At 48.6% G+C, this 237,746-nt stretch overlaps 6 protein-coding genes across 14 annotated transcripts; all 6 read left to right on the forward strand.

Moving 5' to 3' along the window:
* Positions 1-2,105: 2,105 nt before the first annotated feature.
* Positions 2,106-148,128, forward strand: EIF4G3 (eukaryotic translation initiation factor 4 gamma 3). 3 transcript variants are annotated; one of them, XM_059487645.1, is made up of 35 exons: positions 2,106-2,623; positions 41,972-42,047; positions 50,497-50,640; positions 70,458-70,553; positions 75,700-75,732; positions 83,386-83,565; positions 85,591-85,705; positions 89,121-89,221; positions 91,828-91,950; positions 97,346-97,445; positions 102,008-102,823; positions 109,978-110,066; positions 111,620-111,869; positions 114,789-114,946; positions 116,039-116,164; positions 117,226-117,336; positions 120,979-121,149; positions 122,104-122,301; positions 123,112-123,258; positions 124,314-124,550; positions 126,572-126,676; positions 128,236-128,368; positions 129,440-129,534; positions 131,065-131,158; positions 131,740-131,857; positions 133,216-133,439; positions 134,521-134,636; positions 136,527-136,699; positions 138,711-138,836; positions 139,873-139,954; positions 141,756-141,854; positions 142,626-142,772; positions 143,842-143,923; positions 145,199-145,345; positions 146,223-148,128. In XM_059487645.1, the coding sequence occupies exons 1-35, from the start codon at positions 2,457-2,459 to the stop codon at positions 146,402-146,404; spliced, it is 5,361 nt and encodes a 1,786-aa protein (XP_059343628.1). In that variant the 5' UTR covers positions 2,106-2,456; the 3' UTR covers positions 146,405-148,128. The 3 variants fall into 3 exon arrangements, with proteins under 3 accessions (XP_059343628.1, XP_059343629.1, XP_059343630.1); XM_059487646.1 differs by having other exon boundaries at positions 97,349-97,445; XM_059487647.1 differs by having other exon boundaries at positions 50,512-50,640; positions 97,349-97,445.
* Positions 148,129-148,361: 233 nt separating this feature from the next.
* Positions 148,362-177,959, forward strand: HP1BP3 (heterochromatin protein 1 binding protein 3). 4 transcript variants are annotated; one of them, XM_059487648.1, is made up of 13 exons: positions 156,864-156,931; positions 164,961-165,158; positions 165,566-165,668; positions 166,879-167,029; positions 167,368-167,527; positions 168,488-168,631; positions 169,454-169,534; positions 171,236-171,390; positions 172,051-172,141; positions 172,799-172,958; positions 174,941-175,052; positions 175,961-176,098; positions 176,818-177,959. In XM_059487648.1, exons 2-13 carry the CDS (start codon positions 165,063-165,065, stop codon positions 177,101-177,103), a joined length of 1,677 nt encoding a protein of 558 aa, XP_059343631.1. In that variant the 5' UTR covers positions 156,864-156,931; positions 164,961-165,062; the 3' UTR covers positions 177,104-177,959. The 4 variants fall into 4 exon arrangements, with proteins under 4 accessions (XP_059343634.1, XP_059343631.1, XP_059343633.1 ...); XM_059487649.1 differs by lacking the exon at positions 156,864-156,931 and adding an exon at positions 157,181-157,936; XM_059487650.1 differs by lacking the exon at positions 164,961-165,158 and having other exon boundaries at positions 156,894-156,931.
* Positions 177,960-179,854: 1,895 nt separating this feature from the next.
* Positions 179,855-186,677, forward strand: SH2D5 (SH2 domain containing 5). Its single transcript, XM_059487620.1, has 10 exons — positions 179,855-180,033; positions 181,199-181,376; positions 181,525-181,605; positions 181,717-181,791; positions 182,256-182,399; positions 182,492-182,692; positions 184,535-184,733; positions 184,818-184,920; positions 185,478-185,637; positions 186,451-186,677. Exons 2-10 carry the CDS (start codon positions 181,293-181,295, stop codon positions 186,655-186,657), a joined length of 1,254 nt encoding a protein of 417 aa, XP_059343603.1. The 5' UTR covers positions 179,855-180,033; positions 181,199-181,292; the 3' UTR covers positions 186,658-186,677.
* Positions 186,678-188,571: 1,894 nt separating this feature from the next.
* Positions 188,572-203,667, forward strand: KIF17 (kinesin family member 17). Its single transcript, XM_059487259.1, is given in 17 exon segments — positions 188,572-188,721; positions 188,723-188,789; positions 188,792-188,808; positions 190,234-190,433; positions 191,115-191,174; positions 191,176-191,219; positions 194,414-194,616; positions 195,183-195,204; positions 195,207-195,425; positions 196,439-196,468; positions 196,471-196,535; positions 197,129-197,180; positions 197,183-197,277; positions 200,046-200,177; positions 200,772-200,816; positions 203,264-203,369; positions 203,561-203,667. Coding segments are annotated over 17 exon segments (1,614 nt in total).
* A 178-nt stretch (positions 203,668-203,845) lies between these two features.
* On the forward strand, positions 203,846-210,622 carry DDOST (dolichyl-diphosphooligosaccharide--protein glycosyltransferase non-catalytic subunit). The gene is made up of 11 exons (XM_059487422.1): positions 203,846-204,006; positions 205,092-205,202; positions 205,436-205,522; positions 206,379-206,482; positions 207,219-207,313; positions 207,628-207,721; positions 208,479-208,627; positions 209,208-209,355; positions 209,478-209,598; positions 209,942-210,048; positions 210,129-210,622. Exons 1-11 carry the CDS (start codon positions 203,868-203,870, stop codon positions 210,276-210,278), a joined length of 1,305 nt encoding a protein of 434 aa, XP_059343405.1. The 5' UTR covers positions 203,846-203,867; the 3' UTR covers positions 210,279-210,622.
* Positions 210,623-211,921: 1,299 nt separating this feature from the next.
* On the forward strand, positions 211,922-233,943 carry DDI2 (DNA damage inducible 1 homolog 2). 4 transcript variants are annotated; one of them, XM_059487320.1, is made up of 10 exons: positions 211,922-212,059; positions 216,357-216,486; positions 217,418-217,648; positions 219,441-219,567; positions 221,335-221,462; positions 221,985-222,113; positions 222,834-222,937; positions 223,392-223,581; positions 227,607-227,669; positions 227,754-227,991. In XM_059487320.1, the coding sequence occupies exons 1-9, from the start codon at positions 211,922-211,924 to the stop codon at positions 227,621-227,623; spliced, it is 1,194 nt and encodes a 397-aa protein (XP_059343303.1). In that variant the 3' UTR covers positions 227,624-227,669; positions 227,754-227,991. The 4 variants fall into 4 exon arrangements, with proteins under 4 accessions (XP_059343303.1, XP_059343300.1, XP_059343301.1 ...); XM_059487317.1 differs by lacking the exon at positions 227,607-227,669 and having other exon boundaries at positions 227,754-233,943; XM_059487318.1 differs by lacking the exons at positions 227,607-227,669; positions 227,754-227,991 and adding an exon at positions 225,692-225,905.
* Positions 233,944-237,746: the final 3,803 nt, after the last annotated feature.

A 237,746-nucleotide genomic window follows, 5' to 3' on the forward strand; every position in this document is an offset into this window, starting at 1 on the left:
CAGTTTTCCAGGTGGGGAATTATTTAATGTGGCAGGCTGAAGGCTGCTGAGGAAAACTGACTCAGAAAAAAACAGTCACAGCCCCCCTCTAAATATTTGTTCCTGGGTTCAGATAGAAATATTCTGAAGTCAGGATTTCTTTACAGGCTGGCAGGTCTTGGTTGGGCTCTTTCCCCTCAAAAAGAAATCTGAGTGTTTGCTATTTCCCCCCGTTTCCCACAGGCAGTGTGAGGTATGTATGAGCTCACTGCTCCCAGGTATTTCCCTTACCCCACGCTGAACAAAGAGCACAGAAAGGGACACAGAGCAGCACATCACCTTCCCCTGCTGCACTAATGCCTGCTGGCACTGCAGGAGGTGGCTGTGCCCTCCGGGTAGCTTGTGAGTAAATGATAAAGTATTCTAGTTGCAGGGCTGCTTTTAATGGAGACCTGTGTGGCAGCTCCCAGCTTTCCTCCTGAGAACACACCTCAGAGGAGGGAGAGCTTTTGGACTCACTGCAATCCTTGGGTGTCCTAAACCTGTCCTGCACAACCCCATTGTGATTTATATTTAATATTCAAAATTATTTCTCTGCATATAAACAGGACCATTGCACAGACAAGGATGGATGAGGCTTCTCAGGTTTTCTTTAGTGCACAAGACCTCTTCTCTCAGCTTGTGGTTGTACCAGCTACTCTCCAGGTGCCTGAATACACCACCATGAGAGCTGTTCACTTCAGTAAAAGAAGCTTTTCACGTTTCAGGCTTTATTTATGATTGAAATAAAGCATTATCTTCCTCCTAAACTTGCAGCTGCTCAGAATTTGCAGCAGATGGGACACAAATAAGCTCTGGGAAGGTTTCCTAGAGCAGCACCCCAGGCTGCAGCAACCTGTGGGCACAGGGAAGGCGCTGGGAGCATCTCCCTGGGACGTGCAGCATGGCAGGAACGCTGGAAGGTGCCAACGGGTTGGAATGAGCCCTCGGCAAGGCAGGACAAGTCAGGACAATCTGGCAGCTGCTGGAATCTGTTCTGAGGTGCGTTTTATCTCCCTGAGATGGTACAAACCACCTCAGGTGCTGCCAAGCTCAGGTGGTGGCCGTGAGGAGGGTTCTGCAGGTTAGGTGTGAAATGGTGAGCGTGGTGGTGGGACTACCCTGGGAGGGTGATGGCTTGGTGTGACCATGGGGTTAGGTGGACGCGTCTGCCCACAAGGGCAGGTCTGGAGGGACCCCATTGCCACAGGTGGGCTGTGTCCCTCACAGTCACCCTGTCACCCTCAGGACTGTCTGCCCTCATGAGGGGCTGCAGTGGTGGCCCCTGTCAGCTGCCCCGGGAGCTGGGAATTGGGCCTGCGAGCTGTAGGGCTGGTAACGGAGCTGGGGGCGAGGTTTTTTAGGTAAGTCCCTTCCTCAGGCCCGCGGTAGGGTGGATACTGTGGGACTCCTCACAGCCAAGGGGGTCCTAGACTTCCATGTTGCATTCAGGGCTGCCGGCCCTCACAATGCCTCGGAGGGGCTGCGGTGCTGCCCCTTCCAGCCCCTTCAGACGCCAGGAATTGGGGCTGGGGGTGAGTTTTGGGGCAGGGGAAGCCCTCAGTGGGGTAGCTGCTGAGGGACCCCAGAGGGCCACTGACAGCCTCGGGCCAATCCCTCACTCTCAAGCACTGCCGAAGTCTCTCCGAGCAGAGCCGAGTGTGCTCGAAGCTGTGCCCGAGCCGATCCCGAGGGATTCCGAAAATCGCCGAGAAGCTCCGAAGAGCTACGAGCGGGGCGGGATTCCCTCTTCCGAGTCCCTCCGAAGCCTCCCGACCTGTCTCACGCCCTCGCCTTCCGGAAATAACCGAAGTTTACCGAGCGCGGGGGTCACGGGAGGTGCTGGGCCGAGAGGGGAGGGAGAGGGTACAGGGCAAGGCGCTTGCGCGCGCGAAAGCCTTTCCGGAAGAACCCGAGGTTTGCCGAGCGGCGCTAGCAGACGAGCGATTCCGGAAAGAGCCGAAGATTGCCGATCACAGGTGGGCCGAGCGACTCCGGAAAGAGCCGAAGGTCGCCGATCGGCTCCGGGCCGAGCGGCTCCGGAGCGGCCCGAAGGCGCCCGAGCGCCCGCCCGGCCGGACAGCTGGAGGCGGCCGCAGCGCCATGTTTGATGCTCCGCTACTCCAGTGAGGAAAATCCGCCGGCATCGCCCCCGAGCCGCCGCCGCGAACGGCTCCGCTGCCCCCGGCGAGGGCGACCGCGACCCCCCGCCGCCGCCGGCTCATGAGCAGCGCGGCCTGAGCCGCCCCCCCTTCCCTCCCTCCCTCCCCTCCCTCCCTCCCTCCCCGCCGGCCCCTCTCCCGAGCCCTCCGGGAGGCGCGTTGTCACGGAGACCGGCGCCGGTGCCGGCCCGCCGCGCTGCCCCGGCTCTCCCCCGGCCCGCTCCGCGGCTCCCCCCGGCCCCGCTCCCCGCCGCGGGGTGGTGGCTGCGCTTGGCCATGAGTTTACCGCAGAAGGCGGCTTTGAAACCCGGCGCGGCGGCGGCGGCGGGGACCGGCCCCGGGAGCGGGGCGGCGGCGGGGCCGCCTCCCCCCCCGGCTCCCCCTCACCCGGCGCCGGCGCCTCACCCCAACATCAGGGCCTTGCCGCCACAGCCGCCCCAACAGTATCCTTTGCCCCGGGGGCTCGGGGGTGACTCCCCCTCCCCACAGCGAGCGGAGCCGGGGGGGTGAGGGCTGCGGGGAGCCCCAGGCCTGGGGGCGGAGGGGGGTGAGGGGTCGCGGGGCCCCCCAGACCGAGGGAGGGTTGGAGGTCGCGGGGCCCCCCGGAGCCGGGGGGGGTGTGCGAGGTGGGGGTTGTTGAGGGGTCCCGGCTCTTTTTTGTGTGGCTGTTTGTGTGTGGGGCCCCCTGCGAAGGGGGGCTGCACCTGCTGGGATGGCGCCGGGGAAGGGGGGCCGTGCGCCTCCCCTGTGGGCTGGTTTGGAGGGTCAGCCCTTTCCAGGGGGTCCCTTTTCCCCCTCCCCCAAAGCAGCGGTGACCCCAAGGGTAAACTTTTAATTATAAATCGTTCTTCAGTTTTGCTTCTGGTCCTGCCCAGGTAAGTGCTTTGGTTTTGTTGTTTTTTCCAGGCGAATTTAAACCCAGGTTTTTTTTTATTATTATTATTATTATTTACATCTGTGGACGATTTTCATGTGATTTATTTTATTTTATTTCATTTTTCCTACTCGGCCGGTGGGATTAAATCTCAGGTGGAACGTTTCGCTGAGCAGCTTTCCCTGGCAGGCCACGCGTGATGGGGAGGAAGAGGAGGAGGCTCCCACTCCCCAAAATCCCCCCAGCAAAAGCGGCCGCTGCTACAAAGAGAGGCCGGCGGGGGCTGCGAGTGTTTTTTTAAAGGTCTTGGGTTCTGTGCTGCGAGTAGGCCCCGAGTCAGGAGGGAAATACTGCAGGGATCAGCAGGAAAGTGCCTGCCGGCCTGAGGTTTTGTTTGCAGCGTCCGACAGCATCCCGTGGCAAACTGGCTGTTCTCTCCCTGGAGTTTTTGGGGGGAGTGTGACGTGAAAAACACACTTTGTGAAATATCCCCGTGCTGTGTTAGCCGGGAATGGTGCAGGGACGGCCGGGAGTGTGTTTTGCTATTAATGTTTGGCGGTGTGTTGGATTTTAAGGTGGAAGCGCCAGGGTGGTTTTCTGTGCTCTCAGAACTGTGTTCCCTGTGTATGAGCATTTTCCTGCTCTCACTTTCATTTTGGAGGTGGGAAAAGCCAGCTCTTTTATAACCAGTTTAGGTCCATTGTTTTCTTGAACTTCCGGCAAGAATCACCCCTGCCATGACAACAAATTCGTTGCTTAAATCATGAGACTGTTGACGTTAGGGATTTGTTTGGGTCAAGTGAAAACCCCTGGACGTTCTCTTTGCTGGCCGATTTTTGCCTGATTCGTGGCATTCCTTAATTCCAACCGGTGCTTTAGGAATATAAAAAGTAGAAAGGTGCTGTCAGTAGAGTCAGCGGGGTCGTGGTGAGTAAAACTGTTGCTCGGGGAGAATTTGCTTCGGTTTTGAGGGATGTGCCAAGAGTTGGAGTGGGAATGCCGTGCACGGGCTGTGCCCAGCAAGGTGCTGGTTTGGCTGGGAAGGGGCTCTTTTCTCGGGAAGGTGGCGCTTGGGTGCCCTGACAGGTGAAGTTTGCAGTTTGCCTGGGCTGTCCGAAGCATTTTATTCTCCGTGTGTTGCTGGGGGGACCCTGCTGGGTCCAACGGGGGCTGTGCTGCTGTGGCTGTTCCTTTTGGTGAATGTTGCATGGAGCACATGAGGGATGAAGTTTGGGGTTACTCCTAAAAACAAAAGGGCTTGGAAAGGCTGGATAAGCTCCTAGAGGAGTGGGGCTGCTGTGTGTCCTGTCCTGGGGACCCAACTGACCAGCAGGGACAGAGAGAGGGAGAAGTGTTAGGTGGAAATCACAAGTTGGTGTTATAAAAGTGGGGAGGTTCAAATGACACAGTTTCATTTTTATTTCTAGACATGCCTGTTTTGAAAACATTGTGTTTGACCGATATCTCTCTCCTTAACTCCCGAACTACTGATCTGTGCTTGCAATAGATCCAAACACTTTATTTTTGCTGCTTATTCTGGTGCCCTGGCTGGTTTTATCCTCCACCAAAACCTGTGTTTGATTATAAACAAAAGCTGTTACCTCTCAGTGCTGCTCTGACTGAGGCTGGGAGAGGAGGGTTCATCCCTGATTTACTGGAGTGCAGGGGGTCATCTGAGTTCAGCCTTATTTTTAGCCCTCTTTGGTTTCTTTTTTTTTCTCTGTGTTTTGATACAACTGTTGAGCCACTGTTACCTCACAGCAGATAAAAGAGTTGCAGGTTTCTCTCTGACTTGGGCTTTTTAAACCAAAGCAGTTTCTTACTGGTGAACTTTGTAACTTTGGAAATACCTGTGGTTTCAGACTTAATGTATCATGAAATTAAACGATATCTGTGTAATTGGAAAAAAATCAAAATTGTGTGAGGGAGAAGTGTTTAGCCTGTGCATATAACAAGGCACGAGGGAGGGAAAATTAAAATACAGGGGGAAAAAAGATTTTTTTTTTAGAAAATAATATTTTTTGAGAGAAAGAGAAGCTGGAAAGTGATGGACATGAAGAGCAGAAATGTCTGGATGTGAGATTCATTCTGTTTCCGGCTAAATAGGAAGTTATTGGAGCTGCTGTAAGACAAGACAGACTTGTGAGGAATTTCCTTAACACAGTGGCTTTAAGAAGTTAAATTTCCTGTGTAAAAGTAAGTTGGGATAATTCTGTGGCTCTGGTGGTGGTGAGTACTCAGCCAACCTGATTTCAGGCAGAAACTGTGCTCAGAAGTTGTCAGTATGGATAAACCCTTCAACTGGAGTCTGACCCTTATTTGGGTGGAAAGGACAAGCGAGGGTGAAGTGACACACAGAAGGGATTTTATAAAAAGTAAATCCCAGTCTGCCCTCCTTGGCTTTGACTGCCAGACTGCCTCTGCAGGAGAAGTTCCAGTGAAGTTGCAGTGAGACTTCTTCCATAAAAAGGTGCAGGAACAAAGGTGCTGCAAGGGCTCTGTGGGTCTTTGTGGTTTTACCTCAGTGGCACTTCTGACACATGTCACACTCCACCCTGTTCTTTACTCTCCCACTTAGGAATGGAGTATTTTGGTGTGTCTTACATTAAGCTGTTCTTTTAAAAGTCCCTGTGCTGTGAATAAATTTTGTGGATCAATATAATCAGGTCACCAGTTTCTTCCCAGCCTAGACCTGGGTAAACATTGGCTTGTAAGGGACAGCCAGGTTGATGGATGGCACTTGGGGTGACATCTCCAGCTGCTGGTTAATGTGACACTGGTTAATGGTTCAGTCAGGGCCAAATCAGGGCTGTCTGCAGCTCAGGGCTGCTGTCAGGAGGGTTTTGTTTTCTTTTCCCAACTTCCTCACGTTTTAAGGGAGTTCCTGGTTGTTGATGCAGGCACCAGTAAACTTGACTTCAATCTGGCTGCTTCCATATGGGATTGGGCATCTCTGAAAAATTGGGTGTTCCTCAGGCCATTGCAGGTTGTGGCAGGCTCAGGGTGGGTGTCAACAGACTGTTAATAATTATTTTTTTCTCTTCTTTCTCCTTGTTAATTCCTTTTCCGAGAAGCAGAGAGGAAGGATTGGTGTTTGGGGGACTGACCTCTGTGAGTTCCATCATTGCTGTGCAAGGAAATGTGTGTTTTACTAACATTGCCTCAGTCATTTAGTTTCAGTTTTTCCTGCATTGTTCAGCTAACTGTGCTGTAGTTCCTTTCAGAAGTGCTGTGCTGGTTCCTGCTGTGTTGGGTGGCATCTTCTGGATGCAAGGAGCTTCCCCAAGGCCCAGGAGGAGAGCAGAAAATACAGTATGGCACTGAGGAATGGCTGAGGCTGTGTGGGAAGTCAGGGTGAGTTCCTGGCAGTGCTTGCCCAGTCTTGGGATGCCAGGCCTGCCTTGGAGATCTGGTTAAATCAAGATTTTTGTGGAGGACTGGGTGCATGGGGTTCTCTGTTGTCTCTCCATGAACCAAGAGCTGAGCTGGAGGAGAAAGTGCCCAATAATTTTGCCCAGCAGAGAATCTGCAGCGTGCACTGAAGGGTTGGGGTCTCTGAGAGTTGCTGTGGTACCCTCTGGAAGTTTGGAGCCAATGCCATCCTCCCTCCTTTACTTCCGTTTTGAGTGGTGTTTTCCCAGACAACCTGAGGGAGCAGCTCTGTGCTCTCTGGAGTTTGTCTGTGGATGAGTTTGGATTGAGGATAAGGGATTTAGGCACAAAAGTCAGCTTGAAGAGCCTGGTGGTGGCTCTGGTGTGGAGCACTCCCTGTACAGCTTTGACACCAGCCAGAGCACAGCTGGAAACCTCTGCCAGATGCCAGTGGCAGCCACGTATAGTAGGAGTCCTAGTAAAATATATGTATTGTGTGAGTGTCCTATGAGTTTCAGTAAAATATATGTATTGTATGAGTGTCCTATGAGTTTCAGTAAAATATATGTATTGTATGAGTGGCCTATGAGTCCTAGTAAAATATATGTATTGTATGAGTGTCCTATGAGTCCTAGTAAAATATATGTATTGTATGAGTGTCCTATGAGTCCTAGTAAAATATATGTGTTGTATGAGTGTCCTATGAGTTTCAGTAAAATATATGTATTGTATGAGTGGCCTGTGAGTTTCAGTAAAATATATGTATGGTATAAGTGGCCTTGCCCCAATCCTAGTTGTTCTAGATGGGCTGCAGCTGTGATGTTGTTAATTGGGTGGCAGCTGTGGCTAATGAAGATAACTGGGATAAAAGGGGGTGGGCTGGCTGGTCAGGGAGAGGCTTGGAGGAGTCCTGAGGAAGAAGCAGGAGCAACACTGTTGTGAAGAGCTGCCTGTGAGAAAACCACTCAGAAGGTATGGGACTCTAGAAATATGATAACAACAATATGAATACAACAGCCATGTGTGAGGAAAGTGTCAGGAGCATTGTGGTTCCCAAAGGGAAGGAGAGGTGAGAGGAGGAAGGAGGGACCAGGCTGAGATCAGGGGTATCCCTTGCTCTCTGTTTCTGAGTTGAGGAGGGAATGTTCTGAGATCTCAGCTGGATGAAGGGAAGGGGGCAGAGGTGTTGCCTGGGAAGTGTTTCTGTTTGGAAGTGTTGAAGCTGTGGAGATCAAACATCTTGGGAGGGTTGGAGAAGAGACTTTGCCTGTTCCTCTGCAGGGGAGGAACGAGCACGGACTGGGGAGTGAGTTGCCAAAAAATAAAGTGCCTTAAGCCCTCTCTGCCATCTCCCCTGTTGATGTTCCCCAGCCTTGGCACATCTCAGTGTTCTTTCAAGCAGCAATAGCTTTAATTTATTTAATGACAAAAGTTAATCATGTTAGAGCGCAGATATGTCACTTGACCAGCTTTGTAAGATTTTTGTGGTGAAATCTCTTTGAGAAAACCATTCTAAAAATGTGATTTCAAGTGGCTTATTTTCTTCTCATATCCAAGGACATGATTTTGTATATTCTCTGGCAGAAGTCTGGGTGAGGGTTACTTTATCCATTTAAATATATGTGTATTTAATGAGCAGCTCTGATTTGGGAGCAGAGTTTGTGTAAGAAGTTGTTGAGAGAGTAACAGGAGACTCAGAATAAATAACTTTCCTTTTAGATGTTGGGATGTAGAAGGATTTTAAGCTGGTTTTTATTTTATCTGTGATGGATTTTGTCCATCATTTTCAGGCTGAAAGGCTTTTCTGTTAGCAGACATTGGGATGTGTTGAGCTGGTGCATTTGCTTTACTTTTGTTTAGCAGTAGGAGTTAGCAGTGAAGATTTCCCTTTAGAAGGCAGGGGTAACCTATATTTTCTTTTTCTCCTAATCCAGCAATTTCAGGGCTAGTCAACTGTCAACTTTAGTTGTGTGTAAATCCACTAATATGATTAGAGTTGCTGGAATTTTTACTCTGGGGAATTACAGATGGGGTATCACTGGTTTACAGGCATTGCTTTGGTAGGAAACTTTATCTGTGACTTGAATGTGGTTGCTGGCAATTGCAAAAGCTTTTCTGGAATGAATGGGGAAGAGAAAACTGGTGTTTGTTCCAAGGCATGAACTTGTAGGGGGAGGAGTTGTGTGCCCTGTGCTCTGGAGGAACCAGGGGAAATGAATTTTTCTTGTTTTTTAAGGGAATGCAGTTGATGACACTCTCACAGTGCTGTGTTTTACACTTGCTGCAGTTTCAAGCACTTCTCTGTACAACTTTTCCTTCCCAAACCCTGGACTCCCAAACAGGAGCTGATGATGTGGAACAGCTGGAAGAAGAAAATCGAATGTGTTCTTAAAAAAGAAAAGGATCAAAGGGAGGAGAGCAAAATCAGCTTTTAGGCTAGTGAAATTTTCTGGTGCATGTTATTGCTCTGGTTTATTCTTTACCTTTGGAAGGTGTCCCAGGGCACACTCCCTCTTTTTGGAATAGGTGATGGCACGCTGTTGCTGATGGGACTTGAGTCAAATTGCTGCTGGGCATGGAACTAGGTTAATGGGACAGCGTGATTATTTTTTTTTCTTTCCTGAAAGGAAAATTACATGCTCTGTATTTCTGTTGTACCTGAGGAGTTGCTTTTACCTTTGTTTGCTGTGTAGTTAAGGTGGAGAGAAAAGTATCCCCACACTGAGATTGTATCAGGTTTAAATCCATTCTGCCACCAAAAATAAGATTTTGGTTGTTGGTTGTAACAACGTGATGTTTCCTTTATCTACATGAGAGTTGAAATATTTGTAGAGCTTTAGATAGGCTTGAAAAAAAATCCAAGTGGCTTCCAGAATGTCTTGGAAATAAAGCTTATCCCATCCTCAGCCGATCCTGGGAGCCCTCTCTGAGTCTCTTGGAGTGTTGAATGGGTTGGGACTTGTTGAGGTGCACGAGCAGCTGCTCCTTTCCAAGTGCTTGAGCTCAGCAGGAATGAGGCTCCCATGCTCTGGAGTGAGAGTGTCTGCACAGGAATAGCTGGAAAAGTTGGGAGCACAAAGCTTGTAGCAGGGGAGGGGACTGAATGTGGTGGGAACAGAAATTTCCCTGGAGTTTGCTCTTGTTACTGTGAAAACACTAAGCAAGGAGGAATTAATGCAGTTAAAGGTCTTAAATAACACAGATTTTCCTAAGTTTGGGAAGCTTTTGGAAGGTGGAAACTGATAAATGTTGCAGGGCTGCTCTGTTTGGGGTTGTCAGATGATGATTATGTGGTTTGGTTTACATGTGAGGGTGACTGTGAGTTACTGAGTTGGAGCAGTCAGAGGAGTCTGATTGCAGTGTCTGTGTCACTGGTGATGGGTGAAAATCCATTTCAGCTGGTGCTATGGCTTTGCTAATGGTGGTCTGAAAACTGATTTCCCTCTTTTATGTGTTATTATAAGTCATAGAAGTTACTGTGCCTTGAAACTGGCTTTTCCTGGGCTTAGTTTGTTCTCTTGCCAAAAGGCAAAAATGAGAGAAGTCTTTGGTCTTTCAAACCAAGCAGGAGGATCTTTCTATGTGCATCAAAGGGAAAGAGTTTTTTAGTGATGCTCCTTTCAGCTTTGTTTTTTTAGTCACCTCTGTTCTTGGGAAGGCTCCTAAGGATCCTGAGGAAAGGACCTTGTGAAAAACACCCAGTGCATTTCTCCTGAGGGGTGAGACCCAGCCCTTCTGTCCTGGAGCTGCCACGAGATCTTCCACACAACTGTCAGGTCTGATGTGAAATTCAGACTGAAATCTGGCGTGAAGACTTTTTGGGAGTCTTGAATTCCTGTTTGGGGTGATGTACAGGCTCCATAGTGGACACTGAGTTTTGCAATGTGCAGCTGAATCACTGGGCTGACTCAATGTTTTATGTTGGAAAGGGAACTCAGCAGGGTTCTTGGAGTTGAGGGTGAGCAACCTATGCCAGTTGTTTGGGGGGAATTCAAGAACTGAAACCAAAGAAGCATTTAAAGCCTGCTTCTTGTGACTTTTAATGTGAAATTCATGGTGCACCTTGAACTCTGGAGTGTGCTGGGAAGGGGATTTCAGCAGCTTTAGCATGGCTCATTTGGAAGATGCTTTTGGATGTAGTATTTCTTGAGCTGGTGAGACATCTTGAGTTCTACTTGCTCTGTATAATATGAAACCAGCTTCAATTTGCTTTCTCAGTAGTGCTCATACAGTTATAAATACCTGTCACTGGACAGTCTTTTTCCAAATAATCAGTCTTTCTGGGCTCTGTGTTTTGTATTTTAGAGTTGTGAATGCAAATAATTCAGCTGTCAACCTGTCCAGCTTGAGCTTTATGTTTTTCTTCAGTGTTGTGTTTTAAAATTGATTTCAAAGTGCCTTTATGTCTGTCTCTTCAAAAAGAAAAAAAGACTTAATTTGTGCTGATATGCAAATATCACAAAGCCTAAGTTTCAATGAGTTTAAGCTGTTTGCCTTAATTCCATTGATTACCTTTCCAAAACACTTTGTCAATTTTGAAAAAGTTCATCTGCTCAGATAAACTCCTCTATATTTTGATATTTGGTTGTGAGATTGTGCACCATAAAAATTAATTCCCATTTTGCCCCAGATACCCCATCTCATGGAAGTGCCAGCAGTACCTGGCATTGCCAGCAGTCACCAAAGCAATTGGCCCTTGGCACAGCCCCTCCCTGCCTTGCTGCAGCCAAAGCACACTTGATCCACTCACACTGATGTTAGGAGCATTAAATAAATGAATGAATTGTACTGTCACCAAATTCCCATCCTGGCAGCTGAAGAAATGAGAGTTTTATAGCCAGGACCCCTGTCCAGAATGTCATCCAGGATGTCAGGGGTGGGGAACAGTCAGCAAAAAGCTTTCTGGTGAAATGTGTGAGCCTTACAGAGAGTTATGGTGTGGAGTGCTGTAAAAGCTTGAATTACCAGACATCTGATGCTCCAGGATGAGTATTAATCAACCTAGGAAGGGTGTGGAGAAAGGAGCTGGAGCACAGCAATAAAAAATAAAACAAGGGAGCAGGACAGACACAGAGAGTGGGGAGAGCTGGGTCTCTGTTGTCAGGTCAGCTCTGTCTTGTTGTTTGAAAGGAGTTTTTGGGGGAAGAATGCAGCCAGGCTTGGAAGTGTTGAAAGCAGGGATGGCTCTTGGTCTCCATCAGGGAGTTTGAGGTCTCACTGGTTGAGCTAAAACTCCTAAAGGTCACTGATGCTTTGGAAGCTCTTGGAAAAGTCTGCTGAGCTTCCACCACTGGGAGGAGAGTTGCAAATATTCCTTCAAAGGAGGAGAATTCACTCTTCAGGCTTGGATTGCTTTTTCTTGTGGTCTAGCTCCATCCTTGCTTTTATGATGTTGTGCTTAGGAATGGGAGACAAAATATCTCTATCATCCACACTGGCTGTGAGTGGGTCTGAAATGTCTCTGGGTTGTGGGGAAAAAGGAGGGAGATGAAATGTGTTCCAACCAGTTTGGGGAGCCAAATTGCACTGCAGCCCCTGATAATGTCAAAGGTGCTAGGGATATCCAAAATGTTTGATTTGATCCATTCCTGTTCTGCAGTGTTCCAAAACATCAGCATTTAAGGGAAAAATACTTCTGTTATTCTTCCCATCCACAGTGTTGGTCTTAACTATGGTTAATTTGAAAAAAAGGCTGCTAAAATGGCACTGGGATTGTTTGGGGCCAGTTCTGGGGGCTTCCCTGTCCGTGCTGAAGGTGGTGATAGCACTTGTGGCCATGGTGGTGATGAAATCCAAATGTTTGTAGGTGGAAAGCTCAGTCTTAAAGCCCTGCTGTGGCTGTAGAGGTACTGCAGTCTGAAATCAGCACAGCTGGGGTTTGTATCCTCAGAAAAGGAGCTGTGGTGGTGCAGATGGGCCCCAGCAGCCAGGCAGGGACAGGTCCTGCAGTTTCCTTTCCTTTCCCATGTGGGACAGTGCACAGGTGCATCTTCACTGACTGCTGCCTCTGTGTTGGTTCTGTGTGGGGCATCACATCAGCAGCTGCAGACTTCCCTCTGTGTTCTGCCCCTGTTTGTGGCCTGAATCTATAGAATCCCAGAATGGTTTGGGTTGGGAGGGACCCTAAAGCTCATCCTGTTCCACAGGGACAGCTTTCACTGGACCAGGTTGCTCCAAGCCCCATCTGACCTGGGTGAGCCAATGGAAGTAAACCAGGATTTCTTTGAATGGGAAATGCTCAGAAACTAATTTACTGCTCATCTCCAGACCCAGGTGGGGTGAATATGTCACTGCTGTTTCTCTTTCTTGGCTTGCCCTGCACAGGTGTGTGTGAAGTGTGCACCTCAGATTCCTTAGGAGGGGAAGTTGGAGGTGCAGAGGGTTGAACTGAGGAGACTCAGGGCTCTCATCCTACCAACAACCCTCTGTGAATTTGGTTTTTGTGCAGCTGTGTGGGCTGCCCTGCCCTCCCTGGATGCCAGCTTTCCCTGGATTTCATTTTGTATGACACAGAATTTTAGTTCAGGGGAAGTCATAAGCTCTGCATGTGGCAAGAAGGGACTTAGGATTTCATTTCATGTTGATAAACTGCTGAAATAAAGATTATGGGCCAAAACCCACGAGGAATTACAGCACTGGGAATGGAAATAAGCATTAACATTCTGGAGAATCATTCTTCCAGGATTCCTTGCTCAGCTGATGGGATGACCATCATTCTGGGTGCCAACACTGCTGTCACCACAACAGAGTGACCAGCAGAGCATTGCATTTCCCCATGAGGTCACAGTGTGAAGTGTTGGAGACACCACAGGAAGCACAGCTGAGTGAATGAGACAGTAAAATACCAGGCTGTTTGATATTCCTGCTTATCATCCACATGGAGAGCCTGGCTCAGAAATAGATGGATGCTGCTGCAGGGTCCCCAGCCCTCAGGACACAAGCAGGGGCTGTCCCTGTGGAGCAGAGCAGGGTAAAGCCTGCAAAGCTGGAGTGATTTATTTGTGGTTTTGGGGCACAGAGTTTGAGGTGAGTGGGCAGGGCCGGTTCTGTGGTAATGGCATGCACAGGAAACAAAAAGTCAGGTGGTTTTTAGTGCTTCACAGCAATTCAGACTCCTGGTGAAAGTTGCCATGAATGAGCTCTGCAGTGCTCATGTCTGGGTGGGAACTTTCTTTTCTGTGGTGTAACAAGGTGCCCCAGCTGCAGGAACTGCTGGCACTGAGGGGAAGCCAGAGCTGGGAGGTTTTACTTTGTGAGTTCAGCATGAGGGAAGGTAGGATGTCATACCCATAGAGGTTTATTCCAGGCTGTAACCTGAATAAAAGCTTGTGAATCTTTCTCTGCAATGGGATCCTGTTCCTCCTGCTCTGCCTTCCCCTGCTTGTGCCTTTTCAGTTATGTCACCTGTCTGCTTTGGCTCTTGTGGTTTTAATGCTCTTACCTGGTTATGTGTGCACAGGGCAAACTTGGTATAGAAATAACTCTGTGTGTGTTAAGTAACTGCTCTGAAGGAAGCAGCCCCAAACAATCTCAATTTTCTCTTCCTGGTGGGGCTGTTGGGACTGGGGTGTTTCCCAGTTTATGTCCCCTGCTGTAGTGGCAGTGGCTCTGTGCTTCCCAGCCCAGACCAGTGTGTGGTTATCAGCTTACCTCCCTCTCCCTGAGCTGCTATCAGGCCAGAAACTGCTGTTTCAGCTGCTGGTCAGGGGACAGCTGCACTGAATTTGGGCACCTTTGTTTTCATTGGATTTGTGTGAGATAGTGCCTGGTTTGGCTGTTTAATGTGAATTTCTTTAAGCTCAATGATTGAAATTCAGGAGCATTTAAAAATAACTGTTGTATCTGCAGTTGCATTTCAGAGTGGGAAAGGAGGAAGATGGGTGTGGCTTCAGCTGTGTTGTCTGCTCTGTGGCATTTTATTTAAAAACCTCTTTTTTCCTGCCAGACTAGATGTGCACAAGCATCTGATGCAGCCAAAAGTGCAGAGAACAGCTGAGGAACCATTCTTGTTCCTTTTGGAATAGACCAAAAGCCAAAGTTACTCCAGAAAGGAGTGGGCTGGTGTGTGTATCTGGCCAGACAGGAGATCAGAGCCTTCTCCTCCCTGGCTGTCTCCTCCCAGTCACTCCTTGTCATCTCCATCAAGGCAGCTTGCTTACAGCCTTGCTTTGGATATTTTTACAGCATCTACCAGGAGGTTTGCTCAGTCTTGTTTAGCTGCTGCTCAGTGTGAGACTACTACTGTTGCTTTTTTTTTCCTGCTTGAAAATTCAATAAAGGAAATTATCATCACAAGTTGTGGCTCTGACATTGCCTCATGTCAGATCTGCCTCTGTCTCCCCTGGCCCTTCCTTGGCTCTGCCTGGGAGTTTGGTGTGTGTGATGTGTTTTTTTGAATGCATGTCTCCTGTTAGAGATTCCTACTTTCCCCTCATTTCTTGAACAGTGTGGTTTCTTCACTCTGAAAACTCCTTCTCATTCTCTAGGAGTGATGGTTCTGACCAACATCTGGGATGAGGATCTTCCATTTTCCCCAGGGATGGCTGAAATTAATTTGGTTGGTGCCTTTGCCTAGAAAAGTGACCCAGGAATTTTTCCTAGCACATCTCTTTTTCTCCCAACCCTTCTGCAGTGCCCAGAGCAGCTGTGGCTGCCCCTGGATCCCTGGCAGTGCCCAAGGCCAGGCTGGATGGGGCTGGGAGCAGTCTGGGATAATGGAAGGTGTCCCTGCCATGGCAGGGGGTGGAATGAGCTTTAGGGCTGCTTCCCACCCAGACCATTCTGGGATTCCCTGATTCATTTCCACATTTAACTGTTTCCAGCAAGGATCATTTTACTGTCACAGCTCAGGGAGGACTCTTGAGCTGCCAGGCCAGGGGTGGGTGTGGTTGTCTTTGTGGGGAGTGTTATCAGCTGGGGCAGAAATGCCTTCCTGAGCAGCTGGAGGGCTTTTGGCAGCCCCTTTGCATTCCATGGTCTGCAGAAGGAGGTTTGCAGTGTGCAGAGGTGCCTCCATGTGTGCTCAGGGCGCTGGCAGCTGGCACACCATTCCCCTGCTGGACTGTTCCATACAGAAATATGGTTTTTATCACTTTCCAAATGCTTGGAAGCCAAAAAAAGTCTCCTCTTTCTAGGAGAGCTCCATCAAGGAAAGCAGTGTGAAGATACCTCTCTGTTAGGTAGTGGATTTATTTTCCCTTCTGTTGTAGTTAATCACAAAAATAAATGCAGTTAAAAGGATCCAAAGGACTTATTTTTTACTGCACCATGCCTTGTTCAGAATGCTTTTTTTCCTCTGAGTTTGGATCCTTTTTAAATGCTGAAGGGCATTTTTGAGACTTTGTTTTAACTTCGTTTTACATCGTGTTTATATGAAACAGACAAAAAACCCCCAGTGCTTTGCCAAATACTTTTGGAAAGAACAAGCTTTGTGGATAATTATTTTCATGTTCTACCTGCTCCTTGGTGTGTTCAGATGGTGGAAGAATCTTCTCTCCCCTGAAAAAGGCTTTGAGAGATTAACCCTAAAGTAGGCACTCGAGGCAAGTTGATTAAGAAATATACTGAACGTTAGATTTAATCAAGATTGAGTAATGGAGTTAGAATTGACTGTCACTCCTGGAATGCAGTTATTTTTAGGTGGGGATGGGGATGTGCTGCTCCCCAGGTTTTCCATACCATGGCTCTGAAGGCAGACTGATCCAAAGGATGTTGGACAGAGAGGATCTGCTCCAGTTTGGTACTGGCAGCTTCATCCTGTTAACACATCCCATAATAAATGTGTTGTGACAAAGTTTGGCAAATGAGAGCAGGGGGATTCCACTGCAGCACTGAGTGTTGTCACCCAAAATACATCTCAGATACATCAGTAGAAACATTGAGCTGCTATTGATGGAGGGACTTCATCTCCTTTTGTATTTGCCTTCCTCCCAAGGGCAGTGGAGCACAGCTCCAGTCTCTGCTCTGTGAGCAGGGACAGCACCCAGGGAAGGGCTGGGGCTGGCCCAGGGGGGTTTGGGTTGGAGATCAGCAAAGGCTCTTCCCCAGAGGGTGCTGGCATGCCCAGGGAATGGGCACAGCCCTGCCAGAGCTCCAGGACAGGCTGGGATTGTTGGGGTGTCTGTGCAGAGCCAGGGGTTGGCCCTTGTGGGTCCTTTCCAGCTCAGGGTGTTCCATGATTGTCAGTAACACTTGGTGAGGCACTGAACCTCACATTTTGATCACTTAGTTCAGGCTCTGCCCTTGTTGCCACTGGTGTCATAGTGTGAGGTCCTGAACCTTTTCCCCATGTTGGTTTTTTTGGTGGTGCCACAAGGATCTTGTCCAGCTCGAGGCCTTGGCCCTCTGTGGTGCCTCCTTTGTCACCTTGCAGGGTGCTGTAACTGAGCTTTGGGTGTTTTATTTTCCCTTGCTTAAAGGTGAGAACAAAGCTGTTTCTTTGCTGTAACTTTTTATCTTCATCTCAGGAAAGCAGGAAGTTTATCTGGATTAAATGAGACAGTGATAGGCTGGGAGAGGTGGAAACATAACTCTGGGGAGTTGGGACTGGATGATCCCAACCTTGGCAGGGGATTGGGACTGGATAGTTTAAGGTCCCTCCTAACCCAAACCAGTCTGTGGTTCTGTGAAGCTGCTGAAGCTGTTTGCTGTTTGTTGCTGTTCCAGAGAAGCCAGGTTGCAGAAGGATTGAGTGGAAGAAAGTGGGGTCACTTGCATGGGAAGTGAATGAATCAGGATTATTTTAAAGGAGCTTCCTCACTTTCTTGACACATCCTGACTCCAGAGAGAATGAGAGCAGCTGTCTTGCTAAATTTGTCTTAGATACAAGGGAATTGTGACACAATAGTGTTTCCAGGGACTGAAAAGTAAAGATCAGCTGCAGGTGTTGCATGATATTGTCATTTTGCTTGTGTCTCGTAATAATATCGATTTCCCTTTGCAACCTTCAGTGGCAGTGGGCAGAAAAGGCCAAAGCTTGCATGGTTCATCACATGGTGCCCTCAAGCAAGCAGCTGTTCATCTGTCAGCTGGAATTGTGACTTTTTTTCTGCATTATTCCCAGGCTGGCCTTGCCTTTGCAATGCCCAGGATGTCCCTTTGTAGGTTTGGGTTTGTGGGTCAGTGTAATCACAGTGAAGTTCCCCGTGAGGGAAAGTCCTCTCAAGAGGCCTCAGGTGTGCTGCCTGTTGTGAGCTTTAGGAGCAGTAGGATCGGAGGGTAGGCTTGGATTTCCATGGGAAAAGCACAATTTCTGGAGTCACTTTGCATGGTGCCAGGGGACAGGACAATATTTTAACATCATCCCAATCTCAGAGTTTACTCAGACACCTGAGAAATGGGGCGAGATGAGTGAACAGAGATTGTGGTATCTCTATACCCAAAACACACATCACCCTCTTTGCAGTTCACCACCAGTGAAAGCAAGGAACATAAAACCAGGAAATCTCTTCAGATGATGCTTTGAAGAAGCTCATTTGGTTCACACATTTTGCTTGTGTCCCTTTAAGCCTGTTTGTGCCTGGAGTGTTGGCTGCAATGTTTGTACTGAAAGCAGGAAAGCCCAACAGTTGGGATTTAAATCCACCTGCTCAGTGCCATCTACACTTGGAGCTCTTCTAGTGGCCCTAATAACCTTAATGAGGTTTTTGTGTGGCTTTTCTTAAGTCCTAATTTTGTTCCATGTGAATTTTCAGGTATAAGCAGCATCTTGGAGTTCTCCTGTACAATGTAGTGTATTTGAGAACTGTTTTTTTTTTCCTTTGGTTGTTATATTAACTTTTATCATAGATTGATTTTAAATGCTGGTGTTTCATAATTGCATCTCAAAACTTGTGTTATCTGGACTGTACAGAGCAGAATTAAGTAGAACAAATGCATCTTGCTTTATCTGGACACAGGGTGTACTTTGCTACACGTTATTAATGTTCTCTTATCTATGGTGCAAACACTGAATCTTTGGAGTACGGAGTTGTTATTTAATGTTATTTAATGCTGTGTGGTGCATGTAGTGATTGGAAATATAAATAAGTACAACTGACTCTCTGGGTTTGTTCTCAATGACCAGCACAGCAGCTCTACCTAAGGAAGGTGAAAAGGAATTTCCTATTTGTATCCCACCACTGTTCATCATGCCAGAGCTGTCAGTGGAAGCCCAAGTCATTGCCAATCAGCACTAGGTGTTTTAGTTTGTTCTCTATTTCCACATTTCTTTAGGCTTTGGTTCCAGGCTTGTGTATTGTAGCAGCTGCTGCCTTCATGGGAGTTTTGAGTGCACAAAGAATTACCTGATTTCATGCCAGATCATCATGGAATATCCTGAGTTTGAAGGGCCTCACAAGGATCATCAAGTCCAACTCCTGACCCTGCACAAGACAAGCACAGGAATCACTTTTTTTCTACCCCAAGGATAACTTTCTATTTTTTCTCTGCTTCTTTATTCTTTCTCACCTTTGAGGGTATTCGGAGAATTGTACTTGAGAGTATTGGATTTGACCAAAAAAAAGGGAAAAATAAAAGATGTGCTGCCAGAGCAGCTGTAAATTCTCACTTCAGCAGCAGCCATGGGTCCATGGCTGTTCACTGTGCAAGGGACTTGGTTTGTCAGTTCCTCTTCCCCTCTTTACAAGATGCCTATCCTATATTGCCATTCCTCACCTGTAAGGAAACAAAGGAGGCAAAAAATATTCCTGCAGTGGAGGAGGAGAGAGTGCAGGAGTGTGTGTGTGTGTGTGAAATGCCTCTTTGTGCTGCCAGGGGTGTTTGGATATGACTCCAGGCTTGGTCCCTCTGAGTGGATTTCCCAGAACAGTAACTTTTTTTGCACATCTGGCTGTTTTTAATGAGTTATTCCTTCTTTTTCCAATGAAGCAACAGATGAGCACCTTTAAAAGATCTTTATCTCAATGGTGAAGAGCAGGAGGCTTCTCTATATTGAAAAATCCTGAAAGGAAACGGCATCCTGAGCGAGCTGTAGCCCGTGTGAATGGGCTGTCAATCAGTTTAATTAAAACTCTGCTTATGGTGGGGTTTTCCTCCTTTTTAGTTCAGCTACAACACAGGGAGAAGAAAGTTTTAATCTTTACAAGCTATTCTTGCAGAAGTTGTTCCTGTGATTGCAATTAAGAAACCCTTGTGTTTTAGGCAAAAATAAATTAGCTTGTTTCTTTGTATAAAGAAATATCCTGCCCCTTGGCCATCTCCAAAAATAGATGTGGAGTCCCTGAAAGTGAAGTGTTTAAAGGCAGCATATGGATTAACTCATAGGGTGGTGCAAAAGGGCAGGATTTAGCCAGCTTTGCCTTTTGTGTGGTTATCCCAAGACAGGCTGCTGAGGGGAAATGGAGCCAGTTTGTGTGTGCTGTGTGTGGAACATGCAGGAGCTCCCTGGTTAGGGCAGGATGAGCCTGGTCTGGAGAGATGGATAAATATTAAAGCAGTGGAAATAGACACTTTGTTGGTTTTGCTCACTTAAATGTTTCTTTTGAACATGGGTGAGACTCCTTGCAGAAATCTCTTCCTAGAGTCTGTTTGTGTCAAAACCTTGGCTCTGCTGAAGCACAGAGGGTTCAAACTTTGCTTTTTTCTCAGAGGCTCCCATGTGCAGCAAGAGCCCAGTTTGGGAGAGAAGAGGAGCAGCCCAGCATGAATTCATGGCTTTGGGTTTTTACAGTAGAGTATTTGTGTTCCTTGGGACATGTGGGCCACAAAAAGGTTCGTGATGGCCACATCTTCCCCCACATGGAAGATCTTGCCTTATGGACCTTCCTGGTGCTGGTGGCTGTGTGGCCAAGGTGAGGAGTGTGTGTATCCCTCTTTCAACATCTGTGAGGAGAAACATGCCCAGCAAGCATCAGACCCTTGGAGCTGGTGCTCACCTTTATCACTCTGCATTTCAGACTGGTGGTCACATGTGTCCATGTTTAAATGGGACACCAGTACCAACTGGGTCCCTCCTCCTTTGACCATTTCTAGATATTTTGGTTTGCTGCTGAACTCTGCTGAGTTTTATGGTAGCATTAAGAAAATGAGGAAGGGGGTGTTAATTCTGTTTGGTGGAGTCAATACTGGATGTGTTTTCTCTTGAACTGTGAAAGGCCAGGTTCTTTTAGCCCAGTGGGGAATGATGCTGAAATGAGGAGCAGGTCTCTAAATGTAAAGGACTCAGAGAAGGAGCACAAACATTTCCTCAGTCCCAGGAGTGGAACAATAGCTCATTGTTGGGAGGAAGGGATTGCAGAAAAGCCAGCAGACTCAGAAACAGGGAGTTATTTTCTATAGCTTACTATTTATATTGCACTTGGAGGCTTTTTGGGGACTAGCTGTCCAGTTGCTGGAATGTGTGTCCCTTGGTGGAGGAAGGTTGGGTGTGAGCAGAGCATGCCCTCAGTGGGCACTTGGTGTGCCCAGTGCCAGGGTTGTGGGTGCTTGGAGCTCCATGCAAGTCCCTGCTCTGCCTCACAGCCTGGCAGCTGAGGAGACATCCCCTAAAGAGACAGAACTCTTCTTCCTCCCACCCTCACTTTCTTTCTGCTGTCTATGGGCTGCTGAATGGCTTTGCATTGACCAGAGAGACAAAGGAGCCTTTCAGGCCGGGCTTTGGGCACAGCCAGCGCTCTCTGGGCTTTTGTTAATGCCTCAGTCCCCCCTTTCTCTCCAGGCTGCCTGACGCTCATTGTTAATGCAGCTCCGGAGCAGCACTGATAGTTCTGAATTCATTTTGTTTGCTCAGTTTGCAGGAAAAGTTGCAGAAAGCTGCAGAGAGAACATGTTGCCTCTTAGATTCTCCGCAGAGTATTTTCTTTCATGCCTTTCGCAGGGAAAAGTGGATTGTGTAAACAGATCCTGACAAATCCGTGCCCGAGCGTGGCGGGGCAGCGCCTGTTCCAGCCCTGGGAGCACTAACTGGCTTTCCCCCACCCTGCTGGATTAGGCTCCATGTTGTCCTGGTTAATTTTGTTACTGCATTAGGCAGCTGAAGACCTAAGCCCTTACTGAAACAGCTGCTCTGCTAAGCGGCAGTGCTGAGTTGGGAAGTGCTGTGCAACAGTTGGGAACTCGCTCAGCATCACCCCAGACTGACTCTGATTTTAGTGGCTTTAAGGCTTGAAGATCCAGAGTCTTAAATAAATTAAACCAACTTTAGATAGATGCAGCTACATGGGCATGGAAGGTGGGAGAATCTCCTAGGTCAGCATTTCCTACCAGTGCATGGAGAAGACCAAAAGCAAAGCTACTTTTCCAATTCCATGTTAATAAACCTGAAAGGTGCTGGTAGGTAATCTCTATGACACATCACTATGGAATTGGTTCCTGGAAATGAACTGTTAGGAAGCAGCTGATGGAGAGGACTGATGTGTAGCAAGCATGCAAAAATCCAAATGCTGCTGGGGGTAAGAATGAAGGGAAAATGGTTGTTTCTTATCCTTAAGGTGGGCAGGTTTTGGAGGAGTTGTGCCCCAAAATCAAATGCACTGTTGGGTGAAACAAACTGGGAGAACAGGACAGGGATGAGTTTGTGCAAGTGAGGTAGTGTCAGCAGTTGAGAGGTGACCACAAAGGCTGTTGCAGGATTCAAAGCACCTCAGTGAAGCTGGTTTTTCTAGAAGTAGTTGGGGTTTTGGTGTTCTGAACCAATTTTTAATAGCATGTAAAGCTGTGTCATCTTTGGTTACCATTGCCCTTACTGGAACATGAATTGTGGAGCAGGGAGAAGTGAGGCTGTATCTCTGCACCTTTTAAAGGACACCAGAACCCTCCATAGTGAATATGTGATAAATGGGGTGAAAACCAATGTTCAGACACATGGAGGGGCCTGAGTCAGTCACGTAGGAAATCCTTATCAAGAGAGCATGATTGATTTTTTTTTTTTTTTTTTTTTTTCTTCACCAAATGGAGAATGGCTTAAACTTTTCAATAGATGGATGCTGAGCACACTGGAAAAAGTAACCCCAGACATGACTGCTCATCCCTCCCCCTCTGCCAGCTCGTGCCTCACCAATAGAAAGTACCCATCCTTGAGTGCACTTATTTTTAACAACTTGAAGGCTTGAAGATCCATAGTTTTAAATAAATTAAACCAACTTAGATACAGCAATGTGGGGATGGAAGGTGGGAGAGCCCCCCTAGGTTGGTGTTTCTTTGCCACCTGTCTGGAGGGATGTGGGTCTGTCTGACTGCAGTGTCTCCATCCTGGAGTGAATTCCCTGGATCCCTGGCAGTGCCCAAGGCCAGGTGGGACAGGGCTTGGAGCAGCCTGGGACAGTGGGAGCTGTTCCTGCCCATGGCAGGGGTGGAACAGGATGAGTTTTAAAAGCCCTTCCAACCCACACTGTTTTGGGATTCTGTGACCAAAAAAGGCACTAATATTTCATTAATTACTCAGAAGGGATTATTTATGCAGAAACAACTTCACAACCGGTCGACCACACAGTGCAAACGTTCCTCATGCCTTGGTGAGCATTGTCTTAATTCTGTTATTCTTGTCAGGGAGCCTGGTTCTGGTTTTTTGGGTTTTTTAGCTTTTGAAGTCATGCCTGGGGTAAAATCCCTGTGTGGCAGTGGAGCCCAATAGGGGGAGTGTGAACTTTAGCTGAAGCCTTGTCTGAATTCTTTCCAGTTGCCTGTATGAAGGATGGGCCTCACCCCATGTCCAGAAGGCTAATAAATGTAGGGGCTTGTAAATCAAAAAGGAAATGAATCTGAAGCCCTTGGGGCCTTTGCTTTGCTTTAAAAGTGTGAGATGTGTCCATGAGCCAACACTCAAATTGTCCTTTCTTAATAGTTTATTTAAAATTTATGCCCAAACTTACCCAACGAAGTAAAAATAAATTGTGTCCTTGGCATCTTCAGTGAATAAAACACTTCTTGGCTCAGTGGAAGAGGGTTTAGACCTCGGGACTGGACCAATGAGCTGGGCTTTGGCACACACATAGCCCTGACTGAAGCAAGGAATGCTCTTCTAATCCCTCCTACCCCCAAAGCTGCCCAAGCCACAGTGTGGTTCAGCATCACCTGTGGCACAAATCCACCCAATGCCCTTGTTCTGCCTGCTGAAATGCAGGTTTTCAGATCTTGGGTTTCTTTCTTGGGAGGAAATCTGCTACCCTCCTCTGCAAGTCTTTCAGGAAGGTTTCTTCTAATAAAAACCTTGGGTTTAGCAGCCCTGGTGTTGGCTTTGACCTTGAGTGACCTTTTCACTGCTCATCTTTTCCTGTCTTTGATGCTGGAGTGCTGCATGTTTGTGGTGATTTCCACAAGCATGTGCTGTGCTCAGGCAGACGTGGCTGCACTTCCAGACTTAAAACACCAGAGCTCAGCCTCAGTGTGATTAGGTTGGAGTAAAGAGAGATTTTTGTAATGCAGAACCATCAGGCTGGAACTCTTAAATCAGATAATTAATTACAGTGGGAGTGTTAGAGTGTAGAGGTAGGAGGCAGCTCTGGGATGGGATTGATGCAGCTGAGTTAGGAGGGTCTTGACCACACTTGTGTGGTGCTTGATCCTCTGAGCTGTGAGTTTGTCCCTCTGTCAGCCATGGGAAGGCACAGTCCCTATTTTAGTCCCTTAAGCCTTTGCTGTCCAGAAACACAAAATCCCATTGCATGCCTGTTACAGTGGCTCAGCTGCCCTGGCACAAGAACCCGGTGTGTCCAATGTGTCTGATTGACTGGGGGGCAGTGAAAACACCACGGGAGCTGGGGCAGTGGTCCCTTTCTGATCTTGGAGGAAGCTTTGCTGTTTCCCTGACGTGGAATGTAGGAGATGAGTCAGTCTGTGACAAGAGGAGCTGCTCCTTTGTTTTACTGTGGGGTTAGTACTGAGCATGGCCACATTCACACACTGCTGGGCTTTGAAGGAATTCGATGGACTCCTTTTTGTTTGGGTCCTTCCATTCTCTTCCTTAACTTCCCTTCCCTTCAGTGAGTTTTCAGCTCCAGCTCTTCTACTAGGCAATAAGCACTAACCTGCTTTTTCACACCTTCTTACTAATTGTCACAGTACTTTCCACGCACATGGTTCTGTTTCAGGTATTTGTCCTCTTGAGGTCTGTTTACATTGTTGGTTTTTTTTCCTTTGAAAGTTTGCACATCACTGGAAATAGGAACGTGGAGATTTAATCTGTGGGGGTACAGATGATTTGTCATGACCTCATACCAAAATCAGTGCAGGGAGTGGGGTAGGGAACCACGATTCAGGAATATCTGGCAGCTAAGTAGCTACTGGATTCCAAAAGCTTTTGGGGGGTTTAGAACCCCACATTTTTTTTTTCTTCCCAAATGCCATAAATATCCATTTCTTATGCTCTGCCATTACCCCCATCTCTCCAGAGAAAGAGCGAGTCAGCTGTCCCTGCTCAATGGAGGCACTGAGAGCCCGAGTCCCGGAAGCTGGGTCAGGAGTGCCTCATTCAGCTGCTGGGAGGCCCCAGGCCATGAGGGGAAGGCAAGCAGGATCCCACTGGGCTCTTCTGCCCCTGGGGATGAGCAAAGAGTCGTTAGTGCTGCTGGTTATTCACCCTGCAAAGTGCCAGGCTCAGAGCTGAGGTTTTTAATTCAGGCAACAAAGCATTGCCACGTCCCATGGGATTGCTCCCAAATCCCTGAACACACCTCATCCTTGGAGGCTGAGCAGTGTTAGGAGGAGATCCCTAAAGGATTTTTATTTTTCAGGACTCTTTTCTCTGCCATAAGAGGGAATTTATTCTTTAGTAAATAGCAGAAGGTGACTCCCTGCTGTCTGTGGGATCATGCATGGGTTGCTTTGGGATTTGCCACGGTACATATCAGCCAGTGTTTATAGGTGTTGGCTTTTCCTTGGGTGCCATGGCAGCAGCTCAGCTCACCTGTGTCAGGGGTGGTCCTTCAGTGTCACCTCACCTGACCTGTGGCAGGGATGTCCTTCAGTGTCACCTGACCTGTGGCAGGGATGTCCTTCAGTGTCACCTGACCTGACCTGTGGCAGAGATGTCCTTCAGTCTCACCTGACCTGTGGCAGGGATGTCCTTCAGTGTCACCTCACCTCACCTGTGGCAGGGATGTCCTTCAGTGTCACCTCACCTCACCTGTGGCAGGGATGTCCTTCAAGCAGTGCTATGAGGGCTTTCCCCCCTGCCCTACAAACCATGGTGTGCTTCCCACTGCCACAGGGCTCTGTCACTGCAAGGTACAGATCAGGATTACATTTACCCACTGGGCTGAGCAGCTCCTGCTTGGAGAGCAGCCTTCTCTGTCCTTTATCTGTGCACAGATCCTCACTTGCCCTCCCTAAAGCTTTTTGATTTCTTGTTTTTACACAAGGCCTCGTGTCAGGTCACCGTGGTGGTTCAGGAGTGTGTCTGGGCACGTTGGGTGTGAATCAACCCAAATGGAAGTGTCCACTTCAACAGCCTTTTTAGGTATCCAAGGCTGGGCACTTCAGGCTACAGCAAGTGTGATTAAATGAATTGGAATTCGAGATGTGGAGCTCCTGCTGGGGATTTCCAGTTGGGTTTCCCCTTGAAGAGCGCCGTTGGTTGTATCGGAATAGGGGAAGGATTAATAAACCATGGGATGAAAGGGAAAAAAGTGTTATGTAAAAGTGAGATGGCTGATGAAATACTGACCTTGCAAAATGCTTTCTCTTGGCTCTGTGCTCTGAAATATGGAGGAACACATTACAGGACATGGATGCAAACACTTGGTTCCATTTAAAATATGGAGAGGCAGCATACGTAATATTCCACTTAACAGGAGAAGCAACTTCTCAAGCAAACTCTGATCCATGACCCTAAGAAACCTCACACAAATTCACAGGTAGTGTGTGTGGTTTATAAAAATTCAGACATTTACTTAAATAAATCTTGAAATCACACGTGTATTTACTATAAATGATTCTGTCGTTGTCTGTATTGCAATTAATCCATTTAGTGAAGGTGTGTGAGAAGCTGTGAACAGCTCAGCACACTTTAATTAATGGGGATGGTCTCTGAAGAGCTCTGTGGGTTAGCTGGGCTTGGATGCTTTGGAATTTTACAGCATCTGTTTTCTCTTTTTCCTGAAAGGAAAACTCAGTTATCTCTGCAGTTTTGCAAACTCCTTGTCTATGGGTCCTTAAAAATTCCTTTTTAAAGTAAACAAACTCAGCCAAAGAGACACCAAAGTGCTTTAGATTAAATGTGAATTTGCCTGGCTTTGAGGGAGTTAGTTTTTGGGGACTTTTCTGCATTCTGATAATTTGTTGCTAAAAATGTGATGATTTTGGGGGATTGGAGCATTCAGGGGTGCAGGTCTGACTGTGCCCATACTCAGCACCAATTGCAGGAAATGTCAGCTGATGTTACATAACAGGTACAGAATTGCACATCAATCCCAGGATATGGTTAGTGAGGCTTCTGCTGGCAGAACTGGGGCAAAACTGCTGCAGGTATTCGTGATTAGCCCCTATTTTATTCTTTTAAAGGAATATTGGATTTTAATCACAGATGGAAAATTCATAAATCCATCCCTTTTATTGGTTATAATGCAAATATACAGGTAGGACTTTGTCCAAACTTGGATTCAAACCTTATAAATGCTCTACAATATTTAAGGAATATACTTCAGCAATGTCTAGGGAGGTGGAAAGTTACTTTACTGGTACAGCAGCATAACTGCTGTTCCTGTACAATATTTAAGGAATATACTTCAGCAGTGGCTAGGGAGTGGAAAGTTGCTTTGCTGGTAGCAACTGCACTGGAAATGGGGGGGCACTGGGCTGCTGTGTGATCCAGAGAAGCTTTTCCTGCCCTGGAACATCAGGGCTGTGTTTGTGCTGCCCAGGTGAGCGCTGACCTCGGATACTCCTGGCTTACGTTAAAGCCGCTCGCTTGCGTAAGCGCTTCTTCCACCTCACTTCTTGTGCCATCAAATGACACTGCTTGCCCAGGAAAATCTCAGTGACCTTGGCATTTGCTGGGAAAATAGAGGAGCATGAGGAGTGAGATGACTCAGGAGAAAAGGGAAGGGCAGGATACTTTTGGTCTTGAAGCATTATGGAGGATTAGAGAATGAGAGCTCTTTATGCTGATAGGGATGTGATAACTGTTGGAAAAGCCACATGTGGTGCTTGGGGCATCCAGGAAGATTGTTTTCAGTTAAATCTGCTTAAAAATCTACATCACTCTGTAGTTTTTGCTGTGCAGCATGGGGATTCTTTAATTGTTCCTGAATTTAAGAGGCTTTAATATCTCCAATAGAATAGGTATAAACCTTCCACCTCCAGCATGGAGATTTCCAGTGATGCTGGAAATACCTGTGTGCCTGACCCCTCTAGTGATGGATATGGTTACTGAGGACAAACAGCCCAGAATGCTTCCTGGAGATCTTTATCTCTGTTTCCGTGGCTCTGTGAGGGAGTTCTGGTGTAATTAGCCCTGTCCTGGCAGCTTTCCTGATGGCTGCCCCTGTGTTAGTGCTGCTCCTTGGGATCATGGGCCTTAGAGCTGGCTCCCACCTCGAGGGACCCCCTCAGCATGGGCCCAGTGTCCCAGGTAACACCAGCACTTCATCAGTTTAGAGCAGAGTGCAGCCACTTGCACGAGCTGCTGCTAAATTGCTCTTTCTCAAGCTGTGCCAGAAAATTTCCTGCACTGAAGTAGCACAAGCTGGAAACTCCTTCCTTAATAAGCAGCTTGTCCTCCAATACCAGCATTGCTTCCTCTGAGGACCTTCATGTGAAAATAACACAAAAAAGAGGAAGCTGGCTGAGTAGCAGCCACATATATCTGCTATTATGGGATATTTTAAAAACTCTGATCCCCTTGGCCACTTTTATTATATAGGTAGATTATATATGGATTTATGTTGGACTTGAGCTTGGGAGCAGCCACAGGTTTGGTGGTGTGGACGTTCAGCAGCTTCTGGGCATAATTCTCATATGGAGGAAGGCTAAATGACAATTATCTCCTGGCTTCCTTGTACAGGGATGAGGGAGGGCTTCAGCCTTCTGTCTCAAGTTCCATTAGGCTAAAACCTTAATGAATTTTTGTCAAAGAACTTGATAGTTAAGCAGAAGTGGTCACCTCCTCCCTCCCCTCCCTTCTGCTTTGAAGTCTCCAGATGGCTGGAGGGAACTGCCTACGTAGGGACAAGTGCCCTGTAGCTCCTTGTGCCAGCTGGGAATGTCCCACATCTTGAATTACAATACCTTCAAGCATAGATTTCAATGGTAGATTCCTTGATTTAACTTTTTTTCTACTCTTGACTGGTTTTTGCTTGTAGTGTCCATTGAAAAGATTCCCTGGATGTGAATTAGTGCTCAGTGCTCCATTTAGTGTCACTTGCTATAAATACTGTTCCCACAGAGCACTGAGAGGTGGGAGCTGGGATAAATCATGAGCTCCAGGCTGGACCCTGTCTGTGATCTCTCTTCCCTCCCTGTTCCAGTGCTGATCTCCTTCCCCACAGTGCTGAATCCCTAAACCAGAAAAAGGAACCTTTTAAAGCCCCTCATCTGGCAGATGATGTGGAATTGCAGCCTGACCCCTGCATAAACTTGTCTTCCCTGGGAATTCTCCCTTCCAAACCCCCTCCTGTGTTTCAGTCATCACTTGGGTCATCCTGCACTGCTGTTTGGTCAGGGGCTGTGCAGGGACAGATCCCAAATACCCATGGCAGCTTGGCTTGTGACCATAGCATTCAGCTGATGGTTTTAAACAATACTGGGGCATTTGCAGGAGTGGAGCTGCAGGGTTTGGACCCATTCCACAGACAGGGATGGGGCTGTGCACTGCTGGACACAGCTCCAGATGTAAGGGTGCCCTTCCCAAAGTGTGTTTCCAGAGGAGGCAAGAGATGACACGTTCAAGGTGGTATGTGAAACATCTGAGAGCTTTAGTGTGCTAATGAACTAATGGCACTGAAATGAACTGCTTGTTAAAGAATTAAAGATTTCAAATCAGGTGGTAGCATAGAGACCAGTCTCAGTGTTGAAGAGAAGCAGTGGGAAATGTGTACTCAGATAAAGTGCTGCTTTCCCCATGTCCTTATTTGTTCTTTGGTAAATGCACAAGTTTTGTGTCCTGTCCTGAGGCCTGAATTGCCTTGAGGCTCAAGTGGTCTTTGTGGTGTCTGTGCTGGTTCTTGCTCATTTGCTCTGCACCACTTCCCTTCACCTAGACAGACCCCATTCCTCAGGAATAAGCCACATCCTGCAAGATTCACCTCCCTGCCACCTCACATGAAGGACTAAAATAATCCTGCAGAATCACAGGGCTCCTTGTGACTCCAGCTGCTGTGAACATGCCCATTGCTGTACTTCCTTTTCTCATAGACTCAGAATCTGCTTTGGCCCCTCAGGGCAGTGTCCTGGCTCCAGCAGGACTGTAGTGGAGGTGAGGAGACACAGGAGAAGGGAAGAGCTGGTGTGTAGGAAGGGCCTGGTGTGCAGCCGTAGCCAGTCCCTCCATTGGAATGCAAAGAAGGCAAAGCCCCAGAGCAGGACAGGGAGCTCTGCCCAGCTGAGAAAGGCCCCAGCCTCTGGTTCACAGGGTGGGTGTGGGATCTTCTGGGGGTGCTTTCATGGATGTGGTTTCATGTTGGAATCAGAGATGTCCCCTGAGTGCAGTGGGAAGGGTGGATCTGCCTTTGCTGACTGGGCTGGCTGCACCCTGGTCTCAGGGTGATGATCATGTGAGCGTTTGGTGATTTAAATCAGCTCACAGAATCCATGGAGAACTTCACCCAGCCAAGGAAAAAAATAGTTTTCTCTTGAATCACCAGGCTGAGCTGGTTCACCAAGGAATCTTGTGATCTTTACTCCTTTGTGAGGAACTTTCCCTGCTGAGGGAGCTGGCAGAAGCTGTGGGTGCCAGTGTTTGGCAGTGAGGTAGGTTTAGGATCCCATGGAAGCTGACCTGTGGCAGGGGAAGCACTCCACCCTCAGGGAGCCATGCCTTGGTCTTCTTCCCTTTCCCCAGGGACACTGGGGCTACCCCATGACCTGGAGTCATTCCCCCTTGCCCCTCTAATTAACAGTGCTCCAGAAGGTTTCTAAACCCTCCGTGGAGGTGCAGGGTGCAAGGGGAAGCTTTTAGACCCACAGCTGGCAGCACCTTGGAAGTCTCTGTTTCTTTCCCTACCTGGCCACCCAGGCATGGATGGATGGAGGACTTGGGCTTTTTGCAGCTTTTTCTGGTTCTGATCCAGGATTGTCCCTTGTGTTTTGAAAGCATGAGATGTGCAGTGTAAGAACCATATAAAATAGTAACAGACACTGACTTCAGTCACTTGCACGATAAATTATTATTATTGTTGTTGTTGTTGTTAGAATTAATATTATTTATTACATTCATTTTACTTGAGTAGACAGATGAGAATTTTTTGTGTTGGAAGGGCAGCAGGGTGAGGTGGTGTTGTAGATAGGCAGTCTGTTGGCTGACACAAAAAGGGTTTTTATTTTTGTCAGGGCCACAAAATAAGTATTTCAGTGGCAGGGGAGCTTCAGAGCTTTGTCTCATTTCAAAGGGGTGCAATAGTTGCATAAAAATCTTCTAATTAAAAGAAGCAGCTGAGCTATTTAGGCTTGTGAACTGCTACTAAAATACTAATTATTTTGGGATGTGAGAAGGTCTGGAAAAGCTTCATCAGGAATCATGAAGCTTTCTCCTGTTTAAATCAAGTTCATGGGTTATATAGAAGCCCAGAATAGTTTGGGCTGGGAGGGACCTTAAATCTCATGCAGTGCCACCCCCTGCCACAGGCAGGGACACCTTGCACTGTCCCAGGTTGCTCCAAGCCCTGTCTGGAGCAGCTGAGCCAGGAACTGCTGCCCCTTCCAGCATTTCCTATAGGAGCCCTCCTGCCTTTGTGGGAATGTGCAGATGTTTGGGTCATCTTAGAGCACAGAAAGTGATTTAGCAGCTGCTGCCAACCATGAGAATAATTTTAGAAGAAGTGTCACTGTCTCTGGTCAGCTGAAAGCCTGATACTTACTCAGTTTGGATGATTTTAACATTTGTATCTGTATTTGCAGCCTTCAGATTGTTCATTGCTAGTGTGGTCAGGGGCACCAAGGATGGCTTGGTGGCTCTTCTGTAATTGGGAAGGGCAAAACTAAAAGCTGTTTGTTATTACCTTTATCTTGCTGAGGTCTTTTTATCCCTTGTGCTTCCAGATGAGTGAGCTGCTGCTAGAAGAGATGCACATGGGTGTGGGGAACAGCATCTTCAAAAACCCCCTTGTGGCTTGAGTCAGAGCATTGCTTGGGTACATACATGGTTATGGTACAGCACAGCCCTGCTCAGCTCCTTCCTGAGGGTGTGTGCTGCTCCTCCTTCCCCAGTCTCATCAAACCTCTGATTAAATCCTTTCCCTGCTTTATATGCCTGTGAATCACCTGTAAAGGTGCATTTACACATAGTAGGATCCTTACAAACACACTCTGACTGTGTTTTGATCACTTGGTACTTGTTTTAAGAAGTAAAGAAATGATATCTTAGTGTAGACCTTAAAATGAGAAACAAAAATCCAGGTTTGTCTTTAAAATATGGATGTAAAAAGCAGCAGCACCAAAATCCTTCATTCCCATGCCTTGGCTCTCTCCTTGGGCAGAAAGCAAAGAAAAGCTTCATCACTGCTGAGAGCAGCACAGCTCCAGCAGAGATCCACAGTCATTCCATGAAATTCTAGGGGGTATTTAGCCCTGTATCACATGGCATGAGCCCAGCTTCCTGGCATTGCCCTGCCTGGGACTTTGGGGCTGTTTTTGTGGCCAGGCTGTTCTGAGCTGGCTGGGTGTGTGTGCTGCTGGTGGAACACAGCTCTGCTGCCAATTTACTGGGTGCATTTTGGGAGTTCAGGCCTTATCTGGAATTTCTCCATGGGATGTTGGCCCATCATAGTCCTCTGTAACTTAGAGACAATTCTCCAGATTCAGCTGGAGTCTCCAGAGCTCACCTTGTTGAGTCTTTTTCCTTCACCTTAATATTTTGGGCTCTTTATAAGGTGCCTGTCCTGGGGTTGTGGCTAGAGATCTGTGAGGAATCGCTCAGAGTAGCAGGGTCTGTTGGAAGACAAATAGGGCTGCTCCAGGCTCCTGAGCATTGCCTGTTTTCTGCAGCCTAATGGGAGTTTCAATTAACATGGACAAGTACAATCATAAATAACCCTCCTAAAATTAATGCAATTTTAAGGCTTCATTGGCACATTCCCTGTGATGCTGTTGCCTCTCCTTGGCAATGCCATGATTTCCAGCTGAAGGGAGCTGATGAGATGTATTGACTTTTTCATTTCTTAGAAGAGTCCATGTATTTTGAGAATAAAATGTGAATTGAATGTGAATTGAAAGAAAGAGGACAAGTCAGCTGGTGAGAAGTTGTCTATAGCTGAGCAAGAGATGCTCTCCTGGCACATCATTCACTTTGTTACCTGAGCTGGCACAGGCACAACTCACGGAGCCTCCATGGCTTTATTTTGGTAATTACTAATATTTCACAGCTGGGTTGAAATATTAATTTAACTTTATTCAGGCTGTGTTGTGAACACTTCTGGGAGCCTTGAAAATACACCTCAAAGTTCAGAGTTACAGAAATATTCCATGCATCACCTCCAGACCTGTCCCTTACCCACCAACCCTGCTTCAAGGAGAATCCCAGCAGGATTAGCAGGGTTTAGACACAATTTCTTCCACCCCAAACAACCTCTCCAGATCTCAGCTGAAAATTGCCACTTTGCCTCCATGCTGAGGTTGCAGTGGAGGGAGACTGAGATGAACTAACAAAATCAGGTTGCCCTTAGAAACACATTTGTATCGGGCAGGAGAATTGATTGGGGTTTGTGCCTGGCTCGAGGACGGGTCCTGCCAGCCCCCGGGGTGAGGCCAGGTCTGGGGTGATTTAGTGCCAGTGAGCTGTCTCTCTGCTGGTAATTTAGAGATGCAAAACTGAGCCTGGAAGTAATGAGCTCTGGCTAATTAGGTGCTTGTCTGCAGGTGGAACTATTGCAGCTGGTGCTCCCAGTATTGCTGGTTTGTGTTTGAAAGCATCATGGAGTCAGTGGGATGCTGGGAATACAGATAATTTGCAACAAAGGGATTTTTTTTTTTTTCCTGTTACCTTCCCCCTAGCCCCCAGCTTTCCTTTGGCATTCCCATTTGGTTTGACTGTGAGATTATCACACATGGACCAAAGATGGAAGGGAAGGGATGAGGGGAAAGGGGCTTCTTATACAGGACAAAGGGGAATGGCTTCCCACTGCCAGAGGGCAGGGATAGATGGATACTGGGCAGAAACTCTTCCTTGTGAGGGTGGGCAGGGTGCCCAGAACAGCTGTGGCTGCTTCATCCCTGGAGTGTCCAAGGCCAGGCTGGACAGTGGAAGTGACCTGGGGTAGTGGGAGGTGTCCATGCCCGTGGCAGGGGTGGCACTGGATGGGCTGTGAGGACCCTCAGAACCCAAACCACTCTGGCATCCTGGGCTGTTCTGTGGAGTGTGCATTTAAAGGGATGTGAGTTGGAGGATTTGGAGACGTGCTGGGGTGCAAACAGGACGTGCACTGTGGCTGTGGCTGCTCTGACAGAAGGGCTGGGGATGTGCCAGGTGGGCTCTGCCGGACCTGGACGTGCCAACACCCGCATCCACAGATTGCCAAAATGTGGTGGGACTCCCAGAGGGAGAGGAGCAGGACTCTGAGCAGCAGCAGGGTGCTGAGGGCAGGAGAGGGACAGCACGCTGTTCAGTCAGCTTTGGAAGGTCACATTTTCCTTTCAAGCTGCAGTTTTCAGCCCTGGAAAGCTTTTTCCAGCAGGCTTTGAGGTTCATGGGGATTTGTGTGCCCATTCTCTTTGGAAAGCCCTCCTGTTCCCATTCAGCTCTGTGCGTTGTGGGGCAGACAGCAGGGAAAGGCAGTGCTTGGGATTATTTGGAAGCTGATGCTGAGATTAATGATACATAATTAGGTAAAAAGCTCAAGATGTGTTTTGAGGCAAGTTTTGTTACGAGGAGAGTGTTCATTTAGAGCATGGAATTAGCTGGGATAAGCAGGGAAAGCCTCACTGTAACATTTGGATCCAGCCAGAGCTTGGGGAGGATGATTTAATGAGGAGCACTTAATGCAGAGGGATGGACAGGATGATAACTTCCAGTTATCATCTCAGAGTTCAGTTGGGGAGCAAGAAACAGGTCCTGCAGTCAGGGATTTTGAATGGGGCAATAAAGGAATGGTGAAACATCAACAATATTTATGTAAGTACATTTCTGATACAAAAGGAGAAGATAAATACCTTATTTAAGGTTTTGTTCCAAGTATAAAATAGCCCATAAACAGGAATTTAAAGAGAGTTCAGTGATGCAGTTTAATACACAAAACACATGAAGGATTGAAGAGGTTGTTTGTGCAAACACTTCATTGATCCACTTAAAATTTATATGTCTGATAAATGGCAGCTGGGCTGTGAACATTGACTCCACATGTGGCACTAAGGAGCTTTATACTGGGCCATAAAATGTTGAAACAAGCTTAATAATGGCTTTTGCCATCAGATCCCTCTGGAGAGAAGTCGTTCTGGAAAGTGGCAGACCCTGAAGGTTTGCATCTCTTGACAGGAGTGATGTACTGCTCTATTAAAAATCTTGGTACTTTTAAACCATGAACCCCATTTTTGCCACTTTGCAAACACTTTTTATTGCATTCCTTTGTTTTTAAAACATTTGACTTGCCAGAAATAGTCCTTAGATCAGGATTAATTATTGGTGTAAAGCTGCCATGGGCTTTTAAGCAATTCCTCACCTGCAGCTCTTAACTGTGACCATATTCCTGAGTGCTCGTGCCAGCAAAAGTTGTATTTGTTTTTCCCTGGTATAGTAACAAGAAACACCAAACATTGAAACACCAGTGCCCCACTGGAGCTTGACCTGTGGTACAGTCAGGGCTCAGAATTGTGCTTTGTTTTGACATCCCATCGCATTGTGCAAGAGCAGTTGCATCCAGCTGAGAAAACGGAAATAAAAGCACTTTTCATACAGAGGCCACCTCATTCCTTCAGACTCAGCCTGATCCCCTTGTCGGGAATCCACTAGCAAAAAAACCCCTGAGCAGACAAAAAACCCCACCCAAACACATCCTAAAGTAAAACATCCTAAAGTAAAACATGATCTCTGCAAGGAAGGGAGATGGGATATGTCATTGGATGGAAGCAGGGAATGGTTAGGGAGGGTCAGCATTTTATTAGGCGGGGTCTTCAAATGTTTTCCTTGAGTTATGTTGGTCTTGATTTTTGTAATATGAATTATCTTTCATCTGTTATGAGCAAGAGCAGCTCAGCTGTGAAGGGTCAGGGTGCTGGAGTCCTGTAAGAGCTGAAAATGTGGAGGTGACAGGAAACAGGGGAAAAATCAGTGTGGGACTCTACAATAAGGGGCTGGATTCTGCAGATGCACAGGAGGATTGAATTATGGTCACCCAGGCAACATCAATCCTGCCTTTCCCTAAATTTGGAGTTACTTGCTTTGTAACCTGAATTTTATTTTTCCTTGGAAGAAGTCAGTTTGTCACATTTCAGCATGGAGAGATGATGACGCTGTTTTGATGTTATAGATTTTAATTTTTCCCAGGTAATGTGTCACTTGGTGGAGTTTGCTTTGGGATTTTGTTGTTGTTTTGTCTTCTAAAGGCTGTAGTTTGCTTTGCCAGCATTCCTTCCTCAGGCTTCTGAAACGTGATCTGTCAAAAGAAGGATTGATTTTGAAGGGAAAATTGATTGCTGAAGTAGTTGCTAAGTAAAGGAGTTTGTGGTGCTACATTTGGGAGTAGCAAGATGAAAGCTGAGGGAAAACAAGCTGCAAAATTTCCTGCTGAGGAGTTTGTGCTGAGATTTATTTCTTCTGATAGGGAGCACTGATGCTTTCTGAGCTCCTCATTCATTGCCGTGCAGCTTTCCAAACCACTCTGTGCTGTGGGGGAGTTCATCTTTCTCCTTTACCCTTTCCTTTACAAGCTTGGCTTGATTATTATCCCCCATCAGCTTGCTGAGAGGAGCAGGATGCTTCTCCCATCCCTGTTCCTCGTGGATCAGGATGCTGCTCCCATCCCTGTTCCTCGTGGATCAGGATGCTGCTCCCATCGCTGCTCCTCACGGCACAGCCCGGAGCTCGGGGAGCAGCGATGGCAGCGCCGGTACCGAACCCGCGGAGCTCCCCCGGCGCTGCCGCTTTAAGAGCTCGGGCGGGGATGGGCAGGGAGAGCTCCGGAGCCAGCCCGGCGTGGCACGGAGGGGATGAGGCTGTGAGTGAGGGGATGATGAGGCTGTGAGTGAGGGGATGATGAGGCTGTGAGTGAGGGGATGATGAGGCTGTGAGTGAGGGGATGATGAGGCTGTGAGTGAGGGGATGATGAGACTGTGAGGGGATGCAGCCATGGGCTTCGCTGATGGATGCAGGGAGAGGACGCGGCGCTGAGCCGGCTCACTGGCAGAGCTCTCTGGGATCTCATTGCTAGAGCTCTCTGGGATTTCACTGCCAGAGCTCTCTGGATCTCACTAACAGAGCTACAGAGCTCCCTGGATCTCACTGCCAGAGCTCCCTGATCTCACTGCCAGAGCTCTCTGGGATTTCGCTGCCACACCTCACTGACAGGACTCTCTGGGATCTCACTGTCAGAGCTCTCCAGGATCTCCCTGACAGGGCTCACCAAGATCTCACTGTCAGAGCTCTCTGGGATCTCATTGATAGAGCTTTTTGGGATCTCCCTGCTGGAGCTCTCCGGGATCTCCCTGCTGGAGCTCTTCAGGATCTCACTGACAGAGCTCTCTGGAATCTCACTGACAGGACTCTCTGGGATTTCACTGCTGGAGCTCTCTGGGATCTCCTTGCCAGAGCTCCCTGGATCTCCCTGCTGGAGCTCCCTGCCAGGTAGGACTGAGCGCGCCATACAAAGTCTTGGCCCTGCAAGTGGAGGATGGTGGAGCTGGGAAGGATGGGGTGATGCCAGGGAAGTTCCAGCTGCTGTGACTGGCAGGGCTTTTCCCTTTGAACCTTTTCGGAGCCTTGATTACCCAGCTGGCTCAATGAAGTGTTGCTGGTGTTGGGATGTTCACCTCCTGCATTTTAATTGTATGGGGAATAGAGAAGAGGCTGCAGAGGAGAAACACAGTCCTGGAAAGCTCCCTGCTGTCACATCCATGCATGCTTGGATTTTATAGATTCCTTGCTCCAAAAAGCTGAAAAGCTCAGATTCTTTGTGGTTTCTTGCCCTTCTGTAATCTTGCTTGACAGTTTTTCCTTGGGATTTTTAATGCACACTTTCAGTACAACTGGGGATACGTGTGGGGATTACATAACCCTGGGGATATCAGTGGGAGACTGGCTGCATTTCTGGGCAGGGATGAAAATCAGGAGTTCTGGAATGGTTTGTGTAAGGTGTTTGCATAGGTGCCTGTGAGTACTGTGGGTGTTTCTATTCCTGGGAAGAGGTGCTTCCTCAGCTGTGAGCTGGAAGGGGAGGAGAGGTCAGTGGAGCTTGGGGTAAAATGGTTGCTAGCTGCTGAAATGAGCTTAGGTGAAAAGCACCACTGGAGGGAAAATGAATCCATTTTGGGAGCAAATGGAATAATGTTCTCACTGCCTTCCTGCAATCTCGGTGGAGCAGAGCAAGCTGTACAAATTCCTGCTGGTTTTGGTGTGTAACAGCACAGAAATCTCGCAGAATCACAGTTCTGGAGTGTGATTGGAACAAGCAAAGAAATGTGATAGAAGGAGGAGATTTCTGCAAGGAATTCCTGCTGACTGTCATTTCACTCAGCATTTGGCAGTCACTGATTGCTGCAGCAGCTCCAGGCTGGATTTTTTTTTCCTTAATCACTTTACAGAGCAGTCACATATTCCCCTCTCCTCAGAGTGTGGCCGTGGCTGTCTAATTAACAGAGATCCTCCTCTTTTTAGGGAGATTTTTGGTTTCCAGAAAAATTCTGTGTGGTTTCCAGCCAGCATTCCTTCTCCCACTGGGTCTCTAATAGCTCCTGAAATTCCCCAGCTTGTAATCACTGCTGCAGCCAGATGGGGACTAGGTGGAACACCCATTGCATCTGTGCCTGCATTTATGAATCTGCCAGAAGTATCTCACTTAGGTGAGATTTTAGATCTATATTTCATGAGTTAATGAGCCCTGCACAGCGATGAGGAGGATCCAGCGCTGGTACTGGCAGGGTTTCCATCCCTCTCCAGATCCTGGAGTGATGCTGATGGAGCAGGGAGAGCTCTGAGGACTCATTCAGCCTGACACCAGCAGAGCAGAGGCTGCAGCTCCACTTTACCAGCTGATGGTGCTTTAAGAGGTTCTTGGATTGAGCAGGCTCTCCTTGCTCCTGCTTTTCTGCTTCATTGCTCTCCTCGTCTCTTCTCCCTGTGGAAGGAGCTGTGAAAACTGTGTGAGGTTTGGATTTTCTTTGCTTTTCCTCCACTCCCTCTCCCTTCCCATCCTCCTGGGTGATTTTGGAGCAGAGTTGCCCAAATCAGTGATGTGGGTGGCAGGATATAGGGGAGGAAGGGCACAGGATGCTCCTGAATTGGATCTCAGCACAGCAGGGTAGTAACACAAAAGAGCTGCCTGAATTACTCAGGGCTGTTCCTGGTGCTCCTGGCTGTGCTGAATCCAGCACTGCAGCAAGGCTGGGCTCTCCCTCCTGCACTCACCTGCCTGTGCTGGGGCAGCCTGAGGGCAGCAATCCCAAGGCTTGTGCTGCATTTTGGGATGTGCAGCCCCAGCAGCACCAAAATCTGTGTGTGTGACCAGATGAGTGAGTGCCCTGGGGGTGCTGTGGGTGTGGATGGAATGATGCTGCTGGATGAGGCTCTGCTTCCCACCTGCCTGCCCTGACCTGTTCACCTCCCTTGCTGGAGTATCCACGCTGTCACTTAACCCTTTCCTGGAAGAGCCTCATCAGCACAAGTTGTGATGAGCTTTGGTGTCACCCTGGCTCACTTCTCCCCCAGCAACAGCAGCTGTGATCCCAGAACAGGCTCCTTTGGCAGCTGGAGGGAGAGGGAAGGGGGTGATTTCCACTGGGGAGCAGGAACAAGCTCCAAGAGCCTTTCCACTTGCCCAGCTCCTGTCAGGGAAGCTGGAATCTCTCACTGGTCCAGCTCCTCTCAGGGAAGCAGGAGCCTTTCCACTTGCTCAGCTTCTTGCAGAGACTCAGTCTGTGGATGCCACAAGTAAGATGCTGGAAATAATCACTTTCTCCAAGCATTATTTCATTAAGGCTTACTGGAATTGGAGGCATTTTGTTCCTACCAGTCTTGTGTCCTTTTGCAAAAAGGGCTTAAAAGGTTTCTTCTGGCTTTGATGAGAATCTTTTCTTCCTAGGAGTGATCTTAAACATTGACTCTAAACTCTGCAAATCCATCCAAACTGCTCCTTCCTTCAGGCAGCTCTTCCTGGGTGCAAAAAGAGTAGTTGCTCTGCTCAAAGGAGATTATTTCCTCCTGACTTATATAAGTTCTAAAATAAGAAAATAAATCCCAACCTTGTCAGGGATGAAACCGTTTTTCCAAACTCGGGAATGATCCCTTTTGAAGCAGAGATTGCTTCAGTGACTTGTCAGGAGTGCCTGGAGAAGGGAAATCTCAGCTGTGACACAAGGGAGGCAGCTCCATCCTGGGCCTTGGGCTGTCATCCCTGTCATAGGGATGTTCTGGGGAAGAGGGACAGCAGGAAATTTGAGTTTTCATTCCATCTTCCAGTGTGGTTTAATCCTTCTGTCCCAGATTTTGGCTTTTTTGTTGTTGGTTTCCAAAGATTGGGGGTGAGTGCAAGATCCTTGGCATGAAGGCTGGGAGTGATTCTGTTGAAATTTGTGACAAATCTTACTGTTGTTTGGCTGAGTCAGGGTTTTAAATCCCATTTGGTTGTTAAAAACCTCTCTGTTTATCAAATGACACCACTTGGGCCTGAGCTGGTAAGTGCAGATGAGCTTTAGACCCTGCTAATGAATTCTTGCCATCATTAAAAAAGGCAAAAAGAGCTGTAGGGTGAATGAGCAGCCTGGGCACCAGAGGGACCAGATTCTGTTGCTGGTTCTGCTGCCCTGGAGGTGGCCCTGGCTGTCCCCTGTCCCCTGCCACAGTGACAGCCCAGGGCCTCCCTGCTGAGGAGTTGTGAGGGTCAGGGCTGGGCTCTTCCCAGCATAATCCCATCAAGCAGCTTTTTATTGTCTTTGGTGCTCAAACATTGAATCTGTAACAAAACTGAGAAGTTTTAGAGTGACTTCTGAGCCTGTTTGGTGAGGAGGAGCTTTTTAGTGACGAGTTCAGAGCCAGAGCAGAGCAAGGCTGTAAATTTAACTCTGTCTGTGTGTGTGTGGTGCTGTAAATTTGCTTTAGCCCTGCTGGAGGAGGAGCTGAACCAGCTGGGATGTGCTGTGGGCAGGGGCAGAGCAGGTTGTGTCTGAACAGTCTTTACTTCAGCCTTAACATTTGGTCCATTTTTAGGGGAATAGTTGGATTGTGGAGCTTGGGGTGGCTGTTAAGTTGTGTCAGCACCAGCAGGGTCTGTCCTGTCACTGTGGTCCCTGCAAAGCTTTGGGCAGCAGCTTTAATGTGGGGATCAAACTTGGAGTGCAAAGAGTCTCTAGAAATCTTGACCTAAACTCAAACTTAGCAATGTGCTTTTCCACGTTAGAATAAAACTAAGAAGTGTTTTAATGACTCTATTTTCTTTTTAAGTATATTAACATGTGAAGTCTGTGTCCTTCCATGTGTACAAGAACCTCAGTCAATCCAGCTGTTCTCATTTCCCATGAGATTTTGGTGTGTAAAATACAAACAGCGAAAAGGTGAAATAGATTTTGGCATTTAGGAAAACTTTTCAGCAAGTGCCTTTTCTGTGACAGCACGCATCGGGTATTGTCTGGATCAGTGTGAGGCCACAAGGTGTTACCCAAGTCAGGCTTTTTTATTCTTTTGGATCCCTGCATCCCTGTTTTATTCCACAAATAAACCAGATTCTGTTCTGTGGGTTTTTTGTGCAGAGTTTTTTTCCCTTTTTTCCCCCTGCCTTTACAATTAAGAAAACTCTTGCAATTTGCCTTTGAGTCACCCTGCAGCAGCTCCTGGAAACCTCCCATCCCTCTGCCTGCCCTTCTGGTGGGTGTATGAGGAAAGGAGTCACTGGGTGAGGAGAGGCAAACAAGGGAACAATTGCAGCAGGATTGCTGTGTGCTTGGCAGAACAGGAGCTGCCATTGTCCACAGTGCCCTGCTGATCTGTGGGGTTTGCTCTGAATGCTCAGCGCTTGTGGCTCCGGGGCTTTTTCCCTTTCAAACAGAAGCAGAGCTTGGGGGGGACGCTGTGGACAGGCCCCAAGGTTTTGTGGATTATTGGAGTTTGCCCCAAGGTTTTGTGGATTATTGGAGTTTGCCCCAAGGTTTTGTGGATTATTGGAGTTTACGTTGCTTCCCTCGTTGCCAGGGTGGGACAGCTGCCTCTGGAGCCTGGCACATCCCGAGGGGCTGGAGCTGCCAGGCTGTGCCCCCAGGGTGGGGTGTCCCTGGAGGGGTCCCCTGCCTGCCACACTGCTTTCCTTGACTGGCTGTGTTGCAGAATCCCCCGAGGTCCTGTCCAGCAGCCCCTGGAGGATCGGATCTTCACTCCGACCGTCTCGGCTGTGTACAGCACTGTGAGTACCCACGGGGCTGGGCAGGGTGGGCTCGGGGCTGGGCACAACCCCAGGGCAGCCAGAAATCAGCCAGCAGAGAAAATGCAGCCTCCTCTGCCCCTGAAATAAATGGAGCTCAAATTTGGTGGCATGCGAGTAGGAAAAGAAGGGGGGACTCTGTGGCTCTCCACGGTGCAGCCGGGGGGAAGTTGGGCTCTGCTCCAGGGAACAAGGACAGGACAAGGGGACACAGCCTCAAGTTGTGCCATGGGAACCTCTCACACTGGATGTTGGGAAAATCTCTTTGCTGAAAGCATGCTCAGACATTGGCACAGGCTGCCCAGGGCAGTGGTGGGGTCACATCCCTTAAAGTGCTCAAAAGATGGGTGGATGTGGCACCTGTGGGCATTGGGATATTGGGGGAACCTTGGGCTTGATCTTGGAGGTCTTTTTCTGACCTTAATAATTCTATCATTTTATGAAGAACCTTTTTAGTTGCATAGGAGCAAGAAGGAAGAAATCTTTGAAAGACTTGTGGGTCCATTGCTGTTTGTGTCTAATTTTATTCAGTATATTGGAGAGTGGGTTTTCTCACTCTCCCAGTAGGAGAGTGTCACTGGAATGACAGTTTTGGCCATATTTTCACTTGGGTGACTCCATCTCTTTCCCTTCCTATGATCTCACAGACTGATTTTTTTGTACACTAGTGGCTTCACATTTCTAACACCTTCTTATGAGAAAAATAATCAGGAAAGATTTGTTTTCACGTGAAAAATTCCATTGCACAGAGGAAGAAATATTTTGATAGTAAATAGAATATTTGGGATAGGTGCCTTTGGCTTGCTGTCCTAGATGATTGCTAATGTATAATATTGATTATTGTAGAAATTTAGCTTAGAAACAGTGATGTTTGTTTGTGAATATGATGGTCTTTTCCTTTTACCTATTTCTTTTTTTTCAATGGCAATAGCTGGAAGCCCAGGGTTATAAATAAGCTTTGCTTAATCAGCACAGCCCTGGGAAAGTCATATTTTGCTTTTCTGATTGGGATAGTGCAAATATTTTTAATGCCAAAAAACCCTGCTTTTAAGCTGCTCTTTTAATTATTTGGAAAACAGGAAGAAAAGCTGTAGATGGGATAAATTCACCACATTTTATACAGAAACATAAGCTGCTTATAGAAAAACATAAGCTGCTGTGCAAGGTTTTCTCCTTCTCTGTTTGCAGGAGTGACTGGGGATGGGGTTCTTGGCTTGGGCACCTGGGGCTGGAGCTGTGGGTGCCCCCGGGTCCCTGGCAGTGCCCAAGGCCAGGCTGGGCAGGGTTTGGAGCATCCTGGCACAGTGGAAGGTGTCCCTGCCATGGCAGGGGTGGAACAGGATGAGGAGGATTCCCGTCCCTCCCAACCCAAACCATTCCATGATGGTTCAGTGATAATGATGATATTTAGCTCTTCCCTTTTTTTGGGTTGTAGAGGAGTTTTGTGCTGCCTCCTCTGCTGGGGCTGTCAGGGGTGCTGAGCTGGGCTCTGGGCAGGATTAAGGGTAAAAGTGCTGCCATTGGTCTGGAAATGCAGCAGCTCAGGTGGCTGTAGGGGCACAGGGACTCAGGGGTGTTCATTTATGAACATTTGGGGGCTCTGGTGGCCATGGATTCCCATCCAGGGAAGGTGGAATGGGTGGGACACAGCTCACAAGGGTTGAAGATTCTGAGGTTTGAGGCATTGACAGCAGTGAATCCACAAACCCCAGCTGCAGCCTTTGGGCAGCCTCTGCTCCAATACCTGATACAGAAATGTTTGTGTGCAGAAAAGCAAAACCAGAGGAACAAATTCTGAAGAAATCCTTCCCTGTGAGGGTGGGCAGGCCCTGGCACAGGGTGCCCAAAGCAGCTGTGGCTGCCCCTGTACCCCTGGCAGTGCCCAAGGCCAGGCTGGGCAGGGTTTGGAGCAGCCTGGACAGTTTAAGGTGTCCCTGCCATGGAACAAGATGAACTTTTAAAGTCCCTTCCAACCCAAACCATTCTGTGAACATAGAAGTGTTTGTACATTTAATAAATAATTCAGTTTGTATTATCTTTTATATACCCCATACAACACTTAAAAAACACTTTAAAAATATCTGAAGTCCTTTAAAGAAGGTTATTTTTTTCATTTCTTTCCTCCCAAGATATAATGCAGATGCCTGTGGGGAAAATATGACTGTAAAAATTTAAATTAATGTAAAATAGAAAAGTAACTGTGAAGAATGACCTAAAATAGCTTTTCAGTGTGGAAAAATATCACTCCTTGCTATGTTACAGGAATAGAAGACAGGGCTGGAAATATCTCAGTTCCAGGATCTGAGAATGCAAAAGTTTGAGAGAAAATTTCATGTTTTGGGGAAAGGAGAGAAATTTCTCGGCTGGGTTCTTTTCAGGCTTCCATTTGAAGCCCCGGGCAGATTTCAGATTCAGAGGGAGTCCAGGGAAAAATGAATTGGGGTGGAAAAAACACATGATGGGAGTGCCTTGACAAATTCATTCATGAAAGGTCTCAGTGGTTTGTTACACAAGGAGCAGCACCATGTGTTTGAGGCCTGGCTCTGCATTAAACAGACTTTTTGAAGAGCACTGTGAGATCACAGAATCTTGAAGGTTGGAAAAAGCCTCCCAGATCTTCAAGTGCATCCTCAGTACCCAGGGGCTGCTTTTCCCATCAGTGTTTTATTTGCTGGCACATCCTCCGTGGGATTCCACGTGGATTATGGATCATCATTCCCAGAGATGTTTTTCCAGAGCATGGCTGGTGTGGGAAGAGTTTTGGGGTCCAGAAGCACCACGTGGTGACTCTGAGCTGCCCCCATGTTGTTCCCCTATGTCGTGCGTGGGGTGGGAGCAGAAATCACTTGAGATATGGGCAACCCACAGATGTGCCCCCAATTTTTCGTTAGATAAAGAGAAAAAATAGTTCAATTATCCTTTCTGTGCCTTTCCATATGCATTATCAGGACCTTGGTTGCACATTCCAGAGCTCTTTTTTCCCCACAGCTACAAAAATGGGAATGGAAAATCATGTGGCTTCCACTGTGAGCCCCAATAATAAAACTAAATCATGTGGCTTCCACTGTGAGCCCCAATAATAAATCTAAATCTGAGGAACAAATTTTCCTGTAGGACAGAGGTAGGAGGTGAGGAAGAGGCCCAGTGGGATGAAGTTTGTCTGAGAACTTGGAGATGCTCAAACTTTACAACAAGGCTTTGGTAGAACCTCTTTATCAAGGAAATCATGCTGGTATTAAAACCAAACCTACCTAAATTCATCATAAGTCATTTTTATTTATTTATTGTGACATGTTATACTGAATGGGTTGTTGGTTTGGGTTTTTTAATTAATAAATCCAGCAGTAAAATTATATGAAAGCAAACCACAGTTGGAAATAATTATTTCCATGAACTAACCTTGTAATAATAATTTTCCCTCATCAATAATGGAGAATGCTCTATTGCAGAGCTATTTTTGGACATAAAGGTTTGGGGTTGTCCTGTAAACTGCTTCTTGCCTGCTGTTTCCAAATCCTCTACACTGCAAGAAATTAGGGTGGCTACTTGTGTGACCTCTGAAAAATCCAAAACCTGCAGAGTTTAGAAGGGGCATAAGAGTGAAATTCTGATTTTGTTGTAAATTATTTCAAAGAAATATATCCAAGGGAGTTTTTAAAAAAGATGTAGACCTCTAACAGGAAGGGAACTGCGCAAAACGTGAGTGTAAATCCCACCAGGCACCCCTGTCCTGTGCCCAGGGGAATGGGGCTGAATCTGGAAAATGAGATTAAGGAGCAGAAGCAGAAATGCTCTTCAGATTCAGCACAAGGAACTGGATAAGAGGAATAATGGTGCTCATGGACATCCTGTCTTTGCACAAATAACTGGTTTTGGCAGGTCATGGTGGAGGTTTGTAACTGCTTTGGTAGCATGTTGTGATTGGAAGTGCTGAAGCTTGGACCAAAACTACTCTGGGATAAATTCTCATGAGCTGAGGAGCAGCACTGAGGCTGCCTCCAGTGGAAGGTGCTCCTGCCCATGGAATAATGGGATGAGTTAAAGGTCCCTTCCAACCCAAACCATTCTGTGCTTCTGTGAATGACTTGTGGATGAGAACTGATTGGGAGTGAGTGTTAACAACACAAGGTGTGTTTGTGTGGGGAGAAGTCACCTGGCAGGTGCAGCCTGGAGCAGGGTCCAGCGCTCATTGAAGGCCCTGGTTAGTGTCTGTCCTCATGTGCCTTTGGAGCAGGGTCCTGTCCTGTCAGGGTGCCCAGTTCACTCCAGCTGGGGACAGAGAAGGCAGTGGGGTGCTGGAGAGCCCCTGTTGGGGAAGATGAAACAGGAAAGCCTTATAAATATGATTGCCTGGAAAAGATTTTGAGAATATAGAAAGTATAAGTGGGATTGAAATGAAAGCAAGCTTTGAGATCCCTCAGTTACTGAACAACTGGAAAACAATGGCATGGCCAGCTGAAGGTGATCCCCTTTTGATGGAACAACACCCTCTGCCTGCAGACAGGCCCAAGGGTCAGAGCAGACCCTACAGCTTGGCAGAAGGGGCCCAAAGAGGAGTTTTTAGGGTTTAAAATGTAACACAGTGTGGTAATGCAATGATTCTTATGGGCTGTATGTAAATGCTATAGGATTTGTATGTTGTACTAGATTGGTTTGTGAGAATGAGAATATTCAACACAGAAGATTTGTGGTATTGGAACGGGAACTCTCGTATGCTTTTGCTCTCTTACCCTCTCATCCTCTCTCCCCCTCTCTTCTCTCAGCCTGCTCCAGCTGTGTCTGGCAGCTCCCAGCAGGTCCCTGCACTTGGCCCTTTGCAATAAACCCCAAATTCCAGACCTGGCTGCAGAGATCTCTCATCTCCATCTGTCCCAACTGTCCTACCCCCCCGACCCTCCTTGTCCCAGATTTTCAAGGACTAAGGGTTGACTCCCATTGGCTCTTGGGGTGTTTGGTTGTTTCTGTCCTGGGGTGCCCCTTGGTCCCCCTGAGTGTTTCACAGCCAGCAGAGGTTCCACGGTTCGTGTCCTTTGAAGGGACCTTCCTGCAGTGAAGAGAATCCTGTAGAAAAGGGATTAGGGGGGATTAGCTGCTGCAGCCTCCCTGTGCTCAAAGGAGGGATCTGGGTCAGGAGGCCGAGGCTGTGGGATGTGCAGGAGGGAAGCTCAGTGCCTCATCCTGCTCCAGCCTGGAATCGTGGAATGGTTTGGGTTGGAAAGGTCCTTAAAGCCACCCAGTGCCACCCATGGCAGGGACACCTTCCATTATCCCAGGTGCTCCAAGCCCTGTCCAGCCTGGCCTTGGACACTTCACAGATGGGGCAGCCACAGGGAAACCAGGGTGAAGAGTAATCCCAAACTTGTATGAAGTGCTAAACCCAAAAGGTGTAAAAGAGCTCAGAAAGAAAAGAAGAATTCCAGACTGAGTTTTTATTTTGTATTTCATTACCTTTTTCCTTTAAAATACAGGATTAAGGCTTCTGGAAAACTAAAATTAGCTCTTGCTACTCATGGAAAATAGAAGGTGATGCCCTAACAAATTAATATGTAATTTTGAACATCCATTTTTAGGAGAACAACTTAACCTATAGATTTAAGGAGGATATTTGCTTCCATAGTAATCTCAGACCATTAAGAAACAGCAAACCACACCCTGGGTTCTATGGGGGCAGATACCCCAGGAGTGATGAGCTTAGACAGTCTCTACCTTTTACCTTTGTTAAAAATTACTGAAGAAAACACACAAATTCAGCAAGTTTGTCTTCCTTTACTACCTGTTTACATTAAAATCAGTGTCTTAAAATTCAGTTTATTTTAAATATTTTGTTGTAGGAAGAGGAAGGTGTGGAAATACCAACATTGCTGTAGCTGCTGAGAAAGGCTCTCTGTGCTTTTCCTTCTGGAACAAACATCAGTCCTCGGTTTGGGTGCACTGAGCTAGACTTGGCTAAACTTAGGAGGTCCTGGAAAATCAGTGGTAGGCTCCTATGGGATACTCTCCAAGTGAGCTGTTGCCAAACTATCAAGCTGGTACAATTTTATAATTGTTCTGCTGCCTTCATTAGGCTTTCAAGCCAGTTTTAGTAGGTCCAGACCTGTGTCTGTCATGTGTCTGCTGCACTGCACCAGGGTATCTCATGGACTCATTCAAGCAGCTGCAGTTTTCCTCTCAGTTCAGCTTCCAGATTTCAGCTTCCAGATTTCATATTTCCACATTTCAGCTTCCAGATTTCAGATCCAATCACGAGAGCATTTCTTGATGTCTTTCAGTAACCTCCACCTTAGGTTATTTTCCCCAAGGCAGTGCTGGAGTCACCCCCCCGGAAGTGTTCAGGGGATGGTGTGGGGATTTGGCACTTGGGAATGTTGTTTAGGAGTGGACCTGGCAGTGCTGGGTTTATGGTTGAACTAGTTTGGATTAGGTAATGGAGGGCTTTCCAACCTTGGTGCTTCTGGGATTCTATTCCACAACTCTATTTGCATGTTGTAATTTCTGAGGAGGAGGAGGAGAACTGCTGGGTGCTCACGGTGACCTGGGGTATTGGTAGTGCCCCTGTCCCCATTGGCAAAGCCCTGTGTGGGCTTGGCTGCTGTTGGGTCAGAGAATTTTGGATGGCTCAGTGTTTGCACTGCTGAGAGCAGGGAGGTGAAAACGGGCAGTGGTTCAAGTCCCACAGCTGTCACAAAATAACCTCTATAACCAAAATAACCAAAGTTTCCCCCAAGAAGTGCCATTGGAGGAGAATGGTGAAGAGCAGGGGCACAGCCTGCCTCTGGGGCTGTGGATAGGAATGATTTCCTTTTATTTCTTTGTGTTTTGGGTTGTCTGTGCTTCCTTCCCCTCCTGGCTGCATTATTTGGTTTCCATCACAGCCCAGAGTCCCTCCCCAGCACCGAGGGCTGCATGACTGACACGCCAGCTCTCTCAGGGTTGACACAGGAGTCATGGGACAGACTTTCATTTTCTCGGGGATGGGCTGTGGAAAGTTTTCTGGAGCTCTGTGTGAGGCTGGCTCTGATCCAGCCGGGGCTGCGTGCGCACACCTGCCAAGAGAGATCAGCCCGAAAAAGAGATGATTCATCCCTGGCAAAGGGAAGGATCCAGTTGGGGACACAGGATGAGGTTCTGTGCCTGACCCACCCTTTCCTCTGATGAGCACTCAGGGGCTGTAAATCTTCCCTCAGTGAAGGCTCCTGGCCCATTCCCAAGCCCTGGAGCTGTTGCATGTTGTGATTTCCTGGGATTTCGGGGCTGGCACAGCTGCTGTGGTGCTTTAGGAGCTGGAACGACACTCTGGGTGCAATAAAGTGACTTGGAAAAAGCATTAAAGTGGTGAACTCTGTGACTTCTGCTCTCTTGGAGCTAATACTCATTAAAGAGCCAGGAATTTCCTTCTGCCTTCTTTACTCTGCTGGGGACATTCATGCACACATTGGGCTGCGCAGTGCCAGTGACCTGTGTGGGCTTTAGCTGCCTTCAGCTCACACTGGGCAATGTTAGATGGGATATTGGGATAAATCCTCCCCTGTGAGAGTGCCCAGAGCAGCTGTGGCTGCCCCTGGATCCCTGGCAGTGCCCAAGGCCAGGCTGGGCAGGGCTGGGAGCAGCCTGGGACAGTGGGAGGTGGCACTGCCCATGCCAGGGGTGGCACTGGATGGATTTAAGGTCCCTTCCAACCCAAACCATTCCATTATTAAGTGGTGCTTTTCAGCAAACAAATAAATGAGAAAAGGCCAGTGAGAAGCAAATGCTGAATTTCAGTAGTGTGGGTTTTAACCCAATCTGTCAGAATTTAATTGTGTTGAACAGCTGGAGGTGTCACCCAATAGTTGTGTAGCTCTTTTTTTCCTTTGATTCCCCTTTTTTTTTCACCATAGCCACTCTCTAAATTATATTTAAAACAGTTCCATAGTGGAGATAGTAAAGTGGAGCAAATATTTATGTGCCGTGAAAACATTTTTCTAATATTTTGCCTAATGTGTTTTGTTGAGCTTTTTAATAGAAGTTGAGAAAGGAGATGAACATATGCAAGATTTGCTTTGCTGTTTGATTCTTTGCTTGTGGCAAGCCCTGCAGATACCATGGCCTCTTTGCAGTAATTTATTTTTCCTTTTTGGAGGGGAATATGAAAATTTCTCCCTTACTTTGTTGCTGGTAACGTGTATCAAACCAAGACAATCTCCTTGCAAAATCCCAATATTTTTTTATATGGCTTCTCATGGAGGGAATAAAGGCAGAGGGATCTCACACATTTCCATCAGTGCAGCTGGTGCTCTGCTTTTTTGGTCCTTCCACATTTTCCTGAATCACATAAACAGTTAAATAACTTGTGCAGTGCTTCACTTAGACAAGTCAATATTATTTTGTCTCTCTAGATATGTACAACGGGAGTCTCTGCAGACTGATTACTAATGTAATGTTTTACTAACAGTTTATCTCCACACAGGTAACACAAGTAGCAAGACAACCGGGTCCTCCTGCCCCATCCCCTTACACTGCACATGAAATAAATAAGGGACACCCAAATCTTGCTGCAACGCCACCGGGACATGCATCGTCCCCTGGGCTCTCACAGGTAAGACCTGGCGTTGGAGCAGAGCACTGCCAGCCTCCCCTCCCCTCCTGTGCCATCCTCAGCTTCTCTGCTCAGCAAAAAACTCATTTATGATGTCTGGGACCAGTGGAGAAACAAAGTGAATAAAGGGTGTGGCTTGAACCTTGCAGTGACCTATCAGCAGCACTTAGATTAGCACACTAATACCATCAATTGTTATCTATAAATTAAATTTAAATTGGTGAATTTATTCCAATTTATTTCTATTTATACCAATATCAATTTTTGAATTAAATTGATATTGGCATTTATACATTAAATACAAAATTACATGCATTACTTGTATTTTCATTTATATTCTGAATTTTTTTTTGTACCGGCATTAGTTCCTCCTAGAATCTGTAACAGAAACTAAAAGCAACTTGAAAAATTAGAGAAAATAACCATGGATGAGGAGGAATGTGTTTTGCTGTTGGATCAGGCAGTGACCAGTGTAGAAGGTGTGGCTTGAACCTTGCAGTGACCTATCAGCAGCACTTAGATTAGCACACCAATACCATCAATTGCTATCTATAACTTAAATATATATTGGTAAATTTATACCAATTTATTTATATTTACACCAATTTATAAATTAAATTTATATTGGTGTTTATAAATTAAGTACAAAATTACAGGCATTACTTGTGTTTTCATTTATATTCTATATATTTTTTTTGTGTAGGCATTAGTTCCTCCTAGAGTCTGTAATAGAAACTAAAAACAACTTGAAAAATTAGATAAAATAATTGTGGATGAGGAGGAATGTGTTTTGCTGTTGGATCAGGCAGTTTGGGGCCAGTGACCAGTGTAGAAGGTGTGGCTTGAACCTTGCAGTGACCTATCAGCAGTGCTTAGATTGGCACACCAATACCATCAATTGGTATTTATAAATTAAATTTATATTGGTAAATTTAGACCAATTTATTTCTATTTCTACCAATTTATAAATTAAATTTATATTGGGATTTAAATTGGTATTTATAAATGAAATACAAAATTACAGGCATTACTTGTATTTTCATTTATATTCTGAATTTTTTTTTGTACCGGCATTAGTTCCTCCTAGAATCTGTAACAGAAACTAAAAGCAACTTGAAAAATTAGAGAAAATAACCATGGATGAGGAGGAATGTGTTTTGCTGTTGGATCAGGCAGTGACCAGTGTAGAAGGTGTGGCTTGAGCCTTGCAGTGACCTATCAGCAACACTTAGATTAGCACACTAATACCATCAATTGCTATCTATAAATTAAATTTAAATTGGTGAATTTATTCCAATTTATTTCTATTTACACCAATTTATAAATTAAATTTATATTGGTGTTTATAAATTAAGTACAAAATTACAGGCATTACTTGTGTTTTCATTTATATTCTATATATTTTTTTTGTGTAGGCATTAGTTCCTCCTAGAGTCTGTAATAGAAACTAAAAACAACTTGAAAAATTAGATAAAATAATTGTGGATGAGGAGGAATGTGTTTTGCTGTTGGATCAGGCAGTTTGGGGCCAGTGACCAGTGTAGAAGGTGTGGCTTGAACCTTGCAGTGACCTATCAGCAGTGCTTAGATTGGCACACCAATACCATCAATTGGTATTTATAAATTAAATTTATATTGGTAAATTTAGACCAATTTATTTCTATTTCTACCAATTTATAAATTAAATTTATATTGGGATTTAAATTGGTATTTATAAATGAAATACAAATTTACAGGCATTACTTGTATTTTTATTTATATTCTGAGTATTTTTTGTGTAGGCATTAGTTCCTCCTAGAGTTTGTAACAGAAACTAAAAGCAACTTGAAAAATTAGAGAAAATAACCATGGATGAGGAGGAATGTGTTTTGCTGTTGGATCAGGCAGTTTGGGGCATGGCCTGACTTCCAGGATAAACACCCCAAAAGTGCCCTGTCTCCTGACTTCTGGATTTTCCAAGGGGATATCAAGATGTTGCAGTTTTGTACAAGATGGTGCAGTTCTGTAATTCTAAGAAATGGGGCAGGAAAACAAGTTGCACAAATGATTTCTTATAAAAGAGATGAGACAAAGGGCTGCTTACAGAAAAGTCCAGAACAGGAGATAAATGGGAGTTCTAATAAGAATGGAGAAATAGAGTTTAGTGAGATATGTGGAATAAATTGATCTCTTTGTAGCCTCTATTAGATAAATATTCTGCAGTGCTGACTTGAGAGTGGAGAAGCTTATCTGAAAAAGGAGGGGGCAAAAGAGGCAGGTAATGGGCTGAGAAAAAAGGGAGATAAAAGGTACTGGGATGGGGAAAGTGGGATGTGTAAGGAATGAGGTGTGAGCTAGGGGAAAGCCTGGTGTTCCCTCTGCTCTTGATGGATTTATATCACAATAACTTGTGTGGATCAAGCAGGAAGGCCTGAGCAGGTCAGCTGTTAAGGAGAGTGGGTTTGTTCTGAGGAAGAGGAGCAGGATGAGAGGCTGAGGGTGGGTTGGGAATGGGGAGAGCCTCAGGTGGATCTGAACCCCCAAAACATTGAACTGCAGCTGCCCTCCCAGAGCAGGAGATGCCTGGAAACATCAGGAAAGGAACATTTCACTGAGTGATGCACACTCCAGATAAAGCATGATGGGGCACAAACTCAGGTTGTGTTTGGGGTGTGCAGCTGCTCATCCTCCATGGCTGGCACATCAGAGGCTGCATTGGTGCTGTTGGGGCTGTTCTTGCACTCCAGCTGCAGGGAGTAAAGGCTCTGGGCTGAGGGAACAGGGAGGGCACAGCAGGATTGCAGAGCAAACCCTCAGGTGCTGCCTGGCTTTTGTCATGGATCAAGACATTCCTTCCTGGTAAACCTCATCATCACAGGAAGCTACTCATGTGGCAGAGGAGAGGGGAAGAAGAGAACATTCTGGGCAGCCTCTTTAAATCTACTGTAATCAAGGGATTTCTCTTCTCTTAATATTTTGCATGGAGTCAGTGCATCCACAGAGAGTGGGTTCTGTGCCAGATGTCCAGGCAGGTGGATAATGTGAAGAGCCAAATGCAGGTGTCTGCACTTGGGACACCACTGAAAGGGAATCAAAGCTTTATAGAATAATCTGTTCCCAGGGACAGTTTTCTGTACCTCTGAACTATTAGAGATTTGGGTAAATTTATATTCTGAATGTTTTTCTGTGTATCTCACTTGGACCCCTGTCAGGAGTTGAGTTTCTGTGTTTTGTTATGGTAAGACATTCCCAAGTTAAAGGGAGATTTGGGTGGAAGTTTAACCTGTTCATTGCATGTGTGATTTGTCTCCCGGGCTTCAAGGAACACCCTGGTGCTTGTGTTAAGGACCAGGTGAATGGAAGTTTCCTATTTCCACACCTCTTGTAGTTTGTGAATTTCCATCATGTTTTCATTCATTACTTTCTTTTAGAAAGCGATGAGAGAGTAATTTTTGAGTAATTTTGTCTGATTCTTGGGCACCTTCAATCCTGCTGTTTCCCTTCAGATAAAGGGACCCAGGCTGACATGGGATTCAGATGAATGTGTTATTATTAATTCCTTTAACAGCAATAAAGCACAAATAACTGTATTTTACCCACCCATGCTGTGTTGATGATTGAACACTGAACACAGGTTGTCTTTGCCTTTGTCCAGTCATGCCTAACATAGCAACGGGGTGTTTGTGCATAAAAGATAAGGACAAGAGCACTTTGTTTGAATTAGAGTCTGATTAAGGGTCATTGATTTCTCCATCTGACTCCTGAGTTAATAAATACTCACCAAAATGAGTCTTTGCAAGGTAGGGACTGCTCTTGAGGCAGTAGTGAGTGACAATACTGGTGAGTGTTTGAGGCTTTGGATGTCACCTGGTGCTAAATGGAGTTTGGGCAGAGATGGAATTTGTGTCACTGTGGTGGGGCAGCTCTGAGTGCTCAGCAGAGTCTGTCCTTGCTGTTCCCAGCTGGGATCTCAGCATCTCCTCACACTCTAGAGCTTCTTGAGAGGATCTCACAGAACCATGGAGTGTCCTGAGCTGGAAGGGGCTCACAGGGACCAAACCCAACCCCTGGCCCTGCACAGACACCCCAACAATCCCAGCCTGTCCAAACCCTCTGGAGCTCTGGCAGGGCTGTGCCCATTCCCTGGGCAGCCTGGGCAGTGCCAGCACCCTCTGGGGAAGAGCCTTTGCTGATCTCCAACCCAAACCCCCCTGGGCCAGCCCCAGCCCTTCCCTGGGTGCTGTCCCTGCTCACAGGCAGAGATCAGAGCTGCCCCCAGTGAGGGCTCCCCTGTGGCTCCTCCAGACACTGCAGCCTTAGCAGAAGCCATGCTCTGAAGGAGAAGGTGATTTAACAAATGCTTTGGTTCCACCAGTGACCCCTGACTGTCCTGGCTGCTCCAGAGCTGCCTGTCCCTACACATCAGGTGCAGTAATATCTTGAATTCTAGTAAGTTATAAAAGGAATTGCTGTCACTTGCTGGAGTTCCAGAAAGAAGTTGATGTGTGATGAGATGACAGCATTGTGCCCAGTGGTCTGAAAGGGAGGGTTTGGGAACAGGGATCAGGGAATGTATGGGGTTGAGAAGTCAGATACAAGTGAAGGTTGGAGCTTTGTTTGCTTTCCTTTAGCTTTATCTAAACAGACAGAAGCAGCTGGGTCTGTGGTGCTGTGGTTGTGTGGCCCTTTCTCTTCCTCCTGCACCATTTCCATCTGAGGCAGCCACAACAAGAGCAGGGCTCCTGCTCCACCTCCTCTGAGGCTTTCCCAAGGGACACCTCCAGCACTTTGCTGCCCTTCAGGATTAGTTTGTGCAGCACAGTGAGGAGGCCTTGGCAGCCACGTGCAGCAGTCCCACACCCCCATCTTTGCAGCATCTCTGCTTCCCAAATTCCAGGGCCTTGAAGTCATAGTGCTGAGCTCTGGCACAGGGGAGTGTGCAGCACATGCTGCTGCAGTGATGTTATGGCCAGATGTGGCCCCAAGCACATAAAATTTCATATTCCTGGTGGGTTTTGCGTGTTTTTCCCTCATTCTGACAGGGAGAGGAGGGGCACAGCCCCTCTGCCTCTGCTCCTGGCTGGAGGCTGCAGAAGGGGCTGGGTTGACTCAACTGGGGAGGAAAGGAGAAGCCATTGGGAAAGGAGCAGAGAGAGCAGCTCCTCCTTGGATGTGGCTCCCAGAGCTCAGGTAGGGCCTGAATTGACAGTCAGGCCCCATCCCATGATGGATGGAGAATCCAGAGCAGGCTGAGCATTCCCAGAGCCCCTCACAGAGCAGCTGAAATGCTGTGAATCTGCCCCATTCCAGTGCCTGGCACTGATGGATGGGGCAGCCGTGGCAGGATGGGATAATGGGATAGCAGAGCAATGCCAGGGCAGCTGGGCTGGGAGCAGCAGGAAGGAGCTTCCATCTGTCCATGGGGTGAACAGAGGAGGAGAGGGCTCCTGCAGAGGCAATGTGCAGAGCTCAGGGCACCAGGAGAAGGCAGTTTCACCCCTCTATGACCTGGGGGTGTTTTGCAGGATCCCAAGGAACAAGTGCAGTGGGTTCTGGCATGTGAGGGTGAATGGTTTGGAAAAGACTCTTGGCTTTCTCTGCCTCAGCTCCAGGGGGATGCTGAGGGATTCTCCTAGTCCAGGGCCACAGTTTGGAAGCATCAAGTGACCACACTTGGAACAAATTGCCAGGAATTTCCTTTCTAGTCAGGGACAGCTCCAGCTCTCATTAGGAACACGCTGTGCACTGAGCAGATTGGTGCTGCCTGCCCACGGCTGCCTCTTGGGATGGGCTGGAATGCTGGAGCTCCAGGGAGCAGAGGATCCCACAGCACTGCTGGGGACCTTCCTGTGGAGCTGCTGTGGTTGTGGACATCCCTCACCTGCTCCAGAAAAGGTGGAGATACACCCAAATGAACAAAAGTGCAGGAGGGCTGAATTCTCTGCATCTTAGTGCGTGGAGACCTTGACTTTTAGGTGGCTGATTGAAATCCAGAACAGATTGTACCAGCTGAAACTTGTTACCATCTGGTTCTGTGCCTGAAGTGAAGAGAGTTTTGTGGTCTCATTCTGCTCCTCAAAAATGTCACCATCGTTGAATTAGTGTTTGTAATAGCAGGGAGACATTCCTTAGTACCTTCAGGTCTGGGAATGTGTGCCAGGAAGCAAGTCTGCCTGCCATCTGTGGCATGTTTATTAGGCAATCCCCAAGCCCCTCTTTTATGATCTTGGATCCTTTCTACAGGAGCTGGAATAATCCTGTTAGAACCATGATGTTTATTCACTGCTTGCATCTTCTGCAGCCCAATTTGAGATGCTTTTAATTAAGGAATGTTTATTATGGGACTGTAATAGGATGGGAGGAGGGATGTAATTTAATTGTAACCTCACCCATTGGTACCCTGGGGTCAGTCAGGTGCCCTGGGACGTGGGGATTGTTACTCCTTGTTCCCTTCTTGTGTTGGAGGCAGCTGCCTGTGGAGTCTGGTTGTTACACATTGAACTCAATGAGCAGGGACAGGACCCCAGGGAAGGGCTGGAGCTGTGTCAGGCTGGAGATCAGCAAAGGCTCTTCCCCAGAGGGTGCTGGCACTGCCCAGGCTGCCCAGGGAATGGTCCCAGCCCTGCCAGAGCTCCAGGACAGGCTGGGATTGTTGGGGTGTCTGTGCAGGGCCAGGGGTTGGGTCTGATCCCTGTGGGTCTCTTCCATGATCCCTCATTATTTGGGTCCACATGTGCTTTGCTAGAAGGAAACAGTCAGCATAAAACCAGGCAATAAACTTCCTCTGCCCCTGGGGCACAAGGGGCTCCCAGTTTTATTGGCTCATTCAGATAAACTCCCTGTCCATCATTTTCTGTGCTCAGGAGCATCACTGTGGATCCCTTGATCCGAGTGGATCTCTAAGGTTTGCAGGGAACTCTTCCCCCAGAGAATTCCCCTGTGTAGGAACCTCCTTGATCTGTGTAAGGAGCTGTTATCACAATTGTTATCCCAATTCCCTGCTGGTTAAACCCACCCAGAATCCCAGAATTCTTATGGTGGTCAGTCAGGGAGTTTATTTGTGATGTAGACACAATGAAAGGTTAAACTCTCCTTGTATAAATGAAGAAGTTGGTGCTGGACCAGCTGAGGGAAAATGTTTCCTGTTTGTGCTGCTCCCCCAAGCAGCAGATTGCAGTTTCTTGGATCTGCTGTCCATTCCAGGTAATGAGAATAAGGCAAATTTAAACAACTCCTGATAGTGTGAACAGTAAACCTACCTAAAAAAACAGATTAATATCTAGCAATGGATTTTTTTCTGACCAGTGAAGAGTTTGACTAGTCAGAAAAAATTTTTTCTTTTTCTTCTCACTTCTTCCCTTGTGCTTCCTTCTGTACATCTGGGTCAGGCTCCATCCCAGCACATTTCCAATGCATTTTGCAAATTCCAGGCTTGCAGAAATATGTGACTGCAGGTGGAGATTTGAAACTGTGAGTTATTTAATAGCTGATAAATCCAGAAGTGTAATCTCCTTTTGGCCTTTGTGTTCAAGACCTGCTGGAAGTGCAGCTGAACCCTCTGGTTTGTAATAGGATTAGGAGGTTTTTGATTGGGTTAATAATGCTGGGAATATTTCCTCTGAGAATGTATTTCATTATTTTTGGTTCATTACTGTGCTTTTTAACTCATTAAGTCTGGCTGGAAACATCAAACATGGCTTGTGTCTCAGTGCCTTTGGTCTTCAGGGGGCTTTTGTGTGGGGATGCTGGGCTTCATGGGTGTCTTCTAATTTGGGACAGCATCTGGGGGTGAGAGCTGCAGGAAGGGAGAGTTGGGAAGGCATAATGCAGCTTCACATGCAGATTAACACTATTTATTTTAATTATTTAACCTTGGAAGTAGTTGGCTTTCATGAGATGCAACGTAGGGGGGATGTATGAATTAGTTGTAGTATTTGTGCACTTATGAAGGACAGGAAGGGCTTTAATTTATTTTTTTTCTAGCTAGGAAAGAAAGGAAGAGCCATCACAATTTTATCATGTACATGTGCAAAGAAAAGATGACAGCACAAATACTGAGTCTAGCTGGGACTAGGTTGTTGTGACCTCATTGTAAATCTTCCGTGCCTCCTGGGTGAGTTCTATTGGGTATCTCCTCACAGCACTGACTCCTTCTCCTCCACAGCACAGCCAACAAACTCCAGCTCTCCACCCCGGCTAACCCTCTCTTTTGGTGCACTCCTCTCCTTATTGGACACAGCTGTGGTGTATTAAGGGCAGGGCTGTTCCTGATCTTTAGTGATTGGTACAGCTGCAGCTCCTCAGGTGTGAGACCTTCTGCACTCTTCTCTTACATTCCATCCCTCTACACAAGGTCTGGCTTTAGACCCACCCCTCATCTGCCTCATAGAATGCTGTTATAGGATCCCAGGATGGTTTGAGTTGGGAAGGATTTGAATCTCATCCCATCCCACCTCTGCCATGGCAGGGGCACCTTCCACCATCCCAGGGTGTTCCCAGCCCTGTCCAGCCTGGCCGTGGGCACCTCCAGGGATCCAGAGCTGCTCTGGGCACCCTGTGCCAGGGCTGCCCACCCTCCCAGGGAAGGATTCCATTCCAACCCCCCATCCATCCCTTCCTCTGGCAGTGGAAGCCTTTCCCTTGCCCTGGCACTGTGAGGAATTCCTGCTCTCAGAGGTGTTTAATCCCTCTCCAGGCGCTCTGCTTTGCCCAGTAGGGAGGGAAATGTTTTTCTGCTGCTGTTTGAGCTTTTCCTCTCTGGAGCAGCCGTGCCCTGGCTCTGAGTGCTCCTGGCCCTTCCAGCCTGGCCAGGCAGGGCTTTGGAAGGGAAATCTCTCTGCGGGTGTCTTGGCCCCACGGCCCCTCCTGGCTGCTGCGCGAGCGGAAGCGCCTTTGTTTGGCCTGTCAGATTATTGGGAATCAAAAGCTCTTCTGAACTTGCCAGTAACTTGATTTGGGGTGGAATAAAACAGCATTTTTAATAGGAAATTGAGCTTCTCTGTAGCTGTTTCAAAATTTTCCAGATCCCTTTTTTCAGGACTCCTCCACATGTATTTTCTATTCTCACAGTCACGTGCCCTGAGCTTTTTTTTTTGGTGCTTTTCAGACTTAGCCACTTGTTGAGCCACATTTTTATTCATAATATAAGAAGACAAAACAATACGAGGCAATTTGCCATTTTCTTGCATTTAATAACTTCAATTCTGGAATTCCTTGTGTAACAGTACCTTCTGTTCCATGCAATTTAATGGATGTTTTCTTGCATGCTCCAGAAAATACAGAGTTTTTAAACAAACACCATGTGTTCAGTGAAGCACCAGAGTCAGCACAAAAGTCAGGGCTTTACACAGCCTGTGTTTTGTGAGCATAGAGGGCATAAAATACCCCCGCAGCCAGAGAAACCAGGGAGATGGAGCCCTGTTAGCTGTGGTGTCAGACTGGGAAACAGAGGAATAATCTCTGGAGCCATTGAAGAAGCAGCAGGGAGGCCACATTGCAGAGGTGAGGCTTTGAATCCATGAACAGCCTGGTTCTCCTGCCAGCTGAACTCTCTGTGCTGCTTTCCATTGAACCAACAGAGGTGTTGGAGCCTTAATTCCACTGTGCGGCCTGGAAGGGCTGTGCCCATGTTCTCCACAGATCCCTCCTTGTGGTGCCATTAGAAACACAGAATTTATTAACTTGTTTTAACTTGGTGCAAATTGAGACCCTTTATATGGAGGGTGTTTCTGGGCTTTAGTGGAATTGAGGAAAACTTTGATATTTTATGTGATTGCTGCCCTCACAGAGCTGAAGGTTGGGAGACCTGGGATCACCAGGTGCCTGCTCTGAGCTGGATCAGCTGGAGAGAGAACTCTGAGATATCAGAGGACACATTTTTGGAGTTGCTTGTTGGCTTTTGGAAGAAAATAAGAGGAAAGCTGCAAAGCTACTGATGTGGAATAGGGTCTTGGCTGGTTGGGGTTGTGTTCCTGGGAACAAGTGTTGTCCTTAAAGTCTGTTTTAAAAATGGAGGCAGTTTTATAGACCAGGTGAGAGGCACTCTGTGAGCTCAAGGGTGTTTCTGCAGACAGTCCCAGCTCTGCTTTCAGCAGTGGGGATGTTGGAATTCCTGCCCTCAGCACACACATGCACTCCATAGTTTTGAGTACCTTTATTACAGAAAATGCTAATTTACTTAATTTACATAATGGTCATTAGCAGATCACCCCAGGCTGTGAGCCAGGGCAGAGTCTGGAAGTTCAGCCTCAGGAAGGAGCCCCAGGAAGCCATGGCAGAGTTTCCAGATGTTCTGGAATGTTTTCCTGTGACATTATCCTGGCCTCACACCTTCAGTAGCAGCAGATTCCATGCTGATGGATTTAAAAATGGCTTTGGGAGGGAGCAGCCACCAGCAGGACCCCTGTCCACCCCCATGGCTCAGAATCACTGCTTTGGGCTTGCACTGCAGGTCCTCAGTGTGGGCTCACAGGCTGGAGCAGTGCCTGGGAAGGGGAGGAGGATCCTGTCCTCCTTCAGGCTGGGGGTTCTGTTTGTCCTTGCACTGCTGAGGGACACAAACAGCCAGTGGAGCTGAGGAGAAAATCACTGAAACCCAGAATGGTTTGGGCTGGAGGGACCTTAAAGCTCATCCAGTCCCACACCTCCCACTGTCCCAGGTGCTCCAACCCCAGTGTCCAGCCTGGCCTTGGGCACTGCCAGGGATCCAGGGGCAGCCACAGCTGTGCCAGGGCCTGCCCACCCTCACAGGAACAATTCCTAATTCCCAATATCCCATCTGACCCTGCCCTCTGGCAGTGGGAGCCATTCCCTGTGTCCTGTCCCTCCATCCTTGTCCCCAGTCCATCTCCAGCTCTCCTGGAGCCCCTTCAGGCCCTGGAAGGGCTCTGAGCTCTCCCTGGAGCTTCTCCAGGTGAGCATTCCCAGCTCTCCCAGCCTGGCTCCAGCCATGGGGTGTCTCCATGGGCTCCTCAGGACTTTCTCCAACAGGTCAAGAATGTGCATTTTGTGTCCCTGTGGTCCCTTGTCCAGGGAACAGCAGACTGTGTTCCTTCACCATCTTGCCTTGGAGACAATCCCATTATCCACATTGAAGAAGGAGAAGTGCCTGTAGCTCTGTGGGTGTGCCTGGGGCTCAGTTTCCCTGTGCCTTCCTCCTTTGCCCACTCAGATGTGTGGGGTGAAAAGATGGAAAGCCATAAAAAAGATTTACAAATTTGGCTGTGCAGGTAATGACACTGGTGATGTACCCTGAGAGAAACTCCTGCAGAGGAAAAAGGGGAGACAGAGCAGTAATTCCTCCTGGCTCAGGATATTTGTATCCTTTTAAAGGCTGAGCTTAATCACAGAATCCCAGACTGGGTTTGGTTGGGAGGGACCTTAAAGTTCATCTTGTTCCACGCCTTGCCATGGGCATGGACACCCTCCACTAAAATGTTATTAATTACCAATAAGAGGAATTCCCTGATGGCTGGGCTTATGGAAAAAGAGGCAATAAAACTGGACTTTTCAGGAGAAGGGCAGTGAGGGTCCCAGCTACTTCTCTGCACTTTCTGCTTGTCTGCAATTTGTTAAAGTCCTAAAATCAGGCAAAACACCTGGAGCTGTCCTGGCATTCCGAGGAAATAGCTTTAGAAAAAGCCTACATATTTAAATAAACTCACTGAACACTCACAGTTCCTGTTCATTATGTGCCTCCACCCAAACCCAAACCTCAAAACTCCCCAGTAAATCCAATGTGCAGAGATTTGGAGCAAGTCCCACCCTGGTGCCATCCCAGCCCCTCATCAGGAGCAGTGTTTGAGTGTTTGCACTGGAGTTGTGTTCATTCTGGTTTTTATGTGGAACTCTTCATCTGCACAATTTGTTTGGTGTCGGAGAAGAGCTCTAGTCCTTATGTCAGTGATTTTAAAGGGGTTTTGAATATTCCAGGTATTATAAGCAGGAAAAAAGTGTTTCTCAGGTGCTGCTGCACCCTGCAGGGGAGCAGCCCTGGCTTGGAGAGGCAGCAGAGTAGAACTGCTGCATATTTTTGTTTTGCAGCATTATCCTGGTGAGGATGAGCTGATTTCAGTAATTCTGGATAATTTGCAAATGAGCTGCTTAAAAAATGTGGTATCCCTGGTGTGATGGGTACCTAAAACTGCATATTTGAACACATGGCTGTGAGTGGGGACTTGTGTTTGAGCAGAGGCATCTGAGAGTGTGTGTGATGATCATTGAAATATCATTGTAATAATGAAAGGCAAACTGGGAGCATTTAGAGGGGAATTGTCCTTGTTTAGTGGTTTAATCATTTGTTGTGGTATTTTTAAAGCTGGAATAGTTCACAGGAATAGTGGGAGAATATGCTTTATGCATTATTTGAGGGGATGCTGTAGGAAAAAAAGGCTGAAATGAATAAATTTAATAATTCAGATTTCTCCACCATCATCTGTAATATTTGCAGATCTGTATGTTACAGATACTCTTTTTCCTGCCAGGAGCTTCCAAGCCTGTTCTGCTGAGTGCAGAGCACACCAGGGAGGAAAGAAAGTGAGGTTATGGTGATAATGGTGAGAGTCAGGTGTGTGCAGAAGAGGTGCAGGAGTGAGCAGTGCCCTGTTTGTGGTCAGATGCTGGAGCTACCTGAGATCCTGGCATCTCCAGAGCTCAGTGACATAGTACAGAGTGAGTTATTTTGTCCCTAAATATTGATTTTAGGTCAAAAGCTGCTCTGCCCTGTGCTCAGTGATCTCTGCTGCAGCCCCTGGGAGTGTGGCAGGGGGACAAGGAGAGCAGGAGCTTCCCTGGATGCTGCTGGAGCTCCCAAGGCAGCCCCTGGATGGGAGGAGGAGGAGATTTGGGCTCTGCTGGGCTGCTCTGGCTCAGGCTGGTCTCTCTGCCCTCACTAACACAGCTTTTCACATCAGATAAAAAGGGAAACCTCTCTGTAACCTTCAGTTTTCAGAGGTTCTGTGCATTTTGGCAGGAAGGGGAGCAGCTGCCAGAGGGGAGGCCAGGAAAGCTCTTCCCCTGGCACTGAGCTTGTGCTGATGCACCTTTCTCAGAACCCAAAGCTTGGGGGAAATGAAGGTGCTGGGTGTGAGTGAGGAGGAGCAGCCTGAGGAGCTGCTGTTCCAGCCTGCAGTGCCTGCAGGGAGTTCATTAGGGAGAAATGAAGAGCCAGGGTTTAAATTATAATCCTCTTACTTTCCCAGAGCTGAATGCCCAGAGATTTCCCTCGTTGGAGGGTTGCAGTTGTTTGGGTTGCAGTGATTGAGTTGTCACAGTGATTGGATTTGGGGCTGTGGGAGGGCAGAGCCTGCCCATCTCCACAAAGAAATGATGATTCACAATTAAAAGCCACATCCTTGCTGTCACCATCAGTCCACACTTGGGACTGAAGTGAGGTTTCTGCTGCTGGGGGGGATTTCTTCACCTGTGTCTGAGGCCAAATTCCTGCTGTCCAGGCCAGGCACCCAGGGGAAAACTCTGCCTCAAGGGCTGGGCATCAACACGGCTGCTCTGCTCCCTTTGTGGTTTTCCTCAATGAAAGTTTTTCAGCAGCTGGAAGGAAAACCAAGTCTGGTTGTTAAAAAAGGGGATAAGAGGAGATTCTCCCTCCTGAGCAATGACCTCTCCCTCCTGTATTGGCTCCAGGGGCAGCTGCCTTTGGTCTTAGGGGCTGTGTGAATAAGAATTTATAAATCTAGGGACAGAGCCCTTCTAAGGTACAGTATGAAGAACACTGACTGTGCTTCTGAGTGCCCAGCTGGGGGGTTTAAATCAATATTTAGCATTTAAACAGATCAGGGAGTGGCTTGGGAACAGACCAGTGCAGGTTTTATGCAGGAGAGATGGGGGTGGGCTGGGGGTGTTGTGTTGTTTGGGGAAAGAGATGGATCTCTTAACAGTTTTATTCTCTTTCCAGACAGGGAATGTTTTTGGTACTTTATGTCTTGACATTAAATAATAAGAAGATATTTTGAAAATGTGTGTGGTAGCACTTGGATGAGTTTTTAGCTAGGTGCTTTCCATCAGCAGTGCAGTGATACATGAGATGTAAGAGATGTAAAACCACCTGGGCAAGGGCCCTGCAGCTTCTCTTTGGTCTGTGGCCATGCAGAAAAGCCTTTGGGGCTGCCCATGGCCCTGGCAAACCCTGGGTTCTTCTGAGCTCTTGTGATTGCTCTGTGCCATTCCTCACAAGAGATGTAAGCTCAGTGCTGGTGTCCAGGGGAGCTGGAGCCGTGGCCATGGGGCTGGGAAGTGGCTGGGAATGCAGAGGTTTGGAACTTGGAAGTGACTAGGAATTCAGGGGTTTGAAACTGGGAATTTGAAGGTTTGAGACTGGGAATTTGAAGGTTTGGAACTGGGAATTCAGAGTCCATTCACAGTCCCAGTTCCGTTTTGGAACTGGGAGATGACTGGAAATTCAGGGGTTTGGATCTGGGAGATGCTGGGAATCCAGAGGTTTGGGACTGGGAATTGAGAGGTTTGGAGCTGGGAATTTGAGGATTTGGGACTGAGAATGCAGATGTTTGGAGCTGGGAATTCAGAGGTTTAGGATTGGGAATTTGAAGGCGTGGAACTGGGAATTGAGAGGTTTGAAGCTGGGAATTTGAATGTTTGGAACTGGGAATTGAGAAGTTTTGGACCAGGAATTGAGAGGTTTGAAGCTGGGAATTTGAAGGTTTGGGACTGGGAATTGAGAGTTTTGGAACTGTGAATTTGAGGATTTGGGACTGAGAATGCAGATGTTTGGAGCTGGGAATTCAGAGGTTTAGGATTGGGAATTTGAAGGTTTGAAACTGGGAATTTGAAGGCGTGGAACTGGGAATTCAGAGGTTTGAAGCTGGGAATTTGAATGTTTGGAACTGGGAATTGAGAAGTTTTGGACCAGGAATGGAGAGGTTTGGGACTGGGAATTGAGAGGTTTGGGACTGGGAATTGAGAGGTTTGGGACTGGGAATTGAGAGGTTTGAAGGTTTTGGACCAGGAATGGAGAGGTTTCCTGCCAAGGTCACGGCGCTGGCAGGGCCGCGCAGCTCCTGAGTCACGGTCATGTGCTGGAGCTGCGGGTCCAGTTCTCCTCCTCTCCTCGTGTGTAACTTCAGTAAATTTAGACCCAGCAGCCTTCCCTGAGCCGGGAGGATTCGGGAATCTGCCCCAGGGATTAACCCCTTCCCAGCCAAGTCAGACACAGCTCAGCAAGTGACGCTTTCCTGCCTGGGGCTGGAAGGGTTTTGTTCCCAAAAGATTTTTCCAGAGGCAGAGCTGGGTGACTCAGCTCTTTTGAGCCTGATGTGTGTACTTTGCCTGTTTATTCCCAGGACAGGCAGTCCCAAGGGAGTCATGTTACACTGCAGGCTCAGTGTTTATTAACCAGCTCGGGCCTGAGCTAAGAATAACTTTTTTTCAGTTGTTTTGTTGATAGTGATTATTTTTCCTCGCTTAGCACAGGCAGCAGCTTGAGGTGGAAACACTCCAGAGAAAGGATTTTCCCAGCAAGTTGTGGGAATACATAAACACTCAGCTATTATCACCTTCCTCCCCTGAACAGCCACAGCTGAAACATAAAATCAGGAAGGTGAGAGCTTTAAGGGAAGCAAATTGCTCAGTCTGGAAGTGGAGCAGCCCAGCAGTGCCCTGTCCTCTCCCAGCAGCTATTTGAACTTCAGGGATTCAATCCAGCCTTTAGATGCTTCAGAACCAACATTTGTCTGCAGAGCAGTACTTGCTTCCCTGCTTTCCCCTCCGTGGGGGTTTATTTAGGGGTTTTTTGGAGCATTTCCTCACTGATCTCTTCATTCCCTCAGTCCAGCCCTGGTGCACTGTGTGGCTGCACATGACCACGTCACTCTCTGTACCCATTTAGCTGCTTGGCACAGAAAAAAGTCCTTTGGCAGAGGAAGAGATGCAATGCTTTAATCAGCTGATGTGTATGAAAAGCAGCAGAGTGCTGTGATTTATTCTCTTGGATCTTTGATAGTTTATTTAGGCTCCCACAGCCGATGTGAAGTTAATACCTGCAGAAATTTATAAACCACTTTTCCCTCCCTTTTCTTCCCCCTTTTATGGTTTTAACACAAATACCAGTTAAGGCAGCATCCCTCTGGTTGGAGATGTGGAGCAGAGACATTTGTTGTTGTGCAATAGTTGTAAAACATATTTATTTAGCTGATGTTTGTGGTCTTCAGTGGGGTTTGTGTTGCACTTGTTCCTCACTTGTGACCTCCCACTCATGGGGATCACCTGTCCAAAACTGCCTTGGTTGATGACACCTTCATAGCAGAAACCCTTCTCTGGCCTCTAGTTAAGCCTTTGTATGTTATTTTCTTTATTTATACCTTCATGCTCTGCTCATTCTGATAGGGTTTAAATGCTAAAGCAAGTTTAACCCTGGATTGTGTCACCAGTGAAATGCCTTTGGCACTGTGTTTCCACATACCTGTTTTATAGTTTTGCTGCTAAAACTCAGAGGATTTTTAGGCTTAGTGACAGCTGTTCTCCCTTTCTCTCACATCTCCTTTGGCTTGGGTGATTGAAAGAAAGTGGGGGCTGCTTTGGAGGTGGGTACAGACTTTGGGGCAGGATCAGATACCTGACTCACCTTTGGGAGTGATAGCAGAGCTCTGCTCTGTCACATGCGGTTTAAGCCTGAAGAAAATGTTTTCATGAGCCTAAAGATGGGGAAGAATAGGAGATTTTTCCTTCTCTTGTTGCTGAGGTGCTGTGGGAGCAGCAGTTTGGGATGAGATCTCATCTCCTGTGGAGCTGGAGGCACAAGGAGCCAGTGATAACTGGTGCATTTATTGCTATAATTTATTTTTAATATTTCCCAGCACTGTCACCTGTAATAAAAGCAAGTGACCCCTGTGGCAGGGAGAAATGACACATCTGACCCCACTGATAATCAGAAGGCTAATTAATTACTTTATTACACTATATTACACTACATTTAACTGATCTTGTTTAAGCATTTAATTTAACTTTAGTGTACAGAATTTCCTGACTGTTAGCTGATAGTTCTGACACATACATGGATTTAATTGGTTAGGGAATTAAAACACACTAGAATTTAATTAAGTAAATTCTTTTAGGTAAATAATTTTCTTCAATGTATTTTATTTGTTTAAAACACATGGGCAGTAAATGAGATAAGAATTGGAGTTTTTTCTCTGAGGTCGAGAAAATCTTTGGGAAGTTGTGCCTTGCTTTTCTCTATGAAGAGAAATGCAGAGAAATCCCCAGCCCTGTGTGCTCACTGCTGGCTGGTGGGAGAGATACAAGGGAGAATGGCTTTAAACTAAAAGAGAGTAGGTCTAGGTTGGATATTAGGAGGAAATGCCCTGGCACAGGGTGCCCAGAGCAGCTGTGGCTGCCCCTGGATCCCTGGCAGTGCCCAAGGCCAGGCTGGGCAGGGCTTGGAGCACCCTGGCACAGTGGAAGGTGTCCCTGCCATGGCAGGGGTGGCACTGGATAGGTTAAAATCCCTCCCATCCCAAACCCTTCCATGATTCCATGATAGGAACAGCAACATCTGGACCTGTGGAAGAAGCTTTAACCTCACATTGGGCAGAGATCCCAATGCAGAAAGTCAGCAGCAGGATGCTACAAAGGCAGGAGAACTTCTCCAGGTTGTGGATGAAAAGAATTTCCCCACTTCTCTTTAGCTTTGAGTTATTCATTTTGAAATGACACTGACACCACCAGCTCCAGCAGAATCACTCATCAAATAAAAGGGGAAAGGACTTGATGCTGCATCTGACATCTCAAAAAACAAAAATTGAAGGCTTCTTTCCATTTAGTGGTTTACATTAATTAGGTTTTGGCAGTGGTGAAAAGGGAGGGAAGGGCTGGCTGGAGTGGATTGGATCAGGGGGCTCCTGGAGAGGAGGGACAGGACAAAGCATTTGAGAGGAGGGAGCTGAACAAAGCATTTCACTGCTCTTGAACCAGAGGCTGTGCTGCTGCATTGGTGTGAACTCCTCCAGAACAGCAGTGTCCAGCTAAACACCCTGCCCAGTGTGTTTGGTGTCCTGGATCACAGTAAAGACCTGGTGATGTACTTGGAGGCTCACATTTTATCATCATTTTAACCCAAAAAGCTGTGAAAATGAGGCAAAGCTAACAGAGGGTCCTGCCTGGTTAAGTTGTGTGGTAGGAGCAGTGTCCTCATGTGTCTGTGGAGTTGTGTCTAAGTTCTGCTTTTTAAACAGCAGTTCCACTGTGGTCCCAGAGTAGGAATAGAAGGTGTTGCAGCAGTTCAGTTTTGGGATGGGGCTATTTTTGGGCTGTGTTTGTTCCCCTCATCCCCTCTACCATGTTTTTGGAAGGGGTGTTTGTGTTATTTGTTGTATTTTTCCTTTTCTTTTTTTTTTTTTTCTCCTTGAGACCAGGGAATTCCTGGTTGGATTGTTTCTGAGCTATATTTTCATTTACCTTGTGTTGCACTTTAATCAGCAGGTGATTAGTCCAGGGATGGAAAAGCAGAAAAAAACCAGACAATGCAAACTGTGCCCCTGTGCTGGCACTTCTGGGGCATCTCCAGTCCTGGGGCAGCTCTGGGAGCCTCAGGACAGGAAGGACCTGGAGGAGCTGAGCATGTCCAGGGGTGGGAATGGAGTTTGGAAGGGGCTGGAGCACCAGGAGGGGCTGAAGGAGCTGGGAAGGGGCTCAGCCTGGAGCAAAGGAGGCTCAGGAGGGTCCCTGTGGCTCTGCACAGCTCCTGACAGGAGGGGACAGCCCAGGGGTCGGGCTGTGCTCCAGGGAACAGGGACAGGAGGAGAGAGAACGGCCTCAGAGTTACATTATTGGGATATTGGGAAAATTCCTGCATGGAAGGGGTTATCCAGTCCACAGACTGCCCAGGGCAGTGGTGGAGTCCCCATCCCTGGGGGGATTTAGAAGATGTGTAGCTGTGGCCCTTGGGGACATTGTTTAGTGGTGGCACTGCTGGGGAACAGCTGGACTTGAAGATCTCAGAGAGCTTTTCCAACATTACCAATTCCACCATCCTATGGCTCTTGAGAGCAAAGGCTGTTGCAGGCTGGTGGCTGGTTTTTGTGCCATTACAATAATAAATGATTTTTTAAACTTGTAATGTAAATTATAATGGTTTTGTTCAAAGAGAATAAAGAAAAAGGCACTCTGAAAAGTTATTTCTAAATGTCTCATTAAAATGCGTCATCAGCAGAGCTCCAGAGCTTCAGTTTATTGTTACTTTGGGCAAATAACACTTGGGGAGAGCATCTGGTGGGATAAATTGTTACAGCCCATGGAAATGGGTGGAAGTAGGAAAAATGTGCAGAGCTGTAGCCATGGCCTGCCTCCCATCTGGGATGGTTTTGGGCTGTTCCATTGCACTGGAAATGCTTTAATGCAGCAGCAGCTTCTGTTAAACACACTCAGGGTTGTTTCTTGCTGTTTGCCTGATTTTGGAGGATTTATTGGCATTGTCTACAGATCTGGCTGTCCTTGGAAGCTGGTTTGGGAGAGGCTTTTGGAAACAGCTGGCCAGGCCTTTGGACACACAAGGTTTTGGTGACTCCTGGGTTGTTTCCCACTGCAGCACTTGGGGAGCTCAGGTGATAAATAGCAGCAAACTCTGAATAAAATAGGAGTAAACTCTGACTAATAATTACTAATGGAGCTGTTACTTACAAGTAGAGCTACTAGTGGATCTACAAGCTGCTCCCATGAGAGGCAGTGTTGATGAATTGCTCCTCGACAGAGATGGTTTCTCTCTCACAATCTTTTCATCTTTATCTCCATGTCAGTCCCTCCAGTTCTGTTCCTGGTTTTTGGGATGAATCATTGGATCCACTCACTTGGCTTTTCTTGTTCCCTGGCAGGCTCCTTATCCCTCAGGACAGAATGCAGCTCCCACCACGCTGGTGTACCCTCAAGCCCCTCAAACAATGAACACTCAGCCTCAGACCCGCTCGCCGGTAAGGAGCCCACGCTGCCCCATCCTGCTCTCTCCTCCTTGCTCTGTGTTTCTCTGTCTGTGTGTGTCTGTAGCACGGGGCTGGTTCTCTGCAAAGCCCATTTTACTCACCTGGAAGCACATCCTGAATGGCAAACCTTGGTTGAGTTTTTCAGGCACTGTCCTGGTAGGATAATTTTCCTTCTGAAGTTCCTAAAGAAGTGATGGAGGGATCCTCATCTACCTTCAAATAACACCATTTATTTTTAGCCTAGATGCTTTCAGGTTCACTTCATTATAGAGTTCAGGTTCATTGCCAGAATCTTTCTCTTTTCTTCTTTTTTTTTCTTTTTATTTTTTCTTTAAGGATGTGTTTTGTGCAGGGATAGACCAGAGATCAAACACAAGCAGTTCTCTGCAGCAGCGTTTGCTCTCCAGTGGCCTCTGGGCTTTGCTCCCAAATCAGTGCCACTGATCAGTTCTAACCCTGGAGGTGCTCATCTGTAACCTAGAGCTTCTGTGCACTCAGATCTTTTTGTGCTGAGCCCCTTTTTCATCCAACTTCAGGTCTGATTATGCTTCACAGTCTGTTTTTTGGGGGTGGGTGTTTATTGTGATACTGCTCTGCTGTTGTAGGACTTCAGTTCCCCACACCTGGGGATTCTCTGCTTGTAGCACAGCTCCACATGATGTTAGAGGACCCTCCTAGGGCATCAGAGGCTTTGCCCAGCTTCTGGAGGCATGGTGGCTTCCCATCAGCACATCTCAGGGCTCTGTCAGCTGAGGAGCAGCAATCCTGCCCCTCCTGCCCCTCTGTGTCAGGACACCTTCAGGCTGCCCATAACCCCTGGTGCCTTCCCAGCACTCTTCTCTCTTTAGAGTGAGACAAATGCTCCTGGAGCAAACTGAAGCCTCTGAGACAGAGGAATTTGTCCAAAAAAGAGATATAAATACAGATAAACCCAGGGCAAGGATCCCCAAACCTGCAACATCACTGGGCACTTGCCCAGCTCTGGAGGTTTCCTCTCCAGGACATACCAGGGTTTGTTCTGAGGCCCCTCAACCTCTGCTGATGAAGGAGCCAGGTAATGCTGACTTTGAAGTTCTTTGATGTGCCCAGCTGGAAATTTGTCCTCAGTGCCCCATTCTGATCAGTAATGCAGGACACTGCTGCTAAAGCTCTTTCCTCAGTAAGTATAATCATCTTTCTCTTTAATTGTTGCAAAGCACAGCTAAGCTGGTGTGGTTAGAACTGGAGCAAAAACTTGACTGAAGAGCTGCATCTCTAAACCAGTTTTTTTGACAGCCCAGCAGAACAGTGCCAATACATTGCACAGAAAACTGGAAGAGGAGGAAGGTTTTGGAACAGAGTCCGGTTTACAGGTCCCTGGCTGGAAGAGGCTGGATAAAATACTGCATTGTAAGCAATATAACAAACTGTACTCCTTCTTGCAGGCAATTGTGCCCACGGCACTGTTTTTATTTCTTCTTCCTTTCTTTATTATATATATTTTTTTTACCACATCCCTTTTTTTGTTGGCTACAGAAATGCACTAGTTTTGCTTCTTTGCTGAAAGCACGAGCTGCCGTGGCAGCCTCTGCCAGGTGAGGTGGTGCCACAAGGGCCCAAAGCTGAATTACAGAGGGGTCTGACCTGGGGTAGGACAGACACAGGGCCCCCTGGGCTGTGTCACTCAGCAGAGAGAGAATCTGCAGGAAATTTGGCCAGTAAATGTCAAATTTTTAGTGTTTTGGCCCCATAACTGAGGAGGTCCCGAGGAAGAATTTATCTGCACCTTGTTTGTGTTGCTCTGAGCTCTCCTGTGTGCAGGTTTTGCCTTGTGCTCTGCTAGTGCCCATCTCACCCCATGACTAAAAACTGCTCCCACCCATCACATCTCATTCCACCTCCCACCCCAAAGCAAATGCAAGACTAGCCCAGGTCTGAGCTACTCCTGCGTTTGGATCTTCGCTTGATTTATTTCTTTGTAATTTAATTATTATTTTGTTCAGTTTCTTTTTTAACCCATTTGGTGGTGAGGGGAGGGTGAGCAGGGGATGAGGAGGGTGGCTGTGCCATCCCTGGGTTCCTGCTGTGCTCTGGCACAGCTGAGTGGGCAGGCAGGGCTGATCCAGAGCCAGAGCTTCCTGCATCCAGGAGCCTTTGGGAGTGCAGAGCTCAGGATTTTGGGGTTCAGAGCTCAGGCTTTTGGGGGTGCAGAGCTCAGGATTTTTGAGTGCAAAGCTCAGGATTTTGGGCTGCAGAGCTCAGGCTTTTCTGTCCCCCCAGCACAGCTGCCTTTGCAATCCATGTTTGCTCCCACAGCCAGAATTGCAAAGCTCCAGCTGGGCAAGGAAAACAAAATCCGGGTCCTTCAGCACTGCTGAAAATTCCCCAGTAGCTCTTGGCCATACCAGCCCCCATCTCAACACAAACTGTCCAATTTTAAGACTTCTGCCAAAAAATGATAGCTCCAGGAGGGGTGAGGTGTGCCAGCCCAACATCTGCAGGGAGAGAACATTCTGAGTCCATGGAGCAGGACTGTAGGGAGGGGGCCATGGGGCAGGGAGGTTGGACCCAGGATTTATAAGGTTTTCCTATCTACTGTCTTCATCAAACAGAGAAAAAACAACCCAAAGTGTCTCTTTTAAGCCAGCAGTGACTACTACAGTTTGTTCTGTTGCTTACAGCTATTAACAGGAATAATTCCTATCAAACAGAATTATTTTTAAAAAAATTTCAAATCAAGAGCCAGTGGTGACCAGTGCAAAATAGATGAGGGCATTTTTCACTAACTTGGAGCTTTTATTTTATTTCTTGTAACACACACTACTTTCCACCATGGAATAAACTTTGGCTTCTTCAGATACAAACTTCCAGCTCTTGTTTTAGGTGCAGTGAGAACAAATCTTTTCTGTGCAACAGGGATCAGAGAGGTGCCTTGGCCCTAAAGTGGAGCAGTTCAAGGTTTCTGCATCCCAGCATTCTCTTTTTGGCTGTTTTCTTTCATTGGTGTCTAACACAGAACATGCAGCCCTGTGGAAAGGCTCAGCCCTCCCAGGGTACCTTTAGTCCCTTCTCCCAAACACAAGATACTTGAGCTGGTTTAGGGAAGGTTCTTTGGGAAAATAAGGACTTGAAGTGCTTTTATCTCTGGAGACTCATCCAGTACCTGTTTCTCCTCATCCACAGAGCCACTGGGAGAATGCCAAGAGGCTCTGAGTTCTTCTGATTCATTAAAATAGCAATTACAGCTTTTTAGTTCCACAAGGTGACCATGCTTTGCTTTTTTTACTCTTCATTGTAAGGCTTAGGGTGAGAAAACTATTTGGTGGACCAGTGCAGGTCATTCTTAATAAACTCTTGTCCCAGGATCAGTCTGTGTGTCCATATTTACTAATTTCTGAAGGTTTTTATGACTTTCATCCCAGTGTCACCAAGTGCCACCATGAGGTGAAGGTAGAAGGAATATATAAACACCAGGATTAGCAGAGTACTTCTTGGAAATCTTGAAATCTAGGCAATTTAAGAGTTTATAAAGGAAAAGATCAAATGGACCAGTCAATATTTATGCTTTGCTTCATGTTTGATGGCATTAGAGGAGCTGTAAGGGCTGCAAGTGAACCCAGGCCCACTTTTCCATATAGAAAATACACTTATTAAGAAAGTCACTAATTAGTACCCAGTTTTGATCACTGTTTTGAGGCAGAAAGTAATGAGCCCCAGAGTGAGCAGAAGTGGCTGTGCTGAGCCATCCCAGCACATGGTGGCTAAAATCCCCTGTGGATACAGCTGTGGTCACTGCAGATAATTATTGGAGCTCTTTTCAGTAGAATTATCTGCTCTAACACTGAGAATTATGGGTTTCAACACCTAACTCAGCTCTGGAAGTGGGTACCTTGTCATCTTTATTTATATTTTCCATTTCTTGCATTCATTTTTATTTCTACTTTAACAATCAGTTCCTTCTTGGGAAATGCTTTTAATGTCAGCTGAGCATGTTAAGTTGGGGTTATTTTCCTCTGAGTGTGGCCCAAGTGAGTGGGAGATTATTCAGTGGCCTGAGCTCAGGGCTGGGACCCAGGACCTGCTGTTCTCCAGCCAGGCTGCCCTGCCTGGCATGGGCTGGGCCTTGGCTCTCAGAGAGGTGACACATGCCACTCCTTACAGGGACTTTGCTGTGACCCCAGTGGAGGAGTTAGCTGGAAATGCAGTGGCAGGGGTGGCCGTGCCAGGAGTGGCTGCTCTTTGCCTCTCAGGGATGTCCCTGTGCTGGGGTGTCCCTCTGCAGGGATGTCCCTGTGCAGGATGTCCCTCTCCAGAGATGTCCCCTTGCTGGGATGTCCCCGTGCAGAGATGTCCCTTTGCAGATTTGTCCCTTTGCAGAGGTGTCCCCGTGCAGAGATGTCCCTGTGCAGGGATATCCCCATGCAGGGATGTCCCTCTCCAGGGATGTCCCTTTGCAGATTTGTCCCCTGGCAGATTTGTCCCCGTGCAGATTTGTCCCTGTGCTGGGATGTCCCTGTGTAGGGATGTCCCTTATGCAGAGATGTCCCTTATGCAGAGATGTCCCTTATGCAGAGGTGTCCCCTATGCAGAGATGTCCCTGTGTAGGGATGTCCCTGTCCCTGTGTAGGGATGTCCCTATGCAGAGATGTCCCTGTGCAGATTTGTCCCTGTGCAGGGATGTCCCTGTCCCTGTGAAGGGATGTCCCTGTGCAGATTTGTCCCTGTGCAGGGATGTCCCTGTCCCTCCCTGGCTCCTCCCAGCCATGGGGCTCCATCCTCTGCTCCAGCCCAGCTGCTCTGACCATTGCCCTCCACCTCAACCAGCTCAGAATCTCCTCTGCTGCTGGTTCTCAGTTGGTTTTTGGTTTGGTGTGTTCCTCCCAGGCAGGATAAGGATTGCCAGCATCCCTGAGTGCCTTTAGGATCCAGGGCAGCCTTGGCTGTTTGTCCAGCTGCCAGCACAGTGCCCCCAGCAATGTCCATCGTGACACCTCAGCCCCTGTGTGTCGCTGTCCTGCAGCAAAGCTTTTGACTGTGTCGTTGTTCTTTTATTTTCTGTGGGTTTATTTTTGCATAGAGTGTGACATTTTGGTTCGTTGTGGTGTTTCTGACTCTTTGTGCCTTTCCTTTTGTGTTTGTTTCTCCCGCCTTCCCTCAGTTTGCAGCGGGGCCTCGACCTGCCCATCACCAGGTACAGTACCTGCCCCTTGTTATCACCCTGCACTAATTGCCTGGGGGGTGGGGGTGGAGGTGTCTCACTCACTAACTCAGAGGAGGAAGCAGCCCTGCAGTAGCTCCTGGCACGTGCCTAACCCTGCTAACAGCCACCTGCACCCTGAGTGACACTGACCTCCCCTGCGTCACCGCTGCCACCAACCACCCGCACCCCAGGGCAGGAGAACCTCTGGGAGCCATTGCCAGGGGTGTGTGAGCTTCCCTTGCCTTCTCACATCACTAAAACCACGTTCTGAGTGTTCCCCACACGAGTCAGTGGTTTCAGTTTCTTGAAGATGTCACCTTGGAGCAAAGCAAACAACTTCCCTGCCTTTGTTGTGTGATACACCTGGTTATCTGTCACCATTGCATTGCTCAGTGTCCTTCTCACTTAGCCCACAAAAGCCAGACCTGTAGGAAACTTTTAGTGTTCCTGTTGCACCACTTGGACTTTGTGAGGAGCCACCTCATTATTCAGAAGGAGATTTAGGAATGGCTGTGGCTTATGGAACTCAGGAGTGGCAGAGCTGGAAATTCTCCAGTGCCAGGACAGATGCACAGGTCTGTCTGTCCTAGTCAGGGTGTCTGGAATTGTCTTTTCTTCAGCTCCTACACTCCTCTTTGCCAAAACCCATCCTTGGGAACTGATTTTGATGCTTTTTGTAGGTTTTGAGGGAGGAGAGGTGGTACTGCTGGTGGGAAAGAGGAGGAGAGGCAGGACAAGGCAGGGAAGCTCTCCCAGAGCTCTTTGGGAGAAAAATCCCATTAATCCTGTGGTGTCAAGGGGCTTGAGGCATGGAAGGTTTATTCCAGGGAATTATTTTGTTCTCACTTCAGTTGTGTTCCTGAGCAGTTGAACACTGGGATGAGCAGTGTGGGGTAAGTGTTGGGTGGGCACAGCCCCAAAATCCCCATGATCCTTGTTCCTCTCAGCTCAGGGGAGCTGGAACCTTCCACAGCAGGGCAGCAGAAGGAGTGTAAGGAGTAGAATGGGCCATTGCAGCTGTGGGCTCACAGGCAAAGGTGGCATGGGACCTGTGGGACAGTGATTTCTGTGACAGAGGAATGTTTGCAGGGCCAGCCTGGGCATCAATGGGGGCATCAGGATCTTGTTTAGATGCTTTTGTTGTTGACTTAACTTCAGGGTCAGTGTTTGCACTGCACAATGCAGAGTGCATTCCTGCTCTGCAGCTCCTTGGTTCCTTCGTGGGTCATTCCTAAGGGATGGATTCACTGGGAGCCATTTCATGTTCTCCTAAAATTTGCTGAGCTTTCTTTAAGCAGGTTTTGGCCCATGAGTGTTGAGGCAGCACAGCCTTGGAGGAAAGATTCCCATGACTGGAGCTTTACTGGTGGGACTTGGCCACCATTCTGACAGGAATGGGATCCAAAACTTTCCTTTGGACCCAGTTATGGCTCTGCCCTTGCTGTGCTTGTAAATTCCAAGTGTTTCCCTGATTTTATCACAGTTAGATTTTTGTCTCTGTTACATTTGAATCTGCTTATAATGATCTGTGAGAAGCTGTCACCATTAGAAAATATTTCAGGCTTTATTCCCAGTTGCATCTGTCATGTGCTGCACCAGGACAGGCACAGAGACACCTGGGCTGTGGATGAGCTGTTTGTTTCCTTTAACCCAAAACACCCATGGTGTGGACTGGGGGTGCAGACAGGGATTTTGGCCCCTGCCATGTACAGGAGAGTCACAGCTGTGGGAGAATTTCATCCTAAACCCAGCACTCACAGGGTGCTCGAGACCAACAGAAATAACTATCCTCACAGGACAGTTTTTAAACTTGGTTAAACTGTGTAACACAAGCTGAGAGCTTTGAGACTGAGATTCCTAAGCTAGAAAATGCTAAATAAGTAAATTGGCCTCAGCAGGGCTAATATTTACTGCTGCAACTCCACCTTCCCTTTGAAGGCAGCAGCAGCACTGTGGGGTTTGCAATTCCCTGTGTCCATCCCAGCTTTTATTAACATGTGCCTTGTATTGATTCTGGGTCTCCTTCAGGCAAATAATGGATTGTTCTTCAGTGTTACTGCCTGTAATTATTAGATCTTTAAGGTCCTCAAATGAGGATGATTTAAGCACCTGAAGTTGAATGCCAGCTTTATGAGCAGGGTTTTTTCCTTGGATGGAAATGCCTGCCCTGGAGTTGGACAGTGACAGTGGGAGTTGCAGCCAGTTAATGCTGACGGAAATGTGACCCCACTGTGAGAGAGAAAATAGCAGAGATTTGGGGTGTTACCAATAGTGGCTGAAGGGAAATGAAATCATTGCAGCAGTTCTGACTGGAAGTTAAGTGTGCATCAGTAATCCCTGATTCTGAGATCACACACTGAGAATCTGCAGGAAAACCTCACTTCACAGGAGGCAGAAAACAGCCCATCAAAGTGTTTTGGGCAGTATTTTGGAATACACTGTCAGCTTGTGCTTTTCCCCCAAATGCTGTGGCACATGGAGCTATTCCCTGCTGGAATTGCTGCTCCATTTCCCACTTCCTGCACAGGTTTTCTGTTTTTTCTTTCTGAGTGAGCCTGTGGAGTCACTTTGTTGCTTCTGATCCTCACAAAGCACAGTGGAGAACAGCAGTTTTCTTCTAACCTGAGCTCCAAAATGCAAATTTTTGTTGCATTTGAATCTGCCTAAAATCCCTTCACTTATGAAGTGACTTGGGGAGTGTGGGGTTTATTTTAGAAACGGGTGCTCAGAAGAGGCTGGTGTGATTAGAAACAGAAATCAGAAATACAAATTGAAATGTGGTTGTTTCCTTTTGACTTGAACTGTGTTTGAGATGGGTTTGCTGCTCGTGGCTCAGCTCTCACTTGAGGTTGCTGGTGGAGTTTATTCCAGTTTTAGTTTGCTTGAGTTCCTCAGGGTGTAACTGGTACAGGAGAATGGGCTTGGCTGGATGCTGCTGTGGAAAAGCTTTGGGACTTGGAGAGGTTGGGAGTTCACTCCCTGAACTGACTCAGGTGAGCATTTTGTAGCTTTTTTGGGGTATTTTAAGTCAGAAGCTGATAGGGAAACTGCTGCAATCACTTCACTGTCTGCATCCCTGAGTGTGTGAAGGAGCTGCCACTTCTAAATACCAAAAGGGGCTTTTCCCCTTCATTTTATGATTTAGTAAATAATAAAACAGAGGGAGTCAGAGGGGATGGAAACAAAGCTTTGCCTTGAGCCAGCCAAAAGAGCTGGGGAGGCAGGACCTGGGGGTTTGTGCTGCAGCTCCAACTCCTGGAGGAGGCACAGCACAAGAGGAAGTGGCCTCAAGCTGCACCAAGGGAGCTTTTGGGATATTGGGAAAATCTCTTCATGGAGAGGGTGCTCAGGCACTGGAAGAGGTGGAGTCAGCATCACTGCAAGTGTTCAAACAATGTGTGCATGTGGCACCTGGGGACATGGGTTAGGGATGGACTCAGTGATCTTAGAGGGTTTTTCCAACCTAAATAATTCCACAGTTCTCTGATCTTCACATCTCAGGGCTGCAGCTTCTCAGTTCCTGCTGCATTGCCCATGCAGGCACCTCCTCCTCCCTGCCCCAGCCAGGCTCAGGTTATCCCACCAAAGGCTGGGGCCTGGTGGCACCAGAAAGACTAAAAATCAATAACAGGGGCATGAGAAGCTTGAGTGAAGTGCAGAGCTTGGGTGACAACTTGAACTTTCCTTTTGCTTCCATTCTCCAAACCTCCCTCCAGTTTCCATGGACCCATCACAGCATCCAGAAATAGGAAAAAATAGATCAATGCTCATGTTTGCCAGGCTGAGCTTAGCATAGGTTTGTTCTCAGGCTCTTAGCCCAAATTTCTATTTTGGTGCAGATTTGGGGTCCAAGGGAGCACTCCTGGCACTGGGAGCCATGGCCTGGAAATACAGAGCTCGTGGCAAAGCCATGAAAAGCAGAGCTGGGAGATCAGAGGGGGCTGGGGCTCCCCTGGATTGTGATGGTGTCACAGGGGTCTGAGGATGAGGGAGGAGATGAGGATCTGACTCCATGTTTTAGAAGGCTTGATTTATTATTTTATGATAATAATTATGATTTTATATTATATTAAAACTATACTAAAAGCATAGAAGAAAGGATTTCTTCAGAAGCTTAGCTAAGAATAGAAAAAGAAGGAATGATAACAAAGGTTTGTGGCTCAGACAGAGAGTCTGAGCCAGCTGACTGTGATTGGCCATTAATTAGAAACAACCACATGAGACCAATCCCAGATGCACCTGTTGCATTCCACAGCAGCAGATAATCAATGTTTACATTTTGTTCCTGAGGCCTCTCAGCTGCTCAGGAGGAAAAATCCTAAGGAAAGGATTTTTCATAAAAGATGTCTGTGACACTGGATCTCTGCTTTTCCTTGGTGGCACGTTGATCATTGATTTTATAACTCTGGGCATGGAGTGATTGGGGAAGAAAATGAAGATGATGGTAAATGAAAGGATTTGGCAGGGTTGGGGTGTGTGAGCAGTGACTAAAGGGAAGATGGCAAGGAAGGGCAGAGGGGTGGCAGAAGGTTTGCAGTGGAAGAGCCCAGGGCTCTGTCCCTTGGGAGCCTCAGGGAGGCTCTGGCAGGAGCAGCTGCCCTTGCCCAAGGGGCTCCCAGTGCTGGGAGTGTCCCCTGGGTGCTCCCTGCAGGTTCTGTGGTGCAGCAGCAGCCTGAGGAGCACATTCCATGGGTGCAGTCTCCCCATCTCTGCCACTGGGGGTTTCCCTGCACTGCCCTGTGGATGGAGGTGCTGTTGATAGAGAGAGGTCTCACTTCTGCCTCCAGCCCTTCTCACTCTGCATAAACACACACCTGTGTGGGGCTTATTCAATTTTTCCAACCCTCCCTCAGTGAGACATATCTGCAACATGCTTGCAGCTTAAAAATGACCATTAGTCAGTGAATTACAGTGGAAAAAAAAAAGACTTTTACACTTTTTGGTGTCTTTGGTTATGGAAAAATCACAAACTCTGGTAATTCTCACCATAAATTCAGCACCTGTACTTGGTTCATGGCACACTCCTGCATCTCCCCCACATCTCACACACAGGTTTTACCACAGCAGGACCATGGTGGGCTCTTGTTCTTCTCATTTGCTTTCTCCACCCTCACTTCCAAACTTTTCTCCCCAAACAGTTCTCTCCTCCTGGTTCAGGTCACCCTTCCAGCATGCTGGGGACAGCTCTTCATCCAGGCTGACAGGGCTGGACATAAATCATTGTGTCACCTTAACAACATCTGCTTATCTGAAAGGGTCACCCAGGGCTTCCCTGGAGAGATTGTTGGCTGTGGGGAGCAGCTCAGGTGCCATGAAAGCTTCAGCAGCACCAGAATGGCCATTTTAAGCTCATTGTCATGTTGAGGACAGAGACATCACAACTTCCTTCCCAAACCTGGGGTGGATATCCCAGCTCATCCCTTCATTCCCCTCTCTTCTTTTCTCACTCCTCCTGGCACAGTTACTGCCTGTAGCACATCACTGCACAGCAGCCAGCAGGATTCAGTGGGATGTGTGCTGGCCTAATTATTATAATTACTTTTTACTGAACAGTTAAATATGTGGCATTTCTTCCCCTCCCAGTCTTGGTGCAGAAAAGGAAAGAAATCCATGATTGGAGCTGGGGTTTCTGCTTTATCTGCTCTCTCTGTACCACTGAAAGAGACCAGAAGGAGAAATATTTGATGTTTTAGGAACAGAGTAAACGCAAAGTCCTTCTGTAGTGTCACATTTCATGCAGTAAATCATGGTTTGATTGGGTTTTATGGTTGTTTTGTTTTGGTTTTTTTTTAACTTTTATACTTGGATGTGAAACTTTCCTAGGAGAGTTCTGGCAGCAGAGTCCATGGTGCCACTCAGGGTCTTTTCCTGGCTGTTTCTGAAGGGATGAGTGAGAGCAGGGCAGAATCTGCCTGCAGCTGTGTGCATTTAGGGTGCATGTGTATCCTATTCCTTCCTGTTGATCTGTAAGCTGTTCCATTGGCTTTCTTTCTGTTTCCTGCTGCTTTCTTGCTTCGTTATTGAAGGGAGGATTCAGACCTATACAGGTAACTCCAACTCCTGGTTCTGCATGGCATCAGTGTCTCTCACCTGGTCACTCCTCTGTCAGTGAATGCCTCAGTGTGCAGTGCTCCCCTCACCTCCTGAGCTGTGAGCTCAGAGCCAGGGCCTGCCCTGTGCCCATCCCAGGGGCAGAGCCAGCCCTGTGCCCATCCCTGGGGCAGAGCCAGCCCAGTGCCCCTCCTGGGGCAGAGCCAGCCCAGTGCCCATCCCAGGGGCAGAGCCAGCCCTGTGCCCCTCCTGGGGCAGAGCCAGCCCAGTGCCCATCCCAGGGGCAGAGCCAGCCCAGTGCCCATCCCTGGGGCAGAGCCAGCCCAGTGCCCATCCCAGGGGCAGAGCCAGCCCTGTGCCCATCCCTGGGGCAGAGCCAGCCTAGTGCCCATCCCTGGGGCAGAGCCAGCCCTGTGCCCATCCTGGGGCAGAGCCAGCCCAGTGCCCATCCCAGGGGCAGAGCCAGCCCAGTGCCCATCCCTGGGGCAGAGCCAGCCCCATGCCCCTCCTGGGGGGCAGAGCCAGCCCTGTGCCCATCCTGGGTGCAGATCCAGAGCCAGCCCAGTGCCCCTCCTGGGGGGCAGAGCCAGGGCCTGCAGCCCAGTGCCCATCCCGGGGACAGAGCCAGCCCAGTGCCCATCCCAGTGCCCATCCTGGGGCTGCTGAGATCCAGAGCCAGCCCTGTGCCCAGCCCAGGGTACAGAGCCAGAACCAGCCCCATGCCCATCCTGGGGGGCAGAGCCAGGGCTGCAGCCCTGTGCCCATCCTGGGATGCAGAGCCAGCCCAGTGCCCATCCCAGGGGAAGAGCCAGCCCTGTGCCCATCCCAGAGGCAGAGCCAGCCCTGTGCCCATCCCAGGATGCAGAGCCAGCCTCGTGCCCATCCAGGGAGGGCAGAGCCAGCCCTGTGCCCATCCCAGGGGCAGAGCCAGATCTGTGCCCATCCCAGAGAGCAGAATCAGCCCAGTGCCCATCCCAGGGCTGCTCCCAGCACAGGAGGGTGGGCATGGGTCTCTGCCAGGGCTTGCTTGGCTGCCTGGGCCTGGCCCATTTGCCAGGGCAGCACCTTATGCCAGTGTGGTGCCAGGCTTTGGGACCACCCTGGTTGCCACCCTTTGGAAAACAGGGCAAAACAGGTGACCTGGATGTGAAGGACAGGCACGAGGTTCCTCTGTGAAATTCAGGATTTTTAGCTCTTCTGGAGATAAATTGGAACAGTTGCCTTGATGTTTTATTTCCCTGGGGCATTTATAAAGGTGGGTTTTTTAGCAGCCAGCCCACCTTATAAAAAGGAAATTAGACAATTCCATTTTTCTAAAGTTGGCTCTGAAGGTTCAGCTGTAAAATTCAGGGCATACAAACTAATAATTCTTAGTTTGTAAAGTTCCTTGTCTGTTTGTACCTTGTAAAATGGAAAGCCAGAGATGGCCCTGCTGTTCACAGAGAAACAAGGACTGTCCTGCAGTTTTCTGCAAGTGTGGCAACCCCTGGAAACTAACACCATAACTCTAATATTGTCAGCATATTTCCAATTATATCCCAGGAAGTCTGACCAGTTCTTTGTTTTCTCTCCTCTCTCCCTTCCCTCTCCTAGTTTTTTCAGAGGCCTCAGATCCAGCCTCCAAGAGCCACCATCCAGAACAGCAACCCCTCCATCCGTCCCGGAGCGCAGACCCCGACTGCCGTGTACCAAACCAACCAGCACATCATGATGGTGAACCACCTGCCAATGCCCTACCCCATGCCTCAGGGCCCCCAGTACTGTATCCCACAGGTAAACCCAGCACCAGGCACCTGAGGAGCTGCAGAGCAGTGTTTGATCCGTGGGGTTGTCTCAGGAGGATGTGGGATGTGTCTGTGAGCCAGCATCCCTGGAAGTGTTGAAGAAATGTGTGCATGTGGCATCTGGGGTCAAGGTTTAGGGGTGGGCTTGGCAGTGCTGGGGGAATAGTTGGACTGGTGGTTGTAGGGGCTTTTCCAGCCTAAGTGATTCCAGGATTCTGTGGTTCAGCCTCTGTCCTTTCTCTGTATCAAGTATTTGTTCTGTGCATGGAGGCAGTAGGAACCACTCACCTCTTTCAGGCCTCCCTCAGACACAGTAGGAAACCAATATCTTGGACTTTTAAATATTGGACTAAATATTTAGTGCTTGAACAATACCTAACTTGACTTAATCAAGACCTGAGGAGCTGCAGAGCAGTGTTTGATCCGTGGGGTTGTCTCAGGAGGATGTGGGATGTGTCTGTGAAATCAGGCTGGTAGTTGAATATCATGTGCCAGGGCAGGTCTAGATTAGGTATTGGGAAAAGTTCCTTCATGGAGAGGATGATGGGGCATTTTAGAGGCTGCCCAGGTGGAGCCAGCATCCCTGGAAGGGTTGAAGAAATGTGTGGATGTGGCATCTGGGGACGAGGTTTAGAGGTGGGCTGGGGGAACAGTTGGACTTGGTGGTTGTAGGGGCTTTTCCAGCCTAAACAATTCCAGGATTCTGTGGTTCAGCCTCTGTCCTTTCTCTGTATGAAGTGTTTGTTCTTCTGTATGGAGGCAGTAGGAACCACTCACCTCTTTCAGGCCTCCCTCAGACACAGTAGGAAACCAATGTCTTGGACATTTAAATATTGGACTGAATAGTTAGTGCTTTAAAAACACCTAATTTGACTTAATCTAGACCTGAGGAGCTGCAGAGCAGTGTTTGATCCATGGGATTGTCTCAGGAGCCACCAGGAGGGTGTGGGATGTGTCTGTGAAATCAGGCTGGTAGTTGCATGTCATGTGCCAGGGCAGCTCTAGGTGAGGTATTGAGACAGCTTCTTTCATGATGGGGCATTGCAGAGGCTGCCCAGGTGGAGCCAGCACCCCTGGAAGGGTTGAAGAAATGTGTGGATGTGGCATCTGGGGACGAGGTTTAGGGGTGGGCTGGGGGAACAGTTGGACTTGGTGGTTGTAGGGGCTTTTCCAGCCTAAGTGATTCCAGGATGCTGTGGTTCAGCCTCTGTCCTTTCTCTGTGTGAGGTATTTGTTCTTCTCTGCATGGAGGCAGTAGGAACCACTCACCTCTTTCAGGCCTCCCTCAAACACAGTAGGAAACCAGTGTCTTGGACATTGGACTAAATGTAGTCCAATACTGGACTAAATATTTAATATTTAGTGCTTTAATAATACCTAATTTGACTTAATAGATCTAGTACCTAATTTGACTTAATGAATCCATAGGCACTCCAGAACCTTGAGCCACATAACAGGGTGTTGCAATCAGGGCAGGGGCTCTGTTCTACCTCAGCTCCTGTGTCCTCCCTGCCTTGGCTTTACCTTACTTTTGGCACTAACATTTGGAGATGTTTAGGTGGATATTAGGGAAAATTCCTTCATGGAAAGGGTGGTCAGGCACTGGCAGAGGATGTTTGGGGCAGTGCTGGAGTCCCCATCCCTGGGGACATGGGGACATGGTCAATGCTGACCTTGGTGCTGCTGGTTATGGTTGGACTCAGTGATCTTAAAGGTCTTTTCCAACTTTAACAATCCATAATTCTGTGCTGCCCAAAGCTGTCATTAACCAGATGCCTGTTGGTCAGGGGGGCTCAGTTACTTGTGCAGCTTGCCCCAGTCCTTGTGCAGTGACTGATGGCTGTGTCTGTCCCCCTAATCCTTGTGCAGTGACTGATGGCTGTGTCTGTCCCCCTAATCCTTGTGCAGTGACCGATGGCTGTGTCTGTCCCCCCAGTCCTTGTGCAGTGACTGATGGCTGTTTCTGTCCCCCTAATCCTTGTGCAGTGACTGATGGCTGTTTCTGTCCCCCCAGTATCGTCACAGTGGCCCTCCCTACGTCGGGCCACCACAGCAATATCCTGTGCAGCCACCAGGACCAGGACCCTTCTACCCAGGCCCAGGTCCTGGAGAATTCCCCAATGCCTACGGTGAGTTCTGCTTGGAGACTGCTTACAGCCTGTTCTTGCTGTGTTTTTCTGTTGTCAAGCTGAAGATTTAGAATAACAAGCTGGATTAGCATTTGTTTGAGCTTCAAATAGCTGCTAAATTTGGTGGTGTCACAGCTCTGATTATTCACTCCTGAAAAATCCCAGAGTGTTGTTTGTGTGAGTGTGTCAGGGAAGCTGCAGCTGCCCAGGATCACCTGTGGCCAGCACTGGGGCTGGTTCTTAGTCCCTGCTCAATCATTATTATTTGTTCAGGTGCTGTGGGTACATTTGCAGTCCTGGTTTTCACTGTGCCATGCCTGGCATTGCCAGTTAACTGCAGTTAACAGTTCTTAGCCCGGTGCTTCTTGTTGGGTGTGTGCTGGGGGATAAGAACAAGCCATGTGGGTTTTTCCCTAGATTGATGCTGCCAAGATAATTTAGTCCAGTCTGTAACTCCTGCAGAGACCAAAACGTGGCCTTTTCATGCATTTGGTCACTCACTGCTCCCTGCCCACTCACATTTTGCAGCCTGGTGGGGGCAGAGATATTCTCAGGCTCCCATGGGAATTCTCTGTTGGAATTTTGGAGCCTTGGAGTGACTGATTCCCTTCAGGCTGCCCAGTAACAGCCCTGCTCCCTTGGCAGAATTGCAGTTTGCTCTTCACACACAGAGATCCCTTTGGAGGGAGAGAAAAACCCAGTAGCATCATTCAGAAAGGTCTCTTATATTTCCTCTTTTCCTTCTCTTATTTATCTGATCTCTGTGGAACTCATGGGAATTATTGAAAGGTTGTCATGAAGCCCTTGAACCTGGTAATGCAATTTCAGAATAGGAGAGAGGGTAATTACAGGGCAGCTACTTCCTGGTGGTTGATCCTAGAGAAAAGAGAAGAAATATTGTCATGCTTCTTCAAATCTGATCCACTAGATGAGGAAATTGCCCAGTATTCCTCATTTTTTGTCCTGTTACAGGTCTGCTTTCTTACTTCCTGCTTGCTTGGTGCCATTTATCTGTCTTCACTCCTGTAATTAGGACAAGGTTCATTTCCAGCTCCTTTCCTCTCCTGGAAGCACCTGGGTTTTTGCAGAAAATCTTGGAATCTTTCAGTCCCAGCTTTAGGTTGCTGCAGTTTGGAGCATCAGTGGGTGAAGCCAGAGCTCTCTGTCCTGCAGAGTTTTCCAGGCAGGGAAGGTTTCACCAGGGATTTCCCTGCACTTTCCCACCTTTCCCTGCTGTCACTCCCTTGCTGTGTTTGGGACTGGGAATGCTCAGGTGCTGCCAGGTTTGGGGAGCAGCTAAATCTGCATTCCAGGCATGGATAATGCTGCTGGCAGTGCCCTGTGCCTCAAGCACAGGACTTGTAGCCAGTGTGGCTGCTGGACATCAAAATCATTGCATCTGGCAAGACCTAAAGAAGGTGGTCAGGGAAAATAGAGTGGAAGGCAAAACTTGTGAAAATGGACAGTGCAATTTTATAACTCAGTTTTGCATTCTCTGATGTCAGGGAGTTTTTGTACAAAACAGGGAAAGACCTTGAAGTGATCAGTGGGTAGGAGAGAGAATAAAAGTTGGGTGCTGAAGAAGTGGAAGGGATCAAAGGCAGAGAGCAGAGCAGAGAGTGTGGCCCTGGCAAATGCATTTGGCTTGTCATAGAAGCTGTTTCTTCCCTGAAGATACTTTTTTCAGGATTTAGGTTTTAAAAATGCATTTCATAAAGGGAGAGTCATTCCCTGAGTTCTGCTGGAGCTGCCTCTCCAGCAGGGATCACATTGCAGGTGATGTGGTTGGATCTGGTTTCTAGGAGGTGCCAGTGAGGGGAATTCACACCTTGCAGGATCCCAGGCTCCTCCTGTTCCCTCACCTTGGCCAGGCTCTGCTTGGACACCTGCTCATCAGCAGGGTTCACAGAATCACCAAATCCCAGGATGGTTTGGCTTGGAAGGACCTTAAATACCATCCAGTGCCACCCCCTGCCATGGCAGGGACAGTTTCCACAGCTTCCACTATCCCAGGCTGCTCCCAGCCCTGCCCAGCTTGGCCTTGGACATATCCACGGATCCAGGGGCTGCCACAGCTGCTGGGCAGTAATTGCTGATTCTCAGCCTGCAGAGATGCAGATAGAGACTTTGAGGCCAGATCTGAAGTGGCTCTGCTGACCCTAGCATTCAAAATGAGAATTTCCCCATTTCTTGAGTGACTCAGCCCAGCCAGGAGTGTCACTTTGAGCTCTTTGATGCCAACTCTTGCACAAGAAGAGTTCCCTCTCTGAGGATGCAGACAGGGAGTCTGCTCTGAGCTGGGCTTTCCAGCTCTCAGCAGCAGGAATGCATCCTTGGAGCTGCAAATCAGGCTGTGCTGGGCTGGTTTCATTTGCTTTCTTGGATTTCACCCTTTGCCTGAAATCCAGCGACCTCCTGGTTGGGTTACAGGCACAATCCAGATTTTCATGCCCAGTTAGAGGTTAGTTCAGCTGAAGAATAGATGAGATTGTGCCAGAGGCAAGTGCAAGCCCTCAGTTCATCCAGCATCCATGCCTGGAAGGGAGAACACCCAGCAGCACCTTACACATTCCCCTGACACCTGATCCATGGGCAGGAGGCAGCTCTGCTCTGCCACCCTCATCTCTGGTGTGGTCTTAAAGCACTTGGTTATTCACTGAGCCACTCTCATTCCACTGAGAAAACCATAATGAGCCATCACTGGCTGCTAGGAATGTGACCAGTGGTGTAATTCTGCACTCATCACCGTGGTCGTGCTTTTTGTGTGTTGCAGCATGAGAGGAACATTGCTCTTAATTAAATTTTCTGGTTGTGCTTCCAAATAGGTTGCAGTTGACCTCACAAGTTGTTTGTATTGGTTAGACAGAATTTCTCTACAAAGGCAGAAAACCCCCGATAAACCAGCAGCAAATCCAGCAGAAAACCTTCCTGTTTGTCAGGCAGAGGAGCCCAGGGATGCTCTTGCAGTGCCTCTGTGGTGTCCACAGCCTGTCAGACATAGCTCAGAATAACAAAGCTACTCTCCACACCCAGCTAAAGCATTTACTGGTCCCAGTATAGGCAATAGAAAAGACACCATTGGCACCATAGAGGGAAAGATGAAATAATAATGAAAACTAAGCTACAAACAGCAAAGATCAACCCTTGTACCTTTTGCATCATGGTCTGGCAAGAAAAACCAAGCAAAATGAATTTAAGTTTGCCATCCCAAAACCCAATGATGTACATGGCCAATTTGGGGTCATGGAAATCAAATAAGAAATGGTGCCTGAACCTCTTGTCTTGATGCAGCATCAGCTTCTGTTCAGTGGCTGTGGAGCTGCGATGCTGGAAGTTGTGCCCAGCTGCACCTCTGGCGTTGGTTGTGTGTCCTGAGCTGACCTTGTCCCTCTGGTTTGTGTCCTTGGTGCCCCAGGAACACCCTTCTACCCCAGCCAGCCCGTGTACCAGTCTGCACCCATCATTGTGCCTACGCAGCAGCAGCAGCCGCCGCCTGCCAAGAGAGAGAAGAAAACGGTGAGTGAGGGACCCTGTCCTGGGGGGAGCTGCAAGGACATGAAAAATGTTCTTTATCTTCACTGGAGGCCCTGGCACAGGGTGCCCAGAGCAGCAGGGGCTGCCCCTGGATCCCTGGCAGTGCCCAAGGCCAGGCTGGATGGGGCTTGGAGCAGCCTGGCACAGTGGGAGGTGTCCTGCCCATGCTCTAAGATGAACTTTAAGGTCTCTCCCACCCCAAACCAATTTGTCATTCCCAAAGAGATGAAGTGTAATTAAACATTGCACAGTGCTGGTTTCCATTTTTCCATGGGCACTGTCCACTCTGATTTGTGGCATCTCAGCCATTTGAAAAGAAAAATAATTTTGCTGGTTTTCAATAAACAGGAACAAAAGCAGCATGGTCTGCCCAAGCCTGGAATCCTGTGCTGCTGCTTAGAGGGGTTCACTCATTCCCACCTGTCTCCCACCAAAAAACCAGGTGGGAATGAGTGAACTCAGCAGTTTGGGAGAATATTAAGAATTAGTTCAAAGTGACAAATCAGAAATTATTGAATATTAGGCCTTGAAAAAGTGGAAAACCAGGAGGTTGTGGATGTATTTGCAGGCTTGAAAGAGCCTGACCATATTATCAAAGTGGATATGGGTTTGGAGAGCACATTCCCTCTCTTTCTAGTTCAAGGGGGGAATTTGAGAGAGGCAGATGAATGGAATTTAAACCCATCTACAGGTGGGGAACAGTGGAAGTGTGTGGGGTGAATGTGAGGTTGAACCAGGAAAATATGATGTGGGCTTGAACTTGTGAATGAATCGTTTGTAAAGGACTGAAAAGGAAATTACAGCAGTGTTTGTGTGAGAGTGTTTTGGAAACATTAAAAGAACAGTTTCCTGGGGGTAGAAAAGAATAAAAGGACTTAGACATGTCTCAAAATGCAGAATATTTTCATCTCTGGAGTTTTGAGGGTGATCTGGGGTGACACTTGATTTGGGAGACCGGAAGAACTGAACAATGTGTGAGCTGTGCCTGCAGGAAAGGCCTTTTTGGTGGCTGCTCTCAGCAGCTTTTTTGTCACCTCTTCAGTCCCCAGGAGTCTCTTTTCAGCATCCCAAACACGACATGCCCAGATCCCCGATGCCATTGAAATGCAGAGCTGATCAGACACGCTCAGCTGGGATTAAGGCAGTTCCATGCCAGCCAAGCTGAGTTCTTTGAGGCAGAAAAGGCATTTTAAATGCCCAAGATGCTTCTCTCTGAATGTGCTGTTTCAGTTTGGTAATTGGTGTTGCAACTGGAGAAATGAGAAAAATTAAATGCATTAATGTGCACATGCCCACATCCACCATGAGTTGAGTATTTGAGTACTACAAATTTCCCTTGCAGGCAGGGAAATCTTGTTTTTAATGCCATTGACTGTGTCAAGCAGAGGAGAGGGCCAACTCTCAGGTTGTTACTGTAGTTAATGAAATATTTTAGCAAAAAAATATATTTTTGCTAAAATATTTCATTTATCCTTGTTTTATCAAAAATAAGACAAACCCAGACTGAGCACCCTGAGTACAGTGTGTGTGTGTGTGTGCTCACAAACAGAGTGAAGCCACCATCCCACCAAACTGAGTTTGACAAATCACAAAGCCTTTCTGCAGTTCCAGTTTTATATCCCAGAATCCCAGAAGGGCTTGGAAGGTCCTGCAGGACCATTCCCACCCCTGCCATGGCACAATTTATTACAGGGTGGTTTCCAGCAGAACCCCTGCCCTGGATGGTGTCTCTTGGTTTGCTTGGAGTTGTTTGCTTGGATTTCTGCATGGAATTAATCTCAAGTTCAGCCAAGAGCTTTGGAGAAGGTGGGCAGATACACAGAGCTCTGTCTTTAGGGTTTTCAGATTCTACTGGAGATGAAAAGCATTTCACATTATCCCAGACATGCTGGCTCTTCCCCCTGCTCAGGGACATGGATTGGCTCAAGTGTCAGTTGAGGATTCACTATGTGTTCTGGAGTGGTTTATTTTGGAAAATATTTTTTTCTTCCCATTTTGGTGCTGTGAAGAGACTCAAAAATCCCAGTTTTTTCCTAAATGCTGCAGAGTTCTAAGGATTTGAGTTTGTTCTTTCAGTTTCCCTTTCCTCCACTCAGTATTTTTATTTGATTCTCTCTGTTTTGGTGGAACTGGGAACTGATTTGCTTTCCCCCTTTCCCAGAAGCTGGGCTGGCAAGGTCAGGGAGTTTCCTGCAGGGTAAAAAACAGCCTTTTCTCCATTCCTGCCCTTTCCACTGCTGGGCAAGCTTAGCTTGTACCTGAACTGTCTCCCACTTGTTCTCAGCTGCAGGAAACTCACGTTCCCCCTGTATTTTACATTACAGGGTGCACATATTTAGACTGAACTTGGTGTGGTTGATGATTCAATTAGATTTTGATTAAATTAGGTGTTGATGAAGGGATGACATGCCCTGCATTCCAAGCCATGGAAACAAGGCACATCCCAGTGCTGCTGCTGAGCACCAGCTCATCTCAGAGCAGCTCCTGCTGGCTGTGGTGGGAGATTTTGGTGTACACCAGGACAGCAGTAACAGAACACTTGTGGGAATTATTCCTTTGTTCTAATTGCAATTCTTTCAATCCTGCAGATCCGAATCCGGGATCCAAACCAGGGGGGCAAAGACATAACAGAAGAAATCATGTCTGGAGGGGGCAGCAGGAACCCCACGCCCCCCATCGTCAGACCCACCTCCACCCCAACTCCACCTCAGGTAAGGAAGGGCTCTGCTCCTCCCTGGGCCCTCTCCCTCACACCTGCAGCCTCACCTCTGACCATCCCAGAGACCTGCATGCTCCCAAATGATCAATATCCTTCAGCCATGATGTTTTCCCAAGTTTGATCATTGGAGCCCCAGTGCTGCTGTACTTTCCCCTCCCTGGTTTTCTATCAACAGTAGATTTTCAGTGTTAAAGGAGGAGCCAAAATATCTGTGGGAAAGGAGGTGTCTCTGTGAAGTCTTGTGCACCTGAGCAAAGTCCATGTCACACAGTGATTGATCACAGACCTTCAGTTGCTTCACTTTTCTTTCTGCCTCTGTGCAGCTGTTTTAGAGTCACCAGAAGATCTGGAGCTCAGGAGTTTTCTCACAGAACTGTAATAAGTTATCACACAAATGTTCTCTGGGTGTTCAGACTTAACAATGCATTTTGCTAATGAGAGAAAAATGATAAATAATTTTTTATAATTATAAGGACAAAAAATTAATTTATTATTAATAATAAATATAATTATAAAAATCTTATCATTATAAATATAAAAAATACTCCTAATCATTTTCTGTAGGTCTTAAATCCCTTCTTGTCATGCACCTTTGAGTCTGACCCCTTTAAGTCCCTGGTTAGAGATCAGAAAGGTTCTCCAGCTGAAGGCTGGGCTGTGGAGCAGAGCTGGTGCTGGGATGTGATTTCTTCTTCTTCCACCTTCTTCCCTGTTTGATGTCACCAGCTTTTGGCAGGTTTTAAGGTGAAACAGCTTTTCCTGAGCTCAAACCTTCCTTTCCTCTCTGTGTGGGAGTAGATTTTCTGCTGAAAGTCCTGTGCAGGAGCTCAGGAGCACTGAGAGCACTGCTTGTGCTGGAGTGAGATCTGGGGATTGCAGGGAGATGTAACTGAGGTGAAGTGAGAGAGATCCCTGGAGATCCCTCCCTGGGACCAGCAGGGTTTCATCTTTCCCAGCTGAGCCCAATCCTTGTGTCCCTGAAGGCACCACCTTGTGCTTTGTCACTGGTTTTCTCCTCTGGTCCCCATCCAGGACAAGCAGCAGCAAGGCACCAGGTAAACTTCTTTCCATCAGAGATGCCAAACCTGGGAACCTTGGTGAGATCATCTCCCCATTTCTTCTTCCTACCCATCCTTCCCCATTGGAAGTGGGAAGAGCTGGAACCAGCCAGGATTTCCTGTGGTATTCCTGCACAGTGCAGTGAATCCAGGCACTTACCTGATCATTCCTACATTCTGAAATCTATTTTAAGGCACTACAATTGAGTCAAACAGAAGGAAATAAATGTATTTCAAGAGGAGGTTACTAGGCCTGAATTGTGATCAGCTGCAATTTAGATGCAGAGCACAGCAGTGATGTCCAATCATCTCCTCCAAGGTATGCAAATATTCCATTGTTTAATATCCAGCCTTCTTTTTGATGAGGTGCTTAGAACCACTTTTGGTAATCACAGAAGAGCTCTGAAATTGGGCTCACCAGAATAAGTTCATTAGTGTAACATAACTGAAAATTTAAGCCCACTTAAGCCAGGAAATTCAACATTATTGTCCCAACAGCTTCTCTAAATCAAGTCTTGGGAGCATATTTAATATCTTGGGTGAAATTAAATAGTGCCTTAATAACTGCACAGAATTGCACTGGTGGGGGTGGGACTGTTCTGAACAGGCTCCAGTCAGTAAATTCTCAATATTCAGCCATAACTTCTGAGATGCTCCTGACTTGGGGCAGCTCTTGGACGATGCAGGGGGAGCAGAGCTGCTGTTGTTTGTTCTACCCCCTGGAAAAAACCCTGCTCACCCCAAACAGTGCTGACCCCCTGAACCAAACCCTGCTCACCCCAAACCCTGCTGAACCCAAACCCTGCTGAACCCAAACCCTGCTCACTCCCCTGGACCAAACCCTGCTCACCCCAAACCCCACTGAACCCAAACCCTGCAGACCCCCTAAACCAAACCCTGCTCACCCCAAACCTTGCTCACGCCAAACCCTGCTTGCTCAGCTCCCTGGACAAAACCCTGCTCACCCCAAACCCTGCTCATCCCAAGCCCTGCTCACTCCCTGAATCAAACCCTGCTCACCCCAAACCCTGCTCACCCCTGAACCCAAACCTTGCTCACTCCAAACCTTGCTCACCCCAAATCCTGCTCACTCCCCTGAACCAAACCCTGGTCACCCCAAACCCTGCTCACCCCCTAAACCAAACCCTGCACACCCCAAACCCTGCTCACCCCCTAAATCAAACCCTGCTCACCCCAAACCCTGCTGACCCCTGGATCAAACCCTGCTCACCCCAAACCCTACTCACCCCAAACCCTGCTGACCCTCTGGACCAAAGCCTGCTCACCCCAAACCCTGCTCATCCCAAACCCTGCTCACCCCCTGGATCAAACCCTGCTCACCCCAAACCCAGCTCACCCCAAACTCTGCTGACCCCCTAAACCAAACCCTGCTCACCCCAAACCCCGCTGACCTCCCTGGACCAAACCCTGCTCACCTCAAATCCTCCTCACCCCAAACCCCGCTGAACCTAAACCCTGCACATCCCCTGGATCAAACCCTGCTCATCCCAAATCCTGCTCATCCCCTGGACCAAACCCAGCTCACCCCAAACCTTGCTCACCCCAAACCCTGCTTGCTCAGCCCCCTGGATCAAACCCTGCTCACCCCAAACCCTGCTGACCCCTGAACCCAAACCTTGCTCACCCCAAATCCTACTCTCTCCTCTGGACCAAACCCTGCTCACCAGGGTGCTCATGGAGATTTCACTGCTTGAGCATTAAAAATGTGAATGTGCAGCCTCAGGGCTTGACAAGGCAGCATCAAAGTGACTCCCACTTTGAGAGATTTTTAGAATTATAGCAAATTCTAATAAAACCTCTTTCTCTGAATCTGCTATCTCATTATTTAAATGGCAGAAACACAGAGGAAGAAACATCCTCAGGAAGTGCTGGAGACCACTCCCTGTCCCAAATTCTGCATTTGAAAAAGAAACCGTTTTATAATAGTAATAGTTTCCAAATTTTTTTCTTTAGATTGGAATTACTCTATTAACAGACTCAAATAAACCAAAACTTAGCTAACACAAGCCCAAAGCACCCTCTTCTCTCAGTAGATTAAGTGCTAAACATCAAAAAATTGTTGGAACTGTGGTTAACATCAGAAAGTCACTGGAATTGTGCAGAAGATGAGCATTGCCAGGATGAGCTGCGTGGTTTGAGCCATTCCTGTACCTTTTACTCAGCAGCACTGACCAAAAATTGCTTTAGGTGGAGTTTCCCAGTGCCTCTGCAGTGTGTTTTAATTGCTTTTGAGCAAGTGAAGAGCTTTAAAGCTCCTGCAAGAGAAGCTGGAGGTACATGGAGATATGATTTATCCATTTCTAGCCAGACACTGTTTTCACTCTGGTTTTTGCTGGGAAGAGAAAGACAACCCAGGGCCAGAATCTGGTTATGGTATTGCCTCAGCATTGGCTTCCACAGGAGATCACTTTTTAAAGAGTCACTGCTCTTATTTCCCTGGCCAAACTCTTCCAAGCCTCAGTGAGTTTGACAGTGAGTTTGCTCACTGTCCAGGGGTAAAATAACCCAGAGCAACCCTTGGAGCATCATAAATCAGGGGAGCAATTTTCAGTGGGATTTTTTGCATAAAAACTCTCTAAATGCTCCATTTTGCAGCTGCAAGGCTCAGTGCATAAGGACCATTTATTCATTTGTAATATCATTCCTACAAAAGAAATGTTTTCCACATTTCTTAAGGAAATACATTTCCTGACCCAAGAAATTTCTGGCCTCACAGGTTTCTTCTTCACTGCTCTGCTTAGGTTGGTTCTTATCACAGTTTCCTTTCTCCACACTGATCTCATCCATAAATTTTCTTATAAAAGGAAAGTTCTGATCACTGAGAGTGAGGGGAAAATGTTCTTGAAACCTTCTCTTTTGTAAAGCTGGGTTTTCTTTGACTTCTTCCCTTTGGCTGCAGGCTGGGCTGCAGTTGTTCATTCATTCATTCTCCAGTCAATCTGTCAGGCTCATTTCTGAAAGAGGAGCAATCCCAAAGAAAACTTCAACCCTTCACCCCCACTTAAATCTTCATTCTTATTTTTCCAGATGTGCTTTTTCCTGGTCTTCCTGAAATGGTGAAAAATATTGTCTTGGAGAGAATTCCCTCTTTATCCTGCACTGTTCAGATGCAATAGGCAAAAAGCTGGAGATGGGAGGAAAAAACAGAGTTCCAGGAAGAGAAGCAGGTTGCCAGAGCATTTCCTTTTATAAGGAAATAAGTTTTGCATGGATTTCTCAGAGCCTGTCTGCAATCAGGGGTGATTGAAAAGTCCTTTTCCTGTAGCTGCTCAGAGGAGTTCATGGATGTGGAGCTGGGTGAGAGCAGACAGCTGCAGGAAGCTGCCTGCCTTTCCACTTGGGATTAGGAAATTAAAATTTAGCCCCATTTTCTTCTGTGCCTGGTCCCCAGTGTGTATTGAAGGGGAATTTGTGACCTGTCTGTGGTCACTCCAGCAGCTGCCTCACCTTTCAGTCTGGGGCACTAACTTGGTCTTCTTAAATTCTGAGACTAAATACAAAGGATTTTAGCAAACTTTCTGGAGCACAAGTGAGTATTTGGTGGGAGACCACTGAAATATGTGTGTCTGCCACAGGCTGGAGCTCCTTCAGTTCTTTGCAGGCCTTTTGGATTTGTTCTTCCATACAGAAATCCCAGTCCATGTTCTTGGGGAATCTGCTCCTCCTGCTCTCCCTCAGATTTCTGCCCAGCTGGTTTTATTCTTCCCTTGCCCTGCAGATCTGCAGGTGCCACCCCCAGGCTGCTCATAGGGGGTGCTGGGGATGTTTTTCATCCAAGCACTGCCAGGCTGGGATGATTTTCCCCCTGGGATCAGGAGTGCTGTGTGTGCAGACACATCTGTGCACTGTTCATCCCACCCTGCACACATCAGCTCTGGTAAGTACACAGAGGAGCAAATCAATAGATCTGAATCTCTCAGGAGGTTGAAATGTGGATCAGTGGAGAAAGGAGTCAAGTCTCAGAGGTGAACTGAAGTCACAGAGGGATGCAGGAGCCCTGGTGTGTGTCCTACATGGGGGAGCTCCTGAGAGGTGTTGGGAGGGCAAAGCACATTGACATCAGTGCTGTGCTGTCCCTTCCTTGCTGTTCTTAACAGGGAGCATCTCCTTCCCCTTTTCCTGCTGCCTTTCCCTCCCTTTCCCATGAACTTTTTGGATTTATTATTGACCTGTGTACCTTTTCTCTGTCTTTTCTCTTTATTCTCCCCACCTTTGCTTTCTCCTCTCCATCCCCCCTGCCTCACCTGCCCCTTGCCTTTGCTGCCTGTTTTGTGTTCCCAGGCTCACGGTGCTGTCCCTGTCCCCCAGCAGGTGCCCAGCCAGGTCCCCGAGCCCGTTCCCACGGCATTGGCAGCCCTGGAGAGCTCCCACCCCTCCAGCAGCACTGCACCCCCTGCCTCCAAACAAGGTCAGTTCATGGAGATTTCCTCCCTCAATATTTTCAGTCATTTATTTTTTCCCCTCTTTTCTTGTTTTAGTTGGAATATTTTTGGCAGGGGGACCAGCAGGCAGCAGAAATAGGAGGGGAGGAACTTCTCTTCCTCCAGTGGAACATTTTAAGTGTGTTGCTAAGGCAATTAATTGGAATTTGCTAATGTGGAACTGGTTAAAAATAATTGTCTTCAATCTTCTGTGTCCTAAATGTTGTTTCAGAGCACACAGAAGGAAGAAACTCCTCTCACCCAAGTGCCATCCTCCAGAAGCCAGCGTGTTGTCAGGGTAACACTGTAGCCAGAGAGGCTTTGGATCATTTGGATAATTAGCCCCAGCAGTGGCACAGATCCAGAGGATCATATGGCTTCCCCAGAGCTGCCTGTGTGTCCAGTCCTGTAGGAATGGGCAACATTAACTAAGAAAAATCCCATTAGTGTGCCAAGTGCCTTATAAAGCCCACAGCAGATTTTGCTGACTTTGGTAAAAATGGCACAGATGGAAAGAGTTTCTGAAAATTCCGTTTCCTTGGACAAGGCTCTGAGGCACAGGATGGGATCCTTGGGGTCCCTGCACAGGGCCAAGAGTTGGACTCAGTGATCCTGATGGGTCCCTGCCAGCTCAGGATATCCCATAATATACATTGGAAGGGAGATTTTTTTAAAGCTGTTCAAGGAAATTGTCCCAGGAGGCAACAGAGCAGGGCCAGGCTGTTCCCACACTGGAATTTTTACTGCAGAGTACCCAGAGTATCATGGAATGCTGGGATTTTTATTTCAGGGCATCCAGAGTATCAAGGAGTCCTGGGATTTTTATTTCAGAGTATCATGGAGTGCTGGAATTTTTATTTTAAAGTATCATAGAGTGCTGGGATTTTTATTTCAGAGTATTATGGAGTGCTGGGATTTATATTTCAGAGTACCCAGAGTATCATGGATTTTTATTTCAGGGTATCCAGAGTATCCTGGAGCGCTGGGATTTTTATTTCAGGGTATCCAGAGTATCATGGAGTGCTGGGATTTTTATTTCAGGGTATCCAGAGTATCATAGAGTGCTGGGATTTTTATTTCAGAGTATCCTGGAGCGCTGGGATTTTTATTTCAGAGTATCCAGAGTATCGTGGGGCGCTGGGATTTTTATTTCAGAGTATCATGGAGTCAGAACATCTCCAGCCACAAGGGTCCTGTCAGGATCACCAAGTCCAACCCCCTGCTTCTTACACGGTCACCTACCACTAAATCATATGACCAGGAGCTCCTTGAACTCTGATCTCTGAAAATGCAGCACTTTCCATCACAGTATTTCGTCTCTGTGTATGAAAATGTGGATTGCCACAAACGGGTCTTATCCCTCTTCTCTCTCTCTTTAACTTAATCCCTTTGTAGGCAGCTGTGAGTAAACTGGAAGTAAGTGTTTGCTTAGTTACACAGCTCTGACAGTGCTAGTTTAAACAAAGCAGGGCTTGGCTGGGGTTTAACACTGATGAGCTTCCCTGTGTTTATCTCTGTTCCATCCCAGAAAGAGTCAAACATTTGTTCCAGTCCAAAAATTGCTAAAGAGCACATTTATGTAAGCACTGCAGGGAAAGCCCTGGAATAACACCCAGCCATGGCTGGGGGGGCAGAGCAGTGCAGGGGTTGGTGTCAGTAATTTAACAGAGCCTGTTAATGATATTTAAACTGAACTAATGACTTTTGGGGGGCACATCTGTTCAGAAATACATGCCATGGTATCGAAATGATTTTTCACTTTGATATTGGGGGATTTTTGTTTCCAAACCAAGAGCAGTGACAGAGTGCTGTGTGGCTGAAGTGCTCATTCAAACCAGTGCTGTTGTTTCTCCAAAGAAAACAGAGTACCTGTCCTGTCCATCCTCATATTGGATCTCCTCATGCCCTTCCTCTCCCGTGCCCTCCTGTGCTGGCAGCTGTTGAAGTTTGGAATCAGCTTTCATTGTGATTCTGTCACAGCCAGGGCTGCTTGTGCAGCTGCTTCTGACAGTGAGCAGCATCTGGCAGCATCTGGCTGGTGCTGGGCTCAGGGTTGGGATCAGGGTCAGCATCAGAGCTGTGTGCTCTGCTGGCAGACCAGGACCTGCCGTCCCTGCTGGCTTGGTCTGCAACTCATTCCCAAGGCTGGATTTGGGATTGCCTTGTTTAAATCTGTGGTTGGGGTTTTTTTAAAGACAAACCTTTGGCATTTCATAGAATCCCAGAATGATTTGGGTTGGAGGGACCTTAAAGGTCCTTCCATTCTGACCCCACTGCCATGGCAGGGACACTTCCAGTGACCAATTACAGGAATTGCTACTGTAATACCTTGAAGAATCACAATATTTAGGTGCAGGTTGTGTTCCTGAAGATGCCCCTGGTGTGTCCATACCAGCCAGGCTGGCAGAGGGGAGGATTCTGCTGCAGAATCCAGGTCAGGCCAGGCTGGTGCAGGAGCTGCAGTGGGATATAGAACTGCATGGAATCAGAGCTGCCCACATTTTTTCCACTTTTTCCACTCAGAGGGATGTTTGGAGTAGTATTATCCTCTTTTAAAACCTCTTTCCAAATCTTGCAATGTATCAGACATGGAGAATGTTCAGCATAGTTGGTGGAAAACAGATGAATGTCAGAGCCTGGAGTTTGGAAAGCTCCAAAGCCCTGTGCTGACACTGAGTCAGTCCTGGTGCCACCTCGTGAGTGTTTGCATCGGGACAAAAGATGGAAAAATGGCAGAGAGCCCAGCAGTTATTGTCAGATAAACACCACAGAGCAGGAACAAATTCCTGTATCCAGTGAACTCCTCCTTGTGCACTGCCCTGGGCAGTCTGTGCCACTGGGACCACCCAGCAGCCCAGCAATGGCTCTTCCATGAAGCAGGCAGTGGGGTCTGTCCCACTGGGTATGTGAAAGAATCTTTAAGGAAAAATAATTTTGCAAAAATTGTATTTATCAGGAAAATTTAAAAAATATATCTTGATATTTCCCCTGGAATAGCCAGCACTGCCTATAAATACTTTCTAAATATAACATGAGGAATGATCTCTGTGTTTAGGAAGAGGGATTTGATCCAGTTGGATGAATTGTGTTGATTTTTGTTTTCCCTCCCCAGCTGTGAGTTGTCCATGTGACTCTCTGTAACAGTTGGCAGGGATGAGTCCCCTTCTGCCAGAACTTGGAGATTTCTTCTCTGGGATGGGGGTTCAAGTTCAGATTTGCTTCTCATTAGCCAAATCTGCTCCTCATTCTCTGAAATCCCTCCTCAAATCACTTTTCCCTGGGATTTTGCACACACAACCTGTATCCATGTAACATTGGCCAGACAAGGTGTGGTTTGAAGGGAGGGAGTTAAACCTCTGGTTTCAAATGCAGCTGTGGATTTGTGCTGGTTTTATCTCTCAGAATTATTTCCTTAACATTTCAAATGTGTTTGGTTGGGTTTGTTGGGGTTTTTTTTGAGCATTCTCCTTTGACTTGGGGAGAGAATATCCAGGCAGTTGTTTATAGCGAGCTGTAAATGTCAGGAATGCTCCAGGAATTCCTGCAGAGGATGTTCCAGAAATCAGAGGTGACATGTTTTCTTTTTCCAAACCACTTCCTGCATCCTTTTCCTTCCATGGAGCCTCCAGAATCAAAATCAGCTGTTGGGATACTCTTTCCCATCTCTTTCCTCACTTGTCATCCTCCTCCAAAGCCACGTCCCTGGGTGCCTCGTTAGCTTGATAAACTACTGCTTTGGCCACGGGCCTCTGGAGTGCTGCTGGGGCTGCTGAGGGCTGCAAGCTGAGCTCCAGTTATTCCTAAAGGTAGGATTTGGAGCTCCAGGCAGTTTCAAATGGGTTCTCCTTCAAAAACCCCTTTGGTTCTCCTTCAAAAACCCTTTCCCTTCAGCTGAGCTGTTGAATAAGTCCCAAATGGAAATCCAGCAGAGCCAAACCTGTTCCATTCTACCCAAATTTTGATGATTTGCAGTTGGTTGTGGCCTTTGACTCCTAATCTGAAGAGCAGGTTTGTGCCTCTGGCTTCTCCAGAATTATTTTTGCTGGTGTAACCATGTCCTGAAGGAGTCCAGTGTTCCTTGAAGATCCTAAACAATAATGGCCCATACTTCTGGAGCAAAGGAGTGGGAGGCAGCAGAGCTGCAGCAGAGCTTTGGGAGCTGTGTCATGGTCATGGTCTGATGCTAATCATGGGACAAGTGCAGGGACTTCTTTCTGCACAAGATTTGGGGGGTTGTGTTGATACATTTCTTCCAAATATCTAATCTAAACCTCTCCTCTTTCAGTTTAACCCATTCCCTGTTGTCCTGCAAGGTTTTGTCCATGTAAAAAGTTGCCCTCCTTCCTTTATAAGCCCCCTTTAGGTGCTGGAAGGGTGCAATGAGTCCAGATCCTTCTCTTCTCAGGATGGCAGAGGTTGTATTTTCAAATTTAGATTCCCAGTGAGGTGCAGGGGCAGAATGCAGGAACAGGAACCAAGGGAGCCAAGGCACCAGGCAGGACATGGGGTTGCCTTGCTGTTGATAATGGTTTTTTTTCTCCTTTCCCAGAAGAGAAGCCAAAACCAGATCCAGTATTAAAACCACCTTCTCCAGTCCTCAGAGCGGAACCCGCTGGGGAGAAGAAAGATCAAGCTGGGCAGACGGCTGAGATCCCTCCCTCAGTGGAAGCCCCAGCAGAGGTTCCTCGGGCTCCATCACCGGCCCCGGCCGCTCCGGTCCCCGCTGTCCCCGCGCCCAGCAGAGCCGAGCCGGAGGACAAATGTGACAAATGTGAACTGGCCTTCCCCAGAGAGGAGGCGCTGCCTTCCCCCAGTGCCACAGCCTGCCCGGAGCCTGCGGCCGCTCCTCCTGAGGAGGGTGCTGAGGCGTGCCCGGAGCCCAGCAGTGCAGTAGCATCCCCCGGGGACACCCCGGTGGCACCGCCGGCCGTGCCCGCTGTCACCGGCGACACGGGCGGCGCCGAGCCCGCGGCAGAGGCGGCCCAGGAGGAGGCTGCGGCGGTGACTGTGGAGGTGGAGCCCAGCGAGGCCGCCCCAGCGGAGGTGGAGAGCGCTCCATCGCCTCCCGGTGCCGCTGCCGCTGCTCCCTCTCCTCCGCCCACCCCGCCGCCCACCCCGCCGCCCCCGTCCCCTCCGCTGCCCCCCAGCGCTGCTGTCACCACTACAACTCCTTCTCCACCTCCTCTCCCGTCTCCCAGTGCCCTCCCTGTTGTCCAGGGGGATTTAGAAGGAGAGGAGAGCACAAGAACTACTCTTAGTGAAGAGGTAAAAGAAACTGAAAAGAAGGAAGAGACAGAAGCAGATGGGCAACTGGAGGAGAGCCGGGAGGCTCTGGGTGTGAACTCAAGCAAGAGTCCTGTCCCAGGTAAGCCTCGGCCTCTGGGGGTTCATGTTGGGAACTGCAGGATGAAGAAAAGAGGCTTTTTCTTCTTCCAATAGATATTTCTGTTTTCATTTGCAAAAGAAAAGGCCTGGTGGTGCTGTGTGGCTGCTGTGACTGTGAAATGCTGATCTTCCTTGGCAGGGAGAGAAATCCCTCCTTGTTGTTGATAATTGGTCACTGACTTGCATTGGTGTCCCAGGCTGGGCTGGGCTCGTGCTGTCATGGCAGCCCAGGGCTGGTGGAGGGGAGTGCAGACCACACTGCCCTTCATGGAATCCCAGCATGGTTTGGATTGGAGGGGCCTTAAATCCCATCCAGTGCCATCCCTTGCCAGGGCAGGAGCACCTTTCACTGTCCCAGGGTGCTCCAAGCCCCAGTGTCCAACCTGGCCTTGGACACTTCCAGGGAAGTGTCTGCACTTCCCACAGCTGCTCTTGCCCCCAGGGTGAGTGGTCGGTCCAAGGGCCAGTGGCTCTGGATTTGGGACCATGAAACTCTTGGGATGAAGCCCCAGAGCTGCTGGAGTGGGGTCTTTTCCAGCTGAAAAAATGTGTCATGGTGCTCCCAGATGTGGGAAAATGAAATGGACCATTCACACTCACCCACACAACTGACAAAGTCACACGAGGGTCACCCACCTCTACCTGCCCACCCTTCACTAGTGATGCTTCTGGTTTTCTTTTGCAAAAGTCACATGTAAGCAAAATGTACAATTTACAGTTTTAAATTTAAATGTACAATTTACAATTTTAAATTTAAATTCTGCAGTTAACAGTTTAAAGTTCACTAAAATCACAATTTCTGCAACTGCCTTTTAAAATGCAGCCTGTTTCTCCAGTGTTGTTGCCTGCCTTTGGTTTCAGCCCTGCCACATCTCTGCTTTGGCACTGTGGTTTTAACACTCTGTGTTTCCTATGGAAAATGGCTTTTTTTGCAGGACTTCCTGGAGATCACATTGTGGAAAAGAAGTGAAATGATCAATTCCTTGTATTTGCTGCTGGAGGGGTGCAATGGGGGCTGTTCTTCACACCAAGCAGTGTTAAAACATCTCATGTGTCACATTTTCTACATCCTGTTCTGCAGTTATTTCAATTCCTTGGAACTTGGTGAAGCTTGGACAAAGAGGACAAACAGTCAGTTGTCATTTGGATCATGTTGGTTTCATTTTTTTTAAAGTAACATGTCATTTAGCTTTTTTTTGGTTTTTGCTTTGATAGATAGATAGCAATCTTAGGCTCTGCTCTTAAATGCATTGAAAGGCTGAGGTTGGCCCTGTTCCATGTTTGTGTGATGCTCAATATGCTGATTTTAAAATCCAGTATCTACAGATAGATGAGAAGAAAGATCCCTTTACTACAGCAACCATGAGGATTTTTTCTTGTTAATCTTCTTCTATTTTTATTTCACTTGGGTCATTTCACTGCTGTGGCACTTGTTGTTCTTTCAGTCTGAGCTACTTCATAACCCAAATTAATTTCCTTAAAAAGGAGAGGAGAAATGGGACTCTGTAAATAAGGTTTTGCACAGGCAGGTTCCAGGTTGTAGTGTTATTGCTGGCTTTGTAATGGCCTGTAGTTTAAATTTAAAAAAAAAATTAACTTACAGTGTTTGGGCTTTTAATTATGCAGAAGATTAATTTTAATGCTGTAATGTCATTATGCTCCAGAGCACACATTAGCCAAGCCATTGGCTTTGGCAACATGGAAACAAGGAGTTCTCAAGTCATGTAAAAGATGACTTGAAACTCAGATTTCTATTAAAAGCTCAGGCCTTCAAAGAAAGCACAAAGCTCTCCAAGTGGTTCTTTGTGCTCTACCCCTGATTTAATGATCCTGAACTATTGCATTTCTCTGCCAACCTTCTTTTGAGCAATAATTTTCCAGTTCTTTCTTGGAGAGAGGAAGAGAGATTGAAATAACATCATCTGAGGCTGCCTGCGAATTCAGGAACAAGGAGCAGCATGTCTGCCATATACATTGGAAAATCCAGCTGCTGACCCTCAGGAGCAAGGAGAAAGGGTTATATTGTTGTGTTTTTCTTGGACTAAAGGCTGAGAGATTTTTTTTATGATCTCTGGAGTTAGGATTAAACCTGGGATAAGGGAAACTGCTTGAGCACATGGTGGTAGGTGTGAGCTCTGTGACTTTGTGCAATATTTCTTTGGGGTTTTCAGCAGAATGGTGTTTTTATTGCAGAGCTTGGCCACAAATCATGCCCCTGCTTTCCCTTTAAAGGGAGCTGAGCTAGGACAGTGCTGGGACCTCTCAGGATAATCTCATTGCTGCAGCAGCTCCTCCTGCCTGTCCTTTTCATAGCTATGACCTGGCCTGCCTGATTTTGGGAATGAGACCTTCATCCCCTCCTCCCTGAGCTGCTGGGGCAGCATTGCCAAGGCTGGATCCTGTATTTTGGGAGGTGGCAGCTTTTTGGGGATGAGCAAAGGGATTTGCCTCTTCCTGCAGATTTGTACAGGACACAGCTTCTGTCCAACAGTCAAGGAAACCAGACTTGGATTTTTTGCTCTGTCAAGCTCTTTGGCAAGAAAGAAAATACATTCACACCCTTAAGCATCTTTATGCTGCAGCAGTTTTTTTTTTTACAGCTCCACAAAAGGACTTGGTCAGTGTTTGCAGGGAGAGGCTGGAGCTGAGTTAATCCTGGGGGGATCCAGGGGAGCCTCCATTCCTTATTTTCCACTGGCATCAGGTCTCCACCACATTTCCAAGGTCAGGGGATTCTGCTGGAGCACTGGGAGTGCTGTCCAGGGCAGTCTGAAATTAAAGGTTTGCTCCTCTTTCCAGTCCTAAAGTAAATCTGTGCTGTCACTCCTGTTATCTCCCTTGGCTTTGGAAGCTGTGATAAGAGCTGAGAGTGTTGGTTGGGTTTCTGGTGTCCTTTTTCAAAGGAATGAAATGAGCTGAAAACAAGGTCTGGGAGTGTGAATAGTGGCAAAAATGAACCTGCAATTGGGCAGGACTTAAACTATTGGAGAGGACATGAAGTTGCTCAACTTGGGGACAGGAAAATGGAAAAGAAGAGCAGAAGTGTCTGGAGTTGTCCCTTTCCAAGAGCCAAACTGGACACGTTACTTTGTATTTCCCTACAGCCTCCCAGATGACACTCCATCTTCAGATGAATAACACCAATATCCATTGTTGGATCTGGGATGTGGGAATGTTGGTACCCAAGCTCACATCAATGCAAATTCTCCTTTGAGCTCCTGCAGCAGAAACGTGAACTTAACAGAAAAAAAAAAAGAAATCTGGTGTCTGCTATTTTACACTGGATTCTGCCTGCTCTGAGCACCCTCACAGCAAAGTTGGCAGCTTTGGTGTTCAGTCTCTGTCTGTGAGTGACTGGATCACCATTCCCTGCTCATCAGCATCACTGGTTGTGTGTCCTGGTGAAAAGGGGAAGATTTGGTGGTTTCAGAGCACTAAAGCCCTGAGCAGGGCAGGGTGTTGTACCCAGGGCTGGTTCCTTGCTGCTGACCCTGTTCCTGCTCTGAGCATCCACAGGGAACACGTTCCCCCATTCCCAGGACACAGGTTGTGTTCCTGCCTTCTCAGGAATTCTTGCCTGAAGTTTTTAGGACAGGCAGAGCTGTATTCTTACAGGGGTAAGAACACATGCTTTTTATTTAATTCCTACTCATCTGCTCTACAAGGAGAAAAGTAGCTTATCAAGAGAGGATCTGGGAGCTCCAATCTGCACTCAAAACATCACCCTGGCTAAAAGTCATCAACAAGAGTTTTTATTAAACTCTGGGATTTCCATAGCTACAGTGAGGGACCAGCACTTTCCAGGCAACAAAACAGGATAAATGTTGTTGGTGGAGTGGAATTTCTGCAGAAGGTGCTACCACAGACCTGAGGCCTTTGATGTCCCCATTCTATCATGGCTATTAAAAGCAGCAAAGAAGAAAACAAGAGACTGATGTGTGTCCCAGGCAGAGCTCCTTGGGACACAAGAAGCTGAAAGAACTTAAAACACAAGGAATTCAAAGGGCTGTTTCTTGCAGAGCTCATTTATGAGATGTATTTCTGGATTAAATAGCCCAGCTGTGGCGAGCCCTGGAGTTTCTGAGTTGAGGAGTCTCTAACGAGCAGCTTGGGCTGTAATTGGAAATTCCTTGGAGAAATTTCTCCAGCACTGAAACCTGCAGAGGCAGAAACATAAATCAGGTGTCACCTTTTTCTTGATTTGCTGCCATGACCACTGAAATATATTTTCTTTTCCATGAGCTGGAAGGCGATGGTGAATCTTTGCTTTGGTCTTTCATGGTATGTTGGATAATAAAATAAAAATGCAAGAGCTGGTATTAATTTAGGCTTCACAGTTGGCACCACATCAGAGGGGAGAGGCCTCATGCCCTGCTGGATGGGTGTGAGCTTGTGGGTGGGTAAATCTGTGGGAAGATGTTCCACAGGGAACGTGACACAGCTGGAGAAATGGCTGAGGGAGCACTGGGCCTGCTGAGCAGATCCTGCAGGGCTGGGAGGGGTGTCCAGGGCAGTCTGGAATTCAGGGTTTGCTCCTCTTTCCAGTCGTAAAGTAAATCTGTGCTGTCACTCCTGTTATCTCCCTTGGCTTTGGAAGCTGTGATAAGAGCTCAGTGTTGGTTGGGTTTCTGGTGTCCCTTCTTCAAAGGAATGAAATGAGCTGAAAACAAGGTCTGGAAGTGTGAATAGTGGCAAAAATGAACCTGCAATTGGGCAGGACTTAAACTATTGGAGAGGACATGAAGTTGCTCAACTTGGGGACAGGAAAATGGAAAAGAAGAGCAGAAGTGTCTGGAGTTGTCCCTTTCCAAGAGCCAAACTGGACACATTACTTTGTATTTCCCTGGACACATTACTTTTTATTTCCCTACAGCCTCCCAGATGAAACTCCATCTTCAGATGAATAACACCAATATCCATTGTTGGATTTGGGGTTTGGGAAGGTTGGCATCCAAACTCACATCAGTGCAAATTCTCCTTTGAGCTCCTGCAGCAGAAACGTGAACTTGACAGAAAAAAAAAAGAAATCTGGTGTCTGCTATTTTAAAAGGAGGGAATACTGAGCAATGTCTCCAGAGATCTCTGGAGATCCACCCCAGGCAGCTCCACTGCACAAACCCCCAGGCTGATGGAAGTCGTGGGATTTAAGGCAAGAATCATTCAGGAGGCTTGGCAGGATTGCAGCCTCTACAGAGCTCACTTTTGCCAAAAAAAGCTGGAAAAAATGTATACTTGAGCAGCAGTAATGTTCACATCCTGACAGCTGAGGAAGGAAACACCCCAGACCTTTGCCAGCCCCAAATCCGTGACCCCTGAGTTTATTTCTGTGTGGTTAAAAATGAAATGTTATTTTACACCATGGATGGTTTCCATGGTTTGGGTTTGAGGGCAGTGGAGTTCTGTCAGATTAAAAACTTTGGGATTGATCAGTTAAATTACTTGGCTGGGGCAAAATTGAGGTTATTGCTTTGCAGCCTAATCCCTTCTTGGAGAAACCCCTGGGAGTGTTTGGTGACATCCCCAAACAAGGCTGGAAACAGCTCTTGGAAAAGGGCTCAGCTTTCACTGAATTTAGCAGATTTTGTGATGGAGGGAACTGGGGAAGCCTGTCTTAGATGTGAGCTTTGCTGAATTCCAGGAATTACCACGTGCATGGACACTGACCATCCCCAGCCTTGGTTTTGCCCCTGGATACTGGGAACAATAATTGGGCTGTTCCTGCCAAGGGAGCTGCCTGGAGCAGCAGCAAAGGCTGATCCCTGCTGGGAGAGACAAAGCTGTGCTGCAGTCTGGGCCTGCTTGGCCCTTCCTCTCCCCTCCTTTGAGCCCCAGGAAATTCAGGATTTGTGCTGGGGCTGTGCCCTGCCCTTAGAGCCTCTCCATAGGGAGACACAATGGATGGGATGGGCAGGACCTGGAGCTTGGGAGCTCTGGGGGATTTTTCCAGCTGTTGGTTCTGTGAACAAGGAGATGATGTTTCAATACTTAAATAAGACTTTCCTTTTTTAATTGACTTTGCTTTTGGGGTGTTCAGCCTGAAGATAAAAGTCTTCCATCAGCGCTGGTAGCTCCTGTTGCTCTTTGGGTGGGCCTGGATGTGGTGATTCCCCTGGGAATCTGGAGGTCCATGGTCACCCTCCAAACAGGGAAACACCCTGGAGAAGCCACAGAAACTCCTGTGAATTCTTTGGGGAATGCAGCAAATCCCATTTGCTCCATGCCCTCAGGAACAGAGCTGGCTGTTACTAACTCTTCTTATTTATAGAGAAGAACCTTTCAAAATTCTGGTTTATTGTGATAAAGGAAATGCACACTGGGTTTTTTCCACAGTATCTGCTGGAAACCAAAAGCCAGAGCTGGAAATCTGTTTGCAGTAATCTTCAGTCACAAAATCAATCCCATTTACACTCTGTTAACTGGGCATGTGTGCCTGGGATCCGAATTTAAGCTGGGAGCATTTGCCACAAATTAGGAGCAGATTGGATTAATGGGTTTGTCTCCTCTTAATATATTGTGTGGTTTCTTCTACCCTTTAGGGGGAAAACACGATTGGAGTAAATCAGTGCTGATCTTGGGAATACTCTGTGGTGTTTCCTTTGACTCAGTTGGCCAGGGAGATCATTAATGCTGGAGTTACAACCTGCTTTTGAATTGAAATATAAATCCAGCTCAAAGCAGTGCTGCAGGATTGAAGGAGTTTTCCTTTTGGATGAGATACTGGAAGTTTCTGCTTGCTTATGGTTAATATTATAATGATGATAATTCTTGAGAAAATATGTTGAGAACAGCCTTCTCTCCCAGCCAGTACCTGGTCTGTCCAAAAACTTGACTTCCTGAAGGTTTTTTTTCCCTGCATGATCCTTGTCCTGTTGGCAGTGACCTCCTTTGCTACCCCAAGTGCCATTTGAGGCTTGAATGAACAACTTGTAGAGCAATTCCTGTGTTTTCATGTATTTCTAGTGATTCTTATTGCTGCATTGAAAGCCCAAGTGGTTGAATCAAGCTGAATCCTCACAAGGCTGAGCTGCTTTGTTGTTCTGTGCCTCAGAGCAGCCCCTGGGAGGGAAGTTCATCCCCCCAGCCCCACCAGCCCTGTGCATTCAGGGCTGTAACAGATGCACGTTTCCATTGCAGCCCAAACCGCTGTAACTGCACCAAAGACCTGGAAGAAACCAAAAGAGCGGCCCCAAGGCACTGAGGAGGTGACAGAGGCAGAAACAGAGGTGAGAGGGAGCCAAAGTCCTGCTCTACCCACGTTTAAAGATGCTGTTCCTCTCTGGGAATTGTACTTTAGAGACATTGCTTCCTGATTGTCCCACAGGATCCAGGGCAGTTTTGGGAGGAACTCTGCTATTCCTCAGCATCCTTTAGATAACAGGTGTCAGTCTGCTCCCTGTAAAGCTCTTCAGTTTTCTTTGGGTTTGCCTAATTTAATGATTGTTACAGTCATAGAATCACAAACTGATTTGGGTTGGAAGGGCCCTTAAAGACTCACCTCATTCCAACCCCTGCCATGGCAAGGGACGCCTTCCACTGGAAGGTTCCACTAAACTTCCACCAGCCTCCAGCACTGAGGAACCCCTTTCAGTGAAGGGTGAGGGAAAAGCGACTTTGGATCCCTCAGCACTGCCCCGTTTTGGTCCCAGGCCACCATCCTGACACTTGGCACAGGGATATCATGGCCAAGGATAGTTTTCCTGGTGACCAACTAGTGAAGAAGCTGATAAAGGAAAATGCTGAATTTTTCAGGCAAAACCACCTCAAGAGTGATTAGATGAGTAAAGAAAAACTCCCTTGCTGCTGTTCTGGTAGAGATATTGCAGCAGGAGGCTGTGCTTAATATCCTGGGTCAGTATGGGGTTAGAATCAATCAGAAAAGGAGCAAGAGAGTAAAAATGTGGAAGTTCAGACTGCCCAGTGTGTGGATAAAAGCCGAGGTTGGCCAGATGTGGTGCAGAGCAGGAGAGCAAAGAGGCTGCAGCAGCAGCTTCAGCCTCCACACTTTCCTCATCCTCCCCTGGAGGAGTTGTGTCTCCTGCACCACCTGGCAGTTCCACTGGGAATTCTTCAGAGAATTCCCTTGAAAAACCTGCAAGAGGCGTTTTAGGATGTGGTGCAGTCAGGTAGGGAGGCAGAGGATCAGGAGCCTCCTCCAGAGCATCCTCAGTGAAGTTTCTCCTTTGTTCAGTGCTGAGAGGGGCTGGGATTTCTCCCGGGAGAAGCGATTCCGACGCCTCCTCGTCTGAATGCACAATCAGGCTGTGTCCTTGGAGAGCTCTAAAATTAACAGCCAGGGATACTATTAATGCTTTTCCCTGAAACTGAGATGCTGGCATTGTGGCCGGATCTCACACTGCCTTCCTTAGTGGCATCTGCTCCAGTTGGCAGCAGGCATTTAAAGGAAGAATCCCCAAAACAAGCCCCACATGCCCTTTACCACCCCTTTCTCATGGCTGGTAGGAGAGGAGGAAAGCAGAGTTGTGTTTTCAGGCTGGGATTGCTCATGGCTTAACAGTTCCCTCTGTCCAGTCCCGTGGGGATTTCATGGGCAATGCTGAGTCTCTCCAGCTACACCATTAATTATCAGTGGGTTATCCATGGGAATGAGCTGATAAATCACCTAGTGGCTCAGTGTGCTGTTCCATATTCCTGTGTAAGATGCATTTGTATTCCTGCTGCTCCCAAAAATGCCGTGTGAATCCGTGAAGAGCCATTCCACGTGCACTGAATTTGTCAGGGTGCTTGTAACAAAACCTCTGCTCTGTCCCTGCTCCAGCCGAAGGAGGAGGAGGAACCTTCAGGGGACAAAGTACTTGAATCCGACCAGGAGAAAACAATCCATGGGCTTGAGGCAGAGAGGGAACCCTCAGAGCTGAAAGCAGTGAAAGCTGTGGAGGAGAACGGGGAGCAGGAGGCAGAGCCGGTGCGGAACGGAGCCGAGAGCGTCTCGGAGGGCGAGGGCGCCGACGGCACCTCCGGCTGCGCCGAGAGCTCCGGGGAGGGGACCCTGTACCAGTACAAACCAGGTAGGTGCTGCTGCTCTGCCTGCCCCTGCCAGGACTGCTGCCACCCCGAGTGCCAGCCCTGTGGGTGCTCCCATGGGGCTGGAAGGGGATTTGGTGTGCACTGTGTCAGCTCTGCTGAGATTTTCAACGCAGCAGGCCCTCAGAGATCTTCCACGGGGAAAAGGGTGTCCTGGTTTAGGACAAATATGGGAGAAAACTTCCAAAGGAGGCCCCTCCAGAAAGCAAACCCACACAGCCCCTCTACCCAACCAGCTCCTCAGAGAGAAGTGGAAAGAACCTGTTTATTTAACAGGCACAGCAACCCCCAACACACAAAATGAACAACATCAGATGACACCACTCTGTCACTGCTCTGACAAAGATGACAAATTCAGAAGGTCTCTCTGGGAGTGTTCACTCTGTTATCAGTCCCTCCTGTGCTGGGGCAGCTGCTGCAGCCACAAGGTGCAAACTCTCGGTGTTCCCAGGTCCCAGTCCGGAGCAGATTCGAGTAGGTCCAAAAAAAGGGAAAGGAGAAACAGTCCAGGGAAAAATCAGACTGTTTAGCTAAACTAACTAATGAGCAGAAGCAAAAGGCAAAAAGCAAAAGCAGCACCATGTACTGCCCCATCTCTGTGTCCCACCAGCCATGGGGGAGCAGGCTGATAACAAAAACCAAACCAAAACATTTACTCAAACATTCATTCACTCTTCAGAGCCAGTCTTGAAGGCATGGAACATATCCAGCATCAACAGAACACACAAATGGGGACACAAGCATCATAACATCACCCTAGGACAAGGGCAAAATGGTTTTTGTCTCACTGAGAAGAGAAAATCATTAATTCCTTGACATTTTTGTGCATTTGGATGCTGGCTACAGCACTGTGGAAATGACAGAGAGTTGATTCGTGTGTGATTGACAGCTGGAAACCATCCAAAAAATTTCACATAAACCAATATACTTCTGAAACAAGAGGTGGTTAAATAAGAAATGAAAGTGCTCATTGGGTCCTAAATAGAAATGTAGATTTAATAAAGATTTAATTTCCTGGCTAAACTATTGCATGGATCTTTGGATTTCTACAAAAGTAAGGAAAAGAAAAAGTGTGGTTTTGGATCCAGGCACTGCCCAGCTCAGTCCCATTGATTAGGGTATAGGATATCTATAGAGCATTTTTGTTATTTATGAAGATTTTGTAATTTATAGACCTGAACCTCAATTAATCCACCTCATTTAGAGAGAACTTGAGACCAACTTCTCAGTTGCTCCCGATTTTTAAGCAATTTCTTATTTAAGTGAAGCTCCCTCCAAATAAAGTAGTCATTTTTTAGGAGCCCAGAAATTAAAGAGAATAATAATAATACGGAAGGACCTGGAGGACCTGGTGGACAAGGAGCACCACCATTAAGGGACTCCACTGCAGTGGTTATTTGTGCACCACTTTGTTCTGACAAAGACCTCAATTGCTTTGGTTTTATTAATTCAGCACAGTTATATTGTAAGGGGAAAACACAGAGGCCTCTTGATAGCTCATCACACTCAGGGTACCTGAGCAGTTCATTGGCCACTCCTGAAGTTAATCCATAATTCATCAGCTGGTGCAGTCAGAACAATCCCAGTTGTGTCCAGCTGTCCTTTCACTCAGCTGGAAGGGTTGGATGGGTCCCTGGAAAAGCATCATACATCAGACTTGTGCAACAGTCCTCAATTTCAGCTCTGCTCTTCTGAGAAAGGGGAATTTCTGCCTTTGGAGGAATTGTGTGTTTCATCTCTGTCTCTTCCTGCATGGGGGATCCTTCCTGTGATGCTGCCCAGCTGCTGTTCACATTCAAACAGCTCATTGAGAGCTTTCCAGGAGAAGGAAACTACACCTAAACTGCTTGTTGTTGTGGTGGAGCTTTTCCGTGGTAAATGACAGGTACAGTGGGCAGGCCAGGAATTGCAGCCAGGATCCAGCCAAGCCATTTCTGCACCCCTGGATCCTGAAGCTCTGTGGAGATAAAACTGCATTAAGAGCTAAAGTTTGCACTCACTTCTGTGTATTTTCATTCCCAGTTTTTAAAACCCATCATTGGAGTAAGTCCCTGCTCGTGGCCTCTGCAGGAGTGCAGATGGTGAGATCGCAGAGATCCAAAGCCAGGGCTCAGGGAATGAAAAAAAGGAATAATAAATACCTGAAGGGCTGATGAGTGCTGAGTAATGCAGTCTGGCATGAAGGAGCTCCAAAGGTAGCATCTCATACAGATGTTTTCCTTCAGATAAAACATGTTTTCTTCCCTAATTTCAAACAAACTGTGTGGCCAGTGCTGAAAATCCCATCTCCAGACCACCAGAGGCTGACTTACGTTGTGCTAAAGTGGCTGGAGGTTTATGCTGTGATTTGCACCAGGCAGGGTCCTCCACACCCAAAAAGCTCAATGTAAAACAGGTGGAAAGTTGTAGTTCCCAGATCATGGCCTGTGGTTGTGGCTTCTCCTGTTTCTGCTTGTTATTTCCAGCCAGGATTGTTCACAGTTCATGGTTTCACATTTTCAGAGGGTGTTTTTGTTCCATGCTCTGCTCTCCTTGACTTCATGTTTATGACTTCCTTTTACACCAGACAAACCCCTTTAACTTCTGCATTTTCACACAGAAAAAGGGAATTGTCCCCATTCTACCATATCCCACAGGAGAGCAGAAATCAAAGTTACATACATGGGTTAGAACTGGAATTAGTGCCCAGACCTGGGTGGAGTTGGACCTGGCTCTTGTTCATGTCCCTTTAATGTTTCACGTGTTGCCCTCCTCTCTCCCTTCAAAATGAAAATCAAATTAAATTGAATCAAATTAAATCCCAGGCTGGTGCAGCATCCTCATCCCTTTGGGTTTACCAGGACCACATCTGGGTGAGCAGGGGGTTTGTTTGCTGTGACTCTCAGGGATTTCTCTCCCTATAGAGCAGTGGAAGCCCCTGGACCCTGAGGGGAAGAAGCAATACGACCGGGAGTTCCTGCTGGACATCCAGTTCATGCCTGCCTGCATCCAGAAGCCCGAGGGGCTGCCTCCCATCAGCGACGTGGTGCTCGACAAGGTGAGAGGAGAGCCCATAAAACAGGTATGTGCAGGGTTTTGATATAAATAAAGATCCATAGTGCCTCATTCCTGATCCATTTCCATGCCAGGTTTTAGTGGGAAGTGGGAATAGTTGGTCTCATCTCAAAATTCTACATATAGAGGTGTTGGTGCCTGATGAATGTGCACAGATGATTAAAAACTGAAGCATTTTTGATAGTCTTTATCTAGATTAAGTTATACCAGGATGTTATTAAAATTTAAAATTACCCAGCCGTGAAGAGCTGAGGATCCAAGCAAGGCTGGATGGAGAGGCAGTGGCTTCTGTTAGATCAATTAATTGATCTATTAGATCAATTAAAAAGCAGAGAGAAGCTTTTGGGCAAACTGTTTTTGATCTGAAGCAGTTTCTTCACTATTTGTAAGCTGATCTAATAAAAGATCTTTAAGAACTCCATTCTGGGGCAGTTTTGGGATTTCTCTCCAGCTTCATCTCAGAGCTGGAGGTCTGGGCTTAGTGAAACACTTGGGATTTCTGAGTGCTGACACCAAGGCCTCGTTCTGCTCTCACAGAGAGCTGGAGAGTTCCTTGGCTTTGATGGAGCCACGACAGCCTCACTCTTGAGACTCAGGGATGTGGGTGTGCAGAAACGTTTCCGCTCTGGGTTTCATACCCAGGCAAATTGTAAAATGCAGCTTTATTGCCAAAATTATTTCATCTACGTTCTGCTTTCCCATGATTGTTTCTCACTGTTCTGTGTTTGGGCTTCCTGGGCTCAGTTGCCCATCTCTCATGTTGGCACAAAAGCCATTGCTTTGAGGGAAGGTGGCAGTTTCATGCTCCTGAACCAAGACAGGCCTGTGTTACTATGATTTTATCCTCCATAATCCTTTAAATATTTCTGAGCTCCACCTGTTTCCTCAATAGTCTCCTAAAGATATGTTTTAAATTAATATATTTTATGAATGAATGATGTTTTAAATTAAATACTTATTTTTAGCACGAGTGCGGATGCCTAAAACTTGAGCAGTTTGTTAATTTGGCTGTTAGGAATGACTGCCATGCTTTAGCAGATGCTGTGTGTGGATTGCATGGGCTGAGCATTCCTGTGTGTGTGCTCTGCTCATGGCACAGGTCAGTCAGCCCAAGCTGCCACTGAGGACTCTGGACCCCCGGATCCTGCCACGAGGCCCCGACTTCACACCAGCCTTTGCTGATTTTGGGAGGCAAGCCCCCGGGGGAAGAAACGTGTCTGGAAGTGTGAGTTTACCCCAACTTGCTCATTTCAAAACTGGCCCTAACACTGAAGTCCCTCCTCAGTGGGACTCATATTTGCTTTTGGGCCTCTTGCAATGCGCTGGTGGTTCTGGTTCTGTCGGGATGAATGCAGGGGTGATGTTTGCTTGGTGGACAAAATGTGGGGGAATTGGGAACGGTTGTGGATGTTTGTCACGAGGAGCTGTTGTTTGGGAAGGGTTTGTCTCCTTCCTGTTTCCCTGTGGGAGAGGTGGAAGCGTTTCCACACCAGGACCCGGCAGTTGCGTGCGCGGTCGTGCGTTCGTCGTACAACAGACCCGGCGTCAGCGTCACAACCCTGGGGGCTGTGCTGCAAAACACCCCCAGAGCAAAGAGATTTTACTAACAAACTAAATCCAGCCAGCACCTGTGTGTTCCTGCTTTCTCTGTGCTTCCACATGTTGCTTTGGTCACTTCATTCCTTGTTTTTCCACTTTTCTGCTGCTTTTCTTCCATTTTCCCTTCTTCTCCCTGTGTCTGGCTTTGTCCACCCTCTGAAATCCCCCTGTGAGTTCTTCACTCATGCCTCTGCCATGTCTTTTCCTGGGGCACAGGTGCCCCCAGTCAATGCTACTGGAGGAGGACACTGCCACCATTAGGGACAATCACTGATTTTCAGCTGTTGAGCTGCTTCTGCTGTGTCCATCTGGATGTGTCTAACGACACAGCCATCGTGGAGCTTTCAAATCTGCTGGTTCCAGAGGAGTTCCCCGAATCACCCCAACTTCCAAATGTGCAGATTTCCAGGAGTCAAACCCAGCGATTTTGGGTCAATGCAATAGCTCTGGTTTGGGAGCAGCCTCGTGGCCAGTGCCTCAGTTCGGGGGTGCACCCCTGTGTCCTGGAGTTGCCTGGGTGCCACAGTCTCTCTTGGAGCACCACCTGGTCTGCAGAACCCGGCGAGGTCGCGGTGTTTGCCGCGTTTGGGCCGCACTGCGGTGCCTCCCTCCTGTCCCATCAGCGCTGAGTGTCCCGAGCCCTGCGGCGCCCGCGTAACGCCGCTGTCGCTCTTTGTCTCTCCGCAGGCCTGCAAAGTGCAGAGCACCCCTGGATTGCCCTCCCTGGCTCGGTGCGGGCCCCCATCATGCCCTCTCTTGGTCTCGCCTCACCCACCATTGAGGAACCTGCCGATAGGGGTAAGCCAAATCCCCCCCTCTCCCCCCAGCCTTTGCACCTTTTTGTAGAGTTGCCTTTTTTCCCCAACACCCACCGTTGATAAAGAACAACTGGCAGAAAACTTTACAAAAAGGTGCAACCTTGTTTAAAAAAAAAACAAAACAAGACTTGCGTTGTACCCCTCTAGGCAGTCTTCAGTGGTGGGTGGGACATCACCAGCTGAGGGCATGCTGGGACGTTGGCCCGAGCGGGATCCGCGAGGGTCTGCACTTTGCAGACCTGTGGAAAGGGGGAGAAAAGGTAAGTCCCGCTTACCCCGTTCATTTGGAGCATTCAGCACGTAACATACATCTTACATTTGCGCCTTTGCAGAGCAGAGCCTCTCCTTGCTTTGTTCTGGAGGAGGGCTGGAAGGTGCCGTGGTTTAACCAGCCTGTCCTCGACACCGGCGGTTGTAGGATCAGAGGGTTCTGAGCCCAGCAGTGGCAGACGTTCCCTCTCGTGAGCATGGCCACCCCTGCGTGTGCTGCCTGTCCCCAGCCATCCCACCTCTGCACAGGCCATGCCATCAACCATCCATCCACTGCCTCTTCCTTGCCCAGTAACGTGGAGCAGCTCAGCGCTAACCGCTTCCGGCACGTTGAGCGTCTTTTGTTTCGCTTCTTTGGCTTTTGTCTTTGTTTCCCTCTTTTTGCTTGAACGTATTTTTTATGACTGTCTCTGCCACTAACCAGTGTTGTGTCAGACAGTGGGGTGGAGCTGCACAGGACAGGGTGCAGCTGGGAAGGCTCTGTGGTGTAGGCAGGGTTAGGTGAGCGTGGCAGGTGAGGAGATGCAAACTCAGAGATGTGGGGCTGGAGCAGACGGGTCCGTCCGTGCACAGGCTGCGTTGGCTTTGTCCTTCCTGAGAGGTGATGGAAACTGAAATCACCTCAGTTTCTGTTCCTGGGAGGAACAACCCCTCCCACCATGGAAGATCAATTTCACTGTCTGCATTCAAAGCCTCTTATAGAGAGAGAAGCACTTCCTTCATTCCTTGGATGGTTTCTAAAGTATTTCCATGACTTGCAGCCTGGGTGGGAGCACCAGGCCAGTCTGTGCTGCTGTGAGCCTTTGGCTCCTCTGCAGGAGTCTTGTACCTTTGTCTTCCTGCTTTCCTTCCCTGTGTCTTCCTCTGGAAAAGAGGTCATTCAGATTAATGCAGGAGCACCTGGTACTTGTCCCATGCTCCAGAACCATCATTATTTACAGGAAGCCAGGCCTGAGCTCAGGCACCTCTTGAAGTTGCTGTAGAAATCTGGAGCCAAAAACCCCAGACCCCTAGACCATTTCTCTTAAAAGTTAGATCCTTCTAATTTGTTATTACATCTTCAAAGGAAGCTTCTATTCACTGATTAAAAACCTAATCACACAGTTTGAACTGAGTTTATTCACAGATATTAAAAACATACCATATCAAAGAAAGTCGTCGTTGTGTTGATGCTTGAAAGGGCTCAAAGGCAGCTGGATGTGAGGAGGTGACAGGTGACACACTGGGGCTCTGTGCATCCCTCAGTTGTCCAAGGGAGTCACCTCCCTCAGGGGTGGGTGGGTGTTTGCTGCACAGGAACCTTTGCATGGACCCGTGCCCGAGGAAGCGCCGCCTCTGCGACTCCGTGCCCGTGTGTCACAGCCTGGAGTGTCTGGGGGGTTCTTCACACCAGAGCTGCCTCTGTGCAGGACATGGGGTGGCTGCAGGTCACCTCTCCTTGGCTTTGCCCCTGTTCTGGGGGGGATGAGCTCAAAGGTTTGGGGTTTCAGGGCACGCTGCAGCCTGGCTCTGATTCCAGAGCTGTCTGTGGGCAGGAGGTGTGTGCTGAGCTGTGGCACACGTGGCTGTGCCCAGTCAGTTTCTGTGGCACCATTGTCTGCTCCTTCAGCTGGAGGGAAGTCTCTTCTCTGCACGTGGGCAGCGTGGTCAGAGCCTGGGCAGCAGAGCTGTGTAACACCAGAGGTGCTGGGTGAAGGCAGGGCTGCTGCCAGGCCTTGCGGAGCCACACTGGTGTCACTCAGGGCTCAGGGTGGGACACAGGAGGGATCAGTGTCTGCTTTAGGAAGGTGTCTGACACACAGAAACTCCTGAAGGCTCCCTGTTCCACTGTTGACTCCTCAAGAGTGATCAGTGAGGAGTCAACAATGATCAGCTGGTGTGGTTGTGCAAGTGGTTGGACTTGATGATCTTGGAGCTCTTTTCCAAGATAAATGATTCTGTGATTACAGCATTTGTGGGCCTTGTGCCCTGTGCAGTTGGAATAATCTGCTGGGCTATTTCTGTGCATGGCAGGGGATGTGAACAGGGGTCTTTGTAAGCTGGGGGGAGCCCAGTGACACCCTGGCCCTTGGAGCCCTCTCCCAGGCACCATGGGAGCAGTCACTCCTCAGGGTGAGGTGTTGTCTTCTGACAACATCTTCCTCTGCTGCTGTTATCCCAAACCAGAGCTCCAGCCCTGCTGGTGATCCTGCTCATTTGCACACATTTACCTTGTCAAAGGCAAGTGGTTCAACTCCCTCCTGCCTTTGAGAAGAATTTTGCCTTTCAATAACTACAAATCCAGGTTTGTGGCTGATGTATGACATAAGAGGCACCAGCCAAGAGCTCTTTCCTCCTATTCACTGAGGCTCTTCAAGTAACTGCAGTGGCCTTTTTGATGCTTGTTGAATCCCTTTGTTGAACAAAGCAGTCTTTGAAATGGCCCGTCTTCCATGAGTGGCTGCTGAGCAGATTAATTACTGCTGTGGGAAGGACCAGGTTTGATAATGGAGTTTTGCTGCTTTAATTTGTACTTGAGGTTGACCATTTGTGATAAATGAGTACAGACCAGTGAAGGAGCATGGGGGAAGAGCAGCCTCCCAATAGCACCTGGTTCCTTTAGTCCTTAATCAGATGGTGGAGAGGAGGTTTGGGGGTGTCTTGTGCCCCACCACTTGTACATGTGGTGATAAACTCCCCAGCTGTGGCAGGTCTTGTGCCTGTTCAGGAGGAGCATCACAGTACACAGGATTGCAGAGGTGCTCAGGAAGTTCCAAAGCACCCTGATTCCCTTTCTTCTGTGAAACCACCCAGAGTTTGTCCCATATCTGTTAGGATCCATATTTTTCATGTGCAGGAGTTGCAGTGATACTCCTTCACTGTGTTTTATGTAATTCCCATCTCAAAATGGCTTTGTTGGAAGCAGTCCCCAGTAAAACAACATTTCTGGCAGAGCTGCCAGTTTCTCAATGTCTAAGTGCTTGGGATGGCATGAAATACACCTGTAAGGGCTGAATTCTTGCACTCCTTGCTGTGATGCCTCAGTAATGCAGTTTCTGATCCCAAAAGGCATTTTTGGCCAGTTGGGGTCAGTTCTGCCCCCTGTAGCAGCACCCAGAGCGCAGCTGGGTTATGTAGGTTGTGTAGGCAGGGTCAAACCCAATCTCTCTGCTGGGAGGAGCTGCCCAGAGGAATGTGTTGGGTGTCTCCATGTTCCCTGTGAGCAGCCTGGAGCAGTGCTGGGTCACAGGGACTCCTGGTGTCCCAGCAGGACGTGCTGGTGGTCAGCAGTGCCGTCAGTGGGTGTTGGTGCTTGCCCTGGATGTGTTACCCAGCCTCAAGTGGGATATAACAAGGAATGTTTTTGTCCTAGTTGTTGAATGTTGGACCGAGGAGATCTCAGCCTGGCCAGAGGAGGGAGCCCAGGAAGATCATCACTGTGTGTGTGAAGGAGGATGTGCACCTGAAGAAGGCAGAGAACGCCTGGAAGCCGAGCCTGAAGAGGGAAAACCAAACTGAGGACCCAGAAAATGTCAAAACCCAGGTGAGAGCATCAGCAGGTCTGAGGTGCATCAGCTGCCCCAGGTAATGGAAATTTGTCTTCCCTTTTGTATCAGACAGTGAAAAAGGGCAATGCATTCCAGTTGGAATCCCAGTTTTCCCCTATCTGATGGTATTTTTGTATGTTTATTCTTGTTTAAATGCCAATCCTGTATATTAAGCAGAGAACACCACACAAGCTCCTGTCTCTCTTGCAGGATTGCTTCCCTACTGCTGTTTTACTGGAATATTTCTGGCTCTGTTCTAAAGCAAAGAGCATTACATTCCCAGCACAGAACTTGGTTTTCATCTCCTTTTAGACCACATTTCTTCCCTGAATCCTCAGCAAGACCGAGGTTCCTCTGTGAAATCCCTCAGTTGGTCCTGCCCAGCCCAACAGTGCTGTCTGGAGCTGCCTCTGTCCTTCTCCCCCTCCTCTCCTCCACGGGGCACTTGCTCTTGGAGGAGGTGTTTGTCTGGTGGCCAAGCTTGTAATTTGTAGGACAAGTTGGAATGGTCTTGAAGGACACTGGAATTCTGTTCTTGGAGCTAATGGTGGCATTGTTGGCCTCATTATCATCCTGGATAGGGAAAAATAAATACCTTCAAGTGAATTATAGCAGAGGTTGGTTACCTCTGGCTGAAATAGACAGAGGCCACTCCCTGTTAATTTATATCTCATGGATTAAACTGATATAAAGAAGAGTATTTCTGAGAGGAAGGGATTTGTTGCACTTGACAAAAGCCCTTGGGTGTCCCCAGAACTCCTCCCTGTAGTCTTGGTCTTTGGTAGCCAAGTGAGGAGTGGGGTTGGGCTGTGCAGAAACCTGTGGTGTGTCACTCAGCTTCCCAGACATTCCTCCAGGGTGTCTCCATTCCCCTGTGGGAAGCATCCAGGCCCATTCCTGAGCTCCACCTGCACCAGCTGTGCTGAGCCTGCGGCGTTTGTGTCCCTCAGGAGCTGTTCCGCAAGGTACGAAGCATCTTGAACAAGCTGACACCCCAGATGTTCAACCAGCTGATGAAGCAGGTGACAGACCTGACGGTGGACACGGAGGAGAGGCTGAAGGGAGTCATTGACCTGGTCTTTGAGAAGGCCATCGACGAGCCCAGCTTCTCCGTGGCCTACGCCAACATGTGCCGCTGCCTGGTGACGGTAAGAGGGGACAGGATCTGCCCTGGTCTCAGGGGCAGCCACAGAAACTGCAGAGAGCAGAGTGGTAGCTCCTGAGTGTGAGTGGGAATAATTAATGTGGAGTTTTTTGTTGGCCAGGCCCAAGGGAGAGGGATTTGGAGCAGTTGTTGGGAGTTGAGGACTCCTTGCTCCACCTGGTTGCAAGATGAGTCTGGGAAGTTCATGGAATCCCAGAAGCATGGAACAGCATAGGCAGGAAAGGGAGCTTAGAGCTCTTCTCATTCCACCCCCTGCCATGGGCAGGGACAACTTCCACCATGCCAGGTTGATCCAAGCCTCATCCAACCTGGCCTTGGACACTTCTGGGGTGGGCAACCACAGCTGCTCTGGGCACCCTGTGCCAGGGCCTGCCCACCCTTCTGTGTCTGTCAGTTCCAAGGGAGCCCAGGATGAGCCAGGCTTTGCACAGATCATTCTCAGATGGTGAATTTGGGACAAAAGAGCCCCTTTTTCCCTCCTTCCCTAGTGAAGGAATATGGCTTAAGCCCCCAGCACAGAACAGGAGTGTTTTCAAGCAGAGGGTGTTTTTAAGGGATCATATGGATGGAAATGTAATTCATCCCCAGGCAGAGGTGGTGTCAGCCAAGTTTGGAGTGTGACTTTACATCTGCAATGTGAAACTCCACTGGAAATCCTGATGTGAGGCTTTACTTTCACAGCCTTGCAGAGCCGTGCAGCTCAACATGAAGAGCAAAATAAATTGTTATGGATGACCCCTCCTCTGTGGAGTTTATCCCTATTTTGCTGATGTTTTTTTCCTTCTCACTCCAGCTGAAAGTGCCCATGGCAGACAAACCTGGGAGCACAGTAAATTTCCGTAAGTTGCTGTTAAATCGCTGCCAGAAGGAATTTGAAAAGGACAAGGCTGACGATGATGTCTTTGAAAAGAAGCAGAAAGAACTCGAAGCTGCCACTACTGTAAGTGGTGTTTTTCTCCCTAAGTTCTCAGAGCTCCCTCAGAAAATTATTTCCTTTTGAAACAGCAGTTGGTTTGGGGGGATTTTGGAGTTGAGACTTTCATTCTGTCACTTTGTCTGAGCATAATAAAAAATACTTGCCTTGATAGTGGGTTTATGTCACAGACATTTTTAGGAAAAATCCTTTCCTTAGGATTTTTCCTCCTGAGAAGCTGAGAGGCCTCAGGAACAAAATGTAAACATTGATTATCTGCTGCTGTGGAATGCAACAGGTGCATCTGTGATTGGCCCATGTTGGTTGTTTCTAGTTAATGGCCAATCACAGTCAGCTGGCTCAGACTCTCTGTCCGAGACACAAGCCTTTGTTATGATTCCTTCTTTTTCTATTCTTAGCTAGCCTTGTGATGAAATCCTTTCTTCTATTCTTTTAGTATAGTTTTAATGTAATATATATCATAAAATATTAAATCAAGCCTTCTGAAACGGAGTCAGATCCTCATCTCTTCCCTCAACCTGAGACCCCTGTGAACACCGTCACAGGTTTATCCCAGCATCTTTCTGGGCTTTAGGAGTAAAAGAGAGAACAGTGTCTATGAAAGCAGAAGGGAGGGGAGGGAGGAGGTGACCACTTGTGCTTAACTGCAAAGTTCTTCAACAAAAATTCATTAAGGTTTTAGCCTAATGGAACTTGAGACAGAAGGCTGAAGCCCTCCCTCATCCCTGTACAAGGAAACCAGGAGATAATTGTCATTTAGCCTTCCTCCATATGAGAATTATGCCCAGAAGCTGCTGAACATCCCCACCACCAAACCTGTGGCTGCTCCCAAGCTTGAGTCCAACATAAATCCATATATAATCTACCTTTGTAATAAAAGTGACCAAGGGATGAGAGTTTTTAAAATATCTCATAATACCAAATATATGTGACTGCTACTCAGTCAGCTTCCTCTTTTTTGTGTTAATTTCATATGAAGGTCCTCTTCATAAAACTGGATCTTTCACAGAGTTCTGTGCACTGGGAATGTGGTTTTGCAGAGCTGTTTTCCTGTTTTGCAGCCAGAGGAGAAGACACGGCTCCACGACGAGCTGGAGGAGGCCAAGGACAAAGCCCGGCGGAGATCCATCGGGAACATCAAATTCATTGGTGAACTCTTCAAGCTGAAGATGCTGACTGAGGCCATCATGCACGACTGCGTGGTGAAGCTGCTGAAGAACCACGACGAGGAGTCCCTCGAGTGCCTTTGCCGCCTGCTCACGACCATTGGCAAGGACCTGGACTTTGAGAAGGCAAAGGTGGGGCAGGAATGGCAGCGAGGGATGAGGTTCTCTGGGAGAGCAGAGCTGGAAAAATGGGTGTGGAGTGTTTTTGTTTGAAGATTTGTTTTTTTCTTCAGGAATTTCCATATGGCATGAGGAAATCATCCCCTCCTCTGTGGATGTTTCGTCATGACCTGGCCTCGCTCCCTGCTCTGTCATAGATTCTGTATCATTTTCAGCTGTGCTCTCCAGTTGTTATTTCCAAAGATTTTATCCAAACACACAGCCCAGAAATGCTCAACGTTTCCTTTTTCCAAGTTGAATGTCCCTCTTCCTTTGTAGCTCCCAAAACATTATTTCCAGGTCAAGGTTTATGTATGAAATGTGTTGTTCAGGTTAAATCTGCAACACCCTCATTAACCAGTCCAAACCCCACCTGAGCCTTGGGGGTGCCTGTGTTTTGTGTCATCCTTGTCTCCAGATGTGCTGGGATGTGGCAGCTGTTCTGCATCCTCCTTCTCCCTTTTCCAGCAAATATATCTGCAGCACAGAGCACTCCAAGAGCTTCTCTTGGCACAGACACTCTGCTGCTCCTTCACAAAAACCAGCCTTGGGATGAATAACTCGAGGCTTTTGCCAGGAATCAGTGGGACTGGGCTCTGGAAACAAACAGAGCTAATTGTGTTCAGCTGCCCCGGGCAGGGAGTTCCCTCTGCACTCAGCATCTCAGGGATTGCAGCAGATCAGTCCTGAGCCTCAGGGGAAGGAATTTCCCAGGCTGTTCTGTGAGCAGTGACCAAACCAGCAGGGTTTATCAGCAGTCCCTGTGCTGTGAGTGAGATTCAGTTTCTCTGTGTGCTTTGGGAGGAAAACCAGGTCTGACTTCCAGGCTGGATGAGGCCTGGATGCTGTTTTGGATTTTTGGAGCACTCTAAAAGCAACATTTTGGTGCTCTGCTGGTTCTGCCCCCTCAAGCTGGGGCATGGCAGGGCAAGGGAGCAATTCCAGAGGTCTCTGTCCTGCCCTTGGGATTGGTTATTTCTGTCAGTACTGACAGAATCCTTCTTAATGGGGTAGACATTTTATTATGTGTTTTTATTGAAGCTGAGCTGTTAGTCATAGTTTTAATTAAAACTTCTAAACAAAGTCCATTGGAAATATCCCCATCATGCCTAACTTTGGAAATAACAACCGGAAGTTTCCAAGGCAAGGCCAGACACAAATTTTAATGGATTTTTTCTTGTTTCTTTAACTACAAGAACAAGGATTTAGCTGGTTTTCAGTGAAGAGAGTTGGAAACATGGTAGAAAACTGCTCTTAAACTCTTGTTTGAAACAACCAGAAGGCTTAATTTAAGAAAAAGCCTTTTTAGAGCTTGGTGAGCCAAATTTAGACCTAACAGGAGCTTCTCTGCTGATCCCAATTCATGTCTTAGTGTGAACCTATTGGGCTTCCACCACATCACAGTTTTCTGGATGAGGAGTTTGTGGGGTTTTTCCCCCAGCCAAGCCCATTAAACTGTTCTTGCAGAGAGACCCAGAGCTGCTGCTCAGTCTGGCCTGGCTCAGCTCAGGGAATAAACCATGGAATGATGTGTCTTAGGCTGGTTTTGTACCCATTTTGTTTCCTGAGCCAGTTTTTCTTGGGCTGAGGTGAGCACACAGCTGATTTGGATCTTCCAAATTTGAGATATTTGATTGATATATCAATCTGGAAGCTCAGATTGAGATATATTTTTAATCGATATAATGTTTATGATGTACGTGCAGAGGGTGTAGATGGTTTGTGTAATTAAAAACCCAGAGAAAATGTAATTAAAAACCCAGAGAAGTGTGTGCCTGCAGAATTGTGCCTCATCTCCTGCAGGTGCTGCCCTGTGCACCCTCAAATCCACCCTGGAGGAGTGTACAGGACCCAGCACTCACCTCTCTGGGGAGCAGCCCTGATGTTTCCAGCACAGAAATCCCAGAGTGCAGAACCTGCTGGGTGCCTCTCCAGGGAATGTTTTCATTTTCCTCCACAACTGATGGTGCTGCTGATGTTTTTTTCTTGTCTAGCCCCGCATGGACCAGTATTTTAATCAGATGGAGAAGATTGTGAAAGAAAGGAAAACTTCCTCAAGGATTCGGTTCATGCTTCAGGATGTAATAGACCTAAGGCTGGTAGGTGCCAGCTCCAGTGAGTAGAAGTGTGAAATCATGGGTGGCTGGTCTGGCTTGGAAGGAACCTCAAGGATCATCTCATTCCACTCCCTGCCATGGCAAGGACACTTCCACTGCCCCAGCCCTGTCCAGCCTGGCCTTGGGCACTGCCAGGGATCCAGGGGCAGCCACAGCTGCTCTGGGCACCCTGTGCCAGGGCCTGCCCATCCTCACAGGGAACAATTCCTAATTCTCAAAATCCCATCTGACCCTACCCTCTTGCAGTGGGAAGCCATTCCCTGTGTCCCCAGCCCCTCTCCAGCTCTCCTGGAGCCCCTTTAGGCCCTGGAAGGGCTCTGAGCTCTCCCTGGGGCCCTCTGTCCTGCAGCTCCCATGCTGTCTGTCATGTTCCCTTCCACATCCAGGCTGGATAAGCTCTCATGCAAGAGCAGGGATTCACAGCTCCAGTGGGGTGTTAGGGGGAGATCTGTTCCCTTCTCCCCCAGGTCTGGCTGTCCAAAGCCAGATGTCTCCATGTTGTCCTGGTGCCATGGTCAGCACACCTGGGGTGCTGGGGGTCCCCACACTGTGCAGGTGAAGATGTGACCATGGGTGGAACAAACCTTCCCAGCAGCTGTAATTCCCCTCCAGGGGAGCTGGTCTGGGTTGTGTGGAGGCTGAAGTGACCATCTTGGCTGCAGGTAGAGGTAATTACCCCAAGAGCTGCAGCAAGGGACAGTGTGGTCATTCCAGGGCTGGAGGGGTCTGGGCACTTCATGGCTGAAAAGACACATCAAGCAAGGAAAGTGTTTTTGAAGTGACAGCTGCTCCTCTCTGCAGGACCCCTGTGTCAGCCATCACCATTCCTGGAGTGCAGAGCACTGTCTCCACTTAAAATCAGTCACTTCTTTTTTTTTATTTTCATTTCTTCCCTCCAGCTTGGAGGAGAGGCTCCCACAAAGACTTATCAGTCATAAACAGAGAGTGATAGCTCTTCTCTTTCCTCTGAGCCTTGAAAGAGAAGCTGGGAATGTGCAGGCTGGGGATTAATGAATTCAGTCAGGTCTTGGCTGCAGTCCCTGTACCTGAGTGCAAGGGTCTGCTCTGGGGTGCTGGGATAACCATGTCCATAATGTGTCCATAACCATGTCCATAACCATGTCCATAATGTGTCCATAACCATGTCCATAACCATGTCCATCATGTGTCCATAACCATGTCCATAGTGTGTCCATAACCATGTCCTGTGTCCATAATCCAATTCCATATCCATGTCCATAACATGCCCATAACCATGTCCATAACCATATCCAAAACCATGTCCAAAACCATGTCCATAATGTGTCCATCATGTGTCCATACCCATGTCCATAATGTGTCCATAACCATGTCCATGTGTGCATAACCATGCCCATAACCATGTCCATAATGTGTCCCAGCTCCACAGGGTTTTCTCCAGCCCTCTAAGGCATGACAAGGGTGGGAGGATGAGGCCTTGTTCCCAATATTCAGACTCCCCATGTTTGATGCTCCTCTGGAAGTTTCCCTGAGCACATTTGGTTTTTTTGTTTCTTCCCCAGTGCAACTGGGTGTCACGGAGGGCAGACCAGGGCCCCAAGACCATCGAGCAGATCCATAAAGAAGCCAAGATTGAGGAGCAGGAAGAACAGAGGAAGGTGCAACAACTCATGACCAAAGACAAGAGGAGACCAGGTAAAGTAAAAGCCAAGTTGGCTGCTCATTTCACATTCAGTGCCCTTAGAGGGAATCCACATAAAAGGAAAAAAAATTGTGAGGTTTTTTTGCTATGTGTAATGAGCAAAGGAAATTGGGGCCTGGTATGTCAGAGGCTGGAAAAGGAGCAGATCTGCCATGGAGTGGCTGTGGGGATTTTCAGGGGCAAATCTCATGGGTGACAATAACCAACCACAGGCCAACAGTGCTTACACATTCCATTCCACAAACCATGTTGGATTTTGTGACAGGCTGCCAGAAATCTGTTCTAACAAGTTATTATATAGAAGTCAGATTTGCCATCCATTCTCATGCACTGCAGAGTCTCATTCCAAGAGAAAAACATCTCATTTCAAGAGAAAAAAAATCTCATTTCAAGAGAAAAACATCTCATTTCAGGAGTAACCATGTTGTCTTCAGTTGTTAAAGCCATGAGGTGCTGACTCTGTATGAGGGAATGTCTTGGTGTCACCTTAAACTGCTCCTGGCCCTCAGGGCACTGTCTGAAGATGAAGCTGAAGTGACTGGGAAAATGAAGAGTGGGACAGAGCAGGGCAAGGAGAGAGTAATTATAGGGATTCTTTAGGGATTGGGAAATTCTCTAAGGATTGTCAAATAAAAGTGCTTTGAAAACAGGATGGAAAAAAAATCCATGTAGACTTTAATTATCCTAAAAGTGACACCAGGAGAAGGTGAGGGACCTGGGAGTGCCTGAGGGGCTCTGTGTCAGACCAGCCAAGCGCTGCAGGAATTGTGGGGTGAGTGAGGCTCTGGTCAGGGGAAGCTCTCACCTCACCTGCTCCTGTGAGCTCCTGAATGCAGAGAAATCCTGCCAGGAGCCATCCCTTCCAAAAACAGCCCCTGGAGGAGCGAGAGCTGTTCTGTGCAGGCTGGGGTGTGAGGGCACAGGCAGGCAGGGGGAGGGAGGCTCCCAAGCAGGACCCAGCAATGGGCTGGGCTGGGCTGGGCTGGGCTGACCTGACCTGACCTGGCTGAGCTGATCTGAGCTGGGCTGAGCTGAGCCAAACATGGCTCTGTTTGTCCCCTCAGGTGTCCCACGGGTCGACGAAGGCGGCTGGAACACTGTGCAGGGGGCAAAGAACAGCAGAGTGCTGGACCCCACCAAGTTCCTTAAAATCACCAAGGTAGGTGCCAGCACAGCCTCCTTCAGGGCAATAAAACATCTATTAGTCCAGGAAGAACCAGGATGGTGTGTGCAGGTCAAAACTGAAATCTTCAGAGTTAATACTGGGTGTAAATCAAGCTGCATTTTCTTCTGGATGTTCCTGTTTTGTCCTGAGGGAAAGGAGTGTGCAGACCTTCTTTCTCAGGTTCACAGTGTCCTTTTGAGCTCCAGAAGCTCTCACAATCAAAAAATCTGCATTTTATTCAGTGATGAAAATGTGAGCCAAGGTATTGTGTGACAGCAGCACAGCCCCCATGTTCCACAGGTCTCAAACACATCCCCTGGGGGTCTCAAACACCTGCTGGAAATCCTTGGCTGCCCCAAGTTCTTGAGACCCTTATCTGATGCTGCTCCTCAGTAAAACAGGGAGGCCACATCCATTTTAATGTGTCACAAACAGCAGCACTCCAGACTTAGGGTGCTCCAGTAGAATGGAGAGAGCTGTGTCTGCTTTAGAGGTTTCTCAACTTTGTGGCATGGTTGCATCCCCCAGTATGTGATAAACTCTCATGGTCATCCTCCAGATTAATATCCTCCTGTTATTTCTCCATTAAACTGGTGAATTTGGGACAATTTTCCAGGCTGCAGGTTGGGCAAGTTGGAGATTTCTCCTTTGTTGAAGTTCAGAACAGCTCTGGGTTATTTTGCCAAGGAGGAGTCTGGCCTTTGCATAAATCATTGACTCCTAAATATTCCCTTGTCCCACTTAATGTCACTTGCCCTGGATTTTTACACTCAGTGCCTGGATTCTTGGAGAGCTGTACAGCAGGACCTGGACAGACTGCAGCCCCTCTGCAAATCCAATCTGTTTGTTCCTTCTGAATGTCATAAAAAAACTTCCAAAACTTCATTAGCAGGAGAGGTTCAGCCTCCTTCTGCCTGGGCTTACAGCTTACCTGGGAAAAGCCCTCCTCCTCTGCTCCATACAAATGGAGCTGGTTCCACAGCAGCTGCTTTGGAATGAGACAGGAGCTCCCCTGAGATCTGCGAGGTCACAACCTCCTTGTCAATAAACTCTCCCACTGAACATTGTAAAATCAATATTCTCTTCTTGCCAGACGCCACTTCCTCCAAGTTCTGCCACCTGTTGTCATCCTTTGCCCTCTGGATTGTTTGGTGTCCTGCAGATCCCCCCCAAAGCCATGACTGGAGAGTTGATGGACAGTGAATCTGGCTTACACATCACAGACAAACTGAACAGCTTTCAGATAGGGATATACTGAGCTTTTCCACCTTCCTGAGCTTCAGAATTCCCAACAAAAAGAAGCTCCTGCTCACTGTGAATGTCCCTCATTGACATTTGGAAGAGACTCTTTGTGATGCCCTTTGTTGTTTGTGTTCCCTGTCTTGGGCCACAGTTTAGTCTTCCAGAAATATGTGAAGTGTATTTTGCTGTTCACAAGACTGGGATTATTGCCAAGAAATCTCCCATTTATCATTACCCTGTAGGATTTGCCCTTGTAACTGTACCTCTTGGTGTGTTCTACAGCCCACAATAGATGAGAAGATTCAGCTCGTGCCTAAAGCCCAGTTGGGCAGCTGGGGGAAGGGCAGCAGTGGTGGAGCCAAGGCAAGCGAGATGGGTAAGTGAGGATGGACCCTCACCCTGGGTTTGCTGCTAAAGAGCAGCTTTGGGTGGGATTCACAGAGCACCTTTGGGTGGGGTTCACAGAGCACCTTTGGGTGGGGTTCACAGAGATTCACAGAGCACCTTTGGGTGGGGTTCACAGAGTCATGGAGTGTCCTGAGCTGGAAAGGACCCACAGGGATCAAACCCAACCCCTGGCCCTGCACAGACACCCCAACAATCCCAGCCTGTTCTGGAGCTCTGGCAGGGCTGGGACCATTCCCTGGGCAGCCTGGGCAGTGCCAGCACCCTCTGGGGAAGAGCCTTTGCTGATCTCCAACCCAAACCCCCCTGGGCCAGCCCCAGCCCTTCCCTGGCTCCTGTCCCTGCTCACAGGCAGGGATCAGAGCTGTCCCCAGTGAGGGCTCCCCTCTGTCCCCTCTGTGTGACCTCCTGGCAGGAAGGGTTGAGGTGGGGCAGGCCCAGCCTTTCCCTGCAGTTCTGTCCCTGTGGCTGGGCTGAGCTGCTCTGTGGTGCTGAGCTCTCAGCAGCTCCTGACCTTGTTGCTCTGCTCTGTGTTGTCTCCACCATCTCCAGACTCCTTGCGACCAAGTGCCACAAGTCTGAACAGATTTTCTGCCCTGCAGCCTCCAGTGTCCCCAGTATCTGCCTCATCTGCATCTTCAGAACTAGAATCTCGCAGGGCCTTAACGAGGTGAGTGTCACTCCATCACTCCTCATGCTGCCTTTTGCACCAGCACTCAGAAAAAAGAGAATTCCTTGCTTTTCCAGGAATGGCTGGGTCCTTTTCCCACTCTGAGTTAGCTTCCAACATGCCTGTATTTTATAATATCATAGGAGAGAGAGGTGGAATGAATTTTTAAAACCATTTTGATTAATGTTTTAGTTTCCGGTTCACCCTTCAGCCAAGGGTGGTTGTGTTTAACATTTTAAAAACTCTTCAGATAAAATGTAGTAATAAATAGGTTGGATTTAATGGCTGTGAATTCAGCCAGGTCAGTAGGTTTATTTATCCAGATAAACACACCTAAAACCTGGCAGAAATGCAGCATTAAACCATGTCTGACCCTTCCCAGCAGCTGTGACCTGCCCATGCTCCCACATCCAACAAAAAACTCCAGAGCCTCTCTGTCGCTCCAGTTCCTTCAGGGCTGCAGCCACTCCAGCGTGGAGCATGAAACATGTATTAACCCTCAATAATTTATTAACTCTAGACGTGGTTTATAAATGTACAGTTCATTTAAAATGTCACTGGGTCTTCCTTTCAGTGCACACAAGCTGCTGAAGTGTTTTCCTGGGTTGTGCCTCCAATGTTTTCCCTCCTATTTCAAGTAAAGCTCAGGCTTATTCCATTATGGTTTCAATTTGCCCATCTTACTCATTAACACAGTAATTAATAGGACAGATAATTGTCACCTGTTACTGGGAGCCTTCACTCTTTGGGAGGTATTTTTTAATTTATGGGTAAAAAATACAACTCTCATGGAATCACAAAATGTTTTGGGGTGGAGAGAGTTGAGAGATCACCCATTCCCACCCCCTGCCATGGCAGGGACACCTTCCAGTGTCCCAGGGCACTCCCAGCCCTGCCCAGCCTGGCCTTGGGCACTGCCAGGGATCCAGGGGCAGCCCCTGCTGCTCTGGGCACCTGTGCCAGGGCCTGCCCACCCTGCCAGGGAGGAATTCCTTTGTTGCATCTAATTTAAAGCTCCCACACCATTTCAAAGGGAAACAGAGTCCATGTGTTATAAAATTCACTATTCCATTATAAAACGGGTGCTGTAGAGGTGTGCTTTTCCATATATTCTCTAGGAAGCATTGGCTGTTCCTGTCCACTCTGGGTATTTGTGTTTGTGCATCTCTGAAATTGAGTTCATTTTGGTTGTGGATACAGCTGTAAGAAACAGAGCCAACAATCCAGCAGTCCTGCAAATTCTCTGTAAGAAACAGAGCCAGCAATCCTGCAGGGCTTGGGGGGTGTTTTTCCCTGCAGTGAAGCCCTGGAGTCCCTCTCCTCACCCCTGAGCTGCGTTTTGTGTTTTTGTTTGGCAGTCGTGGGAGCACGGGCAGGGAGAAGAATGACAAAGCTCTGCCACCCTCCCTGGCCCGGCCCAACACCTTCCTGAGGGGCAGCAGCAGCAAGGAGCTGCTGCTGGACAACCAGGCCCAGGAGGAGCAGCGCAGGGAGATGCTGGAGACGGTGAAGCAGCTGACAGGAGCCATGGAGATGGACAGGAACAGCACCGAGGCCGAGAGGAACAAAGCCAAGGAACCTGGTGAGGGCTCCTCTGGATGTGTGGATGGCACAAGGAGAACCTGTCAGGAGCAGGGACAGGTGTCTGTCTGTGCAGGGCAGTGACAGATGCACCTCCCAGAGCTGGGTGACCCAGCTGAGCCAGGCAGGCCTGGGCCTCACCCCTCTCTGCAGCTCCTCTGTGGGATCCAGCAGGGCTGAGAGGCTGCAGGTGCCAGCACAGCACCACCCATGGCATTGACTGCCCTGTTTGATCCTGTCACTGTCCCCAAATCAGTGTCAGTTCTTCAGGAATGCCATATCTGCCCTTTTCAAGGATTCCCCAGGGCAGGGATTTGGGTCAGACGGTGCACAGCAGCTTTTTAGCACCTTGTTGTTGCCAGCCCTCCTTCCAGCCAGCCCTGGTGCAGCAGGAGGGTGGCACCCACCAGGGTGACCTGTCTGTCACCTTGTCAGCCCTGCAGCTCCTGCTTTTCCCTCCTGCCAGCCTGGGCTGCTCTGTTAGTTGGAAAATGTGACACTTAAGGGGACAGAACCTTTACAGTAAGGACAACACTCAGCTCCTTCCCTGGGAAACATCTGGAAACTGCTGCAGTGAGGGAAACACCTCAACTGCCACAGCACAGGCTTGTCCTGAAGCTTTGGGATGTTCTAGACAGTCCGTGGGGTTTTGGGATGTGTTTGGGAGATTGCCTTGAGCTGCTGCCCATCTCAGTCAGCACATTTTAACTTTGCTGCAGCAGCTCCCATTTAATTATTTAATGTTCATGCAGAGCTTTGAAGGTGTTTGACCTGTGCCACTGCCAGCTGTGATCCTGCAAGGTCAACTTACAGAAATATTGGGAGTTCATATGAGGGGAAAGTAGCCAGGAAAGAATCCCAGAATCCCAGAATGGTTTGAGTTGGAAGGAACCTTAAAGCTCATCCAGTTCCTGTGGGCAGGGACACCTTTCATCTGTCCCAGGTTGCTCCAAGCCCCATCAAAGAACCTGAGGATGGGACAGGGGACACACCTGCCCTAGGGACTTCAGTTCTCAGAATGACATCTCTGAAATGCTGATTTTCCTTTTCCAAACATTTTTTTGTTGTTGTATTTCCACCAGCCAAGCCAGAAGTTCCCCCAGCTCCAGTGCAGGAAAAGCCTTCACTATCAGAAGAGGAAATAGAGAGAAAATGCAAATCTATCATTGATGAGTTCTTGCATATTAATGATTTTAAGGTAAGCAAGATGAAAACCTCACTTAACAGACATCTCTGAGGGGCTGCAGTGGTTTCTGTCCAGGATGTGTCTCTGTGAGCACCCAGCCCACAGACAGAACCCAGCAGCAGCTCCAGGGGCACTTTCAGGACACTTGTCTGTCTCCCAAGCTTGTTTTGTGCCCTCCTGGAAATAGGAAGAACAGCCCAGGCTGTGTGTTTTAAGTAGCAGGATGGATGTGTATCTGTCATGAATCACTGAGCAGCTCCATAATACCAGCAATTTTGGAAGCAGAAAAGCTAGTGGGAAAATAAACAGAGGTTTTCATTTAGTTATCAAAGCATGTGCTGTTCTGATCTGGAGGCAGATAAAGCAATACTAAATATTGAACAAACCACTCCAGAGGATTTTTAATAAACATTGGAAATTACTGAGCAGCTGTCATCACTTCCTAGTTAAAAGGTTGAAATTTTGTTTCCCTTGTAAATGGGGTTGTTAGCTCGTCCAGGGAGTTTGCAGGAAGTGTTACATTGGCTGCAAGGCTGCTTCATTTGATCTTTCACTGAAATAAATTTTAAAACCTGCCAAGTTTGAAATGGCAGCCCTTGGGAGTTGCTGGTTTGGCACCTTAAAAGCAGAGTTGCTGCTTCCATTTCATTGAACTTCCAATTAATAACTGGAAAGAGGAATATTCTCATGATGGATTGTTCGGAGTTCATATCTAGTTAATGGGATTAATTATTAAATACTTGGTTTGGAGAGGAAGAACCTTGCTCTGATTGGCAGTGAGCTGGCCTGGGACCCAGGGGCTGGTGAGCCAAGGAGTCTCTGCTCTTTTCCTGCTTATGATGGACTCCAAAGGCTGCCCTGACTGCCTGTGATGAAGGGGCCTCTTCAGGTCCCTGTTTACAAATGCAGCAATTTGGGTATTTCTGTATTTCTGTGGCCTGCTGGAGGTGGAGCTGAATTGCATTAGGCAGGGCAGGGCTGGTTCAAAGTCCATGGAATCAAAGCAGTTTGTTTGCATCAGGAATTAGTTGGTACTGGGGGATTCTTGGTGCCCTCAGGTGCAGCAAAGCTCTGACTGCTTAAGGAAGCAGGAAGGCCACTGAGATCTCTGGGCTGGACCCAGAAGGTCACTGGAAGGTCCTTGTGATGGTAATGGAGATTTTTGATGTGGGACTTTGAGAGCTGCTCTCAAAGTCTCTGAGTGTTTCTTTGTCTAGGTTGCAAAATGCTCAAGTCAGAAAGTGGGAGCTTTAGAAAGGGGAAATCTTCTCCAAGTGCTCCCCAGCTATTTTCTGCTCCTCGATGGGCTGTGGGTTTGTAACACAGGCATTTGTGCCTGGTCAGGTCAGTAACAAATCTGGTCTGATACCTTTTTTTTGACTTGATATTTGATATAGTAATCAGTGTTTTGGTGGCATCCAGAAGATAACTCCTGCCATCCAAGCAGCCCTGGAATGTGATTTGTTAGCTGAGTGGTATAAATTCCATTATTGCTATTACTGTTGTTTTTGTTACTATTATGTGATGAAGTTCCACAGCCTAATTCAGTGAGGCTGTGGAACCTCAGTGAATTAGGAACCACTTTGCCTGGCAGCCTCACTAAATCCTCATTTCACCAAAAATCCCTGGTGTTACAGTAGGAAATTCTCTTGTGCCACGTGTTTGCTGCTGTTCAGAGGAGGGTGTGTGTGCTGCTTTCAGAGGAGGGTGTGTTTGCTGCTGTTCAGAGGAGGGTGGTTTGCTCCTTTCAGAGGAGGGTGTGTGTGCTGCTTTCAGAGGAAGGTGGTTTGCTGCTTTCAGAGGAGGGTGGTTTGCTGCTTTCAGAGGAGGGTGGTTTGCTGCTTTCAGAGGAGGGTGGTTTGCTGCTTTCAGAGGAGGGTGACTCTGTGTGTTGTTCCACAGGAGGCCATGCAGTGTGTGGAGGAGCTCAGTGCCCAGAGCCTGCTGCCGGTGTTCGTGCGTGTGGGCGTGGAGTCCACGCTGGAGCGGAGCCAGATCACCAGGGATCACATGGGCCAGTTGTTACATCAGCTGGTGCACTCAGGAAAGCTGAGCAAGCAGGAGTTCTTCAAGGGGTTGGTATTCTGCTCAGAGAATCCACAGATTCTTTTCTGCAGTGTTTCTTGCAAATGGATGCTGTGCTGCAGAGAAATCTCCCACCTTGTTTTGGTACCCTGCCCTCTCCACACGTTCTTATGGAAGGACTGTGTCATTTGGGTGTATTTATAAGGAATATTATTGCTGTAATATATTTTAAAGGGTTTCAGATGCCTTAGTGAACATAAATATGTTCATATTTACATCAGCTTGCATTTTGAAGCAGATCTGTAGGTGTCTGTTTAAATGTGTGTGCTCAGATCCCTGTTTGTGCTGCATTTCTCCCTGTTTGACTTTTGCAAATCCCTGAGACTAAGTGGAACAGGAGGAAATCAGAATCCTTCACACAACAGGCACTGTCCCACTGGGAAGAAGGCTTCACCCACACCCTGCCATTTCCAGGACAGCTGAGCTGGAGGGCTGAGCCCTCGAGGGGCTGAGGAGGAGAACACACAGCAGAGGGGTTGGACCTGCCAAGAGAGACCCAAGTTTCGGCTGCTGGCTCATTTCAGCTCCCTGAGATTTGTGTTCCCAGCCTGCTGTCCAGTCCTAAAACAATCCCTGCTCCCATGGAGGTCCCTGGTGGCTCTCAGTCCTCACTGGAGTACAGAACAGGAGGGATAAAACAGGAATAAAACACAAATGCAGCAGTGAAGGAGTAGATGAAATATTCTGAGTTGCTGAAGAACAGTTGGCTCTGTCTGGCTTTAATCTGAGTCCCTGTCATTGTGGTACCACTGATCATTCCAACAGGAAACTCCCTGCACTTTTGTCTGCCCCTGAACTTCATCCAGTTCACAGGAAAGGTTTTGGCAGCCTGAGTTCAAAATCATATGGAACTGCTGAAAAAAATCTAAATCCACAGGAAATACTCTGTGTCCTCACAGCACTGATGGTCAGAGGGACTCGTTTGAGGTGATACACACCCAAAATTTATTCTGATGAAAGTTGTTCCTGAGCTTCCTGGAGTTTGGATAAGTGGATCTTGATGAAATATTGGGATCTGTGCTCTGAATGTGACATAAACAATGTGAAACAGCTCCTGAAGATGATGGAAAGGGCAAGTGGTGTTCAGAGGGTTTGAGGAGAACACCAGAAACCACCTCACTGCTGACACAGGAGAAGTGACCATGTAATGAGGGATCACAGGGTGAACACTGGTCCCACCCTGTGGCTGGGGAGATGCACAACAGGAAAATAATTTCTGCCAGAAAGGCTGGAGGAGCAGCAGAGGTTGCAAAGAATAAAGCAAAGGAAATGGTTCCTGGTTTGAAACATAAGAAAAAAATGTGGATTTATAGTCACTAAACAGGACACTGGGCTTCTCAAGGTTTTCAAGGAAAAACAAACCATGATAGAAACTGGCAGGAGAGCAGAAAAATTGCCATCTCCCAGGCATGGGAAGTGAAGCCACCTGCAAGGGTTTCATGGGAAAGAAGAGTTTTGAGCCATTCTGGAAAGTGTATCACTGGGGAGCAGCCCTATAATTCCTGCTGCAGATAGAAACTGCTGAACTGAGCTCTGACAGACATTTCACTGCTTACCTTACATTTGGAATTCTGTTAGGATTCACCCCCTTCTCTAAATATTTAGATGTTTTTAAGGTTTTATTTACTTCATAGTTTATATATACAGATAAGAAAGCTTTTTAGTTTTATAGATGTTACTGTTTAGCAAGTGATTTGGTACTGGATATAAGAATTATTATAACAGGAGTTTTCCTGGGTGTATCTGTTGGATCTACCAAAGGTGGTGTCTTTTCCACATATTCTCCTTGTTACTGCATGGAGAAATTCAGTCTTGGCAGTTTGGAAGTACCAAAGGCATAAAATGTCAACAGGTTTTTTGTTATCTTTGTGATTCTCCTCCCTCCTCTCTCTCTTCACTCCTCTTATGTTAAAAAATATTTTTAAAGCACAGATTTCTTTGATGGAAATGTCTCCAATTAAATTTGATTTAACACTTGATGTTTTTTTCCTCTTTCTGAAGTTTCTCTGAGACCCTGGAGATGGCAGATGACATGGCCATAGATATACCCCATATCTGGCTGTACCTGGCTGAGTTGGTGACCCCCATGTTAAAAGAAGGAGGAATCTCTATGAGAGAACTTATACAGTAAGTGATGCTTTCCCAGCTGTGCCTGTAGTGATTTCTCTGTATGATTTCCATCAGTGGTGGAGGATGAGCAGTGCTGGAGGCTCAGGAGAGCTGTTGCACATCCTTGGGGGCCCACACCAGCCTGAGAGCTCTGCTGGGAAGGGAGCTTGGTGTTTTCACCCTTGGAGAAGGGTTTTATCCATAAAACTGCTGTTGGTTCCAGCTAAAAATACCCCAGTGCTGTAGAGTGGGGTGATTTGGGAGCACAGAGGCTCTGGGAATTGCACTTGCAGAGAGTGAGGCATTCTAGAAGGTCAGAGGGTAACTGAAGGAGGGCTGGGCTGGGTGGGATGTTGGAATAAATTCCCCTCTCTGTGAGGGTGAGGAGGCCTTGGCATAGCTTGCTCAGAGCAGCTGTGTCTGCCTCATCCCTGGAGGGGTTCAAGGCCAGGCTGGATGGGCTTGGAGCAGCCTGGGACAGTGGAAGGTGTCCCTGCCCAAACTGGGATTCCATGTCTCTACCACCTGGGCACTGCCTTAAACGGGCACAAAACCTTGTCTGCAAGACCAGAAACCATTTCCTGGACCAGAATTCCAGTATTTTCTATATGTCCTTACATATCTGGGGATTAACTGTGAACCAGTTCAATGGTTCCTATTTCTCTTAGTTCCAGCTGAGCTTAAAAATACCCCCGTGCTGTAGAGTGGAGTGATTTGGGAGCACAGTATGTTAAGAAAATAGCAGTCTTTTCCCTCTACCCAAGTGTAGCATTCCACAAAAATGAGTGGATTTGACATAAATATAAAATATTTTTTGATGTAAAATTCAAATCTTTGTAATTAGCCCTGTAGTGACAAGGTCACTGCATCACTAAATGTTTTATCAGCAGTGCTGGATTAATCAAATCCTTCCTCCCTGGCAGAAGTTTAAAGATGATTTCCTGCTTCAGTTTGGTCACTGGTTTTCTGGATTTGCATCCCAAAATTATAACAGAAAATTATAACAGAAGTCCTAAATTATAACAGAAAAACACCTGTTTTTCTTTCATTCTAGAGAATTTAGCAAACCCTTGCTTCCTGTGGGAAGAGCCGGCGTCTTGCTTGCTGAAATCTTGCACCTTCTATGCAAACAAATGGTGAGTGCCTGGTGCTGTGTCCTCCAGAGGGAGGAGTGGATGCAGCGCTCGTGTTCATGCATGAAACCTTCACCATTCCCACCTGAGGACATTTAGGGATGGGCCAGCCAGTCCAGCTAACTTAGGAACTCTGCCTCGCACCCCCAGTTTCCAAGCAACCCTTAGGAGGTTCCAAAAAGTTGAGTTAACTTTTTGTTTTCTCATCACTTTTCCCTTTTGCAGGTACCTTTGCACCTGGCTTCTCCCAGAAGCTAAGAGTGCTGAAATACTGCAAGAGGGACATGCTCAAGGGATTTCTGGGCTGAGCAGAAGCAGCAAGTGCCGGGAATCTTGCGAGAGAACTGTTCTTGCAGACCGGAGAGGTTCTCAGGGTTCGGATAAGCTGCGATGGCCTCAGACTGCTGTGTGCTTATCCAAACTAAAGCTGCGACTCTCGAGGTTCACCCAGCACTGGGGTAGTGACACCTCCTCACCCCGGGACTCCCAGAGCTCTCTTTCACACCTCACAGCTGCGTGTCCAACCAGTTTGGTGGTTTCCCTATAACTCATCTCCATTTTTTTGTCTTTTTTTTTTTTTTTTTTTTGGGGGGGTTTTTTTTGTGATTCAGCTGAATCCTGCACTTTGGATAGTGTCTATTTTCCAACCCTGTAAAATCCCTCACTTGCCTTTTTTTTTTTTTTTTTTTTTTTTTTTTTTTTTTTTTTTTTTTTTTTCCAAGCATGCATTCAAGTAAGGTTGAATGTTCCAGGAGCATTTCAGTCCAACAGTGCAAAGAGTGACTTTTTATTTATTTATTTTAGTCTTGTGCTTGTTTGGACAGTCGACTTCCTTTTTTTTTTTTAACTATTCTGTGAAAGAAAAGCTGCTGTGCTCTGGGTGTGGAAGCACAGCCTTGGGTCTCTGTTTCTGCCACAGCTTTCTGATCAGATCTTGTCCAGTCCAAGACTTGGACTCGGGTATTTCAGCATAACATCAGCCATCTAACCCAGATCTTGGTGGATCAGAGCAGGAACTATGCACAGTTGGCTCTTAACAACCTGTATTGTAAACTGAAAGTTGTAATCTGCTTTGTAAACTGAAAATCAGGCAGCATTTCTCAGCTTGGCTTAGGCTACCCAGTGATCTCCTGTGAGCAGGTGCTGTAAGGTGAAACTTTGGCAAAGCATTTGGGTGAAAAGAGCTGGTTGTGCTCAGCATTTTTATTCTTGTCAGAACTGTGTGTGTCAGAACTGTGCTCTCTGAGGCAGGAGGCTCAAAGGTCAGTGTGACATTAGAGGCTGCAAAAGGCTGAACTGTCTGTGCTCAAGGGCACTGCTCTCAAGGTTTGCATAAACTCGAGGAACTGAAGAGAGGATTTGGGATTCTGTGCCTGAATTTGAGGCTGAAAACAGCTGAGTAAATGAGGAGTTTTCTCAAAGGAGCAAATTGCCAGAGCCTTACTGTCAAGGCAAGGGAGTGTGTGATGGAGTAATTTAGGAGAAGGGTTTGAATCAGGTGTGGAAGGTGCCCTGTCCCAGTGTCACTGCTCAGGGTGACCTCGGCGCTCGCTGCGACCCCCCCGTGTCACTCCTGCCTTGCCCACCTGACCAGATGTGCATTCCTGGGGACTGCACATGTGGTTCCTCTGCAGCACATGTGGTTCCTCCTGCACGGGCTCTCCAGATGTTCTCACTCGTTGCTGGGTGTTTGTTGGGTGGCTGAAGTGTCCTTTATTCCTCCTGACACAGCTGCACCACTCCGGCCCCTGTGAGCTGCCAGGTGTCCCTCAGCTCTTTAAAGGGACAAACTCTTGTGTTTCAGAGCCATAAGAAAGTGGGAGCCTTATGGAGGGAGTCTGGCCTCAGTTGGAAGGACTACTTGCCCGAAGGGGAGGATGTACATACCTTTCTCATGGAACAGGTGAGTTCAGATCAAACCCATTTGTTCATCCTCTTCCATCCCGTTCTTATGTGCAGTTGGAATTTGGGGTGAAGTGTGTCCAAGTTGGGGTAGATGATTTCAGCACCACAATGTGAAGCACAGGGAGGACAAGCCTGTCCTGGGAAAAAAACATTCAATAATGAGTTTTAGAGCAAGGACAGACAACCTGCAGAAGGGCCACAATTAATGGTAGCAGTTATTCACTCATCCCACCTTGGGTTATGGTCCTGGAGGGAGCCAGGACTGATGGAGGCACCTCACCTCCTGCTGGTGCTGCTCCTCGGGGAGTCACTGCCTCCCTTTGGAGCTTTGAGTGATCCACTGCCCTGTTGTGGCACTTTGGAAGTGCTGCAGGAAATGAAATTATTACCATGGACTGGGCCTTGCTGAGGGGACTGCAGCTCATCTGTCACAGATCTCAAGGAATTGGGGCACTGGCTGCAATTCCTTTGAGCCAGTGCCAGCTCTGGGTGTTGCATTCCAGCCCCTATAGCTCCAGCCAGGCAATGCACACTGGATTTTGTGCTGGAGCTGCCTGAGGTGCCTCCTTGTCTTTGCTGGATAATGGAGTTCCCATGTGTAAAATGCTTCCTAACCTTTGGAACAGGGAAAGTTGATATTGTAACAACAACTGAGCAAGTGAGAGATGCCAGGAAGCAGAATTAAATGTAATTTCCTACTTCAATCTGATGTAATTCAGCCTAGGAAAGTGCATTTCACTAATTGCCATCATCCCATGTGGTGTTGCAGAAGTTGGAGTTCACGGAGTCTGACTGTTCCAGTTCCTCAGAAGCACTTTCAGAGAAAGAACTGTCTGCAGAAGAGCTGAACAAGCAGCTGGAAAAACTCATTGTTGAGGACAAGGCGAATGATGAACAAATCTTTGACTGGGTAGAGGTACAAAGAGATTTTCATCCTCCCTGCAGACTGTTTTACTGCTTTTGTAAATGTGTTCTGATCTGAACATCTCAGGCTATGGGACACTGCGAGGATTTGGTTTGTGCAATCAACACTTCCAAAGAATTAAAATCTAAAATATAATCAGTATTTAAGGGTCAGTTTCAGGAAGGAAGGCTTTTAGCCATATTAACTGTGTAATCTTTTATATACTCTAGACTTTCTGACACTGAATATCCTGCTTCTGCCACTTAGTATATTTAAGATGTGCACTGCTACATCGTTTCTTCATAAAATAGGGAATTCACTATTTTTTCCCAAGATGACCTCTCCAAATTTCCTGCTGAAAAACATCCTGGGCAGTCACTGAGAGCACCTTTGCCCAGTGCACTGGGCCAGACACTGGAAGAGAAAATAAAAAGAAAGAAAAATGGAAAAGGCCTATCAACCCATGGTCTTTGCTCTCAGTCTCTGGCTGCCTTTAACTCACATGTTTATTGTCTGTAATTATACCCAACCTCTGCATTTATATCTATGCTTGTACTAAATTTTGGTCAGGTTCAGTTCAGTTATTTCTGTGGCAGAGCAATGTGTTAGAAATGTCATTTTTCCACTGCTGTTAGAGGAGTTGAGAGTGGAATGAAAGCAGCACTGAAAATCTGGGATCACCCACAGGCTCTTTGGAGCCTTGGACAGTTTCCACCGCCATTCCCTGAATTTCTTTTACAAAACAAACAATCTCCACCCAAGGAGCACGCTGTAAAGTTTGTTGGAAAAGCCCAAAACTCTTTGAGACTGTTGAGGGCGTTGCAGGAGTGTGGTGGGTTTGGTTCTGCACACAAACAGCTCCTTGAGGGAGGTGCTCAGTGGCACAGGGATCCCAAGGGATGGGATCTTGCTGCTGATGTCCCTGAGGGAGCTCCAGGGGGTGAGTGGGGAGCTGAGGGTTGCAGGGCTGAGCTGGGTTTGTGCCACAGCAGCAGCTGAGCCTGGACTTGCTGCCAGGCTCAGCTCTGGAGTTTTGCAGTCCTGCAGTGTTTTTAACTGCTCCATTTCCTCTTGATTGCAGGCTAATCTAGATGAAAGCCAGATGAGTTCACCTACATTCCTTAGAGCTTTAATGACAGCAGTTTGTAAAGCAGCTATTATAGGTGAGTAACTTGCAGTGTAAACACCACACAAACCAAACCTGCAAAGAATTATTTGGTATTTTTGAGGTTTATATCACATTTCCCTGGCCAAGGCTTTTCCATCATTTGGGATTGTGCCTGAGAGTAGGGTGTCCCTTCCCTTCTTTGCTGGGTATGGTGTTCCTGAGGTGCCCCTGGTGTGAGCAGGGCTCTCAGACAGCTCTGGGTAGTGCCAGGTTCTTCATTGATTTTCTTAATGTAGGTGGAAATGACTGAGATCACCATCCAGGCAATGAACATTTCCACTCCTGTGCCAGCAAAGATGTGTGGGCAGCCAGTGTGGGCAGTGGGAGAGAAGCCAGGCTGGGGCTCAGGCTTGTGAGAGTTTTATATCCAAAGTTTCACTTTTGGAAAGATGGTTTCTGTGCATTTTCCAGCTGGAAGCACAGGGAAGGAAAGGCTCCCAAGCCAGACATGTGAGCCTCAAGCCCTCAGTGGGGGTTGAGTAAAGCACTGCAGGCAGAAACATCTGCTCAGTTCACTTGGTTTTCTTTAACTTTACTGTTGGCATCTGGCACAGCAAAAAGTGGTGCTTGTAAAGGCTCTGGTTCTGCTCTGAGCTGTGATTTAGGGGAGGACAGGCTGGATTCCACCAGTGAGGGAGGGGAGGGACAGCCCAGCTCCTTCCTCTCGCTGGGAACACAGCCTTGCTCGTGCCACCTAGTGTTAACAGAGACACGACACAGGACTTCATTTCCAAGGCTGTTGTGTAAGGAAAATCATCCTCTGGTTCAAATTTTGGCCTTGCCTCTGAGTTTTTTTCTTTTGTTTTCAAAATATCACTTAATTGGGTTGCATGATCTACTTGAAAGCTGCTGAATAATTTGTTCTTGTGGCTGATGGACTTCTAATGCGTATTTTTATACATTCACTATTTCCTATATCATGTGCAAATTATGATTTCTGTTTCTGCCCTGGTATTTTTAGAAAAAAAATTTCTAAAAACCTTTTTAATGCAGTTGCCTCTGGAGACACCATTTGCACTGCAAAGTGAGGTTGTGCTGCTGCTGCTTGTGTTAGAGCTGGGGTCACTGCAGGCAGTGAATGTGGGGAGCTGTAAGGACCAAGACTTCCAGAAACAGCCATTAATCAAAAATACTTGCTGTTTCTTCTCATCCTCCTTTTCTCTCCACTCCAAACTGTGTTTATGATTGCAGTTTGCATTAGTAAAGGCAGTCAAAGAGCTGTCCCTGTTGCCATGTGGTAGCTGACCCTGCTTTCTCCTCCTCCCCTCAGCGGACTCTTCCAGCTTCCGAGTGGACACTGCTGTTATCAAACAGAGAGTGCCCATCCTACTCAAGTACCTGGACTCAGACACAGAGAAGGAACTACAAGCACTTTATGCACTACAAGCATCAATAGTAAAACTTGATCAACCTCCTAGTAAGTGTTGCCTCTGTGCTGGGGATTTGAGCCTGGATAAGGGCTGGGGGGTTCTGTGGGAGATGGGAAGAGGATGAGGATGTATTTTCCTTACCTTTGTAGGTAGCAGATGAGAGAAGCTGGTGAGGGTGGGTTCAGCTTGTCCAGATCCCAGATTTTTAGAGCAGCTCAAGTTCCCAAATGCTTGGCCAGAGGCTGGCTCTTCTTCTGGTTGTTCTGTGAGCAGCTACACAGAAGGAAGGACAAAGCTCTGTTGATAAAAAGAGAGCAAAAAAGAGCAGTAAAAAAAAAATCTGCAGAGTTTTCAGTACCTGGGATGCAATGAGAACTGCATTGCTACTCCACAGATGTCTGTGGGCTTGGAGGGAATAAATGAGCTGGTCAACTGATGAGTTTTGTCCCAGAGATGCTACAGAAAACCCTTGTGGGACAAGAGGCAAGGGAGTAGCCAAAGAAGCAGGGATTCCCAGGGAATCTGCAGCACAAAATCCGGGAATGCCTCAAAACATCCAACATGATCATCCTTAGTGCCCTTTATGACATTAGTTGGGCATTATCTCTCCTGATGAGCCACAAAAATCCAGGGCTGGAGGGAATCCAGCCATGTGGTGCAGAGGAGATCCTGCTTGCAGGCAGTCCCTAGATAACATATTGATAACAGAATCCCACAGCTGCTTTCCCAGCTTCCCCTCTCCTCTGACAGTGTCAAGGGGTCAGTTTTCCCCCTACCTGAGTGTGAGCAGCCAAAGCAATAACTGAGTGAGAGCTCTGTGTTTCCCTTGTCTCTCCCATCATCTCCCGTGCCAAGAGGTCGCGTTAATCCCTTTATGTGCAGCCAGGGCTGACAGATGTTGGTGCCTTTATCCCATTACTGCAGATTTGTTGCGGATGTTTTTCGATTGCCTGTATGACGAGGAGGTCATTTCAGAGGATGCCTTCTACAAGTGGGAGAGCAGCAAGGACCCGGCGGAGCAGAACGGGAAAGGAGTAGCGCTCAAATCCGTCACGGCGTTCTTCACGTGGCTACGGGAGGCCGAAGAGGAGTCAGAGGATAATTAAAACTTAAAAAAAAATACAGATTTAAAACAAACAAACAAAAAAAAAAGAAACAATTTAAGTATTTTTTTAAAAAGTTTCACGTCTTCGCCAATCACAGTGCAGCAAGGCCAATTCTCTCTCGCAGACCCCCCTTGCCCCACACACGCACGAGTGGGAGAGGTAAAACCCGATAAACACCGAGGTGATCATGGAGGCAAAAAGGTACTTGAAAACAAACCCACAAAAAGTAAACTTCAAACCTGAGGGCGGGAGCACTAAACCAAAATACATGTATTATTTATAGAAAATATTTTCTGTTTTAATCTTTTTCTTTTCTTTTTAAACAAGGACTCATACTTAGGAAAACACACAGCGAAACAAATCTGTTTAGCAAAAACAAGTTGAAAACTTTTAATTTATTATTTTAAGGACTGCAAATGCCAGTGTAATTTTTAAATTTGCAGTTTCTGTAAACAAATTGTATAATAGAACAAAAGCAAAGAAATAAATTTCCCTCCCCTTCATACGCACCTCAGTTTTGTTTCAAAGCATGATAAATCAACAAAACTTTGAAGGGGGTTGGGGTGAGCTAGATGAGGACAAGATCAATTTTTTTTTTATTGTCATCAGATTTTTCTGCCTGCCTCTCAGCTTGCTTCAGAAATTTAAAAAGAAAATAGTAATCAAACCATACATAACCTTGGATCGGAAGAAAAATGCATTTGAGAAAACCGCTGCGGACCAGAGTGCTCCGAAAATAACTCACTGAAAACCGTGCTACCCCGGGGAAAAAAGTACTAGTGATACTTTGAGAACCTTTAGAGCAACTTTAAGGCTTGTAAATACATAGAACAAATATTTAAAAAAAAAAAAAAAAAAAAAAAGAAAGAAATTGACTCAATACTATTTCTTTTCACTTTCAAAATATAAAGAACAAAATAAAGACAAACATTGCAAGTTTAAAAGAAATTAAAACGACTTCTCCTTTGACAGCTGCTGAATGTGTGCACCATCCTGAGCGGTGCTGGCTTCCTTGGCATGCCGTAGGTCCTCGGGCCCAAATTGTGTAAATATAGTGTGTGTCTGTGTGTGACTACCAAAAATGAAGGGTGAGAGCAATTGTTAAAAAAAGGAAAATACAAAACAAGGGGATGCTGTTGTGCCGAGAAGGCCCCTGGCCAAGGAGCAGCCAGTGGTGGCTGCGGGGCCGAGCGGGAGCGGTTGGTTCCCGAGGCTGGGACATGGTGACCTCAGGGCGGACGTGGCCGAGCCCAGCTGGGTCTCTGTGACGTGGATCAGTGGGGACTGTGACCCTGGCAGCTCTGGAGGCCACAGCTGTGAGAGCCGAGATCCGACAGCCCACGCCAGGAGGGTGCAGGATGGAGGAGCAGCGTTGCCCACCTGGCACTGCCCAAGTGCCAACATGGCCAGGGCACAGCCACAGCCATGGGAGCCCTTCCCGTGCCCAGCCAGACCCGGGCTGCTGCTCCAGACCCAGCTGCTGCCACCCAAGATGACCTCACTGAGAGAATCACCTGCCATCAAGGACTCTGCAATGTGGTTTGTGAACTGTGGGCCATGGACCGTGAGTAACCTGTGGAGCATTTGCTGGGGGTGTCTGCAGCACTGACTGCTCACATGATGCTGTCTTTTTCTTTCCAGCTGCTAAATCACTTCTTTAAAAAAAAAAAAAAACAACAACAAAAAGAAACAAAAAAAAAAAAAAAAAAAAAAAAGGGAAGAAAGCCTACAAATACATTACTTTCCTAATCTTACTTTTACATGTAAACAATTGCTGTACTTGCCTGAGGATGTGATTTGATCACCACGGGGAAGGGAGGAGGTGCCTGGTTGTGGCCAGAGGGGAGAGGTCCATGAGACACTTTCCCTGTTAATGTTCCACCCCATGAATCTGAGCTAGAGAATCCATGGCCTAAAACACTAGAGCATTGTTTGGTTATTTTTTTTTTAGTAACAATAAAACACTTTTCTCTGATGTTTTGTTAAAAAAAAAGAAAAAAAAGAAAAAATATTCTCACCATTACTGTATGCTCATGTATCTGCCTGTACCACATCCACGGCCTCGCTGTTGGGCCCAGAGGTTTGGATGGGCTCTCAAGGTCTCCAAAAGGTCTGTCCCCATGGAACCCCCACCCACAGGGCTCCAGGGGTGTCTGTCACAGCTTTGCAGAAGGTGGTGTGGGTGCTCTTCTTCCAAAAAGCTTTTTTTGACCACATGGTGGTTTGTAGCAGTTAAAGAGTTGAATTAAATGGATGCCAGTTTGTATGGAAATAAGGGTAAATATTGCCAAGTTGGTGTGGGCAAATGATGGAATTCCTCTCAGGGTGGGCAGTGTCAGAGCCTGCTGGGAATGTGAGTGTGCAACAGCTGTGCAAAGACTGATTTCTCTCTCATTGCCTTGGATTGGAAAGGACAGACTTGCTGCAGAGCCTTTGAACAGCCCTGTGGATCCCTGAGTGTGTCAGGGCTGGGGAATCTCTCTGGGGAGCTGGAACCTTCTGGCTGAAAGAGTTGGAAAAGCACTGCCTGGAGGGAATGGGAATTGCCAGCAGGTGGGTACAGGTGAGGTGAGAAAATCTTTCCCCTTTTTGTTAGAGCATTTAATGATGTTCCAGGGGGTGAGAACTTACCCTATTAGTGTCTTGCAAAGGCCTGGAAGGGACTTCTCAGAGATTTTCACAAGAGGTTTTTCAGAATTACCCAAAGATGGATTTGCAGCATGGCAGGGTTTGGCATCTGAAGTTAAATCAGTTCAGCTGCACGCTGGATGCTGTGAGCAGTTCATGCACAAGGCCTTGAGGGCTCCAGCTGTGGGTGTGTCACCTGAAGTGTCAGCTTCCCAACAATGTCACTGCAAGGAGCAGAACTCCTGACTCCTTCCTCTGCTCCTCTTGTGCTCTGTGCCATGCATTTACTGCACCCAGTTGCTTTCCAGGAAAGCAGTTCACCAGTTTCCTTCTAGGAAAGGAAAACAGGTTTGCAGGTGGTTGTGGCTCCTCAGGATACGGCTTATGAAAGATCTTTGGAACCAGTTTCTTGTGAAGGGTGTTAAAATACAAAAAACCTGTAAGGTATATGAAATAGAAAAGGGAATTATTAATTAAAACAGGTTCCCATGGAATGCAATTTGCAGGAGCCTCATTTTGTGTAAGTGAGGAGAGATGAGCTGTGGTCTTTGGCCCTATCCTGCAGCAAAGCCTCAGCAGGGAGGGCAGCAGGTTACACCAAGGATACTGCAGATTATGCTGAGGGGTTTTCTCCTACTCTTGATCTATTGAAACACATCTTGTGTGCAGGGGGTTAAGGCAGCTCAGCATGGAAGAGCAGCATTAGAACCATTTCTGCTGCTGGGAACCCTTCATTTCCCAAGGCTGGGGCACTGTGACAAGCACAGGCAAGGAGCAGAGGCATTGCTTTCATCCCTGTTTATTACTGAGAATGTCCCCTAACCTGAAGCCCCCAAACAGCACATTTTCAGGCCAGATGTCCACCTAAGGCTGGTTTCTTTCTAGGAAAGGGTTTTCAGAACAGGATCAGCCATTTCTGGGAATGAGGTCAGGAAATACACTGATCCTGGATGCTGTGCTCTCTGCTTGTGTCAACATGTTCAGCTTTTACCTTATTTTCCAACAAAGCCTCAGGTCCAGGAGCAGACCTTGGTGTGTATGGAAGTGTCTTTTCAAAGAATCCTAGAAAATGCTGGGTAGGAAGGGACCCATCAGCATCACTGAGTCCAGCTCCTGTGGGTTTTTTCCTGGGTTCAGCCCTCCCTGGTGCAGAATGTGATAGGCCACATGGCAAGAGAGGCTCAGGAGAAGGGATTCCTCTGCAGGGGTGGTTTTTAGTGTGCACAAAGCAGGTTTAAGCCAGCAGTAACTTAGATCAGTTGTTGCTGTGACCCACAGAGCTTTTGTTCCAACCCTATATCTTGTTTTTACTGAGAAAGGAAAAGCAGAGTCTCTCAAAAGTCCTCTTAACTTGTTGAGCATTCTGAAAACATTTAAAGCCAATTGCAGATGTTGGCCTCTCATTGCCAGAGGGTGGCTGTGATTGATCTGATGCATTTGCTCCCATGATGACTTGTTGGTAGACACCCCTGGCTGCTTTGTCAGAAGTGTCCTGAGCAGAGCAGAGAAGCTGCCAGCTAGGCCTGTATGCTTGGTTTCTTTCACAGATTCTAGAAGGTTTAACTTTGGGGGCAGAAAGCTCAAAACCAGCCCTCCCAGAATGCTTTTGTGCCCTTAGAGCCAACAGCTCTGGCCCTGAGGCGCTGAACCACCTGGAGGAGAGCTGGCTGCAGGTCATTGTGAGGGTGAGATGCTGTGTGGTTGGAGCTGGGCCAGGAGTGCTGGGCTCTACCTGGGGGTGAGTCCTTTGGGAGGTGTTTGGGCTGGCAAATGCTCCAAGCTCCTGCTTCTCCCACTCAGGATGGGAACTGGAACTCAGCCTTTCTGCTCTTTGGAAGGTGCTGGCCTGGGAGCTGTCAGCTGAGCAGGATCTGCAGCCAAGCAGCACCAGCAGGAGCCTGAGCTCTTCACACACCGCTGGCTTTTCATGAGGTGCCAGCCCTGAGGTTTGCACAAGGCCCCACACGCTGACAGAAACTCCAGGTTTGCTGTGCCTGGAGCCAATTGCAACCTGCAACAACTGTAGGGTGGAGCCTGGGGACCAGGAGGCTTCAGCCCAGAGGATCCTGCTTGGCTTTCTTCAGATACACAACCCACAGAGAGCCACTGGAGGAAAAGCAGCAATGGGCAAAGAACAGCAGCAAGAGATTGATTAACTCAGCTCCCAGCAGCGTGACTAAATCAAATACCCAAGGAAACCTCAGGCTCTCTACCCTTGTATTTGTCAAGGGGCTCCATTTGCCACCTTTGCTGAAGTATTGTGGATCTGCAGTTTGCTGAAATAACTCCTGCTCCTTTAAACAGGGATGCTGACTGTGGAAAGTTTTGTCATGTGGCACCAGCTTCTCTTTCTCATTTCCAGCTGCTAAATTGTGCTGAAATGGCAACAGGAATAAAACCAGCTCCCACTCCATTCAGTCCTTTCCATAGGGGAATTTGTCCAAGTTGCTGGCCCAGCTGCAGGGATGGAAATGCTGTGGCTGCAAATGGGAGAGAGGGGTGTAGGCAATAGGTGTTGTTTGTCGGGAAATGTTGGTGTTGCTGAGTGAGGGGAGAGAGCAGTGAAGCTCTTGGCTGTCCTGTTGCAAGAATTAATGGCAGATGTTACCCTAAGGCAGAGTTCTACCAAGCTCCCAGGGTACAGAGCATTAGTGAGGGGAGCAGAGCCCTGGTAGAAGTGTTTTATCACAGAGTTTTGGAGAAGAGCTGCAAAGATCATCTTGGCAGATGCAGCTGGTGCATTCAGTCTCACCTGTGAAGGGACATGGGTTATCTCAGCATGCAGGGTGAGCTGCTCTGAAATAACACCTGGTACAAATGCTCTGTGACATTGCAGATGGCATGAAGTGAATAATCCACTGGTCCTGGCCACTTCCCACTCGTGTGAGAGTGCAGGGAATCACTCCCATGAAGGGAGCAGGCACTCAGCACCACCACAGCACGAATTCATGGACATGGACTCAGCTCACAGCTCTGTCCCACCCAGGGTGTTCTCCTACACACAGGGAATTTCACTCATCTCTGCAAAACAGGATTGGAGTGTTTGATCTGTTCTCCAAGGAAATGCATCTGATTCTCCAGGCCTCCTGCAGCATCACAAGGTGGATGTTCTGAGCAGGAGCTTGAGCTGCAGCTGAGACACCTCAAAAAAAAGCCAATTGACAAGATTTTCCACAGAGGGACAAGTGAGCCAGCTCTAGAGCTCTTCCAGCAAGAGCCATCACCAAAAAAGCTTTAAATTCCTGTTCAGTTGTCTTCCCAGCAAGGCTCACAGGCATGGCACTGCTCTTGTACACCACAGAGTCTAGCCAGGCTGCTTATGGTGGGGGGAGAGTGCATGTGAGGCAGCCAAAAATGAGCTTTTGTGACTGCAGAACCATTCCAGCAGGAGGTCTGGCAGCAAGTTCCTGCCTGCCCAGGTGAGGGGAGCAGCCCCTGCATGCAGCTCCTTGATTTTCATCCAAAACACGGTTTGGTTCAGAGTTAAGAAAATTCCCACTGCCAAATCTCTTACCTGTGGGGATTTGTGGTGTCCCTGTGTGCAGTGTTGGTCTTCAGCTGCTCATTCTTAGTGGAGATGTCACTTCATGTCAAAATTAGTCATTACTTAATGCCAAAAGTGGTGCAGAAAAAGAATCACAACTTCCAGCCCCTGGTCCTCCAGTGATGACAGCACCCACCTCATTAGCACTTGGGATCTATTTCAAATTTGGGTGTTTCTAGAAAAGCTGCAGCCTGTGGAGGCTGCTCAGGCAATAACATTTTCCTGCTCCACATTCCTGTTGGTTCCTGTGGTGTTTCTATTCTACACTTGCTCCAGAATGAAACCAACTTTGGTGTATTTAAGTGTATTTTTTTTCACTTGCTAAATCTGATGTAAAAAGTGAGTAGTTTGGTTTGAAAATGCATAGAGGAATGAGAGACCCCTTGGAAAGGGGGAGATGTTTGAAAAGATAAGGAAGTGTGAGAGGGGCAGTAGGGAGATCAGCTGGGAGATGTGTAGAGTGACATTGAGAAAAGTATGGAGAACTAATTATTAGGAAGTTGATAAGGAATAAAGAAATCAAAAGTGATATCTTGAAAGCCATGAAGAAGCAGAGAATATGCATTTTGGGGTTGAAAGCAGAAAAGGAGTAATTTTTGCATAGAATTAAAGGAGCTGCAGGGATGACAAGACTCTGCAGCTGAAAAAAAGATGAATTGGAAGAGAATTGTGAGTTCTGGTGATCATTAGAGATGTCTTCAGTGAAGTGAATCAGCAACAAAGTGGAAAAAGAAAAGGACTAAAAGTCTTTATTTCTACAAGACATGTAAAATGGGGAAAAAAATCCCTTAAAAAGTAAAGTAGAACTAAAAAAGCAGCTCAGGCATAAGGACAAGAATTATGTGTGTGTGTGCAGGAAGGGCAACACCACCATGTGCCAGCTCCTTGTGTAATGCTTGTTTTACTGAGGGCAGAAAGCCTCTGGAAGCTTGTGTGGGGCTCAACAAGAGAGAGACCCACATGAATGAAATGTTTGGTTCAGTGATGGGATTGCTGTGCTTGGCATCACTCCCTGTGCAGATTCACAGGGTCAAGCTGAAGAGAGCAGCAACCATCCCCTCATGGCTGGGCACAGAACCAAAACAGCCCCCTTGGATACAAAATGAGATCTGAAGGTGAAGATCTTCTCAGGGAATACTGGATTATGTGTATATGTGATATTAGATTGGTTTTTCAAAGCACAAGAAGTGAAGAAGCAGCAGCAGAACATGGAGTTTTAGGGATGAAGGAGAAAAGTGGCAGAGAAGAGCTTCCCAGTCTGGTGGTGACTAGATATGGGCTGGGCTGGAAAAAAGGCTGAAATTCCCCCTGAGCCAGGTGGACTGCAGGTCAGAAGGGTTATGATAAAAGGCTTTCTAATATAAATGTAAAAGCTGAGGTAAAAGTGGAAAAGCAGAAAATGGACAAAAACTTGGGGTCACAACACCAGAGGCAAGGCCTGAATGTGTTCAGAGCTGAAGCTTGGAGCTGCAGGTCAATGTTGGAACTGCATTTGGCAACAGAAGCACAGCAGGATGGAGAATGTATCCACAGAAGATGATTTCAGCAGGTGCACAGTTTAACAGATGTTATAAAAAAGGTAAAAATGTGGCAGATAGCTGTTAAGCCTCACAGAAGGGTGCTTATTAGATTCAAAAGTGTTCACTTTAAATATAAAATGTGGCAAAGTGGGGGAAAATGTGAGTTGGTGTTGGTGTAGGGTAGGAAAGTCAACAAAATAACCCCTGGAATGGAGTTTCCATGGGCAGATTTAAAACCTAACTCAAAGCTGTATCTAAACCAGAAACACAACAGGATCTGTGTGGACACGGTGGAAACAGTAAAACCCTGGACTGGAAATTGTGCAGTGACTCCTTGGGAACAAAAGCCACAAAAGATCACCCACAAAAATGTGTGAATGATCTGCAAGCAGCACAGCCAAAGCCCAGAGCTGTGGGGAGGCTGAGGAGAGCTCGAAGGGACAGCAAGGTGGAAACAAATGGAATTGATTTCAGGGAAAAAAACAGTTGGAATCTTACTAGTCCATGGCACCTATGGGCAAGAAAGGTATTGAGAAGGATTAATACTTATTAACAGTGCTTAGTACTTACTGAAAGTGTGTAATACTTATTAGAAATATTTCTGACAGTGATAGTGCTTGACACCATCACAGATAACTCTGGCAGCAGCTCCCTGCTGCAGTCTGATTCCTGGCCAACTGGATTTCCCTGTTCCTTCCTCCTGTGCTGGCTCTGAGCTTCCCACAGCTTCATTCCTGTGGAAACAGGGACACAAATGACACAAACCTGCCCAAGAAGTGGGGCAGAGGAGACAGAGCAGTGGGTGGTGATCCAAGGAATCTGCTGTGAAGGGTCTGCTCTGCCCCTCTGGCATGGATTTTGAGGTAAAAACCAGAGAAGGAGACAACAACAGCTTTTCTCCTCTGCTTGTAGCTCTGTGGCTCAGCCAACACAGGTGCTGGGGCAAAGGGAGAGCTGCTGCTCTGATTCCATCTTTTCCTTCTTGGTGTCTTAAAACTCAGTAGTAAAGGAGCCCACTCCCCCTCCTTCCCCTCTGCTCTACCTTCCCCTGCTGCCAGAGAGGCACCACAAGGGGGAAAAGCCAAAGAACACATTTTTCTGCAGTTGCACAGGGTTTGTTTCACACTCTCAGGCAAGACAGGAATGTTCAGCAAAGTGGAGCCATCTGTCTGCAGCACTGCCAGGGATCCTCTGGAGTGGAGGAGGCTGAACGGGGCCAGGCTTTGCTCACAAGCTTTTAGGAGGTGACATTCTCAGGGGTAGTAAACTTAGAGTAGTCACCTACAGGGGAAAGAGTTGGAAGAAGCTTGGGCAAGAAACAGGCATTACTGCACAAATGCAACACCTCTGCAGTGCTTTGAATGGTGTAAATGCTTCTAAATGTGCTCACAGAGGGGTTTCCCATCACAGCAGGGATAAAAGTGCCCAAATAAATGGGTAAGTGCCCATATGGTCTTCAAATTGTAAAAACACAGATGTGGAGAGAGGCTGGCAGGAGATAGGTAAAGATTATGTGCAGAAAACAAAAAGCAGAAAATTGCTTGGACAGGAGACAGCATATGAAAATCCTGTCGTGTACCAGGAGTCACCATCCCTGGAGCTGTTCAAAATGTGTGGATGTGGCACCTGAGAACGTGGTTTAGTGGTGGCCTTGGCAGTGCCATGGGAAAGGTTGGACTCAATGATCTTAATGTTTTTTTCTGATTTTAATGATTCTGTGATTCTAAGCATGCTTATGGCAGAAAATAAGAATAGGTAGGGAATTGAGGAATTCTACCTTAAGGTTAGGTAAAGCAGTGGGTTTTGAAGGAAGAGGGGGAAAAAAGAACATCCATGGGTCTAGCTAAATAAAGTAAACTTGGAGCAAAAGTGTAGCAAGAGGTATACAACAGAAGCTTGGGTTTTACCTCTCAGTGTATCTGCACAGCTGAGATTACTGTGGCAGTTCAAGATACAAGTGTGGGTCACACCTCAGCCCTGGCTTGCATTGATAATCCTCACCCTGAGCAGCAGAGGCACAGGTAAAAACTGCCTGAAACAGCAAAGCATCGTCAGGAAAAGGATCCTTCCCACATGTGAGAACTTGTGAGCGTGTTGGGACAGAAAATTCCCAGCTTGCAGCTAGACCTCAGCGCTAGGACTGGTGTAATTGCGGCAGGCAATAATTACACAGTTAATGAGGGATGAGGCAAAGGGAAGGCGGCACCGGGGATACCGCAGAGGGTGAGAAGAGCACGCAGCAAGAGGCTGGAGGTGAGATTCAGGCTGGAGTGCTCCGGAACGGGAATTCACAGGTACACACAGGATAGCTGGGGTTGGAAGGGGCCTCTGCAGAAGATCCACTTCAAACCCCTGCCTAGGCAGGGTCACCTGGAGCAGGTGACACAGGAACACGTTCCACACGGTTCTGGTAGGGCTGAGGAGACGGCGGGGTGGTCGCAGCCTGGGGGGGCTGCGCTGAGGGCCCGGCGGGGCTGAGGGGGGCCCGGCGGGGCTGAGGGGGGCCCGGAGCCGCCTCTGTCCCCTCAGCGACCCCGCCCGGCGGGAATCGCCTCAGCCCCTCAGTGGCGGGAAGCGCGCGCAGTCTCGCACCGCGCACGCGCGCGCTCTCGCGCGACGTGGAGGCGGTGGGCCGGAGGGGAGGGGGGAAGGGGGCGGAATTCGAAAAATGCCCGCGGCCTCCCATTGGCCGGCGGCGCCACCCGGCCACGCCCCCCCCGCCTTGCGCCGCTGTCCCGCCTCCCCCGCCCGGCCCCGCCCCTCGGTTGCCCCCCCTCCGGTCCCGCCGCCGCCGCCGCCATTGGAGGCGCCGCCGCTTTGTGTCCGCCGGGCCCGGTGAGTCCCGGCCCCGCCCGCCCCCGGCGCCGCGCCGGGCGGGACACGGGGCCGCGCCCGGGAAGCCGCGGGAGCTGCGCGCGAGGCGCGGGGGCGGCCTGGCGGCGCCGCTGAAAGGGCCCCGGAACTGCCCTCAGCGCGTCCCCCCCCGCCCTCCCTGCCCTGACAGGCCCGGGGAACGGGGGTGTCGTGACGGGGAGTCGCGACACGCTGCGCGGGCACGGCTCGGTGTCGCGGTGGTCTCGGCCCGTGTGGCCCAGGCCCGAGGAGGCGGCCCCGGGCCTCGGGTGTCCGCGGGCCCGGCGGGGCCTGGCGGGGCGCGGGCCCTCACAAAGGAGCCGCGGGGCTCAAGCACAGCTCTGCCGTCCCGCCGGCGCAGGGCGAGCCCCGGGGAAGGTCAGCGGCGGAAGGGGCTGGCAGGGCCGCGACACAATAAATAATCGCTATTTATAAACTTAGGGAGCGCCTTGGCTCCCGCCGCGGCCTTCCCGCCTTCGGCCGCTCGGCTGTGCGGTTGTGCGGGGCTTTGCCTGCCCTCACTCGCTTCCTCAACCCCTACAAGTGCCACAGCTCGAGGGGAACCTGAGTCTGGCTCTGTTCCCTAAAAGAGACCCCTAATCAGAGTCCCGGTCCCGAATCGCCCCCGGCGCTGATAGCGATGCATACAGACCTACGTGCGAGGCTCCCAGCGCCCAGGTGCTCGCTGCCTGCCTAAGGAATGTGAATCACCCTCGCCCCGCGGTGCACAGGTTCTCTTTAGAGAAAGCCGCTAAATTCCACTCTGCAGCGGGGCTGTTCAGGCAGGCTCCGTTCCTGTATCGTGATCCTTCTTGGCACTCTAGGCTGTGCGGTGGTTTTGGGTAAAACAGCCTAGAACAGATTCTGGGGTGGCTCTTGCCAGGTCACGGTGCCCCATCACCTTACCTGCTCCACCTGAGGACAGCTCCGGGCTGGGAACTGATCCGGAGCTGCCCAGCCTGTGCTGCCGACGAAAAGTTGTATTAAGTGAGTTTGTGGGTGTGTTCGCTCCTTTATACAGTGTAGCAGGGACTGATCGCTTGGATAGTTTGTTTCTAGCTGTTGTATTTCTCAGATACTCGGGTGTTCCTCGCTTCTTAAGAGTCCTACTGAATTATTTCTGGGTTAGCAAGTGTGTCGCTTCCCTATTCTTAACTTACTGTTAAGTGTTGCACTCTGATTTCCAAGCACGTGACATTTGTTTGCTTTGACCATAAATAGTATTTTTAGCATCTTCAAGAAAGAGTTGGCCGGCAGTCCTTGGCAGGGAGCTCCCATTGAGGCGGGAAAGGTTCGGAAGTGCTCGTGTTTGTAAACAGCGTCCCTGAGAGCAGAGGGACGAGTTCAGTCCAGGAGGGAGGTGCTTGGTGGACTGGGCAGGAGAGCACAGAACTTCCTCAGGTGACACTTCAAAAAATTGTTGGATGGAGTGGGAGACCCTTGGAAATCAGGAATGAGTAGAGAAAAACAAAACAAAACAAAGCAAAAAAAAAAAAAAAAAAAAAAAAAAACCACACACCAAAAAACCCCACCCCATCATGACCAGAAATACCTTGAAAAAATGTGGCTTTTGGACTTTTCTCTTGTTTACCTATGTGAGCTTGCTAATTAATGATCTTCTCAATTCATCATGCACCTTGGTCCAGCAGAAGCTCCTTGAATTGTTTGGTTTTTTGTCTTCAGAATATATTTTCCTGTATTTTTTTCCCCTTTCAGCAGCAAGTGACATTTAAATCTCTTGGCAATGTTTTGTTACAAGTGACCTGGGGTCCTCAGAGGATTTAAACTTCTGTGAGAGGGAATAGAAATGTTACATTGATGGACTATAATGGGAAGTGTGGGTAGATTTCTTACAGACTGCAATGAAATAATGGCTTTTATCATGTATAGTTTTGTCTGTAGAATAATAAGTGATAGCTGAATAAGTAGTAGTTGGGAGGAGGGTTTATGCTGTTGTTTTAAATTTAATCTGTCTAGACAAGGAGGAGATGGCCTATAAAGGGTTCAAACCCTGGCATGTAACACTTGCAGCCTAAATTTTCATTCAGGTGTCAGCAATTTGTCAAAATTCATGAAGTGGATCCTGAATTAAGATATTTTATCCAAGGCTATGAAAACTTTCAGCAGGGGATTTTCATGTTGGAGTTGTTTTAACTTTGTGACCTGAGCTTGTTTTAAACTTGTGCAAGCTAATGGGGGTGAGTTTATCCCTCAGTGGCCATGTGGCACAGACAGAGTGGGGAGAATTTGGATCATTCCAGCCAAAAACTGTTCAAAACTTGTAACTGTTCCTCAGAGCTTGTCACCATCCTGATCCTGAGCATCAGTGTGGGGATGGATTATGTTCACACAGCCAAGCAGGCAGAAATTCTGCTTCATATGAATCCCTTGGCTGAAGTTTCTGTCAGTTTTAGGTGTGATGCTGGTGTAATTTAAGCTGCTTGCTGACTGTGGCTGTTTGGGGACATGAGGAAAAACCCCTGGGTGTAGGAATGGAAAATAATCCAGGCAAAGGAAACAATCTGTTCTTACTGTTTCAGTGCAGGTCAGAGATTGCTGGGGAGAGAATCACAAACCTGGAGTGGTTTTGTGTTGAGCTGGTGTTCTTTCTTTGTGTGGAGAACAGGGGAGGTGAGCCATGGTGGTTACTTCTGATTTAATAAGCACAGGTGGGGATTAATTGGGATTAATTAATCCCAAAATTGTCCAATTTTGGGATTGGACCCTACAGAGACAAGTGCTGAGCTCAGCCCTGGGTGGGAGCATCAGTCTTACTCTATTAATGTACCACGTTTTATTTTTTTTTTTTTTTGTTTTGGGGTTTTTTAGGGTTTTTTTCTTCAGTGAAAGGAGCATCTGTGTGCACAGAAGTGCAAGATTTAATTTTTGCTGTCTCTGTAAAACTCAGGACAGGCAAGGTGTAAGTTGTGTTGCATTCGTGGCATTTGGAGCCAGAGGCAATGCTGAACATGTATTTCAAATGGAAATACATCTTTGGGCTTAAACCCCCTCCTGTGGGTCTGTGAGTGAATTCCTGTGGTTGGATGCCAGAAGGGTGAGGGATTTTTGCTGTGCTCCCTGAACCCTGGAGTTGGGGTTTTGCAGGGAAGGAGGGGTGGGAATGGGCCCTGTAACCCAATTCCTCAATCCCACCGAGGAATTGCTGCCTGCCAAGGGGAGCTCTGGGGTCAGTGCTGGACCCTGCTCCTGGTTAATTGAAACAAGCTGCTCCATGAGGGCTCAGGTACAGCCCTGGGAGCCTCCACAAATGCAGAGCTTGGAGCTGGATCAGGGGACATTCCAGGGGGGCTGGGACACCTCCTGGGGAATGGTGGCCCTAAGGACCAGGACAAAACTTGCTGGGTGCAGCAGGAGTGATGGGAATGGCAGCTGGGAGGGAGTTTCCAAGTGGGTTGACAAATAAGGATCAGAAGTTGGAACTAACTTTGTATTTTTTATTTAATAACACATTTTATCAATCTGCAGGATTTTAGGCTGGTGTAAATGACTCAGTACAGCTCCAGGAGCTGGGAAAGCCAAAGGCAGAGGGCTGGAACCCCTCAGTGCTCAGGCAGCTGGGAGCTCCTGACAGACACATTTGTATCTGAGAGGTGGCTGGGGATGTTCTGTGACCATGGGCACACTGAGGGTGTGACACTGGGGATATTCTGTGACCGTGGGCACACTGATGGTGTGACACTGGGCATATTCTGTGACTATGGGCACACTGATGGTGTGACACTGGGTGGTATTCTGTGACCATGGGCACTCTGAGGGTGTGACACTGGGGATATTCTGTGACCATGGGCACACTGATGGCGTGACACTGGTGATATTCTGTGACCGTGGGCACACTGAGGCTGTGACACTGGGGATATTCTGTGACCATGGGCACACTGAGGGTTTGACTGTATCTGCTGCCACCTGGGCTGGGTGTTTAGGGAACAGCTTGGAGGATTTCAGGGGCACAAAGGCTTAAAAGGATTGTGCAGCTTGCAATTTAGAAGGTGATGCATTTTGGCATGTTTGGATTTGCAGAAGTATTAACGTTTCCTGTGCTTTTTTTCTGCAGTTTCCAAGTCATTAAAATACTCTTGTGTATTACAGAGTAGTAAATAATTGTCAGTAATCTCTAGCCTGGATTTTAAACCCAGTTTTACTTTTCTTTCTAAGGTTTTTGGATAACAAACAGCTGTTCTTGCTTGCATCACTTGTCAGGCTGTTGGATTTGTAGCCCTTGACACCCTGCCTTCTAACTGAAACCTTTTTTTAGCCTTTTTTGACCTCATTTCTAGGCCAGTGCCGTGTGCTTTGTACCCAGTCACATCTAAGGACATCAATCACCTGTAGGTGTCGTGTGACAGTAAGGGGACACCCCAGTGGCCCAGGATTGGACACACTTCCTCCTTTTTCCATTGCATATTTGCTTTCAGCCTGCTCACCCTGTCAGTTGGAGTTTCTGCCAGCCTGACACTTGGATTGCCACATTCAAAACCTAATTTATCCTGAAGTATTTTCTCTCAAAGGAGATTGAAGGCTGAGATAAGTTTAAAAATCTTACAGAAATTCAAGAACTCAGACAATTTATTTTTTTTTAATTCTTGTATCTCTTACATTAGTAGAGAGACTCCACACTTTGTAAATATTATCAAATATGTGTCTCACCTGAAACCTCTCTTTATTTATTCATAATGGTGTGGTAGCTTAGAAGGAAATTGAAATTGCTATGGGTGGTTCAGAGTAATTCCTGAAAAACTCTCTGTACTTTTGGATTTTCCATTAGCAGCTACTCCCTGAGCTGGGAGAGTGGGCACATTCCTGCTCATGTGGAAATCCAGGAGTTTGGGGGGTTGTTGCTTATCAGCTCTTTGCTTTGGAATAACCAGTTCATGATAGTCTGGGAGCTTGTGAACCTGCAGTTTTCCTGTAGAAAAAGAGCTGTAACTCTGTGAGGAGTGACTTTCTGCACCTTGAGGAAGATTAATATCCTGGAGGTGTTTTCACTGCTGATGTGATTCTATTTTTCTGACAGTTGATCAGATTTAAACATTCATTAAAATCACCCAACAACCACTTTGAAAACTGCATCCTCAGCTGGTGCCCTCTACCCCCTTTCAAGGCACAATGTTTGTTTGGTGTTTGTGTAAATGCAAAACACATTTGTTCCTTTCATTTTTTTTAATTGAGTGATGGTTGTGATTGTAGCTGTGGTTCCCATTTAAATCTGTCTTTTGAGATGATGTGTCCAGGTTTGGGTGACTTGATTTCACCTTTATTTGGAGAGGGGAATGAGGTTTGCTATATTGTCATTGCAGAACTTTCTCTTTTTTTGCTGTATCTTTTTGATGACCTGAATTCAGGCCTCTTTGTGGTTGATACTTCACACTCACTGCAGAAAACCCCTTTTGATACCCTTGTGGAGATCTGGTTTGTTTGGAAAGGGGAATGAGATTTTCTATATTGTCATTGCAAAGTTTCTTTTTTTCTTTTTTTTTTTCTGTATGTTTGTGGTTGATACTTCACACTCAGTACAGAAAACCCCTTTTGATACCCTTGTGGAGATCTGGTTTATTTGGAGAGGGGAATGAGGTTTTCTATATTGTCATTGCAGAACTTTCTCTCTTTTTGCTGTATCTTTTTGATGACCTGAATTCAGGCCTCTTTGTGGTTGATACTTCACACTCAGTGCAGAAAACCCCTTTTGATACCCCTGTGGAGATCTGGTTTATTTGGAGAGGGGAATGAGGTTTTCTATATTGTCACTGCAAAACTTTTCCCTTTTTTGCTGTATCTTTTTTGTTAACTGAATTCAGGCCTGTTTGTGTTTGATACTTCACACTCAGTGCAGAAAACCACTTTTGATACCCCTGTGGAGATCTGGTTTGTTTGGAGAGGGGAATGAGATTTTCTATATTGTCATTGCAAAGTTTCTTTTTTTCTTTTTTTTTTTCTGTATGTTTGTGGTTGATACTTCACACTCAGTACAGAAAATCCCTTTTGATGCCCCTGTGGTCAGAAATGTGCTGAGCAGGCACAGTCCCTGCAAGGATGCTCTCACCAGGTGGAGTTTCTGAGCTTGCCCTGGACATCAGTGCTTGCATCAGGAGGGGATTGTCCTCCTTCCCCTCTGATTCCCTGGGAATGCAGAGACAACCAACAAACCTGAATTTCTGCTGGATCCCCATTTGTCTGCATGTATTGTGGCACAGAACTGAGGGATTGTGCTAAGTTGTACTCTTGAGAGCAAAAAGTCTCCAGTGCTTTACACAAAAGGATTTTCAGAACTTGGGGAGTTTTAACTCAAAGCTGGGAGTGCTGTTGTCGTGCATGTGTCATGCAATCACACAGATTAAAAATAATGAAATCCCAGGACTGTGTCAGCCACAGTGTGACTTGTGTGTGGTTTTTGATCCCAGGGAATGCATCTTTTGTAGCCCCCAACTGATTTCCCTGAGGGGGAATCTGTAGTTGGTTATTTTAAGATTCACTTCAAAATTCTGGCATTTCCTTAAAGGGCTTTGGTCTCTGCTTGCTAGAAGAAACACTGGATATTGAGCTGAAGCCTGGTGAAAATTTTCATTTCTTTTTCCTTTCACTCTCCCCACTTGAGGAAGAAAGATTCCTTAAAACAGGCCAATTTTTTTTAAGTGCTGTGCTGTATTCTGTGTATTCTAGTTGCCAATTAGTGTATTTTCACATCCTGACATTTCACAAGAAAGCTTCATGCATCCCATTTTTTGTTTTGTTGGCATGTGCTGTGTTTTGATCTTTCTGTTTTGTCTCAGAAGAAAACACCCAGTGCCTTTGGGCTTTGCTTTCCCTGGTGCTGAGGCAGGACCAGATCCCTGTGGGTTTTCAGAGTGGCTGTTCAGTTCCTGTCAGAAATGCCTGATTAAGGCTCCCCACTGCTGAGTAATGACAGAACTGTATTTTTGGGCAAGAAAACGTTGGTGTGGTGCAGAGCTGTGCAATGGGGAGAGAAGTGCTGAAAATCAGCTGGGGCTGGGGCTGGGGCTGATGCTGGGGCTGCTCAAGAGGAAAACACCCAGGCTGGAGAAAAACCTATTGAAAGGGAAAGTTTATGGTGAGTGCCATAGCAAAAGGAGACCCCCCAGGAGGTGAAACCAGGGCATTTGTCTGTTTGTCTGTCTGTCTGTCTGTCAGGAGGGGAGGAGGGCAGGCTGAGTTGATCTTTGCATCCAGCTGGGACAGGTCCAGTGTGGTTTGCTGGGGCTGAGGCTTTGCCTCTGAGGTTTTTAAAGGGGATGCTGAGAGGAAGTGAATGAGCCAATGAATCCTGGATTTGTGATGGATTTAGTGGAGCCCCTCTCCATAGGAGAGGCCAGTGCAGGCAGATGGGCAGCAGGTAAGGAAGGCTGTAAAAGCAGAATAGTGGTAGGGGCTGACACTTGATGAGGGTTAAACCAAGCTTAACCCATTTGTTATCCACAACAGTGCATGTGTTTGGAGCAGAGCTTTGGCAAGTTTATGTTTTCTGGTAGAAGGCATGGAGACTGCTCTTCTGAATGTCTTTTTTTTTTTTTTTTTTTGTCAAAAGATTCCTTCATTTCTTTAAATTGCATGGGGTTTAGTTGGCTTGTGTTCCCAGTGCTTGGATCTTCTGCCTGTAATGGTGTAATGCTTTAGCTCCAAGTGCCAGCTCCTGCTTTTACCCAAATCACCGAGTGACCAGATCCCTCACCCAGGGCACAGTGCAATGGCTGCATCTCATCAATGCTTGCCCTTAATTTAAAGAGGTTTTTTATCTTTCAGCCATCTTCTAATGGAGCAGGTCTGGCTTGCACCTTCCCCATTTCTGCTCCACCCATAGCTCACCAGTTTGCATCCATGTTTTAGCACTTTTGTTGAATGCAAGTGTTGCTTGTCAGTTGTGTTAGTCATGAGCTGTAAGTCATTTATCCTTTTCTTTTGAATCTTTAATTTGATAGATACGTGGACGTAGATGGTTTTGTTTTGTTAATTTTCACACCACATCTTTTCTGTATTTTAGGTTGACTCCTCACTGCACTGTGAAAACCATTAGGAAAAAGTCCTTGGGGTTAAAACCTGGGGCTCCACAGTTACCTGCACTTGGGTCTAGAAATTATTTTAAATGTCGACTGATCTGTCTGAAGCTGAACCCGTGCATCATAAGGCGCTTCCACTCTTAACGGGAGCTCAGCTGATCCACACGGACAAGTTAAGTGAGGTAGGGGCTGGCCCTTTCTCCAAGCGTGCCCTTGGATCAGTCCTTGGCTTCCAGTCCTGCTCAAGGTTACTCAGTGCTCTTTCTGCCCTGCTTCTAGGAAACTGGGAGTCTAACAAGCTCTGCTTCCCCTTCCCTGCTTTCCCTGAGATGATGTGCCTGTCAAAATCCTCAAATGCTCATCTCGTTTAATTTGGAATTGAAATGATTTCTTTTATAACCATAAAATGGGGAACTATCCTCTCCTAGTATGCTTTGAAGAAGCTGATTTGAGGGCTACTATCTTTTAACATCCTAAACAATCCAAACCAGAATATTTCTACCTCTGCTGCTTTGATTGACTTGAATCCCATTTCAAAACTTTCCAATTCTTTCCAGCACCTGTGCTGATTTTTGTGTGCTTTTTGTAGAAAGTGGAAGACGACACGATGCCGATCCGCCGCTCGGTGAACGCTTCCTCCCGAGAAACTCCTCCCAAGAGCAAACCTGCTGAAGGGGAGGAGGTCAAAGCAGGTACAGCCATGCTTCTAGAAGGGTTCCTGGATACCCAAACACAGGCTGGCTCTAAAACTCCAGGAAACACTACAGCCAAGATTAAAATATTAATAATGTTTGGCTCCCTGTCACAGGTTTTTCCAGGATTTGTGTTTTGCAGACATTGTTTTCAGTCTGAACCTACTTGTTTTGTCTTTTGTACCCTGTGTCACTCCAGACATGAAAATATGGCTAAATATTGTCCCTTTTAAGTTTGCACATCCTTTAGGGTAAAGAAATTATTAAATTTCAGTAGCATCAGAAAGATGGTTTGAGATCAAAAGGTGCAGTTAATGAATGGAAAAACAGAGTATTCTTTTTTTTTTCTCAATTTTTCTGAGCAAAAATTTTTTACCACAACATGTCATGCAATCTAGCCTGATATTAACATGACTGCTCTTAGCAGCTTGGCCTCAGTGTCCCAGAATGTGTCATTTCACCACTACAGTCAGTTGGTTACACTGATTTTGTCCTCTTTGGTGTCACAAAAAAATAAACTACCTACAAAACTGACTCTTAATTCACTGTGTTTTTTAAAGGCCTTTGTGGGAAAACTGCACAGGAATGTGTCAGAAATGCTTAAGCTGCTCAGAGCCGTGTTGGTGGGCAGTCATTTATCCAAAGAGTGTGGAATTTAAGTTTATATGCATTTTATGTAGTAGGCAGCCCAGTCTAAGGCCTGTTCTCAGCTAAATGTACTTTCATGGATTTTTTATTTCCTTGTTAAGTTGATTTCTGACTGGCTTTGATCCTTCTGATATACAAGTGCTCCTGCCAATGCACGTGCCACCCAAAGCTTTGCCAAGTCTGGGAAAATGTGATAGAATTGTAATTATCCCTCAGGTGCTTTGTGTTTGGAAACAACTGGGTCATAAGCAAAGCTACTTCTTAGAATCCCAGGCTTGTCTGAAACAGCAACTTGTGGAGTTAATAGAACACTGCTGAAAGTGGTTAATTGTGGAAATGTTGCATGATTTTGTTTGTAGTTATTCTGGCATTTGAGGGCTGATTGCACCTTTGTTGAAGCTCTTTTCTCTTCACTTTTTAAATTGCTTTTAAATAACACTTTTAAGTTAGTGAAAATAAAGTATTGGAGTGTGTTCTTAAGTGTAGATTTTGTTCCCTCTACCTCCCTAAAGAATAAAAGCTGGTTTTGGATGGTAAATTGATGCTTTTTCACATTTTCTAGATGCAGAAGTCACCTCTGAAGAATCTGCCTCTGCTGGAGAGGAGCAAGAGCCTGAAACCGTGCCTGCTGCATCCAGTGAAGCAGAACAGCCAAAGGAACCTGAGAATGAAGGGAAGGAGGAAACAAAGCCCTCAGAAGAAACCAAAAAGGAGTAAGGCTTACTTGGTGCTGAATTTGGGGATTTGGGTAGATTTTGGAGGAAGTCAGGCTCTATAGAGAGAAAAGATAGTGGGAGAGAAGAGGAAAATGAGTGTCTTAAGGTGCTTCTAAGGAAGAAGCTCCTGATTACGTGGAGCTGCTGTTCTCAAACATGTGAAGCTGAATACCAATACAAGGTCTCTTTTTTACTAATAGAAACATCAAAGTAGTCCATAAGTTATATTAAATAATATCAGATTTTCTGGACTTTTTTGTTGTTGTTGCTCTTGTCCTGCTTATTGGCTTGTTTTAGTGCCTCTTGTCTTACTATTGCTGTGCATTTTCCCTCAGGGAGAAGGATCAGGCCAAGGAGAAGGAGAAGAAGGTGAAGAAGACCATCCCTGCGTGGGCCACGCTCTCTGCCAGCCAGCTGGCTCGGGCACAGAAGCAGACTCAGATGGCAGCCACCTCCAGGCCCAAGATGGATGCCATCCTAACCGAGGCCATCAAGGTGGGCAGGACACAAATGGGGTTTTTATTCCATTTGTGTTCTAAACCACACAATTTCAGCTTGCTGAGGTGCAGGTGACAGTGCTGTGTGTAAGATGGGTGTGCTTGTCCTGGAAGCCTGATATGTGAGGCCATGAGGATGATGATTTCTTTGTTTAGAATTTGTTTTCCTCCCTAATTACATTATGAGGAACAGCTAGGATGGCATAACCTGGTTGATTGCTGTCATAATTTTGTTTGCTGTGCCTCCTAGCCACATTTAACTTCATTTACCTGGATTCATCCATCTATTTGATACATGTGCTTTCTTTTAGCATTAAGTTACTCTAACTCAGTACAGATGGAGATACTGTAACCCTGCATTCCAAAGTCTTGGTTTACTTGGTCTTGGTTTGCTCAATCTCTCCTGACTGTAAGAGATCTCTACTGTGTGGCTGTGCTGCTGCTCCTCCCCTCAAGGCTTGGTCACTCCCTTCAGAGGAGGCCTGAACTTCACCAGCCTTAATTGCAAGATGGCCTTTCCATCTATCTTCAAAATATCTTAGGTTTTCCTTGTTTACTGATGTCAATCCTCCATCTTCTTAAAAAAATAATTGGCAGGTTGTTCCAACTTAATGATTACTCAGTCTGGCATTAATAAAGTGTTAGTAAATCAGTTGTGCAGCATTGCCAAAAGGTGACTATTTTGTATTTTAAGCCAATCTTTGTGAGGGCTTCAGAGCAGGGGAGTAGTAGATACAGATATCCTTGCTGTCCTGATTTTGTGTTGTTTGTGTTGCTCTTCAGCTACTCAGAAAAGTTAAGTGTTTTGTTAGTCATGTTTTATACTTGATTCACAGTGGGGAAAAGGCCAGCCCTGGCATCCTGTGGTGGCCCATGTGCATCAGTGCAATCTCTGTTCCTCCACCCCACCAGGATAATTCAGGTGTGGGAGGTTCCTCATGTTCTGTGTCTGTTCCAGGCCTGCTTTCAGAAGAGCGGTGCCTCGGTGGTGGCAATCCGGAAATACATCATCCACAAATACCCTTCCCTGGAGCTGGAGAGGAGGGGATACCTCCTCAAGCAAGCCCTGAAAAGAGAGCTGGAGAGGGGAATCATCAGGCAGGTAAGAGCTGCTTGTGGAGCAGCACAGGAGATGACATTGCTGAAGAGGGACTGTTTCCAAGGGCCTGGAGTGCCAGGACAAGGGGGAATGGCTTCAGAGTGCCAGAGAACAGAGTTAGATGAGGTGTTGGAAAATGATCCTTCCCAGTGATCCTTCCCACAGGGTGCCCACAGCAGCTGTGGCTGCCCCTGGATCTCTGGCAGTGCCCAAGGCCAGGTTGGATGGGCTTGGAGCACCCTGGGATAGTGGAAGGTGTCCCTGCCCATGGCAGGGGTAGAACTGAGTGATCTTTAACATCCCCTTCAGCCAAAACCATTCCATGATTCTGGGAACTGCATAGGAATTCCTTAACTCCATTAGAAGGTGTGTGGAATGAGCATGTTCTCCTCATGGAGGTTCCTGAAGCTCTGTCACTGCTCTGTTGGACACTGGCAGGATTTCAGCCCTGCTGTGTCAGTTGCATGCCTGGCACCGTTGGGTTTTGTGCAATTCCTGCTGTTTCTGGGTGTTGTGTCACACAGCATTGCAGCAGCACATGAACCCAGCAGTGTCACTTCTGCAGCAGTGTGGGGTTTAACACTGAAATTTTACTGATAACTGTGTTATCTGTCAGGATATCCTGGCCAGTACAGCAATGTCCCAATGTCTGGCTGCAGTTTCTGATCTTACTGAAGTTTCAGTGGGTTCAAGTCAGGCCTCTGCTGTAAAAACCCACTGCAGGGTGCCAGTGCATCCACAATCTGCATCATGAGAGTTCCTCTCAGGTTGTTAATATTCTGAGTTACTCTGTTAAGGACTGAAATTGACTTTCTCTTGAACCAGGTGAAAGGAAAGGGAGCTTCTGGGAGCTTTGTGGTGGTGTCTAATGCAGGAAAAACTGTTCCAAAATCCAGAGACAGAAAGGTAAGATGGATCATTTTAAACAACACTCTGAAATGTACTGCTCTGAAACACATGTACCTTACCCCACGTTCTCAACCCAAAGTTCTCCTCCTCCCTGTGCTTTTTCTCCCCAACTACAGCAATTAAAACACCCATCCCACTGGGATCAGAAAGTTACTGTGAGGAATTAAACCCAAGTTGAATGATCAAAATCCCAGTTTTAAAATGTTTACATGAACCCCCTAGGCTTTGGTTCAGAGACAGAAAACTGAATAACCACAGAACTCTTCTGTCTTTACCAGGCAGAGAGAGATGCCCCTCAGGTATTGGAAGAAAATTTTGTGCTCCTGATGTGTGTGTTTATCTGTTGTGTGGATAAAGGAAGACTCCAGTCTTTAGGACTGAGGGAAATGTTTTCCCATCAGCTGTGAGGACAGAGGGAGGAAGAAGAAAATATCCTCAGGCTTCTGGAAGAAAGTTGCTGATGCTCAGTGTTGTTGGGGAAAGGGATGGTTTATTTAGCTGCACAGTTAGTTGTGGTTCCAGCACTTCTGATCTCCACTCCATGCTGTGCTGAGTGTGTGAAACACATTCCTAACACTGCAGTTACAAAATGTTTAGCTGGAATTGCCAATCCCTTGGGATTAGACAGGTGACATTAGACATGGAACACCTTGGTGGTCATCTCCTGCCTCCTGGGGAGACCAAAAGCCCTAAAACTGAACTTGGTGTAGGGCCCTGGAGGAAATGAATTGCAGTTCACTCACTGGCTCCACAAGAAGTGTGAGCAAGGCAGCCAATAGCTGCTGACACGTCACCTCTCTGCAGCACATGGGTGTCTTTGTTCCCAGTTACTTTCTCAGCAAAACAAATGTTTTGGATGAATTTGGCTGGCAGGGAAGCAGCTCCCTCTCCCATTGCACTGTTTGCAGAGCTGCTGTTCAGCATCAAATCACTGAACTTCAGCACATTTTCTGGATAAAGAACAGTCTATTTTTCCCTCATCATCCCCTCTCATAGTAACAAAAGGGGTGGAGGAAAACTCAGAATGGAACACTGGCTTCAATCAAGATTTTATTGTGTTATTTCAAAAAAAAAAAAAAAAAAAGGACTCCTGTTTAGCTGGTTTAGCTGTTCATTTTGGGGAAGAGGAAGACTTGATTTGTGTAAACAGGTTCTGTCTTTGAGTTTTAAGTTTTGTGTCAGCATGTATTATCATTTTCCAGAAAGGGTTGTAAAGCATTGGCACAGGGGATCCAGGGAGTCACCATCCCTGGAAGTCTTCAAAAAACCTGTAGAGTGGCACTTGGGGACATGGTCTAGTGGTAAATATGTCAGTGCTGGGTTAATGTTTGGACTTGATGATCTTGGAAGGCTTTTCCAGACTGAATAATTCTGTGATTTTTCTTCTGTCTCACTGAAGTGTGGCAGAGGAAAACATCTATAGCAAGAGGAAAGAAATAATTAAAAATCCGGTTGTTAGGTACTCAGCAATTTTTATTTGTAAAGCTTTTCTAAAACTCCTATGAAAATTCAGATTTTCTGTATATCTCTTAAGCTGCAAACTGTTTTAAGTTGTTAAAGAGCTGCCTTACAGCTCCTGAGTTTCCAGCTCAGCAGCAGTGTCAGGGACACTTATGTGTATTGCTGGTTCAGACACCCAGCAATTCGGACACCCAGAGTTTTGGGCCCTGCTGATGCATGCAAGTCTGTGTGTTCCAGAAAAGCACTTCAGCCCTGAGCACAGAGCAGCAGGTGAAGCTGGAGGATGTCCTGCCACTGGCCTTCACCCGCCTGTGTGAGCCCAAGGAAGCTTCTTACAGCCTGATCAAGAAATACGTGTCTCAGTATTATCCCAAACTCAAAGTAGATATAAGGTAAGTGCTGGAGTTGCTTTAGCAAGCAGAGGACTGGGGAAACTGGGCCTTCCTCTGGTTCTATCTCAGTTCACAATGATTCAATCTGGAATTTAAGTCAGCTGCTGCTGCTCTGAGTTACAGGGTCTGTGGGAAAGCTTGAGGAAAAGCTGTGCCTTTTGTGTCCCTGACACCACCAGCAGCACTGCTCTGTCCACCTTAACCATACCCACATCCCTTTGCTGCCTGGATGTGAGGGGCTCTCCTGGGGTCTCATCCCCCTTGATCTGGATGCTTTAGCAGCATATGCAGCAATCTCTGAGCTGATCTGTATGAGTTGAGACTTGACAAGCAAAACTAGGAAAACCCTGCATGTCACCTCTATCAGGGTTTTGTCAGCCCTTGTTTGCCTGTGAGCTGAGTGCCCATCACATCCAAATGTGCTGCTCAAGGTGAGTGGGTCCTTGCCAGGACACCGAGCCCATGCCACCACTCAGCTCCCAGCGTGGTGCCACCTTCTGCCCGGGCAATGAGCCTCACTGACAGGTCTCCATTTAAAGTGTCTGCATGTAGGCAGACACTCTAAATGCTGCTCTGCTCACATGCTGCAAGCACTTTTTCTCTGTTTGTTTTTGGAGCTGTCAGTGTGTGTCAGTAAAGCTTTCTCCTCCTGTGTTTCAGACCCCAGCTGCTGAAGAATGCCCTGCAGAGAGCTGTAGAGAAGGGCCAGTTAGAGCAGATCACAGGGAAGGGAGCATCTGGAACATTCCAGGTCAGAGACTGGGTCCATCCTTGTTGAGCACAAGCCTCGGATTGTCAGTCACTACGCCCTGTCCCCTGGTTTCCCTGGGCTGCCCTTTCTCCAGCAGTCTGGCATGCTCAGCCCTTGTCCAGTAGGACTCTTGTTCTCCTCTCGGTCTCCCTCTTCCCTTGCTGAGTGTGCTGCATGCACTGCTCAGCTCTGACTCACCAGCACAGTAGGGAGCTGGTGGGGTAAGCTTTCCTTTCCATCCCTCACTGGAAGTGCAACAGGTACCCCAGATGCCTGCAACATCTTTTACTCATGTGTGTGCCACGGAAGTCTCTTGGGTACATTTGGTCCGTGGGATGGAGGAAGAAGTGATTTATTTTTCTTTCTTTCTTTCTTTCTTTCCTCCCCTGAGCAATAAGCCCTTAGACTGCCACATCCTTGCAGTGTGTTTGGGGGCTGGGGTGAGGTGTTGCTGGTAAAGCCCCCCAGGCCAGCTGACTGGCTAGGCCTGTCCTCCCACCCCCAGCTGGGAGAGCAGCGTTCCCTGTGCAGTGTTTTAATATTAAACGTATCTGTGCTAATGCAGGAGCGCCGACCCACCTGGTGCAGAGGAGCTTGTCCTGACCTGGTTTGGGAGAATTTTGTCTTGATGCTTTTCTCTTCCTCCTTGGAAAATAGCTGAAGAAATCAGGGGAGAAGCCCCTGCTGGGTGGGACTCTGATGGAAGATGCCATCCTGTCTGCTATTGCGGCCATGAACGAACCGAAGACCTGCTCCACCACAGCGCTGAAGAAGTATATCCTGGAAAATTACCCAGGGACCAACTCCAACTTGCAGGGTAAAGTCCTGATCCCTGTATCACTTCTATTCTGCATGCTGAGAGAGTCCTGCAGCTGCAGATGTGCCTGTGCAGCACCTTTAATCTGCTCTGTTGAGCTTGCAGAGCTTTAAACTGCTCTAAGAGCTGCAGCTGCTCAGCCCTTTGTGCTGCAGAGATGTTCTGGGGTCTTAGCTCCCATCAGTTGCTTTCAAGCCAGTTCCTGAGACAGAATGCATGATTCTCTTGTCTATAGTCAGGAAGGGGGAATAGTATTTAAGTACTTTATTGTTCTTAAATCACGAAGTTGATTTCATATCTCTCTGCTTTGAAAGGGACAGCAGCTTGGTATCAATGCAGTTCCTAATTACTTTTTATTGAGACGACTTGTGTAGTTTAACTTTTTTAAAAAATTCACGAGCACCCCTCTTACTGATTTGTTTGAGGCCCTACTTTGCATCTGATTTTTAAAAGGTCAAGCAAACAAGGAGAAAAGCCAATTGTATTTTATTTGAAAGGGAGATTTGGCATGTCTTTGTTCCCAGGAGTGACACACAGCAAAAGTCTGCTTTGACTTTTACCTGAGCAGAGGCTTTCAAGCAGATGTTTTGGTGGCTTATTTGGGTTATTTGGGCTGAGCCCCCATGCAGTTGGTTGGTGTTGGAGGTCTGTAGGGACAGGCTGAGGTCCCAGTGGTCTCTGCTCAAACCTGGACATAGATCAGTTTGTTCTTGTGGTGTCACAGAGCTGGTGCTGTTCCTCAGCAGCAGAGAGGAGGTTTCTGATCAAGTCTTTACCCAGAGCTGGAGCACAGCATCAGCACAGCTGTTTGGTGCAGAGTTACTGACACACAGCACAGGTTCCAGGGCTGAAGAAGCTGCCCTCAGGCCTTCTGCCAATTAGCAATTGATGCTGAGTGAGATTTCTTAATCTCAGAGCAGGGAAAAGAGGTTCCAGGCTCCCTAAGCCCTTGCATGGTTTATTTTCAGGACCATTGGAAATGTCCCTGGTCCTTGGGGCCTGTGTTGAGCCAGCCTGCAGTGCTTGTCACTCCTGCAAGGCCAATAAGGAAATCTCAGCTTGCAATCTGTTGTTTTCTTTCTCCTTCCGTTACATAAAAGGAATTTTGATGATCTCTGCTTTGTTCTGAGAGAACTGGAGGAAGATCTGGTGAGATGTGAAAAGCAGGCGGGTGCACACTGCAGAGCTCTGCTCTCCTCCCAGTTTATGGCTCACTGCAGAGCTGGAACTTGACTGGAGTCAAATCCCTGTGTGCTGTTATTGACCTTTGACACCCAGAGTGAAACCAGCCTTGTGGTTATAAAAACTTTGGAACATGCTAGAGAGTGAACCTTGTTTTTTTCCTGGAAGCTCAATATGTAAATGGCCCCTCTAATTCAAGCTGAAAATGGTTCTGAACTGACTAAACAACCCAAGTCCTTTGTCAGAGACAAAGATCCCCTGTATTTGCACAGTTTGAGTTTCAGTTCTTACACAGTACACAATGGAATGGCTGGAATAAAAGTCTGGAATAAAATACTGGAATAAGGAGTTAATTTGTTGTATTTCTAGACCAAATATTTTACCCTTTAAAGAGCAAAACAGAAAGCAAACCAGAGTATGGGTAAAGATACAGCACATGCAACATTTAGAACATGAGGAGATCAAAACCAGGGTAAAAGGCGTTTTAAAGCACACTTTAGAGGGCATTCTGAGGGTTAAATTTGGACAGAGGTAGTTACACAGTGCTCTTGAATGACTTGTGAAGGAGCATCCCATGATCACGACATCAGAAATGTGCCATGTTCTCAACTCCTTCCTTTGGAGAGTTTAAAGCCACTCTCACCAGGTGCTCAGGAACAATATCTTGTATCTTGCTCAAACTGACTGAGGATTTCCCATCCTGACTCCAGCTCTGATTTCAGAGGGCACAGTAGAGAGCAGTAAGATCAGACAAGAGGCTAAAGATAGTAACACAACCTTTCTGTGATTTCTTTTCACAGTGCATCTACTGAAGAGAACCCTGCAGAAATGTGAGAAGAATGGCTGGATGGAGCAAATTTCTGGGAAGGGCTTCAGTGGAACCTTTCAGCTTTGCTTCCCTTATTATCCCAGGTAAAGAGCTTGTCTGTAAAATGATGTTCATGAGTTTTGCAGAGCTCAGGTATCAGAGCTGGAGTTCATGAGCCAACCTCCTATTTACAGGGGGGTTATGGAGGGTTTACTCACTGGTGAACTGCCACATTGTCACCCATGCTCTGGATAATGGCATCACTTGGGTGACCAGAAAGCTGGCTCCATTAGCAAGGGAAGCTTTTAGGGGCAGTAGAAATACTGGGCTCCATGTTCCCAGGTAGTTCTGTTGTGCTGCTTTTGTTTCAGGCTGGGCTATTTAAGTGTTCTGTGCTAAAACCAATTCACCTGAGCAGGGAGTGGGGTGGGTTCTCCATGCCAGGATGTTCCTAAGGAGCAGGACCCAGCTGTTCCTTCCTCGAGGGAGGAGAGGAGGGAGGATGACCTAGATTAGCTACTCTGAGTCTAAACCTGCCTTTCTTCTCCTGCTGTGAGCTGATTCTGTGCTGGGCCAGGTGGAGCCCTGGGGTGAGGCCTTGGTGTCCCAGGAAGAGCCAAATGGCAGCACAGTCATTGAAGTGCTGCTCCCCAGCTCCTTTTATTGCACATGTGAGCCCCCACAGCTTCAGCCATGCTTTGCTGCTGGAGTCTGATCCTGCCAAAGGGGATCCTTCCCTGGGTTTGCAGGGAAGGAGCAACGAGGGAGAGGAAAATGGGGAAATGGAGAAGAGACAGCTTAGGGCTGGTACATTCCCAGGCTGTCATGTTTCTGCCATTGCAGAGACTAAATAACCTTGGTTTGGGACAGCAGCAATCACAGATTTCCTGGGGGTGTTTCTGGACTGGGCTAAAGCTGTAACCTTAGAGGAGAGCCAGGCTCACCCAGGGCTTGCCCACCCTGAAGTTGTACCTTAGAAGCAAATCAGGCTCTGACCAGACCACTCTTGTAGCCCAGATGTGCTCTATCCAGAGAAGCAGCAGGATGAGGATTCTGAGGAATCTGATGAGGAAGAAGAGGAGGAATCTGAGGAGGAAGAAGAATCTGAAGAGGAAGAGTCTGAGGAGGAAGAGCCACCACCAAAGAAGAGGTATGGCAGCATGAGAGATGAGTGGGCTCCTTTGGATGAAATAAGTGTCTGTCACAGCTGCAGAGTGCTCAGGTGTCTCTTGCTGTGGTCACCTCTCCACAGGGCTGTTGCTCACAGGTATTGGCAGAAGTTTCTATTTATTCCTTATTCCAGAGATACTGACCTCCCCCATTCCATAATTTGAAGCCTTCCTCTTTTCTCCTCCAGATGAGAGAGAGCCTGTGTTTATTCTTTGTGTTGCCTTTGGTGTCCTGCTTTAGAAAGTGTGATGTTTCACATGGAACTTCTTGTATTTATGTTGCCTTAAAAGAATTCTTCCCTACAGTAACTATTTGCAGCTCTGTAGCCAGATATGGGACCTGCCTCACTCAAAATTTGGACTTAATATGAATGTTTGTTAAGTAATAAAATCCCATTTAGAGAGGAGAGATAGTGCTTAAGGCTCTTAATTGTTCTGACAGCTGACTGATTCACTGTCATTATTTATGTGTTTATTTGCCTAACAAAGGGGTTGGAAGCTGGCAGCTCTGTGGGGATGGGAAGTGCTCAGTGTAGAGCTACCAGAGGAGCTCTTGCTCTTTGGGATTTAGCTCATGGAATGTGCTGGCAAAGGACAGGGATGCCAAGATGTGCTTCATTTATGCAAATTGCTGACAGCAGCTCTGCTCTGGGTACCATTTGTGCCTCCACTGAGCTCCTGTGCTGTCTCTTCCTGACAGGATGCAGAAGAGACCCCCCCCCAAATCCCGGAGCAGGGCCCCTCCGATGAAGCGAAGAGAATCCAAACCCAAGCCAAGGAAAACCCCCACCGCCCGCCGGGGCAAAGCAAAGCCCCCTCCCAAGGTGAAAACCCCTGCTAAGAAAGCCAAACCAGCAGCCCCAGCCATCAAGAAAGCCTCCAGTGGCAGCTCTTCCAAGAAACCAGCAGCCAGTGGGAGGAAGGAAGTGAAACCCTCTGCCAAGGGCAAATCCACCATGAGGAAATCTCTCCGGGCAAAAAAGTAAAATATTTCCAATGTCAGGGAATCCCATGGTCAAATCCACAATCTTGTTTTATAAGTCAACGTGCATTTGTATTTTAGTTCTGATGCTTAAACTCTTCTTTATTTTTTTTTAATTTTTTTTTCTTGAATGGGAATGATGGGGAAAAGCTGAAAACTAAATCAAACCAACCCGAGCATTCGTTAGATCTCAATGCTGTGCCTCGTGCCTGCCCCTCCCCTGGAACGAGTCATCTTTACTTTCTGCAATAATTTTAGGACTTTTCTAGGACGTCTCTAATCTGTACATTTATATTATTCCACGTGGGTTTTGGGGGGGGAGGGTTGGCTTTTAAAACAATTCTTCAGAGAAGATCTTTATACCTTTAGACAGCAGGAACAGGATGATCAGGGGAATGTGATTCTTTACTGAGAAGGTGCCGTGGCAGAGGAGTCCTCCCTAGATCCCTGCATGCCGAGGTCCTTGGTGCTCCCATGAGGGAGCTGTGTACAGACAGCACTTGCACTGAGCCCCGAGGTGCTGCTCTCCTCAGCCACAGGCCCGGGGCTGGCTGCTCAGTTGGATCCTTGGTGTCTCCTGAGGGTCTGGTGCCAGAGAGGCTCCAAAAGGGGCAGCTCTGGGTTAGGTGGGTGATTTGAATTAGTGTTTCCACACCACATCTGTTACCTTAAAACCAAAATATATCAAAGTCTTCTTGAATCCAACTTTCAAATGTTTTTAAGAGATGAAAAGCCTAAGTTTGTCACCTCTTGTTTACCCTTTTTTAAAGAGAAGTTGGAGAGCTATACAATTGCTAATGTAGAGATGTTGATAAGTGAAGAACATGCGGTTTGCTAAAATAAAATGAAACTAGATTCCAGGCCTGCCTTCTGTGTCCAGTCTCCTCACCCCAGCTGCTCCTCCTGGAAAGGTATAGAGGAGGGAACACAGTCACCATGGATTGCTGCAGAGGCAGATCTTTGTTCAAAGCCAGCGGGATTTAGCCTGAGCCACTGCCAAGCTCTGTAGCTGGACCAACTCCTGACCTTTTTCTTCCCTGGTTTCTCTGGAGACAAAGGTGAGTGAGAAAAAAGCTCTGTTGGAACCTCTTGGTGGTCCTCTTCTCCCCTTGACAGTGATCAGTGAGGACAAAAATCCCAGCTGAAACCTTCTCTCCTGGCCCTGCTCCCCAGAGCAGCACCTGCCTTCAGAGCTCATCACCTCCCCACTCTGCCATGGCCAGGCAGTGATGCCAATGGGACCCGACAGTCTCCAACGTGTTGCTGCAAGGAGCTGTGAGGAGGGGAGTCACACAGAAAGGGAGGAAACAGCTTCATTGAATTTATTCTTTTCAGCTGCTGTCTCAGTGTGCTACCTTTAACTGGGAGTTAAATATTCGTATAGAAATGGCTTAAATTGTTCCCAACCCTGTAAGAAGGGTACAAACAGCAGGTTAGAAATCACAGCTGATGGGGAAACAGAGTGAAAGCTCTGATCAAAGAATGATCCACAGGGATGTAAAGCAATTAGAAACATTAGTTAATGGCTTGTTCCTGGGGCTGCTTGTACCAAAGCCGTGGGGTTTGTTGGCATTGTGGCGAAATGAACTGGAGAAACTTCTCAGTGCTGGCATATTTTTGGAGACAGGGAGTCTTCACCCAGGTGCTGGACATTTTTCAACCTCCCCATGGCATCCCCACACCAACAATCCCATGGATATTTGTTAAAACACTGCTCTGGATGACATAGATTTCTCACATCTGAGCAGGAGCACCTTGAATTAAGAGTTGTGCCAAAACCTTGGTCATGGCCAGACTCTGGCTGTAGTTTGAATTAAGTGATTTCTGCGCACCAAACCAAAAAGAAGTCACAGGACTGGTTGTATTTAATCCAAGGGACTGGTCCAGGAGCAGTGACTGGGATTGAATGGGAAAGTCTTCACTGCCAGCAGAGCAAACGCCTTCTGGGGGGTTTGTGCTGGCTCTGCCTCTCCCTCTTCCCCTGTCTCTGCTTCCTGGCCAGACTGGGCTCCATTCTGTTGTTTCTTCAGCCCCATCTGTCCCTTTTTATCCCTTTTCTTCCATGGTTTCGCCGCTGTCGATGCTGGGGTGGCTCTGCCATCGCCGCTCGCGGTGTCTTGGAGCAGCTGGTGCTGGCAGTGACCCAAGGGCTGAATGGTGCTGGTCAGACCATTTTCCTCACATCCTCAGGATTGCTGCGGCACAAGATGGGGGTTTGTGGATGCAGTGCTGAGAGTTAGACCCCATCTCCTCCCTAAACTGCTGCTTTGCCATTCCAGGAGCCAAACTGGTCCCTGGGACTGGGGGCAGCTTCCTTCGGCTGGCACGGAGGGTGTGAGGGAGGCTCTGGGTTCCGTGGTTGCTCTGCAGTGGGGCCAGACCACCCCTCTTCATTTTTATTCCAGCAAAAGCAGGCAGCAGTGGGCAAAACTCCACAGGGAATGTAGAAATTGGGGTGAAAAGGGTCTGAGCATCAGGGCAGGGGGTGGCGAGCGAGCAGCCACGTGTGTACGTGTCAGGGTTAGAAATCGCTGCTCCGCTGGGCACGCCGGAGGAGACGGGAAAAGACGCAGAGAAAATCAGTTGCCGCCGCGTTTTCCAAAATCCCGAGCGAGCGTTCCTGCTCGCCGCCGCTTCCAAGAAACGGAGAGAACCGAGGAGGAAAATTGCGGTGATTCATCGCGGGCAGATCGGAGGCAGGAAATGAGAGTTTGCTGCCTGCCCCGTGCCCGGCGTGGGCTCCGTGGGCTCGGGCTCGCCGGGGCCTGGCTGCCGGCGAGGGCCTGACACCCCCGGCTCGAGCATCCCTGCGCCGCGGCCGGAGCTGCCGGAGGAGCCACCGGCGAGGCAAAAACAACCGGCGGAGGCCGAGAGCGGGAGCAGCGGGAATTTTTCACCTGCGTTTCTGCGGAGCCATCCAAGCGAGAGCTGCCCGTGAGCCGGGGGGGTCCAGCGGGATGCGGGTCCCAGGGGATGCTCGGTGCCTGGTGTCACGCATCATCTAAATTGGGGGGCGGGCGGGGGGGGGTCAGCATCCCTCCTTGGGGACCCCCAGGGTGGTCGGTGGGCTGGGGGCTCCATTGAGAAATGAAGCGTGGGAAAAGGGGGGCGGGGCTTGGGGGCTGCCTGTCCGCGGATTGGCTGGGGGAGGGGGGAGACCCCCGAATTGTGCCGGGAAGAAGAGGGGCTAGGCTGCGCTTGTGACGGGGAGATGGCACCGCAGGGACCCCCCCAAACCGCCGAGATGCGCCCGGGGCAGCCGGACCCCCTCCCTCCGCCCTCCCCCGTTTGCAGCAGGCGGCGCCGGTCCCAGCCCGGCCGAGGGCTGCGCAGCACGAACCCGCTTGGGGTGGCCGGAGAAGGGTCCGGCGCACCCCTCCATGGCTGCTCGGGACAGAAAAGGACCCCCCAAATCTGCTGCCCTCGTCGCTGGTGTTTGGGGATCACCCCTGGAGAGCCCCGGGGGTCTCGGTGCTGCTGCGTGGCCGGCGGGAAGTGGGATGGTGGATGGGAGGGGGAGGATGTGGGGAGACCCCAAAACCTTTGCTGGAGTTCGGGGTGTGAGACTGCATGCACCTCGCTTGGGGTCCAGAGCGTCTGTTCGGCATGCAGGGACTGCCTGGGTTTCAATTGGGAATGGAATGTGAGCACTGCATCCACCAGCAGGGACTGCTTGGGTTTCATTTGGGGATGGAATTGGGCACTGCATCCATCACGTTTGGGGTGGGGATCTGGGGACCCTCACATCACCGTCGGGGTCGGGATGGGGACGTGAGGGATTGCCTGCATACTGCTTGGAGTGGGGACATGGCAGCCTGGACTGGATCTCAGGAGTAGAAGATGGAGACCCTCACATCACCTGTATGGTCAGGAGGCTGGAACCCTTGTGCTGGGGTTGGGACCATTTCACTGGGGCCGGGGCCTGGGGACATCTGCATTGGCGTCAGGACTTGGGGAGCTCCGTGCAGGGGCTGCAGCACCTCCCCAGGGCTCAGCGGGCTGGAGACAGGGGACAGCGGGGGCAGGTTGTGTCTGTCCCCTCCCTCCCCGCAGGGACAGTGACCGGGGGCCGGACCCAGGCTCCCCGTGCTTGTTGCAGCCCCATCACCCTGGAGGGCTCCGGATAACTTAGATGCGGCATCGGAGTTGCCTGACGCCGTCCTGACCCGGCCTTCACCCGCACTCCCCGTGCCATGAAGAGGAAGCCGGGGAACGGGCGGGGGCCGGACCCCGCGGCCCCCCAGCAGCGAGCCCGCTCTGTCACCAAGCCAGCAGAGGTGATTTACCCATGGCAGGGGAGGGGTGACACCCCGAGATGAGATTTGGGTGCTGTTGCACCCTCATGATCCCCCAAACCATCATCTCTGCCCTGGGGGGGCATCGTGGGGGGCTGTAGCTGACCCCAATGGGGTTTTTGCCCCCCAGTACGTGGGATCCTTCACGCTGGAGGAGCCGGAGCTGCAGCAGCGAGCGGGGCGGGTGGAGGAGCAGCTGCGGGCGCTGAAGGTCGGGATCGAGCACTGCTCCCCTCGCTGGGAAACACAGGGGGGACCCCAAATAATGGGGGCACCCCCAGGGGCACAGCCCAGCCCCCAGTGCCACATCTCCCCCGGACAGGACTGTCCCCGCAGGAGGTCGGTGCTGCTGAGGTTCAGCTTGCAGGGCCTGAAGGTCTACGGAGCTGATGGGGAGGTAGGGGGCTGGGGGGGTCAGGGGGGGTGGGCAAGGGGTGCTAGGGCTCAGGGGGCTGAGTAGGGGCGTCAGGGCTCTTATGGGGGTGTTGGGAGGGTCAGGGGTGCTGGGGAGGAGGACCAGCGTTGATGGGGAGGGAGGGGAGTCAGGGATGCTGTGAGGGGTCAGGGGTGTTGGGGGGCTGGTGAGGCGGCCAGGGGTGCTGAGGAGGTGGGTGGGGGTCCGAGAAGAGGAGTCAGGGTTGCTGGGGTTGGAAGGTCACGGGTGCTGGGGAAGGGGGTCAGAGGTGCTGAGGGGTCAGGGGTGCTGGGGAGGTGTCAGTGTTTAGGGGGGCTGTACCTCTCTGAGCGCTGCTTTTCTCTCGGAAGCTGTTTTGTGTGTGCAAGCGGGGGTGCCCCTGGGGCGGTCCGGGGGGTGCCCCTGGGGGGTCCCAGGGTACCCCTGACCCCCGCCCCGTCCCGCAGACGCTGCTGATGGCACACGCGCTGCGCCGCATCCTCTACAGCACCTGGAGCCTCCCCGACCGCCAGTTCGCCTTCGTGGCCCGCAATCCCCAGAGCCCCCCCAGCGCCCTCTTCTGCCACCTCTTCGTGGGGCTCCCGGGAGAGGTGGTGGCCCAACCCCGCCCCGACCCCAACACACCTTCATTATTTTTTTTTTTTTTTTTATATTTGCACGCAGCGTCTTTCGCCTCCCCCAGGTCCAGACCCTGCACCTCCTGCTCTGCCGCTCCTTCCAGCTCTGCTACCTCCTGGCGCACCCCGAGGAGCAGGCGGCCGAGGGGGAGCTCCCGGGGCCGGGGGTGCTGCGGGAGCCCCTCAACCCCGAGGAGGTGTCACGAAATGTCAACGCCCTCGTGTCCTTCCGGCGCCTGCCCGGCCTCGGCCCGCTGGGCACCGGGGTAGGTGCCCCTGCCCTGCCCTGCCCTGCCCTGCCCTGCCCTGCCCTGCCCTGTCCGGCCCGGCTGCTGCTCACACCCGGGATTCTCACACCTGGGGTCCTCACGCTTGGAGTACTCACACCCGAGATTCTCACACCTGGGCCTCTCACATATGGAATTCTCACAACCGGGGCTCTCACACCCGGGATTCTCACACCTGGGGCTCTCACACCCGAGATTCTCACACCTGGGCCTTTCACATATGGAATTCTCAACCCAGGGCTCTCACACCCGGGATTCTCACACCCGGGGCTCTCACACCCGGAATTCTCACACCTGGGGCTCTCACACCCGAGATTCTCACACCCGGAATTCTCACACCTCAGGCTCTCACACCTGGGGCTCTCACACGGCGTTTCCTGGCTCGGTGCTTTGGCACAGCCCATTTGTGCTTAGGGTCTCGCAGGGCATTTCCCCCACACGGCGTTTCCCAAAATATTCTGTGCTGAAAAGGCCCCACAAGGGTGATCAAGGGCAGCTCCTGGCCCTGCCCAGGACGGCCCCGTTTCTCTCACAGCTCTCTGTGTATTTAGCACAGGGGGTTTTGCACAGCTCCCAGGCAGCCCTTGCGTGGCCTTTTCTCGCATTTTGAGCAGGACGCTGTCACTGCACACACCATCACCTGGTGCCTTGCATGGTTTCCTTGCATTTCCTCTTTGTGCAGCTTTTCTTTGCACAGTGCTGTGTGTGCAGTGTTCTGCACAATCTTTTCATCCGAGGGTTGCAGGGCCCAGCCCCGCACACTGCTCTGCTCATCCTACCTGAAATCGCCTTTCCCTGAGGGCCTTTCCTGCCATTGGCCACTTTGCACAGTTACTTCTTGCACAGCTATTCCTTGCACAACTATTCCTTGCACAGCTATTCCTTGCACAACTATTCCTTGCACAGAAATTTTGCAGGAGGCCACTTTGCACAGCTATTCTGTGATGGTGTTCACAGGGGTCTCAGGTTGAGGGAGGAGATGAAGATCTGACTCCATGTTTCAGAAGGCTTGATTTGTTATTTTATAATATATATTACATTAAAACTATACTAAAAGAAGAAAAGATTTCATCAGAAAGCTAGCTAAGAATAGAATAGAAAGAATGATAACAAAAGTTTGTAGCTCGGGCTCTCTGTCTGAGCCAGCTAAGCTGCGATTAGCTATTAATTACAAACATCTAACATAAGCTAATCAAAGATCTACCTGTTGCATTCCACAGCAGCAGAAAACCATTGTTTACATTTTGTTCCTGAGGCCTCCCAGCTTCTCAGGAGGAAAAATCTTAAATAAAAGATTTTATGAAAAATCTTAAAGAAAGGATTTTTCATAAAAGATGTCTGCGACACTATTCCTTGCACAGCAATTTTTGAAGGAGTTTTTACAGCGCATTTTTTCCTTGGTGTTTTTTGCACAGCACTTTCTTTCCACGATAGTTTTTGTAGAACTTTTTTTAACACAGCATTATTTCTCATAACTTTTTTTACATGGCACTTTTTGCACGGTGGTTTGTGTGGCTGTTTTGGCATGGTATTTCTTGCAGCAGTAAAAATGCTCTTCACAGCTCTTTTGGCATTGCGGTTTTGCACAGCGTGGTGATTTTTTTGTATTGGCACCGTGGCATTGTTCCAGGGTGTTCTGCATGGAATTTCTTTCTGCACATCATGTTTTGCACAGCATTTTTTGCACTGCATTTACCCCACAAAGCTTTGCACCTTTTTTTTTTTTTTTTTGGTGGTGTTTCGCACAGCTTTTTTTGGTGCCGCATCCTTTGGGCAGCATTTTCCCCGTGGTGTTTTACCTGACATTCCCCACTGCCAGAGCCCCCAGGCCGCTCTCACAGCCTGTGCCTCCCCCAGGAGCGGCGGCCCGAGGCGGAGGGCAGAGCCTGGCGCCCGGGGAACCCGTACTGCTCGCCGGTGCTGGTGCGCAAGAAAGCCATCCGGAGCAAAGTGCTGCGCTCGGGAGCCTACCGGGACTGCGGGGCCGAGGGGCAGCTCCACCAGCAGCCCCGCGACGCCGGTGAGTGCCGGGGGAAACTGAGGCACGGGGACGCGCGGTACCGCCAGCGTTTGGGGCGGAGAGGGGATTAACGCGCTCCCGCAGCGGCGGCGGGAGGGGAAGGCAAAGGGGCGAGGAGCTTGGCCTTCCTGCCCGAGAACGAGAGCGTCCTGGCCGAGAGCGTGTGGTCCTTCGCCGGCATCGCCAGGTGAGAGCGCGGGTGCGAGCTGCTGATCCTCCGCACGCACCTCACCTGCCTCACCCTGGGTCCTGCCCCACCCCGGGCCGTGCCACAGTCCCGGCCCCGGCTCCTGTCCCACCCCAGCTCCTGCCCCATCCCCGGGTCCTGCTCCATTCCCGGCCCTGCCCCATCCTCATCCCCTGCCCCAGCACCAGCTCCTTCCCCATCCCTGGCCGTGCTTCATCCCCAGCTCTGCCACATTCCCGGCCCCTGACCCACCCCGGGCCCTGTCCCACCTCCACCCCTGCTCCAGCTCCTGCCCCATTCCCAACCCCTGCCCCAGCCCCAGCTCCTGCCCCATTCCCGGCCCCTGCCCCAGCCCCAGCCCTGCCCTACCCTGGGTCCTGCCCCAGCCCCATCCCCATCTCTGGCCGTGCCCCATCCAAGGTCTGCCCCATCCCCATCCCAGCCTCATCCCCATCCCTGCCCCACCCCGGGCTCTGCCCCAGCTCCCGCCCCAACCCCTGCCCCATCCCCAGCCCTGCCCCATCCCCATCCCCGTCCCGCCGCCGCCTCTCCCGCAGGGCCGCGGGGGTCTCGCTGCTGCGGCGGGACGTGCCCGGTTCGTTCCTGCTGCGCGCCGAGCCCGGGCTGCCCAAGCGCTGGTGCCTGTGGGTGCGGGCTCCGTGCGGCGTGGTGAGCTACGGCGTGCTGCGGACACAGCACGGCCGCTTCTGCGTGGAGGTGAGCCAGGGGGCTGCCCGGGGGAGGAGCAGCGGGTGCGGCTACAGCGGGATGCAGGCGGTGCAGCCTGTGAGCCCCTGCACCGCTGCGGTGTGCCTCGCTGCATGGGTATGCCCGTGCACGGATGCACATATAAATGCATTTATCCGATACTCTGTGTGTGTGTTTGCAGCACCCATGCATGGCTGCGCTGGGGCTGTAAGTGCCTTTGTGCCTCACTGCGCCGGTGTTGGTGCAGGACAGGGATGCGCTGCTGTGTGCGTGCACCCAATGCACCCTTGCTGTGCTTGTGCATGGCTGCACTGGTGCCTTGGTGCAGGGATGCACCAAGGTGGGCTCGGGTGCAGGTGTGGGTGGTGGGCACATTGATCCACAGGTGCCATGGGCACGGCGCCCAGGTACCCCTGGGCGTGGGTGCACTTGCTCATCCACCCTTGGCTGAGTTTTGGGTGCACCAACACCCAGGTGTGTGATACATGAGTGCCCAGGTGTGCGTGTGGTCCCCAGCCAGGTCTGGGTGCTTTGCTCTGTGGGTGTACCTGGGCGTACCTGGCACACACAGTGCCCCAGCTCACGCAGGGCATGCACGGCTGTGCTGCACTCACGCCCTCACCTGTGCCACGGCTGCGTGGGTGCCGTGGCTCTGTGTGTGCCCGCCGCAGAGCCCGGGGTGTGTGAGGTTTGTGGGGGTGTGCTGCACTCGGGCACGCCGGGATTTGCTGCGTGGGCGCTCGGGTGCATGGTGCAGGGGTGTGTGCGGGACAGCCTGCGCGGGCGGCTCACCTCTCGCTCTCCCCTCTCTCCCGCCCGCAGCACTCCAACGCCGAGTTCTCCAGCGTGGCCGCTCTCCTGGCTCACTACTCCGGCCCACCGGGGGGCTGCTTCTGCCGCCTGGGCCCCGGCCGGCGCAACCCCGGCTACGAGGAGCGGGACCCGGGCGGCGGCGGGGCCAGCGCGGGGCCGGGAGAGGCCGCCTGGGCTCCCGCCGCCCCCGCCGGGGCACAGCACGAACGGGGATAGCCCCGGGACCCCGCACGGCCCCCCGGCACCCCCGGCTCTCACCCGCTGCCTGCCTTACCCCGGCCCCCGGCCGCTCCCCGCAATAAAGAACGGCTTCGTGCATCGGAGCGGGGCTCGGCTGCTGCTCACACCGCCCGCGGCGGGACGCGCTGCACGCCCGTGTGCTCACACCTGTCTGCTCACACCGGTGTGCTCACACGCTCTCCTGCAGGCTGTGGCGCTGCTGCGGTGTTGCACTGGTGTTCACGGGAGGTTGCACACCCACGTGCTCACTCACCCTCGCCTGCACACGCAGGGGCCACAGCTGCGCATCGGTGCCATCGCACACTCGCGGCACTGTGCACACTCACGGTCTGTGCCCTGGTGCACTTCCCCCTGCACACCTGTCCTCATGCACACCCCGCTGCACACCTGTCCTCGTGCACACCCCATTGCACACCTGTCCTTGTCCACCCCTCCCATTGCACACATGTCCTCGTGCACACCCCATTGCACACCTGTCCTTGTCCACCCCTCCCATTGCACACCTGTCCTTGTCCACACCTCCCTGCACACCTGTCCTTGTCCACACCTCCCATTGCACACCTGTCCTCGTGCACACCCCGTTGCACACCTGTCCTTGTCCACACCTCCCATTACACACCTGTCCTCGTGCACACCCCATTGCACACCTGTCCTCGTGCACACCCCGTTGCACACCTGTCCTTGTCCACACCTCCCTGCACACCTGTCCTCGTGCACACCCCATTGCACACCCGTCCTCGTGCACACCCCGTTGCACACCTGTCCTCGTGCACACCTCGTCCCACACGTGCGCGTCCCCCCCCCGCGGCAGTCACGTGACTCGGTGGGCGGGGCCTCTCTCCCGGCGCGGCCCCGGTCGCTGCGGAGCCCGCGTGCGGCCGCTCGCGCATGCGCGGGGCCGCCTCCCGCCGCCGCGCTCTCGGGGTTCGCGCGCCCCTTCGGCCAGCGCGGCACCGGCGGCGTCGCCTCAGGTTTTCCCTTGCTCAGTCCCCTTGGGCGTGTCTCGGCTCACAAAAGTTACTTCAGGGTTTCTTACCCTTGCGTTTTCCGCCCTTCAGCTTCCCCCCCGGGTTTCTCTCGCAAACCCTTCCCCCTTCAGTGTTCTCCCCCCGACCTGCGCTGAGTCCCCATCAGACCTGTTCCCAGCTTCCCCCTTTCCCTGCATCCCTCCCCGGCTCTCTTTCTCCACACTTTCCCCTTCTCCCACAGCCTCCCTCGCTCGGGGATCCTTTCCCTGCGTGCCCCCAGTGAGGGGTAAGTGCTTCCCTCCCACAGGGGGTGCAGATGCCCAGGGTTAGGCTTGCCCCAGCCTCGGGTTCCAGCCCCCGGTACCCCCCAGTCTGTGGGACTGGTCTGGATGGGTGGGGTGACCTGAGGGGAGAGTCTGACCCGAGTGTGTGGGGTTGACTCTGGTGTGTGTGGGGCTGACCCCGATGTGAGGGGCTGACCCCCGTATGTGGGGCTGACCCCAGTGTGTGGGGCTGACCCCGATGTGAGGGGCTGACCCCAGTGTGTGGGGCTGACCCCGATGTGAGGGGCTGACCCCGATGTGAGGGGCTGACCCCAGTATGTGGGGCTGACCCCGATGTGAGGGGCTGACCCCAGTGTGTGGGGCTGACCCCGATGTGAGGGGCTGACCCCAGTGTGTGGGGCTGACCCCGATGTGAAGGGCTGACCCCCGTATGTGGGGCTGACCCCGATGTGAGGGGCTGACCCCCGTATGTGGGGCTGACCCCGATGTGAGGGGCTGACCCCAGTGTGTGGGGCTGACCCCGATGTGAGGGGCTGACCCCGATGTGAGGGGCTGACCCCCGTATGTGGGGCTGACTCCGGCGTCCGTCACTGACCCCCGTGCCCGTCACTGTCCCGCTGTGGGTGGCGGGGGTGGCGATGGCCGCGGAGCTGGTGAAGGTGGCTGTGCCCTGCCGGCCGCTGAGCGGGCGTGAAGCGGCCCTGGGGCACCGAGCCACCGTCCATCGTCGGCGGGGACAGCGCACGGGGCGGTGCCTGGTGCGGAACCCCGCGGCCTCCGCCCAGCCTCCCCACGCTGTTCGCCTTCGACGGGGCCTTCGGCGGAGAGCTCAGCACCCAGCACGTCCACAGTGAGATCGCTACCCCCTGGTGGAGGTCAGTGGGCACCCAGGGCAGTTTTGGGCACCACAATGAGTTCCAGGAGCGTTTGGACAATGCTCTCAGGCACAGGGTGGGATTGTTGGGTGTCAATGCAGGACCAGGAGCTGGGCTCTGATCCTTGTGGGTCCCTTGCAGCTGAGCATGTTCTGTGAACACATAGCTCAGGAATGGGGCTGAGGGGTTTTCCAGGTGATCCCTAAGGAAAGCAGGATCCACTTGACCTTCCCCACACTCTGCCCATGGCAGGGTGGTGGAACAAGATGAACTTTAACGTCCCTCCCAACCCAAAGCATTTGGGGTTCCTGATTTATGGGCAGAAAGCCCTGTCCGCTGCTTCAAGAGGCTTAGCTACAAGCCTGGGCAGCAGAGGAGAGCAGACAGTGTTCCAGCAACAGTCTGAGAAATTGAACTTTGTTAGCAGCCAGCATGGCACTAAGGAGAGAGTTACATTTAATTGTTTTAAGTGGATGTTTATATCACAGAATCCCAGAATGGTTTGGGTGGGAAGGCACCTCATCCCATCCCATCTCCTGCCATGGGCAGGGACACTTTCCATTATCCCAGGCTGCTCCAAGCCCTCTCCAGCCTGGCCTTGGACACTGCCAGGGATCCAGGGGCAGCCACAGCTGCTGTGGTATCAAACTGATGATTTTAGGGACAAATTTACTGTCGAGTGAGAAACCTTAGAGAAGATGGGGAGCCTCAGCCTGGATTAGACTGGCAAAAGGATGGAGGATCCCTTCGTTTCCTTGTTAGCAGGTCAGCACAGGAAACAGCTGAGGTGAGAAATGAACCTCTTAAGCAAAAAAAGACCAACCTCCCTCCCCAAAGTGTTTTGTTAGAAGAAGTAACATGGATTAAATGGCTTGTGATGGTTTTAAGATGGAAGTTCCTAATCATGAGAACAAGCAGGGCTAGAAAAAATTGATATTAGAAAAATAGGTTATTTTTTCTTATTTAAAACTTAAGAAATCCAGTTATTTTTTCTTCCTACCACACTTCTCTGAAATAAGGGCAAGTGACAGTGAACAGCTTGCCAAACAAAAATTATTCAAAGCTAGAGACCATCCCCTTGGCCACCCCACAACCAACTATTGTTCTAGTTGTCTCTTTCAATCTCATAAGATTTTTGTGCCCTATGGCAAAAATATTATAGTTTGCTAAGTGTTGGTATTGTCAACTGCTTTTCAACACCTGCACTGCTTCAAGATTCCTTGTTTTGAGAGAAAAACATTGATTTATATGCTAATTTTGTAATTGCTATACTCTGATGACGTGTGAAGATTAAGCAGCCATTTGATGTTTACTTCCAGCTCTTCCTTTAAAACACCTTTTGAGGGGGTGGCAATGAATCTGGACAATGTGTTTCCAGTTAGGAAATGATGGTGGCTGTTTTCTCTGCTTTTCCCCCATCTCCAGGGTCTCATGGAAGGCTACAATGGCACCGTCTTTGCCTATGGCAGTGGGAAATCCTTCACCATGCAGGGAGCTGCAGATTCTTCCTCACAGAAAGGGATCATCCCCAGGGTGTTTGAACACATCTTTGAGAGTGTGCAGGTGAGTGTGAAAGAGATCCTGGTGAGGTTTGCTAGAAAGACTTTGGTGTCCTGTGCCAAGAAGTGAGTGCTGATGGCATGGAGTGTGAATGGGGACAGGTTTGGGGTGCACTGCTCTATGGTATTGTCAGACAAGGGGAGAGAAATGATGCATCTGACTCCATTGATATCAGAAGGCTAATTAATTACTTTATTATACTATATTATTTTGTACTATATTACATTACATCAAAACTGAATCTGCCAAGCACTCAACTCTGCACAGAATCTCGTGACTCTCAGCCCACAGTCCTGACACACACACACACACCTGGCCCTGACAGGCCAAGGAAACAAAACACCATCACTGTGGATAAACAATCTCCACATTGCATTCTATTTTTGCACAGACACGGGCACAGCAAATGATGAGAATTGTTTTTCCTTTCTCTGAGGTTCAGAGAATGTGAAACCCAGAAATATTCTTGGGAAGAGCTGTGCCTTGCTTTACTCTGTGAGGAGAAACGTGGCTACACTGCTGAAGGCTGTGGAGAGTCACCTGAACTGTCCCCTCATGCCAGGTGACACCGTGAGCTTGAGGTGTGGAAGGAGCAGGAGTGCCCTGCAGTGAGTGCTGAGTGCTTCCAGCTGCAGTGAATGGCCAGGGGGGGTTGGATGAGGTGCTGAAGGGTGGGGGGCACCCAGCTGTGGGAGAGGCTCCCTGTGCTGGGCAGCCTCAGCCCCAAATCCTCCCTGGCTCCCCAGTGTGCTGGGAACACCGAGTTCTGCTGAGAGCTCCTGCCTGGAGATCTACAATGAGGACACATGGAGCTGACACCAAGCAGAAGCTGGAGGTGAGGCAGGCTCAATGTGTCTTGATTAAGTGCTTTAATTAGCTCAGATGGGTGTTACCGTGACTTAAAGTGCAACAAAGGTCTCTGTCTGAAGCCTGAGTGCCAGAATATGAAGTTACATGAGGAATATGGAAGCTAAGAGGGACTTTTGAGGGACTTCAGTGAAAGTTTAGGAAGAGGGAAGTTTAGTGGCTGGTAGCTCAGCAGCAGTTCTGTGAAAATCCTTCACTGGACAAGGCTGGAATAAAGTGCTCATGGGGCAGTCTCTTCCTCATCCTCTTCATCTCATGCTTGTCTCTATAGCAAGAGGATTCTGGGCTTTATAAATGTTTAATCTGATCTAGTGGAGCCACAGATGATCTCTTTATCTGCCTAAACAAAAAAGGCTGATCCTTTTTGGGGGCACACAGCAGGTATTTTTCCCCATGGGAGCACATGTGACATTTACAGGATCACAGGAGGGTAAACTCTCCCAAAATCCTAACCAGGGGGCTGACCTTTATAAAATTTACCTCCTGGTGGCTTTGCAGATCCTTTTGTATGCATTCCTGGAAGGAGCTAGAAATCTCCTGTCCCAATTTATTTCCTTGCAGGACTGCCCTGGTGTATCAAACCAAGGCTGTAGCACCTTGCAACGCTCTGGGACGGCAGCAGACCCAAACTGCCTTACAGGGCAGGTATTTCTAAAGGCAAACCCGTCTCTGCTCCATGTTCCAAGCGTGCTTTGCCTGTCTCCTGCAGAGGGAGAGTGGGAGCAGGGGACGCTCGCTGCGGTTTCCCTTCCTTTGTTCCCCACCGGCGGTGACAGGGGTTTCCATGGTGACACGATTGGCGCTGGGCAGAGCAGTTTCCAGGGTAACTCTGACACGCTGCCTGTTGCTGCCTGTGGAAAATGCATGGGTTTTATGATTGGCTTCTGGCAAATATTCAAATGAATATTGTATGTGTTGTGTTAGAAAGTAATGCTGTATTAATTCTCTTAAGCAGTTGGTTAAATGTAGTTTTAGGTTATAACAAAATGTTAAAATAGAAACGATGCTGTGTAGGATTCTTTTTTTTAAAGAAAAGACTAGCAGTGAGACAGCAGCCACAGGACACCTGAATCTTTCAGAGAAAGAGAATTTATTGCTCCATTATCAGGAGAAATGAACTTCTTCCTGCCTCAAAGGCGCTGTCAGGATTCAGAGGAAGAAGTTGACACTGCCCAGACAGAATCCTGTGTTTGATGGAATTTATGCATCATGGATGAGGTGTATGAATATGCAACAGGCTGTTGCTTTTAAGGGTTAATCCTCTGTTAATGTGGGTCCTTTTCCGGGCTTGTGATGCCCAGAAAGAGGTACCCGGACTGCCCATAACTCTTTGTCTCTATTGTCTCATATTGTCCCAATTCAAATTGTCCAAATTGTTATTACTCTAATTGTATTACTCTTTTTATAACCATTTTATTACTATTAAACTTTTAAAATTCTAAAAACAAGTGATTGGTGTTTTTCCCACTGCCTCCACCAAAGTACTTGAGGGAGTGTCCTGCCCAAACAAACCCCAAGCTGCCCCATTGCACACCTGAGCCCTCCAATTCCCCCAGAATCCCAATTTTGTTCATTCCTTTGCCTTCCACCTCAGTGACTGCAGCCCTGTCCTGGGTCAGGAGTTCCTCAGGGACTCTGCAAGACCCCCAGACAGAGCCAGGCTACTCCTGGGGCTCTCAGCAGCACAGAGCATCACAGTGACTGAACCTGGGTTCATCCTGGGCATCATGGCTTTGGAACAAGGATAAATCCCACCCAGTTAAGTGTTCAGCCACTTTTGCTCTGTTCTGTAGGACTTTTTTAACAGCAAACACTGTCTTACATCATCTCTTGTGAACATCACTGAGCCTCCTCTTTGGAAGTCACAGAGCCAAATGTGGTCTGTGCTGCTCCATCATGACAACCGTATCTCAATATCCCAGCTGACATGATAAAGATAGTTTTGGTGATGAACTTAGCAGTTGTGGGGTGTAACAGAGCTGTGGGAAATTAACTTAGCTCATTTAAAATTCCCATTTAAACTCCCATTTAAAATGTGGAGGGGGCTGGTGTAGGAGTGCAGGGATCTCTGGATTATTTTGTATTTTTTGTGTAGGTTTGATGGGTAACTCAAAGTTTTGGATATTTCCATTGCTTATTAACATTCTGTATGAAACTTTTCATCTGTGCAATTGATAATTACTGAGAAGATGCTGTTGGGTATTTAATGCTCTGTCTCAACCCAGAGTCCCAAATAGGATTTTTGTTCATTTAAAAATTAATTTATCTGGAGAAAAATGGTGACAGTTCACCTGTGTGTGATGGGTGGTACTTTGGGAATGTTATCAGTGAGCTCAAGCCACCCACTCAGAGCAGAGAGTTCAGCAAAGCACTGGGAACAATATCTGGGAATATTGTATTAAAAAAAGCTTCCTATGGCTGAGGAGATCTTACAGCCTTTGCCATAATAGGTGAGATGTAATTTGATTCTTGTTTAAAATATGCAGCTTAATAATAGAGAAGGTGGAGGGTGGATAGAAGCTGGGTTCCTCATGGCCTGGGGGATGTCTGAATCAATCAGCAACTTTTAGCTTGAATTCTCTGAGCCATGAAGGTGGTTCCCTCTTTTTCTGTGGTTTTATTCCTCCTTCAGAAATCAGGCTTGCTGGTGGCAGTCAGATGTGGTTTTCTCATACTGAGCCATGGGCAGGGACACCTTCCACCATCCCAGGCTGCTCCCAGCCCTGCCCAGCCTGGCCTTGGGCACTGCCAGGGACCCAGGGGCAGCCACAGCTGCTCTGGGCCAGGGCCTCCTCACCCTCACAGGGAAAGATTTCTATAGATCTCATCTAAATTCCCCCTCATGAAACAAACTGAGAAGGAAAAAAGTTGTATAAAGTCATGGTCTGATCATGTTACTTGTAGAGGAATTTGGCTGAAAGTGTAAATACTGCTGAAATATGTGGAGAGGGATGTGTGTGTGTTCAGAGAGAGCAAGAACAGGCATGAATTTTTACTGTTGAGAAAAGCACTGAACTGTGCAGATTTTAGATTAGGTAGATATTTTCTTACTTCAGGGAGTCAGGGCCCAAAGCAGACAAAGAGCAAGGCTGGAGCAGGATGTGGTGCCAGAACAGCTCTGGTTCTTGACTGTTGAGATGTTTCCTCCTAAGACTGACTGGGAATTGTTTCTGTGCAGATGAGGGAGGGCAGGATCACCTCAGGGCTGCCAAACTCAGCTTTGTGCATCTGGCAGGAGGTGAGAGACAGGCAAGGACTGGTGCCACTGGGGAGAGGCTCAAAGAGGCCACCAAAACCCACCTGTCCCTGTCTGCCCTGGGCAATGTCACCTCAGCCCTGGTGGATGCCAGGGGCAGACACATTCCCTACAGACTCCAAGCTGTTGGGATCTTTAGCTGTTCAGACTGACCCCAAGAAAAGTTCCAAAGTCTCTTTTCCCAGCCCAGCACTTGAAGAAGGAGTCAGGGCTCTTCATTTCTCAGTCTCAAGGCTGTTTATTGTATCTTATCTGTAAAATTCTTTCTCCTGCCCTGCCGAGGTCCATCCAGCAGGACAGTTCCAGGCACTCTGCCTGCCCCAGGGTGGTGTTATGTCTTTTATTATAAAAACTTCAATATTTACAATTACTTTCCAATACCTATCACCTATGTTAGACAGTGAGCTTCTACTCTAAGCCTATCTGTAAGTGCCAACATCCCAGCAGAAGATGGAGGCTAAGAAGAAGGAGAAAGGCTGGACATGCCCAGTTCCCTCCATCTTGCCTCCTGAACCCCCATACCAGAAACCTAAAATCTACTTTTCCACCCTGTGGTAACTTCACTATCATTCTACCTAAACTGTTGTGGCTTGCAGATCTTCATCTAAGGTTGGTAATTTGCTCCACAGGTCATAATCAAACCCAGAGGTGTTTTGGACAGCCAGAGGGATGTTCTGGGTTCCCACACAAGCTGACCAGGCTGCTCCAGGACTCCCTGGGGGCAACGCCAGGACCCTGATGGTGGCGTGTGTGTCCCCAGCTGATGACAGCTACAAGGAAAGCCTCAGCACCCTGCACTACACCAGTTGGGCCAGGAACATCAGGAACAAGCCCTGCATCAACCAGGACCCCAAGGACACCCTGCTGAGGGAGTACCAGGAGGAGATTGAGAAGCTGAAGGCCATTCTGGCTGAACAGAGGGCACAAGTGACTTGTCAGATAGGAGAGCCTTTACTGGCTGCAGAGATGACAAAAAAAGGGAGATTTACACATGAAATGTTGGCTAAATTTTACCTCAACCTTTCCTTTACCTACTGGAAGAAGGATCCTCCGTTCTGGTTACAGACTTTTCCTTCACTGCTGCCAAATTGACCTTATTCTACTGACATGGCAAAGACCATCTCCACAATCCAGTGTTTTCAGTAGTGGCAAATTCTGTTAATAAAGGCTGACATGATTCAAATCCATGGTTATTTTTGGTGATTGTGGCTAGAATTTGGTCAGTTGCAGAAGAGAGGTTTCAGCAGGAAGAACAAAAATGAGCTGCAAAAGAAATAATACTGTAAAATTCTTTTTTGAATATATCTATGTATGTTTTCAAAGTAACCATTCAGCCCCTTTTCTCCTACAATGTGTGTTTTTGACACTACTAGGGAAGTTTTGCCCTCCTTATGGCAGTGCCTGAGGACTCAGCCCAGCCTCTGTCCTCTGGAGCAGGAATAGGAAATGTAGGAGCAAATGAAGGGAAGAGCAGGCTTTAAGGAGCTGATCACCTTTGGAGAATTAGCCCCTAAAAAAGGGCAATTTTCAGCAGGGGATTAAGGCTGTAGGATGACTTTTTCCCCCTTTCTGCCCCCTTTCAGAAACAGCTGTGAACAAAGGTAATTTCCTTGCACTTTTCATCTTCCTGGTGTCTCTTCTCTCCCAAATCTGTAGCATAGCCCTGGAAACAAGTCCTGGTTTTCTTTGAAATAGATACTTTTATGTATAAATACCATCCAATTACATTCACTTCCATTTTCCCCTGAAGCTGGAGCCTCTCCCTCTCTCCCCACACCTCTGGAGCCCCAGGCTGGCAGCATTTTGGCAGTGAGCACAGTTTGAAGGAGCACAGGGGTTGCCATGTTCTTTCCTGGCACCCAGATTCTTTGTTCTCTTTCCAGGAATTCTGCTGACAATCCCACCCTGTAACTGTGAGTGATTTTTTATTTCTACTTTGCTTTGTAGGGCTTCTACCTGCTGGGGCTGCTCACCTGGAACAAATCCAGCTCCCTGCCTCAAACCCCAGGTGGATCTGGAAGCAGAGAAGCAGCTGATCAGAAAAGTAAGTTGGGAAAAGTGGCTTTGACTAAAACTTTTTTCATAGTAATCATTACAAATATGGTTCAGCCTTTCCAGAACACTTCTCTTCTCCTATTTTTCTCTATTTTGTAATCCTTGGACTTCTCCTATGAACACCATGTGTTATGGAGGCCCTGTGCCTTATCATAACCCACCTCTTGTTTCCACTTCTCTGGGGATGGATTGGAATGGATTCCCAGGAAGAATTTTTGGAGGAACTACATGTGAAATTGTCAGAAAAGAGAGGAGTAGAGTTGAGGAAAGCAGTCGTCAAAGGTGTTAGGAAGAATACAGAGATGAGGAAAAAGAGGAATACAGAGCCAGAGGGAAACAAAACTCTCTCCTTGCTCTTTAGAAAGTTCATTCCAGGGCACCACAACCAGCCAAGGCAGCCATTTCTAGGGCTGAACAGTCACTTTCATCAATAACAATCACTCCTGTGTGTCAACTTAAATCACAGGAATAGTCAGTGAATGCTGGTGGTGGAGTTGTATTGGGATGGGCACAAGGTGTGACCTGGAATGGGCCTGGATGTGACCTCAGGGACAGTCCTGGGGCTGTTGCTGTGCATTGCAGGAGTTCCAGGAGAGGCTGGCCCAGCTCCAGCCCAGATACCAAGCAGAGCAGGCATCCTGGAGAAGGACATCAGCAGCCTGAGGGATGACTTTGATCTCAAGGTGTCTGTTCTCCAGCATCTCCTCAGGAAGGGAGCAGCTGTGGAGGCTGTGCAGCCCAGCCCAGGTTCCCTCAGCAGCAGGGACTGGTTTTGCACTCACATCTGTGGCAGCCACTGCAGCAAGTGCTGCCTGGCAGCAGCAGTCCCTGCTCTCAGCCCGTGCTCATCCACAGCAGGAGCAGGGACTCTGCCTCTCCTGGATTTAAGACTCTGTCCCAGCTTTGTCCTCTTCCCTATTTCCCTGACTTCTTTCCCTGTCGGGACCAGCCTGACCCTGACCCAAGCCTGTAAGCCTTGAGGCAATGAAAAGCCTCATTTTGAGTAAAACACCTGCTTTTTGCCCACGTAGCAGTTTTCCCCCTGCTGAGGGCAGCGTGGCAGAGTTCCCCCTGCCGAGGGCAGTGGCTCTGGAGCAGGGTCACTGCTGTGTCCCCTCCCCTGACTCTCATCCCGAGGGCAGGGCGGGGTGCCTGCCGCAGTCTCTCCCTCCGTATGCAAATGTGCTGCAGCACTTGCTCTCCCGGTGGATTATCCACACCATCGCTCACTGCAAGGCAGATATTCCTCTCACATCCCAGAAATGCCTCCTCTCCCTCTCCATTCCTGCTTTTCATGGACACCTGCAGTGCCTCAGAGCATGGTTGGCAATGTGCTCACACAGCACTTATCACCCACTAGTAATTCTTGAACCTGTCTTCTTCATTTTTGGTGCTATCACTTATTGAGGTGAAGGTTGAGAGGTTCTTTATTTCCTCCCCCTCTGATTACAAATGTGCACCCTCAGCTGTGGAATGGATGATTTTTGGAGCCTCTGAAATGGATTATTTATCTCCCAGCCCTAACAATCTGCATTCCTTTCCTGATACACCCTCTCAGTGTTTCATGGTTTTTACTGACCAGCAGAAGCAGGTGAATGACAGCCCTTTTCCTTTTAGACACATCATTCCCAGCTTTGGGGGAAGGCTCTGGGAGATGGTTTCACAGATTTCTGTCTAGTTTTGCACAGCTCATTACCAACACTGCATGTATTTCCTCTTTTCAGCTGACACACAGACTAGAGCAATCTCTGACCACACACCTTCACATGAAGATGCTGTTGCTGCAGCACATGAAGAGCCAACATCAGCCCTCCAGGCTCCTTCTCCCCTCAGGATGAATAACCCTGAGAATTTGTGGGCAATTCTGTCTGTTAAGGGAGAGATCTCCAAAGAAACCCTTCATTTGGATTTGATATCAACATTACCTGAGTGGGTAATGTTGTGCTTCATCTCCCCCAATAATCCTATTTCAGGAGCACTGAAATAGGGCTGGGATATGAGGGATGCAGGCTTGGACTTGTGCTCAGCCCAAATCAAAATCAACCTGGCTCAAGGTTTTCTCTTTGCGAGAGAATTCCCTCAGCCAGAGCACACCACCACTTACTGGAGCAGCATGGGGGCTTGGGCTGCTCCAGAAATACAGGATTAAAGCAAATTCTCCTGATTTTTCACTTCCTCCATTGTGTGGAACTACGTCCAATTAGAAAACTGAAGCTAAGATATGCTGTGACAGTCTGATTCTGAACAGTTCTGTGGGTTTTAACCTGTTGTTCTGTAGGTTTTAACCACTCTTTCAGCTTCCCTGTGGTGTGTGCTCACTCTGTTGGGTCTCTCCTGGCTCAAACAGGAGCTGCTATGAAATGCAGAACAGCAGTGCCTGTAATTCTTTCTATTAAGGGAGACATCTCCAAAGAAACCCTTCATTTGGATTAGATATCAAATGTTAGTGCTCCTATTGTAAGAATAAATCCTATTCCTTTTGTGGCAAACAAGAGAAAATGCCCTTCTAATCACATTGTTAAATCCAGGTTCTGTGCAGATTGGGCAGGAGGGTTTGGTTCCACAGGTGTGGGGATTTCAAAGGCACTGCTCAGGCTTTACACATCAGGGCAGCTCAGCAGAGCAAGATTGAATCCTTGCATTCAGTGTGTGTTAAGCACAGGAAAGGGAAGGTCACCTGGCAGGAGCAGTGCAGAAGAATAGCAGGTCAGTTCTGGGGGAGAATGAGCCATTTCACAGGGTTTGGAGATAATTAGGAGGCTGTTATCAGTAAAAGGGTTATCAGCCAATTTGAGACAGGGCTGGCCAACCTGAGCTAGACAAAGGAATGCTCTGGAGCATGGCTTTATTTCAATATTCCATGATTTCAAACATAGCCCTGTGCCAGTGCTGCATTAACAACACTGAGGTGACACAAATCATGGCTGATACTGCCCCAAAATGGAAACCATACTGTGGCTTTCAGATCTAACACTCCCACATCCAGCAGTTAAAATAATTCTCTGTGTGATTTTGGCACCTTTTGTGCATCCTTGAAAAAAAATATATTCAGTGTTTATTTAAATATAAATACACAAAACAAGGGTTTTAAAGATAATTTTATGAGCTTTATTATGGATTTCTGGACATCCTTGTTGACTGACTCCATGCTTTGCCTTTGTGGAGTATTTTGCCCAGAGGAGCTGTGGGTGCCCCGGGATCCCTGGAAGTGTCCAAGGCCACGTTGGACAGGGTTGGAGCAATCTGAGAGAGCAGGAGGTGGCCCTGCCCATGGCAGGGGGTGCAGTGAGATGGCTTTAAGGTCCTTCCCATCCCAAACCACTCTGGGATTCTTTTTATGACAGAAAGTGTTAATAATAAGTACAGTCTACTATGATTATTCAGGGCAGAAAATCTTATCATAATCCCCAATTTTCTGTGTTCCCAAATGTCACCCATGGAAGGACATGGCTCCTCCAGGCTTGTGAAGCTGTTCTTGAGCTGGTGTTCCCTTCTGCAGGTGCTGCAGCAGCAGCTGCTGGGGGGAGCAGGCTCAGAACCAGGAGCTGAAGGAAAAGCACAAGCCCTGCAGGAATCCAGCAAGGACAGCAGTGAGCAGGCTCTCCTCAAGGTCTATAGCTCCATTCAGGATGTGAAAAATGCATGTGTTTTATGATTGGCTTTTGGAAAATATTCAAATGAATATTATATGTGTTGTGTTAGAAAGTAATGCTGTATTAATTCTATTAAAAAGTTTTAGGTTATAAAAATTGTTAAAATAGAAACTGTGCTATGTAGGATACTTTTTTTAAAGAAAGGACTTGCAGTGACATAGCAGCCACAGGACACTTGAATCTTTCAGAGAAATAGAATTTATTGCTCCATTATCAGAAGAAACGAATTTCTTCCTGCCTCAAAGGCACTCTTGGAATTTGGAGGAAGAAGTTGATGATGACCAGACAGAATCCTGTGTTTGATGGAATTTATGCATCATGTATGAGGTGTATGAATATGCAACAGGCTGGTGCTTTTAATGGTTAATCCTCTGTTAATGTGGGTCCTTTTTCGGGCTTGTGCTGCCCAGAAAAATATACCTGGACATCTGTAACTCATTGTCTAATATTGTCCTAATTCAAATTGTCCAAATTATCATTACTCTAATTGTATTGCTATTTTTATAACCATTTTATTACTATTAAACTTTTAAAATTTTAAAAACAAGTGATTGGCATTTTTCACACAGAAGGAGGTTCAAGCCAAGAGCAGGGCTCTGGAAAAGGTGCAGGAAAAGGTGAGGGAGCAGCTCCTTCCTCCTCCACATCCTCATTTTTTGAGTTCCAGGGCTGTAGGTTTAGAGAATGACTCTGACTGTGTCAGGATTTCATACACCACATTGTGTGTGTGAGCTTTTATGAAATCTCTCATGTGAAAAATGCCAACCACTTGTTTTTATAAGTTTAATAGTAATAAAATGGTTATAAAATAGTAATACAATTAGAATAATAATAGTTTGGACAATTTGAATTAGGACAATATGAGACAATAAAAGCAAAGAGTTAGAGACAGTCTGGGTACCTTTTTCTGGGCAGCATAAGCCTGAAAAAGGACCCACATTAACAGAGGATTAACCATTAAAAGCAACAGCCTGTTGCATATTCATACACCTCATCCATGATGCATAAATTCCATTCAAATACAGGATTCTGTCTGGGCAGTGTCAACTTCTTCCTCTGAATCCTGACAGCGCCTTTGAGGCAGGAAGAAGTTCATTTCTCCTGATAATGGAGCAATAAATTCTATTTCTCTGAAAGATTCAAGTGTCCTGTGGCTGCTATCTCAGTGCCAGTCCTTTCTTTAGGAAAAAAAATATCCTACATAGCACAGTTTCTATTTTAACATTTTGTTATAACCTAAAACTATATTTAACTCACTACTTAAGAGAATTAACACAGCATAACTTTCTAACATAACACATACAATATTCATTTCAATATTTGCGAAAAGCCAATCATAAAATACACATTTTTCACACCTCAGGTGGGACATTAAGCTTTTGAAGCCCAAACCCTCCGGCTGTAAAGGCTCTCGGTGTGTGACACTCGGCGGGAGGAGCACGTGTGGGATGGGAGGGGATGCGACTCCCTCTGTCGACCTTCGGATCTGCTGCAGCTGCTGCCAGCTCTGAGCTCGCTTTCTGGGGCAAGAAACAAAACATTACAGTAATGCTCTTCAATTTTACGTTTAAAATCTTCATTTTCAAAACACTTGAAAATCAGTTTTGCTCTGATAGTTTGTGGTAGAATCAGAGGGTGTGCAAAAAATTTACATTTGTGTGTACAGTCCTAGACCTGCATGTGAAGGACTTGCTTTATTTGTGTAATCAAAGAAATATTGCAATTTTTTAACCAAAGTTAGGAAATTCCAGGAGTTCTAAGACCACATTAGTAAGATTAGCTTCAGGTTCATTCAAAAATCATCCCTGTGGAGAAACATGAGAAGACTTTCTTTAAAACAGACATGGAATAATCTCTCCCTTGGGCAGGGACACCTTCCACTATCCCAGCCTGGTCCAAGCCTTGTCCAGCCTGGCCTTGGACACTCCCAGAGAACCAAGGGCAGCCACAGCTGCTCTGGATTTATTGAATTTTGTTCTGGATTAATTTAATTTATTTTACTTAATCCTAATTTGTACCTACATTACAAAACTTTCCAAATATTGAAGCTGGCTCGTGGCTTAGGGATATCATCCAAGCTGAGTACTACTAAAATTATGGTGACAGGACAGAATCCAGCTCCGATCAATGGTGGGTGATTGAGTGTGGTTCTGCTGGGTTAAAATCCTAGTTTATGTGTTGGTTTGTTGTTTTTGAGAGGGTTCATATAGTTCCCATAGCCTCTCATTTAAATTCAGTCCAGGGAGCAGAGGAGCAGTGGAAGTGGTTGCCGATGAAAAGGGGTACAAATACGGAGTATGACAGAAAGGGATACAAATACAGAGTATGACAGAAAGGGGTACAAATACAGGGTAAAATAGTAACCCTTAACAGCAGCAACTAAAGGCAAGTCCCAGAATTCTAACATGCAATGTTTAACAACGGACCAACACTTCAAATTAAGACCCTACCAACTTCATTAATATCAACTAGCAATTACCACTCTGAAAAAGAGCTCTCATCTCCAGGGCTTCATTTCTCACAAAGGGACAGTGCCTGGGGAGAGGAGGGCGCTGTGGGGGACAGGGAGGTGACCCTGCTCGACAGGCCATGCTCAGGCTGCATGCACTCTAACATCTTGCACACACAATTTGTCTGGAAAGTGTGAGTAACAAAGGTGCAGATCCCTCGGGAATCTGAGCAGTGCCGGGATCAGGGAGCGCAGCCAGCAGGAGCCCCTTTAGGCACCAGGAGAGGTTCTAAGATCTGCCTGGAGCCTTCTCTCCTCCAGGCTGTTTTTACCCCAGAACTAACTTTGCCCTGTTTGGGTGGATGAAGAGCTGTTCCCTGCAGTGCTCAGTGGGGCTGAGTGCCAGAATTGTGAGAGAAAAATGGAGATGTTCAAGTGATTGTTCTACACACAATGACCGTCTCTTCCCACAGCGGTTCCAGCTCTGCCTGGCCGGACAAGCCCATCGAATGAGAGCAGGGAGCCAGCGGTACGACCCATTCCTCCTCCATTTCTATCCCATTTTACCAATTTTGCCTCATTGCTGGCGCTGCTGACAGCGTTTGCCACCTGCAGCCCGAGGATGAGCACTCCAGGCTGGTGCTGGACAGGAGCGACAGTGAAACCATCGCCAGCAGCTACTTCTGATCCCGAGCTAGCCAGATCCTGCAGCTGGACCTAGGTAATCCCCTTTGCCCCGATATCACCGGCACTCCTCATTTTCCTCCTTTTCCTTGAGAAATCAAACGGCGACCCACCCAGGCCCAATTCTGCCTTAACCCCTTGACCTCTCGGGGGCTTCTCGCAGGACGCAGCCGCATTTTGGGGTCCCGCACTGCCCCACCACACACACACCCCCTTCCCCTCCTGCAGCTCCCGCTGGCTCTGCGGGCAGCACCGCGCCCCAGGCCCGGCCCTTGCGTCTGCAGCCCCTGGCGCCCACGAAGGGCAATGCCAGCTCCAGCGCCCGCCGCTTCTGACCCACCGCAGGAGGGAGGGGACGGCGGCGGGGCCCTCCCTGTTCCGCGGCGATGGCGGCCGCGCTGAGTCGCGATAGCGCGTGCGCTGCGTCCCAGAGGAGAGGATCTGTCTGTCGCTGATTGGCTGGAGGCCGCTCGGCGCTGGCGCTGATTGGTTGGAGGCTGCCCGCCTCTGGAGTAGTTCGGCGACCGGGAGCAAGATGGCGGCGGCCGCTGTGGTTGTGTGTGGGTTCCTGGCGGTGCTGGCGGCGGGCGCTGAGGGCGGGCCCCGCACGCTGGTGCTGCTGGAGAACGGGAACCTGCGCGACACGCACTCCATGTTCTTCCGGAGCCTCGCGGGTACCGAGCGGGCCGCGGCGGGATGCCGGGAGGGGTTGGATGGGGCGGGACCCAGGGTCAGGATGGGGGAGGAGGTTGGGGTTACCTGAGGGAAAAGGGTTTGGGGTCTTCGGGTCAGGCCGAGGGAGGAGATGGGAGTCACCTGGCTGGGCTGAGGGCGCAGCCAGGGGTCCCTTGCTGGAAGGGGCTGTGTCCTCTCGTCAGGATCAGGGTCCCCTAGGGGAGAGGGGCGTGTTGGGGTTCACTGTTCTGGATGAGGGAGGAGATTTGGGAGGTTGCATCGGGCAAAGGGAGGAAATTGGAGTTTCCAGGCGGAAAAGGAGGGTGTTTGGGGTTCCCATGTCAGAGTGGAGGAGGAAAATGGGGTCCTCTGAGGTAGAATGGGGGGTTTGAGGTCTCCTGGTCAGTCAATGGGAGGTGATGGGGACGCTGGGCCTGGATGGGAGAGGAGATTGGGCTCCCCATGTCAGAATGGCGGAGGAGATCAAGATCCCCTGGGCAGGCAGGAAAGGAGACAGATATTGCTGGGGAGAGGGGCTTGTTTGGGTTCTCCTGGTCAGAATGAAGATTTGTGTCCCCATGTCAGGCTGAAGGAGGAGATTGCAAGGGGGGGCTGTTGGAGTTCCCTGGGCAGGTTGAGTGAGAAGAAGGAGACCCCAAGCCAAGGGAGGAGATTGGGGCTCCCTGGTGTAGGGGGTCCCCTGGCCAGGCAGAGGGAGAGGATTGGGAACCCTGTGCCAGTCTGAGGGAGGACATTGGGGTTCCCTGGAGGAGAGGGGGTGAATGTTTGGGATCTTCTGGTCAGAATGAGGCAGGAGATGGGGTTTTTTTCAGCTGTGCCTGTGTTTAGGTCCCCTGCAGCATCAGTCCCTGTTTGATGGGTGACAGTGAGGCATCCTTTGACATCAGGGCTCTTCAGGGGATCCACTCCTTGGGTTTATTTGGGAACTTTCAGGTGCTGCTCTTAAAAAGCCCCTGCTCTTAAAAGGCAGTGTTTCCAGACTGCTCCTTCACTGGGGAAATAAAGCTCTGGCTCCTGCTGCAGTTGTGCTGCTCCATGTGTCCCTTTTGTGTCCTGGCTGCAGACAGGGGCTTCGACCTCACCTTCTGGACAGCAGATGACGCCGGCCTGTCCCTGATAAAATATGGGGAGTTCCTGTATGACAACCTCATCATCTTCTCCCCATCCATAGAAGGTAAATGTGGAGGGGAAACCTGTGGAGCTTGATCTCGTCTTTGGAAGGGCATTTCCAGCTGCTCTGTGAATTTTAATTAAGTCCTGTGCTTTGGATGTACTCAGTAGCAAACTGCAGCTCTGTCCAAGCCTTTATTGGTGGTTCTTCCATTGATTTGGTGATTTGCTGTGGTTTAATTCTGCTGGGGGGGTGTTTCTGAGCTCCAGCCATGAATTGCTGCTGTTTGCTTTCAGACTTTGGTGGGAACATCAATGTGGAGACCATCACTGCGTTCATCGACGGCGGCGGCAGCGTCCTCGTCGCCGCCAGCTCGGACATCGGTGAGTGCAGGTGTTCCTGCAGGGAATTCATTCACTGCAGCAAAGGCAGCTCCTCCTGGTCACCTCAGGGCTTGCTCGGGGAGGAAATGGCTGATTCATGCCTTTAGTAACATGTTCAGTGGGAATTTTTTGGGTTGCTGTTGATAATTGCTGCCCCAAGATGTGCAGGGTGTCTCTGTTTCTGTCTCTGCTTTGGCCTGCACAACTGAAGAATGAGTCTGGGCTCTTCACTTTTTGGTCTTGAGGTTGTTTATTGATTCTTATGTATAAAATTTTCTTTCTGCCCAGCCGAGATCTGCTCAGCAGGGCAGCCACAGGCACTCTGTGTTGTCCTTTTATACTACAAAGTATGTATAACCTATTGACACTTCATTCCCAATACCAATCACCTGTGTTAGACAGTGCGCTTCTACTCTAAACCAACTCCAAAACTCACTGCAGAAAATGGAGAAGAAGAAGAAGAAAGGCTGGACATGCCCAGATTCCTCCATTTTGTCCCCATAACCCCTAGACCAAAAATCCTAAAATCTACATTTTCACCCTGTGATCATTTTGTTATTACACTGTTCAAACCTGTGTGACTTTCATGTCCTCATACAAAATTGGCAACTTGCTCCAAGGGTCAAAATCAAATCTCCAGGTGTTCTGGGCAGCATGCCAGGGTCTCTGAGCCCCCTGATGGGGTCCTTGGCAACTCTGGACACCTGGAGGGATGCACTGAGTTCCGAGAGGAATTCAGTGGGGAGCTCATGTTGTTCCCTGGGGTTTGGCTCATAGAGCATTGAACACATGACTCTCAGCTGAATTTAGTGCTGAGTCCCTGCGTGGTGTGACAGAGGATCCATTGTCCCTGCAGGTGACCCCCTGCGAGAGCTGGGCAGCGAGTGTGGCATTGAGTTTGATGAGGAGAGGACAGCAGTGATCGACCACCACAACTACGACATCTCTGACCCTGGCCAGGTAAGGGCCTTGCCTGCTGCTCCTGCCTGCTGGGATGGGTGCAGAGCTGCAGGGATGAATCCTCTGTCCTCCTGTTTTTCCTCTATCCCTTCTCTCCCCCACTCCTCCCAGGAAAGTGGGAAATAATCCCTATTGCAGCATTCAGTTCTGCTGCTGTCAGGATGCTTCAGGCTCTGGTTTCAGATGGTCACCGTGTGCAGGCAGTGATTAATGCTGGTTCTGGATCTCTTTGAAACTTGGGGGGGAATTTCACCTGAGGGTGAAGTGTGTCAGACACCAAGTGCAACACTTCAATTTCAGTCCCAGATTTTCAGATCAGTATAGAAACACAGAAACATTTCTACAATTTTGTCTGCCTGGTGTAATCCAGCATTTTAAAATTAAAACTTATATTAAAGTCTGAGCTAAATATACTCTGGTAATTTTTGTTTAAGGTGAGCTGTTGAAGCAGTACGTATGTGCATGTTGTCCTGGTTTGAGGATGAAGGTTGCTAAATGCAGGGAAATAAAACACTGTAGGTGTTGCTGTCTTTATCAAGTGGCAGTTGGTATTTCCTTGAAGATCAGTATTAACCTAATTCGATCATAAAGACAAAAATACTGTTGTTTTGCTTTTTAATTGAACCACAACGTTCACCCAACAGTTGTAATTGTCTGTAAAATAAACTTTTAACTGAGAAGCTGTTGTTTGTCATTAGACCCTGACTCACCTCACATGGATCTCTTGTTTCCCCAGCACACACTGATCGTGGCTGACACTGAGAACCTCCTGAAGGCCCCCACCATTGTGGGCAAGGCTGCACTGAACCCCATCCTGTTCCGAGGAGTTGGGTGAGCAGCAGGGCTCAGGTGGGGGAAGAGCAGTTGAACCTGGAGTGTTGCTGTGAGGTGGGGTCAGCCCCTGGGGATATTAACATGAGCTTAACAAATCTCTCTTGATTTCAAACAAAATTAGAAGGAAATCCTCCAGAGCAGTTTAGTTGTTGACTTAGGAATGGTACCTAACAAAATAGTGGAAGAAATATTTGGTTTCTCAGCAGGTAGAAGGGTGAGAAGGTCCATGGGCTTGAGCAGGTGGCCCCACGTTCCTCTGGGTGTGGGGACCCTGGGGCTGTTCGTGCTGCTCACTGTGGCTTTCCCTGCAGGATGGTGGCTGATCCTGACAACCCGCTGGTGCTGGATATCCTCACTGGCTCTTCCACTTCCTACTCCTTCTTCCCAGATAAGCCCATCACTCAGGTACACTCCCTTCCTTTCTCTCCTGTTTTGAGCTGTGCTTCTACGATTTAGTCCCTCTAACTTCAGATGCTTGGGAAAATCCTGGAGTGTTTGATCTCCTGATTGATTTTGGTTGGGCTGTTGGCTGCTTTCCTGTGACGCTGTTCACAGGGGTTTTAGGATGAGGGAAGAGATGAGGATCTGACTCCATGTTTCAGAGGGCTTGATTTATTATTATATATATTATATTAAAACTATACTAAAAGAATAGAAGACAGGATTTCATCAGAAGGCTGGCTAAGGATAGAATAGGAAAGAATGATAATAAAGGCTTGTGGCTCGGACAGAGAGTCTGAGCCAGCTCACTGTGATTGGCCATTAATTACAAACATCCAACATGGGCCAATCACAGATGCACCTGTTGCATTCCACAGCAGCAGATAATCATTGTTTACATTTTGTTCCTGAGGCGTCTCAGCTTCTCAGGAGGAAAAATCCTAAGGAAAGGATTTTTCATAAAAGATGTCTGTGACACTTCCCAATGTTGCCTTCCTCTGCTTTCTGAGGAGGTGTTCAGCATGAGGAACACGTGCCCTCCATGCTCTGGAGGGGAGGCCAGCCTAGATCAAAGCATCTCTCCCATTCCATCCCAGCTGGAGTCCTACCAGAATCCTCTTCCTGCTTTTTCTGGGCTTCATGGTTACTCCTTAACTGCAGCTGGTGCTCCTGCAGCCAGCCTGTGCCACCCCAGAGCAAACTGTGCCCATTTGCCCCGCAGTACCCGCACGCCGTGGGCAAGAACACGCTGCTGATCGCGGGGCTGCAGGCGCGCAACAACGCCCGCGTCGTCTTCAGCGGCTCCCTCGACTTCTTCAGCGACGCCTTCTTCAATTCTGCCGTGCAGAAAGCGACCCCAGGCTCCAAGAGGTGAGTTGGCTTCCTTGACTGAGGATGTTTGGGGAACCCCTTGAGGGCAGAATTCCTGGGAAACAGGCAACAAATGTTTGTGTTTTGGGAAGGAGCAGAAAGCTTGAATTGATTTGGGGTGACACATCCTTTACTGTAGCAGAACAAAGCGCTTTGGAAAGCAGCTCCTTCCTTTAACCTCAGCTCAGTTTGTGTTGCTTTCACCTGTTTGGTTTGGGTTTAGGCCATGCGTCACTCTTGCACTGGGGTCAGGGCAGGAACAGGTGAGAGGCAGGATCGTAGAAAAGGCAAAGAGGAATTTATTCAAAAGAACCACGAGAGTGGTACAATAGATTCTATTCTATTGGCTAACTAACAGAAACACCTTTCTCATGCGCTGTCCTTGAGAAGAATGGAAAAATAAAGTAGAAGAACACTACCTGCAAATTGTTTATAGTCAACAAGTTATCACATGTTTCCAGCTCCCTAAAACTTCTCAGAAGCCGCTGTGAGAAACGCTTGCCGTTTCTCTCTCTCTGTCCCGTGGCATCCACAGCCATGGGGTATTTTCTCAGCTGCTTCAACCTCTCTTGTTGCACAGGTACTCCCAGACAGGTAACTACGAGCTGGCCGTGGCCCTGTCCCGCTGGGTGTTCAAGGAGGAGGGCGTTCTGCGCGTGGGTGCCGTTTCCCACCACCGTGTCGGGGAGCTGGCGCCGCCCAACGCCTACACCGTCACCGACCTCGTGGTGAGGCTGCCGGCCTGGCAGGGCGGGGCACACGGGAGCCGCCCCAGGGAGGAGCTGGGCAGCGCTGGGGCTCCGATTGGGCTGGCACTGGTTCTCAGGCATCGCTGCTTGATTTGTCCCAGGAGTACAGCATCGTGATCGAGAAGCTCGCTGACGGCAAGTGGGTGCCCTTCGACGGGGACGACATCCAGCTGGAGTTCGTGCGCATCGACCCCTTCGTGCGCACCTTCCTCAAGAGGAACGGTGGGTCCCTGTCAGGAGGAGAGGGAGCTTCCCCTCAAGAGGAACAGCAGATCCCTGTCAGGAGGAGAGGGAGCTTCCCCTCTAGAGGAACAGCAGATCCCTGTCAGGAGGAGCAGGAGCTTCCCCTCTAGAGGAGCATCAGGTCCCTGTCACAAGGAGAGGGAGCTTCCGCTTTAGAGGAACAGCAGTTCTGTCAGGAGGAGAGGGAGCTTCCCCTCTAGAGGAACAGATCCCCCTCAAGTGGAACAGGGTGTCCCCGTCGCTGCCCTGGCCCCACACTGGGGGTGTTTTCACCTTCCACAGCTTCTCCTGTCCCCTCAGTGTCACCCCTGTCTCCCCTCAGGTGGCAAATACAGCGTGCAGTTCAAGCTGCCGGATGTTTATGGCGTGTTCCAGTTCAAAGTGGATTACAACCGGCTGGGATACACCCACCTCTACTCCTCCACTCAGGTAAGTGTTGGGGGGTGAATCCCCCCTGTCCTGGAGGAAAGGCTGCCCTGGGCTGCAAGGGCTGCTCTGTCCCCGTGCAGGTGTCCGTGCGTCCCCTCCAGCACACGCAGTACGAGCGCTTCATCCCCTCGGCCTATCCCTACTACGCCGGTGCCTTCTCCATGATGGTCGGCCTCTTCATGTTCAGCATTGTGTTCCTGCACATGAAGGAGAAGGAGAAATCTGACTGAGCTCCCCGTGGGAGCCTTTTTCTGATGCCAGGAGGGCCAGGCAGTGTCAGAGCCTCTGTGTATCTGTGTCAGGACTGGTGGGTGCCAGATGCACTGTGGGGCTGTGTTTGGTTTTTTTATTTTTACACCTGGGGGGGTTATTGAGAACGATAATTAAATTTTGGGGGGTGAATCTGTTACCAGAGTGTCTGCAAACCCGGGACCAGGATGCTTCCAGTTTTTACTGATGAGTCGCAATGCTTGCTCACTCCACTGTTGGAATGATTGGGGTTGGGGTTGGGCTGAAATGATTTGGATGGATTGGAGTTGGGCTGGAATGATTGGGGTTGGAGTTGGAATGATTTGAATTGCAGATTAACTCCCAGTTCAAAATAAAGTCTTGTTCCTCTCACCCTGGCTGGGAGTGAGGTGAGTTCATGGCCTGGGGCATTCAGATGCAATCCCAGAACTGAGGCTGTGTCCCCACCTTGCCTGCTCCAGGCATTCCTCAGGGTGGGAGGGAGGCTGGAGGGTGCTGAGAGGGAAAAGGAGGAGTCTGGGTCACACAGGGGGACTTGGAACACCCCAAAAGCACAACAAAGGGTCTGGGGTGTCCCCAAAGGCACATGGAGGAGAACAGGGCAGGTCAAAACCCCGTCTGTGCCCCATCATGCAAACAGGTAAGTTCAGGGACACACCAAAGGCTCAGCAAGGGCCAGGGATTGCCCCCAAATGCACACTGAGGGGTCTAGGGGAAAAAAAACAGCTGGAAGATGTGATCCCAAAACAGAGTGAAGTGGAGGAGCTGAAGGGGAGGCAGAGGTGTGAGATGGAGTGAGTGGCTCTTGGGGTGCTCCTGGGCTGGTTTGGGATGGAAGGTGGGGAAATGACAGTGGGAGCGATGGGGTCAGAGGAACCAGTGAATGAAAGGATGAAGGGGAAGGGGCCTTGGGGGGGGCAGCAGGTGGGACACAGGGACCCATGGGGATCCTTGGGACAGCAGGGACCACCAGGGGCACAGGGACACCCAGGGCAGGGCACATACCGGGGGTCACCTAGGGACAGCAGGGACCACCAGGAGCACAGGGGGCCCTGTGGAGACTGCAAAGGCTGGAGGACACTTGGGGACATCGGTGCCGGCGGTGACACGGGGATCGCCGGTGAGCTGTAACGCCCGGGGCATAGGAAGCTCAGAGGAGCCCCGGGGACACGGGGAGCCCAGAGGGGACACGGGGAGCCCAGAAGAGCCCTGGGGACACGGGGACCGGCGGCGCCCTGGGGAAGCGGGGAGCCCAGAGGAGCCCTGGGGACACGGGGACCAGCGGCGCCCTGGGGACATGGGAAGCCCTGAGGAGCCCTGGGGACACGGGGACCAGCGGCGCCCTGGGGACATGGGAAGCCCTGAGGAGACACGGGGAGCCCAGAGGAGCCCTGGGGACACGGGGAGCCCAGAGGGCACACGGGGACCGACGGTGACACCCGGGCCCCTCCGGCCCCGCCCCGTGCCGGCGCAGGGAGGAGGTGCTCCAGCTCGGCGCTCTCTGATTGGCCGGGCGCTCCTGATTGACATGGGCGCCTGACCGGCGGGGCGGGCGCTTTGCGACGGCGGCGCTTGACGGCGGCGACGGCGGCAGCGGCGGGTGCGGGTCCGGGCGGGGGCGGCCATGCTGCTCACCGTGTTCTGCCTGCGCCGCGACCGCTCCGAGATCACCTTCAACCTGCAGGTGGACGCCGACTTCGAGCTGCAGAACTTCCGCGCCCTTTGCGAGCTGGAGTCCGGCATCCCGGCGGCCGAGAGCCAGGTCAGGGCCTGCCCCCGCCCCGAGCGCCGGGGAGGGCCCCGCCGGTGTCCCCGGGCTGGGAGCGGCCGTGCCTCTCTCCCTCAGGGTCGGGGTCTCCCGGGCTGGGAGCGGCCGGGTCCATCCGGGATCCGCCCCGGCCATCCGGAGTTTGGGGTTGTTTGGGGCGGTGGGTCCCTCCCCTCGCGGACCTTTGGGGTTTGGGGACAAACAAACCTCGCCTTTCCCTCAAAATCCGCTCGGGAGAGGGCTCCGAGCCCCCGGTGCCTGAGGGGGGCCCCTCCGCGAAAGGCTCGGTCCGCGCCCGCCGCGCAGCTGAAGGAGAGAAGATAATGTGGGTTTGTTTTGGTTTGGTTTATGTTGAGGTTTCGGAGGAATTTGAGGCTTCAACGGGGCAGGAATTGGAGCGAGGGGAACAGGAGTGAGCCCGCGGGGGAGGTGGGGGCCCGGGGTATCCTCAAACCCCGGGAAACGGGGCTGAAATGTTCGGGTAAGGGTTTATTTATCCCATCGAACCCCTGCCCGGTCTGGGGCGGAAAGGGCACATTGAGTCTTTTCCTCCCTTTTTTCCACACAGGTGTGGGGACCGAGCAGGCACGTCCGTGTGGTTTTCCCAGCAAATTCCCCCTGCAGCCCGGATCCAGGGCTCGCTCGTGTGCCAGAACTCGGGGGAGGCAGCGTGTGGGGGCGGCTCTGGGCCATCTGTCTGGGCTTTGCTCATGTTTTGGGTTCAGTCCCGGGTGTTTGGCCCTTCCTCCCCGCTTGTCCTGGGCAGGGCGGTGTCGGCTCCTTCTCGCGGCGCCGGCCGTGCCTGGCAGAGTTTGTGGAGTTTGGTGGTGGTGGCTTTTGCTTCCCGAGCCTTTTCCCAGTCTAAATTAACAAAGTGTTTTTCCAGCCAAGCCAAGATTAGTCAGCGCTGGAAGAGCTGGTGCAGGGGCAGCCCTGGGGTTGTGCTGTCCCTCACCCAGCAGGTTTTTGACGTTTGGCTTTGCCTCTGCCTTGGGAGAGCCTCGTTTTCTGGAATGGAAGGTTGGTGGTGACAGGGAAACAGTCTCAGAGCAGGGGCAGGAAATCCAGGAAGGGTGGATTCTCTTTTAGGAAAGAAAAACTCTTGATTTTGGGCAGGTGTAAAGGGAGAACCCACCTCACACAAAGGTTCCCAGCAACCCTCCTGTGGCTGTCACACCAGTGAGCTCCCAGGTCTGGGGACAACCCCTGCATGGGGAGCTCTGCTGTGGCTTTGACATCCCCAGGCATGAACTGGAGCATAAACTCCTCGCTGTCACCTTTGTCCCTTGTGTCATGGTGACCTACAGCCCCGGGTCTGGTTTAGGCTAACAAGGGGTCACTTCTCTGTGTATTTTTGGCCAGGAGTTCCCTTGTTTGAGTTTTTCCAGCTCAGCTGACCCATGTGGGGTTTGGGTGCTGCCAGCCCCAGGCGAGGGGAGCTGCGCTGCGCTTTTGTAGCCACCTCTGCTTCCTTCTGCTCATCCATCTGCCAGCCGTGCATCATCCTGAGCCGCGTCGTGCCGTGCTTGCCAGGCTGGTATTTGTCACTCCTCTCTCCTCTCATCCTGCCTGGTGTTTGTGAGGTGTTTTGAGGACCTTCAGTGGGGAGAACACGTTGGACATCAGGAGGAATTTCTTCATGTGAGGAGGGTGGTCAGGCCTTGGCAGGGGCTGCCCAGGGAGTTTGAAATGCCCATCCCTGGAGGTGTCCAAGGAAAGCCTGGACATGTGGGGATTGCACCTCCATGATCTTAGAGGGCTTCTCCAGCCTCAGTGATTCTATGAGAAACTTAAAAAGATACGAGTTATCAGAGAAGCAGCTCCTTGTGTGGAAGGATTTTGCATTGTTAAATCACAAATAGGCGGTTTTACATTTACCAAACTTGGCTGTTTTCTGACCTTTTTCCTCAGCCAAGGTAAATGTTGCATTGAAGGCACTGTGTTGGCACGAGAGAGGATGAATTTCATTGTAAGGGTCCTGCAGGATGGAGTAAAGCACTCAGTTTGTGGAGGAGGGTTAATGGAGCCTTGTTCTCTGCTGGTTTGGGCAGTGAATTCCGAGTGCTGCAGTTTGGGGTGGGGCGGGGAGCTGTGAGGTGTCCAAGGGACGCTGTGGGCACAGGTCTGAGATAACAGAGGTAGCTGCTGGTGGCTGTGGTGATAAGAGGAGCTGGGCGAGGTGAGTGGAAATAATCTGACTTTCCAGTCTCCTCCACACAGCAAGGCCATGGCTTTGTGGGAGAGGGGACAGGAGGCTCTCAGCAGAGCCACACTCTTCATTCCTTCTCCTCATTTATTTTCTCTGTATGCCCCCCATCTGTGCTCAGGAATATTTGATGGGCCCAGGAGTTGCCTTGATGGATGGCTGCAGGTGGTGTCCAGCACTCCTGCCTGGGGTTCCCTGCTCCACAGGAAGGTTCTGCCCCCTGGCATTGTGCACATTGAATCCATTGGTGCCTGCATCCCTGTCTGAGTCACCTCCAGAAAAACCCGTGTCTGGTGCCACCAACCAGACAATCAAAAGGCAGCAAAATCCAATCAGTTTGTTTTAAGACTGGGGCAGAATGGGTCAGGAGTGGATTAATCTGTGCTGCTAATGGACGTGGCGGGTGCCAGGCGCTTAATTCATTGTCTGGGATGTAAGGCTGAATGCTCATAAATCCAATCCCAGCAAGATGACAGAGGTAAAGCCTCACTTAAACTGATTAACCGGTCTCTTGTAGAGTGTGTGTGCAGGGAATGTGCCATTTCAGATTTGGGTGTGCAGCTGGGATTTATGACACGCTGGCTGTGCTGCTGCCTCGGGCCGGTAACGTGAGAGGCTGTGCCGGGCCTGCCAGCACCAGCTGACCTCGGTGGTGCCTCTGGGCTGTGGGGTGGAGGCCACTCACTTTCAAACCACTGAGAGGGACCTGGGTGTGAGGCAGCGCTGAGGCTGCACGCTCTGCTGGAGGGGAGGAGGCAGGAAGCTCCTGCCTGCTTCCATTGTGTGTTTCCCCAAATCTCTGATTGCTGCACCACGAGGTTCTGGTCATTTGTGTTCCTCCTGCCTTGCCTTGCCTTGCACTGCTGCTGCTGATGGGTCTCCACTGCTGAATGCCACAGAGAGAGTGTGTAAGATGTTGGAGTTGCTGTTGTGTCAGCCAGACCTGAAGACAGGTAGTGATTGGGTTTTTGGAACTGCTCCCTGATAGCATCAGGCAGAGCTGCAGCCCATCCCTGCCAGCACTGCCAAAGCTGCTCCCACGTGGCTCAGCCAGCCCCAACCTGTGGCAAACGTGTTGTTGCTGAACTGGCCTTTTCCAGCCTCAGACTGAGGTTTGGCTAAACAAGGTGGTATTTGTGAAATTTGATCGTGTGCCTGAGGGGTTTAGGCCAAGTTCTCCATGCTCTGGGCTGCTGCCAGGGCAGGAGGTGCTGGGCTGATCTTCTGGTCTCGCTGTGCTCCAGTGACAGCACAGAAACCTTCGTGTTGCCAGATGCCATTTCTGGGAACTTCTCTTCCAGTTTTATGTTACATTTTGGGCTTTCCCACAACTTAGGGCTTCTGTAGGTATTACAGGTCTGATGTTCATGGAAATGTTCCTTGGGGATTATTCACCTTTATCTCAGTGTTTTTATGTTTAGTCTATGGAGCCCTTGTTAAAGCAGGTTATCAAAGTAGAAATGGATGTGACTTTGTGTTTTATAGTCACAAGAAGTTGATTCCCTGCATGGACTGATGGCAGTGTGGGGAGCAGAGCTTTGAGTGCTCTGGGTCTGGAGAGTTGCATCACTGGGGGGAGCTGGAAAGCACAGAGCTAATGAATAAGGTCCCTGTAAAACTGGTTATTCTGGGGAGCTGTGTTGTGGCAAGAGGCAGAACGATGGATGTTGGGCTGGATCTACCTGGCTTGGTGCTGCTGGCATGTCTGCAGTTGTGCAGGGTCAGTGGGTGCTGACTTGGGGCAGGGAACGCTGCAGAAAATGCCTGTGGCTTGTAATCCTGGAGTTTGGGAATGTGGACAGACAGTCCTGGTCAAGACTTGCTTCCCTCTAATGATCTTGGCCTCTGATAGTGGAGACCAGCCCTTCTCCACGGTGCCACAGCTGGATTTTGGCAAGCCCAAGCCCGTGTTGTCCAGGCAGGAACGTGCCTGAGGCCAGGCCTGTGAGGACATCACGCCTTCCCTTCTGACGCTTGAGATGAATCCGCAGGATTTATTGGAATAGTTTTTTTTCTTCTCCTATAACAAAATAACATCTTGTTTTTGTTTTAACTTCTTCCCTGCCTGGTGCTCTCCTGGCACAGATCGTTTATGCCGAGCGGCCGCTGACTGACAACAACCGCTCCTTGGCCTCCTATGGCTTGAAGGACGGCGACGTGGTGATCCTGCGCCACAAGGAGACGGTGGAGCCGCGGCCCTCCATGCGCTTCCCAGGTGAGACAGCTCCGTGCCAGCTCTGCCTGGGCCTCTGGGGTTCATCAGCACTACCTGGCACTGGCAGAGTCCTTTAGCACAGAGGCTGAGGGGGGAGCGTGGCTGGGGTGAGGCAGTGGGGATTGTAAATGACCCAGAGGGCTTCTGATGCAGTGTTTTATTCTGAGGAAGGCAGCACCATTTTGCTGTTCCTCTGGAGTGAAACAGTGTGGAGGCATTGAGGAGGTGACTGTTTCAGATCAGGCTTGTTAAAGATGTATGAGTTTCCTACAGCCACTGGTTCCCTTCCTGCTGGATTTGATGGCTCAGACCCAGACTCTATGGATGTGTGTCCTGAACCTGTCCTGTGGCAGATTCCCTGAGAAGCCACATCTTGCCAAACCCCGTGGTTTAATCATGTGTGCATGCCAAAAGCTCCTCCGGGAATGCCTGAGTGGAGCCTCTGTCCTGCCTTCCACAGCTGCTCCTAGCAAATCCCCAACATAAAATATCCCTAGGAAAGGTGCCACAGGCTGAGAAGGGCGTGGGAGCATTGCTGAGGTCCTCATCCTGCCTCAGCTGGAGGATGGGTACCTGCAATGCAGGTCTGCAGGAGTGTTACTACTTTTTTTTCCCCCTGCTTTTTTTTAACCCAAGAGCCTCTGAAGTGCCTCAGAGCCACTGGGTTTAGCCCTGTAGTCCCTCCATGAGGAATTCACGTTTGTGAAGCAGGGAATAACCAGTCAGCAAGTGCATTTCAGGGGATTAGAAATGGGGCAGACAGATGAGACCAGTTACATAAATGAGCCAGCGTTGCTAACCCAGTAACCCGGGGACGTGGCTGCTGCTCAGGAAACCTGCTCTGGTGCAGCATTGAGGGCAGCTCTTCCTTCCCGTGCTTTTCCCAGCAGAACTGCAACACGAAGCACCAACATTGTGCCCTTCTTTTCAGGTCTGCCCAGGATCGATTTCAGCAGCATCGCCGTTCCCGGGACATCCTCGCAGCAGCCTCCGCCCCCGGCGCAGCGGCCGCGCCCCTCGCCCCCGGACGCGCCCTCGTTCCCTCAGGGCCTGGACAACCCGGCCCTGCTGCGGGAGATGCTGCTGGCCAACCCCCACGAGCTGTCCCTGCTCAAGGAGCGCAACCCGCCCCTGGCCGAGGCCTTGCTCAGCGGGGACCTCGGTGAGCCGGGCTTGGGGCTGGGCGGGGTCAGCTCCCATCAGGGGCAGCACCCGAGCTGCATTCCTTGATAAAAGGTGCAGATGAGAGCTGCCAGGTGGGAGCACTCAAGGCAGAGGTCCTCCATTTCTGCGTGTATTTCTCCTGCTTGGCATTTTTAATATCCTCTTTAATATCTCCTACTCAGAAATATCAGAGGCACAGACAGTTTGGATGTCTGTGAACACAAGTGACTCAGCTCCTGATTTTTACACTAAGATACTCCTTACTGCACATTTTCCAATAAAGGTGGTGTGTTTGCTGCAGCCCAGCTGGGACTTAGCAGAGAACAGCACACTCCTAACCCAGCTCTGTCCATAGTGACTTTGTGCTGTGGAAGTGAATTGCAGAAAGGGAGAGGGAAAAGAGCAAGGAAATTGTGTAGGAACTTTCTCAATAGAAACAGTCATAAATGTGTACGTTTCTGTTAATCTTGGAAGTGTCTGTGTGTTTTGGGCACAGTTGAAACCTTGTCCTTTGCTTCTTCTGTAGCTGATGTTGGTCCCTTGTTCTCCCTGTGGTGAAAGATTTGAACCCTGGTGTCCTTTAGGTGTGAAAAGAGAGGAGTTTTGGGCTGCAGTAGATGAGCTCCTGAACCTCTGCAGGATGTTTAGTTGGGACATAAATCCTGTTGAGTGTGGAGAAATAAATGAAGAGAAGGAGCTTCTAGCAGGAGATTTTATCCACTCTCAGGGTTAAATCTGAGTGATTTCTCTCTGTTAGAGGAAACCAGAGAGGAACTTCCATGTTGTCAGCCTGTTCTGTTTTTAACTCTGCCTTTAGTTCATATCAGAACTGAAGCTTTCTTTGCACTCTCAGGCTTTTTTGTGCATCTTGCTGGGAGTTTTTCCCATCACCTTAAGCAGGGGTGCTGCTCTTGGCACAGGAAACCAGATGTTAAGCCCAAGACACCCAGAACTGGCTCCTCTGCTGCTCTGCCTGATCTGTGGACATCAAGCTTTGACCCAGTTGTGCATTTTCAGTCCCAAATTGCCGCATTGGGCTGTCAGAAGGAAGTGGTTTGGGCTGGTTTTCCCTTGCTGTGCTGCACTGCTGCTGCTGGCAGTGTTTGGGCACAGCTCCAGCTTGGATTCCCAAATATCTGCAGAGATCCGTGCCCTGTGGCTGTGCTGGATGAAGGCAGTGCTGTACAGAAGCCTGATTTCAAAAATCCAACAGTCAAATATACCCAACACCTCCCTGAGCACAAACAGCCTTTGAGCCAGAGCTGCTGCCAGGGCTGCCAAGGCCTTTTGGGGACGTACATGATCCTATTCAAATAGTAAAACATGGCCAGAGGCCATCTGGAAAGTGGGAATCTAAAAACTGGTGTTAAAATGTGCATTTAGACCTGGCTAACACTTCCTGGTAGGCATTCAGCTTTAGGGATTATAATCTCTGGTTTTGCCATGTTCCTTGAGTTTTAAAGGAGTTTTATCATTAGCCTTTGTGTATTTTTTTAAATTTTTTTCTCTATAAAAGTGTATGTGCCAGGAAATTGAGTTTGATTGTGCAGTGTTTGGGTAGGAACATGAGGAGAGGGAGCTCTGTCCAGTTGCTTTTCATCTCGGCAGGTTCCCAAGTTTGCCACTGATCCTCTGAGGTATTTCCACACTGCCCTCAGAGGGAGCTTTTTCCTGTGTGCTGCTGAGTCTGTTCCTCAGCTGGCATCAAAAGAAGCGTTTGCTGTGCCAGAATTTGATTTGCAAGAGTAATTTCCAGTCAAAAGCATTTCTTTATCTCCCTGTTCCTGCAGAGAAATTCACCAGGGTGTTGCTGGAGCAACAGCAGGACCGGGCCCGGCGTGAGCAGGAGAGGATCCGGCTCTATTCCGCCGACCCCTTTGATCTCGAGGCACAGGCCAAGATAGAAGAAGACATAAGGTAACAAACCAAAGGTTTGTAGGCATTGGGGTCCTCTCTGGGGAGAAAAAACTGCTCTGTGCTTCCATCCATGGTGTTTTTTCCTCAGAGAAGGCAGAATCTAAGCACATTCCTTGTACCAAGGAGTTTGTGTGCAGGGCAATGCTCTGGGCCACCTTTGCATGTGGGAAGGGTGGGATTTGGGAACATGGAGGTGCATCCTATCCTTGAGATGTGTCCCACTGAGATCAGAGTGTTGTTCCCTGTGAGAGTAGGAAGGCCCTGGCAAAGGCTGCCCAGAGAAGCTGTGGCTGCCCCATCCCTGGAAGTGTTCAGGGCTAGACATGGCTTGGAGCAACCTGGGATAGTGGAAGGTGTCCCTGCCATGGCAGGGGGTTGCACTGGGTGGGCTTTAAGGTTTCTGCCAGCCCAAACCATTCTGGGACTGTGTGATACGAGGTGACAGCACTGTTATCTGTGCTGTGTCTGTGTGTGTGATGTCTTGGAGCTGCCGGAGCTGCTTCACTGGAGCACTTGTGGAGAGCACATCTCTTGAGGCCTGGGGCATGTTTTGAGCCCAAGAGCTGGGCTGGTGCTGTCTCCCCAGCTGAGCTCTGCACAGCAACAGGGCATTGTTCCTCCCAGCTGCCCTCGAGATTTGCTTTTGCATCCTGCTAATTGTTCCATGTCTGGCTAATTCACTGATGAGAGGCTCTGCAGAAATGCATCCTGCTCATCACTCGCTCCCTCTTGCTGCCTTCCAGATGTAATTGTGTTGGGCTGAGGCTTGATTTCTTCAGCTGAGTGCTAAATCCTGGAGTTGGTTCATGGCTGGTGGTTTTCCCCTGATAACAAAGTGTCTGTCTGCCACAGACCCATTGTTGGGCAGGACCAGAATTCACTGGTGGTAGGAGTGCTCTCACATTACAACTGACAAGGTGTTGGTGCCAGAAAAACACCCAGAAATGCAGAAAATAGATATTTGTAGGTAGTGAAACATTGCTCAGAGGCACAGGAATGCTTCCCTTCTTCCTTAGATGAGGGACAGATAAAGGGGTTGTGCCCAAGGTTCTGCAGCTGTTTGGGCTGAGCCATCCCCAGATTTCACACCCCATCAGTGAAAAATGAAATGGCATCAGAATTGAAGCCTTTTCCCCTTTTTTGGGGAGACAAAGCAGTTTTGGATGCAGTCACTACAGATGCCCATCACTTGCAAGATTATCCTTGAGCTGTGAGGGATTTCTTGAAGAGCATTTTTTCTGTTGGCTTGAATTTGCACCAAGGACTGGTGCTTATGGTGGTGTTCTTTCTGCTATTTTGCTTACCTCCCTCCTTTCCTATGCCTGGAAAAGGAAAGATACCAGGGAAACCTGAGGATTTGAATGTTCAGCTGCTGTGTGGGATTCCAGTGATGTAGCTATTGGCAACACCTCCGTGTACCCTCAGCATGACTAATGAATCCACAGGTTTTTTCTCTGAGTTCTCCAGGTTAACATGGACGTGGGGTTCCTGTTGGCAACACAAGGCTGTCAGGTGTGAGTTAGGCAGGGGTTGGAGGGGGCAATGGCTGCTGGGGAGTGACTCACTGTCTCTGGACTCAGCTGAGATCATTCCTGGCAATCTTCAGCTCCCAGGTCTGTGTTTCACTAAGGAAGCAGTGGTTTGAATGTGTATTTGTAAGGTGAGCAGCAGCAGGTGGGATTTCCAGGTCTGTCTGTGAATCACAGGGATGTTACAAGGACTGGTTGACAGAAATTTTGGTCTCTCTCTCTTCTCCACAAAATTCAGGCAACAAAACATTGAAGAGAACATGACGATAGCGATGGAAGAGGCACCCGAGAGCTTTGGGCAGGTGGTGATGCTCTACATCAACTGCAAAGTCAATGGACACCCTGTGAAAGCCTTTGTGGACTCAGGTGCTTTCTCCACACTCTCTATAACTGAGGGCAACAGTAAACATTCCAGTAGTTTTCCCAAAATATCCTACAATAGAGCACTGCATGACAAGAATTTGGAGCACTTTACTGAACCCTGAGCACAGCCTGAGTGAGCAGAGCAGATTGTTGGGAGAAGCAGTGTGGGAACACCCTGGATTAGGGCTCCTGGGAGAGTTTCTGGGACTTCCATGCCTGGAAGGTCTCTGCCATGTGTGTGTGTCTTATCTCATTTTACAGGCAGGGAGATTTCACACACCTTTAACATGGTAGTTCACATCCTGCAAGGAGAAGTTCCTGGGGTTGTTCCATCCCTACAGTAATGGTCAGTGCTGACCTGTGTGGGCAGCCAGGTCAGCACAGTTGGTTCACAGGAAGCCTTTATGCCCTGGGGCAGGTGGGTTAGTTTCCCAGCCACTGAGTGCCAGATCTTAAGCTCTTCTAGGAGAAAATACAAGTTTGTGCTGAGCCATCAGGATTTAACACCAGTTCTGTTGCTGGCAGGTGCCCAGATGACCATCATGAGCCAAGCCTGTGCTGAAAGGTGCAACATCATGAGGCTGGTGGATCGGCGGTGGGCTGGCATTGCTAAGGGTGTGGGGACACAGAAAATCATTGGCAGAGTGCACTTAGGTAAGTCCTGGCATTTTTGGGGCAGCTTTAGCAGGGGTTTGACTGCATTTCCTGCACTCTTAGCACTGAGGATTGGTGCTGTCATTGCTAGGAGCTCCTGCAGAGTAAAATCAAAGTGCATCTGCAATGTGTTTGTTTGTTTTGGGCACAGAATTCTGTCTCATTTAATGCTGTAACACTTGGGGGTGAGGGAGTCCCAGCTCCTGCACACACAGGACATGTTCTCTGGGGGCAAAACCCGAGGTGAATGTGAAACACCACAACCTTCCCTGTTTCAGGTGGCCCTGCTGGGCAGGGTGAGCTGCTCAGGAAGGGTTCCCACACAGTGCAGTGTTTGCTGTTCCTTTGGAAAGAAAAGCCTCTGTGCTCTTGTGCAGCCTTTCTGCATGGAGGACACTGCCCTTACTACCAAAAAATCGATTCTGTTTGCTGTTGCTGCTACTTAGACTTGTGCTCTAATGAACTGTTTGCAGCCCTCAAGCTTGGAGGGTCAGAGAAGCAGGACAGGAGGTTCTCAGGCACATCAGCTTTTAAAATAATTCCTCTGGGACCATGGCAGGCCTGGCAGTCCTGGGGCTTGCACAGGGCCACACTTTCTGTGACCAAAAGGGTGCATCAGAGTGCTGGTTTCAGATTCTCCCAGACCTTTCCCTTACCAAGTGGAAGAACAGAAATCAGATTGTTGTGCTGTAGTGGGAACTTCTGTGCCTTGTGTTTCAGCTCAGGTGCAGATCGAAGGGGATTTCCTGGCGTGCTCCTTCTCAATCCTTGAAGAGCAGCCCATGGACATGCTCCTAGGACTGGATATGCTTAAGAGGCATCAGGTATCAAAACCTCTTTTGAAACAGTTACCTGGCTCTTGCAGGTTTAGTGAGAAATGCAACAAAAGGACAGGAGGTTCTCAGGCACATCTAAAGTTTGTGAATTCATCTAAAGTTTGTGCATGCCTGCCCTGTGAATTCATAGGATTTTCCTGGGGAGAGTTGATGGTGGATTATCTTCCAGCCTGGAAGCACATCCATCATGGACAGCTCTAGGGTGTCTGGCTGCTGCCTGGAGCTTTTTGCTCTGATCAAAGATGCCCAGAGCTTTCCAACAGAATGATTTATGACAAATTGAGCCAGACAGGGCCCTTTGCTTAGAGCTGATACTCCTGGCCCACCCTTACCTGCTGCAAGGCGTTCCGTTGGACACGGATTGCCTGACCTCACATCTCCCTTTACCCCTGGGAGCCACCTGGCTCTCTGCAGGCCCTGACGTGTGGATGCTCTCTTGCAGTGCTCCATTGATCTCAAGAAGAACGTGCTGGTGATTGGCACCACGGGCTCTCAGACCTCCTTCCTGCCCGAGGGGGAGCTGCCCGAGTGCGCGCGGCTGGCGTACGGCGCGGGGCGTGACGACGTGCGGCCCGAGGACATCGCCGACCAGGAGCTCGCTGAGGCAATACAGAAATCCGTAGAGGAAGCAGGTACCAGCAGGAGCTCGCTTGAAGCAGGAATCTGTGCATTTCTTTCTGCTGCATGTCAGGATGTCTGTGAGCTGTTCCCCTTCCGGCTCCTGGGAGCAGCAGCAGCCAGTAAAGGGTGGAGAGAAGGGGTTTTATTCTTGCTTGTGGCCTCTGAGTGCACTTCTCTCTTCCTTTCTGGGCTGCAGAACCTGCATGGAGGCATTCAGGGCTGTTAGCTGTTTATTTGGTGCTCTCCCTGCAGCTTCCCACCTGCTCTGGTTTCCTGGCCTTCAAGCTGTGGAGGTTAATGGTTCTCTGTGACTGGGATCACATTGTAGTGCCCAGCAGGGACATGGCTCAGCTGTGCTGCTGCTGCAGCTTTGGGGAGGCTCCCAAAACCCTGCTCTTATTGGCTGCACCACGTAAAAATAGAGCAGCTGTAGCAGTGACAAAAGTTCATGACAATTTTTAGAATTCGCACTATTTCAGCATTTTTCCCTGCAATGGTGCTTGTGCCCTTGGAGGGGGAATTGCCTCCTTGCAGTTGCTCAGTAGTTCAAAAGCTGAATTCACATCCTCAGCCTTAAATATGACCTGCAAAGAGAACTTTCACCCTCCTGCAGTTCTGTTCCCAGTGTCCCTAGAATCCAAATGCTGCACAGATGGCCACGTTGTGCTTTGGTGGCTGCAAAATTGAGCAAAGTGATTTTATTTTCAGCCAGATAGCTGAAAGCTGAACTATGAGCCAAAACCAGTCTGAAACTCAAATTTTCAGTTCAACTCTTCCCTTAGTTCAGCTTTTAGCTGAAGGGGAAATTCATTATTTTTTCCCTACTGTTCCAGAGAAGCTGTGAATACCTCAGGGTATATTCCTTAAGCCTTTTCCAAAACTTTTAAAGATAACATTTTATATCCAAGAGTTCTCTAGAGACCTTTGAATTTTACTGCTCATTTTTCCTCTGAAAGAACACAGTAAATTCTCCTTCCTACACACATGTAGAACTCTTTGCTGGGTCAGGTTTAGGCTGATCAAGTTGATTTCAACATTTTGCTTGCTAATATTTTAAGACTCTGGTGTGCCCATATTTAAAATTGAAATGAGAGAAAAAGATTTAACCATATATTATATTTATATTAGATACTAAAGTTTATATATATTTAACTATATATATATATGTATATATTATGTATCTATATATTTATATATCTAGTTGAAATGCACTGAAATTTTTCTTTAACACCTCCCAGTTACTGTTTCACAACCCAAAGAGTAAGCAGTTAGTTATAAATAACAAGAAGTTGATTACATTAAGGGAAGCACAGGACTGCACTTATTGCTCCCTTTGGCCCATTTTCTTCCATCCTAAGAATATAAGTTTTCCAGAAATGTAAAAAAAACTCAGAAGGAACGTCTGGCTTTAATGAATCAGTAAGAAATAGTTTAAATGTGTGACTTTTCTAGCCAAATTTGAATGTTTATTAACTGAAGTTGCAGCCAGCAGAGAGAAACACAAACATGAGTTTGACCTTGTTATGGGGTTTTGATGTTGCTAAAGGTCAGGCTCAGGAGCTTGGGCTTTGTCTGTTCCCACAGCCTGGAAGGTGTAAATATCAGTTCTTTCCTGTGAAAACTTGGAACCTGGGTTAGCTTTCAGAATATATTTCCACTTTGGATGAGGCTTTGCAGATATTATGGTTGGTTAAATTTAGTTCTCAGTTGAAAGAGAACTAAATAACAAGCAAACCTCAGCCCAAACTATGAGTCTTTATAATAAAAGCATTTTAGACAAGTTTTTTAAACAGGAAAGTGCCTGAAATTACTTAAATCCAAGCTGCTTATGTACAACATATGGTTCTAAGGACCATGAGGCTTTGTTCAGCACTCAGACACTTTGTGTTGATGCTGAGCCCTAGAGGAATGTAAAAGATTTATGGGAATAGGAAATCCATTCTGTGTGTTCACTTAGTGCCCATAGAACACTGAGGCACTGATCTAAAGTGGCTCTTGTTCAGATTGACTGTGACAGCCCTGACAGTTCTAGACACAGTGCTAGCCTCTGGCCCATGGGCTTTTGTTGGCTGTATCCTAAAATGTCAGCACATTCCTTTTTTCTCTCTTCCAAAACTTGAGTTGCTGCTAGGTGGTACCAAGAGAACCAAGAAAGGAAAAAAGAGAAAACGGAAGAAGGACAGAAAGAGAAAGTGATGCAGTTCCAAAGAAGCTCAGCTCCCCACAACACGTGTGTTCTTTTATAACTGGAGCAATTTTTGCTGCCTTCCAGGAGATGGTACAACACCAATGGCTGCCTGCACATGGAGGCTATTAAAGTGCTTGTTTGAATGCACCTGGATTATCCTTGAGCTTTCTTTAATCCCCTGAAGTCCACTTTAGAGAGCCTCATGATTTCTGTCAGCTGCTTTGCTGATGGTTCAGCATTTATGGAAGGCAGCTGAGGTGGTGGTGGGGTTCACTGAGATCCAGGACCTCCACATCCCTATTTACCTCTGAGGGCTTGATGCTCTTTTGTGCCAATTTCCCACCACTGGGGAACTCAGTGATCATGGAGGATTTACAAACCTGGCAGCAAAACTGGAGCTGTTTTGCTGAGGAGGAATTGTAGCCAGGCAGCTCATCCCACACACACCTTTTCATCCAGGCAGCCTTAGTCCAAGTCAGTGCCACCACAAACAGCTCAGGCTGTTCTGGGTACAGAGAGGAATTTATCCCTGATGGTGCACTTTGTGGGGAAGAGTTTGTTCCTGGTTTTAGCTGGATCAATATCCCTGGTGGGGCTGGGACTATTACATCTACCCCAGGAGAAGGATGACACTTAATGGAAAACCAGCTCCTGCTGCTACCTCAATGCAAATCCCTGATGTGTCTGATCATACCCTAATTAGTGATCCAGCAGGTCAAAAGACAGTTCTGCTTCCTCCCTGAAGGGTTGGTTTGGAGCAGAGACATGAATGTAATCATTCCACATAGAAACAGAAAGGATCCCTCTGGTTTTCATGCATACCCTCTGTCACAAAGCTCTTTGCCACCCTTAGGAAAGATGAGCAGTGGGGTGGTGTCACAGCAGGGGCTGCACTGGTTTTAGTTAACAGAGAATAAAAGGAACAGAGAACAGAAGGCTGAGGACAGGCAGGTTTCTGTTGTGTTGTGGAATTTAAAGGGATTTTGGCTGGAGGTGTAGGCATGACAAGCTGTGCCTCAGTACTCCTGTAAAGAGAGACTCCAGGCAAACCAGTGGTGTGTTTAGGACCACTGAGTTTGGGAAGGGAAAGGGCAGCAAATCTCAGAGCCTGGGTGTGTGATCTGTGGGGCCAGGACAGGCCCTCCTGCAAAGGTTGTGTGAGTGATTGAACGAGTGCTGGAGCGCTGATACATCAGTGATATCAGACTGTCAGCAAGATAAGGTCACTTAATCTCCCCTGATAACCACAGCCAGTGTTCAGTGCTTCTGATAGAGATCTACAGTTCATCTGCTCTCTGTGAGGACAAGGAAACAGTAAGCTGAGCTTGATTTTTGGGTGTTTCTCCTTTGCTTTGCTCTTCCCAGCTTTGGGCAGCAGTTCTTTTGGGGGATTTCTTTCCCCCCACAATCTGTACACTTCCCTTTTGCAGCCAGCTGGTGTTTGGACACCTTCTCTTGGGTGTGATGGCACTGCTGGGAACACAACCCAAGAACTTTGTTGCCATCTCAGTTCCCATATCTCTGAAATGTGTCTCCTGAGTATCTCCAGCCAAAGGCAGAATAAACAAGTACAGCATGAGACACATTGTTATATTGTGTAGAGTTTACCAAGTGTCTGGTATCACCCACTGACTGCTCTGTGCCATAGCCAGTACAGAACAGCCTTTAAATTGTGCTCTGGCAGTGCCAAATTTGCCAGGCAGAACCTTTCTGGGAGGCAGGAGCTCCTGCAGCTCCGTGCTGTTGTGCCAGACAGTCAGGAGGGAGCTGTGCAGGACTGTAACCATGCATGGTGTGTGCTCTGAATGCTAACACGAGTTTGGTGTGTTTGTTTCCTAATCCAAACAGAACGTCGGAAGCCTTGATGCATGTAGTGTGTGTTTACTGCAGCTGGAGTGGGCCACAGACCAGGTATTTAGAGCCACCCATTCCAGTTTGTGCTGCCATGGTGCTTCTGCTGTGTCCTGACTGCTCCTTTCCTTCTGTCTTCCATAGAGAATAGTGACAAAGAAACTACCTCACTGGAAATGCCCTCATTACCAGCTTCTGATGGGTTTCAAAATCCAGTCCAGTCTTCAGGACTAAATTCCAAGATCTCTAATCCCACAAATCAGTTACTTGATCGTTCTGTCTCTGCCCCTGCTTCAATTTGCTCATCCGAATCCAGCCTTGCAGAGCCCATTGATCCTAGAGCCGTCAAGACTTCTGACTCTTCACCTGAACACCAGATAACCCCAGGAAAAGAACCTGCTCTGGAATTACAGCATCATTCCAATAGCTCTTCCTTGGCAAATAATGACCCCTCTCTGCACACCGGAGATGGAACCTGCTCCAATCCAGCTTGCCTTTCACAGAAGACACTCAAAGAAACATTTAGTGCTGACATTTTAAAGGAATGTAACAAAGAACAAGATCGTGGTCAGGAACATCCTCTGGAAGTGACAAAAGTCCATTTGGATGACGCTGCTGCCAAGCACAAGCAGGATAAAGATGTCTATCTGTCTTCAAAGCAGGAGCTTCCCATAGACCATCAGATGTGCAAAGAGCCAGAAAAGGAACATCTTGAGGAGCAAACTGAGACAACTGACCCAGAACTTCCTTGCTGTGTTGGTGGGCTTGAGAAACCTGCTGTGGCTGAAGCCAAACAGCCAGAAAATCCTCCCATGGAAGTGAGAGATGAACTGGAGAGAGCAGGTCTTTCCTGTGTGAAAGGGAGTATCCACCTGTCAGCCTCCTGTAGCCATGTGCACATGGAAGCCTCCATGGAAATAGATGCAGTGGAGCACGCTGCAGCTGAAACACAGAGCTCAGCAAAGCAGCAGACTGAGAACAGACATATTTCCAGCCTGAACTCAGAGGCCCTCTCCATGGAGGTGGAGTTGCTCAAGTCTCCGTCCTCCTTGAGTGATCCCCTTCCCACCAGTGATGTCCTGCAGTCTAAAAGCACCAGTGAAATTCCTGCAGAGTATCACAAGTCAGCTAATTTGGCAGCAGACAGCTCCTCCCCCTCCAGCACCCCAGAGCTGGACATGGATGCAGGAAGACCTTCAGAAGAGCAATGTTTCCCTCTAGCATCAGCCTTGAAAGAGCTTCACAAACTCTTGGTTATCAGTCGGAAAGGAGAATGCAAGATCCTTGCCTCGGAAGAAGTCTCCCAGCTGGAAACGGTTCAGAGAGAGCCAGCAGTGCAGCAGAAGGGACTTGCTGAAGGTGAGCAGATAGGCTTGGATCCAGCCAGCCAGGAGCAGAGCTGTTCCTTCCCTGAGATGAGGTCTGAGGGTGGAGAAGCAGAGGGGAGCCAGCCCTGTGATTGTGGCAGAGAGCACATCAGCACTGGGCCTGTCAGTGCTGGGCAGCCTGTGCCTGGGGCAGGAGCTTTAGAGAGAGAGAAGGGTTCAGGTAAGAGCGATGTGGGCGTGCTGAGTCCTGCAGCCACCCCTGGCCAGCAGCAGAGCCCAGAGCAGAGGGAGGTTTTGGCAGGAGGTTCTCAGAGTGCACCCAGTCCAGCTTTGGAGCAGAGCACGCCTGGTTCCTCCACACCTGCTGCAGGTGAAGGAGCACCAGAGGATACTCAGGGCCTGTTCACAGGAGCACCTGGGAGAAGTGGCAGTGCTGCTCCTGCAGGTCCATGGCTGCTGGGTGGGAGTGAGGAACCACTGCTGAGCCCCCCAGCTGCCTACACCAGACTGACTGAAGCAGGGGCTTCTTCACCCCCTGCTTTTCCTGTGGCTGATGTCGACCGGATCCTTGGTGCTGGTTTTACCCCACAGGAGGCTCTCCAGGCCCTGGAACAAGCAGGTGGAAATGCAGATCTTGCTCTTCTCATTTTGCTAGCCAAGAGCATCGTTGTTCCCACGTAACTGTGGAAGAGGGAGCTGACTGGGGGATCTTTTCTTCTACAGGAGTATCTCAATTACACACCACAATGGACGAGCAGAATGTTGAGCCAGATTTTTTTAATTATTTGCAGCCAAAGTAACACATCTCTTCTGTTTCACTTGTTAGATTTGGGCTTTGAAAGGAAAGAAAACGTCCTTGCATTGTGTGGACACGATAGCTTTTAATCATGCATACTGGATTAAAACTACTAGTTTTATTTAAATGTACAATTTTAGAATAACCTCCAATGCTACAAATAAAAAGCAGCAGCCACTGTGCTCACTGCCCTGTCAGGCACAAAGCAGTTTGTGATGGGAATTGGCCACACGTGCACAGGAGGGGAGGTGCACACTGGGTCCAGTGTGGACTCTGGATGTGTTGTAGCTCCTTGGAACCCAACGTCCAGCTGTTGAGATTATTCTGGAAGCTACTAAAGGTGTGTAAATGCTTCTGGATCTGTAAGGCTTTTGCCAGAGGAGTGAGGGGTTTTTTGGGAGCGTGGGTTTTCGTGTGTGCATGGGGAAGGCTGATGCTTATTTTTGCCAAACCCTTTTATGCTTGATTTTGAGTTGGACTCAATGATTCTTGTGTGTCCCTTCCAACTCAGAATATTCTGTGATGCTCTTGGGCCAGTGTGTTCCAGTTTACAACATGGGGATAGAAGAAGGGAAGGGATAAAATTTGGTGCTACCAAAACTTATAAGATACATTTTAACTTATTTGGAGATGTGCTGGTATTAATTGTAAGGGGGAGGGAGGGGGGGAAGGAGTATTTACATTTTTTTCTAGCCTTGCCCACATCATGTTTTTCCTCATGCAAAAAGAACAAGCTCAACCAGTTTAAGGCTAAACCTTAATGGTGAATTTGTTTAACAAACCAGCTGTGTGTTACGGCTCTAAATCTCCCTGTGCCCGGGGAGGAGTGAACTTCATCTCAGTGGCTCCACGCAGGGCTGTGATTGGAAGGAGGAGGAATCTGCTTTGCTGTGGTTTGTCTGGATGTCTGGGGTTGTTTGGCCTCGTGGCTGTGCATGCCTGGGGGTGCTGATCTGACTCTGACACCTCCTCCAGAGCGAGGGCTCCCCAGCAGGGGTCACAGAACAAATGCACTGATGTGGCCTCTGCGTTACAACCATCGTGGCCTTCTGGGATATCTCTGGTGAGTCACCTGAGCAGTGAGGCCTCACCGAGGCTGTGCTGTAGGAAGCCCTTTCCAGATGCTTTTTTGAGGGGGAAGAGCTCCTTTGTGATGCTCTGCAAAGCCCCAAAACTCTGTAAGGGCTGGGGAAGGGAAAGGAAGGCGTGGCTGAAACAAAATTTTAAGTAGGAGCTTTGATTCAGTCCCACTTGCAAATCTCAGAAGTGGCTTCGTGTTTGGTGTTTGTCTTGAACTTGACACGTTGAGCTAAACCTGGAGCAATGGCTCAGCAGCACCAGACACATTTTTGTTCATGGCTTCCATGTGGTCTTATGGTTGTCTCATGCCTGTGTCCTGGTGTTTGTGTTCCCTGTTGCTTGAGCAGGTCTCCTGTGTGTGTGCTGGGCTGTTTTTGTGCAGGTGGCATTTAAAAACACCGATTTGGTTTCATCTGTCACCTCCCAGGATTCAGTGCTGTCATTGAGTGCTGGTGTCAGATTTGCCTCAGACACTTGGGCAGCCAGGAGATCCTTTGGAGTAATAAAGGGCTTTAAGGCATTCTGCTGTCAAATGGAGCTTCTCCATGAGCTGGGACGGTACCATCCAGACCTGGAGCTCCCAGACAGGTTTGGCTTACATCCCTCTGCTTGTGATGGCAGCAGCAGGCACTGCCCCATGAGGGAAGCAGTGCTTGGCTGTCTGGAGCAGCATCCAGTGATTCACTTGAGGCTCTGCTCAAAATGAGTTACTGGGGCCAGACTGCAGCTTTCTCATCTTCACCGGGCAGGTGGCAGAGTTACCCCTGCTGAAGGTTTGGTTTAATATTCTCCTTCCAATGAGCACCTCACATCAGCAGAAGCCCCTCTGTGAAGGGCAAGCTTGGGCTGGTACAGGAGTACAGTGTCAGCAGGTCTCCTTAGAAGCTTTAGGATCTATCAGAGCCATTCCTGTCTGCATCTGGTTCACCATCAGAAGCAGCAGCAATGAGGCTCCCAGATCCAGAGTGGCTTCAGATGGCTGAATCTGCTCCTGATTCACACTGCAGGGCTCGGTGAGGTGGCCCTGGGAGCAAAGGAACACAGGAGCCAGGGGCAGGTTGGCTCTCTTGGATGGGGGAGAGCTGAACCTGCACCCTTTGCCTGTGTGTGGATGTACTGCCAGCTGCTTGGAGCAGCACATGTTGGCTACTCAGTGTTGGCTACTCAGTGTTAGCCCCTTGTATCACTCTCTCTGTTTCAGAAGCCCTTGCTCAGCTGGCCCAAGTGGTGCTGCTCTGCACCAAGCTGGTGACAGGCTCTGCTCTCACGGCCACGCTGACTTAGGCTGCACATACAGAATTTATGCTATAAAAGCTTTAGAGCATCAGCCAATCTGCTTCAGTGCTCACTTTTATTCCTTGTCAAATATAAGTTTTGAATCCTGCCCTTCTGCCAAAGCTGTATGGAAGCATTTATCCATAGTGCTAGAATTCCATGGGTAACTCTCCCCAGACTGCTAGAAACAAACCCTGACCCCCAACTGATAAATATTTCTAAAACTCTTTTATCAAGTAGGTCCAAGCCTGGTGATTTAAATCTCTTCATTTCCAAGCATTGCTTTGAGTGAATGGCTATGTGCTGCTAAATTAGTGAATAATTTTTTTAGGAGCAAGATCTAGTATAACATTGGGGCAGTGGTGAGTACTTCAGGTTAAAATAAAATGTAACAGAATGTGTGCTTAGCCAACCCTGTCTGAAAGTTGTCTTTGTTTCAACGTGTGTCCTTTCTGCTGCATGCACACACACATCCTCTGTTCAGCCTTCAGCAGTCCCTCACTGCTCCCTGTGCTGACCTGGCCCTCAGAGTGGGAGTGTTTATAGGAGAGGAGGGATGACAGAGTGCTGTGGCTTATTGGCTACAGCAGGGCATAGAGGTGCCACCAGCAGCTCTGCAGGTTTCCAAGGAGCCAGGTATTCCAGCCTAAAATCAGGCACTTTGTTCTTTTCTCTTCCCCCTCCTCATTAACCACTGCTGCAGTGTCCTAAATTCACATCACTTAACAGAGGGATTTCACCATGGCAGTCCAGCTCTAGAGAGTAAAGCAGTGCTCTGAAGCTGCTTTTAAAGCTGCCAGCACCTGTAGGGACCCATGTGGGTCTGCAGAGCTTCTTTCTGGGTGTGCCCTGGAACCACTCCTGCTCTCTGAGATTTACTTTTTTCCTTAAAAATACTGAAGGAATTCACTTGGCCTCTTGGTGACTGCGTGTTTGTGTACACGAGGCCACAGGTGAACACAGGGGTGATGTTTAGTGGAATCCCAACATCTGGAAGTTTTCTGGGCATGGGTAATTCTGACAAGAGGAGGGAATATTCCTGATGACTGTTCCTGGCATGTTTACCTGCTGCAGGACAGAGCTGAGCTACGCTGTTACCGTGACAATCTCTGCCTCCTTGCTGTGTATGTTTAACTTTTCTATGTAGACACTTGGTCTCCAGGACTGTTAACCTTGTACGTCCTCCATGTTCCCCTCTTCTGTGTCTCCCTCTTGCTGTCTCCTCTCCTCAAAAGTAGCAATATTTAAGTGTACTTGCTGAATGCTCAACTTCAGATCAGTTTTCTGTAAAACTATGCCATTGATGAACAAAAGGAGGAGCAGGTCCTAGAGGTTTCTTCACCAGACTTGGACTTCCTGCCAAACAGCTCCCCAGAACTCTAACAGAAATTCAGAGGAGAAATCCAGAGGTGTTTCTGCCTGCCTCTCTCGGAAGTCAGCTTGGGAAACGAGGTCAGTTCCATGTCCATCATTCCCCTCTGAGCGCTCGAGATTTCTTCCTGCACTGTGTAGACGAGGCTTAGTCCGTGACCCGAGCGCAGTGGTTTGGGTCACACTTTGACTGATGCTTCAGAGTTTTACAGACTCACTTAGGGAACTTGAGGGAATCAATACTCAGGAATCCTAAAGCTGGTTGTGTTTTGTGTCATTGACTCTCGTGGGCTGAACACGCTGCAGCCTCGCAGGCGGCTGAAGAGAGGAGTGGGTGTGTCATCAATGGGATGTGGTTCTGCCCAAAGTAATACACACTTGATTATTTTTTGATTTTTTTTAATATTGGGGGACTGTTTATCAACAAATTATGTGTAAAAAAAATTTGATATTTAAAAAAAAATGAATAAACACTTTATCATAATGTTGCTTGGTTGGTCTGTCTGTATTTCTGAGGTTGGCAGCTCTGCACTTAAATCCTTCAGTGCCTTTTTTCCCAAAGCCAGTGGATTTTCTGTAACATAAATGCTGCCATTTTGAACAGAATGAGTAGAAATCTGTGGGTAAAATTATTAAGATTGGGAGGGCCTGAGAACAGACTTGAGATATTCCTGTATTCCCTTTCTTTGGGGATGGGTTGTTGGGTCCTTCATGAAGGACTTGGAAAAGCATCAGAGTAAACATAAAACTTGGCCGTGGCACTGTCTGCTGGGAAAGTGAATGGGACACTCCTTGTCTCCTACCTGAATACCTCACTTCCAGCCCAGTTAGCAGATGGAAATTTATTTTTCTGGAGCTGGAAGCTAATTTCTTGGGACATTAAAAAAATTGGTATTTAAAGCCCTGGAAAGCTCATTAGAGTTATAGTTAGAAATAGCTTTTTTGCAGTCCCATTCTCTTAAGTGTCACGTAGTAGAACAGGTTGTGGTAGAGAGGTATAGAGGATATTCCTCCTCTGAAACTTGGGGCATAGCCACTAACCCTAAGGTCCTCTCATGGTGGAGCAGTCTCTTTTTCAGACCTAGAAAAACTTCCACTTTTCCTTGTAACAGCACTGAGGTTTTGGCCATTTTAAATCCCTATAAACCAGAGCTGTGGGTGCTGGTGCCAGGTGAGGGACACAAACACAATGGGTTATGATTCAGTGACCGTGACAAACTGGGCAGTGGTTTCCTCCTCACATGTTCAGAGCTCTGCACGTGATGCTGGTGTCACTTAGAGCTAAGTGAGGTCATTATCATGCAAACAACATTTTGAATTCAGCTCTCAGGGTGGGAGAAGGGAAGGTTTGATGTGTGGGCTGCTACAGCCTCAACATACATTGGCCCAAGGGTTGCTGTGATTTCTTCTGCTGGGAGGTGATTTAAGGATTGAATGCCCTGGTTCAAAACTACTTTGAGCAGTAGTTTGTTTGTTCTGCTTGATGAAGATGATTTTATTTTGGTAATGTGTAAAAATTATGATTAATGGCACAGTTGTGTTCATGTTTAGGGTTGTCCCAGTCTGAATTGGCCTGATGTCCTGAAGTTTAACAAGGTTGGGTTGTGGCTGCCCTGGATCCCTGGCAGTGTCCAAGGCCAGGCTGGACAGGGCTTGGAGCAGCCTGGGACAGTGGAAAATGTCCCTGCCCATGGCAGGGGTGGAATAGGATGAACTTTAAGGTCCCTCCACCCAAACCATTCTGGGATTCCATGAATGGGGGCATTGGCACCCTGAAATCTGCAGCCTTTATACAGCCCAGAGAGGGTCAGGCCCTGTGCAATAAATGTGCTCTCCAAGTTGGTGTTTTCCTTAGTTATAAAATGTGCACTCCAAGCTGGTGTTTTCCTTGGTTATAAATGTGCACGCCAAATTGGTGTTTTCCTTGGTTATCTTTTGTGGGCCTTTAGGAGTAGAGGTCTCCTAAAAACTTCCTGCAGAAGTTCCTGGAGTTTAACAATAACAGCTGGAGGTCCTTTGAGCAGTCACGTGGATGCAGCGGCTGCATTAAGAGCAGGAGTGGGATGCAGAGAGGTGAGTGTTCCTTCATGCAATTTCCTGCCTCACAGTAGATCAAGGAATGGTCAGCAGCAGGAACATGACTGAGCCATTGCTCAGGAATTCTGCAGTGCCTCCATCAGCCCTTGCCTGGCCCATGTCTGAGCACCTGCCTGGTGTGGCTTTGCCAAGGGAACACTTTTGGGGCCAGTTTGTCACCAGAATGGGATTAGGGAAATCCTGCTGGCCCACCTGGCTTTTGATTCACTGTGTCCTTACATTGATTATCTGCTGTGCCTCATTCCCTGGGGTAACTGGGGGTGCTGGGACCCCGGGAAGTGACCACTAGACTGTAACATAATTACCTGCAGCAACCACTTGTGCTAATTACAAGGTGCTGTGTGCTTGCCAGTAAAGCACTGAGTCAAACACAGGGATGTGAGTGGCTGGTGACTGAGATCCCTCCCAACAGCCACTGCCAAAGGAATGTCTGGTTCCCAGTCTCTGTTAACAAATGGAAATGGGAAGGAGTTTAAAACCAAACCACTTGTGGAAATGGAGGTGTGCTCACAGGGCTTACTCTTGACTTGCCCTTATAACCCAGCAGTTTCTTCCATGGTTTTCCTAATACTAATTTTTTCTTTCTTCCTGGAATCCATCCTGCAATTCCTGAAGTGTTTCTTGTGCCTCTTTAATTTCCCCCCAGATCACTGGCAGCATTACTGAGGTGCCCTGTGACTGCACTGCATGGGGTAGTATCTTGGGAGTATCCTGCACATAGCACACCTTGCTGCGGGGGGTGATTCCCCTCACTGACTCACTCTGTGCTTCCTCTCTCTCCATCTGTGACAAGCACCTGATGGCTGTGCTCCTTGGGGATCATGTTCTCCATGCCAACTTCAGGCTGTAAATATTGAGCAAAGAGTTAAAACTTGGGGAGAGGGTGGGAAGCAACCCGGGATGTAGTGGGAGTAGGATGGATCCTCCCAAGCTTTTCTAAATGCTGGGAGCAGGGAATTTTCCATGGAAATCCATAATTGTGTGGTGGGTGCTTTAAGGGATTATAACCAACTTGTTTTACTCAAAGTAAAACAGATACTGGAGGCATTCAAAACATTCAGGAAAACAGCAGGACACCAGGAAGTCTGTTCTACCATAGAATCCCAGAGTGGTTTGGGTTGGAAGGGACCTTAAAGCTCCCTCCAGCCCCCATGGGATTACACAGTGTAAATGCTGCACCTGGTGCCTCCAGAGCAAGGAGGAATGCAAATGGATGCACGTACCTGCTGGTGCTGTACAGCTTGTTTGCCTTATACTTTATGCTTTAAATCCTAAAATTCACCAGGAAAGCATAAACTGGTGTGTGGGATCTGTTGGGCTGCTTTACAAGCAGCTGACTTTAGTCTTTCCAGTGACTTGTTGGGGATCAGGCTTGGGTGTTTCAGCAGGAGAGAGTTACCTTCCTCCCCACATCCCAAGACAAGCTCTGATCCTTGGGATCCTCTTTAATGCAATGTTTCTGCATCTCCAGAGGCTGGCGGGGAGCTGGGAAAAGTTTTTTGGTTTGGCTCAGTTCTAATGCATGCACCTTCCCTTCCCTTCCCTTCCCTTCCCTTCCCTTCCCTTCCCTTCCCTTCCCTTCCCAAACCTTCCCAAACCTTCCCAAACCTTCCCTTCCCAAACCTTCCCTTCCCAAACCTTCCCTTCCCAAACCTTCCCAAACCTTCCCTTCCCAAACCTTCCCAAACCTTCCCTTCCCAAACCTTCCCTTCCCAAACCTTCCCAAACCTTCCCAAACCTTCCCTTCCCTTTCCCCCATGGTTTCCAAAGCTGTTAAACTGGCTGGGCCATTCCTGGAGGGAAAGAGCAGGCTTGGCCTGGTGTGGTTTTTCCATCCAAGCCCTTGCTCAGCCCTTTCCTTCCCTGCCAGCAGGTTATTTATGAAGGAAGGGGTGGGAATGGCAGGGAATGTGCTCCTGGAAGCTGCTGGCTTTTACATTTTTTAATTGCTTTTACTTTCAGTTCCATTTTCAGTTACCATGGTTGGGTGATGCAGGCGCTAGGCCAGCCCCAAGTCACAACCCTTCACCTCAGCCTCAGGTTTTATTTGTAATTTTTCTTAAGCCTTTTCATCAACTCCTGTCTCTGTCCTGTCACGGCAAATGGAGCTTGTACTTGAGGTTTTTAGGAACTGTTCCCACCAATGGAGGGTTGGGCTGGAACAATGTGGCCCAGTTTTGGCTCCATGGT

The sequence above is a fragment of the Ammospiza nelsoni genome, chromosome 22, assembly GCF_027579445.1.
Source record: "Ammospiza nelsoni isolate bAmmNel1 chromosome 22, bAmmNel1.pri, whole genome shotgun sequence".
NCBI classification, from domain to species: Eukaryota; Metazoa; Chordata; class Aves; order Passeriformes; family Passerellidae; genus Ammospiza; species Ammospiza nelsoni.

Bases quoted from the DNA above. Each gene is read 5' to 3' on its own strand.
- HP1BP3 (XM_059487648.1), top strand. From the start codon at position 165,063: ATGTCGACTGATCTGTCTGAAGCTGAACCCGTGCATCATAAGGCGCTT. The intron at 165,669-166,878 runs GTACAGCCATGC...CACATTTTCTAG, and splicing joins AGGGGAGGAGGTCAAAGCAG to ATGCAGAAGTCACCTCTGAA. The intron at 168,632-169,453 runs GTAAGAGCTGCT...CTCTTGAACCAG, and splicing joins AGAGGGGAATCATCAGGCAG to GTGAAAGGAAAGGGAGCTTC.
- DDOST (XM_059487422.1), top strand. From the start codon at position 203,868: ATGGCGGCGGCCGCTGTGGTTGTGTGTGGGTTCCTGGCGGTGCTGGCG. The intron at 206,483-207,218 runs GTAAGGGCCTTG...TTGTTTCCCCAG, and splicing joins ACATCTCTGACCCTGGCCAG to CACACACTGATCGTGGCTGA. The intron at 207,314-207,627 runs GTGAGCAGCAGG...CTTTCCCTGCAG, and splicing joins ATCCTGTTCCGAGGAGTTGG to GATGGTGGCTGATCCTGACA.
- SH2D5 (XM_059487620.1), top strand. From the start codon at position 181,293: ATGAAGAGGAAGCCGGGGAACGGGCGGGGGCCGGACCCCGCGGCCCCC. The intron at 181,377-181,524 runs GTGATTTACCCA...TTTGCCCCCCAG, and splicing joins CTGTCACCAAGCCAGCAGAG to TACGTGGGATCCTTCACGCT. The intron at 182,400-182,491 runs GTGGTGGCCCAA...CGCCTCCCCCAG, and splicing joins TCGTGGGGCTCCCGGGAGAG to GTCCAGACCCTGCACCTCCT.
- DDI2 (XM_059487317.1), top strand. From the start codon at position 211,922: ATGCTGCTCACCGTGTTCTGCCTGCGCCGCGACCGCTCCGAGATCACC. The intron at 219,568-221,334 runs GTAACAAACCAA...CACAAAATTCAG, and splicing joins AAGATAGAAGAAGACATAAG to GCAACAAAACATTGAAGAGA. The intron at 222,938-223,391 runs GTATCAAAACCT...GCTCTCTTGCAG, and splicing joins ATATGCTTAAGAGGCATCAG to TGCTCCATTGATCTCAAGAA.
- EIF4G3 (XM_059487645.1), top strand. From the start codon at position 2,457: ATGAGTTTACCGCAGAAGGCGGCTTTGAAACCCGGCGCGGCGGCGGCG. The intron at 75,733-83,385 runs GTACAGTACCTG...TCCCTCTCCTAG, and splicing joins CTCGACCTGCCCATCACCAG to TTTTTTCAGAGGCCTCAGAT. The intron at 126,677-128,235 runs GTAGGTGCCAGC...TTTCTTCCCCAG, and splicing joins ATGTAATAGACCTAAGGCTG to TGCAACTGGGTGTCACGGAG.